The sequence below is a fragment of the Molossus molossus genome, unplaced genomic scaffold (genome assembly GCF_014108415.1).
Source record: "Molossus molossus isolate mMolMol1 unplaced genomic scaffold, mMolMol1.p scaffold_m16_p_7, whole genome shotgun sequence".
NCBI classification, from domain to species: domain Eukaryota; kingdom Metazoa; phylum Chordata; class Mammalia; order Chiroptera; family Molossidae; genus Molossus; species Molossus molossus.
Window position 1 is genome coordinate 93,908,706 of NW_023425401.1, and position 288,358 is coordinate 94,197,063.

General features: G+C 43.6%; 1 protein-coding gene and 2 long non-coding RNA genes across 29 annotated transcripts; 1 reads left to right on the top strand and 2 right to left on the bottom strand.

Moving 5' to 3' along the window:
• Positions 1–13,035: 13,035 nt before the first annotated feature.
• On the bottom strand, positions 13,036–198,931 carry LOC118620512. 27 transcript variants are annotated; one of them, XR_004957433.1, is made up of 14 exons: positions 198,729–198,931; positions 196,721–197,819; positions 174,192–174,286; positions 150,920–151,021; positions 143,042–143,150; positions 141,249–141,299; positions 140,503–140,624; positions 134,333–134,494; positions 128,599–128,768; positions 91,056–91,110; positions 40,592–40,638; positions 26,578–26,836; positions 25,380–25,498; positions 13,042–13,327 (listed from the first exon to the last, which is right to left on the bottom strand). XR_004957433.1 is itself a non-coding variant. In XM_036247647.1 (9 exons), the coding sequence occupies exons 1-8, from the start codon at positions 194,222–194,224 to the stop codon at positions 134,473–134,475; spliced, it is 576 nt and encodes a 191-aa protein (XP_036103540.1). In that variant the 5' UTR covers positions 194,225–194,799; the 3' UTR covers positions 128,598–128,768; positions 134,333–134,472. The 27 variants fall into 27 exon arrangements, 3 of the variants coding, with proteins under 3 accessions (XP_036103541.1, XP_036103542.1, XP_036103540.1); XR_004957434.1 differs by lacking the exons at positions 140,503–140,624; positions 143,042–143,150 and adding an exon at positions 134,566–134,683 and having other exon boundaries at positions 134,333–134,490; XR_004957436.1 differs by lacking the exon at positions 143,042–143,150.
• Positions 63,768–68,769, bottom strand: LOC118620513. The gene is made up of 3 exons (XR_004957439.1): positions 68,479–68,769; positions 67,902–68,010; positions 63,768–64,255 (listed from the first exon to the last, which is right to left on the bottom strand). It is a non-coding gene; the product is annotated as an uncharacterized LOC118620513 (long non-coding RNA).
• A 186-nt stretch (positions 198,932–199,117) lies between the features above and the next one.
• Positions 199,118–232,998, top strand: LOC118619589. The gene is made up of 3 exons (XR_004957303.1): positions 199,118–199,248; positions 228,806–228,929; positions 232,000–232,998. It is a non-coding gene; the product is annotated as an uncharacterized LOC118619589 (long non-coding RNA).
• The last annotated feature ends 55,360 nt before the right edge of the window (positions 232,999–288,358 follow it).

Here is a 288,358-nt window from a genome sequence, read left to right on the forward strand (position 1 = left end):
ATCACATAAACAAAATAAAGGATAAAAACGACATGATATCAATAAATACAAAAAAAGCATTTGACAAAATCCAGCATCTATTTTTGATCAACACTCTCAGCAAAGTGGTAATAGAGGGAATATACCTCAACGTAATAAAGACCATATATGACAAACCTATAGCCAACATCATACTCAATGGGCAAAAACTAAGTGTTTCCCTTAATAACAGGAACAAGCCCTGGCCGGTTTGGCTCTGTGGTTAAAGTGTCGGCCCAGAAAACCCTAAAGACTCTACCAAACAAGCCCTGGCTGGTTTGGCTCAGCGGTTAGAGCGTTGGCCTGCGGTCCAGAGAGACCTGGCTTCGGTTCCCGCTAAGGGCATGTACCTTGGTTGCAGTTTGTCCCCGGCCCTGGTTGGGTCGTGCAGGTGGCAACCACTCGATGTGTCCCTTTCACATGGATGTTTCTCTCTCTCTCTCCCTCCCACTCTATCTGAACAAAAAATGGAAAAATGTCCTTAGGTGAGGATAAAAAAAAAAAAAGACTCTAACAAGCAAAATACAAAACTAACATCCAGAAATCAATGACATTTTTGTACATCAATAATGAATGCTCATAAAAAGAAACTAAAAAAACACCAAAAAACAGTCCCATTGACCAATGCAAAACAAGAAATAAGATACCAAGGAATAAACTTAACCAAAGAGGTAAAAGACCTGTACTCGGAAAACTGTAGGACATTGAAAAAAGTAATAGAGGAAGATACAAACAAGTGGAAGCATATACTGTGTTCATGGATTGGAAGAATTAACATCACTGAAATATCTATACTACCCAAAGCAATCTACAGATTCAATGCAATCCCTATTAAAGTACCAATGGCACATTTCACAGATGTAGAACAAATACTCCAAAATTTTATATGGAACCAAAAAAGAATCTGAATAGCCACAGCAATGTTAAAAAAGAAGTACAAAGTGGGAGGGATCACAATACCAGATATCAAGTTATACTACAAAGCCATTGTAATCAAAACAGTTTGGTACTGGCATAAGAACAGGCATATAGATCAATGGAACAGAACAGAGAACCCAGAAATCAACCCAAGACAGTATGTGCAATTAATATTTGACAAAAGAGTCAAGGGCATACAATGGAGAAAAGACCATCTCTTCCATAAATGGTGTTGGGAAAATTGGACAGCTACATGCAAAAAAATGAAACTAGACCACCAACTTACAGCATGCACAAGAATAAACTCAAAATGGATAAAAGACTTAAATGTAAGTCATGAAATCATAAATGTCCTAGAAGAAAATGTAGGCAGAAAAATCTCAGACATCATACACCGTGGAATCTTAACTGATACATGACCTAGGGCAAGAAAAACAAAGGAAAAAATTAATAAATGAGACTACATCAAACTAAAAAGCTTCTGCATGGCACCAGACCAGTGTGGCTCAGTGGCTGAGTGTCAATCCATGCACCAAGAAGTTGCCAGTTTGATTCCCAGTCAGGGCACATACCCAAGTTGTGGGCCAAATCCCAAGTGGGGAACATGTAGGAAGTGGCCAATTGATGTTCTCTCTCATCAATGTTTCTATCTCTCTTTCTCCCTTCCTCTCTCTAAAATCAATAAAGAAATTTTTTTTTAAAAAAAATAAAGCTTCTGCATGGCTAAAGAAACCAGCATCAAAATGAAAATGGAGCCCACTATCTGGGAGAACATATTTGCCAATGATAGATCTGATAAGGGGTTAATTTCCAAAATAAATAAAGAACTCATACAACTCAACAAAAGGAAGACAAAATCTGACTAAAAATGGGCAAAGGATCTGAATAGACACTTCTCCAAAAAGGACATACAGATGGCCAAGAAACATGTGAAAAAATGCTTAATGTCACTAATCATCAGAGAGATGCAAATTAAAACAACAATGAGGTATCACCTCACACCTGCCAGAATGGCCACCATCAATAAATCAAACAACTGCTGGAGAGGATGTGGAGAAAAGGGGACTCTGTACACTGCTGGTGGGAATGCAGACTGATGCAGCCACTATGGAAAATATGGTGTTTCCTCAAAAAATTAAAAATTGAACTGCCATTTGACCCAGTGATCCCACTTCTAGGAATATATCCTAAGAAGCCTGAAACACCAATCAGAAAGAATATGTGTACCCCTATGTTCATAGCAGCACTATTTACAATTGCTAAGATCTGGAAACAGCCCAAGTGTCCATCAACAGATAAGTAGATAAAAAAGCTGTGGTACATTTACACAATGGAACACTATGCAGCTGTAAGAAAGAAAGATCTTGTACCCTTTGAGATGACATGAAGGGACCTGGAGAGTATTACGCCAAGCGAAATAAGCCCAACGGAGAAAGACAAATACCACGTGATCTCACTTATCTGTGGAATATAATGAACAAAATAAGCTGATGAACAAAATAGACCCAGAGACATAGAAAGGAGTACGGTTCAGACTGACAAACCTCAGAGGAGGGGGGTGGTGGGGAGGGATAAGATAAACCAAAGAAGTTATATGCACATATGTGTAACCAATGGACATAGACAATAATGCTGGGGGTGGGGTGCGGGATCGGGAGGAAGGTATCTAGAGGGGGAAAAGGAGAAACAACTGTAACAAAAATAAATTAATAAAATTGCAAAAATAAAATAAAATAAAAAGACTACATACTTAAAATTTTTAAAAATAAATAAATCAACAAACAACAAGTGCTGGCAAGGATGTGGGGAAAAGGGGACTCTGTACACTGCTGGTGGAAATGCAGACTGGTGCAGCCACTGTGGAAAACAATATGGTGTTTCCTCAAAAAATTAAAAATGGAACTACTATTTGACCCAGTGACCCCACTTCTGGGAATATATCCTAAGAATCCCAAACACCAAGCAGAAGGAATATATGTACCCTATGTTCATAGCAGCATTATTTACAATAGCTAAGATCTAGAAACAATCCAAGTGTCCATCAGTAGATAGTAGATGAGTGGATAAAAAAGCTGTGATACATTTACACAATGGAATACTATGTAACTGTAAAAAATGACCTCTTCTTTGGGACAGGATAGATGGAGCGGGACACAAAGCAAAATAAGCCAGTCAGAGAAAGACAAATATCACATGATGTCACTTATATGTGGAATCTAATGAACAAAATAAACTGACAAACAAATAGGTCCAGAGGCATGGAAACATGGATAAGACTGACGAATCTCAGAGTAAAGGGGGAGAGGGGAGGGAGGAGATTAACCAAAGAACATATATGCATATTGTGCATAGCCCACAGACACAGACAAGACTGTGGTAAAGGCCTGGGGTGGGGTGGAGCTGGGCTGAAGGGGATGGGGGAATGGGGGACATCGGTAATACCCTCAACAATTAAAATAAATTAAAACATAAAAATATTCCAGAGAAAAGGGGGCACAAATCAGCATTTTATCAGACTTCTCAACAGAAAATAAATGTCCAAGGGGAAATTATTTTCCAAGCAGGAATGCCACAAACAGCCAAATTATCCATAAAATATGAGAGAGAAATGAAAAGCCCCCATGACCTCCCAGCCACCCTTTCCTTGGAAACTACTGAAGGACGGGCACACACAGAAGTAAGGGCACGATGAGACGACATGGAGGGACCTGGAGAGTATTATGCCAAGTGAAATAAGCCCACCGGAGAAATGATCTCACTTATCTGGTCTGGCTCAACAGTTAGAGCACAGCCTACGGACCAAAGGGTCACACGTTCAATTCCTGGTCAAGGGTATGTACCTGGGTTTCAGGTTGGATCCCTGCCAATTCGGGTTTGTATGGGAGGCAGCCAATCAATGTATCTCTCTTACATTGTTGTTTTTCCCTTCCACTGCATCTAAAAAAATCCATGGAAAAATATGCTCAGGCGAGGGTTAACAACAACAAAAGGCAAGCAAGAAAGGTCCTGAGATCCAGGGTGGGGAATCCAACTGTTAGAGAACAGAGGGAATTTCCAGGACCACAATGAGGTGAAACCCCAGGATGATGACAGGGAACCAAGCCCAGATCACCGCAGGACCCAGATCACCGCAGGACCCAGATCACCGCAGGACCCAGATCACCGCAGGACGCAGATCACCGCAGGACCCAGATCACCGCAGGACCCAGATCACCGCAGGACGCAGATCACCGCAGGACCCAGATCACCGCAGGACCCAGATCACCGCAGGACGCAGATCACAGCAGGACCCAGATCACCGCAGGACCCAGATCACCGCAGGACGCAGATCACAGCAGGACCCAGAGATCACCGCCAGGACCGCAGATCACCGCAGGACGCAGATCACCGCAGGACCCAGATCACCTCAGGACCCAGATCACCTCAGGACCCAGATCACCGCAGGACCCAGATCACCGCAGGACCCAGATCACCGCAGGACCCAGATCACCGCAGAACCCAGATCACCGCAGGACCCAGATCACCGCAGGACCCAGATCACCGCAGGACCAGATCACCAGCAGGACCCAGATCACCGCAGGACCCAGATCACCGCAGGACGCAGATCACCGCAGGACGCAGATCACGCAGGACCAGATCACCGCAGGACTGCAGATCACCGCAGGACGCAGATCACCGCAGGACCCAGATCACCGCAGGACCCAGATCACCGCAGGACCCAGATCACCGCAGGACCCAGATCACCGCAGGACGCAGATCACCGCAGGACGCAGATCACCGCAGGACCCAGATCACCGCAGGACGCAGATCACCGCAGGACCCAGATCACCGCAGGACGCAGATCACCGCAGGACCCAGATCACCGCAGGACCCAGATCACCGCAGGACCCAGATCATAGCAGGACCCAGATCACCGCAGGACCCAGATCACTGTAGGACGCAGGGCTCAGAAAAAGACGCCACTGAGTGCGCTGGGTGTGCAAGTGCTCAGATAGATGTGTCCCAGCTCACAGCTCTGCAGTCAAGACTGCAAACTCAGCACATGGAAAATTAAGCGGATAAAAAAACAGTAAGATGATCAATTTCTTGATAAACTGAAAATTTTTTTTAGTTAATGTAGTGATGTGGCTATGCTGTCAGCAGTATTTATGTATTATCAACACTAATTCTTTATTAGACCAAACATTATGCTACAGCTAAGGTGTGAAGGCAAATGTGTGTATAGAAGTGGTGGTGTTAGAGCCAAATCCTCATGTCCCATAGAAAAAGTAAAAACATAGAGTCAAAATGAACAAACAGCAACACAAGCATTTTATTTATTTATTGTTAATCCTCACCCACAGATATTTTTCTATTTCTCTTCAGATAGTGGGAGAGAGGGAGAGAGAGAGAATCACAGAAGGGAGAGGGACACACTGACTGGTTGCCTCCCACATGACCCCGACCAGGGCCAGGGACCAAACCGCAACCAAGGCACGTGCCCTTGACCAGCATCGAATGCACGACTCATTGGTCCACGGGCCGATGCTCTAACCACTTAGCCAAACCGGCCAGGGTGATACAAGCATTTGACATGGAAGAAAACAATCAGAAGAAACAGATAAACGGGCTGAAGAAGCTGCTGGTGGGGGTCTGTTGTAGGAATTGGTGCCGTCTGACGTGTCAGTCCATGGACAGGTATGACGTTGACAGAAATAAAAATGTGGAGAACCACCAACCAAGTGCCCATCAAACTGATGAATGGATAAACCTGTGCAGTGGAACACGATTCAGCCATAAAAATGGGTGAAGTCTGAGAGATGCTACCACATGGGGAACCTTGAAAACACCATGCTAAGTGAAAGCAGCGAGACACAAAGAGCTACATAAACTGTGATCCATTTATATGATGTGTCCAGAACAGGCAAATCCAAAAGAAAGCGGATTGGTGGTTGTCAGGAGCTAAAGGGAGGGGAAGGGTCGGGAGGGGAGAGGTGTATCTGTTTAATGGCTACAGAGTTTCCTTTGCGGGCAATCAAATGTTCTGGGATTAGATCCTGTTGATGGTTGCACAACATCATGAATATACTAAACACCAATGAACTGTAAACTTTAAAATGGTGACTTTTATGCCATGTAAATTTTACCTCAGTAAAGAATAAAACTTCAAAACATGATATAATGGATTCTGTCCACATGGTATTCAGTTTTAATTTTACTTTTGGCTAAGTGAGAGTTGTTTACAAAGTCTCTACAACATATTTCTACATTCTTCTGGTTTTCATAAGCACAGGATGATGAATAAAAGGAAAGCCTTCTATGATTTATGTTTTCTGCAGTATCTGAGGGTCAGCTGTCATTCTGAGAAGATTGTATTTTAGGCACAGTAATACTGACAGAAACGAATCAGGTAGTAACCTCCATATGCACTATTAGACCCAGGTATGTGTGCAGACCCTCAGTAAACTCGCAGCCTGCTCCCTCGTCCGGACGCTCATCTCAAAGTAGACGGAGGTGCTGAACACGCAACGAATGCGGAGTTCTTGGAAGCTGTGTGCTGTGGGCGAGGTTCTGCTGTTGCTTTGTTCCCCAGTTATATGTCATTGCTCTGTGCTTTGGCACCCTCTCCTTCTCCAACATCTTCTATTGTGTTTGTTGTTGTTGTTTGTGGTGAGTCATTCTGGCTACAAGGAACACCCTGCTGAGTCAGGACAAGAGGCAAACCTTGGTCATCAACTCAGGCTTCAAATTTGTTTCTCTGTGTGTGTGTGTGTGTGTGTGTGTGTGTGTGTGTGTGTTGTGTATTTTTCCATTGATTTTCAGATAGAGTGGGAGAGGGTGGGGGAGACATCAATGAGAGAGAGACACATCGATTGGTTTCCTCCCACACGACCCTAACCGGGGCTGGTGTGGAACCTGCAACCCAGGTCCATGCCCTCGACTGGGAATCAAACCAGCGACCCTCCGGTCTGAAGGCCGGCGCTCTGAGTGCTGAGCCCCACTGGCCAGGGTTCTTCTCTTTCCATGTGGAGACACTCCACTTCCCTCAGTAATTTCACATAAAGGAAGTTTTCAGTTAAATTAACGTAATTGTTATTTTTCCAGATAATTATAAACAAGACCCCTAATTAAATGCCTTACTAATATTCCTTTTTTGTCTATGGGTAGATATCCCAAATTTTAGCAAACATGTATCTTTTTTCTCTTTCTGTACACATAGACACACGCACGAGTTATAAGGTATGATAGCTATTAAGCTATGAAAAATAGACACCTTGCTCTGGCCAGTGTGGCTCGGTGGCTGAGTGTCATCCCATGCACCAAGAGGTCACCGGTTCGATTCCTGGTCAGGGCACATGCCCAGGTTGTGGGCCGATCTCCAGTGGGGAGTGTGCGGGAGGCGGCCCATTGATGTTTCTCGCGCACGTCGATGTTTCTTTCTTTCCCTCTCTCTTCCTCTCCCTTCTTCTCTCTTTTATAAAAAAAAATCAATAAAAACACATATTTAAAAAAAATACATGACACTAATCCTGGAAGAGAAAAAGGACACTGTGGAAAAACCAGTGAGATGGGAATCGAGTCTGAAATTTAGACAAGAATGTACCCATGTTGGTTTCTTAGTATTGACAATGTACTATGGTTATGTAAGATATTAACTATAGAGGAGAGTGCGCGAGGGATATAAAAGAACTCACTGCACCATCTTTGCAACTTCTTTTGTAAATCTAAAGTTATTCAAATAGAGTTTAGCTAAAAAGAAAAAAAAAGAGGCACCATACGCTGTTTGAATCTATATATGGACACAGGAGCTGCATTAGTTATCTATCGCCCCCCAACTCTGTGACTTGACATGACAAACCTTCATTACACCACAATCTCCATGAGTCAGGAATCTGGGCACATGTTACCTGGGTCCTCTGGCTCAGGGTCTCTCCAGGTGGCACCAAGGTTTTGGCTGGAGCTGCAGTCACCCTGGGGCTCACTGAGGAGGATTCGCTTCCAAGCTGGCTCATGTGGCTCTTGGCAGACCTCAGGTCCTCGTAAGCTATTTCCTGAAGACATCAGTTCCTTGCCACGGGGGCTTCTCCACTGGGCAGTGCCCAACATGGCAGAGACAGAGATAGAGACACACACACAGACAGAGACAGGCAGCACGGGAGAATCACAGTCAACGTGTAACCTCTCAGTAGTGACATCCTGTCACCTTTGATGTACCCTATCCCTGAGAGGTCGCTCGGCCCAGCCCACACTCAAAGGGAGAGGGTTACACAAGGCACGGCCCAGTAGGTGGGAACGGGGGGACCCTGTCAGAGGCTGCCCACCGCATCCACCGCAGTGCGAGAACACCGTGCCAACAGCTCAGGCACTGGGGGCAGGGGGTCTGGTTCACCCTTCCGCATGAACACTTCGTAGTTATAATGATTTCATTCTTCTCAGTCTGTGTTCCCATCTGGCTAATGGGAATGATGACCATACTGCCTCCTTCCAGGGACCACTGTGAAAGTCAGGATAAAGGGGGTAACACGTCAACGCTTAGCAGGTGTCTGGCACAAGGTCAGAGCTCCGTGTTGGCTTTCGTCATCATAACCAAGTCTGTTTGTCATCTGATTTAGAGTTCAGACTCTCACGTTGATAAGCTGCGCAGTCCCAGGCAGGTTACCGAACTTTTCTGTGCTTGCATCCCCTCATCTGTAACGTGGGGACACTACCACCCCCTCACAGGCCGTTTGGAGGGCTGGGCGGTGATCACGTGGTTGGCGACCTACTGTCAATGGGTTCACTCTGCTTAGCATGAATTTACTCCTTTTTTGAGGTAGGGCTATCTGTTGTGCCTTCCTTGGCTCTTCTCTCAAATGGGGACAATCGTTCAGTAACTATTATCCTCCTTAAGTTTTCTAACTCACTGAGCATATCCATTCCTAATTACTGATTTAGGGATCATCCGTGTCAGAAGACAAAAACCACGTTGTAGAACGGGTGGGGCTCTTTGGAACAGATTTACTTTCTCGTGTCTAACTGAGGTCATCGCGGGAAGTTGCTCCTGTCCCCAGGTAAAATGGAGAGGAACTCCGGGCTGGCGGGGGAGTGCCGGCAGTAGTGGAAGGGACACTGGCCTCAGACACCGCACGGAGGACCCGCCCGAGGACGGGGCAGGAACCGGAGGCGCACAGAGGTGTGTTGTGACCTCCTGTCCCCATACCCAGGGCTCTCAGCCAGCAGAGGACAGCAGAACGTGAGCACCCACTGGACACGGAGTGTCCTCAGGTTCTGAAGGGGGACACAGAGGGACGCGACCCCCGGTGCTCCGAGCCTCAGCGACAGCGCCAGGCCCAGGACAGACTGCACACCGGAGCCGGAGCCGGAGCCGGAGCCGGAGCCGGGGTGGAGAGCGGGCTGGAGCCCCCAGGCCGAGGAGGAGGGGGGGAGCCCGGGCAGAGGAAAACAGTGCGCATGCAGCTTCTGGAGTGCGGGCAGCAGGCTGTGGCGGCTCCGCAAACAGGCCCCGAGGTGGGTGTGGAGAGGGGAGAGTGATGTGTGTATTCTAGAAAGAATCAGTGGCAAAGCAAAAGCCAGACTGAAAGTGAGGAGGGGGGCCAGAAGGCACCCAGCAGGCGGATGAGGGTACAGAAAGGGGACTCCGAGGAGGTAGGTAGAGAACAGCGACTAGGCTTGGTGAGTGTGACCGTGGCCGGGGATCAGGACGAGGGGGTCACACCATTTAAGGGGCAGAGCGGGGAGAACAGGCTTTGTGGGAAAGGTGACAGGTATGGCTTGGGCATACTATATCGGGACAGGTCGAAACAGCAGGCGACACAATCCAGGAGCCACTGAAGACACAGCAACAAGGCTGTGGAGACACTGGGTTTGGGCAGGGTTTGGGGAACGAGCCGGGGCCGCGTGTTTGCAAGCAGGGGAGTGAGGGTCCTCAGGGCGACAGCAGGTGAGACAGCAGAAGACAGAGTTTTGGGCAAATGACCACAGGACAGAAAAAGAGAACGAATCCTAATTCTTGTTTGGTTGGCAAGGAAGACAGAATGTGTTGGCGACAAATTCGGAGCCTGAGCCCGGGGGTGGGAAGGGCTTTTCCAGACAAACTCGGAGGGTCGGAGGGCAGGCGTGGGTGTGCAAGGGGCAGGGCGTGGAGCCTGGGCCTGGCTAAGCAGGGCAGGCATCACTGACTGCCAGGCTGTGTGGCCTCTCCAGGTGCCCCTTCTGTTCTCCAGGATGTCGCAGGAGATGGTGGGTGGCGGCAGCGGCTGACCTTTAGCCAAATCAGTACCTGTGGGCAGAGGCAGCACTATGACCCCAGGAGGCAGAGTGACCAGACAGCTCTCTCCAGCCTTCCCACCCCCTTGCTTGGACCTGGAAAACTCAGTTGTGTCTTCAATGGAACAACTTCCCTTCCACAGTAATTCAGGTAATAGTTTAAGTATAACCTCCTGTTCTCTTCAGCTTGCTGTCTCGACTGAGCCGAAACGTGTTACCTTGGTCCTGTCCTGGGCACAGAGACCTAGCTCTCCGGATCAATTCGCCTCGTGTGCCCTGACGGACTGAACTGGCCCTCCAGCCCGGCACCGCCTTAGGGAAACGAGCTGGTGAGCACGCGTGAGCTCCAGGGCCGGGCACGCGTGTTCGCAGATGAGGCCGCGGGGCGTCCGCACGAGCAGCGTCATCCGGCCTGTTCCGCTCAGGTGATCCGAGGCAGTCCCTGAGGTCACCTATTTTTCCTGTGTATCTATCAGCAAAACAAAAATCCCCTGCGTTCTGAGGAATATAACCAAGCACCACTGTCAATAGTTAACCGTTTATTAGCATCATTAACACATGTAATTCAACACAATGAAACAACTGAAAAAGGAAAAATCACCTTGGTAGGTCTGCTTTCTTGCTTCGTATTCGTGGTCCCCAAGGTCCCCAATGTATATTCTCTAGTTAGTCAGCTGCATGGTGCTCTTCCCCCATCATTATAACCGATTTCAGATGGTGCTAGAAAATTGTATTGACTCTGAACACCAAAAGAAATCAGTCATCCTCTAAGGGGTCCCGCAGGAGGCGGCGAGGGTGGCAGGACCCAAAGACGAATAAATCTGCCACAATTCAGCCCTCTAACTCACGCTCGATGGAGTGTGTGTCGCAGGAAAAGTACCATGGAAGGTTTATACACCAGTGAGTATGAGGGTCTGATGAGACACCCTGCGTAACAGTCGTTACACGTAGCCGCTGAACTGGCTACGTCGTCGGCAGGTTCCCACAGCCGCCGGTTCTGCTCGGGGCTGCCGGGCACCCTTCTGCTTGCTGGCAGTGCAGATGCTCTTCCCCAAGAACACTGATTTCAAATGGTGCTAGACAATCACTATTTAAATCTAAACCACCATATGAAACCAGCTTCCTGAGGAAGCTTTAGGATCGGGGGTTTTCCCTTCGGAATGTAATGAACTCAGACAACCTAGAAAGGAAAACATTAAAGCCTGGTTGTGAGCGCTTCACCCGCAGCCTAAACAGAGCTCCGGCAAACCTCAGCTGGCAGATGCGGACATCACCACCCCGGGGGCGGGCGCCCGACTCTCCTTGTCCCCCAGCTGCCGGACGCAGGCCAGTTCATCACCTGCAGGCAAGGGGCACACACGGGCCTCACTCGGGGGCAGTCAAGAGAGGTCGTTCACGCGGGTAAAGGAGCCCGAGCTCATCCCGGGCTCGGACACCGGGTGCAGGTGCAGGTGCCGAGAGAGAGGTGCCGAGAACCTCCTCTCACTCAGAGCTGTACAAGTGAGCAGGTGTTCTGGTAGGAGATGAAGAAAACTTCCCTCAGCTCCGCCTTTCACTGAGAGAACCGTGCTTGGTTAGAAGGAGCACTGTGTTTTCAGGGTGGAGGACAGCGGAACAGCTGAGGAACACACTGACGCCAACGAGAGCTTCAGTTTCCCAGGACGGGGATCCTCAGATGGATCTGCGGTTCGAGACTGCTCTCCCCTCCCCCGGTCCCCAGGTCCCCAGGCTCGGTGCAGTCAGTTCTCGGCGAATAGCTCGGCCGATTCTCTTCTGCCTCCCGCTGCGGCTCGGCATCGTCTCGGCCGCCTGCCGTCATTCCCCAGTGCTCCAGGGATCCGCGCATGAGCGAAGGTGTCCGGTCACCTCACCAACGGAATGCGCTTTCCTTTTAAAACTGTTACGAACAATCTTAGATATACGTTCAATGTGAACGATAATAAAGTGAAATCTTAAATTCATACCACCTAGACTCAACAATCATTCATTTTCGCCCACTGCTTTGGCCGGGTATCTATGTACAAGATACGCCTGGTTTCTTTGCAGAATCATTTGAAAGGAAACAGACGACCATCCGACACTCTACTCCTACCTCCTTGAGCGTATCTAAAAAAAATGAGGCCATCCTAAAAAATGCCAATTCTCAAAAAAACCCCAAAAAACCTTTTATAGTTTTGCATTTGTTTGCAAACCCAGATCCCATCAAGACTTAGACTCTTGGGTCTCTTTTCATCTAAAACTCCCCCCCCGCCTACTTCCTGTTTCACCACGACAGCACCACCCTGTGAAGATGGGCTCTAACCCTGGCTGTCCCCTTCACTCGGTCTGTTCTTCTGGCCTAAATGCATCACCAAGCTTTAGTTTCTCCTTCTGCCTTTCCTCAGGCGCCATCCTCACTTGCAATCCCGCTCTGAGTATGGGAAGAGCATCCCATTACAAGGTTCCCGTGGTTGATGTAAGTGGCTCAGAGGATGCTGGTGAGCCAGGAGGGCAGGCTGTTTGGCTGGGTCTGAGCAGGTCCCGGCACAAACTCGTCCCTCGCGGTGGAGAAGCGCCCACTGCACAGGCCTGCTGCTGCCAGGCTAGCCTTTCATCTCTGAACAAGGGGACAGGGCCCTGGCCGCTGTGGCTCAGCGGTTAGAGTGTCAGCCCGTGGACTAAACAGCCGCGGGTTCAATTCCGAACAAGGGCACGTGCCCTGGTTCAATGCCCAGCCCTGGTTGGGGTCGTGTGGGAGGCATCTGATCAATGTCTCTCTCTCGTATTGATGTTTCCTCTCTCTCCCCCTCTCCCCCCCCCATCTCAAAATCAATGGAAAAGTATCCTCGGGTGAGGATGACAAAATAATAAATAAATGAGGGGACAGACACGTGTGGCAGTCACTTTGTTGCAGATGCGACAGCCCGTCGCTGCACAGAAACCACACCCTCGCGAACTGACAGGCAGTTAACTGTTTGGCGGGAGACGTGAGCACTCGGATCCGGCGCAGAGCGGGGCCAGAGGCGGCACAGGCCCTCGGATAACCATTTCACTGACCGTGCGACTCCCTCCGGGCCCCTGCATCCCTCTGTAGGCGCTGCTGCATCGCAGCATCAGTGGCCGAGTCTGCAGGATGGAGCCAGAGCATTCCCCTCGGTGAAGAAACCTAAAATCCAGAACAAAGAGGTCTGCTAATTTTTATAAATGACTGGTCATGGCTTTTGCCGCTGAGGTATTTTCTACAAATGACACAGACACTTCAGTTACGAGGAAAAACATCTGCAGAAGGATGGATGTCTTTCTCTGACTGATGCTTGATAAGATCTTATCTCATACATCAAATGTATGTCACACCCACGCGTGTGCCTCCATGCACACCCCCGCTCTGCGCCCCGGGCAGAAACGAGCGGACGTGGCAGGCTGCCCTCCTACCCCGTGCGTGCGCGCTGCTCGGTCCACCGGAGCACGAGGATGGGGTCGTCCCTTCACGGGAGCCCAGGCTGACAGGCGTGTTCAGAGGAGGGACCCCGGCACACACTTCCCTGCAGCTTTTTAGCTCTTGGGGGGAAACTGAGGGACCCAGTTGGCGAGTAGCTGTAAAGTGACATTAACAAAACACACTGAACAGAGACCCTGAGTGTGGGCCTGTTTTCATATCATGTCCCACAGCAGGAGGCCAGATGTGCACAAGGAGACTGGCTACCAGGTTAACAGGAGGCAAAGCACCTGGGTCACGAGGGGAGAGATGAGCACGTCAGCTGACAAGCTGACAGGGGCTCGGGCATTCTCCTCCCAGGACACGCACAGGAAAGTGAGACGAGAGGCAGTGGTCCCTGCCGACTGCTGACTCTCTCAGGGCCACTGAGCCACAAGGAAAGACATCACACAGGTCATCAGCAGGTCCCCATGTCCCCACGCCCTCCAACCTCCAACAACCAACTTGATTGCTTTGTATTTTTAGGCCGGGACACGGCAGGGCTGAATTTCTGTAACTCAGGCTATTCCTGTTTCAAGCATCAACAACATTATGGTGCTGCATCATTTGATAGGAATGTTGTTTTATAACAACTCTTGCACACAGAACACACGCATAAAATGGTCCAACTCTCCATCTCCAGCTTGAAAAGAACCATCTCTGAGGCCAAATCCTTCTTCCTGTCACTCAGCCCACAAGGACGTGTCCCCATTCCAAAAGCCAGACTAGGTGGCACCACCATACTTTATGCTGCTTTTGAGTAAGTTGCCCTTCTTTGTACTTTGTCTTCCAAATCTGATAGCAAAGTTGAAGCATGAAATATGAATCAATAAACCACAACTCCTGTGTGGCAAAAACCGAACAATGGGAGAGCATTGTTTGCACTGACATGAGATGCCAGCCTGTTCTTGCATGAGCAAATCGGATGAGGACTGCCTCCCCGAGGCTGAGAATTTCAGAAGGAGATTGCATCTGAGATCACACCTCCTCAGGAACGTGGCTTCACAATGCTACACAATGCTACGGCCATCAGGATGCAACAGATGTAACCTGGAGATTTCAGTCAGATGGAAGAGGCAACAGTTACTGGTCTGGTGCTGGCTCAGACAGCTAGGTGTCCTTCTCTGCGCCTTGCATGCCTTCAGGGAATGTTTCTCACAGGAAGAAGATGAAAGGGTGCAGCATCTGCAGCTGCGGCTCAGGTTGAATCCCATCCGGCTGAGCTGGTTACTAGCTATGGGATCTTGGGTCATCGTCTGATTATCCTGAGCCTTGGTATCCTGACCCAGAGACAGGAGACACCAATTCCTATACTGCAGTGTGCTTAGGATCACATGAAATGCACTGTATGGAAACGGTCTATAACTTTTAAAGCACTAAACAGGCCCTGGCCGGGTAGCTCGGTTGGTTAGTGTCATCCTGATACACCAAGGTTGCAGGTTCGACCCCCATTCAGGGCACATACAAGAAACAACTGACGAATGCATAAATAAGCGGAACAACAAATCAATGTTTCTCTCTCTCTCTTCCCCTCCTTCCCTTCCTTGCTCTTTCAAAATCAATCAACCAATCAATCAATCAAAATTTAAAGCACTAAACAAACGTTGGCCTTTTTATTGGAGGGATCAGAACTCTAGCACCTTTCCAGGGGAAGGCCATGGAGAACTGAGAAGCGGATGGGAAGCACGCTAAGAACCAACAGCTTGCCCTGGCCGGTTTGGCTCAGCGGTTAGAGCGTCGGCCTGCGGTCCGGAGAGACCCGGGTTCGGTTCCCGCTAAGGGCACGTGCCTCGGTTGCAGTTTGTCCCCGGCCCTGGTTGGTCGTGCGGGTGGCAGCCACTCGATGTGTCCCTTCACGTCGATGTTTCTCTCTCTCTCTCTTCCTCTTTCTCCTTCCCACTCTGTCTGTGCAAAAAATGGGAAAATGTCCTCGGGTGAGGATAAAAAAAAAAAAAAAAAAAAAAAAAAAAAAAAGAACCAACAGCTTCCTCTTACCCTGCGCGACACTGCGCTGTGTGCTTCCTGCTCATTTCCTCAGCGTGCACAGCCACTAACGAGGCTGGCGGTTGCCTCCGTCGTCCAGGTGAGGGACCAGAGGTTTATGGAGAGTACATGACTTCTGTTGGTCGCAGAGTTTACGAATGGCAGGACCAGGATTCAAACCAGGCTTTTAGTCATGCGGCTCAGGGATTTAAAGACACTAACAACTGATCTTCACGTGGACTTCTGAGCATAAACTGGCCCCAGGTTCAGGGCTTCACCACTAAGCACCGAAACAAACCATTCAAACCAGCTTTGGTTCCGATGAGCAGCAGCAGCACCGGACAACCCACCAGGAGGAAGGAGAAATCCGGGACATGAGCAGGGCTTTGCCAGCACTAAGGGGACTCTGGGCCACAGTTCTGACTTGCAGTGAGACCTTAAGCAAGTCACACCTTCTCCAAAGCCCTGTTTCCCACTCAGCTCCAGGAGGCTCAAATCACAGAGCAAGGCCACTGGTTAAAAGATCCCACGGGCGACTGTGACGATGCTAAAGTACCGTCTCCGGACAGAGCCAGGGTCTCGCCTCCTGCTCTCTGCTTCTGTGGCGCCATGTGGCGAGACGTCTCGCGCAGACTCCCGGAGCCAGAAGAACCCTGCAAACAGCTCCAGCACAACTGTGGGTGCATCACCCCAACGCCCTGAGCCGCGGTCTCGTCTGCAAGATCAGGTGGTAACAGTACCTACCACAGAGGGTCGGGTGTGAATAAGGTAAGACAAGGTGGTGCAACTGGAACTAGGAACAGCACAATGTCAACACCCAGTGACGGCCAGCCATGGGGACAGCAGCCCTGTCACCTCTCCCTCAGCACGTGTGGCTCTGAGATCCGCCATGGCGCATGAACGACGTGCCGCACACCAGCCCCACATTCTGCCGGACGCTGGCCCGTCCCAGAGTGGCTAACTGCAGAGGCGTCTGCCGAACCCTCAAATCTGAAGATGCCCTCTGGTCTACAAACGGCACCTCTGGCTAATTTCACCAAAATAAGTGTCTTTAATATTTTCTGCTGCTTCTCAGAAGTTTTCTAAGGCTCGAGGATGGACCTTCACCCTTGCTTTGAAGCAGGAGGTTGTGCTGTGGACTTCTTCTGATATTAAATGGGGGGCTGAGTGTTTAAAAGAAAAGGAACGGAGACCAAACCCTGATGGCCATTCGAAAACAATTTACTGGGGAACCGTCCAGGAACAAACTCAGACAAAACCCCCGAGGTTGGCTTCCGAGCACGAGCCTCCACTGGCAGGGCTGAAGAGCAATGTGCTGACAGGTGTTCCCGGCACAAACCCTCAGGAGGCGCCTGCTGGGGGATGCGCCCTCAGGAAACCCCCCAGAACAACGGGAAGTAAGGGTCTGTTGTTTTTCCTCATTACTGTACCAATGTCAGGAAGAGATGAATTTTTTAAAACAAGTAAGAAGCACCTTGCCTTTCCTGCTTAGGACACAGAGTTGGGGAAAGTTGCGGCACAGTGAGCGGCGCACACGCTGGCCTGTTCTCTGCCCTGCGGGGCTGCTGCTAAGAATAATCTGTCGATACCAGGCCATGCATGTCACAGGTCATCGAGGTTTGACTGGCAAGAAGTCTTGTGAAATAAAACATGGCATCAACCTATAGCTCCGATCACAGACGACAGGCACGAAAACAGCCTGCACAGAAGAGAACGTTCCTATTTTCAAAATTGATTTTGCAACCTCCTGTGGCAGCAGCACAGACACTGGAAGGCCAGCAGAGGGCAGCACTAGCCTGTAAGTGCCATCTTCTCTTACTACCTGGGAAATGAGGCGGAGGACAATTGAGAGCTGACACCGGAAGGCACCGTCACACGAGAGGAGGCCCTGTCACGAGGGCTTTGTTTCTGAAAACTGATGGTTCAAGGGAATATTTTATTCTTCCGCACATGGGACCTGCCACAGCAACTGTGCCTTTGTAGCAGCACCAAGGAAGGTTCCTCACAAGGGGCTTAAGTCTCCAAGCTCCCATTTCCCAGAAGAGGAGGCTGAGTCAACGATGAGATGGAAGAAAACTGTCCTGACAAGTTCCCACTGACTGCAATTTCTAGCTAATGATTACAACTCCACAGGGGAACGGAACGCAGCCGGGGCCACGGAGCAGGCCACGCTTACCAGCGGACAGGGTGCTGGTCTAATACGTGATTCAGAACACACTGTGCTTCTTAGGCACGATCTTGAAGCCAAGTGCGGCCAGACGTGTTCTTCAGTGATGATGCTCATGCACTTGAAGATTCTACCAGAACACGGACACGACACGCTGGGGAGATTCTGGACAGCTGAGACTGACCGGTAAGAGCAAAGCCACAGTCAACAGTGTCTTACAACAGAAAAAAAGACATCGGAAAAAATCTAGCTGAGAAGCACAAGTGGGAAGGGACAGCTCTCAGGATAGTCATAAGATGCAAACCAACGTGGAGTTGTCACATATCACGTGGTTCTGGAGTATTTAAATACCACTACGAAACAACAGCGTGTTTCCAAAACCGCCTGGTCGTGAACACGAGGAGAGGCCCTTCCCAACAGTGACGCAGATGTGTCCCACGCCAGGGATGCCCAGGCTGCTTGCCGGGAGCTGGCCGGTGCCTGGGGAGTATCTGGAACAGGTCACTGAAGCTGCTGGAAGTCCTCCTTCAACGAACCTTCTCCCAACGATACGGCCTAGTCCTGTGGCCCGCTCCTTCCCCTTGCTTCACTGGACGAAGAACCCAGGAGAGCTACGGCCCCCAGCACAGCCCCGCCGCTCGGCGTGGGCATGACTGACAGGTGGGGATCCGGAGCACAGAAAGGTCTGGTCCAGAAAGCTGTGTGTTAGTGATGAGGTTTCTCAACGGTGAGGATGAGTTTGACAAATGCATTTCAGCTTCCTACTAGCACCCCTGCCTCCCTGGGGGGCCCTGGAAACTGTGGCCCTCGCCCATGATCCTAGTCTAGGTGCGGGACTGCGGCGGGTACCAAACCTGTCTCCAGAGCAGTGACGGGCGGGCTCATGCCTCCCGGGGGAGTCCTGAGCTTCGGGGGGAGTCCAGGGTCAAGTCCCAGCAGGGCAGCCCTGGTCACGGAGGCCCCCCAAAGGAGGCCTGCTCGGCTGCCCGGCAGTCCCCAGAACCGCCGAGGGCTGGGGGGCGGATCCCCGCCTGGAATGGAAGCCGCCAACAAACAGCGTCTCCTGACCCCCGCTCTTCCTCGAGCCCCGCTCCCTGAGCTCGTGCCTAGTGCTCCTCCCGCCCAGCGCCGGGGGCCCCGCGCAGCGCCCGGCAGGGCAGGCCCGGCTGTGGGTCAGAGCACCTGGATTCACACCTGCCACTCGTCACCCAGCCTCGGGCGGCTACTTCACCCTCTGTGAGCTTTAGCTTCCTCACGGTTGACGTGGGAATGGCGTTAACTCTCAGAGCTGTGGAACTGGGAGTCCTCACGCACAACACCTGGCACACAGGCGACTCCCATACCTGTTGCCCCGGCCCCCATGCCCCGCGGGGCAGCACACGCAGGGGGTGGGGTACTGCCAGGGAAAGCACGGCCATCGGCACTGCTGTGGGAGGCGGACCGGCCTCAGGACAGCTGCGCGTGGGCTGCTCCGGGGGAGGGGGCACGAGCCACGGGGGTCCACGGGCCGAGGCCGTGGAGTGGCAGGAAGGACCAAACCTGGTGAGGATGTTCACGTTTCCCTCGGTCTCCCCCGCCACAGACCCAGAGTTCACGAGCGGCAGCAGCCGGAGGAGGCTGAGGCACCGAGGGGCCGAGGCGGGAGGACCCCGTGCAAGCGGCAGAACCACACGCAGAGCGACCCGGCTCCGAGGGACCCGCGGGAAGCACCGGCCTGAGCCGGGAGGCTGCACACGCCCACCGCCACAGTCACACTGCCAGACGAAGTCCTTTCTCCCACTACTGAAAGAGACGGACCCACCGACCGCCGGCGAGAGCCCAGCAGAGCTGGGAGCTGCCGGCCGGGAAACGCGGGGGATCACGTGGCTGTGCTTCGTGTAACAATGTAACTGGATGAAGTGGGAGCTACACGAACAGCAGGTGCTCAGGCGCCTCACCGACAGGACAGCAGTCATCAGCACAGATGCGCTTGGGGCAGGATGACTCGTTGGCTGGGGGGCAGCCTGTGGAGGAAGGGGGCCTGGGCTGGGCTCCACGGGGTGGCCTGGGCAGGTGGAAAAAAGGGGAGGGCGTTATGGAGGGGACAGTAGCGTCGTGTTAAATGTAGCAGGGAGGTGTGGATTACTAAAAAGGAGGAAAAGCCACTGAATTTGGCAAGTGGAACCTTTGGGAAATTAGATGGCAAGGCAGTTGAATAACAGGATTGAAGGTGTGTGTGTATGTGAGGGAGAGGGAGAGGGAGAGGGAGAGGGAGAGGGAGAGGGAGAGCGAGAGGGAGAGGGAGAGCGAGAGGGAGAGGGAGAGGGAGAGGAGGGAGAGGGAGAGGAGGGAGAGGGAGAGGAGGGAGAGGGAGAGGAGGGAGAGGGAGAGGGAGAGGAGGGAGAGGGAGAGGGAGAGGATGCTCATGTATGCATACCCCCTCCACACACACACAAGGTAAAAGCTGAGATCAGGGAAGGCAGGAGATGAGACAGGTGGACGAGGCCCCAGTCCCCACGAGTGCGCAGGCCAGCGGGGCCAGAGGAGTGGACACACATCGTTATGACAACGGGACGACCCTAGGAGAGGGACACTGAGGCTACGGGCCCACAGGTGAGGCCCCAGACTCCGGTCGGCGCCTTAGGAACAGGGTACACAAGATCCACGTGCCTGAGCCTGATGGGAAGGTGCAGCGACCCCTGTGAGCGCCCTTCCGCTCAGGCTGAGTCCCAGCCCCAGGCCCCCACACCTTCAGAAGGCCCAGGCGGCCGCGCGTGACGCAGGGTGCTGACCTGCACGCTCGCTGGTGGAGAAACACGGCAGGACTGGCCCCCGAGCTGCCCGGGCCTGAAGACACTTCCTGGTGCGGGCACAGGAACCCCGCCTGAGCAGCAGGGCGCGGGGCCTCCAGCACCCCCTCACGCCCCCCTCACGCCCACCTCCCGGGAAGGCTGCTAGCGGGCATCGCCCGGGAAAGGAACGGCCAAGCTGGGCGACGGGGCGTCCTGCTCCGACGCAAATTAAAACCTGAAGACGAAAACAACACACGTTTTCTATTCCCAGCTTTTTGTGTAATTTTCTGTTAGGAAAATTTTACCCATGGCTTAAATTTGAAACATTTGCTAGATTATAAAATTTTAAGTACACACAAATGTAACAAAGCAGGCATTTTCTCAAAGCGAAGGCAGGTTTAAGGGAGACCCCCACCCCGCCCCAGGCCGCTCCATCTCGCCAGCCACAGCCAAGGTGCGCCCACTCGTGACACATGGGGACACGGCCGCCTCCTGGGGAGACACCTGGATGCAGCCAAACATCCAGCTCTCCCTAATAAACGGACTGCTTAGAGAGGACAGTGTGGGTGACGGGGGAACACTGCTATTTACCTCCGAAACCAGGCTGCCAGGTAAACACAGGTGACTGTCCTCCACGTGGGCGGGGACCAGGGTAAACGGCACCTGGTTATTACCGGGACCGAGGAACAGTTCAAGATCAGGCTGGAGATGCTTAACTTGATACTAACATTCTTGGGGGGAAACACACTCTGCAACAACTGTGCCATCAACGTAGCAAAGCGACAAGACAGTTACTGACGGGCACCGGGAAGGAGGAGAGCAGGACTCTGGGAATCCTCTCAGGCGGCTTTTCCTCCTTAGGCGAAGTATCTCATTTCTTCCTGCAGGTTGTTGTTCTTAGACCAACAAAGGCAACATCATTCTCCAGCGGCCGGAGGAGGGCTGGCTTGGGCCGTGTGACCTGCGTGGGCTTTCCTCTGGCCGCTGTGGACAGGAGGCGTGGGGTCTGGAGGACCATCACGGCTGTGTTGGGTGGGCCCAGCAGGGGTCACAGGTTCACACCTGGGTTTCCAGAGAAACGAGTCCTTTCCCGTGGGCCTCAGCCAGGCAGGAAAAGGAGAGGCACCGGCTGTCCCCCAGGCCCTGCCCAGCGTCCCTGCCCCGACCTTCCCCCAATCCCGTTCCTCTCTTACCAAGAGGCACTTTCAAGCTCCCAGAGCATCTTCTAAAGATTACATTTACTCAGTGCCCAGAGTACAGCGTGTTCTTAGAACACAGCTCGATTCTTTCTCCTGTGGGAAGGACGCAAAGTTTGTTTTATTAAGAACTCCTGTGGCATAATTCGCATCCAGAAAAAAAAAGAAAAGAAAAAGAAAGAGAGGTGTATCAAATCTCCTATTTTGGCATAGATGGAGATGTTATTATTCTTATTTCTGCCCAGGAGCTAACAGACACACATTGACAAGGGAGATTGGGAGGAAGCTACACAAATAAAGAACTGGTTTGTTTCATTTTGTAAAAATGAGGTTCTCCTTTCTGACCTAAGTAATTTTATTTTTCTTTTGTTCTGGTTAATCCTCACCCGAGGGTACCTTTTCCATTGACTTTTAGAGAGAGTGGAAGGGAAGGGGAAGAAGGAGGGAGGGAGGGAGGGAGAGAGAAACATTGATGTGAGAGACACATCAACTGCTTGCCTCCCATATGCACCCCAACTGAACCGGGGATCAAACCTGAAACCCAGGTATGTTCCTTGGCCGGAATCAGACTCACCACCCTTTGGTGTGAAGGCCGACGGTCTAACCTCTGAGCACACTGGCCAGGGCCTGCGTCATTCTCTAAACCTTCCTCAAGGGCAAGTGGGCTCTCCAGGCTGGGAGGCCAAGGGGACCCTGGACGGTCCTCCAAGGGCTGTGTGGCCAGAGCCCCAGCTTCCGCCTCCGCATCTCGGGAACAAGCACGCTGTGTGTCCCAGTTCTGCCTTTGCTCTGAAATAAGACGATTCTAAAACATGACATGAATTGACAGGCTGCTTTCTGCTCTGGACCTCACCTAGGGAGTTCTAGTCACAGCCCAAGTGTGGAAAGTGACCGTGCCAGGAGAGAAACATTCTGAGTCATTCAAAACCATTAAGAATGTTGGCTCTGACTTCAGAGGACAGGATAAACAAACCGTGCCTAGGCGGGAACTCTCCCCGACGCCTCTGCCTGGTTAACCCCTCCGCACCTGCACGCTGCTCAGGGCCCCCGGCCGCAGGTCGAGTGCCGCACACTGCACCGCGAACGCACCCTCACCGAGGCTGGGCGCGCGCGGCCGAACGCGCATCCGTCTTTCTGCAGGGTCACCGGGATGGACTTCTTTGCAACTTCTATCCAAAAGCAGGCCAGTCTTCCTGCCCTGCACAAGTCCAAAGGCAAAGAACAAAGCTCCACTCTGAGAAATCCTCTCGCCCCAAACTGCACGCCCTTTGAGTGGCAGGGGTTCGAGAATCCACTGGGCCCGGACTGCCGGAGCCATTTCCAGCGTCTTTATTGATCTGAGGGCACGAGAGATGGAGGGCGCAGGGTGTGGTCTGGCTGCTCCTAGAATCTGCCTCAGTTCTTACGCCTCGTGAAAACTGGGGAACATTTTGACACCCGCCCCCCCCATATTTTTGCGTGGCTAACTTTATACGTACAGTACTCATGAAACGTAGATGGGAAAATAAAGGACAACTTCCGGTCACAGTTCATAACATAGGTGACCACCAAGAGCTCCCTGGACGTCATGCGAACGCCTCTGGGCCCGGGGTGGTCACAGGACACACGCACACACCCAGGGCTCAGGACAGTTCTCCCCAGAAAACAACTGGGTTTGTGTCTTCAGGGGCACTTCACTATTTAGAACTAACTGGGTACCTAATATGTAAAGTAAAACAAAGAAAAATTAATCTTTTAAGTTAAAATATTCCATGCTCAAAAAAGCAAGAGCTGGGATTCTACCATCCCCAATTCCGAGGGCTCACGTGTAACCGGCCACGTCCGGCATCCGTGTAGCTGACTAGTTGTCACCAGATGTTTTACGGCCATATAGGACCCGAGTGAGCTGGTGGTATTTCCTAAGAGGTATTGTTCAAAAATGCAGAGAGCTCTTCATTGTTTTGGGGGGTGGGGGTGGGGGACGTGATCAGCTGAAATACTTGCTGGTCAGACTTGCATTTCTTTTGCTCCGTGACAAAGGCCTGTGTGCGGGCGAGGCCAGGGCCGAGGGCCCGTTTGTTTTCTGCACGGAGGCCTTCTCTATTCACTGGGGTAGTAAAGAAGCCAGACTTTTTTTTTTTTAAATCTCCTTTCAAAAGCAACACTATCTTCTCTGGAAATGAAATGAAAGCATCGTTATTTTTAAAGAACAACATCCATCAGAGTACCTGTGGATAATAAAAACCAAAAAAACCCTCGACTTCATTTGCTCCTTTCCTAGACTATCAACAGCTTGGCATCACTCCGTATTATTTTATTGCTTGAGCTCTCTTAATTCACAGGTCAAACAGAACCTTCACCGCTTCAAAATCCTCTTGGTGCCATTTTTAAAGACCTCGCTACATGGACAGCTCGGGTGGTTTAAGTAAAACCACCATGGACCACACTGTAATTGCAAGAAAAAGTGCTCTGCCGGACACCAGCCAGAGACAACCATTGGGAGCACTTCCTTTTCGGTTCTTCAAATGCTTTATTTCACTTCCTTCTCTGCTTGGTGACACTCTGGACACTCCGATCCTTTGCTCTCACCGTGGTGCCGAGGGCCCGGCCAGAGCCAGGCGAGGTGGAGAGTCCCCGTCTGCCTGAGCCAGCCTCACCAGGCACCGTTCCCAGGGCAGTGACTCAGCTCTGGAGGCCACCTGCTGCGTGGGTGCTGCCACCTTCCGGGTCACTACCAGTCACGAGGGTAAAGGGACAGGACAGAACTGAATGGACCCCAAGGATCAGCAGCTCAGAGCCAGGTCAAGGCAGCGCCAGAAGGAAAAAGTCTTGTTTACTTAGGTCGCATATAAACAGTGGTGTGGCCCAGGCCGGCTCGGCTCAGCGGCTGAAGCAGCGGCCTGAGGAACAAAGGGTCATGGTTTGGTTCCGGTCAAGGGCGCGTGCCTTGGTTGTGGTTCAGTCCCCAGCCCTGGTTGGGGTCACGAGGGAGGCAACCGATCGATGTGTCTCTCTCTCTGTCTGAGGGTGAATGGAAAAGTATCCTTGGGAGAGGATTTAAACTAAAACGTGGTGTGAAATCCAGACGGCTTGTGTCAGGGTGTGGCGGTGTGAAGTGCCAGGCCAGAGAATTTGGAACTGTTCTATGAGAGTTCTGAGTAAGGAAGTGGTCTGCTTGAAGCATCTTTTAAAAAGATTACTCTGCCAGCAGGGTGGCTGAATGGCAACAATAGCACAAAGGGGAGGTTAGTACCACCGTTTACCAAGAGCGTCCTACCACCCGCCGGACACGCAGCGCCTTCCCGCCAGGACCCCTGGACTCGAACGTGGCTCTTTGCTGAGCCCCATCACACCTCAGAGGGGCACCTGGGGACGCGGGTCTTGGCCTGGTTTTCTTCTCCTTCCCTTTATTCCTTCCGATAATTAATGAGCAACAGTTCTACGCCGGACACTGGCGCAGATAAAAATCTCTACTCTCAAGCTGCTTATGTCTTACGGGAGAGGAAGAAAAGGCCTGGTTATAATGTGGTAGGTCAAGTTCCCTCGTTTCCTACCTCGCATGTTATATCATATCATATTAATTATATCATATCATATCACATTACATTGTATTATAATTTAACGCAGAGGGATTGCTGAGGTGATACCTGCGGAGAATCAGAGAATGAGGCGATGTCAGCAGGGAACCGATGAGGAAGCAAGACGAGCACCTGCAAAGACACAGGGCGAGGAGCCGGCCCCGGGATCTTCTGCGAGGCACCGGAACCTGGAAAAGGAAGAGCCACTCAAGGTCTGTGCGTCAGGAAAGACAGTCAGATTTATGTTTTAGAAAGGTCAGTCTGGAGGCTGAGTAGAAAAGCTTACTGAAAGGTAGTGACTCTGGAGTCAAAGGAAGGCAAAGTACAGATCAGAAAGATGCCAAATCCCCGGAGGTGGAATTGTATGTGCAGCGAGAGAGTGACTGAGAAAAGTCTTGGTAAAAGACCTTTAAAAATAATCTATCTCACAGAGGATCCAGCAACAGGTGACACGTGCACTGCCTGTACTGGCCACAAGGTGGCAGCCTCACACAGCTGGTCCAGCAGCCAGCTGCACCAGGGGCAGGGAAAGCATTCGCAGGTTGGCAAAAAACTGGGAACAGGGTTTCGACCACTATAAGTGGCTGGCCTTTTCCAGACTTTTTGGACTAACAAAAAGTGATAAAGAATATTTACCATTCTCACAGTTTAGTTCACTGTGAAGTCAATGTAAAAGGCATTCTGTCTATTCAGGGGGGTTCCCTCTTAACCCACAGAGATCTGACAAAATTTCAGGCTTGCGACTTGCAAGACAATCAGCACCGCCTGCGCTGCCCTCCCCCTGGCTCTCCATTCTCAGACTGCTCACCGCCTGGCCCCTAGATTCGGAGATGCCCTTGCCAGTCCCCAGAGGCAGCCTGTAAAGGTGTAATTCTCTGGAAGATCGGATGAGCCACACAAACCTAAGAGAACGGGCTTCTCCACCAGGTAAGGCAGGACCACGGAGTAAATTCCGAGAAGCAGACTCAAGCTGTCCCCACAAACGTACTTTTCTCCCACTGAAGGTGTGAAATAGACAACGCGTGGGGAGCAGCATGAAGGCTGGTGTTCTTCTCTCTCACGGGACCGTCGCAAGGCAGCCAGCTGAGCCCTCAACAAATGTGCTGAGTCTGAACCCATGCGGGGCAAGAGCTAAAGTTTCAATGAAAGTTTTCGCCGAGGAGAAGCAGTTGGTAAAGAGTCTGGCCCCAGGAGTCGGACAGGGACCCCAGAGGTGCGGGAAAACTGGTGCACGCTGCCTGGGGACCTCAGCAAGCCAGCTGCCTACCTGAGACGGTGCGGTGTCCACTGTGCGGTCGTCCGGGAGATGCTGGGCACATGTCCTCCGGGGCCGAGAGCGGCGCTTCCTCTGCCGAGGCCGGGACGGCTGCGGGAGCTTCGGGAGATGTGCCGGGCTCCTCTCCACAGCTGGAAGGGCCTGAGAACCCATCCGGACCCTCGGGCTCCCCTGGGCCGTCCATGCACTCTGACCGGCTTCCTGTGAACGTGTGGGCCGTTTCGTGTTCGCCCCTCAGAGGCCAAGCCGCCTACGCGGGAGGAGAGAGAGTAACAGACTGTCACCTGGAACGCAGGCTGATTCACCCAGGCAGGACCAGTCACCCTGCGGGCACTGCACATGGAGCAACCCTGTGACGTAGGGACTGCGGCTGTTCCCATTGTATGGATGAGGAGACTGAGGCACAAAGGCTGTAAGTAGCTTTAATGCGCCCAGAGTCACACAGTGAGCGAGAGGCCGGGCTGGGACTCAGACCCAGGCATCCCGACTTCAGAGCCTGTGTGCCCCATGGCGCCTCATCGCCACAGGGGCCCCGTCACCCGCCCCAGTCACAGGCACTCAGGCCGTGGGTGTGGTGGGGGGGAGTTGCAGGGAAGAAACAAGAGTCTGGCCTCCCCACCCTACCCCAGCACTCTGTCCACACACCATGTGCTTGGCACCACTTGCTTGGATGGCCAGCAGGCACAGGAGGGCCCTCGAGCACAGTGCCCAGCCAAGCAGAAGTTCACCAGAGGGGTCAAAACCCTTGTGTGGAAAGTGACTTAATACTTCCCCGCAGCCTGAAAAGGTGAATCTAGAGACAGCTGATACGTCCCAGACAGATCCCCCTTCCTTTTATCACTTCTCTAAAACTGTTCTCAATTTATAGCCTCACCGAAATGTGTAGCTGATTTAACATTGGTAGTGGTTAAAATTGGCACACCAAAAATTGTAAGAACCTAACCGTACAGATCACACTGTTCTTAGCAACAGAACTTTAACACGTGCTTGAATCAGCTACAGGAAAACAGAAAGCGTGAATTATGTCCTCCAGCCCTGATTTCCAGGGAAACCGGCCTGAGGGACAGGGCTGGTCCCCGGCCACCACAGGACACAGGGCCCTCTCTCGGCAACCCCCCGTCCCATGAATATTCTGAAGTATATGCAGAAGAAGTTTCCACACCGAACCAGAGCAAGTGAACGTACAGCCGCATCTCCCTGCTGGAATCACTGGGTTGGGGAAAAACCCAATGTTTCAGAGCAGCCCTGTCGTGCTAAAAATATCCTCCACTTCTCCTTTCATCTGTCTGGTCACCGTCCCAGACGCAAGCTCAGCACAGCCTGGTCCCCAGGACCTGTTAATCACTGTCTACCTCCACTCCACAACTGGAGAACACAGGACGCCCTCGTTTGCTTCCGCCCCGCAGGTGTGAGCACAAGGTTACAGGTTAGCACAACACTGTCCACAAACAGCTGTGGACCGACTTCGCTGGCATCACAGGAGAACTGAAAGCAGGCTCCATTTGTAATTTTTAAAATCCTCACCTGAGGATATATTATTTTTATTGATTTTAGAGAAAGGAAGAGGGGGAGAGAGAGAGAGAGAGAGAGAGAGAAACCTTGATCAGTTGCCCCCCAAACATGCCCTGATCGGAAACTGAACCCACAACCTTTTTGCTGTACAGGATGATGCTCCTACCAACTGAGCCACCTGGCCAGGGCAGTAGAGGCCCCCTCCCCCTCCTTTTTTAAATTGCTTACCTTAACTACAGACTGGATAACAATGCACCCCAGAGCTCCAGCAAAATGAGGGCACAGACATTTCTAACAACACTCAAACAAGAAAGATCTTAGCTGGGAGACTCCTGCGTCACACACCTGTGGACAAGCTGCCCTGGCCTCCTGCAGCTTCAAAGATCCTCTGCTCTATTGCATAACACGGAGCCCTGAGAAAACAGCCTGGCTGCCAGCAGTCTCTGCATCACCTGTCCCTACAGGTAGTAAAGATTAGGAAGTGATCCTTCTAACCACAGTGTTTACACAACGTGAAGCACTCTCTTCCTCCTAAGTCCCAAGTTCATGTCTTCTCAAATGGAGGGAAAGGTTGTGACGGAGCCTGCAGGGTGAGGGGATGTGCTGGCTAGGGGCCTGTCCCCAGTGTCCTGTGTCAGCACAGAGGCCCCAGGGACACGGGCTCTGCAGCAGGACGCCAGCGTGAGGCCACCGTGCTGGTCCCTTTGCATCCCCAACTCAAGGGGCCCTGACCTCACAGAGCCTGGAGACAGCCCCGAGGAAGCAGACCCTTCACTCGGTGGATGCCCCCCGCCGAACTCTGGGGCCCAAGAATGCAGGTTTCCCTTTTTGGCATAAACCAAGATTTTTATTCCTAATTCTACTACTCCCTCATGCTCACCACCAGTTCTTTTTTCTTTCGGCTAATTCTCACCTGAGGATATTTTTCCATTGATTTTTTTAGATGGAGTGGAAGGGAAGGAGGAAGAAACAGAGAGAAACATCGATGTGAGAGGAACACATCCATTGGCTGCCTCCCGCACGACCCCGACCAGGACCGGGGATTGAACCTGCAACCCAGGTACATGCCCTTGACCTGGGATTGAACCCATGACCCTTGGGTCCGAGGGCCAATGCTCTCACCACTGAGCCAAACCGGCCAGGGCTCACCCCCGTTCTTTAGCTCACAAGACTGCAGGCGTGACCCCCAGCGCGCAGGCCAGGCCAGGGCGTCTGTCTTACAGCCAGTTCATCTCACAGCCCTGGGGCATGTTTTCAAGCTTTCCGGAACCCGCCTTACCCGGTTACACGTTCACTGAGATCTGCTTCCACCCCACGTGCGTCTATTCCCCTCCACAGACGGCACTAACAGGAAGAGGCAAGGGGCGGCGTTGGGGACGAGGGCTCTCCGGAGAGCCAGGAGTGCCCTGCGCTGGGGCACCTACAGGGGCTACAAGAGCTTCCTCGGCCTTCTGAGCTGCACACCTTCCAGGGCAGAGAAGGGCCGACGGCGGCCTGTGAGGGTCGCACCTGCTTGCTGCTCCCAATGCTGGGCCACACCTGCCTTCCCAATCCTCAGAGGCCGAACGCATCCCCCCTCCAGGGCCTTTCCAGGTGCTACTGCCCATGCGTGGCGCCCCCACCCCTCCTGACTGTCCTCCGCATCCTGTAGCTGTCGGCAGACCGCCGAGGGAAGGCCCCTCAGCGCACCCCCGGTTCTTCCCTGGACTGCCTTTCTGCGCACTTTCGGAGGTCCCGGGACCGCAGAGATCTGCCTGTGCTTTTCATACTGCCACCACCTCGTGCTAACCAGCGTGTGGCACACAGCGCGTGCTTACGAAGGCGACGTCGCGTGAATGCGTGAGCCGCCACACGAGCCTGCGCCGGCCTCCCTGCGTTGCGCTCATCTCTTCAGCACACGGGCACCTCCAGTCTATCCCCATCTCCCCCGCCCCGCCCGGTAAAACCGGAACCAACGCTGGCACATCTTCCAGCTGTGAACAACCAGGTGCAGACGACGGACGCTCGTTCCTGGAGGACTCAGGGCCTTGGTCTGCCTACGTCTAACCTAGCTGTGGAGGCATAATTTCTCTCTCCTTGAAAACTCCTCCCTTCACCAACACTGCCAGGAGCAACTAGGACAGAGCACAGCTAAGCATTCAACTCTGATCTAGTTGGTCAGGACAAGCAGGACAGCTTTGGTGGTGGATGCTAAGACCCGTTTCACAGACTGGCCCTCACCCGAGGACATTTTTGCATTCATCTTCAGATGGAGTGGGAGGGGGAGAGAGGACGAGAGAGAGAAACATCGATGTGAGAGAGAGACATCGACTCCTGGTGACCCACACGACCCCAACCGGGACTGGGGACGAACTGCCACCGAGGTACGTGCCCTTAGCAGGAACCGAACCCGAGACTCTCTCTGGTCCACCGGCCGACACTCCAGCTGCTGAGCCACACCGGCCAGGGCTAAACTCTGAATTTTTTAAGTTCAGGAAACGCTGCCCCCAACCTCTCTCCCCCTCCTCTGAGGAGACTCTGTTCCTCGGGCCACCTGCTTGTGGAATGACGCAGGCCTGCCGTCCACATGTCGTTTGCACCAGCTGTGTCCAAAGGTGCCGCTGGCTCCCGCGCTTCCAGCCCCCCCAGGGCCGTGAGGACGCCCCAGACCGTTAACATCTGGTGGAGTGTCTAATGACGCAGCCCCGCTGGCCAGCACCTCCCCCCGGCCTCTGACTGGCCAAGCAGCCAGGCCCGCTCACCTCTTCAGTGCCCGGCACACACCTCCCACCTCTGACCCTGACGCTCCGTGACCTCACTTCCTCAGTTTGCTCAGGGACCTGCCCTGAACAGCCACGGTTCTCCGCTTTTCCAGCCGCTCTGCCCCGGAAAGGGAGGGCAGCCGCCAACCTGGTTGACTATGCAAGGCTCGCCTGCCAACACCCTGAAAACCAGAGAGGACCCACCCGTGGCTTCCATGGCGAGAGTCGGTGCCAGGCTTTGGCTGGGAGCACGCGGGGAGGATGCTGCGAAGGAGTGGGCGGAAGTTACAGTCTGTCCCTTCCTCCTCTGATCTAGTTGGTCAGGACAAGCAGGACAGCTTTGGTGGCGGATGCTAAGACCCGTTTCACAGACTGGCCCTGGCAGAGTCTCAGGCTATGAGAGCACTGGATCTGGGTCGGAAGACCGAAGCTCAGGTCCTGGCTGTACCCGGGCGTGCGCTGGGCTGTCCCTGCAGGTCAGTGCGGGCACCCTGACCACCGCTTCCCAGGGCTGCTGCGAGGGTTCAGTAAGGCAACGCATCTGAATGTACTTCAAACTGTAACCACCACACACTGTATATGTTAGTTTCTACTGTGACCAAGTACGTCATTTCTACCCCTCTCTCTCTTGCTCAAACCTGTGCCCGGCACTGTCTGGTGTGTCAGGGTGTTAACCTGAAAGCCGACAATACCAATCCTGGCTCTTCCCGGACCAATGTGAGTCGGGGAAGACACACAGGCAATAGGAAGTTAAACCTAGTATGATGCATGCACAAAGGGGTGAGCGGAGGCTGCTGTGGAGGCACACGGGCACCTGATGGGTCCTGAGCAGTCAGGGAAGGCTGCCTGGAGGAGGTTTCATATGAATGGAACACTGGTGGTTGGCTAGGAAAAGAGGAAAGGAAAGAGCTTCCATGGCGAGAGCAAGCGCGGCCAGTTTCGTTCAGCAGGAACAGAGACCACACATAGGGGTAAGGATGGGGTAACCCAAGAGATGAGGCCAGAGCACGAAGGCCCTTCATGCCCCCTCAGGGGAAAACCTGTGTCCTCTGACCGAGGCCTGTGTAGTCAGCCACGCAACAACAGTATCACAACACAGATGCTGGGGGCTGACAGTGCACCTCAGTATGACCAGAACGCACCACTTTAACAGGCTTCTGCTCATTCCCAGTAGTAAAAGAAAGGGAATCGCATCATGGGCCACGCCAGCTTGTTTTGTTGTTGTTTTTGTAATTGTAATAGTTAATTACCTTTTTTTCAAACATACTCTCTTATAACCAACAGCATGTTAGCTGGTGTCATGGGGGTGGGTTATGATATGTATCATCAATAATAAGCTGTGACCAGCTGATCAAGGTAGGGCACAAAAATGTCCAGCTCTGTGGGCTGAATCCATTCTTCCCTGAGACATGAAAACCACTGCAAAAAAAGGTAATTTGCCAGCCCTGGCTGGTGTGACTCAGCTGGCTGGGCGACGTCCAGCGCACCGGGAGGTTGCCAGTTCGATTCCCGGTCAAGGGCACATATCCAGGTTTCGGCTTGTTTCCTGGTAGGGGGCACGCAGGAGGCAGCCGATGAATGTTTCTCTCTTTCTCCCTCTCCCTTCCGCTCTCTAAAATCAATGAACTACTCTTTTAAAAAAAGGATGATTTACCAAATGAAATTTAGTGGCCCCAAAGGATAAGAATATCTTCAAAATAGGAGTCATTTATGAAAACAGAACTGGATACAAATTAAAGCCTTGGGCTCAGGAGCCAGGCTGCTGTGACTTGAACCCTGGCTCCTGCACAAGCTGTGTCATCTTGAGAATGACTTGACTTCTCTGATCCTTAGTTTTCTTCCTGTAAAATGGGTATGACAACAGTACCTGCCACATAGGACAGTTTATAAACAGATCACCGAGTGCAGTACCTGGCACAGTGCCTGGCATACGGGGCTCAGCCACTGCGTCAGCTATCGCTGCTGTTACTGTTATTACCAGCCTCCTGCACCTGTGTTGGGTCAGGTCCATTCTCACCTACAGTTTACACGAGTGGAAAATTAGAGTCCTGAACACAGAAATGGATTATCCTTGTGAGCCCAGACCCCAGAAACGGAGGTCACAGGAAATGCAACCGCAGTGAGCCACGGCTCCCGGTTAGTCAGGCATGACTGGTACGTACATATTAGGTCACAGCTTAGTGACACTTTATCATCACCGCAGTGACATTTCAGTTTCACATGAGAGCTCTCAGTGAAATCAGTATATTAAAAATAGCATACTGGAAAATATTCACGATCAATCGAAGACATTGTTTTCCAATGCCCTCTGTTGCTTTTAAAATTCCTGATAATAACCATTGAGTATTTCATTAGAGCTTTCTCTTCAAGATACCGGCTCTAAAGATGTACCTCAAATCTCTCTTCTCTTCCTTACTAACCTTAATAATCCCATTGCCTGCGACTATATCCCAACTTCATATTATGTTTCAATTTAAACTCATTTTGAAGCTATTTCTATTTCTGGCCTGTTAACACCTCTGGAGATACTAGGCTCCATGCAGTCATGACTCACGTTCTTAATGACACCTTCCTCGGATTCCCAGTGCTACCATCATAAGACTCGGTAAATAACCTCATGCTCACTCCACACCATTTATGATCTTGTGATCTTATATCCCTTGTTTAAAAACTAGCTGTGGCCCTGGCCGGTTTGGCTCAGCAGTTAGAGTGTCGGGCTGTGGTCCAGAGAGACCTGGGTTCAGTTCCCGCTATGGGCACGTACCTTGTTTGCAGTTTGTGCCCGGCCCTGGATGGGTCGTGCGGGTGGCAACCACTTGATGCGTCCCTTTTACATCGATGTTTCTCTCTCTCTCCCTCTCACTCTATCTGAACAACAAATGGGAAAATGTCCTCGGGTGAGGATTAAAAAAAAAAACTAGCTGTGGCCCAGCTGGTGTGGCTCAGTGGACTGAGCGTCATCCCAAGGAATGAAAGGTCCCAGTTCAATTCCCAGTCAGGGCACATGCCCGGGTTGCGGGCTTGATCCCCAGTAGGGGGCGTGCAGGAGGCAGCTGATCAATGTTTCTCTCTCACATTGATGTTTCTCTCTCTCTCTTTCTTTCTCCCCCTTTCACCCTCACTCTAAAATAATCAATAAAAACGCATTTTAAAATGAAATAAAAACTAGTGGATTCAGAAAACGATTCATGACCCCAAGGCACACCATGGTGATGACTGGTGCAAAGGGTGGGTTCTCACATCGGTCCTCTACTTTGTACAGTAGGGAAAGGACAGGTTCGAGCAGTGCTGTGACCCCCTCCCTTGCTCCTGGTCACTACTGAAAGCCAAATGAACTCAGTACTTCGGTCCTTTCTACCCGAGAGGTGCAGGCAGTGCGGGGCCGGGAGAGGTTAATGGGGGCACCTCTGGTCAGCTTCCCAGCGACCTGCTGGTGTCGGGGGCAGACAGTGGGTAAGAACGGGGAGCTGCATTTTCAAAGGCAGAGCAACAAGAAACAGCAGTGGGTTTGAGAAGCGATGAGCTGACTCTTGCTGGAGCATAAACATGGAGGGGGTAGTGGCAAGATGGAAGCGCAGGCTATTGAACCTCTTTCCTGAAAATCATCCACTCAAATAGGATGCCGATTCTGATTACCGACGTTACTAGAATGTCCATTTAGGCTGTGTTCATTTCTTTCAGTAGAGCTATTGTCAAATTGCAAAGCATTTGCCGGCCAGACTTCTAGACTACTGCGGCCTCGTTCCCGAAGGGCAGAGAACCCGAACAGTGACCGGGCCAGAGAAGCACCGGGGCCGGGGTGGGAATGTGCTCGGTGAGCAGCGAGTCGGTGCTTCCTGGAGGAAGGCCCCCCCGGAATTGCCCTCATTCCGTTCACAGGAGCTAATGGCCCTGAAATCCCAGCCCAGCCCCAGCGTCTGCTGAACCTCATCAGTCGTTATAACATCCCAAGAGGTCTGCTCAGAGAAGCTGGGGGAAAAAACCTGTCTTCCCAGATTTCCGAGGAAGGGCAGACACTGACCTGCATCCAATGAGCTGGATTAAAAATCACAGATTTTGTTTGAAGATAAAAATCTTCTACATAATCAAATAAAATCAACTTGTTTTTACTGACAGGAAATTGAGGCTCAGATGGGAAAACAGTCCGGAAAGTCAAGCCACAGTTAATTTCCAGGGGTGGCCAAAGGCGAGCCGGCACTCCCGTGGGCTCGCTGCACAGTGCTGAGCACCAGCTACCGCGAAGACACAGCTGCAGGCCCGTCGCTGAGCTCCTGCTCTGGGCCTCAGGAACTCATGGGATCGTCAGGTGCTCATCACTTAGGCTGGAAAAGGTCATCAAACTCCTTGGCCTAGGGTTTATTTGACTGGTCACTCACTGTGAGCCAGGGACACTCGATGACAAACAGCATCAGGGCTGCCCTGGGCAAGGCAGCCTTCGTGCTAAGGGCTCTGTGGCAGGTGTGATGGTGGCCACTCAGGGAAGTGGCCAGAGCCCAGCTCTGACAAGGCCCGTCCACCCCAGACCTCCACACGCTTCCAGTGCCTACCGTGCGGCCCTTCTACCCCGTCCTTCAGTGTCCTCTCCAGTCCAGACACAAGGACCAAAAGCAACTGTACTGTGTGGAGGACAGAGACCTTAATAAGGGTTTATGTTCGAAAAACAAATTCAGTGTATGTAGTAATCATAACCTTTTAAAATCAAACCATATTCACAAAATTAAAAGACCAAAACACATTTTTGGAGTAGTTTCTCTTGGTATTTGTGATGGTGTTCACTGTCTTACTTTACTAGTATAAAGTGCTAAAAGTTTCCTGGAAATCAAAGCTACAAATTAGAGAAAATGTCTGTGATATTCTTCTTTTGAGTTCAAATAATGACTCAGGAGGTTTAAGAAGTATCATAGGAACAGATAAAGAAAAAAGTGGTAAAATATTAATTGCAAAATCGAGCTGGTGTATACATGGGGTTCACTGAAAAATTCTTTCAACTTTGCTGTATGCTTGAGATTTTTCATAATAAAATGTTGGAAAAAAGTATTATGACATCCTCCATTTGGGTATTAATACTCCTCAAAATTCATGGATTCCTACAGCTAGATACAACAGTAAAAGGTCTTGAAATATAAACTCAAGGAAGCACCCAAAGTAAATGGGGAAAGACAGATGACTCAATACACACTGTTGGGGGATTTACTAAAAAATCCATTTGGATTTTTTTCTCACACCTTACTTTTAATTTGGTGAATTTAATATAATTTTTTTTTAAATTATAAGTTCTTCTATTTAAAAGGGAAGGAATTCCTAAGCCCAAGGTAACAGAAGTCCCAAAGGAAAAAAATAGACAAAAATAATTTATTCAACTAAACAAAATGCTAAGGTTCTGTATCTCAAAAAAGTCGTAAGAAAAATTAAAAATCAAAGATGCTGAGAAAAATATTTGTCCTAAATATCGCATGCACATGCACGCATACACACAACACACACACACACACACACACACACACACACACCTCAAATAAATTATAGCAACAGTCACACCCCAACAGGAAAGTTGATAACGGCCCTAACCGGTTTGGCTCAGCGGTTAGAGTGTCGACCAGTGGATGGGAGAGTCCCGGGTTCGGTTCCCACTAGGGCATATACCTTGGTTGCAGTTTGTCCCGGGGCCCCAGTTGGGGTTGTGTGGATGGCAACCAGTTGATGTGTCTCTCGCACATCAATGTTTCTCTCTCTCTTCCCCTCTCTTTCCCTCCCGCACTATCTGAAGATGAATGCAAAAAATGTCCTCAGGTGAGGATAAAAAAAGAAAAGAAAGAAAAGTTGATAATGGACATGAGCTGAACATGTACAAAAGTAAACAATGGGCTAATAAACACATAAAAAAGCTAAACTTTACTAGCAGCAATTTAAAAATGCCACATGCCTGACACAAAATGCATATTAATAAAATGAACCAAAAGTAATGGAACATTTTTGTCTGAAGATTTGTTCAGAAGATAACAATACTGATGAAGATATGGTGAGATGGGCATTCATACACTGCTACAATGTGGATAGCTTGGTACAAGTTTTCCAGGAAACAATGTGCCAAAAGTATCATGACTTCACTACAAAGAATCTATCTTCAGGAAATCATTCAAAAAGGAAGCAAACTAAACATTCCCAAATTAGAGAATATAATAAAATGTTTTTAAAGTATTTTTAAGCAGATGGAGAAAATGCACACTTAAAAAGCAGGATATAAAAGTGCCTATATAGAATGATGCTGACTCTGCACACTGAGTGTGTGTATGTGTGTGTGCACACACCCATGCATGTGTGCAGGAAAATACTGGAAGGAAATACACACAAGCATTAACAGCTTGAGTGATGGGATCAGAGATAATTTTTATTTCTTCTTTCTATTATTCTAAATAATATTTTAAAAGAAGTGTTACTACAAATTAGAAAGAATCATATGCAAAATTTGGAAGAGTGATCCACTGCTTTGGAAACAGGTCTCCACACAAGTCGATACCACCAATAAGGTAATGACTTTGAATTGTTTTTGTGAATCTAAATTTCAAGGTCCAAATGCATGTAACGCACCTTCCCGCCCACGCGCTCTCTGTTTAACTTCATCTATGTGCACGCCAACAGATCCAAAACCTGTTTTCCTTCTTGCATTTCATTTTGTGGTAAATGATACTGCTTACGTAGCATAACCCACTATCCTTGCTTCACCTGTTCCTTTTGTTTTACCCTGCTAATCTCTTTTTAAACTTTTTTTTTTTTAGCTTTTTATTTATGGGTTTGAGAGAGAGGGAGGAAGGGAAAGGGAGAGACCTGACCCCCTGTCCCATCACCTGCCGCATTTGCTGGCTGACTGCACGTGCCCCACCACAGCGACACACCCGCTACCTCGGCCTACCAGGCCGATGCTCTAGCCCAGTGGTTCTCGACCTTCCTAATGCCGCGACCCTTAATACAGCTCCTCATGTTGAGGTGACCCCTGTGAAAGGGTCATTCGGCCCCCAAACGGGTCGCGCCCCACCGAGCACCCCGGCCAGGGCCTGCTCATCTCCTGAACCACATCCAAAGGCGTCCCACCATTCCTCCACTGGGAGACGAGAGGCGCTCTCTTTACCGGTCTCCTTACCTGCCCCGCCCGTCCTCCCACCCCACCCCCATGTACTCCTCACTGCACTGATCACGTCACCCTCCCAGGGAGACACCTTCGGGCCAGCGTGCGGAGGTGTCAGACTTCTGTCATCAACGCGCACGGTCCCCTTTCCCGCGCCCTCCACCACCCTCCCAGCCGAGCCCCTGCTTGCGCTGTCCCTTCGGCCTGGACCCCTCAGCACCGCGCCTGCCCCGTCCTGCCGCCGGTGCTGCCCTTTCGCAGGCCGTGCAGACGTCCCCAGGCCCCGCAGACTGTTCAGTGACCGTGGCTCTGGGGATCGGGGTCTGTGGGGGACCTTGGCTCCTCTCCAGACTGCGAGCACCTGGCAAAGGAGGCCCTCAGTGTCTGCTGAACAACACAATGTTTCTGCCACGCAAAGCAGAGTTACCGAGTCTCGTCTTGAAAGAGATCCCAACCTAAGATTTCCTAACTTCCCTCCTAGACTCGTCTGTTTTGTCACCCTGGCGATTGACATAGTCTTTCTTATCTAGTAATCAGCCACACATTTACTTATGATGTTCCCTATGTCCTCTGGTTCTGTCTGACCCGATTCGCTCCCGCTGAGCCTTCCGGAGAAATGGCTCAGGTCTGTCATTGAAAGTATCACGACGAACAGCACTGGGACAGTGTGGACTTGCCGGGGGGAGGGGCGGGGGGGGCCCTGGGGGGATAAATGGTGAGGGACAGAGACTTGACTTGGGGTGCTGAACACACAATACAGTGTACTGATAGTGTGCTGTGGAATCGTGCACCTGAAACCTGCCTAATTTTGTCACCCCAATAAATTCAATAAAAAGGAAAAAATAAATTAATTAAACAATAATAATCAAGTGTCGCAACCCACTGAACGAAAGCCGGCAGCATGCTCGGCCCTGAGTATAAGGTAAGCAGACGGTGACTACTTACAGCCCTCAGGAAGAAACCCTTCGGCCTCCTGCGGACTGAGCCCCGCTAGCAGGGTGTGGGACTTCGGTTGCTCATGCAGCAGCAGCTCTTTCACAACTGCCCGAAATCTTTTTGCAAATGTGACTCAAATCGGACACAATAATGAGTCTGACTCATGCAAGTCTTATTTTCTTACCCTTTTATGTCATATTCCTTTCAATAGACCCAAGAATCATGTCTATTTTTTTCCACAACAGCCTCATAGTATTCACTTCAATTTAGTTGAAGGGCAATAACAACTATTGTTTTTTAAAATGGTGTGGGTTTTTTTTTTTTTTTTTTCACTCAACCAAACGATCTCATATCTATCCCCACCAAATTTATTCTGCTAATGGAGAATCATTTTTCCAGTCTGTTACAAATTTTTATACGTTGCATTTCTGGAGTTCAGATGATTTTACTGTCCTATCTAATTTGGTCACATACACAGTGGAAAAGAAACAAGAAAGAAAAGAGAGTTCGTTATGCATAAGGAGAACTCTCCCAACTGTGAGTCTTTAAGCCTCCAGTGAACTTCACCATGTAATTTACAAGTACACATGGTTAAACGTTTAGGGGTTCCAGGTATCTGTGTGGAGGTTCTGATAATATTAAGCATTGTCTTTATTTAATATTCGTCACATGTTTTCTCCACCCTTCCTCCTGTTCTCAGACTTTGCACCCCACCTGGCAACTAGAGGTCTTCTTTCTGACCTGGATGCCTCCTCTTCTAAACCACTGTGTCCTAGAACCCTACAGAAAAGCAGAACCGTGGTGCTGTCTCCTTTTGGGCTACAGATGAGCCTCCCTAGGGCTGTGGATGCCCCAAAAAGGCAGGCAAAGGTGTGTGGGTGAGTGGGGATCCAGTACAATCTCACGGGGCTGACGCCCTGTAAGGTTACGAACTCCGACGCTAAGGCATCCAGACATAGGGCAGTAAACAGAACAGACGGCGCTGGCGGGACTGGCCCTTTCAGCTCAGTCATCTCCAAAGAGGAGGAGAGATCCTACAATCATTATACACGAAACATCTCTGGCGTTAATGAAGAACATAATTTGAGAGAGTGATTTGGGGGATCCAGCATATATAAAATTATACTGAGGCAATAATGTTAACACTTTAAATATCAATCACTTCAAATATCTTAGTTTCTACTTTTAGCCAAATTCAATATATTTTCTTGTCTTCTTTTCATACCTTTAGCTTATTTGGTAACATTGATTTAAAACCAAACATTATGAATCAAAAGTTCCCCTGCACATAAACATGTTAGAGCCCAACATATGCCTTTTATTAACTGTTAGTAATTATATTATTTTTGTTAGAACATACTGTTATATTCCATACTTGTGTTTTAAATAACATTATTTAAAAAGTCACAATATAAATATGTCAGAACCAAAGCTGCCTTCATGTCAACGTGTTACCAAAAACCAGCAGAATATATCCTAATCCTTAACTTGCATTGTTGTCTATGTGTTTTGTTGTCTTTTATAAATGTCACCACACCCAGTATTTTCTTTTCTACAGGTAAATATGAAATGTAGTACAGATGTGCCACAGCGAATAAAGGTACTTTGAAGCTTTCCTTTGATGAAATGCCATTTACAGAAATTCAGAAGCAAGAACTAATGAAAATCAGAAATTGCTGTCATCCATACTCACCACCAAGCAGTCACACGGAGGATCCCTGCGCACCAGCCGGACCCGTCCTGGAAGCAAGGGATTGAATCCATTAGGAGAAGCAGCAAGTAGAAACACTGCCTCTCTCCAGCTCATCTTATTTGCAGACACAAAGATTTTGGAATCCTCCAGACTAACAATGAAAACCACACTAGGTTGTTTTCTCAATTCCTATGAAATGAGTCAGTAGGTCAAACAGCTTCTCCACTCTGGAGAGAACAATTCTTGACACTGCATTCACTATTTCCAGTAACTGTCCTCCCTCTCTCTGCCCCCTGGATGAAGCGCTGACAACAACCTAGGGAGAGCCCACACTGCACCTACCACCCAAAGGTGAGTGTTCAGGGAAGAGCTTCCCCTATGTGAAGATTTAGGAAAGAAAAGAAAGAAAAAAAAATCCAGCTAGGAGTAACATGTGGATGAAGTCTCTACTTAAAGAGAGTTGGCATAACTTTCTCTCTGTTGAGACCAGGTAGTCACTTATTCTTTCACACGAGAGGATGGAATGATACTTAAAATAAATACATAAGAGCAATGACTGTACTTCAAAAAGCCCCGCACTCCCCCGAAACTCTTCCTTCTGTAAAACAGCCTTTCCTCCTCAAAAGGACTAGTACATTCAAAAGATTCAATGATCATTCAATCAATCCGTGTTCTGAAAAACCCTTCCCAGGCGTCTGTGAGTCCTGCAGGTCTATCCATTAAGTCTTACAAAGCAGGAATACCTAAGAGCCTGGCAGCAGTCCTTTGAATCCACAACCCAAGAAGATGCACACCAGTTCAGCTAATAATCTTTGGACTCTACCTCCTACTCACCGTGTAGAACATTTCTTGCAGTTAGCGACCTCCTGCAAAGGAAACCACCAGCTACCAGCAATGAATCCATAATTCCAAGAACTCACACATTCAGGCAAAGAAGATGGGCACATATCTCTAAATAAAGGTACAGAGATCTTCGGTGACAGTTCTTCAGTAGGAGACTGGAAATACTTTTGCTTTCTGTATCGAGAGTAACTTTCTTTCTTTTAAAAGAGGAGGTTTCGTTTTGATCTTGAGAAATTCTCTCTGATAAAAACCACCAACTGAAAACCTGCCATCATAAACGAGGGATTTCACAACAGTCATTCCAAAAAACTGTGGCTATTCATTTCTGGAAGTGATTCATTGCAAAAGAATCGTTGTTGGCGGTGGAGGGAGCATTAATTTTTAGAAGGCAGCCTGTCCTCTGAGAAGTGAGCAAAAACCTCAGTGATGATAGCCACGTGCCTTGCTGACCCCATCCCGGCTCCTGAATCACCGTGCCTCAGGATGACACGCAGTGACCAATTTCCTCTAATTCCTCAGGGCACAAAACCCCTTGGGTCTATCCACCCTGGATGAAATCCTCTCGGGGGAATGTTCAAATCAATCCGGGAAGGCTGCAGCACCATTCTCCACCTGTCAATGCTCAGTTACTGGCGAGAAACCAGCATATGGATACTCACTTCCTGTGAGTATTTCTAAAAGAGTTTATGATATTTCCTTTGGAGGAAAAAAAATAAAAAGTGGGGAGGAAAGCAACACGGTGAGGAGAAGCAACTCCAACAAGCAAAGCCGAAAGCATGCAACGTGATCACCGTGTACCAGCCACGCCTAATTTTAATTTGGTTCCTCAACCCTGTGTAATTAAGACAGCCAAAAGAAAACAGCATCAGGAGAAAGGGGAAAAAAGACATTTCACAAATGCTTAGACCTTCAGTGCGCGTGACCAGAAAAGTAATTTTAAGATTCAAGTGAACCAATCTGAAGCTGGTTAGAGTGTTAACCCTTCAAGGAAAGAAAAAGAGTTACTCTCACTTGTCCCCAAATTTCAGAGATGGAAATCATCTTCCCTGGGCACTGGGGCACTGAAGACACAGCACTGTCCCGGGGCTTTGTGAGAAGAAAGCCCTTTTTCAGGTCTGTCCGAGATGGGCGCAAAGACACACTCGCTGATAAGTCCCGTCACATTAGCAGAGGGGCAACGAGGCTTTCGCTCCAAGGCACCCTTTGCAAACTGCCCACAAAGAACTGAAATACGGCCTTTTGTATTTCTCTTGGCATTAGCCACACCTGGCCATTTACATCAGAGAAGAGGAGAACTTATTCTTATATTATTTATTTTAAAATTTATCTTTATTGTCGGAAGTATTACAGATGCCCCCTTCGCTGCCCCCCTCCAAGGACGACCCCCCACACCCTACTCTTGACAGCTGGGCAAGACGAGCAAAAACTGCTTGTATCCCGCCTGAAAGAGCATGGATGGCCAGAGCTCGCTTCCTGAAGGGACTGGTGGACACCCTGCTGGAGAGGAGCTTCTAAAAAGCCTGTCCTCTCCTTTGGGGTGTGACCGCTTCCTGGATGGGAACTGGGGAGGCCGAGGGGCACCAGCTCCCACGTCTGCGACACCGCACCTCGGGCCCTCGTGTCGGACCCGGCGCCTTGGTTCCTCGTCTCTGAGTACTCAAGCTAAACATCGGGGTTCACGAAAGCAGAGTAAAGCCACGTGTTCTAGCCTCTCGAAGGAAGTTTCCACTCGTGTGCGTGTTCTTATAATCTTTACCAAACTGATATTTTAAAGGGAAGAGAGTGGACGCCAGGTCCACATGGCGCGAACATAATCTTCAAGCTGAGGACGAGTCGACAGCACCGGGACGGGCACCCCTCTGCCCTCACCCCGAGACCGCACGAGCCTCCTCAGCGGAGACAGGAACATGTGTACGATGCCGAAGGCCCGCGGACCCTTTATGGGGAGATCAACGTTAAGTACCCACAACTTTTAAAAATCCTACTGATACTGAGCTTGGTGAGGAGAAGGGAAAAACAAGCAATGACCAGAGGCCTGACAACCACCCGGATGTTAGAACATCTGCTTCCCTCACTTACTAAACAGGAAGGTCCCCTCTCCCGTGGGGTCGCGCTCACACCCACGCTCGAAGCTTTCAAAGCTCCCACGCGACGGCTCCCCATTTCAGACCCTGCTCATTGGGCAGTTCCTCTTCAAGTCCTGGGTGGCCAGCGCAGAGGTTTTACAAAGAGAAAGGAAAAGTCAAGCAAGATAATAAGGACCATGGAAGACACGTCTGGGGTGAGCCCACGCACCCAACAGGCGTGGCCACGGGCGAGACGCTACTGCTCTTGGAGAATTCCTATTAATCTGGAGGCCAAGAGGGTCATTTCCGCGGCTGGGTGTTAGAACAGGGTTCAGCCACAGAGACGGCCCAGGTCCGGCTGCCATTTGGCACACAGTGGTCATCATTCAAGGCCACGCTCCCGGGGCCTTGTTTGCTTTCCAGACCACTGGGCCCACTGTCTCCACACCTTCCAGCCACTGCCCCCAAGAGAATAAAACGCGGGGACAAATGTTCTTCATGTTTAATGTTTACTCAGAGTCTTCTGTTAAACCGTGCAAAGCGTGCTCTTCAGTGGCACTTCCACGGCCACGGGAGACCGGGAAGCGGGCAGGCCTGCGTTCGTGGCACGGCTCTTCCTTCGCTGCGCTTTGCCCTGGTGCAGATCACCCAGCTCTCTAAGCCAGTCACCATCAGTGACAACAGCACACTGGCCTACAGGGCTGCTACTTCCTTCACCCTCGCAGCGACCCTACAGGCTAAGTTCTCCTATCATCTCCATCCTGCAGATAAGGAAACTGAGGCCCCGGCAGTTTAAGGACGTGACCAGGGTCACCGAATGAGCAGGTGGTGGAGCCAGGATACAGAGGCAGGGAGCTTGATCGTAACTACGCTGCTCTGGAGCCTTCCATGAGCCGCATGTGAAGTACAACAGCACGTAGGAAACTGTCTTGAAAACCACACCATGAGGCAGAATTTTAATCACGTCACCCGCAAATATATTCTCTGCAGAATTTAGAGGAAGTTAATCATAACTAAGTACTTGTAATGCTAACACATTAGTTTCTTCTCTGAGAACAGCTTCGTGTAATTTGCCAACTGCTTCTTTGCACCATCTATGATGAGTTTCAGAGTAGAGGGGATTTAGAAATCTTGTTTTTAGGCAGTGTGGGTAAGTGAGGCTCAAGGTCACAGAGTTCATTTGAACCTTCATCTATAGCTCCCAGGGAAATGCCCCACTGCCTCACAGCCCCACAAGGCTGCCAGTGCACCTGGAACTGTGGAACACTTCTCCAGCATTTTAATCTGTCAGGCATCCATCCATTCATGGGATGCATGTACAGGTAAATATTAGTCCTCAAATGACAGTCTATTATACGTCTTCTTCTCACTACAAGTTCCTCTGGCTTTAAGAAGACAGAAAGATGAGAGAAAAATATTTTCTTCCCTTTTTTTTTTTAAGTTTGCGAAAAACAAAGCTTCTATAAAGTTCCAGTTATGATGAACATAACTCAAGTTCTACCTAATTTTCTTTTTTCTTTAAACCTGCTTGTATGCAAACCCTGTAATGTTAAACCAACTTTCCCGTGTGCTTATTATTCGTTTATTTAATTGTTTTTATTCAAGTGTAGTTGCCGCCACCTGCTCATTGAACGAGGCCACCAGAGCGACTGGGGGCTGGAGACTCCTCAGCTTAGAAGGTGGGTGATGATGTGGCCACTGACTCTTTTCTTAAAATTAATTTTTGGAGAGAGAGAGAGAAAGGGAGAGGTAGAGAGAGAAACATTGACGTGAGAGTGACACACCGATGGGGTGCTGCCTGCACCCCACTCCCCACGGGGGTCCAGCCCGCCACCGCGCTCGTGTCCCGACCCAGAAGGAACTGGAGACCTTTCGGGGCTCAGGACGATGCCCAAACAACAGCCACACCAGCCAGGGCTGGCCACTGACTCTTCAAGGGAAAAGTAATTTCCTATTTAGGGTCTTTAAGATTTTCGTGCTTTCATTGCATAAAGTTTGGCCTTTTTGGTTTTACTTAGATTTTTTTTTTTTAAATCCCCACCGGAGGATATTTTTTCCTTTTATCTTCAGATAGAGTGGGAGGGAGGGAGAGAGAGAGAAACATTGATGACAGAGAGACACATCGACTGGCTGCCTCCCTCACGACCCTGACCAGGGCCAGGGACTGAACTGCAACCAAGGTACTGCCCCTGACCGGAACTGAACCCGAGACTCTTTGGTCGGCGGATGACGCTCTAACCGCTGAGCCAAACTGGCCAGGGCTCACTTAGAATTTTTTTAGTGGTTCTATATCACAATGGGTCACACCAAAATACCTGAAAATATCTCTTCCTAAAACACAGACATTTTGTTGATAACGAAAGTTAAGAAGAGAAAAGAAATAAAACCATATTTTGGGTTTATTTCTACTTATGAGAGCAAAGATTCTAGGAAATGTACGTACGTTAAATTTATAAGCCGGCTCTTTTTTCTTCCCCAAAGATTTATTTGGCGTGAAAAGTTACTTCCTGTACTATAATCATAAAAGCAAAAGTTATTTACTCCTGCCATAACCATTCATACTTCCTGTCATAAAAACCCGAACTTGGCTGGAATATTAAATAAAACGTGCAAAAAACTATAGGTAGGAAAGTGACTGCATGGATGTATATGAAGTTCTTGTTCTAATCTGAGGAAGGGACAAACCATCCCTTCTGGAAAGGACCGGTATTATGCTTTATCGTTTCGGGTGACTAACCCCACTTAGGCCCGCAGAAGGAGCTTCAGGGCAAAAAGAGCTGTCCCCGTATTCACTGAGCTCACTGCATCGTTCGGAGGAGGTCTCCAGGGGGCCTCCCAGGGATACTGTGTGTGCACCGAGCTGCAATGTATCTGCAGAGTTCACAGTCCAGGGTTAAAACTGTGGGGATTCAAAAACCTGCACAGAGTAGATGAGCACATTCTAAATGCACGTGCGCATTTGTCCTTGGTGCCTGCCCACTTCTGCAAGAAAACAAGCTCCAGATCCCTCGGCTCCGTGTGCCCGGCGGGAAAGCAGGGCCAGTGCACACAGACAATGACGGGAGAAAGTGTGCACGAACAGATCTGTTTACAGAAACAGGGCCCAGCAAAGTCTGTCTCCGCGCCACAGCAGGGTCCATCACACACACACACACACACACACACACACACACACACGCAATCAGTGGTTTTGACACTCTTTCTTTGCATTAGTGTCAAATTTATTTATTCAGCACTGGCATCTTCTACTGTTAATCCTTCATATTTCTAATTGGACAGGGAGATCATTTAAACTCATTAAGAGACAACAACAGCAACACATTCTACTTACTTTAGTTTAATTAATTGTATGGCCATCCCAACCAGCCTTGAAAATTGGGACCCTTGCTTCCCGCCCTCACTGAACAGAGCTGAGTCAATCGTCAGCAATCTAATCAGCACCGTGTTCGGTGACTGCTGCCTTTGTCCCCTCCCTTCCATTCCCGCTCCCTTTATCACTTTGTTCCCAGATAAGTACGAGGGCCTTTTAATTGGTTCACTTGCCAATGAGCAACTGTGTGGTGGAAACACAAAGTCAAGAGCAGGAACAGTGGGTGCTGGATTCGGCTGTGGCAGACTCAAACCACAGGATCCGGAGAAAGTTATGTCATTTTCTTGGGTCTCCGTGTTCTCATCTATAGCATGAAGAAAACGGCTATCAAATTTTATGATCTAATCCAAGATGTACACAGTCACCAAATATAATTGTCTGAAATTTAGTTTCCTCGGGTCACGGCACACCTTACAAATCTTCAGTGACTTTGCTAAAATGTAAGTTCTTCAGCCCAAATTAAATGGAAATGGCTCCCATGAAATGAAAGGCACCACGGAACTGCAGTAGCAATCCTTATAGGGGTCACTTCTTGAGCTGCGCGCTCTATACACTGTACAGGGGCTCTCATGCCCACAACGCTACAAGTTGGGTTTTATTACTCTGCATTACAGGTCAAGAATTTGAGGTTCTGTGAATAACTTACCCAAGGTTTTATAACCTAGTTGAGTGCCAGGAATGGCATACAAATCTGCATGCGGTTGGTTATCAAGTCCACTAAGCCAAACTGAGTGCTTTAACTGTAATAGAAATTGTGTGTGTGTGTGTGTGGGGGGTGCAGAGGGGGTGTTCCTTAATTACTTGAGTAATCATTCTGATTCCCTGTAGTTACCAGACTGCATAAGGAAGCACGGGTCATCATCATACAAAAGTATTGACAAATAAAGTTATCTCTTAATGCTTAGTCCACATTAATATCAGCATCTGTTCCTGCTCACTTTCGAGGTTGGCAAGCATCAGAATAAGAATGCAAATACAATGTAGTTCATGTGTAATGTGAAACTGCATGTTTCACCTGAAGTTGACAAAAATGACCCTGGAGGACGGCTTGCGCTTTTGTCATACACACTCGTGGACAAATTAGGGTCACAGAGGGTTTGAACAGCTGACAATGGAGGAGGAAAAAGTCAACAGAGATGACGACCTGAGAGGTAAACTCTTCAAGAGAATGGTTTGTATATCAAAAGGTTAAGAGCCACCCTTGGGGAAATTTGAATGCGTGTACACCCTCTTTAAGTCGCGATCCTACCACAGAAGTCAACATTCAATCTTTGCTCTAAGAAATAACATATTGTTGCATCATCTCCCAAATTTCTGTTATATAATGTAAAACAAATATAGATTTAATTTTTGAAACTTTTCCCAGTAAAAGTTAGTCCCAATAAAATATTTTTTAAAAAATGTTACGGTTTGTTTTAAATGTATGACACTGTTGTAAGTAGATTCTGTAAAAGTACGTTTTCTAGACTGTTATCTTCAGATAAGGACCTCCAGAAATAGTGGAAATGTAAAAAGGAAGAATAAAAGAATTACTAAGGTGCAAACAGCAGCCAACATGAAAGGACTAACTCTCCAGTCCATGAGTGGAAAGCAATGTGCTCATTTTCCACCTGTTTCAAGATTCTAAGGCCAGCCCTGGCCGGTTTGGCTCAGCGGTTGGAGCGTCGGCCTGCAGTCCAGAGAGACCCGGGTTCGGATCCTGCTAAGGGCACGTACCTCGGTTGCAGTTTGTCCCCGGCCCTGGTTGGTCGTGCGGGTGGCAGCCACTCGATGTGTCCCTTTCACATTGATGTTTCTCTCTCTCTCTCTCTTCCTCTCTCCCCCTCCCACTCTATCTGTACAAAAAACGGAAAAATGTCCTCGGGTGAGGATTAAATAAATAAATAAATAAATAAATAAATAAATAAATAAAAGATTCTACGGCCACCCAGTCCACAGCGCACACGCAGAAGCCACACTCGTGCACTCCACGCCCCTTTCCCAACGCTGCCACGGGGGCAGAGACGTGGCATTCATTCACCTGGTGTTAAGCCGGCCCCTGGGCAAGTCAGCTTGTCTAGGCAAACTCGACTGCAGTCCAGGCAACTCTCAGTGTAAATCCTAACTTTACAAGAGACACTCCATCCATTCCATCTTCATCCAATTACCTCAAGATCTCTCCCTCTTTCCCAACAGACAAGAGATTACAATCTGAGAATTTCGTCTTTAATACTCACTTTCAAAAGGCCCCACTGCATCAGGATCCTTCCTGACATAAAATTTGTGAATACACTTGTGCATAAAATTAACCACTTTTGGTTTCTGCATCTCCCTCAGTCAAAGGTTCAGAGAAGAGCTATTTTGAGAAAGATTTAATGGGATTTGTAACATAAAACCTCAAATGCACATTGACTTCACCAAGATGACTCTGGAACACAAAGTATGGTGGTTGGTTGTTCTTTTTCTAATGACTAATACGTCCACCTCCAAAACTCTAATAAAACAACGTCGCCCACGCCAGAAAGAAACCCAAGAACGCACGCCCTCAGAGACTGAGTCTCAAGCTGGTCACTGCTGAGGCACGTACTGCAAGCGACCAGATCGTTAAGTGAGCTCCTGGCCTTGCAAGATTGTTTGCTGCAGGGATCTTGGCTTATTCCTGAAGAGACAACAGCTCTGTGATTCTGAAATAGCTCCTTCCCTCTGAAAATAAAAGGTGCTCCCCTCTCCATTAACAACAATCCAGAGCCTGTGATCTACACATTGCAGTTGAGATTTCTTTCATATGTATGCAAAGGATATTCAGGCTCAATCACGCACAGTGCAAAACTAACACCTAAGTATATACAGGGGCCCTTCTAGAGCCAGAGGCCTGGGCTGGGGAATGGGGTGAGCAGAGGTGGGATGGAAACGAAGAGGCGGCAGTTCAGTGGTTTTGAACTTCTGACTGTGATCCCAAAAGATGTTTAACACAGCACTGGTGTTCCAAAGAGGATTTCGCAGCACTGACCCCAAAGGCAGCATAATGATGTGGCTGCCCTGTATATTAATGAGGGCCGCTGATAACGACGGTCTCTCTTTTACGACTAAACAGAAGCTGCCTGTGCCCGCAGACAACGTGGGAGCTGTGCTCCCTGCCCGGCCTCGGCCGGAGCCTGGGCCTGGGCTCAGCGCTCTGCTGGGGACGCTGGCTTTGGAGCGCGTCCGGGGGACAGCATTCGGCTTCCTCCATTTAAGCAGGTCACCCAGGCGTGGAATGCTCAGCCCCGCCAGGCAGCATGCTCTGGATGCTGAGAAACAACAGCTTGTCCGGGCTACTGATGTGAAGAGAGGCCACGGTTTCCTTTTTCTCTGCTTTGAATGGCAGTCTTGACGTCACAACTGCTAGGAACCACTGGAGGGACAAATAACAAGGTGGGAGCCAAGAGCGCTCTGCCCTGCCGCAGGGCCATTTTAATCTCGTTCCGGTATCTTCTGTGGCTGCAGAGCCAGCATGAGCAGAGGTGAATGACTGGAGCTTAAAAATAAAGGAAGTCTCTGGGCTGATAAAGCAAACCTTTGGCAAGCCAATCATTGCGTTCCCCAAACCTGGATAAACTATAGCTCCCGAACTGCATTTGCTTCTGACAGAACAGACTTCCCAGGGAATGCGTGTAGCTGATGGCCCAGACCTCCGCCCTTTCCCTGCAGAGCTCAACTTGCTGTATCCAAAGCACACCTCTTCTTAGAGGAGCTGGGGCCCTTTAGTCCTACGAAAGGCAAGGAGCAGGCAGACAGTTTTTGTAAGAGACCCATCCTATTTTCTGGGTAAAAACGTCCTTTGCAGGATTTTATGATTTAAGTTCAAACAAACGAACATACTCATCAGCACCCAACTGCAGGTGTGCGCACACATGGGTGAAGAGTGTTCAGATGCCGGCAGGCGTAACTCACCATTATCAAGGAAGGGTTGTGTGCACAGGTCACGGAGCAGTCCGAAAAGCATGGGCTTTCATGCTTCAACCTCACATCAAAATAATAAGTTATATTTGGCTGCATGAGTGTCAGAACATTTCTACCCACTGTAAGTGCAGTGCTAACTACGGACCCACCGGGCGATCTGCAGACAGGATTGATCAGACAGCATCGTCCCACTACTTTCAGGGACCCGAGAACAGCTTTCTGCTGCCCCATGTTTGCCCCGAGTTCTGTCCTCGGTCTTGGGAGCACTAACAGCCTTCACCAAGCCCGAACCCCAACCTCAACCCACAGTCCTCATGGCCCTTTATGACAGCTGAAGCTGGAAAGCCAGGGGCTGACGGGTCATCCTTGAGAGGGTGGAGTGTGTGCGTGTGGCGTTTGGCCAGAGCACGCCAGAGAGAATAATTTGCTATGAAGATTTACTCACTTCCAAAGATAAGAGGATAAAATTCAGATCCAAAACTCTCATGCAAGACCCTACAACGGAACCCCCCCTTCTTCTGCCTTCAGGCTGTTCTTTTTCTGTCTCTGAGCCTGTTTTGGAATCCGATCTTTGCACTCAAATGACCTTACCTGGGTCGACAACACAGTCTGTGTCTTGTTCGTGCTACTATTTAAAACACCCAAGGGTGTCCACTGATTGCACAGTGGAGAAGATACAACAAAAATTACTCTGTAGCTCCATTTCTTTTTTTTTTTTTCAAATGTTGGTTATATTCAAGAGGTGAAACTTATTCTAGCCCTACCCTTGCTTTTATTTTATAGGAGCTTTTTATAGTTTAAGAACTATAATTAAATTTCCTCTGAACTGATTTCTTAAACTAAAGTTTTCAAGAAGAGAATGATGGGATTTTTCAAACTTAAATTTTCAAAAGGAAGACAATTTGTCTTTATTCTAATGTAAAGGATGAGAGAAGAAGAGAGAATTTTTTTCAATCTGTATCTTGATTAGAGTTTTTTAATGTTCAAATTCCTGGTTACAAACCACAGCAAACAGTCAGTCATTCATTAAGAAGCAACCACTGAAAAGGAGATATTTAAAAGAGCAAAAATAAATCACGATGTGATTAAAACTCTGTGCACGTCTTCACTTCAAGGCAAACACTGTGCCCATCTGGGTATTTGGTAGGTGCCAAACATCATCGGGATCTAGATTTAATTATGTCATAAAGAAGGCACCGTATTTCACTTGTTCACAAAAGGACCCAGAACTTCACGAATATGATGGTGGTGATAACAGACAGTGAGGTCAGCTGTTAACATTAACATTAACTACTTATTTTTAAATTATTTAAATATAAGATCGACCACAAGTGGAAACAAACTTTCAATGAACTATTGTTCTAGTGAGAAAAGGTCATTTTAAAGATAAGTTTCAGCTGTAGTAGGTTTCTGTTTGAATTTCCCCCTGTTTAAACATTAGCTGGTTTAAAATCCCTGCCTGCTTTTAGTCAGAGGGCCAAAGAAGAAGAGAAGCGAGATCTGCCCCAGGGGACGCGACTGAGATCCTCAGACTAGAGACACCAGCCGTGCCCTGCCTGTGCTTGATTCAGGGGTGAGGACCGGGAGAGCAGGTCCACGGCCCTCTTTCCAAGGGGCAGGAAGCGGGTGCGCTGTGCGGGTGGCTCCCAGCACGTGCAGAGGTGTCCATGGTCAGCAGCCACGCCCCAGCGGGCCGGTGCGTCCCAGGGGGGTGCCGTTCTCAGCAGGGATGGTGGCTTTCCTCACATCCACAGTCTCTTGCCCACTGAATTTTGCACAGACAGCAGACCTGATTCCTGTTTTCGGTCTGAGGACAGTGATGAGGCTTTTGCACTGTTCCTAAATTTTCTTTAGGAACAGACAGCTATTGTAATCACAGAAATGAGCTCTTTAGTTTCTCCTGAAAATGGTAGAGAATATGTCTATCCTAGCTCTAACCTTATTCATAAAAATAAATAAATAAATAAATAAAAAGTTTTCTTCTCTGGTTCATTGCAAATCAACCAACAGTCACCACTCAATCCTATAATACACATGCGAGAAATCAGTTTTTACAGATGGTCACTTCAGCTTGTTAGGAAAATCCCTCCCTTCCTCCTACCTTCCTACTCTTTACCTATGTGAAAACAAGCTCAAAACACTAACCTCTAGAAATGATTCCGTACTAGACAGCTTTATAAAAACCAAAGTCTTTTTGCTTATAAATCTATCCTCTGTCGTTATCCTTAGTTTCTGAATATGTGCACAGAAAGTTAACATACACCAGATTTAATTCAGATTCTTTTTTTGTTGATCCTCACCCGAGGATATCTTTCCATTGATTTTTAGATAGAGTGGAAGGGAGGGAGAGGGAGAGAGAGAAACATCTGTGTGAGAGAGACCCATCGATTGGTTGCCTCCCACACGACCCTGACTGGGGCTGGGATTGAACCTGCAACCCAGGTACGTGCCCTTGACTGGGAATCGAAGCCGAGACTCTCCCATCTGTGGGCCGGGCTCTGAGTGCTGAGCCAAACTGGCCAGATTCTTTACAGCACGTCCGAGCCCTTCACAGCACGTCCGAGCCCCCGACGGCCCTTGCATGCTTGTCCGCTGCCGGTTTCTGCCACAGCCTGCAAATTCCGTGGAGGAAGGATTACTATCTGGGTTATCCCTGTATAAACACTGTGGATGGATGGAAGGAGGGCAGGGAAGCGGGGTGGAGGGAAGGGGAGAGACAAGTAGTAAGAGAAAGAAGGGAAGGAGAAAGGGAAGGAAAAAAAATACTGCAAGAGCAACTCATTAGTTTTAGCAAATGGAAGGATTACTTGCAAAGTTTCATCAGAATCTTCGCTCATAGAATTGAACACTTTTTGTAACCATTATCTCATAAATCTCACAATATCCCCCAGCGACATTTTACCATTAAATTAAAATGACTGTTTATGACAGGCAGAGCGATGAGGAATGGTTTGCTCCCAGGTCGCTGACGTTTTCTCCCACTTACTGACCTTTCCCGTTATCTGTGTGTAGGAACAGAACTCTGCTTCTCTAAGTCTAAGAACTGCGATAAAGGTCTAGTATCTCCTTCTGTTCCTTCAACGTGTCCTGGAAACACAAAGGCCCAATTTTAACCATGGATGTACTTGCGGAAAGAAGGAAGAGTTCTCAAGCAATTCCTCTCATGCTTACCACCCACACAAACATGTAGTTCTGGTAAAAGGACGCCTTTCAATGACAAAACCGTTTATCTACACTAAGCAGGGGTACTGGGGGCAGAGGACGACCTCAGAGCTGACAGCTAGGAAGGCGGTGTGACACGAAGAGGACCCTCTGACCGCCTGGCTCTGGGGGCACTACTGAGGTGCTCCTCAGCATATCCTACAACGGGCATCGACCCCACCGCAGGACAGCTGGGGACTCCCCTGCGCGCACACAGCCCGCGGCCCACAGAGCCGAGACGGGCTCAGGTCTTACAGGCTGGGGGTGCCACGTGGCCTGCCTCAGCCTCTGCAGCTGACGTGAGCTGCTACAAACTCACACACGCCGCAGAGAAAGTGTGAACACAGACGTCTTCTAGGGAAAGAAAGGCCAGACAGACCACATGGTTTTGAAGCACCTCCTCCAGGAACAGTGACTGACGTGAAACCTGGTCCAAGTTCTCCGCGACTGCCTAGAGCCTCTGTCAGGGCGGAGGCGACCGTGAACTTCCATCACCTGAGGCTGCCCTGGGGACTGTGAGAGTTAAGAACAATGCCGTGACATTGTGGGTCTCCCGTGATAACCTGGCCTTCTGTAAAATACACTCCAACCCAGTTCTGACCTGAGCACCAACCTTGGAAATTCAGCCTTCTGAAACCTTTTTTGCTCAGTTAATGAATTCATCAAAAAGTGCTATTAGCTGAGGGTCTCCAGTATGTCCAGCACCCTTCGATGACAGAGTAATAAGCCACTCCCTGCTCTCTCTGCATTCAAGGGGCCTGCAACTCAGATTTTCTTATCCCTTCTCCTGGACGCCTGCATCTTCTTCTTGATGGATGTGGCTTTAGGAAATAGGGCACATTCACAAACACAGGAAGCTCTTGCATGGCACCCCACACACGGCTGGAAAGGCAGAGAGGTGTCAATTCCGACAGCCTGACTAATTCACCCGGCTCCCGACCTGCATCACCCATGTCTCAGGTATGCGACCTTCCCCATCACACCCTTCTGAGGACCATCAGTGTGACCTGCTGACTCTGTGGGTAGGACATGACATATTCCAGTGTCACTGACAAGAGTATTTCCAGGTCTGGCTACAGCTCTGTGGTCACAGCAGAGGTCTTACCCCTCCAGCAAACCCTCGTAGGAGACGGATCCAAGCAGGGCCAATGATCGAGATCTAATCCTAGTGCCCAAGTGAGCCTGTCCAAGGCCCTCAGGACAAACTGTGTTTTCCCTGGCTGGGGCTTGGCTTCCTTCGCTTTGAAAAGGATTCTTAGTATTTATTGCAGTAAAATTAAGCACTTTCAAATTTCTGCCAGAACCCCTGGAGAAATATGGTTTTATTAACACCAAACAAATGTGATGTTTGAAAGGCAAGAGACCCAGATTCCAGTCCCTGGCCCACTACTGACTCACTGGGTAGCTGCAGGCACATAACTTGAAATCAAGCAGACATCATTTTCAACGAGCCGGAGTGGGCACCTGGTAGGAGGCCAGAGCCTGTGAGGTGTGAGACCAGGCTCAGTGATGAGACTAAGTCAGCGGAGACGAAGCCTTTTACTAGGGCCCACTGCCTGGGTGCTGTTTTGTAGATGGGTTCAAGGTGGCCCTGACAACTTTGAAATCTTGAAGCTGAAGAAATGGGTGAAACCTGTCATTTAAAAGGGGCAAGATCCACATAACTGTTAAGGGCACAACTTTCAGCAGCCAACTCTGTGGCTTCAAATCCTGGGTCTACTATTTACGAATTTTAGTTTTCTCATAAATATCTGACAAACATATAGGTATAATAATTTTATTAACTGTATGGCAATTGTTGTGTTGGCTGTTGTCTTTTTTTTTTAATTTGACAATCTAAGGGAAAAGAAGTCAGGGCCCCTGACTGAAGAGTCGGGTACTGCATGGTTTTTAAATTCTTGCCACCCACTGGCTGAGCATCGCTGCTCTCCCCTTATCTCCCTGCAACTGTCCCTCCATTCCAGCCACAACGTCCAGGCCTTCCCATCAACAGTGCTTCTCTCCTGCCTCTGGGTCTTACGACATTTTCCCTGCCTCCCCTTTCATCTTGTCACTCATCAACTTCCTTCAGAGGGGTTCCCTGTCCCCACACTTGGTTGGGTCCCACGGGCAGGTGTTTCTGAAGCAAATCTGCACCTCCCTCTGCAGGACACTCCGCCAGCAGGACGGCGTCGCCCACCGGGGTAGGGCTGCGAAGCAAGACTACGGCGCTCTCGTGCGCCGCCGGACCGCTCGGCTGTGCCCTGCCTGTCCTTAAGGACACTCGGCAAGCATTTGTTGAATAAACGAACATGCAGCTGATACTTAACCCTGTCTCCGATCCTCCCGTCTGCCCTTGAGATTCGGGGCCCACACCTCCAGTCCAGACGGACGGCATCTAGCACCTAAACTGCGTACGTACAAAATGGACAGCGACCATCTCCTCTTCCAAACCTCGCATGGCAGAAAGAGCGTGCGTGTGGAGACCAGGGGTGCCCGCAAGGCCCCGCTCTACAGCCTGTTAGCTGTACCACTTTAGACGAATCTTTCTCTGAGCCTCAGTTTTCTCAGCTCCAAAATAAGAACAAAATACCAACCTCACAGGATTCGGATAAGACTGAATGAGAAAACGTATTCGCATGCCTGGCACATGGCACAGAAGCAGTCAACGGCACCAGGGTTCAAAAATCTGTAATTATTTTTGCTTCCATCCCCCCGCCCGCCCTAGCCAGCCCCCACTATCCAGGCAGTTCCTGAATTCCATCTCCTGAATCTGTCTGGTTTTCTGTGTCGCCCTCCTTCAGGCCCTCTTCGTGTCCTCCCTGGACTATCCCACAGCTCTGTGGGCTCCCCCGGCTCTGGTCTGCTCATCGCCCCAACATGATACCAGACCAGGCTTCCTATGGGAGAGATCCTATTATCACTCTCCTGACCAAAATTCTTCAACTGCTCCCCAGTGACTCAGGATTAAGCTTCAGTGTTTAGTCATATGGCATTCAAGGCCCTCCCGGATCTGGCCTCAACAGACCTTTGCCACCTTATCTTCTCATTAGTCACTTTGACACACACTGTTGCCCAGCAACAACAAATCAGTCACTGCCCGCTTTGCACACCGGTGTTTCCCATCCCTACCTATGCCTCTGCTCATGTTTCCTTGGACTGGAACACTCTCCCCCGAGTCCTCTCATGCAACGTACCCACCTTTCTTTCGGTGTCTGGCTCAAAGGCTCCTCAATCCATACAACAATCCTCGATCGTCCCTGCCACAGAAATCCTTTCTTCTCCACAAGCGTGTAGTATGTGTAAGTTACTTATCTCTCTATGCTAATACTTTTCTCTCTGTGTGTTCATCCTGTGTTTTTCTGTGCACAGAACCTTAGCTGCATGCTCTCTGAGGGCAGCATCGTGGCCTGGCCTACACTGGCATGCTGGGGAAAAGCACCCCCATAATGTACATAATTGCAGGGTCCTACTGAGGAGCACAGTGTCTAGGGTCTGTGGTCGATCAGCTCAGCTTCTGATCAGCTCCTAGAAGGTGCCTGGCATTGAGTGATACCCTACACATCACTGGTAAATGAACTCATCCACAAGAGAGATTCACTACTGGCTACGAGACAGAAATTCTGTCCCTGTGAAACGAAACATAAAAGGACATGAAGAAGTCTTTTCTCCTCCATAATCTACTGACATTTGCAGGCCAGCTTCAAGTTCACTGTGTCCTGTAACCTACACAGCTATTTCCAGCAATAAACAGGACATGGAGTGTTCTGGTATATTTAGTGCCAACGTACTCAATTTTAACATGGAAATAAGAATCACTCTTCAAAAGCATTCTGTGGAGAAAACAGTTTTTCTAAAAGTCCCAAACCTTTATTAGACCTCACCTTTTGTATAGCCACAACTTCTCTTGGTTAAAAAAAAAAAAAAAAAGATGTCCATTAGGATGAACACCTTTTCTCATAAGGCTTTCTCAACTGGCTGAAAATTAGAGAATTTCAGAAATAAATTCCAATCTCCTCATTCTTAAAATAGGAGAGATTTTTCAGGGCTTTTACTTCCCAAATTCTGTTATGTAAGCCACTTTATAAATCATATATGCAACAATTCTCATTTCCCATCGGATTTTATTTTAACTCCCCTCTGGGCCTCGGCGCACCACACGCACCTCTATTACCGTGCCTGTCAGTCTGCAACGTCCCCGCTTCACGCGCCATGTGTCCCACCCCGGTGCACCTTCCTGAAGGCCAGGTCGCAGGTGCTCCCTGCTAGGATGCAGAGCATGGCTCAGTGAACGTTTCCATGAATCAATGACTCAAATCAGCTATTTGATCATGAACCTATCCATCAGACCTGACTACGGACTCCGTCCTACCCTCAAAGGTTAGAGAAGGCCTGCTCCTGTGGACGATAAAAAGGGATGGAAAGCCCTAAGGCGCTGGCGAAGCCAGAGCTCCGAACGCATCTTCGGCAAAGACGGCGTCGCTGCAGTGGGAGTCTGACGTCTCCCGGCGAACGCAGCTCTTCCAGGAGGCGCATTCCTTTGCATGTCCATGTGTCCTCTGCTGTGCGCGGTAACGCTGGTCACGTTACATCACAGGCCCACTTTTTAGATGTGTTTCCTTTAATCTGTTTATTTAGTCCCCCTGAAACAAATACTGATGGATAAAACCAAACTGGTTTAAAGCACACCTTAAAAAGGAGAGTCATGGAGGCACCTAGTTGAATATCTAAAATTATTGCATGTAAAAGCCAAAAACACCTGCCTGTCAATTGTTTTTTTTTGGTACGTGCTCCTAGCGGGAACCAAACCCGGGACTCTCTGGTCCACAGGCCGACGCTCCAACTGCTGAGCCAAACTGGCCAGGGCCCGCCTGTTAATTAATTGCTGAACTACTTCGGCCCTGTTAATGTGGACCCTTCGGTGGCTAGGCAGTGATCCACACTCCTGGTGTTATCCCAGCACAGAGCCTACACACTGCTCTCCCCAGATGCTACATAAGCGCATCTACGTTTCCAAGAAAGCTCATCACAAGTTGATGACAAATTTGAAAAAAAGGCTCTCAATAAAATTACAGACATGACTCTCCCATTTGGGCTTTCCAAACATACTGTGTGGGTTTAAGAAACACCACATTTCCATGTTGCAAAGAAGTCTAAAAACAGTGTATTCTGGGAAGTCCGTAGCTACTTCCTGGGGTGGGGCTACATGAGGGTATGTAAGGGCCGAACCTTTGCAGAGGACTGTTGACACTTTGCTTAAGTATATAGAAACTGAAAACAAAAATAACCAAATATTCTAGAATTTTCCATTTATAATGGAAGTTTTTTTCCTCAAAATCAGGAAACATTACTTCATATTTTCTTTCTTTTTTTAAAATTGATTTTAGAGAGAGAGGATGAGAGAGGGAGAGAGAGAAACATCAATTAGCCAACATCCACTGGCCGCCTCCTGCATGCCCCCCACTGGGGATCGGGCCCACAACCTGGGCATGTGCCCTGACTGGGAATCAAACCAGCAACCTCTTGGTGGATGGGTCAACATTCAACCACTGAGCCACACCAGCCGGGACACATTTTCTTAAATATCTCTAAAACCAGCACACATTTCTTCCATTTAAAGAGGTGGAAACTGAGGCAAGAAAGCTCAGTCATTTTGCAAAAGCATCTATATTTCAAAAGCAATTAAGTCATGAGCCCAAACTAAATAAACTCTTCCATAACCTATTCTCATGAGAAAGGGGCTAGGAAAATTATTATTGTTTAACTGAAGAATAAATCATGTGAATTACTTCAATAATTGGTCCAAGAAGCAGCAGCAGATCAACTTGGACAGATGTTAAAATCCTTGTCCACAATTTCCCTTGAGATGACATGTATATGTCATAATTAACAGGTGTTCTTGATTTTGAGAAGAATAATATTCCTGTGCATCCCCGCTGGATAGCTACATGCTGCCATCTTCTGATTATGTCCAGTGGAGTATAAAATTTTTTTCATGAAAAAGCAAAATCAATAAAAGTAAAACTCCTCACTTTTCCTGCCAGTGATACCCCCAGTAACAAAAAGGGCAAAGACACCAACACAGAGATTACAACACTCAGACAGGATTCAAGCAGAATTCCAAAAGGATCAATGTGGGTTATAAACATTTTTTTTGCAAGTGCTTTGCATGCTTATGTTACTATTCATTCTGAGACAGATCATCAATAACCTTCTGGGTCACCGACTAGGGAGAAAGCTCACTATAAAAAAAGAGTGGGAGAAAAATAAAGGAGGGGTGTGCTTCCTTCCACCCCACGCCCCCCACTGCCTTGAATGAAAGAAGACAGATGGCAGCCACCTTCCCCTTTAATTAGGAGAGGCAGCTCAGAAGGGGACAGCCCTGCTCACTTGGCACGAACCTTAACAAGTCGTTTTGATGGTGATACTCTGCTCGCTCACCCTTGCTTCAAACTGCTCTCAATCTTTAATTTATAAACCAAATCTCTGTAAATTTAACTGTGAAAAACTGTAACTCTGAGTACAATGCGATGTGTAACAAAGGTACTTAAAGATGTTTGCTGAATTAACTCACATCCATTCATATAAGGAGCCTAGTGTTTCAAATGAAGTACTGACACCCCAAGTCCTAGCATCTCCGCTTTGAGATAAAATGTGAATTCTCATGGCACAGAGGCCCTCACTTAAATTCACACAGAATGAGGCACCAGGTTTACAAATAAGACCCCGAGTCTGCTTCCATTGCCACTCAGCAGTCATTGACTTCTTCTACCTTCAGGGTGTTACTGTGTAAGTCAAAAAAGTTCTACAGTAAGACAGTCCATTTTATGAAGAAGGATAACTTGATTGCAGATCATAAACCACTCGGTATTTCTATTTGCTTTGCATTCTCAAAACCACAGAAATTTTGTATTAAAAATGTGTCAAGCCATGCAACATCTGCGGGATCAGCATAAAGCACAAACACAAGTGGAAGGCAGGGACCAACTGTTAGGATTAGGCTGGAGTCACACAATCTTCTGTACAGGTGATGAAGACACTGAATTCTTTTCTAAAAGGTATTAAACCCATTTTCTGTGAATCTACAAGGCAGGAAACTTTCTAATATGAAGGAAAAGTTCAATTTCTGTTGACAAGGTTAGGTTCTTTATACGTTTCATCCCATTTCTATATTCAATGTTTTTTACAACACCACTGAACAATTTCTATTCCTCAGTTCCTTACCACTACCTGACCAATGTTTTCTTTTTTGTTGTTTTTCAGTTACAGTTTACATTCAGTGTTATTCTGTATGAGTTTCAGGTGTACAACACAGGGGTTAGGCAAAACCATACACTGTACAGAGTGTCCCCCAGATAATTCTAGTACCCACCTGACACCATACATAGTTATTACAATGTTATTGATTATATTCCCCATGCTGTACTTTACATCCCGTGACTATTTTGTAACTGCCAATCTGGTTTTCAAATTACAGCCTCTTGCCCAGGAGCTGTTCCCGCCTAGGACACAGGGACACCGTCACTGCATCTGCCCTGTACACGCACCCTCCCTGCTTCCCAGGGGGAGTGAGGGCAGTGGGGACACCGTCACTGCATCTGCCCTGTACACGCACCCTCCCTGCTTCCCAGGGGGAGTGAGGGCAGTGGGGACACCGTCACTGCATCTGCCCTGTACACGCACCCTCCCTGCTTCCCAGGGGGAGTGAGGGCAGTGGGGACACCGTCACTGCATCTGCCCTGTACACGCACACCCTCCCTGCTTCCCAGAGGGAGTGAGGGCAGTGAAAGGGGCTGTCTTGCCGGATGTGCTCCTGGCATGTAAAAAACCTTGTCGGTGTCATTGCATTTAATTAATGACGAAGTGCTTGAACCATTAAAAAAAAAAAAAAAAAGAACTTTTGTTTTCTCATTGATAAAACATTTCAGTCTCTTGCTCTCTCTAACAAGCCAGCCAGCATGCTAGATATTGGAAGACAGAAAAGATCAAAGAAGCAATTAACTATTTCACAAACTTTATATCCTCCTTCCCAGTGCAGGGGAAAACACTTGGCATTTGTCAGATACTGGCTGTCCAATAATGTCAGCAAGAAAAAACACGTAGGAGAAGAGTGACTAAGAAAGAAACAAACAAAACTCACTTTGTTTTCCAGCACAGTAAGCAAGTCGGGTGACTCCTTCAAGGCCCTGCCCTCACTTTAGGTCCGGGTCTGCTGTGGACTCCCGAACGCCTGCCCTTCCCACGACGCCCCAAGTTCACAGTTCATCTCAGCAGCTCCGGGCACCAGGGATCCCCAGGACGGACGGAGGCGACCTCTGGGCGCCACGTGGCACGACTGCTGTTGTTACCACACACGGCCGGGACACCCACTTGTTACCTCAGGAACCAGGCCACCAGCAGCTCACTGCCCAGATGAGTGTCCAGAGACTCGAGCCTCTGGCGTTCTCAGGTTCAGGGTTGGAAAGTGTATTAAGACGAGAACCACGCTGTCAGCAGTATTCTGCACCATTAACTCCCTCGTCCTTAAACGCACATTTAAATAAGAGCAAAAGGTACACGATTAGAAGGGATGTTTTACTGGTGACTGTGATTGGCATTTGCCATGTAATGGGTCCTAGCTTGCTCCCTAGAACTGCATTTAAGATCAGCAGTATTTTCATTCCTCTGTGAAAACTCAAGATTTTTTTGAGAAAATCAATGAAAACAAAAAAGGAAAACACTAGAATTCTGCTTAAAAATGTAACCCTTACTAAATCTCATCTGGTGAATTTTTTTTTTTTAAATCCAAAAAGTAAACAAAACAAAACCCCTCCAAAAGAACACACACCACATATAAATTGGATGCTTGTTTTGAAAAAACTTCATCCATGTACTGTCCAGATCATAAAAACAAACCTCCTTCCAGCAAAACGGGACACTTTGACCTTGTTTACTGCAGTGTTTTGAAACCGCTGCCTTGTAACTCCTGACATCACTGGTCATGCATTAGCACCTTTACTGCTGTTGGCTGCGACCCCGCCTGTCTTGAGTGGCCCCCGGTTGAACAAATACGCCACAGAATGGCAAGGAAACTGGCATTAGCATTAAGCCCACGGAACTCACATGACAGCTTCTGTAAGTGTCACACATCTCTGGTCACTTTTACAAGGAAACAAAAGCATCAAACATGTGACCTTTTTAAAAGTCTCAGTGTCCAGACCCAGGACAGACCACTCTTTCTTCTGACCCTCTCCCTGCCCAGAGAAAAGGCTCCCTCTCTCACCCATCGCCACGTTGGCAAGAATCTCTGCCTCGGAGACTGACTAGTAGGAACTCCTGACCTACTTTCTCCCAATATAAAATGCCCGCAAACTTTCCTAGAGGATCATTTATTTCAGAGTATTGTTTAGTTTCAAGGAGTACTGAATTTTGAATTTTGATAAAGTTAGACTTATCCTTTCCCCCCACTTTGGTGGAACATGCTTGCGGTGTTGTACCTGAGTGTTGCATTTTTTAAGAAGTAATTTTCTCCTGTAAGTCTGACAGATTTCCCGCCTGTGTTCATTCCTCAGTTCTTATTCCAAATATATCAGAATCAATGCAAAGGACAGTTAAAACAACTGGAGTTAAGTCACCGTGAAATTTGGGGGAACATCCTCCATAATCTACCTCTTTATGTAAAACTAAATTCTGGTCCTCCAATGGAAGTGCAATTTTATAGAGAAGTAACTAAAAATCCAAGTATAAACTATGTGGAATCAATTGATAACATTCTTGTTCCTTTCCTAAAGCAACTTAAAAAACACCAACTCCTTTAACTACAGTCACCAAAAAATAAAGAATGTGAAATACATATTTGAGCAATGATGGCCCTTCTTTGTCACAGAGGAGTAAAAAGAAAAACATCCAGAGTTAATAAAATTAATTAACTCTAACTAAGAACTACTAAAAAGACCCTCCAAACATCATGCCGTTACTATGACAACTTGAAAACTGCTTTGAGAAAACGTGAGGGATTTTAAGATCCATGACAAAACAAGTGTCATCCAGCCTGCTAGAAATTACTTTAATTTATAGGAGGCCACAGAAAGGCTAAAAGGCCATTAACAATTCTGAAATATCAAATCGTTACCTTTTGAGAGATGCTGTACTCTTCCTTCAGATCATGAAAGACTAACACGTAAATGAACAGTTCTCTGTGTGATCGGAACCATTTTGATGATTTCAGTCCTGCAAACCATACCACTCCCACGGTCTATCTCGCTGGTACATTATTTTTATAATGAAAGCAAACTGTGACTCAATCTGAAAGGGAAGGGACACAAAAATCCCCAACAGTCTCGTGTTTCCAACTACAAACAGGGAAGCTCATACTCACACAAATTTTTTAGGCATCAAGAATGAAACAGAAAAAGAAAACAGCATTTTCCCCTTAAAATTCCTGTTGTTAGGTATTTAGACTGACTTACATTTTACATAATCTTGATGGCTCAATCAGGAAGTAAAAATTTTAAGTGCGTGTATTGTGGACGGGAGGAATCATGTGACCCACAGCAAAGAGAATTATGCAGCAGACTAGCACACGAAGAAAAACTTAACAGGGGTTTAAAAAATACTGTCTTTGAGATTCATTGAGCCATGAATATATTATGGCTTTTAAGAAAAAATCATGTATTTGGAAGCTTTGAAAATAAGCCTTCAGGACGTTTTAAAAAAATATTACGAGATCAAAGCAATGCACAGTGAGAAATGAAAGTTTAATAAAGGAACATTTTCTCTGACGATCATATCCTTTCAGAGTTTATTTAAAAGCCATTTTTCAATGTTATTTGAAGATCAGGCCATATATTAAGTATAATCAAACAAAAACATCGGCTGTAGCTATGTACAAATACTTATGCTTTATTTAATGTGTAGGGCTGAGTGTTCCCAGAGCAAAGAAGAAAACGGTTTCGATTTATCCAGACTCCACGCAAGCTCCCCAGATATCAAGTGGTCACTGTATTTTATTACAGCAAATACATTCTCAAGAGGGAAACATCAGTGCCACACAATGTTCATCTGAGGCATGTAAGCCTGCAACAGGGCCATCATTAAACAGTATCTTAATGATCCTTGTGCATTATATACGTTATGCCACAGAAAAAAAATCAGAAAGTGGGAGATGAATGTTAAACACTTAAACAAAGTATAATGAATTGACTGATAGGTGATTTGATTGTACAGAAGCGCCTTAAGACATAGTCTCTGAGCTACAGAGGATGTTGATATAAATGTATTTGAAATTCAAAAGGTTTGGCCTGTGGCTGCTTTGCTTCTCAAAGCCATTTCCATTATTAATATGTTAACAAATAATAATTTACTAACACCAGTACTAAATGACAATGGTGAGAGCAGGTATTTACGTCTCAAGGCTATTGCTTTTATTATTTTGGTACCTCACATCTTTCAAAATGCTTTTCCTATTTTTATTTCAACCTTTCAAAAAAAATGTATACCACAGCTCTGGGCAAGGGGCAAGGCAAGGTCAGGGACAGGAATCAGTTCTGGGTATTTCTTGATTACTAGCCCATCTTTCTTTAGTTCTGAAACACAAGAGGTAGCTGAGCAAAAGAAGAAATTATTAGGAAAGACAGAAGTCTTTCAGAAGAAAAACTTGAGGTAGATTGAGAACTTTCAGCCCTGGCCGGTTTGGCTCAGCGGTTAGAGCGTCGGCCTGCGGTCCCGAGAGACCCGGGTTCGGTTCCCGCTAAGGGCACGTACCTCGGTTGCAGTTTGTCCCCGGCCCTGGTTGGTCGTGCGGGTGGCAGCCACTCGATGTGTCCCTTTCACGGCGATGTTTCTCTCTCTCTTCCTCTCTCTCCCTCCCACTCTACCTTTCCAAAAAAAAGGAAAAAATGTCCTCGGGTGAGGATACAAAAAAAAAAAAAGAACATTCAGGAAAGGTAAGAAGCACAAATCCTCCAAGGTACAGCATTAAATAACACCGTAGTCACCTTACCCAACTCGGTGTCATACTCGTTAACTACGTTAGGGAAAGATGAACTAGTTACCAAGAAGGATCCCCCAGCACAGTCAGGCACAGTCTTGCTCTGCCACTGGCCTAGGCCATACTTTATTGAGAACAAATCTCAGAGTAGCCACCTCAAACTCCCTAATTCCATCAATCAGGAAATGAGAGAGGTTGAGAGACTTTCCTATGTTATATAGATAGTCAGCTAACAGCTGGAACTGGACCCAAGGTTTCTGACCTTCCGAGAAAAGGGCTCTTTTTCACTACACACTCCTTATATCTATAATCTCAGGTTCAAGTAAACCAACAAGCAAAGCCCTGGTTGCTTATCTCAGTCATGGATAACCGAAATAGGGTCAAGACGTAGGGGCTCACTCTGCACCACCCTTATTGTTATGGCTGCTCTCTCTGTCCCCACCAGCCTGTGATGAGCATCCACTGTCCTGAGCTGAGAAGAGGCAGGGCGAGTCCTGGGCTGAAGCGCAGAGCCTCTGAGCTGGTGCCGGTCCCTCTTCCCGGCTCCTCCCTTCCACAGGTGTATCACAGCCTTCTCAGTTTTTACAGTGGGAGAGTCCAGGCACCAAAATAAGAAAAGCACCTGTTTCCGTTTTGTATCATGGCTTTATTGGGACTTTGGACAAACACGAAAACCAAATAATATTCTAGAAAAAAAAATTAGCTCCTACTCTATCTTCACCAAAATTAACTGTGTGGAGATTCAAGAGTTAAATGTAAGTGCGGGGGGGGGGGGGGGGACTAGAAAAAAACAGTTATGAACTTAAGATAGGAAAGGAAGCCTTAGCTTTATAAAAGTAATTTAAAAAGTAACAAGAAGCCACGATAATCTGAATCAATCTGATTACATTAAAAGGTACAATCCCTGTATGTCCGAAAGCAGCAGACAAAACTGGAAGGTAAACAAAAAATAAAATACTTCAACAGGATAATATACTTTATATGATTTATAGTTGTAAAAGATAAATGATACCAACAGACTAGACTCTCCACCCCAAAATATAAAAGGCCAATTAACATGAAAAGGGGTGTTGAATTTCACTAGCAAACACCAAGATTTTTTTTCACCAATCAAATTCACTAAGATGGATAACAAAACGAATAAAGCTAGGTTGTGGGTTCAGTGCCAGGTCGAGGTGCATACAGGAGGCAACTGATCCATGTTTCTCTCTCACATCAACGTTTCCCTCTCTTTCTCTCTCTCTCTTCTAAAAATTAATACACATATCCATGGGTGAGGATTTAAAAAAAAGGAGTAAAGCTAGTGAAGTGAGGTGAGACAATCATTTCAGGAACTCTGCAATACCTTTTTAATAAGCCTTCAAACTGTTTTGACTCATAACATGTCTATAAATATCTCCGAAAGAAACAATAACAGATACACAGGAAGCCAACTGTACAAGGACATCCTTAAGTAACATAATATTGGGAACTATTTAAACATCCAAAAGTGGAGGGGAGCGTGTGAGTATAAATTATAATAAACTCATAAGTTTAAATAATGTGTTTTGGGAGACTATTTAATGACACTGCAAATCACGAAATATAATGTTAGGTGAAATGTTGCCAGATAAAGGAGGTTGGGGGGGGGGGAACAACCATGGGGTAAGAGAAGCTGACCTCAGAAGGAGGCTGGAAAAGAATACATTTTAAAAGCTTAAGGAGGGGCAGGCAGACAGAGAATTTAGATTTTTCAATATTTCTTTATAATACTGAGGTATCTGATAATCTCTATGAGAAACATGATTTTTATCATTGGAAAAATGTTACTAAAGCTAATGTATATCCTATAACTATTTCTCAGTCATACAAAATAACTAAAATATTTACAAAGCCCTTTTAATCAAGAGAATGGTTATATTTTATTATTAGGTGCAAGAAAGAAGTACAAAACAATATGACCTTAAAGATATAAAAACTCACATTAAAAAGACCGGAAGGATATGCAGCAAGGTGTTCATAGTGGTTTCCTTTAGGTAATATTGTTGTCTGTAATATTTTTGCTATACTTTAGAAGTTTTCTATGATTGTCCTATGTTGTTTTCATGAGAAAGAATAAATATTAGTATCACAATTTTAGGACTCATACAATCAAGAATATGCTATTATTAATAGTTAAATGTCAAAATACAGAATGTCTACAGCCACACAATTCTGCCCGAGTATGAAGGGATTTTTGTTTTTAGAAACCACTGGTATGGCTTCAGCAGCCAGCAGGCATTGGTGGGTGTGTAGGAGGTGGGAACAAATCATATCTGGTGGCTGTCAAACCGCTCTGTCCATGGAGCGGCTCTGTGAGGGTCACACTGACACATGAAGATTTCCACAGCAGGACATTATTAGGAAAAGGATGAAGACGGTGGAGAAGGGAGGGGTAAATAAGCAGTCAAAAGAAGAAGGCAGGAGTCTGTGAAAACAACAGAAGCATCCAGAGAGAAGGTTCAAGGAATCATCAGACCTAAAACAATTAAAAGAAGGGTCTAAAGAGACATTTGCGTACCTGTGCTCACTGCAGCCTTATTCACAACAGCCAAAAACAGGAAGCAACCCAGCGCCCATCACTGGATGATGGCTAAACAAATGTAATCTATAAATACAGTGTCATGATCAACCTTGGGAAAGGTGACAGCAACCTGAAGCACTCCATTCTGAGTGCTGGATTTTTGAGCACTGGGTGGATAAAAATAAGTTACAAATAAATGTCTCAGAGATGTTTTTCCTCTTATGTGCACTGTCACAAACATAGTTCAAATGTCACTACTTCCTTTTAAATGCCCCATTGGAAGGAAAGTTAAACCCTTGAATTGCTCCCTCCCCCTACCCCCCCCCCCCCAACTTCTAAGATTATAACCTGTTAAAAGTTAATAATAAAAGGAAATGATGCTGCCCTGGCCATTCTGGCTCAGCGGAGCATCGGCCTGAGGCTTGAGGATTCCATTCCTGGTCAAGGGCACATTCCTGGATTGCAGGTTCAATCCCCGGCCCTGGTCAGGGTGGTGCAGGAGGCAACCAATCGACAGGTCTCTCTCACATCAATGTTTCTTTCTCTCTCTCTCTCCCTCCCACCCTCCCGCCCTTCCATTCTATCTAAAAATCAATGGAAAATATCCTAGGGTGAGGATTAACAAATAAAAAAGGGGAGATGCTGAAAAAATTACAATGCCATGTTATTCAGCCATAAAAACGAAGAAAATTCTGACATATGCTACAACATGGCCATGATGCTGAGTGAAATAAGCCAGACAGAAAAAGACAAATACTGTATGAGTCTGCCACTGATGTGAGGTCAGTGAAATTCATAGAGCTAGAAAGTAGAATTGTGGTTACAGAGGCTGGGGAGAGGGGAATAGGGAATTCGTGTTCAATGGGTATGGAGTTTCAGTTCTGCAAGACCAAAGAGTTCTGGAGCTGAACAATGGCTGTGGCTGGCTCCTTGACAATGTGAATGATGTGACTACTTAATGCCACTGAGCCACACACCTGAAATGGTTAAAACGGTAAATTTCATGCTGTATGTACTTAACCACAGTTAAAAAATTCATACACACACACACACACACACACACACACTGGATATACTGAAATAAATGAAGGAAGGAAGGAGGAAAAGAAGGAGAGAAGGCAGGCAGGAAGTAAGGAAATGAGAAGTCCTGAAGAAGGCTTCTGATTTGGCACGAGAGAAAGTTTAAAGAATGTTGAGGGTGCAGGCATCAAAATAAAACACCTTCTTTCTGATACTAGATTCTTTAAATGTACTTATAGAAGTCATCTCAGAAAGACAAACAATCAGAAGTGAAAATAAGGCGGCACATTATGTTTAACTTGAAGAGAACATACCAGACCTCTTTCTGGTTTTTTGAGACCTTCTCATTATAGCCAGTCTGAAAAATTCCCCACAACTAGGAAAGAACCTGCAAGTCCAAGCAAATGATGACGTTTTCTCAGCAGCTAACAGGAAAAAACCATAACGATGAGGGAAAGAAACCTTGAGTGTCCTAAAAATTTACTGTATCCTTATTACACACTATTATCACAGAATCGAATAATTTGGGGGCTGGACCAAGGCCCTTAACAGAGGTGATCCGAGGAGAGCGCTTGCCCGGGCTCACTCAGGAATGCGGGATTTAAAGACGACCCCCTGGAGCAGTTATATTTTGTTTGCTATGTCATATTTTTGTATGGGCAGCTTCTTTTTTAAATGGATAAGAAGCATAACATAATTGGAATGTTCTTTCTACAAGTCATTTGATTATTTCTGTTCAAAAAGTATTTATTGAGGACACAGTACATACTATATTCTAGGCACTGAATGGTGGACAGGATGATGTTATCCTCCCTCACCAAACCAGCAGTTACAATTTGAAGGAGGCACAGGATAGGTTAAAGATGGGAACCTGTAAGAAGTAACATTTTTAATGATAATGCTAGTTGTTATCATTGTAGCAAGCTTGACTGACTACTACTAAGGGTCAGACAGAGTTTTAAGCACTTCCCATGCACAAAATTAATTTTCACTACCCTCTTATAAAGTAGAAATTTAAAGATGAGAACACTGAAGCACAGAGAGGCCACACAGCTCTTACATGGTGGAGTCAGAACAGACAGCACCCCTGTTCAGAATCTGCTTTGAAAGGAACCCAAACTAAGACAAGACAGGGATGAAATGTAGGGATCAGAATTTAGCAAAGAGTTGAGCTACTCTGAATAAGAAAAGGGGGAAGTAAATAGAAGCACTACAGGTGTTGAGAGCCTGGGGCTGGGGCACATGACCAGGTCAACAGGTGAGTGGGGAAGGATGGAAGAGATGGGAGGACGAGAAGCCCACGCTCAGGAACTTGGGAGAGCAGAAGTGATCGATGTCCAGCTGAGATTTCCATCAAGTTCTGCTGTGCGTGTGGGAAACAACTCTCATCTCCATCTCCCCGTGAACTCTAGTGCTTTGACAACTGGTTTCTACACAGGGTGAGAACACATACTCTGAAGAGGCCCAGTCAGTTTCGGCACAGGATATTATAGAAATGGGTAAGAATTTAAGTGGAGAAGTGACATGACGAGGATGCTTTCAGAAGCATCACCAGGCAAGAGAGTAAACTGGGGAAGACCTTGTCAAATGTGTGTCGTCCTTATGTGAAAGCCACATGTCAATAGTCCGTGCATCTGTGGCATTTACTGAACACTTAACCACAGGAGCACAACAAAGACAAGTGCTTCACATGGAATAGGATGGCCATCTTGTGGCAATGGGTAGAGACCTGGCTTGTCTGTGTAACCAAAATATCACATTTCAAACTGGGATGACATCATTAACAGCGCATTAACAGCCTTCAAGTTTGCTCAGAGCTGGATTTTGCTTTCGGGTTGTCCTTAACCCTGCTAACTGTGCACACAGGGGAACAGCGAGGGTCAAACACTTCCCTCCGTCCAAAGCCCTGCGGGGAGCGCCAGAGGGAAGGAGGGCTGCTACGGTCAATTCACCCAGACTGGGCTCTGGTTCCTGCTCTGGCCAGGAAATTGCTGGAGAAAGCAAAACCAGGGCCAGGAGCTGAGCACAACCCTGCAAGTCCAAACACAGGCGAGGGAAGGTGGTATTTCAAATGAGTGGATGTTGTGTTTTCTTTGAGCTAAGTGAGCAAAGTCAGAGGAAGATGTGAGCTTAAAGAATCTCTCTTCTTATAAAGTCTTTTGATAGAGACAACACAACCTCTAGTAAATAATATGAAGCACGTCCTGTATTTTCAGGGCATACACCTCCCATGGAGCTCGAAAGAAAAACCTCTGATGCTACAAACTCTTGGAAGAGAACGGGAAGTAACAGGAATAGCTGACCAATTCCACCAACTGGGGTGTCTCCTACGAGGAGCTGAATCATAGGATAGTATAACATACTTTTGCTTTTTAGTTTCTTCTTTATTTAAAAAAAATGTCCCTTTTTTGTATGATTTTGTTATAAAAGTGACATAAGACTCACTACTGGCCAACAACTACAGCGTACTCACCACGACCCAGGCACGGCTCTGACCTCGCCTCCTCTGCACCTGCGCCGGCGCTCGGAGTCTTGGGGTCGCAGGAGCACACGGCTCGGCCTGGGCTGCGGGCACCAGAGAGCTGGACTCGCGAGGCGGGCAGGTCAGCGCCCGCCCTGCGCTCGACCACTCCGCTGCGCTGTGCCGCGAAAGCGGAAGGTGCCCAGAGGACATGACCGCATGCGTTCCACCCCCCAGGAGAATAATTCTGGTGTGTTTCACCCTTCACTTATATAATTAGAAAAAAAAGAACACTTTTAAATAATTTTTTTACTACATTCGAGTAAAACTATTCACGAAAACCTTTCCAAGCAGAGATTCTACTCACAGACAAGATCCATTTGAAGTCAGCAGTCTGTGTTTGTATACAATATGCAAAAGTTATTAAAACGATTAAACGATTTGTATTCATGAACTTCTTTACATTGTGAACATTTTCCTTCTTCAGAGTAATATTTTTTGGCTGACCCACAATTATAACGAGTTCCAAATCAGTCATTTTGAATCCATGCATATCCAAATTTTCAAACAAGAAAACGGAGCCCGTATGCTTGGTTCTCTCTGAAGCTGCCTGCAGGCTCGGGCTGGCTCTGGCAGATCTGATGGCACACTTCTGTGCAGTAAGAACAGTGGCGCTAACGTGGGAATGCTGGAACTTTTCTGGCGGTCTCAGCCGAGCTAGCTTTATAAAACAAGCATAAAATGACCCCCACGCACTCTGTCGTGATCTTTGACGCAAATGTTCCATGATATAGAAGTGCAAGCCTGCCAGTCACTGGAAGCTTATTAAGGCTGACCGGCGTGAACTGTCATTTCCGAGACCAAGTGCATGCCACATGTGGCCTGTACAAACATTCCTTAGGTCCCTCTGAAACAGACTCACATGTATATGGAAAACTGGTTTTCAACAAAGGCGCTAAAGCAATTCAACGATGAAAGACAAGTCTTTTCAACAAATCATGGTAGAAACCACTGGGAAAACATAGGCAAAAACATGAACCTTGACCTGTACCTTACCCAATGCACAAAAATTAATTTGAGATGGATTATAGACCGAAGCATAAAAGCTAAAACTGTAAGGGTTCTAAAAGAAAACACAGGAAAATATTTTCACAGCCTTGGAGAGGCAGATTACTTAGGAGACAATAAGTACTGATAATATAGGGAGGAAATTTGATTAATTAAACTTACTTCAAAATTAAAACCTCTGCTCATGAAAACACATGTTTTTGTTGTGGTTGTTAATCCTCACCTGAGGATATTTTTCCACTGATTTTTAGATAAAGTGGAAGGGAGGGAGGGAGAAAGAGAGAAAGAGAATCATCCATGTGAGAGACACACATTGACTGGTTGCCTCTCGGGCTGACACTCTAACCGATCAGCCAAACAGGTCAGAGCATGAAAACACCGTTTAAGAAAATAAAAGGTAAGCCATGGACTAAGAGAATATATTTACATTACAAATGTCTAACAAAAAGAATTTTGTCCAGAATATATATACATATAGTCTACCAATCAATAAGACAAACAAAGCAATTTTAAAAATGTCAGAAGAAAGTTAAAAATGGACAAAAGATTACACAGATACTTCAAAAAGGAAGATACAAATGGCCAATAGGAACATGTTAGTCATCAAGGAAATGCAAATTACAGAGCACACTGAGAGACCACTTCATATTCATCATCAATGGCTGAAATGAGAAAAACCAACAACATAAAATGTGAGAAGGAACTAGAGCACCTGGGACTCGCACCCCCCACTGGCTGGAATTTAAAACAGTGCGGTCACTTTGGAAAACTGCTTGGAAGTTTCTCATCGTGATAAATACACACTTAGTGTGTGCTCCAGCAGTTACGCCTAAATCTAAAACAGAAATGAGAGTAAGAAAAAACTTGTTCACAGCAGCTGAATAATGATAATAGCCAAAATGGTGAAAACAACCCAAAAGTCTGTTAATAAGAAAACAGATCATCAAATAGGTCTATTCACATAACAGAGTACTACCCAGCAACAAAGAGCACAAACGAGCGATACACACAACATATAACTGAGCGAAAGAAGCCAGACATGCAAGAGTACTTGCTCAATGATTTCATTTAGACGAAGTTCAAGAACAGGAAATAACATTCTATAGCGATAGAAATCAGAAAATGTTTGCCATTGGGGGTGGAGATTGATTGGATGGGGGTGTGAGAAAACCTGGGTGATGGAAATGTTCTACCTGTTCACTGGGGTTTGGTTATATAAGTGTACTGAACATCAGTACAGTAAATTTAACACCAATTACGAAGGAGGGCTGGTAGGGTTTCCTAATCATCTTGACATCCTCGGGTCCTCCTGAAGCATGTGATCGGATTTGCAGTCATCGGCCCCATCAAATGGTAACTATATTTGAATTACTTTCGGTTTGATGACGATCATGGCTGTCTCATTTATTTGGGACCATCTCTACAATGTATTTCTTGCAGAAGAAAAAACAGGACTTGCTGGTTTTCTCATCTAACATTAGTCAACCAATATTCCAGGTGCTAGCACCAGTGTGAAATATTCTAAATTCTTGGAGTCAGGAGCATCCTTTATAGGCCCATCATTTTTTCAGCAGACAAATGACAATCTCTACTCAACACAACCCTCACCTCCAGCAGGTAAAGGGAGAATGTGGATTTGGGAAGAAGGGCACTTGGGATAGGCTGATGGTATCTGTTCTGGCCAGAAATAAAATTACATTTGAGTTCTGCTTGCCTGGGAGTTCACATCCTCGGAGCTCAGGACATTTCATTACTTCCTATACCCGCTTCCAGGGGCATGGCCTCAAAGGGCCCTTGACCTAGACTGTCCTGAAGTCTCTGGGCTAATGGAAAACTTACAGGATACAGAGGTCAGATACCGGAGGATCCTGACTTTCTTCAATTGCCTCCCAACCACTGCACAAAGAATAACTAATATCCAGTAGTACTGCTCCGCAAATTCTAGTGGCAGATTTGGGGCTCCTAATATTATACTAGAGCTGGAGATCGGGACCGGCCAAGGAAGATTCTGCTTCGGGTTCCACCACATTGGGCCAACTGGCTCTGACTGTGGCAGACCTCTGGGAAAGATCTCCCGTGATTCTGTCACAGGGACACGGCTCCTTTCTAAGTAAAATGAGGGAACACTAAGATTGAAAACACCAGAGTTTCCTCTGAGACACAAACAGATGCCACATGTGTCAGGGAAATTAAAGGACTAATTAATTAACATCCAATTTTCCCCATCTTTATAGTCTCTGCTACACACTTTCAGGAACTACACAACAAATACGAGAAAAAGGGATGATCAATGAGAACTTTGAGGGTATTTTAAAAAACAAAATGGGAAGGGAGAATACGAGACGCTTCTTTCAAGAAAGGGGAGAAGTCTGAGGGTCTCTTTCCTACGGAATAGAAGTTATTTAAATGAAGGAACAGGGGGTTCTTTCACAGACTCCCACACCCAAGGGCAGGGAAGAAATTAAAAAGTCAGCATATACACATTTATACTCTATTTGTATCAAAGATTAGAAACAACCACCACTAGTTTCATTGATTTTTTTTTTATGCCCACGGTGGATGTTTTACAAGATGCACCTTTTCCCCAGGCGCAAAGCTGCAGAGCGGCCGAGTGGGGCTGGATGACTGACAGCTACACCTCCGCAGCTGGAAAGCTTGTGTTTGTGTAATTATGTCAGCTCACTGTCGCTGCCCAGCCAAGTTAATTTGAGGGTTAGTTTTCCCAAACCCCAGCACCTACTGTCGTCGTAGTGAACCCCATCTAATCTTCACCCTGGCTAAATGCCTGGCTAAAGGCATTTCTCATTTAATTCTTCTGATATGCTTCTGACAAATCAGAAAATGAAAGGACTTCCATTCTCTAGACTGAAAGTTTGTGTCCCCCCAAATGTCACATGTTGAAATGCTAACCCTCAAGGTGATGGCATTAGCAGGGGAGGCCTTTGGGACGTGGGCAGGTCCTAAGGGTGGAGCCCCTGTCCGTTCTGCTACATGAGGGCAGCAAGCAGGTGGCCTTCGAGGAGCCGGCCCCCAGGACAGAGAGGAATGAATTCCTGTCGTTCAGAAGTGCCCAGCCCAGTGCTTTGTAGCCTAAATAGATTCACACCCCTCTTCAGAATGGTGGTCAGGGCAGCTGAGATCCCATTCCAGTTATAAAACATATGTACACCCACCACCATAAAATGACTATCAAGGGCCTGAGAGATTTCAACAAATGTCTGGAAGCCAGAAAATGATGAAGTACCGACCGATGGAGCTGAGCAGAGGCCGCTGAGCGCCCAAAAGGTTCTCCGAGAGGGCTGTGAGGGAGGCAATGCACTTACCCACTGAAACCCCGAAGAGGCTCGCGCCTCAGAAAACCAAGTCCAATATGACACAGAACTGAGCAGCAGGGAAGAAAGGAGAGGCTTAATGGAAGAGTCTAAGTATCAACAATTGTTCCTTCCACGCCCAATTCCTGTTTTTATAAGAAACGACAAATGTTATAGGTCCCCAGGCAAAAACTAAAAATATTAAAAGGAAATCGATTCTCTAACGATATTTAAAAAAATGTCTGTTGAGGACAACACAGCTAGTGGGTTCCGAGAACCCCAAAGCCAAGCCCTCTGCCCTGACCCAGCGGCTCCCCAGCACGAGGGCGGGCTCTGTGCCCACACACAGAACCCCGGCCACCTACCCGCCAGCACACTCTCCTGTGAGTGATCGATCAAGGAGAAACAGACGTTTAAGGAAAACCTGCAACATGAAAGTGGAAAACCAGGATAAACAGCAGAAGAGCCTAAAAGAAACAGAAAATTCAAATGAGCGAAGATATTCTATGAAGAACTCAACAACTTTTAATAGTGTCACCCGAGAAGCAATCATTATATCCACATAACAAAAACAACCCTGTAAGAAGTAACAATCCAAGAAAAAGGCCTATGAACTTAGAAGTGTGAGCCCCAAACAAGTACTAGCGTAGGACACTGCCTGGGTGTGCCAGGCACCAGTCCTCAGGGTTGCGACGCTGGCGAGTTAATGCTACGACAGACCTCGCCTAACCTACAACGTCCTATCTTTACAGTACCTTCAGAAGTTTAAAATGGCACGTGTAGGACAGACTCATGGTATGGAGACCATGGCACAACGTCCCATCGTTGAAGAGCACCTGAGTCTGGTTTAGCTGCCGTGCTAGCCTCCAGGGTGGCCAGGAAGCTGCTCTCCACCCCTGTCTGCCCTTCCTGCGGGGAGGGAGAACCCGAAGCTCGCGACTTTAGAGTGACGTAATGAAGGCTCCTGGAAAGTATTAACCAGGAAGAACTAGCTTAATGTGAAGACTTCAAGATATTAAAACATATTACGAAAGTACATGTGAAGTCCCTGCAGAACTTCACAAACACGGCAAACACCCTCCCACTGGGTATTTGCATACCGTCCTTCCCGAGAGCAGAGGGATCACTGGTTCAGCACCTTACTACTCCCAAAGCCTTTCTGTTTGCTTGCTTGTGAATCCTCACCCGAGGGTGTTTTCCCATTAGTTTTTAGATAGAGTGGAAGGGAGAGAGGGGGACAGAGAGAGAGAGAAACATTGATGTGAGAGGACACATCAATTACTTGCCTCCTGCACAACCCCAACCGCAGCCCAGGTACATGCCCTTGACCGGGAATCAAACTCAAGATCCTCCATCTGCGGGTCAATGCTCTAATGCTGAGCCAAACTGGCCAGGGCACAAAGCCCTTTTTCATAATCAAAAATTCTGCAATGCCCTATTTACTATTCTGAAAGAAAACTCATTAATGAGAATTAACTAGTATACATGTAATGTTTAAAATATCAATATCCTACGTATAATATAAAAGAGAAACTAAAAGAAAAGCAATTTACAATAAAACTACATATTTCAATATGTAAAAATGTTTCGGATCCAATTAACTAGGTAATAAAATAAATGCCTGTAACTTATAAAGAATGAGTTTGGACTGCAAGAGATCAAAGCAGAAAGCTTCCATATCAAAAGTACAGGAGAAAAAGAGGAGAGGTATAGGTAAACAACAAAATGAAAACAAGTATATTCTGTCTAAATTAAAAGTGTACAAAAGTTACCTTGTGTTTTTGTGTAAAACAGAGATCTAGGCTCGGATAATTATAAACGAACTTTTCACTGCAGAGATGTCCAACAGGGCAGTCGAAAGCCACGTGATCCAGAGCAGTTCTTTCTGCCTTTTCCACTGTTTGCCTCTGGCACATTAAATGCCCTTCGCTGTGGAACCGAATGCCCTCCCAATTTCTATCATGTCCTCTGGGGAGTGGTACTGTTCCCATGGCCGAATGACCTAGGAGATCTTCCTTCCAGCCTTCATAGTCTATCACACTGAGAATCAGATCCTGAAGGATGAATCAGCAACATTATCTGAGAAATATATTGATTTAATACAAAAATTACGAGGAAGAAATGAACTTAGGCTTACACCCTTAACTATAGCCATATTCAACTCTATTTCCTCTTTTTGAATGCAAAGTAATTGGTTACTCCATATAGAATATGGAGTAAAAAGCCGTATCTCTGTAGCAAAAAGTGATTCTGATTTTTAACATTCAAGTCTGGTTAGTTAATGATAAAAGGGAATTTTTCATAGAACTCTGTCACTCTCATTTCCTCAAAATAAGAATTAATGCATTCTTTAACATGTGGTCATTACAGGAAGGAGGGGGAGCCATTTACTGTCAATGTCTTTCTGATGCAATTCTACCACCTCTTTCAAAGAGAGAATTCATCCAAGAAGCCTTAGTCACTTCTTCAAAAGAAATGCCACTGCACTGAATATACACAGACTAAACCACATGCCCGAGGAGAAGCGGAGCTGAACGCACCTCGAGAACACACATGGAGAAAGAGCGGCAGAAGGGAGCACCCATGTCAGAACGGACTAAGCAGCATGTCTCAAAATCTGGTCTTTAATACAGGGAAAAGTCTGCCACACATGTAACATCACTGTCTCATAAATCAAGTTCAAACATCGATTCCCCTCTGCCCAACTCTGAAAGCATACTTCCTAAAAATGTAAGAGTTCAGTTCTAAACCAGGAACTTATGCGTAATTAGTCTCTTAGCAACTATAGATACTGCATTTTAAAATGTTCATGCACAGAAAGAAAAATGGAATCCTGTACTTTAATATTTGAAAATGAAACTACGTTTTGAAGAGGGTGAATTTCCCATCAAAAGGATGATGTACTGGGTTAACCCTATAAAACAATTCAGAGGGAAAAACTTAAGATAAATAGTTCTGAGCTCCTCTCAAAGAGAGGTCTGATTTTTCTAAAATCTCAAATCCACCCAAAACAAATGATTTCTCCAATTTATCCTTACCTGGGTTACCATTCATTCTTCTAAAGGCAGATGCCCGGCCTTGTTTCTGTGGAGGAGTCAATGCAAAGCCCAAAGCCCAGGAATCACCGGACACTCCAGGCTGTTTGCTGCTGGAGCTTGAAATCCCCGTGATGAATGAAACTGCACATCATAATATACACGTTCTGACCCAGCGATTGGCCAAGTGAAGGCAATGCGTGTGGAAGTCTGATTTGCCACCTTTGGGGCATGTCTCTTATATCCCAGCTCCGAAAGACAAATGATACTCCACTCCTGAGTGAGTCAAAACTAAAAAGAGGATTCGTTTTTATGTAGCGTTTCTCCCTCACACTACGGAAACCACGAGAACAAACCACAGTGAGATCTGACTCCTTCACCAAGCACTGTCAATGAAAAAAGAATTATTATGTCGACACTGGAAATTTACAAATGACTCTCACACCACTGCCCAAGTTCTTTTGTGTTACGCCTGCCTAAGAATTGTACATTGGTACAGGCACAGTACACCGATTTTTAAACCAAGAATTCTGAGCCATGGTTTGGGGGCTCAGAATTACCAAGTGGTTAAAACTCTGAAAAGAAATTCAGTCTTTGAGCTACACTGATGGTCAACCAAGAAATTAAAACCAAGAACAATGGCACGATGGTGTAACTGATCTTTCCAGAATTAGAGATTTTCCACGTGTAGTCCTCGGACCACGTGCATTAGAATGACCTAAGACTAGACCAGAATCTCTGGGGTGGAACCCAGGCACGGACACGTCAACTAGCATTCTAGATTATTCTATACACTTTCTAATGCTGGAGTACTTCTTTTCCTGCCAATGGAACTTAACAGCTGATGACAGCCGCTGCCACCGTCCTCTACTATGCCATTACTTTGCCCTTGGTTACTGCTATAGTCAGGAGCAGTAAGAACACCACCGCCTCCTCAGGACCATCAGTGGCTTTCACTCCAAGAAAAGGAGAGCCAGGCTGGGTTTGCCTGACCTCGCTCCCCACCACCTCTATCACTCCACTGAGAGAGAAAAACTCAGGGATCAGAACCTGAAAAATGCAATACGAGAGTCTGAATACAAACATTACATTAAACAATGCTACCAATGGCCCTGGCCAGTGTGCTCAGTGGTTAGAGCATCAGCCCATGCACTGAAGGGTCTCAGGTTCGATTCCTGGTCAAGGGCACATACCTGGGTTGCAGGTTTGATCCCCAGTCTCAGTTGGGGCAGGTGCAGGAGGCAACCAGTTGATATCTGTTTCTGTCTTCCTCCCTCTCCCCTTCCCTCCCTCCCTCCTTAAATATCAATGGAAAAAATATCCTCAGGAGAGGATTAACAACAACAAAAAGATGCTATCACTGGAAAACACAACATACACTGATAAAAACAAGAGGAGGAAAATGAGGGAGGGAGGACACTAATGTTCACAGACTGCTTACTACGTTCCAGGCTTACCACAGCGGGGACTTCACACATGCACTTTTCTTTGCAAAAAAAAAAAGTCTCACCGAAAAATAACTTCTTCAGAAGTACGTGAACATACAAACTCAAGACTCCATATATAACAGCAGGGCCCGCCAGCAATGCATTCTCTAAAGAAGACTCTATACTGGCTTTCTGTGCCCACCCCCAACCCCGTTATCCTACAAACATAAAGGATTAAGAAAAAGGAAATGCCCTGGCCGGTGTGGCTCAGGTGGTTGGGCATCGTCCCATCACCGAGAGGTCTCGGGTTAGATCTCCAATCAGGGCACATGCCCAGGTTTCAGGCTCAATCCCCAGCAGAGGGTGTGCAAGAGGCAGCCAATTGATGTTTCTATCTCTCTCTCCCTCTAAAAAACGAAAGAAAGAAAGAAAGAAAAAGGAAATTGAGAAACTCTGTCAGAAATATATTTACAATGATGCTATCTTTCCATGTTTCTTTTCCTTATCCAACCTAAGACTGCGTGAACTTTCAGAAAATTCCGACTCGTTTTCCACGACCTGTTCTCCATTTTAACCAATTTACTTCAGTCCCAAGTGCTAGGGGCGGGGCAACTCCCACTATTACAATAAAATTAGGAAATAATTTGAGTATCACCAACAAGTATGAATATTATGTTTTACTTTAATAAAAAGGGTTTTGTCTTTTCCTCCAATATGCATGAAATTTCTAAGGAAACTTTCTAGATTAGGGGAACCCAACTTAGAAAACAGCGTCTTTATAAACGAGCTCTCCGCCTTGCTGCCTGGGCTTCGGGAGGGCACCAGGAGGCAGCCGACCGCGGACCTAGTGCACTTGGTGTTCCGAGCACTTGGCCTAGCAGGTAAAACGTGCACCAGGGCGGTGACTCTCAGACTGTAAGCTATTCCCTAAACGAAGTCTTAGGTGGAAGCCCAATAACACGCTGGATGAAAGCAGAGCCTCCTGAGCTGACACATGGGCTAGCAGACGCCAAGTCCCCTGGTTGGGCTGCTTACCGACCTCATCCCCGAGGGTGGACAGTGAGGCAACACTCCAAAACCCAAAGGCTCAATTTAGCTCGTCTCGGGCCTTGAGGAGTTGCAGAAAGTTGTACTTTATCACTGTATTCTATGTATGCCTTTGTGTCTCAAAGATGGACACCCGTTAAATTCTTTTAAAGTCACGTCAAGCCATATTTCAAATGCTATGTACTACATTAAGCTTAGGAATTCTGTTATGTATTTGGCTTGTATGGACCCTAACATAAAAATTAGATTCTCTACTTGTATCTCTTTGGCAACAATACCCTTAGCATATTTGCAAGTTCAAGCTCACTTTATAAAAACAAAATTTTGTCAAGATAATACGTTTTAAATGACTGCATTTATAATCATGACGATACGTAGGACCTCTTGCCAGGATTTCGGCGCTTTCGCAAGTGGCCACTAGAGCTTGCTACATATGGTACAATAATTTTCAGATTATATGCTAAACTCAAGCCAAAATAAAAGCATGCCCTAGGATTTAAAATGATGAACAAATTTAAAGTGTTGTCAGTTAATCATTATAAAAAAAAAATAATAATAATACCAGGTCAGCACAGACAACAAAAACTGAAATGTCCTCATAAAAAGCCAATGCTTTAAAAATTCTGACGGAAAATGTAATAGCCTTTCTTTAAAACATTTTTCTGACTCTCCCCACTCCACCCCCAGTTTTAAAAAAGATAATGTATCTCATCAGGCAAAACCATCATTTCAAGTGTACGTGTGCACAAGTGGCCAGAGTAAAGGGGCTGTCCTGGGTCACCAGAAACACCAACTGAGTCGGGGAAAGGCCTCAATGCTCTGTAATCAAACGTCCCTCTGAAGAAATAAAGTAGCAAATGTTATGTCCAAAAGAGGGTTACACACACTCACATACAAAGAAGGAAAAAAATGATCTGACATTTCCAAATCCATGCTTAACCATTTTCTTATTTTTGGAATCCTTATTCTTATTTTTGGAATCCTCTGAATTCTCTGGATTTCTATTTTAATGTATTGTTGAATATAATTATGCAAACACACTAGTAAGCACTGAGATGATTTTTAAATAGTCAACTTCTCTCCCGAAACCAGGCACGGTGAAGAGAAATAATAATGTTAAGTAGTCCTCAAATACCTGGTATATTCCCCAAATTTATCTATGTTGGTGACTGAGGACTGGAATTGCTTCTCCCTTAACACTGATGCTGTTAATGATAGTTAGAACCCTGGTCATTCCACAAAAATTTATTTCACTCAGAATGTGTCTGTAATTCTATATATCTGAAATTAAATGTCTATTACAACTCTGTTGCAATACTAGTAATTATATAAGGAAGAAAATAAACTAAGAATAATTTTTATTTTTCTATGTGCAATGTGTAAGAAGGTTTAATCAGAAAAGCATGAACCACACTAAGACACTTATGAGATGTGAAAGTTGATGGCACTGGTTATAATCCTTATTTTACCTCCAAATACATTGCTCTTTTCTCCTGATAATGATTATACCCCTACTCTTGAGTTTATCAGCTATCACTAGCACCACTGGGGGCTCTCCAAACTGAACAAAGAGAGACAAAAGAAGAAAAACTAAGAAAGAGATTGACATGAAATATAGAAGAAATACGACTTAGACATATGTATGGAATGAACAGACTATGACCTGAAAGCGGAACAAGAAGAGAAGAGAATGTAATATTCAGAGTTCCAAGAAGAGGGAAAAGGTGTTGGGTGAGACATCCCACCTGAGCCAGGGCAGCTTGGCTACTGTGTGGACCCGGGGACGGGAGGCTGACCCGGGGACGGGAGGCTGACCTGGGGGTGGTCATGTGTGATGAATGTGTGGGGTTTATAACCTGGGAAGGCCTTGTGTGGTAAACTTGGTAAGAATCTGGCTGTTGATCTTTCAAAGAAGTAGTTATTTGGTCTGGCTGGTGACTTAGCTGGGGAAAATAGAATCGGGAGTCAGCATGGGCTAGTGGTATGTGTTCAGTGAGCTTCGTGGTCAGAGCATGAATAGCTCCGGGCAGTAAGCTCCCAGACACATGGTGCTGGCCACAGAAGGACCAAACCCAACCCTGCAGACAGCTCAGGGTAAAGCTATAGTTCTCCAGAACTCTGTTCTAAAGATACATCATTTTTCTTTATGTCACTCTTAATTCCTTATTTAATTGGGAAGGGATGGTAGAGTAGAAATCAGGTATCACAATCTGAAAAATCTGTTACTATTATACCTAACCTTAAAATGTTTACTGAAAATGATTACTGGATCCAATCTTCTAGTGGTAGAATTCATGCATTTCTAATGTTCCCAATGTACTAAAAGTGAACTTGAGGTACAGTGATATGCAAAGGTCTTTTAAATAACAACACAAACTTTGGCCTCACTAAACAGATTGGTGGCAACTAAATATGTGTGTGCGTGTGTGTGTGGTTGTGTTTAAAGCTGGTATATTCCAGCTCCACTACCAGGGGAAGTTAGGAAAGATACTGAAAAGAAAGGGATTTTTGGTTATAATCAAGGTAACCCCTTTTCCCCTTTGCTACTGGACAAATCAGCAGTGTTTTTCAAACTTCAGGATGATCACTAACGAGTGGTAAAACAAATTTCATGCACTGCAAGCAACATTTTTACAAAAATAAAGCAGAATAGAATAGATAGAAAGTAACAGTTCATAATAGTGTAACTATTGTTTCATAAAATTGTTGTTTCATTTAAGTGTGTATGTTGCATGTACTTTTTCATGATGTAAAAACATAATCCTTCCTGTGAATCACAGGAAAAAAATGGTTTATTAGGAAAGATTAAAGGTTATGTTTGAAATGAGGTAGGATCATGCATGGATTTAATTATTTAATTTAATTGGTGCTCTGCCTACATGGCTTTATATTGGTAAGGAATACAAAAATGCATTTACATTACTAATGAACAATTCTAAAGATACCATGCAAGTCATTCACTCATTCACCCGGTTCAGTGTCTATTCTCCCTACACAGGGGTTAGGGAGAGATAAACAAATTTTTTGAATTAAATAGGGTCATATATTATAATAATAGCTAACACATACTTAGTGCTTACTGTGTGCCTGATGGAGTTCTAAACCTTTTACATGGCATTAAGTCACCTGATCCTCTCAAGAATCCCATAAAGGTAAATACTAGTATTATCCCTGTTTTACAGATGAAGAATCTAAGAAATTAAGTCAGCTGCCTAAGAGGCAGGGCCAGTATCTAACCCCAGGAAGGCTGGACTCAGAGCCTGGACTCTTAATGTATGAGTTAGTACCACAATCATCCATAACTGAGAGTAAGACTGTGACAATGGGGGGGAGAAAGGACGAAACACACACATACGGGAGACTGGAACCCCAAAGGCAAATTGACGCTATCAACACTCCTGGGTGTTGCTGTCTATCCGAATTCTTCCTGCTGGCCAAGTGCAACCCACAGTCTACACCACTAGCTTCTGTGACACTCTGGGACCCTGGATGCATTCTGAACCCGCTTCCCAGCTAATTAGCCCAAACTTCATCTCTTTCTTCCCTCCCCAGAAAACGTGTAAGAATGTGATTGAGAGGGTCCCTGCTTTTCTGTAATCAATCTAACTCATAGTTGTTTGTTTATTTGTCTATTATATTACTTATTATTTACTTATTCTGTCTATTGATAGATGAATAAATAAAGATGATGTGGTATATAAACACAATGGAATATTATTCAGCAATAAAAAGAATAAAATCCTGCCATTTGCCACAACATGGATGAACCTAGAGGGTACTATGCTGAGAAATAAGTTGGACAGAGAAAGACAGATACCACATGATCTCACTCATATGTAGAATCTAAAAAAAACAAGAGAAATAAATAAACTAAACTAAACAAAATAAACAGACCCATAGATATAGAGAATGAGCTGGTAGTTGTCAAAGAAAAGGGGGATGGATACAATTTAAAAACAAACCACCGTTGCCCTGGCCGGTTTGACTCAGAGGTTAGAGCGTTGGCCTGCGGTCCAGAGAGACCCGGGTTCGGTTCCTGCTAAGGGCATGTACCTCGGTTGCAGTTTGTCCCCGGCCCTGGTTGGTCGTGCGGGTGGCAGCCACTCGATGTGTCCCTTTCACGTCGATGTTTCTCTCTCTCTCTTTCTCTCTCCCTCCCACTCTATCTGAACAAAAAAAATGGGAAAATGTCCTCTGGTGAGGATAAAAAAAAAAACAAAAGCAAAAACAAACAACCGTTGAAAAGAATTCATTCTCAGGTGATGGTACTTAAACTTTGATTAGCCAATCACTTCTGACACATCTTCGATCTCCACCAACCGGTGACTCCTGTAGCCACAGTGATTATTGCCAGTCTGGGTGACACAGGGCTTATTAGAGGAAACTTTTTCTTTGCACCCACTTGTGTTACTCTCCTCATTGGCTACAGATAGAATCCAAAGAAATCGTAGGTAAAATATATACTGTGAAAAGTGTACCATCATGTTTTGGAAAAATCTGAAAGAACTATATGCCAAAGATTTCCTTTTCCTCTAATGTGCCCACTCTTGTCCGTGGGTTATATAGTAAGCCCTGCAGACAGGGCCTATTCAAGTAATACAATAAAAATAACACTATTCTTGGTAGCATGCTTACATTTTCTGGCTCCCAGGCCCATGAGTAAGAACCTAACAGGTCTCTATTTAAACACTGAGTCAACACTGTGTGCTGCTACATATTGAAATGAGAAGGAAGTAGTATTCTTCCTCTTACATAATCTGCATTAAAATGGCCAGTGCAAACGAATCCCGGAAGAAAAGGGAAACAATATTTAGGTCTTCATCTGACCACCACAACTTGGCCGCATAATTTGGAACTTTCCCCTTGACATTACCTTGTGGCCCAACAAACATAGTATCTTTCAAACATTAAAAAATTAATGCATAATAATGCATTGTACATTCTGATGTGGAAAATTAAATTATCAACATAATTCAGGACTTTTTCAAAGTATAATGAAATACTCAGAGAACAGACAGAATCTGAGGCTTAAGTATACTGGGGCAATGCTTTACTACACTTTGCTTGTATATACATTTGCCAAGTAGTCTGCTAAAAATAAGACAACGGTTTAACACATCTTTTTTGGTTGTTGTTAATCCTCACCTGAAGATATTTTTTCCATTGGTGTTTACAGAGAGTGGAAGGGAAATAGGGAGGGAGGGAGAGAGGAAGAGAAAGAGAAACATTGTTGTGAGGGAGACACATCAATCGGCTGCCTCCTGCACACACCCGATAGGGGTTAGGGAGCGAATGTGAAACAGGTATGTGACCACAGCCCTTCAGTGCTCAGGCCGACGCTCTAACCACTGAACCACACCAGCCAGGGCTAACACACCTTTTAAAACTACATATAAATAATCACTTTGTACATTGTCAGTATCATATTAGAAGGCCGAAATACAACTTACCCTTATCACTATAATAATTTCTAGGTTATTTCTAGGTAGGTTATTTCGTTTCCAGGTCAGATTAAACTTACTTATTTCTATTTCTACCAGGTATTCATTGTGACTACAACTAATACTTTTCACATGGATCAGGGTACATTTTCAGCAGTTAAAAAATAAAAAAGGATGACTCACATAGGCACCAACCTAGGTGGGCAGCTTCTAAGAAAGATACAGTTTTTGGATAAAAGAACAGTAATGTCTTCACTTTACAAATATGACACTTTTTACTAGTGGTTTAACATACTGGGGACTTTTTCTCGTGATGCTCATTTTCCTGTTTCATTAACTATCCTTGTGACCAAGAGCATTCCTTTTCAAGACAGACATTCATATGAGTAGTATCTGGCTGTGGGAATTTGACTTTTAAAACTGGGACGCTTAGTGATTTATGGGGCGGGGGTGGGGAGTCCATTGTAAAACTGTGGCCTCAGCAAGCACAGTGCACTGATATCACAAGCTAATGGCCAACACTAACACTGCTTCTCTACCTACAAAACAATCGTGTGTATAACAACCTTCTAAACAGGAGCAACTTTATTTATTGAGGCAATCTGCCAGAGGCCTCTCTAAAATACAGGAATTAGGGGTGTTCTTTCCTGGGTTGAACAGGGGTACACACAGCTGAGAAACACACAGATCTTCTCAGGGAGCAACTATTGTTAGAAAAGGAAGTGGTTCAGGTTTAAAAATTATCCCATAAAACCTTCATTGTCATTGAGGCAAAGATTTTTTTCCTATCTGTGCACATGTCAGGCTGCCCCCAAGCCGGTGGAGTGGAAAAACACAATGCCCTGGCTACGCGCAGGCTTGCTTTCCACTACAGCTTTTAAGACACACTTTCCAAGCAGTGCATTAAAAAAACAAAACACTAAAATCCTGAGGTTTAATATTCACTTTTGAAAATTAGTCAAGTGAGGGGAGCCCTTTCACAACACATACATGCATCACCTCAACATGTTGTATATTTTAAATATTTTGCAGTATTAGTTGTCAATTATACCTCAATAAAGCTGGAAAAGGTCATGAAAACTTACGTTCTGTCTCCTTGTTGGTAGCAGTTTTGTCTTTCAGTAGCTCTGGCCTTATGCAAGCCCTATCAGCTCTCAGAAACTCAGTTCCCTTATCTGCACATTGAGAAGGGTAAGGTCAATGTCCTCTAACCTTCCCTTCAAGTCCAAATTCAATGCTGAAATTTAATTATTTGGGGACTTAGATTCCCCTTCAAATACCTTTGATCTTAATCCTACACTAATTTCACCTTAAAAAGAAGTGGGGCTTACAACTAGAACCAAATGTATCTCATACAACAAATGAGCTGCAAACCTCTGCCACTTTAAGTTCTTAGCTATCTTGGAAGGGTGAATTATCATTTCCAAAAGTTTTCAATGGATCTGGTTTGTTGGGTGCCTTACTAAGGATCACTTTGTAGCCCCATTAAGAACACACAAAGGTAAGGAATCAAATTTAACCATGAAATCTTTTCCCCCGACAGGTGATATGGTATGACTACATTTCAGTTCATTAAATGTTGAGCTGGAAATCCTAGAAATGCCTGAGGAAAGTAGGTGAATGACTTCAACGCATTCCAACACTCAGGCTTATCTGTACACTATGAAAGTGCAAGGTCCTAAAAATGACAACACGATTAACTTCTAAACAGAAAAACAATGCAACACTACATCTGGGCCAGCAGATGTCTCTCTGCAGCTCATGACACCAACCTAAAAGACTAGGTAGAGAAGACACCCCCCCACACCTCATGTGATGAATGGTATGTGATGAAATAGAAGTTTAATTACAAAAGGAAGGGGAGAGTCTGAACCTAAGAATTAAGTTAAGGCAAGTTTGAGTAATCTTAGTAGTGAATATGGAGAGGAAGGCAGAAAAGCATGTGCCCCTCTGTAGCATAAAAATACTGCAAGTTTGTCGAGGTAAATAAAACTGACCAGCAGGTTTTGAAACCTATTTCGAGGAGCATTATAAAGAAGAGAAGAGAGGATACATGGTCATGGGGGCGTGAAGTACAGCACAGAGAATAGTCAATAATACTATACTAGCTATGGTGTGGAATGGGTACTAGACTTTTCGGGGTGATCACTTCATAAGTTATATAAATGTCTAATCACTATGTTGTATGCCTGAAACCAATATAATGTTGTATGCCAACTGTGATTGAAAAATTTATTTAAAAAAAGAAAAGAGAGAAAAAAGAAGTGATAGAACACAACAAACTAGAAAATTCTATCACAACTCACATCCAGTAAAGGTATTAGCTCGGGAAACCACACATGCACCGTCCAGGTGCGCGCACCGGGTCCTGAGGCAGCGCGGCTCCCTCCCTGCGGTGCCAACGAGCAGCCTGCGAGCCACGGGGGTACTGAGAGCAGCAGCGCCCCCCCCAAGGTAATGACGTCATCTGTAACGCCACCAGATAGAAAAGTGACTTCCAAAATCTCAGGAGAAAAGCATGGCCAACGAGAAAAAGGTGGAGAATTTAAACAGTACACTGTGAAACCAAAGTCGGGAAGGAAGACACAACATGAATGCCAACTAGAGAAATGTCTAACTGTCCAATCGGACTGTGGGCCCCGCCCCCACCTGGCGTTTTCCCCCTACCCAGCACAGCGTGATTACTGCTGAGAGAGGAGCGCGGGGAGACAGAAGAGCTGAAGAGGAGAGGGGAGGTGGGACTTTCACCAGGTCTCCCCACAGCGGGGTAAAGGCAGGAACTGGTGCAGGTCCAGACAGATGGGGACGGTGAGGAGAAAGGTGGCAGGTTCAAGTCTGCAATCTCAACACCAACCACAGAACTTGGCACACACTATATCCGGCCCTACAACTGTAAGCGTTTGGTGAATGTGTCGGTTGTTCTTAGTGACACCACGTTTTATGACATGAAGGCAGTGCCTGGCAGGGTCAAGTCTGAAACTTCTCATTCCAAGTTATCACCGGCTGGCACCAGAAACCCGAGTGCTGTTCGTAATGCCGTCCCCTCTATCTTTACCCTCCACAAGCCATTTCAGTGGCTATCTGTAAACAGCCATTTCCCCAAATGATAAGGAACTCCCTCTTCAAGAATTTTAAAGAAGTTTGTTTTGTTTCAAAATTGAAACTGATCGAACACGTATAAGGTCATCATGAATGAGTCCTCAAAAGCAAAATACGTAAATGGGAGTTCATGTACTCAGGGTGCTCAAAGATCAAGAAATCCATCTGTTCGGTGTGGCTCAGTGGTTGAGCATCGACCCACGCATCAAGAGGTCGCGGTTCAGTTCCCGGTCAGGGCAACTGCCCAGGTTATGGGCCAGATCCCCAGTGGGGGGGAGGGGCATGCAGGAGGCAGCCAATCGATGTTCTCTCTCATTGATGTTTCTCTCTCTCTCTCCCTCTCACTTCCTCTCTCTCTAAAATCAATAAAGGAAAAAAAATTTTTTTAAAGAAAAGAAATTAAGTTTCTCAAGCCACTGTAACAAGTCACACAGAGACCAGACCAGTAATATTCACACCTTCTTTAGGTGCAAAGGGTTTGTTTTGTTGGACAGTTTTTGGTTATATGACTGGCTTGTTTTGAGCTTGGGTACATTTAAAAGAACTTAATAAGAGCAAACACTTATATAATATTTACCATGTGCCAGGCACTCTCCTAAGGACTTCACAAATATTAACTCACAAAAATCAACTAATGCTTATACACCCCTGCTAATTTCAGTTACCTGTTCAGTGGTTTATTCCATTCCATTAAGAGTGTCTATTTCTTCCACTTTTCTCCTGCAAAAGATGAGGAAAATATTGTTAGTGAGTATTCACAAATGCATAATACATTTTATATCACTGTCTGATATTTTCTGAACTTGAAAGTACTGAAAGGGCTTCATTAAGCCAATTATTTCAGCTGGCTAACTTGACTCAATTCCTAAATAGAACCATCAAGACAGTATCACTATATGTAGAAATAATAGGCTATTTGAAAAACAAATATCTCATGGTTTCTAAAGAAATCAACACAATAAAAAGTTAGACGCATAGAGAAACAATTTACAATAAGATTCTTCTTGACTCTGAATCCTTCTGCATTTATTTTTTCTTTATTGATTTTAGAGAGAAGGGGGAGAGAGAGACAGAAACATCGATGAGAGAGAACATCAATTTGCTGCCTCCTGCACGCCCCTCACTGGGGATTTGACCCACAACCTGGGCATGTGCCCTGACCGGGAATTGAACTGGCCACCTTTTGGTGCATGGGTCGATAATCACCGAGTCACACCAGCTGGGCTGAATCCTTCTGCATTTAACATGCCCTTTCAAACCACGTTCCTTCTGCAGTTTTTTAGGTGGGCAGCACCTTTCCCCACTGGGTGAAATAACTGCCGTTCTAAAATCAGAAACAACTGGTGGATGTACCTGTTATAGAGTTACTTAAAATTTTTTAAATTTAAAGGAAAAGCATCATTAAAAGGGAAAATGTTGCCTAGGAAAGATGTTCAGAGGAAAGCTGTTCAGAAAGTCTCCACCAGGTGACACTGACCTCGGGGGGTTCATGATGTCTACATTCTGGTCCTCAACTCTTCTGGCTCCAAAATGACCAGATCCAAGAATCATTCCGTTTCCAGAAATGATCATGTTTATCAATACTGACTCATGCTAACAGAGCTCACAACAGACTGATGCACGCAGAAAGCCCTACGCCCATGTACTCGTTTACGAGGAAAAGTGACTGTCAGACAGCCTGGACATTTGCTCCATCCAGCTTGACTCATGTATTCACGTTTCCCTAGTCGATAAATATTTCTAAAACCCCAGGTATACCACCTCCTGGGCAGGTCAGAGATCTAGCCAAACCACAGAAGGTTGTCCAGAGCAATCACAATCTAGATGCCAACGTCCTCCAACATTCTCTCTCCAGACCAGCTGCCACCCTCCTCCTGGTCAAACGCAAAACACTCCTAGCTGTTTTCCCAGCTTCCACGTTTTATCCCTTCCAGTCCATTATCCACAGTGTTTCCCCAGCAAACATTTACAAACAGAAAACAGATCGTGGCTCTGCCCTACTGAAAGGGCTCTGCCCTTTAGTGCTCTGTGAACTGGTCTTAAGATAACGACCGACTGGACTCCGGGCCTCTCCCTGGCCCTGCCCCCCTCTGCAGCCCACACCCCTCTCTCCCTGGCCCTGCCCCCCTCTGCAGCCCACACCCCACTCTCCCTGGCCCTGCCCCCCTCTGCAGCCCACACCCCTCTCTCCCTGGCCCTGCCCCCCTCTGCAGCCCACACCCCACTCTCCCTGGCCCTGCCCCCCTCTGCAGCCCACACCCCTCTCTCCCTGGCCCTGCCCCCCTCTGCAGCCCACACCCCTCTCTCCCTGGTCCTGCCCCCCTCTGCAGCCCACACCCCACTCTCCCTGGCCCCTCCCCTCCAAAGCACTCCAGGTGCCTGGTAACCTGCAGATCCCAGCTCGAATGTCACATGACCCCAAGACTAGGACAAAGCTCCCATAACACTTTAACCTTCTCCTTTATAGCACTATGGCAGTTTATAATCCCACATTTCTGTGGTCATTTAATCTGCATTTCTCTCTCACGTGACTGTAAGAAGCTCCATGCGGGCAGATGCTGTGCTCATTCTGTTAGCATGCTGCACAACATGTAGAGTCTGTTGCATACATCACCTCAACAGGGATAATTCTGCCAGGCAGACCACATGGCTTCCTGGTGGGCTCCATCCTCGCCAATGTGCCCTCCCACCTCTGGGGTGCCAGTAATTAGATGAGCACCGTCTACATTCACTCCTATAACCTCTGTTTCCTACACTTTCATGGCCAACGTAAATCTTAATATAATAAAGAGAAAAAGAGCACAAAGTTCAAGATACACTTGGATAGCAACTCTTCAGACAGGACTTGTGGCAGTGGGTTACTAAGAAACATGATAAACAGAAAGAAAAACATAAATTGCAGCCAAAGGAAGTTCTTGATGAGACGACACTGGCAAACAAATACACAGGCATGTAGGCGCACCCAAAGCAGTAGTCCTCAGAGGAGGGGCACGGAAGACTGAGTCTGCTGTAGGATGCTGCACAGTGAAGGAGTTGACAGCAAGCAAGTGTGAGATCCCTGAAGGAGGCCCCACACACAGCACCTCCTCCTGCCCCCGGGGCCTGACTCTGCGTGCTTAGCACACAGCGGACCTGCTGTGCACACACTGTGTTCTTCCATTTGCCTTGCAAATCAGCAATTAATTGGCATTCCCCAACTTACTGCGTAGAATGTTTTAAATGGCTCACAGCTGTGGTTAATATTTTAAAGATGTTCTCCTGACATTTCAGTCGTTTTATGCGATGAGGATAACAAGACTGGTAGGAAGAAGTCCCACAGTGCTTTTGGCTCCAGATTCGTATCTAGTCATGGGGTTGGGCAGGGCCAGCTCATTCATTCAACAAACAGTATGCACCTCGAATAAGCCAGGCATTGTTCTAGGGGCCGTGGACTCACACTCAAAAGGACAAACCGCTCTCCTCAAAGAGGTGGCATTCTTGGAGAAGACAGATAATGAACATATATTAAGTAAAATACAGGACATGTCAGGTGTATACGTGGAGGAGGACATTACATTTTAAATAGGGTGGTCAAAGAGAGCCTCCCTGAGAACCTGACATACGAGCAAAGACCTGATGTTTGGAGACCAGTCACGGAGATATCTTCAAATAGTTCCAGACTGACAGGTGGGTAGATGCAAAGGCCCCGAGGCAGAAGTGTGGCCTGTCAGACTGGGGCATGCAAGGAAATGGTAGTGGGAGACCGGATCAGAGAGGCAAGTAATGAGCTTCTAGGGCACTGAAAAGGCCTTGGCTTTTCTGCCAAGAGCCATGGAACACAACTGAGATGTTTTGGGCAGAGGCAAATATGATCTGGTTGCTATGTTGAGAACAGACTGAACAGAAGGCAAGGGGGAAGCAGCAAGACCAGTTATTGGGATACTGGAACAATCTAGGCACGAGATTACGGAAACAGACTCACAGATACACAGAACATACTGATGGGCCAGAGGGAAGGGAGGTTGGGGGTCTGGGTGAAAAAGGTTAAGGGGTTCAGAAGTACAAATTGCTAGTTACAAAATAGTTATGGGCATGTAAAGTACAGCACAGGGAATGTAGTCACTAATACTGTAATAACCATGCATGGTGCTAGGTGGGTACCGGAATATCAGGGGAAGCCCTCTGTAAAGTATATGACTGTCTGACCATTGTGCTGTATACCTGAAAACGAAAACAAAATACCACTGATAGTCAACTGTAATTGTAAAATGAAATGTATAGCACCAGGCCAGTGCGGCTCAGTGGACTGAGCGTCTTCCCACAGTCTGAGAGGTCCCGGTTCAATTCCAGGTCAGGGCGCATGCCTGGCTTGAGGGCTCGATCTCTAGTAGGGCGTGTGCAGAAGGCAGCCGCTGGATGTTTCTCTCTCTCTCTCCCTTCCTCTCTCTCTAAAAAATAAATCAATAGAAACATTAAAAAATAAAATGTATAGCAAATTAAGCACAAATAAAAGGGGAAAGAAAAAACATTTTTTTAAATAGGGGGCGATCACTGCTTGTAACTATCATCGCGGAAAACACTGGGGTGTTCCCGGGCAGGAAAACGGCTCTTCCTCGGACCAGCGCACCATGGCGCCACTCGGTGGCGTGGTAAACAACCCCTACTCCCCTACACAGCACGATCAGATGGCCTGGTCTCTAGCTGCAAACAAAATTAAACTGATTCTTGACACTTAATACTCAGAGCTGATATGCTGTATTTGTTCAGCTTTTCTCCAAGTGTGTCATGATAGGTAAATCACCCGTGTGAACAGGTCCTGTCATCACCCAGCAGAGCACTACTTTTCAAACTCTGATTGCACAGGAATTGCCTTGCGGGTCTTGTTCAAACGCAGATGCTGACCCAGGGGCTCTGGTCTGGGCCCGAGACTTGCATTTCCAGTCGGCTCTCCAGCGATGCTGATGTGGCTGGTCCACAGGCCACAGCTTGAGTACAGTGTGGGAGAGAACACGTACTCTTCTCTCTCCTTCCCGCTCCCTCCTATTCCCTTGTGAGGACCACTGACAGACTGGAACAGCTGCATTTCAGGCACTGTTTTATACCGAAAGCAAGACTTCGCCCTCCGTAGTGGGATAATTAAATCCCAGCAATCAGCAAAGCGTCTCTTCTGGGGTGTCCTTAGCTAACTGATTAGATCAGACACTTCTACCTCAGCAACCACGTAACGCTCGCTTTTCGGCCTCCCCTCGTTCACGCATCCACTCCCACGTAAGCGAAGTCCCTACAAAGGACTGCTGCCAAGAGGTAAGCTCCGGCTTCTGCATGAGGTGAGTAATTCCAAAATCACTGAACATTTTCCATCGCGAGCTTTTGTTGCAAAGAGGCTAATCCATGACAACTCTGGCTCGGCTGGGAAGCACAGAAGTTTGGTCGATGACTGCTTGCAGGTGCCGGCTTCTGTAACAACTGGCCCCGAGAACCCCTCTCCAGGACCCGATTCCTCCTCTTTCAGGCAGAGGGGTCTCATATTACACATATGGCCAAATTGCTCCTTAGAACAGAACCGATATTTTCCAATTACAGATACAATTCTGGTGAAAATGAAACCTGAGTCATAACATTTCCCTCTCAATCCTTAACTTCTGAGCGATTTTAGCTCATCCCAATTCATTTTTATAACAGGTATGCATTTCTTTCTTAGTTTGCTTCTCAAGTATAACAAGCAAGGTAGTGAGACTGTAACAAAACGCTATTTCTCTAGTTCCAGGATCCCCAGTGTGTGTGAGAAAGGCCTCCTTGTGCTTTCTCTAAGGCCCTATGATGGCCAGAAGGACATGGTATGGTGGGACAGAGGCTGGACGAACACCCAGACTGCTTCCCATCTCCAGGATCCTGCAAAACCAGAGGGAGAAACCCAGCAGAAAAGACGCCAACAGGCGAGAGCAGTGGCAGGAACTGCTCCGGAGATGCGCGAGCTCAGTGCAGGAGGTCACGGTCAGCAGTGTGTGGACTCCGAATCATCACTGGATTGTAGTAAGGAAACAAACTATTAACCAAAATCTATTAAGAAGGATCTAAGTATACACAGCTTGGGGCAATATTTAAAGAAGCGACACACTACCTACATGTAAAACACGTGGCACAGAGCAGAGACGCATTCTGTGCTGCTCCTCTGGCTTGAACCCAAAGGCAAAATGGAGAAGAGAAAGATTTGGCATAATATAAGGAAATTCTTTCTAACATAATACACTTCTCAGCCATAGAACTATTTTTTTTTGCAGAGCAGTGAGCTCCCATCACCGCTGAGGCAGCCTCACCCTGCCACCCTGCCCCTCCCCAGCATCTGTACATGGCAACCTCGCCAAGCTGTGTGTCATTCCCAAAGACAGCTTCGCAGCCCTCTGCATCCCAAGTACTGTGCCTGGCCACTGTTTTGTGAACCACGCCTCTCTCCTGAGCAGGTGAGGCCTGCTCCTGGTCCAGGCCACTTCACATACCTCTTCCCTGCTCCACCTCACTCATACTCTTAGACTGGGAGGCCTCCAAAGGCAGGATCATGGGGTACTTATCTGTGATCTGCAGTGCCCACATGGTGACCTGGACACAGCACATATTCGATGAAAGTGAAGGCAGGGGAGAGGAGAGAAGAGAGAGAAGATGATGCCCGTTATGTGTGTGGTAGAAGGAATTCTGATACTGGGAAGGAGGTTAGTTTGAATGAACCTATTTGCTGTAGAAAGACATGGGTTTATCACTGTATGTATGTTTTAATCTAACTGTTGTTAACAGGTAACTTTATAAATAGTTCCAATATTTTGCTTTTTGTTATGTATATAAATACACATATATGCATACATGTTATTTAATAATAAAAGTAATTTTTCCTACCAGTTTGCATGTAAAAGAGCAGTGTTTCGTAGTTATAGGGAAACCTGCAGAGAATGTGCCCATAGCACTTCCCTCAAGTTTGGAGTAAGTGTATCATTAAAGCAAGTACAGGGATCGGTACAGGCAAAACACCCCAGTGATACTTTGTAAGCCTTCTGTTACAAGCCTTCTGTTACTGCACACCAGAAAGTGAACTGTCTTCAGACTTTCCCGAATTCATGCAAACTTCTACTTACCCCGATTACTAATTAGTACAAATAAAGGAAATTTTTATTTTGTGGTTCTTGTTTTCCTAAGAATCTACACCAAGTTAATCTACTTTTTAGCCATCACCAGCAATTTTCAAAACATGACAAGTATGTGCTCTGCAGTCACTGCTATGAAGGACCATTCTGACTGGAACTTGTCAAGGGAGTGACAGACAGGCAAGTGAATCTGGGAACTACAGAACCATTGCTAACAACAATTACTACTTGGAAGGCTTTCCGTGAACCACACCATCTCCTTTCCCAAAGAACAGAAGATGACAGGTGAACCCACACCTGAGACCAGGCGACTGTCCCCAGAGCCTGGCTCTGTATCAGGACTTAACCAGGACAATGGGATTAAATGTTCAATAGGCTAAAAAGAAAAACACAAAACAGGACAGGAACCAATAACGGAAGATCACACAGGTCACATGTCCCGGTGTGACATTCCACAGGAGCAGGAAAATAAGCCCCTCTCTACAGGGCTGTACTGAACCACCCTCAACCATCTCCCCGGGATGCAGACCTGTGACACGCCCCAGTGCCGAGGCGGGGGCAGGACATTTCCAGAGGGCCGTGCGCAGACCTTGAAACTCGGGATGCGTTCAGGGGCCCTGTGGCTCATCACCGTACATTGTGTGTTGCCATCCTGGGCCTGGGAGAAGTTTGCCCCAGCGTAACACCAAGGAACAAATAAAGAGCCACACTTTAGAAAACAAACGAACTAGTGGGAAGAGGGGGAGTGTTCCCCTGGAGTCAGGGAAAGGGGAGAGAAGACGCACTTTCTCTAGATGGAGAATGGAGGGAGAGACAGAGGCCGCGGTGACACTAGGCTCCTGCGGGAACAGGGCGTGCACAGGAGCCTGGGTGTGTGCCTGCCTCCATTCCCGCCCACCCGCAGCTCCAGAGGCAAACAAATTCTTGGCTGAGCAGGTATGTGTGGGAGGCCTGATTTATTTTCCAACTATTAAAGCTTTGCCCAGAACTACTTAATCAGAAATTTTCAAGGTCATACATTCAAATATGGTGTTACAGCTTTACAAAATAAATAACTCTGGGGTCTGCGGGGCAGAAGGGTCCAGGGGTGTGAGGAAGGGAAGAGGAATTAACCATCCTTTTTTGATCTAGTTTCTTATCCACTCTTAGTTTATATCCACTACATATGCTCAGAAAAATGGACAAACTGGAAAACACATAGCTAAAACAATAATAGCTCGTTTTAATCTAATGCTTACTCTATGGCAGGCACAACTCTAAATACTCTGCATTATATATTCACTTGTTTGACCCTCAACAATTCTTTGAGGTGGGTATATTATCATATGAGATCATCCCTGTTTACAGATGCACAGAGAGGTTAAGTGACTTGCCCAATGACCAACAGCACCTGGCAGTCTGTTATCTGCACTAGGGTGCACTCCCTCTCTGTGCTCTGCTCTCCTGCACCTCAGAAGGCAAAACTGTAACAAGAGCTCTTTTCCGTTATAGTGTATCTAATTGATTTTTCCTGTGCAGTAGAGTTTTCTTTAAGCTACTTCCCTGGGAAGAATATTATCAGAGCCGGTCCCCACTACAAAGTATAGATAGATAGGACAGTACCAACCCTGCTGCTTAAAAAGCCATAAAAGCTGGAAAACTTCCAAGGCTCAAACCACAATTCCCCTCACACAATGTCGGATTAGAAGCAGTTCGAGGAAAAGCTTTGATCTCTGTTAAAATGTAAAAGATCTGGGAGGTGTACATGTTATGCTGTTATCAGTTTGTAGAAAAAGTTACATTGTTATCTTTTTTAAATACAGTTTAATGATAAGAACTTCAGGTGGTTTCCAGGTATTCAATTCACCTGTCCAGTCCTGACTTGTTCCCTGCTGGTGCCTAGACCTCTCCAGGACCTGGCATATAAATAGGTGCTCAATATACCGCATGCGTGAACAAATGGAGGAATGAATGGCTATAATCAGGCCAGGCTTAGGGTAAATTTATGATGCATGTAGGTATTAAAGGGGCAGCCAAGTTGGGCAAATTACTGGAAAGGTCAAAATCTGAACAAGTAAATCGCTGTCTGATGGTAGTAACTTTGGAAATAAAAAAAAAAACCTTAGGCATGTTTAAATATATGAGAACGGTCTCTTTTGGAGCTTATTAATGGATTATATTTTAAAATGTATATAGAGCTGCCCTGACTGGTTGGCTCAGCAGTTAGAGTGTCAGCCCTCGGACTGAAAGGTCATGGGTTTGATTCCTGGTCAAGGGCGCATACCTGGGTTGCAAGTTCAATACTCAGCCCTGGTCGAGGTCGAGCAGGAGGCAACCAATATGTCTCTCTCACATTGATGTCTCTCTCTCTCTCTCTCTCTCCCCCCCACTCCCTCCTTCCCTTCCACTCTATCTAAAAACAAAATCAATAGAAAAATATCCTCCGATTAATAAAAAAGAAATTAAATGTATATAGAGCTCATTGTAAATAAGAAAGGAATCTGTTTAAGAAGGTAGTGTTAGCTACATTATTTTCCCCCAAAATTATATCCTCTCAAAAAGTAAAGTACCCCAGAACATCATTTCTTTTCCCTAATATTCTCAAATCCAAGTCCTAATGTCCTCAGGATTGCCCACATGTCTTCTCTTCCAGGGAGCCCTCCCTGATTTTCTTTCCAGAAGCGGTCACTCCCTCATCTGTACTCAAAAGCAGACTGTTCTTTCTTTATGTACATGAACTCACTTTCTGACCTGTAGTATATATTTTTTAATTCTCACCTGAGCATATTTTTCCATTGATTTTTCAGACAGAGTGGGTGGAAGGGAAGGGGAGAGAGAGAGAGAGAGAGAGAGAGAGAGAGAGAGAGAGAGAGAGAAACATCAATGTGAGAGAGACACATTGATTGGTTGCCTCCCGCACGACCCCAACCAGGGCCGGGGATGAACTGCAACCGAGGTACATGCCCTTGACTGAAATCGAACCCATGACTCTTTGGTCCACCGACCGTCGCTCTACCTGCTGAGCCAAACCAGCCAGGGCTGAACTGTAGTATTTTTTCATCTACACTACTCAGTTGTCCTCAAATTTATCTCTGTACTCCACAGGAAACCAAACATTTTCCTAACATAAATCAAGCATCCAATCAATATTAGACGAATGTTTTTAAAAAAAAGACTTGTATGGAAGTGCTCCAAGGACACCACCAGCATCTGTTTCTAATGTTTAAATATATTTTAGATATTTTTATAAACTATAATTCTTTTAAAAATGGCACAGAAATGGCATGTGTGCAAACTTGTCGCCCACTGCAGATATTAACTGCGTGCCCAGTGCCAACGCCTCTGTCTGGGAGATCTAGGCAGTCCCCACGGCGGGCCCTCTGCACCTCTCCGTGCCACGTGGACTTCATGTGAGTGACTGGCAAGGAAGTGCAGCCCGCCTCAGCCTCGTGAGCACTGGTGTGCACGTCTTCTCTCACCGAGCCGGTCAAGCAGGCACACGAATACAAAGCTGCACCCGGTGGGCTTCCATGAAGTGCCGCGTGAGGCTCGGGGCATCTGTGTGGCCTCGCTTTCATCGGAGTAAAAAGTCCTTTGTGATAATATCCTACTTGAGAGAGGTAAATATTTATTCTAAGAATTAGACATTTCCTGTGTGACTTTAGATTTATGATAAGGAATGTGAGCAATTGTTTCCATAAGTTTAGTTACAGGGTTGCATTTTGAAACAAAAGATTCCCTCCCTTAGACTGGTTAAACTGAGAAATATCCTGGGTCCCAAGGCAAGTTATTTAAAAACAAAACTAAAATCCCTTGTTACAATTTCCAAGTATTAACTATATTGTTTTTTAAAATATTATGCATTTAGCCCTGGCCGGTTTGGCTCAGTGATTAAAGCATCAGCCTGCAAACCAGTGAGTCATGGGTTCAAGTCCGGTCAAGGGCACATACCTTGGTTGTGGTTTGTCCCCGGCCCTGGTCTGGTCGTATGGGAGGCAACCAGTCGATGTGTCCCTCTCACATTGATGTCTCTCTCTCTCTCTCCCCCTCTCTCCCTCCCTCCCACTCTATCTGAAAATAAATGAAAAAATATCCTCGGGTGAGGATTTAAAAAATATATATATTATGCATTTAAAGCAAAGTATAATTTTACTAAACACATAAGTTGGTAACAAGAATATAGCTATTATACAGTTATTATCAACACCTGATTTAAGATTTTAATTTTTTCATAACTGTCTCATTGTTCTCATTTTGCAGTAAGCATTATAAACGTAAACTTCAAAAATTTTATACTAGTAAAATGCTACTTTATCTGTTTTATATGGTAGCTTTCATACAAGATTTAATTTGATGAAAGGATTTCCTGCCCCCCAAAAGTCTGAATACTCATCCAGGGACCAGCTGCAGTAGACCCAGATGAGCTTTTTTTAACGTATAGATGGATTCCTGTCCCTTCTCTCAGTAATTCCTTTCCTACAGATATGGAATAGAGGTAAAAAATAAAAATGAAAAATAAAGGAAACCACTGATCTAATCAACAGATCGTCATCTTTATAGACTACCTAGTCAAATGCTTTGATAAAAATCAAGACAAAATCTATCAACAACATACCCTTCATATATGAACTCTTTCACAAACGGAAACAAAGTTAGTTTTGCATTATTTGTCCTTTAGTGAACTCTTGTTGGACCTACTCCATATACTTTTCTAAAAGTTCACAAATCATCTATTGAACTATATTTCAGTCCTGACTAAATAGCCAGAGAGCATCCATTTGGCTTCCAGAATCTATTGCTGTATTTAAAATCTGGACAAAGGTTGTTTTTCTCCTGTATTCATCCTCTTTTAAGTTCTGCAGTAGTTTTCAAAGGGAGGTGACACAGGGGTCTTGGAGATGGTTTGCAAGCTCCTCCAGCAAACTAGAGCTAGAGAACCATTCTTTCGTACCAGGACCCACTGAGGAGCCCCCGGCACTGAGCTGCCCCTCCAGAGGATGGCTGCAGTTCTGTGCTCTTCTCAGTCTAAAGTCATGTTTTCCTGGTTAAAAAGACTGCAAGTAAAACAGCAGTTGAGCAGAATCACAGATGTTTGACATGGAACGTGGAATGAAACTACTCTACACTGATTTTTTGTATGCGGGAAATACACTGAAGAAACATCCTCAAGGTGGAACAGTCATGGGCAAAGGGAGAGCTCAGAATTTCCAGGGTTTAGTTACAAGGAGTCGATCTAAATTCACATTCAGATTCTTCCACTCACTAGCGATCCGCTCTTGGCCAAACCCCATAAGCCACAATTTCCTCACATGTAAAAACAGGAATAACACCATGCAGGATTTGTTATGTAAATTAAAACAAAGATACTTAATGGTCTTCCAGAATAGTATCTGGCTCCAAGTAAGCACATGATAAATGTTGGTAGTTGTTGTAAATAATTTTGTTTTTGTTTTTTTTGGCGAGTGTTTTAGAACAAAAGAGAATTCTCTGGGTAATGGGTAGACTGACACACAGACCTTTGAGTACTGAAGGTGGGAACCAAAGAAATCAGGTGCTGGAATCCCTCAGAGCTATGCGTATGAAGGTTGATGGCTTGAAAAGGGGAGTAACTCACCCCTGGGTCCGATTTTTCCAAAACTGAGAAAGGAAGGTGCTAGCGTCCCCTGAAGGGCAAAGCCCTGACCCATCACACACCTGCTGGAGCTGGGGTTTCCCGTGAAGGTGGCTGCTCGTGGGAATGCTAATGAACACATGGTCTTGGGAATTCTGCAAAGACCCCTTGGTGAGCTGGCCATCGTGGGGGCAGTGCCACTAACAGAGCCTCCCTTGGAGCCGACCGCAGGCGACCGGACCTGAACAGCAGCAACTGTGAATGGGTGAGACCAGTGGTCCCTCTTTCCTTCCGGGGGGCTGAGGAGTCCCAACAGTGACATAAATTTCCCACACCCTGAGAAGTAGGAATCCTCACCAGATTTAATTTGATTTAGAAAAATGATTTAGATCAGGTTCAGCCCAAGGTCACAAAGCTGACTGGGATTCAAATCCAAGTTTGCCTGATCCCAAAGCCTCACTCCGTTTACCCATGCTCCTTTGTTCAAAGCCGGAGTTCCGCTGGCTCTGTCTTCCTAGGAAGAGATTAGTACATACATTTCCAGTAAAACGATTGTCTAACTGAAAAAACAAAAACGAACAAACAAAAAAACCCACACATTTATGGTAGGACTTAGATCTATGGGGTTGCATTTACTATGCTCCTTCTGTAAAGAGGAAGACTAGAGGAAAGAATATACTATGAAAAATCTGCATAAGAAACAATGCAGGTTGGATTTCTGGAGTATGTTTACACCCAATACAAGAAACAGTCCTGGAGAAACGAATGCACCAGAGTAAAGTGTTCCTGGTTCAGAGTAAGTCCTGGGGTGACTCAGGCAGCCAGTCACAGTTATGCTGGTAAAGACATCCTGGTCCCATTTCCACCAGCACTTGGCAAAAAGTTGGCAGAACAGAAGTGTCTTGACCCTATATGCCTTGGCTTTGAAGGAGAATCTGATATAAGCAGAAGTCTTGTTTGATAGCCAGACATAAGAGTTTTGATAAATCTCTGATGGACTAATGAATTTGACTTGAATCAAAAATACTTTTTGGTTTTCAAGTTATACCATTACTGAACTCAAGGGACTCGCCACCTGAGGTGCTCTGTTTAAAAGTGAGACATGGTTGTCATAAGGTAGTCTTATTTACTTGCAGCAAGTAAAGGAGACGGATTTATAATTAAACTCTGACTCCCCACAGGGAGGCTTAGCCATTGCTGATACACACTATTTGGTCCATTACATGTTGATTTCTTCTTTGCAGTTGGCTATTATCAAGGCTGGGTTCCTGTCAATCTTACCCTGTACACAGCTGTCTGCAAAATACTGTGCTACTGTGCTACATGTCAACATTTAGCAAGAATAGCATTTAGTAAAAATGGCCCAGACCTTGAGACCCTCGTCTTATCTAACATAGCAACTAACAAAGGCCAGATTTATACAAATAACTTAATGTTATATACCAAAAGAAATGGTTTAAATTAACATGTATCTCCTAGTTGTGAAATATGAGGCTTGAGTACGTGTGAAAAGATGCCAAAAGGATTTCTATTTGTCCTGCCGGAGGTCAGTGACAAAAGTAAAAGGCCATGTACTGACGCGTGTGGGGATTAAGCAGGTTTACCTCAGAGGCTTGCTGGCACGGAGATTTTAGAAGGTTAAATTCACAAAAGCCTTGTTGGCAGACCAGTGTCATCGCATCACCTGGGGCTGATCAGAAATGAAGAGCCCTAGGCTCCATCCCAGAGCTACTGAATCAGGATCTGCATCATAATGAGATCCCCAAGATCTGCATGCACATTCGAGTCTGAGAAGTACTATGCGTAAGTACCTAACTTAAGTACAACCAGAAGACTCCATCCACTTAAGAAACAGTTTTCAGTTCTGTGATTGGCATCATCTATCAGATCTTGCTCATAAATTAAAATGTTCCTTAAATATATCAAAGGAAGAGGAAGGCTATTACTCTCCTTGAAAATGACCAAATATCCATCAATCCGTAAACGCCTGACCACATGAGTGTGTCACATCAAATGTTTTTCTTGATAATACCACAGATGCTTTGTTTTCATTTTTGTTTCCAATTGTTCTCAAGTGATAGTAGCTCCTGAAACAGTAAAAAAATGTCCTAAACTGGAAAAAAAAAGAAAATTTAAAAAGTCCTTTTTACTTCTTACCATCCCTTCTTGTTTTGTAGCAAGTCATTAATAGTGTTAATTAATTCTTAAATATATTACCGTGGAGTTGTAGATTAATACAATTTGAAAAATGGAAAGAAACGTTTATAACAAAATCGTATCCTCTCCTCAACTCCCTCAAACTTCTTTCAGTTCATCTAGTGTTTCATTTAGATTTCTAAGCCTGATCTTCCTTAGAGCAAAGGACAAATTTTATTTTCTCTAGTGTCATGTACTCAGAGAGGCTACAAGTAAAGAGGAGGAATACTTATGGTCTACCATTTAGGCAATACTTAGAGACATACAGATATTTGTACAAATAGTCAGTATACCTTATCAAAACAAAAGTTAAGAAAATCTGAATTACAGAAAAGTTCTGCACTTCCAAGTTTAAAACAAATTTTAAATTATGTTTGAGAGTGTACAGATTGGGGAGACCAGAATAGAACAACTGAATTATCAGAATTAATATGTAAATAAGTAAATAAAGATCACAAAAACAATAAGGGGATCATTTGCATGCAAATTAACCTAAAAAGTAGTTATATCAATGAAGAATTGTGAACTATTCTGCATTAAAATCTTAAATCACCCATTCAATAAAAATATGTCACTCCTGTATGCTAGCATGGCATATTATTTTAGTGGTCCCCGATGGACCGAGCCTCCCGGTAGTCACGTCCTGCCATGCCTCCCACACCAGTTCTGGGCTGGACCAATGGGATGTTAGCAGGCATGATGCTAGCGGAAGCTTGATACGCACTTGCATACTGGGGCGTTCCTCTCACAGTATCTCCTGATATTCAGCCACCACATATGGAAGACCGAGCAAGCCAGGTGGAGAGCTCAGAACTCCCAGCTGACCCCGTCGAGAGACGGCACACGGTGAAGCTTTCCATGATATTCCTGCCCCAGCAATCATTTTGCTGCAACCACGCTAGATAATCAGAGAGAACAGCAGGAGAGCCACCCAGCTGAGCCCCAGACAACTCACAGACTCATGAACAAACAAAAGGATAATTGTGTGGATTAATCCAATAAGTTTTCAGGTGGTTTGTTATACAGTAACAGGAAACTAAAAGAACTAAGAACTCTATCTGGTTTAGAATGCAAGAGACTTTTTTTTCCTGCTTTCTGTCACTGAGTTATAAAAGATAAGCTCATATTTAAAGGAACATTTAGTAAGTTCAGATAGGGAGTTAGTAACTGAAGGTGTCTCTTCCAAAGAACTGAATAGTCTTACTGATAAAAGAAAATTCATCTTATCTCTATAAATATAGAAGTGGGGATGAAATGTCACTAAGGCAAAAGCAACCAGAAGACTATCATGGAAATCAAAGACCTTAAAGTCAGCTTTAAACGCTAAGGCTTATGAAGCGCAGGAGTTAGAAACATACCACAATCAGGAAAAGGAAAGCTGGGATTGGCCTAAAGGTTTGATAACTATCTGAGCCCTGAAAACTGCATTCAGCTCCTATTCCAGACCTTCTGCCACTGGAAAAGAGGAAAAGGTGGAAGGAGGGAGGGAAGAAGAAAGGTACTGCAAAAATAGAAAATGCATCTATCAGGGAGTTCCAAAAATATTGAAATAAGAGTTAAATGGTCTAAGGAGGGAATGATTATAATCTACTTGAAATAATGCTGTCTTTCACATTATTAAATCATTTTGTATCTATTATCTTTTACTAAACTCACAATACTTCTAAGGCAGAGATTTTTTTTATAATGTGTGTGTGTGTGTGTGTGTGTGTGTGTGTGTGTGTGTATTTTTTAGAGAGAGAGGAAGGGGAAAAGAGAGAAACATCAATGTGAGAAAGAAACATCACTCGGCTGCCTCCTGCTCACACACTGACCGGGCAAGGACCAAACCCACAACCTGGGCATGTGCCCTGACTGAGAATTGAACCTGTGACCTTTCAGTGTACAGGATGATGATCAACCTACTGAGCCATACCGTCCAGGGCTAAGGCAGAGATTCTTAATTGGAGAGAGGGAGTTTTTCACAATCTCCCCCCAAGAACCCAACAAACAAACAAACAAAATTGATAAGGGCCCCAGAAACACAGACTACACATACAGTTTTAAAGACGACCATCTATCAAGTCCATGTTAGGAACCGATGTTCTGTAGTAAAACAGGTATTACTAGCCTAAGTTCACTGATGAGTTAACACAAGTATTCAGAAACTGAGCTACCTAAGATCACAAATCAGTGATTAACGGGTCCAGTAACAGAACTCCCGAGGTCATACCACTCAACCCTCATCTCTGACTTTGCTTTACCACCAAAACAGGATTGCTGAGCCAGAGGGAAAAGAAATTCTTCCCATTTTCTTATTTACACAGTGCAGGAAATGGAGAGCACATGAGAGTGGGGAAAGGAAGGTGACTGGCCAGAAAAGACCAGTCCCTTCCCGGCCACTGCATCAGGAATAATGTCAGTGGAACCTCATTCTCATTAGATATGCCAGACACCCACCAATTCCAAAGTTCCTAACTTGAAACGCAATTTCTGTTAACTCTTATTTCTATACAGAATTTATCATGTTTTACAGCTCTAGTGTAGATGGGCTAAGCATTCTCTCTCGTGCCCCTAACCAGCTTCCGCAGGCTCTCCTTGGAGCACACAGCTAAACTGTGGTTGAGCAGGATGAGGAATGGACCACTCAGCTGTGCAGAGACCTCCCTTACAACTTTACTGTTTGTGGGTTTAGTGGCTCTCCTCACTGTGAAAATCTCCAACCTATGAGTGGAGTATATACTTTGTTCCATTACTTATTAATTCACTAGTCTAAGCCTAGATCTTCGTGCAAATTGAGATCACTAATGTGAACTTTACAGAGTGTAGACTGGAGATTAAAGTCTACACTTGGATTTGGATGATACAATGTCCAACAAGCATAAGACATTTTTTTTTTTTTTGGTCTAGTATTATTTGCGTCTCTTATTCTCTATCTACTTCAAAGCATTTAGAAAAATCTGTATACAGAGAGGATGTTTCTGTATTCTATTTAATTGTTTCACCATTAAGTTGAAAAGCTTCTTGTTGACATATCCTTAAGGACAGTTACCAAGTTAGTGTTCCCCCGTCTTCACATCCACGGGAAATACACCCAACACAATGCTACAAACCGTTACCACAGCTGGAGTACTGGAGAAGTTACCGCCAAGCTGTTCTGTCATCTCCAATGTCCCTGGTGACAACGACCACACTTGGCCCAACAAGATCAGGCCATCTGAGGATACATACGGGTACCTGGCATGTTTCTAAAAAAAACTAGTGGCAGAGCAGTAGGAATATCCGTCTCCAATCTCAGTCTTTGATCAAAAAGTTCTATTGTACAATAAAGTAGTTTTCAAAAAAGACAAACAAATCTTTGAAAATATGTATCTGCCTCTCTAGCCTCTCCAGCTCCACCCAGTCAAGCTCTACATTCTTCTCCTTTCTGCACAACTGCCACCTCTTGCACTAAAACTTCCATAAACTAAATCAATGCTTTCTCAGGGAGAAAGACATGAGCTCCCACAGCACTCCGGCTCTGCTGCCCAACAGACCATCGTTTTCTACCTTGTATGGTTTTACTTCTTCTTTAAGCACCGTGAAAATAGGACCTGTGGGGTTTGGCTTTCTTCTAGTGCCTAGCATCCTGCACAAGCAATGTGTACGTACATATATGTGTGTGTGTGTCCTGGGATGGCATAAAGATACACACCAAGATTTATTGAGCACTTATTATACCCCAGGCACTGTGTTTTACCCACACTACTGTTTTTTATCTTTACAACATCTCTATCGAGTATCACCCCCATTTTGCATATCAGAAAACTAAAATTTAGAAGAGTTATGGCTTGAACAAACTCACAGAGTTAGTGAACATCAGAGCTGAATTCCAAAGCCAGCTCTGACTGAGCCCAAGAGCCAGTGCACTTACAGAGTTAATGTCCAATAAGTATTTAATAAATCATTTAATGAACAGCAATTCTATGTAAGTCCTCTACTGGGGAACTATTGGGAATCAGAATGCTTTAAACTCAACAACTATAAGTAACTACACTACAAAGTGGATAGTGTCAAATCCAAGAAAAGAGTTTGCATAAATGCTGAGGAAGTCCAGAGAAGTATTAGATCACCTTTTTGGTAAGATAATCATGAAAAAGGTGGCACTGAGATGCCATTTGGATTTGGACAAGGAGATGGGAGGTAAATACTATGTTAAAGATTAAACTGGACTCACCCTAGTATTCTTCTTAAAGCAAAAAAACTAACAAATTGCATTCAATAACACTGTATACTTGACAGCAAAGACAAATTCATATACTTGTTTTTTATGTGATATTAATTCTGGGAGCATTCAATAAGTATTTCGTGAAGAAGAAAGAACAGGAAAAGGGGGGTGGGGGCTGCAGTAGTCCTTAGAACATTTAGCTGAAGCATACTGCTCCGCACGCAGGCTAGTCTTACAACACGAGTCAATTAAAACCCCCTCCAGTCATTAACAGTCTTTCCTTAAGGTGCACGAGCTCTCCACTGAGTCGTAAGTCTTTGTGTGTCCTTCACACTCGCAGCGCCCAGCCCAAATCGGTGCCTTCCTAGTTTTTCTCCCAAAACTAAGTACAGTGTATTTTAATCTACTTATCTATACATCAAAAGATTTTTCTTTGGAAAACAGCTTTGTGTTAAAAAAAAAAAAAAAAAAGTCAAATTAACCAAAAGTGCCCATCCACCTAAAAGAGAAAAGAGGAGCCATCTTCATCCAAAACAACTCAGAAATATAAAGGCGAACGTAACTGCGACAAGAACATATCAGACCCACTTCTACAGGACAGCGGGGTTCCCCTGATCAGTGTGTAGCGGACAACACGGGCCAGTTATAGGATGCCTTGAGCAATGAAACCTGTCTCCCCATTTCCTTGTTGTACTTTTGAAAAGACAACATGTCACAGTGAGACCTTTTTTTTACAACAGCATCCATTCTTGTGACAAATGTTTGCCACAGGTGGGTGCAGAAAGGAATAAAAAGGCAAAGGCGGCACCAAAGTGAAACAGACGCCATCTGCTGACAGAAGGGAGAAGAAAAAGACATCTGAGAGCACCACTTCGAGACAGCGTGTCTGAGGAAACGCTACAAATCAGCTTTTCATTCATCCTCATGCAATCATTTATCTTACTATAAAAATATGTGCAATAAGTTTTTTACTTGGTATATTTCATGTCCTGAAAACTACTGTTACTACTAAGTCAAGTAATAAAGACTACCATTTCCCAGGTGCAGACTGTCCAGGCATTAGAATAGTATTACACTGAATGAAACAGAAACATCCCAATAATACATTTCAGCTGAGTTAGGCAGAGCCCACTAAGGGATGATTTCTTTGGCTAGAAGCACTCATCTAAGTTTTAATAAAACCCGGGACAGGAGAAGACTACGGAATACTTTAAAGGATGATCCTTCACAATCCAGTTGTTTGTTACTGATCTTCAAACAACTGTGCCCCTGATTAGTCTGATCTTTTATTAATCATGAATAGGACACTGGACGTTACTCACCACTGATTATAAGTTAGCGAAGCAATGTACCAATCACTCAGTCTATGCTACTGTTTGTATACAGAGCACCTAAAGGGCAGCTATGCACCAGAGGCACGGTCACCAGTGGGCACCGTGTGGTTGCAGGGCTGCAGCAGGCACCCGAGGTTTGCTCGTTTACAGCACTGATCATCCGGGGCACTTAACCTACAAAAAATACATCGTTTTCATTGCTTTAGTTTGTCTGTATACTATTTGACTGTTTTGCATTAAACCGTATTTAAGAAAGGTTGATATTTTGTTACCAAATTATAATGTTTTATTTATGATGATGGTCTTTTTTTTTTTTTATCCTCACCCGAGGACATTTTTCCATTTTTTGTACAGATAGAGTAGGAGGGAGAGAGAGGGAGAGAGAGAGAGAAACATCGACGTGAAAGGGACACATCGAGTGGCTGCCACCCGCACGACCAACCAGGGCCGGGGACAAACTGCAACCGAAGTACGTGCCCTTAGCGGGAACCGAACCCGGGTCTCTCCGAACCGCAGGTCAACGCTCTAACCGCTGAGCCAAACCGGCCAGGGCATATGATGATGGTCTTAAACTCTTGATGTGCGATAGCTACAAAAGAGCTCAAACAAGTGGACAAAGAGCCCTATTCTAGGGAATGTAACACCCTACCTTATGGTAACAATGGGAGGCCTGATGTTCTCCCTAAGTCCTGCCAGCCTTGTATTTCTATCAACCCTGTTTGCTCATTAAATGTGCGCATGCACGCGCACACACACACACACATCTATTAATTGAGAATAAGATTCTAGACAGTCATCTCTAAATCAATTTACTACTATTGAATCATGCTTTAACAAGAAAAAAAAAATGGGCTCAGCTCAAACCACTATCCTGAATTTAGTGTTCATCAGTCCCATGGATGTCTTCACATTTGTTTTTTTAATCCTCACCAGAGGATACTTTTTTCCATTTATCTTCAAATAGAGAGAAAGCAAGAGAGAAAGAGAGAGAAATATCGATGCAAGAGAGATACATCGATTGGCTGCCTCCCATATGACCCTGACCAGGGCCAGGGACCAAACTGCAACCAAGTGCGTGTCCTTAACAGGAATCAAACCTGCAACTCTTTGGTCCACAGGCCGATGCTCTAACCACTGGGCGAACCGGTCAGGGCAAGAGAGTTTTCTGAGTAGCAGTGAAGAGCCTGGATTTTGTTCTATTAAGTGTCATTCTGCTCCCTTCTCACGCTGAAGGGCCACTATAGACACAGAGTCAGCCATTACTTACATCATGACTTTGGCAAATCATCTGGTTTCTAAAAACGTTTAGAATCTTCAGTCTCTGAATCTCAGCCAGTTTATCTGTAGAAGGGAGGTAAAGGAGACTGACCTGCCAGGTTCGTGAGGAAAATTAAACGAGAATGTACAAAACGTGCGTACGTACTGGGGTTTTACACCTTGCTCCCTCAACAGGGATTAAGAGGACAAAACCAGGAACCCAGGCCAAAGTCACCACATGGCAGATGTCCACTCAGTTCAAGGAATGACTTTATAATAATCATAGCAATTCAAAGACAAAAGGAGCAGTTAGGGACCAATGTCGAAGCAGGGGGTTGTAAAACCTACTCAATCCAAATACCTTTTATATACTTTCTCCCTTCCACAGGGAGAATCACCCTAGTTCATACAGGAGACAATACTGTGCTTAACTGTTTTGCGTTTAAAATCTGTTCAAAGAAAACCTCTCTGGATAGCTCATGATTCACAGGACTGCGCCGGACCTGTCAGAGACGCCACCACAGCTGTGCCGCAGCACACGCCGTGTGCCCGCGTCTCTGCAGGCGGGCTGTGCCCGGTGAGGACGGCGCCTGGCAAGCGGAGGAGAACTTACTGCCCGCACCATGCCTCGGCCCTCAGCCAGCTGACAGCCTCTGGCGGGGCACCTGCGGTGCGTGCTCACACGCTCCGGTGCCGCAGCAGTGACTCCCGTGTACGGCTGCAGCTCCCGTCTCTGGGTCCCTCTCACCGTCCACATGCACTACGTGCACCGCGTCCAGCCGCCCTCGGGGGAGCGCAACCCAGGAGGGCACCTCATACCACGAGGACCCAAAGACATACTGACAAAGCACAGAGGGTTCGTGTCCCGGTTTCTTCTGGAATCTTCTAGCTCTGCATACGTAAACCTTAGATTCTCAGTTTTACCACGGAATTAGCAACACACAATCTGGAGATATTTATACTATAAAATCTAATGATAGCCCTGGCTCAACGGTTAGAGCCTCGGCGCGCGGACCAGAGTCGTGGGTTCGATCCAGTTCAGTCCCAGACCCTGGTCAGGGTTGTGGGGAGAAAACTAATCAATGTGTCTCTCTCGCATTGATGTTTCTCCCTCTGTCCCTCCCGCCTTCCCTCCCACTTTATCTGCAGATAAAGGGAAATTATCCCTGGGTGAGGATATATATATAAAGATAAAATATCAGTGGTATTTCTGTGAAGATTAAGAAGCAACTAGTCTCATATAAGTAATCAAGAAGAATACTATCATGATTTTTTTTTCAATTCTGATAGTGAGTGAGTTAATTCTATTTCAAAAAGACAAAACGACTTTGAAATAAAAAAAAAAATTCGAAAGCACAATTCTACTATGTGGAAAGTTCAGCCCCGCAGACAGTTACTGCAGACCTACTGTGTTCCGGACGCGCGCGGGCCGGCCTGGACTACAACGTGAAGACAACCAGGCCCGCCCTCGGGAAGTCACTGTCCAGAAGGCAGCAGGCACGCGGTCAGGCAGCACACTAGGGGACAGAAAGCGCGGGCCACTGCACAGAGACACTGGAGGAAGGCCGGCCTGCGGAAAAGAACCGAGGGCGTCGCACCGGCAGGTGCCGTCTAGACGAGGTTCCGAGAGGCCCGAAAGGGCTGGCCGGCGTTCCAGGACGAGGAGCTTACCGGGCAGGGGAGCGCACAGCTGTGCTCAGCTCCCTGGCTCCGGCTCCGCGGAGGTAAAATTAATAGTCATATGCAAAAAAAATTACTTTTTTCTCCCTATCGTAGCACCCTCACAATAATTACTTACTTTACCAAAAGTAGAGAAGTTTTCTGCCTCAGAAAAAGCCTCTAACATGCTGGGCCCTCGTGTATTACCTTTGCAACATAAATAAGAGAAAAATTATCTGACTCAAGATATAGTTACCGGCTACATATCATGAGATTCCGGCTATGGACCTTCTGCAAAACTATGAATGCAGTTAAAAGATCAGTGGTTGTGCCCTGGCCGGTTTGGCTCAGCGGTTGGAGTGTCGGCCTGCGGTACAGAGAGACCCGGGTTCGGTTCCCGCTAAGGGCATGTACCTCGGTTGCAGTTTGTCCCCGGCCCTGGTTGGTCGTGTGGGTGGCAGCCACTCGATGTGTCCCTTTCACATCGATGTTTCTCTCTCTCTCTCTCTTCCTCTCTCTCCCTCCCGCTCTATCTGAACAAAAAATGGAAAAAATGTCCTCGGGTGAGGATAAAAAAAAAAAAAAAAAAAAAAGATCAGTGGTTGCCAAGGCTGTGAGGGGAATGGGGAGGGGTGGTGAACAGGTAGAGCCCAGAGGGTTGGCAGGGCAGTTAAATACTCTATATGATACTATAATGATGCTTACATGTCATTATACATTTGCCCAAACCCACAGGGTGTACAGCACCAGTTGCACATTGACTGTAACAGATGTACCACTCTGGTAGGGATGCTATTCCTGTAGAGGGGTCAGGGGCCGGGGGTATATGAAAAATCTCTGTACCTTCCCTCTCAATTGTGCTGTGAACCTAAAACTGCTCTAAAAAATAAACTTACATATATACATATATAGGTGTATACACACACACCCCATAAATATTCATTACTACTTACCAAAAGGAGGGGAAAACACTCCCTTCTTTTAGAATTAAGACTTATTCTGTCATCTTCTGCATGTTTGGCTTAATGTAAACTTATTCTCAGAATTTCAATAGACACTGATTGCTACAGTCTGTGACCAACACAAATCTTTCTTCAACTCTCCACATAGGAGATGAGAGGCTGCAACAGAGACTAGAGACTTTGGAAACTGCCACAGCTTCGCATGCTAGGAATCTTCCCGACATATTCCACAGAAATGGGGCAATGCTACAACCTTCTGGCATTTTTCCTTCTTCTTCCTGGCTGTCAGGAAGAAAGTGTAAAATCCTGACATTCTGAGGTCAAACGTACAGCTTTTATCCTGAATGTAGCCCCATCAAAGAAGACACAAACAGAAGGCCTTGCTTATAACACATAGAGTGTTGCTTCATTACAAGACTGTAGACAGTATTTTATAGAAACATAAGAAAAATACTCGAGGTTAACTTCACAAACATTTATGAGAGGTGACATTCTGACAAAAAAAATTAAACAGAAAAAGAACCTCTCACAATAAAAACATCCAATTTTATATAGCAGTCAATGAGCAAGGGTCTTCACTTCACTATGAAAGAAAGAAAATCTAAATGAAAATAATTTGGGCCTTCATGGCATCAATGCCCAGGGTCTTATAAAAAATTCCAAAAATCATTCTTTCCGAACCCTTAACTCCATTAAAAAAAAAAAAAAAAAAAAAAAAAACCAGACAGATGTTCCTTCTGATAGCTAATGAGCGCTTCCAGATGGGCCCGAGGCAGGTGCCACCCTATGAAATATGGCGAGAGCTACAATACTGTCTGTTGACTTGTTAATTTGCTCACGGCTTAGGAGCCACCTGGAAGTAACTCACTTTCTGCATTCTCTTGCAAAGACAGCTTATTTTAAGTCATTGTTAGCCACACAAATAAAATGACTTTTCAGAACACTCCTGATCTGGGTTCCTGGTTTCCTTGGCAGCACTCCCTTTACTGGGCACCACCTATGCCCCTCGGGGACTCTCTCTCTTCTGGCTCCTTGGCCCATCTCCAACCTTGGCAGAAAATTAGTCACAGCATTTTTGCTCCTGTCCCATCCCAGTCTGAAGAGATCGCAAATAATTGTTGAAAGTAAGGAACAAACTCAAGTAATCTCTACTAAGGACTGACTGAAGGCACATTAAGAGACCTTGGCCCTGGCATCCTGACTTATTAGCTGGGTGGCCTTTGGCAAGTGACTTACCCTTTCTACATCTTAGTCTCTTCAACCAGCTAATGAGGAGGCAGAATTAGATGACCTCAAAGGGCCTTTCCAGCACTAAAGTTCTGCTTCTGTGAAATATACACAAGCAGAGAGGCACTGACCTTTAGAGAATATAGGCTGGCAAACAGGACACCAAGAAAGTCCCAGGTTAACAACAAGATTCAAAGCCTGCATTTTCTTAGGAACTCAACCTACTCAGAGGGTAACTTCTAAGGCCATGATTAACTGCTTATACAAGAAGCATAAAGTAGTTCCCCCGGAAGTTAAACTGTAGAAGATATCATTTCCATTTCCAAGTAAGTTTCAGAAACTGTGCTAAATAAAGTAAAATAGATTTCTTAACATCGGAGACTTATAAAATGCTAAGTGTGCACTGTAAGTTTCCAGGAGAAGAATCACAACCCAGCACTTCCCCAAACTTATTTGCCATAGAATTGTTTTATACAGCAAATCCTACAGACCCAGTGTTTCCAGGGATACACTCAGACAATTAAGTGTCCACTGTAAGAGGACAAAAATGAGTGAACTTGAAGCATCACCCAGGGCACCAACAGGAGCCCTGGCCGTAGGGCAAGCTCCCTGTGTCTACTGCCCGTTCTGCTGCCAAGTAGTTGTTCACAATGGACCCAGTTTACCAGCCTCCCCGGATCTGCTGGGCCCCACCTGCCCTGCAGGGATCAGCTGCCAGCCTGCCCGCTCCCAGGGCCCAGAGCAGCAGGGCATGCCACCACCTCAGGTTCTAGGTCTAGATTTTGCAGAAATGCTGGCTGCAGAGTCTGCCTTCAATTGACAATCCAAATACCTCCTGACCCTCCTTCCACTGGCATCCTAACTCCTACATTATCACATAATGAATATGGGGAACACTCTGACATTGTTGCATAGTAAGAAGAATTCTTTAAAAATCCCAAATTTTCTTCAATGTAGATATAACTGAAGAAAATGAATGACAAAACCTCTCCTTGGTGTATTCTTTTTTTCACAGAAATGTCCCAATTAGCAAATGACAAGCAAATACTGGAAATTAGAGGAACAACACAGGTTTCCTTGAAATTAAAAAAAAAGGGTTTTCTGATAAGTATTATTGACTGAAAAGCAGTTAACATGTTTGTCACTTTCAAAAAGCCACAAATGAATTTCTCTGAAAAACCCAACGTCTTTTTTAAAAATCCACAAAATTGGGACTCTGCCAAAGCGTGAATGTTACAAAACCGTGCGGCACATGCCCTTCTCTACGTCTCGTGTGACTGACTACGGCGAGGACTGAGCTCTTGGCGATGAGAGGTCAGAGCTCAGACACGGATTCCAGTGCTGGCTCTCCCTGGGTGTCCTTGGGCAGGTTAGTACTTAATCTTTATTTCACCTCAGTCTCCTGATCCATTAAATCAGAAGAATGCCTGGCTCGCAGGATGGTTAGAATTTTGAATAAGATGAAACTGCATTCGCCTAGCAGATTCGGAACCTACGTTAGTTCGAACTGGGTTTGGCTGAGAGTGATAGGAAGCCCAAGGTGTCAGTGGCTTAAGCTAAATAAGTTAGTTTGTTTCTCAGGAAAAAGTCCAGGATGGCAAGTGTCCCTCCACCTACTTTGTTGCTCTACCATATCTGATCTCAACTTCATGGTCCAAGAGGGTGGCACTCATATTCCAGGGAGCACAATGGGAAAGACATAAAGGGCAAAGGGGGACGTGTATTGCCCCTTAAGGAAGTTTCTGGAGGATCACATGATACCATACCTAGTTTCTGGAGGATCACATGATACCATACCTCCCATTAACCTGAACTTAATCACGGGGCCATAAAGCTGCTTAATGCCCCGGCTATGAAGTAGGGTCCAGTGATTCGATAAAGAAGTGGGCTGTGGATACTGGGGACAACCAGCAGGCTCCTCTCCCATCGCAAACGGTTGCCCTTTGGCAGGAGTGACTGTCAGCCTGGACACACAGGTACGGGGCCACTCCAGTTACTTAAGGCTGGCGTCCACTCGGACCATCAGGTTCCTGGGCCGCAGGGGTCGTTAAATATTTTGAAAAGTAGCCTTGCCTCTGCAGAGTGCACACTTCCACAAACGTCCGCACCAAACACGCTTTCCTTTGTAACACATGCAGCTTAGGACATAATTTTCCCGTAGCTGGCTTTAACACAGTTTCTCCCCTTAGTTTTCTTCCCTGAAAAAAGTACAGATGCCAGCAACCTGCTTTAATAGAAAAACAAACAACAACAAAAAGCAATTTTTCGGAATCATGGGGTCCCGTTTTCAGAAACGAAGGCTCCACTTTTACCGCGCAGGCCCTCCAGCTTTGAGGCTGGGGTCTCCTGGAAGCTGGACTAGCCTTGATGGTGGAAGGAAGCAGCTCTGCCCCCACAGCCCGGTCGCCGTGATGACAGACCTTCCCCCGACCCCTCGCTCCCTGAAAGCCGCTGTAAGCAAAGGCTGAGGGAGGAGAAGGGCCGGTGTGGACTGTTAAGTCCATACTCAGTGCCCATGTGACCCACATGGGCGCATGTGCCGGAGGCTGGGCATCGCCATTTCAATTAAACTGACACCAGTATTCACCTTTTTCAAAGACTTGAACTGAAGCAAGGTGCCCCAGACCCAGAACAATTCCTTTTCAATGGCATCTTTCTGGGCTAATTATCTCCTAGAATTTAAATCAGCATTTCCTGAGCTGTGTTAACCAAGGTTGTGTGAAAAAAATAATTCAATATTAGGAATATTTTTCCTTATAAAATATATTAAATGATATGTAATAAAATGGTTTTAAATAGCTTTTATTGCTGCAAAATAACCAGCCTGTAAGCAACGGTGTGATTAACTCAGTCCTGGTGTGCTAGGAGCCTGCGGAGGGTTCATCGGATGGTCCCGTGACACCCCTGGCCAGCCCTGGGATCTTATTCAACTGTACAATTAATTCTTTCTGTCCTAAGCCACCTTCACCTCCTAAACAATCTACTCTGCATCCTGCACATTTTAAGGATGTGTTTTTTTTTCCTTCATTATTTTATTGATTGGTTGTCTTTACTAAGTAATACAAGCACATAATTACGAGGTACTTAAAGAAAAGGCTGGTCAGTGAAGTCATTCTCTGTTCTATACATCTCCCTTTTACACGATTTCCCTTCCAGATGAAACTACTCCTACTATTTCTTGTAAATTCGTCCAGATTATATATTTTCTAACATAAATGGCTACATAAATACATCCTGTTTTGCAAAAGGATGCATTTCCGATATTCTATTACTCTGTCATTTAAATTTTTGCCAGCACTCACTGTGACTGATGTTACTGAGCACTTTCTATTTTCAACTGAACAGTAACATCTGCTGTTCCAGACAGGTACTGTGTAACAGTGTGTGTGCATCACCCATGATCACGTAAAGCAACATTCTAACCCAGAAAAGCTATCAGAACCCATTTCCTTTCTCACAATGAACTGACTGTGGAACAGGAATTGTCAGCTGAAGGACGTGCATCTTCCGCAGGACGGACCAGAATCCTGAGTGGGGAGGGCGGGAAGGAGCCAGCTCCCTACCCACTCCCGAACGTTCTGGCATGTGCTCCCAGGCCTCGCTGTGCAAAAGTCCCCGCATCTCACGAGCCTGTATCTGAAGAAAGCTTCCAGCGCGGTGCTGTCCAGAGAACCCTCTGCGAAACGGCAATGCTCCACTTCCTGCGTCCAACACCATGCCCGCCCGCCTTGGGTGGCTGAGACCGGAAACTGGTAGCACAACTAAGGGACTGCATTTTTAATTTAACTTAATTTTAATTTAAATAACCACATGTGCCTAGTGGCTACTGCATGATGGGCAGACAGAAAAAAAAAAGAAAAACCCTGTTATAAAATAGAAAAACAATAAAAACATGTATGTATGAATATGTATGATAAGTACAGTAAATGAAGATCTCTGAATCTTCTTTCTTAACATCCCAAGACTGAGTAGACTAGACTGAGTGGACTATTTCCAAAAAGAATTTGTTTAAAGTTGGAACAACCATTAAAGATATGTTGCAATTATCTCTAAAATCTGAAATGAAAATAGTTTTAATTTACTAAAACTTGTTTGATTACGCACTCAGTTTAAAATTTTTCCTGGCACGATGTTGCCTGTGGACCATGCTAAATTAACAGTTACTCTGTTAGGTGGAAAAAAACAGCGCTGTGCAAAAGCATATTCTGCAGTGATGGAAATGTCCGACATCTATAGTATCCAACAAGACAGCAACCAGTCACATTTGGCCACTGAGCCTAGAAATATGGCTCATATGACTGAGGAACCCGATATTTATTAGTACTTAATTTTAATTAATTTAAATGTAAATAGCCACAAGTGGCAAATGGCTACCTTATTAGATGGGACAGGTCTAGAACAATAAACCTCAAATTGTTTTTTGTTTTTTTTTATCCTCACCTGATGACATTCCAACTCTGTTCAGAAAGAGTGGGAGGGAGAGAGAGAAAGAGAAAGAGAGAGAGGGAGGAGAGAGAAAGAGGGAGGAGGGGAGAGAGAGAGAAGAAGGGAGGGAGGGAGGGGGGGAGGGAGAGAGAGAGAGAAAGAGGGGAACATTGAAATGAAAGGGCCACATCGACTGGTTGCCTCCCACACGACCACAACTGGGGCCGGGGATGAATCGCAACCAACGTACATGCCCTTGACCAGAATCCAACCCACGACTCATTGGTCCGCGGGCCAACGCTCTATTGCTGAGCCAAATCAGCCAGGGCTCAAATTGTTAAAAGAGCTAACTCAGAGGGGTTATAATCAGAGGGAGTAAGATACATTTTTACTTAAACTGTATATACCACTATATTATTGGGATTTAATTATTTAGTGTTGTATACTAACTCATTAAACAAATAAAAAGCAGAGTTGCCATAGTCAGCCAGGCTGCTGTAACAAATTACCAGGTATTTCTTCTAGTTCTGGAGGCTGTGAATACAAGATCAGGCGCCAGCAAGGTCGAATTCTGGTGAGGGCTCTTCCTGGCTTGCAGACGGCTCCCTTCCAGCTGTGTCCTCATATGGGGGAGGGGGCAAGCTCTACCCCTCTTTCTCTTCTTACAAGGAACTAACCCCATCATGAGTACCCCCCTCCCCCATGACCTCATCTAAACCTAATTATCTCCCAAAGGCTCCACTTCCAAATGTAACACTGGGGGTTAGGGCTACAACACACGAATACAGGGGAAACACAGACACACAGTCCTAACAGGAAGAGAAAGGGAATGGGAGATTCCCCCTACTTCCTGTATTTTCCTCACTCCATTCTCTTAGCTCACCAGGTACCCTAGAAACATTTCTGTTAGGTTTCTAAAATCTCATTCTTGAAGAGCTAGAATAATGGCACTTCTGACCGAGAAGAGATGTGGCCAAGTCTCAAGACTTTAGGATATTTAGAATACATTCATGATTCAGCGTTCTCATCTCTTTACATAATTTCTTGATGCCCTCAACCACTGAATGGCGTTCTCAGACAATGCCTGTAAGCTAGCATCCTCAGTCCAGGCTTCCAGGTGCTAAGCAGCCTGCCGATGTACCCACAATCAAAGCTGCTTTCTTGTATCCCATGAAAAGGCGAAGGTGCTTGCCGGGTCAGGAGGAAGGGAAACAGGGAGTGGCTGCTTAATGAGCATGGAGTCCTCTGTTCAGTGATGAAATGTGTTGGAACTGGGTAGAGGTGTCGTTGCACAACATCCATGTATCAAATGCCATTGAATCGTTCACGTGAAAATGGCTAATTTTATGTTATATGAATTTTACCTCAAAAAGAAACAAACAAAAAAATCTATTTTTCAAAAAGGTAGGAGGGGGGGGGGCAACATTCCATCACGCAGACACAGCACACTGGCCACGCCTGCACACCCCCTCTGTGGGCTCCCCCGTTCCTGTCCTCAGCCAGCCTAGTTCCCTTCCGAACAAGGCCTTGGCTCGCCCCTGCTGAGTGTAAAACTTGCTCCCCAGTAATTCTCTGCCAGTATTTGGTCCTCTTGTTCTGCTCCTCCCCACCCACAGTCCCCAAGGAACTCGCACTGGGCACTCCACGGGGACCCAGCCCTGGGGGAAATGCCGCGTTCCTGTCCACAGCGGTGAGAAATTCCCGCGGAAACGCTGACCGCGCCCGTGCTTACTCTGACTTCACCCAGCCAGGGAGTTCCGGGGCTGCTTAACAGATAAGAACGGGAATGAAGAGAAACGGTGTTCTTTAACCTCTCCCCCCACTCTGTCACATTTCTTCCAGAGGTCCTGATCATGCTCTCAGAACCATGTTGCCAAAACCTATCTGACTATAAAACCCTTTTCATGGAACACCTACCAACAACGTCCCCGACTGACGTTCCTCATCCCTCTTCCCCCATCTCGATAAATGGCGCCTTCCTTCACCCAGCCGCTCAGTCTAAAAATCTCAGTGTACCTTTGGCTCTTCTTTCTTTCATACCCCGCAACTGATCTGTAGCAAACTGCACCGGCCCTACCTTCCAAGTCCCCACTCCAACCACCTCCCCCAGCCTCTACTGCTGCAAGCGGCCTGGCCTAGCCACCAGCTCCTCCCACCCAGACCACACCATGCCTCCACACTCCCCGCCCCGCCCAGCACCCACAGGGACTTCTTAAAATTAGAACTCCTAACACATCTTTCCCCTGTTCAGAAAGGATCCTCTGCCCTAGGAATAAAATGTAAACTGGCCACCAGTTTAGGGCTTTACAGGGAGGGACCCGACCCCTGGTACTGCTCCAACTTCATTTCCAAATGCTCTTTCCTTGGCTGCCCACCTGCTGCAGCAGTGACGCGGGGGCCACAGAGCTGCTCCTCTGCCATGCCCAGCAGTCTCCTCTCAGGGCCCCTGAACATGCAAGTCCCTGAATTTAGATATTAAAGCCCTAACTCCCAGAGTTATGATATTTGGAAGTGGGGCCTTTGGGGGGGTGGGGTGATTAGGTCATGAGAGTGGAGCCCTCGTTATTGGGATGAGTGGCCCTATGAAGAGACGGCAGATGATCTCTCTCTTCTCCACGTGAGGATACAAGAGGGCAGCCCCCTGAAACCAGGAAGAGGGCTCTCACCAAGAACCCCCTGTGCTGGCACCCTGACCTCACACTTCCAGCCTCCAGACTGTGAGAAATAAATGTTTGCCGTTGTTAAACTGCCCTGTCAATGGCATTTTTGTTACAGCAGCACCAACTGACCAGGACACTTGGGTCTCTGTTAAATGTCACCTCTTGAGAAAAGCCGGATGACTTAGCTGGAACAGCAGCAAGCCCTTCCACTCCCACTTCTCCCTGCCCCTCCCTCGGCCTTCTGCTCGCCCCAGATCCATCGTCCTGGGACGCCAGGTCGTGTTCACTGGTGCACGGGACGCCTCCCGCACCCGACAGAGGCTGCTCCGTGCCCTGCCACATCTGCAACACTCCGAACGGTGCCTGGCTGGTGGGTGATGCTTAACAGATATTTACTGAATAAATAAATAGTTCTCAAAATAGTCTCTCAAAATAACCTGCGAATTTTCTGTCTAGACGAAAACATAAGAAAAGGAGTTGAGGTGGGAAGAAGGCAGGGACCGCTGTGACCACACGCGGGAGCAGCAGCTCCCCGGAAGCACGGGGCCCAGTCCACAGCAGCGGGGCCAGGCCCGCCCAGGGAACGCAGTCAGGTTCCTCAGAGAGATGCAGAGGTGCTGGCTTCCAGCCAACTGGAATCGACATAACCGACCTATTTAAAATTAAACTACTAGTTTCAGTGATCTAGAAAGTAGTTCCTATAATCTTCTGTGACAGATAACCCTATCTTTTTTCTCTTTCAGATGTAAAGCACTTGAAATCGTAAACCCAAGGAAGCATTTTCAGGTGTAAGTTCGAAGCTGGCTCTCGGGAAGGTAACAGAAAGGCAAACACGATAATTTGGTGAGAATTTGTTACACAGAGCACAGTACTCACAAATGCATTATAAACTGAACGCAGGCAATCACTGAAACCAATGGAGGAATAAAAACACCACAACACGTGACTTTTAGTTAGTTGGTTCTCCAACTCCTCACTAAAGCTAATACTCAGTATTACACAGTCTACTGCATACCCTGAGGTCTATTTGTGGCCCACCCTCTGGAAGAGGCGAATGGGGAGGAGAGAAGCTGTGTTCACAGCAGGGACGAGCGTGAGCTCTGCAGCCCACACGTGACTGTTCCCACTGTGTGGCCCGGTGTTTAAGAGACTAAGCGAATGACTTCACCTCTCAAAGCCTCAGTTTCTTCCCCTGTAATATAGGATAGAATCAGCAACCTTACAGGATTCTTTTAAAGATTATATAAAATTATGTCTATGAATTGCTTGGCACAGACTTTAATAGTCTTTATGATCCTGTGTTGGAATTACTGTACTTTTAGATGTTTCTCCCTCAGGATCACCAGAGGGGGGTGTCATTCTCATAATCTTTGCATCCCCAAGTGTCCAGCTCTGGAATGAAAGAATTAATAAATCAATGAATAATGGCCTCCTAAATGTTCACGTTTTTATGTGAAAGCCAAGCGAAGAAATGTGACAGAAGGAGGAAAGAGTGAAAGAACCTGAAAGGCGTGCCGCGCCCCTCCCCCAGGCGGCAGGCGGGCGTGGCAGCCTCTACAAGGACCAACAGGAAAGCGGGCAACGAGCCGCCAACAGCACATCAAAGAACCGGCACAGGGAGGCATAAAACAGCACATATCTGAGGTGGACTTGGCAGGAGCGGGGCCATAATCCGCAAAGGCACTGGTGAGCCGCACCGAACATAACGCTTTAGAACACAGTAATAATAAAACTAGTCTATCTGGGAAATTCCTGCCCAGTTCTGGTCTGAAAGCTGTCAGTCAAGCCCTCCCCTCCAGGGACTATTTCTGCAGAGCACAGAACCAGTCAGCAGCCAAGGGAGATGGTTACCATGCATGGCTTGGCATAGCAGCTCGCTAAGATCACAGAGTGAGGCCCACGTATGCTCACACACACAGCACAGGAGGGTCTGGGGTCCTGCCATCCTACAACAAATTCCAGTTTTCCTCCAGCACAAGAGAAAGGACAGAAGCACAAAAACGTTTTACTGCACTTAAAAGAGAACACAGACACCAGTACTTGCCTTTTGACAGAAATCGGTCTGACAGAGATGAAACCAGCGAAGATGACTAAGGCAGTATGAAAGGCAGAAGAAAACCAGGAGGTCGTCAGGTGGTGGATCTCAGTGCAGGTGGGATGGAGCCCTGCTGCAGGAGTCCACTTGACGAGAGTAAGGGGGAGGAGAGCATCATACCTTTGAAGAGTGAATTAGCTTAGCAACGGTCACTACAGACAACTGGAATGACAAGCAACCTGAATAACACGGTGCCCAATGCTGGCAATCCCTGGATTTATGTGAACGGGCACCAATCTGCCCAGTTGTATGATTTTCTCCAACACTGCTCAGCAGCCCAGGTACAAGCAAAAGGACAAAATAGTCAGGAAGTGCACAGCTTTGGCAAGAGAGTGATTTAAAACCTGGTCCATGGATTCTGAAGTTGGAGGGAAATTAGGACAGAAAGGAACTGACAGGTACAGAGCAAAGGAGTCAGCAGACTAGAGGTCTCCGTGAGACCAAAGGAGAGGTGGAGTATAACTCTGAGGGACAAGGTGGATGGACAGGTGGGTGTGATCAAGCAAAATTTCTGACTTACTGATCTGAGCCATAAGTAGACAAAGTCTGGGTAGTGGGGAGCTGGAGGAAGTTGGTGAGGAGATCTTGGGTAATGATAAGCCCCCAAACTCCTGTAGTCAGGGAAACAGGTGGCTCATCCAATGAAGCTGGGTCAGGGCAGAGAGCAGGTACAGTGATGAGTAGGAGTAATGAAAAAGTCAGCAGGTAGTGGTTGCAGAGGGGCAAAAGGGTGGTTAGACATATGGCTGATGCTCAAGGGAGCACCTTCCTTATTACAGGAAGGTGGAGAAGCAAAGACCCAGTGGGGCAGGGCCAAGATGGGCACCACCAATTCCACCTTGTGAATAATTCTGCATCCCTGTAATGATAAAAATCACCTACCTAATTGATAGGTTCCTGCCAATTTTTAATCTAAAAGATATAAATATTTTCCCCACATTTATACAAAATAAATACTAGTAGACTATTTCTATAGATTGCTACAGGTTTCCTAAGATAAAATCTTCGGGGATTGGGAAGTTCATCTTAGTAGCTTTAAAAGGAGTCACACATTTACCCACATGCTTACAGAGAATAAGTAAATTAATTATTTTTATTAGAATTTTTTTTTAATCTTCACCCAAGGACACTTTTGTATTTATCTTCAGATAGAGCAGGAGGGGAGGGGGGGAAGAGAGCGAGAGAGAAACATCGATGTGAGAGAGACACATCAAGTGATTGCCACCCACATGATCCCAACCAGGGCCAGGGACAAACCGCAACCGAGGTACGTGCTCTTAGCAGGAACTGAGCCCGGGACTCTCTGGTCCACGGGCCAATGCTCTAACCACTGAGCAAACTGGCCAGGGCTCTATTAGAATTTTTAGGTGGCATGATTTTATCATATCTTACACCAGTTAGAACCAAAGGTTTGCCTTTAAATTAAAAATCTATTTTCCTTGTCTTTTATGTTGAGAATGCAGAAATCTGGTACATTTTTACTCTCTTCCCATCTTTTAGTATTTTGTCCCTGATTCATCCTATGAACCCATTTATGTTACTAAATGAGTACTTCATGGCCCTTGTACTCCTCTGACTAGACTTGCTCAGGTATTATCTCCTTTGGGGAAATTTCACTGATGTCCACCTCGATTCCCCATTTTCCAGCTGCATGCTTCCTGTTCTCTGCAGAGTGCTCCATGAACTGCTCCGGCAATGCACTTACTACACGTGCTTGTCAACCAAAACAAGCTTTATGATGACCTTAGACAAGTACTTAACATCCCTGGACCTTAATATATTCATGTGAAAAACAGAGAAAATAATAGTGAGAACTAATTTTGTATCAATTCACAAGTTAAAATTAATGCCTATAAGGCACGTGGAACAGTGCTTGGCATATACAGTAAGTGCTACACACATTTTTCTTTTAACAATATTTATTTGACTCTCTCTCCTTTTGGACTTGTCAGCGCCTTTAAAATAGAGACAAGGTCTTAATCTCTGTATCCCCAATACCCACTACAGTGACTGGCAAATGGGAGAAATTCAGTGAATGAATGTCACAAATCAATTAATAAGTCATTTTTTTATCTCACAAAAAATGTAAAATGTAGATATTAGAAATGATAAGCCAAAGCATTCCTTTCTTTTTAATCTACCTTGTTTAAAAATATATTATGGGCCCTGGCTGGTTTGGCTCAGTGGTTAGAGTGTCAGCCTGTGGTCCAGACAGACCCGGGTTCGGTTCCCGCTAAGGGCACGTACCTCGGTTGCAGTTTGTCCCTGGCCCTGGTTGGTCGTGCGGGTGGCAGCCACTCAATGTGTCCCTTCCACATCAATGTTTCTCTCTCTCTCTCTCCCCCTCCCACTCTATCTGAACAAAATATCGAAAGGTGTCCTCAGGTAAGGATAAAAAAATAAAAAATAATTTACGGAGTTCATAAACTACAGCCTGGCATTTCAAATATGTAATTACATGAAACGAGTTAAAATTAAGGCTAGAACTGCATCATCAATACCACTAAAACATCGGTGTCAAAATGGCCAGCTTTAGAATTAAGTACACTTACATACACTTTGAATCTAAGAATTAAACATTTTTCCCTTTTGCTACAGAAAAAACCAAGTCCAGAGCCTTCGCTCAAGAACAGGACTTGCTATCGTAATTTCTCCCACAGGTCTAGGGAGGACAGAGCTGAACGACAAAGTTCACCTACTTAATCTGCCACGTGTCTGCAGTAGGACAGTGTCAAAGTTGTTGGCGAAGAAGGGAGTCAACTGGGGCGTTCAAAAGAAAATACAAATGACCGAGGCTCCAAGCTCCCGGACCTGCCGGCCCCAGGTGCTGAGCGGGCACTGGATGCCCCAGGCCCCGGCGGAAAACAGCCGTTTCCACGCCACCTTGTTTCCCATTCCTTCAGGGCACCTGGTCCAGGCCCATACACCACCCTCTTTAAAACAGCACTGCTAATATTATAATATTCCGGCTCTTTCCAGATGATTTCTAACGCTACTGAAAATGAGTCTGTCACAGAACTGGCAGGACTTCCCTCTTTCCCTGGTGCCTGAACAAAAGTCCAGTGGTCAGAGACACTACAAGACTAAAGCACTGGGAAAAGTAAATATGAATGGAAGTACTGAGAGAAGAAACAAATGGTTAATAACCTTCTCTTCTCCACACCCTAGAAGTTCTACTGCTGAGGACAAACTCAGACACAGGCACATGGAAAGCTGTCCTGCTTTTCCAGTAACTTCACAGCTAAATGACATCCCTTGATGCGGTGACTTCTCTTCTGCTTTCCCATAAATGAGCATAAGATGCATGACCATTCCCATCGGAGAACGAGTACTTCCAAAGTAAGGATGCAGCACAACACACACATCTTAATAGTGGTTTTCTACAATTAAGTGTTAAGCTTTTTGTTTTAAACGAGGGGAAAAAAGAAAGAAAGGAAAAAGAAAACTGAGGTCTCAATCTGACAGGGATTATTATATCTGAGGATTAAAATTTCGAAGTACATACCTCTTAGTTTCTTGTCTTTTAATTACTGCATAAATGGTTGCCTAGGAAACCTCCCGACTGGATGAAGAGGCGCAAATGAATTCTCGTTTCCAAGCCTGCAGGTATGACTCACTACCTCTGCTCTCACAAATAAGTCCTCCTGAGTTCTTAGAGGCGGATATTTCTGCAACCTGGATGACATTAGAAAAGCAAAATGGGAATAATTATTCGTTTTGAATGTAGGTGTCCAACAGGAATAAAAGTTAAGGACAATGCTGTGTTCACATCAAGTGCAGAAGAGAAATGCATCTCCTCAAAAACGCCCATACAATCTATCTTAGGTAGTTATGGAGTGTTCTTTTTATGGCAATATGTTGACATGACAGTGATTAAATGTTACAATGTAAGAGAATAGAGAAGACACTGGAACAGTAAGACCACAGAGACACCAAAGGAGAATTGAGGACTGTGACCTCCCAAACCACTGCAGACCCACTGAGGTCAAGTTCCCACACATTTCGTGCAACCTGGAGACACCTCTGCCACAAATCTTTAAACAGTGACAAGAAAACACAGCACAGATCACCACAAGCCAACAGGTGCGCAACCTGGGGCAAGGGCACCTCTGAAGGTTCTATTTTAACCGCAGCAGGTGCACTGGAGGAGGAAGAAGTAGATTCAGCCTGCAGATTTCTGAGGGAGGGCAGAATCTTATGTAATTACAGCAAATTAGGAATAACAGAACAGCCTCCAGGCCAAGGCTAAGGCCAGATGATACCATGATTCTGAAGCTGGCATTTTTTTAATGCCTCCCCCTTTGTCCACCCTCCTTTGCTATGTGACATGGACAGGCCTCTCACTGAAAGGTGAAATCGGTTTCTGCACACCTTCGAATCTGGGCTGGCCCTGGGCCTGCTTAGACGAACAGACTGGGGAGAAAGTGGCTTTGAGCAGGTTGAGCCAGCCAGAAAGGGGCCCTGCAGCATCCACTTTCTGAAACTGCTTCTGGGACCTCAGGGCAGAGATGGAAGCAGCAGGAGAAGGGGGCGGGGCAACTGGGCGGGGGGAGGGGGGGGGTAGGCAAAGTCCACCCCTCCTACCCCCTAGGTAGGGCCTTGACTCCCTTCTCTGAGCTGTCTTAGTTTGACTGCTTCCACTGACATCATCTTAACATCATCATCTTAACATCATCATCTCTCTTTTATTGTGGTAAGAACAATCATCATCTAAATTTTAAAAGTTAAAAGCAACTCATTTGGAGAAAAGCAACTACCAGCCCCCACCTCCACTCCCCAGCTCTGAGTCCCTCTCAGAGCTGCTCCCCCCGGAAGGGGGAGGGGAAGGAGATGGGTAACGAGAGAGACAGGCCGCACTCAAAGCCCTCATCACTTTCCCCTGGATAATTAAAATACTCTGCTAACTTCTATCCCTGCTGCTCCAGCCCCACACTGCAGCTAGTGCAGCTAATGCTGATGGCTTGGCTGTAATCCCTCAGGGGCTCCCTCGTGCCCTCAGGATAAAAAATCCAAACTCCCCTCAGCTTACAAAGCTCTCCACCACAGACCCCTGAAAACTTGATTGCATTCCACTGTGACCCTGAACCTATAAAAGAAAAACAGCCCCAAACCTGGCCTAGAACAGAACCAGGTTGCTTGCTACAGAATTCATAATATCCTAATGGGAAGAAATCAACAGCACTCCAGATAAAATGCTTTTTCTAATGCAATTTTCTAATAAACTTTAAGAAGATTAAGGCTTGATCTGGAGAACTCATTACCATCCACCCAGGTGACTGTCAACTATCAGTTAGGGTCTACAGATTTTTAATGATGACTTAATTATGCTTTCTTCCTATATGTCCCCACCAAGAGTGAATGTACCAGGGGCCTCCCTCTTGCACTAAAAACTGTAATAAAACGTTGACACATGCTCATTACTAAACTGAGGAGTTTTCTTTACCAAGCCCTAACCTCAAGCAGGTCCCTAACACCCTGCAGTTTCCAGCATGGGCCTCGGTCTCCAGCCTCTACAGGCCCTTGAACAGGCTGCAACTTCCCCCAGGAGCACCCTCAAACCTGACATTTCCCCTGGCTCTCTGCCCCCCTTGTCACGACCTCCATCTTCTCTAAGCTCACTGTGGCCATCCTCCCAGACGCAGGTCCTATGTCAGTCCCTCCAGAACAGTGTGCCTTGAGCGTGTGGACTGCAGGCCCCCCAGCTGCTTCTCGATCAGAGCGGCCAGCACACTGCACCCTGCGTCTCACCAGACTGGAAGCCTGCTGAGGGCAGCACTGGCCTTTCTGCTCCTCTACCCCCCCCCCCCCACACACACACACAGAGCCTGGCTCAAAGTGAGCACGGAACAGCCCTGGCTGGGGGGCTCGGGTGGTTGGAGTGTTGTCTCCTACACCAAAACGTTTTGGGTTCGATTTCCGACCAGGGCAAATACCTAGGTTGTGGGTGAGATCCCCTGTTGGGGCACGTATGGGAAGCAACCAATCAATGTTTCTCTCTCACATCTACTTTCTGTTTCTTTCTTTCGTTCTACTCCCCCACCCCACCGCCCTCTAAAATCAATGAAAACATATGCTCGGGTGAGGATTTAAAACCAACTGGCCACTATGGCTCAGTTGGTTGAGCATCGACCCATGCACGAAGAGGTCACGGTTCCGTTCCCAGTCAGGGCATGTGCCTGTGTTGGGGTTGCAGGCTCAATCCCTAGTATAGGGCGTGCAGGAGGCAGCTAATTGATGTCTCTGTTTGTCTCTGTCTCTCTCCCTTCGTGTCTCTCTAAAATCAATAACATATTTTTAAAACATGAGCACATAATAAATGTTTGTTGGATGAATGAATGTTAGCTTACGGCAGTAGTCAACCCCACTTCTAGGTGCTCTGAGTTTAGACCAAGTCAAAATCAGATGAGATCACTTGATATTAAAACTGTGGTTTCTGCATCTTAATGACAGAAAGAGAGACAAAGCTGGAAAAAAATGCACTGAAAGAGATAATCACTGTACAGCCTAAACACCATCCCCGAGATGCAGTCAGGTTCTGCAGGCAGCCTCGTCTGGACTGGGCTGGACCGGAACCCTGCAAACCCGGCACAGGGCAGGACGTAAGGACCGACTCAAGTCCACTGAAAAGCGAGAGAGACAGGCAAACAGGAGGTGGTTTACATGCAAAATTTCTGGAAATTTTACAACCAGAGGAAAACTACAGGGGATTTTAGAGAAGAAGCAAAATTCAAATAGGGGAAATAAAAGAAGGATAACAATTTTAAAGCATCCTTACAAAGCTGAATCTTCTTGGCATAAGAATATAAAAATTCAGTTTTTGATGTAAATATATTAGGTAAGTTTTTAGATGTAGTATAGGCCTGACAGAACCAGGAAAATTCAAGAGAAACTGTTTTTTCATTTGTTTGCTGTTTTTAAATTTTTTGTTGGCTTTGGATGGGGGCTGGAGGACTTCTCAGTGGCCTAAGGGAAATACAGCCTGGGTTCCTGCCCATTTCCTGAGGGGTTGTGTCGCTAGAGCACTCTCCTGAAGAACCACCCCCCACTGAAGCCCGGGCACCTTGCTGGAAGGAGAAAATGCCCAGGGGCTTTGCTTTCTCTACACCATTACGAGTTTTCCTCTCACTTAAGAAAACTTCCATTCGGTACTAAACTCCGCAAGTGCGCATGCAGAGGGGCACAGTGGGTGGATGGCAGGCTCCTGCTTCCTGCTGGGGTTCTTGCCATGTTCCCGAGGGGACCGGCTAACTGAGCAAACAGGTGTGTAAACGTTACCTTGTCCCCACATATCGCATCAAGAAATGGACCTGAACAGTGACTGCAGAAAGCAGCCTGGCCAGGTCGGAGAGCGAGCTCGAGGCTCGGGAGCCCGCCCGCAGCTCACCGGGGACACCCTGGTGCGGTGAGGGCAGGTGCAGGCCTCCCGGGTCCGAGGCGCTGCAGTTTCTCTACTAACTGCAGAGATACCAGGATACCAGGAGCCAAAGGTCTTAGACTTAACAGGCCTTTAACCACCTGAGAACAAATTACTGTTTTATATTTCATTTCATCGTGCTCAGCCTTTCTCATTCTTGCACATCCACGCTTAGAAAACAGGGTGACTAATACTAAGACACAGAAACGGTAAACTGAGCAGCCCTCACACAACCGCGCGACCGAACACGTCCAGCAGAACACTGCACGACCTCCTTCACGTATGTGAAAACTTTAGAGGAGGCTTATTACGGAACGTGTGGGAATCCCCCAGATGAACTTAAGAATCTTTTGAGTGACTGAAAGCAGAATTGAGGGGCCGGGGAAAGGATTTCCCCTGTGGTTGATGAAAAGCACGGTTCTGTTTTTGAGTTGTCATGCCAAGGAACCATGAAGCGAGCAAACACCCTCTTCATGTATTTTTTGAACTTTCCCCCTAGTACTGGATTCTAAGACCAACAAACACAAAACACTCTAACACATGCAAAACAATTTCTTAAATAAGTTCACAATAATGAGAAGGAACATGAAGTTCTAACATTCTGGAAACAGACCTTAACTGGCCCACCTTAATGAAACATTTGCAACTATGGATGAAATTAAATGTTACAAATGTGGATTTGCAAAACTGGTCACTTTTGGCGTCACAAACTTTATTACAAGGTTTTTTTTTGAAACAGTAAGTTACCTAAGAGCACATAAAATGACGATTCGATGAATAAAAACATATCAATATACAGATATATAGACATAGATGTATTTTTAAGAACATTCTTCTCATATACTAAAACAATAATTTATTCTTCTTTCATTCTTATTTAGAAATGGACTGGAAGTGAAAATGTAAATAAAGTCATTTGAGTTGAGCACACAAAAAAAAATTCAAACACGTCGACAATTTCACCTCATGAACAACATGGAAACAAGCAAGCTGTCATCTGAACTCCTAAGATTTGGCTGCTTTATGGGCAGTAGAGGGCTAAACCTCCTGTTATGATGCCAGAATACGTGTGGGAGAACACTGAAACTCATAAATCTTTAAGGCAATTTCATACACAGAAAAACTTCCAGCCTGGCCGGTGTGACTCAGCGGTTAGAGCATCGATCGACCTGTGGTCCAGAGAGACCAGGTTCGGTTCCTACTAAGGGCATGTACCTCGGTTGCAGTTTGTCCCGGGCCCTGGTTGGGTTGTGTGGGTAGCAGCCACTCGATGTGTCCCTTTCACGTCGATGTTTCTCTCTCTCTGTTCCTCTCTCCCTCCCACTCTATCTGAACAAAAAATGGAAAAATGTCCTCGGGTGAGGATAAAAAAAAAAAAAGAAAAACTTCCATCAAACTAATTAGGAAAAAATATATTTTGGTATATTGATTAGATAAGCTTCAGTATGGATAAAATGTTCTTACACTAAACTCCCAACAGTAGATGAAGATGAGGCTCTCTGCTGGAGGAATAAAGAACCAGCTGGTGGCCACCCGAGCAGCCCAGAGCAGCCCACACGAGGACACGGTGTGCAGGGCACGAAGCCTCTAGAGTAAAGACGATAAACCAAACAGGCCTGGAGGAGAGACTCAACGCAGCTAACTACATCAAATCCTTCTTGGGCCTAAGCAATTTTTATTAATTCCTAAGGCTTTAAACACAAAATCTCTACTGAGTACCAAAAAAAAAAAAAAAAAAGTAGCCATGGCTCAAATACAGGGTACAGATAAACAGAACAATTAACAGAATTCTTAAACTGCGTCCACACTGGACTTAGTGACTTACTTCCAAAGAGTACGGAAAGGGGGCAGGGACACACTTCCTGGGGAGAACCTGCCTAGCACTCCGCTGGCCAAGTGATCAGGGGCACGTCCCCAGGGATGAGTCCTGTGGCTCTCACGTTCCCTTCATACAATGGGGTAATGTCACTTCACCTCTGCAGTCTTCCTGTCAAAAACCCATAAATCAGAAAAGCATAAGAAAAATCCAAACTAAGGGACATTCTACAAATTATCTACCCAGCATTCCTGAAAACTGACAAGGGCATCAAAAACCAGGCAAGTCTGAGAAACTGTCCCTGACCAGAGCAAATGACGGAGACATCATGACAGATGTAACATGGTATGTGGGTGAATCCTGGAAAGGAACAAGGACATTAGGGGGAAACTAGTGAAATCTGAGTAAAGTGTGGATTTTAGTTAACAGTAACGCACTGACGCTCGTTCCTGAACTTTGACAAATGAACATAATGTAAGAGTCAGCAGTGGGGGTAAATGGGTGAGGGACACATGGGAACTCTCTGTACCACCTTTGCAACTCTTCTTCAAATCTAAAATTATTTAAAATAAAGGGTTTATTTAAACTGTTAAAAGCTGAGCCCACGGCATCACCATAGCTGGTTACACCAACAAGCTCAGGCTAGGATCCTGACCGTCTGGACGCTGGCCAACAGACGCTTTGGTCAATTTGGGAACCTGTCTAAGATGCCAAGAGACCACAGATGGCATGCATGTGACAAAAACAAACATCTCTGAAGTGCCTAACACTTCCATTTGAAGTGAAAAATAGGCAGTTTTATGCAAGAAAAAAGACAAAGGCTAAATGGTTTGGCCTGGAGCCATGGACGCTCTGTGAAAACACATGACAAACCAGCCTTCATTCTTCACTTGCAAACCCCACTGCCAGAACCCAAGCAGATGTGAAAGTTACGCAGGCTCCGTGGGTGATTTCTTTACCATAAAAATAAAAGGTAAATCAGAGACAGAGTAGGGGTACAGATAACGCTATTTTCAAGAATCTGCTCAGTTAGGGAACATGTGGTGCCATGCAAGCCATGTTTTGTGAAGCAGAGGCAAAGCCTTTGAAGTGCTGCTCAATATAGAAAACGTGGTCTTTACAGAATAAACATGTGGTATGATTCTGTTTAGTGACACAGAGTTCTGTAATCGCCTTGAATTTTAATCAAAAAAGAACTCTGGGGATTTATCTTCTCTAACTCAAAACTTCCAGAATTTATAAACTTTCAACAAACATGATTTATATTTTGTTTGAAAACATGTACTACACAAATTTACGAAGATTAAAATCATACACAGTATCTTTCCTGACCACAATGGAATGAAACTAGAAATGAGTAGCCAAAGAAAAACTGGAAAATTCACGAGCATGTGGGAAGTAAACAACATACTCTTGAACTACCAATAGGTCACAGAAGAAATCCAAGGAGAAATCAGAAAATATCTTGAGAGAAAAGAAAATGAAAACACAACACAGCAAAATTTATGGGATGCAACAAAAACAATACCAAGAGGTAAGTTTATAGTGGTAAACACCTACAATAAAAAAAACGAAAGAAAGAAAAGGACGATTCCAAATAAACAAGCTAACTTTACACCTCAATGAACTAAAGATGAATAAGCCTAAAGTTAGAAGGAAGGAAATAATAAATATAATAGCCAAAATTAATGAGAGAGTAGAAAAACAACAGAAAAAAAAAATCAACAAAACTAACAGTTGGTTTTTTTTAAAAGACCAACAGAATTGATGAACTTTAACAATGACTAAGTAAAAAAGAGAGGACTCAATAAACTCAGAAATGAAAGAGAAAACATAATAACTAATGCCACAGCCGTGGCCAGTTTTGCTCAGCACGCATACCTCGGTTGCGGTTCCTCCCCAGACCTGGTCAAGTCGTGCGGGAGGCAACCAGTTGACGTGATATATCGATGTTTCTCTCTCTCTCTGTCTCTCCCCCACCCCTCCTCCCTCCTACTCTGTCTAAAGATAAATGGAAAAATATACCAACAAATTGGATAACCTAGAAGAAATGGATAAATTCCTACAAACATACAACTGACCAAGACTGAATCATAAATTAATAAGAAATGTGAGCAAATCTGCAACTAGTAAGTAGGGTTGAATTGGAATAAAAAACTTCCCAACAGCCCAGCCAATGTGGCTCAGTGGTTGAGTGTCAACCCATGCGCCAAGAGTTCGATTTCCAATCAGGGCACAAGCCCAGGTGGTGGGCCCGATCCCCAGTGGGGGGCATGCAGGAGGCGGTCAATCAATGTTCTCTCAGCGATGTTTCTATCTCTCTTTCCCTCTCCCTTCATCTCTCTCTAAAATCATATACATATTTGGTTTAGATATATATCTAAAATATATATATATATATATATATATATATATATTTTTTTAAAAAACACAAAAAACTTTCCAACAAAGAAAAGCCCAACACCAATGACTTTACTGGTGAATTCTATCAAATACTTAAAGAAGTATTAAAAAGATAACAGTTTAATTAATAATTCTTCTTAAATTGGTATGGACGCAAGGATAGACATGTAGACCAATGGAACAGAATAGAGAGCTCAGAAATAAATCCACATATATACAGTCAACAGATCTCCAATAAGGGCACCAAGAATACACATGGGGGAAAAACATTCACTTCAATAAACGGTGCTAGGAAACTAGATATCTACATGCTGAAGAATGAAACTGGACCCTTGTTTGGTATCATACACAAAAGTCAACTCAAAATGGGTTAAAGACCTGAAACTATAAAACCCCTAGCAGAAACAGGGGGAAAGCTTTATGACATTGATCTTGCAACAAACGCAAAATTAAACAATAAGAACTATTTAACACTAAAAAACTTTTGCACAGCAAAGGAAACAGAGTGAAAAGAAAATCCACAGAATGGGAGGCAAATATTTGCAAACTACATGTGGATATATAGCTATGGGTATGTTAATATCCACAATACGTAGAGACCCTTCTAATTTAATAGTTAGCAAGTAAATAAAGAGATTTTAAAATGGGCAAAGGACCTGAATAGACCAAGACATACAAATGGCTAACAGGTGGATAAAAAGATGCTCGACATCACTAATTATCAGGGAAATACAAATCAAAACCACAGTAAGATATCATCTCACCTGTTAAAATGGCTATTATCCAAAATACATGAATAAACAAATAAGTGTTGGCAAGGATGTGAAGAAATTAGAACATTTGTGCACTGTTGGTGGGAATGTAAAATGGTACAGCTGCTATGAAAAACAATGGAGGTTCCTTAAAATAGTAAAAATAGAACTACTATATGATGCAGCAATTCTACTTTTGAGTATATTCAATCCATAAGAATTGAAAGCAGGGCCTCAGAGATATTTGCACCCCATGTTCACTGCAGTATTATTCGCATTAACCAAGAAGGGGAAACCACCTAGATGTCTATCCACAAATGAATGGATGAAGAAAATATGGTATATACATACAATGGAATATCAATCAATCCTTAAAAAGAAGGAAAGCCTGTTCTATTCAACAACATGAATGGACCTTGAGGACATTATGCTAAGTGAATTAGCCAATCACAGAAGGATAAATACTGCACAATTTCCATTGACATGAGGTATCTAAAGCAGTCAGACTCGTAGAAGCTCTAAGTTCAGGATGGCTGCCAGGGAGAACACAGAGTGCTGTTCAGAGTACGTAAAGTTTCAGTCATGCAAGATGAGAGAGTTGTAGAGATCTGCTATCCAACAGTGTGCTTACAGTTAACAACAACCTACTACACTTAGAAAGTTAAAAGGGTAGCCCCGCTGGTGTGGCTCAGTGGTTGAGCATCGACCCATGCACCAAGAGATCATCGGTTCGATTCCCGGTCAGGGCACATGCCCAGGTTGTGAGCCTGATCCCCAGTGGGGGGCATGCAGGAGGCAGCCAATCGATGTTTTCTCTCATCGATGTTTCTATTTCTCTCCCTCTCCCTCTCCCTTCCTCTAAAATCAATAAAGGAAAAAAAAAGTTAAGAGGGTAAGAAAATGTTATCACCGTTCTATTTGTTTAGGAATACACCCGTACTTAGTAAAAGTGTAAAAACATATACGAGAAGGACAAACACCAAATTCAGGATAGTTATCTCTGTAAAGTAGAAAGGAGGACAGGCTTGTGGAAGTGGAAGAATACACATCATTTTGTTTATTTTGTTACTCCTCACTTGAGGCTACTTTTTCCATTGAGTTTTAGAGAGTAAAAGGGGGGGGGGCATGGATTGATTCCTCCTGCACTTGCCCCTCAGGGCAGTGGATCGAACCAACCCAGGTACATGCCCTCGACCAGGTATCGAACCCACGACCCTTTGGTGCATGGGCAGATGCTCTAACCATTAATCTACACCGGTCAGGGCACACATAATGTTTCAATAATTATGTAACATTTTAATTCCATAATCTTCCTTATGCTTTCTTCACATGCCTGAAACATTCCATAATTTTTTTTTATCCTCACCCGAGGACATTTTTGCATCTATCTTCAGATAGGGAGGGAGGGAGGGAGGGAGAGAGAGAGAGAGAAAAAGAAACATCGACGTGAGAGAGACACATCAACTGGATGCCACCCACACGACCCCAACCGGGGCCAGGGACAAACCGCAACCAAGGCACATGCCCCTAACAGGAACCGAACCCGGGCCTCTCTGGTCCGCAGGCTGGCGCTCTATCCGCTGAGCCAAACCGGCCAGGGCTCTATAATTTTTTAAAGTAACTTTAAAAAAAAGGTACAACTTGCCCCGTATCACATATTCTCTGCCTTCTTTTTACCACAACCAATAGGACAGATGGCATTCAAGTGGACAACAGATTATCATGAATGTCACCACATTCTGAAATAAGAACAAATGTCATGGTGGAAGAAAAAAAGAAAAGAGCTACAGAGTTCTTTTCTCTTTTATAATCTGTTTTTAATGTTGTGATCTCAGAAGTATTTACAAGATGCTAACTCCTTACAATGTACCAGCAATGATCATTTTTAAGTGGCTACTACACAGATAAAATCCTGTATAACTTCCATAGTAATTCTACTTCTGTTTCTCCTGATTAAGAAATTATCAGATTTCAAGTGAATCAAAGTAAAATTAAAGGGTAACTTTGCTTTTGTCCAGTTTCAAACACGGTGGCACCATAATTTAAATCAAAGCAGTCTGACTGTGAGCCAGGAAAAAGCCTCAGAGAAAACTTCTAAAAGTAGGATTCAGACTAAAAGAAGATACCTAGCACTGTTCTTCCTAAATTCTAACATTTTCCAATACAATAAAAAAAAAAAAATGCTAAAGTATAATTCCAATTATGTAAAACACAATGTGCTCATGGTTTCTACATATAAATGCTAGCAAAATAAAGAGAAGTCCTGGGTAATTTAAATAAAAAAAAACAAACACATTGACATGAATCATTCACATAGCTGACTTAAAATTATTTCCCTAAATAAGAATACTTCCACAACTGCCAACTTCACTCTTGTTTAGCTCTGATCTTCGTTTCAAATTTCAAAATATATTAAAATTACTTTCATGTCCCTAGGATGGGTCTACAGAAATAATATCTTTCCATGTTCTCACCCAACCTTCTGAACTGTGTATAACAGTAAAACAACACATAAAAGAATTCAGAAGCTGAAACAAAGAAAAAAGGTGCAGGGAGGGGGACAGGGTGAAAAACTCAAAGATTTTAACTGGTTAATTTAGGGCAAACAGGTTTTGTACAGATCCAAGGCACGGAGAACCATCTAGTTTTTCTTTTGCCATTATTAATTACTCAGGACCAGTACTGAGAATGAAAGTCTGGCCCTGGCTGGGTGGCTCAGTTGGTTGGAACTTCATCAGGTACACCAAAAGGTTTTGGGTTTGATTCTCAGCCAAGGCACATACCTAGATTGCAGGTTCAATCCCTGGTCAGGGTGCGTGCGGGAGGCAACAGATTGATGTCCCCCCCCTCCCGCCTCCTCTCTAAAATCAGAAAACATATCCTCAGGTGAGGATTAAAAAGACTAAATTTTGTGTTCTATATATGTTTGATATAAAGATTTATAGACACAGTAGCAAAGAAGGGGGAAAACAGAATTAAACAATCAAAATTCTCAAATACAGGCCTCTAGAAAGGTTGCTTTACCTGGAAGGAAATCTGTTATGATCTATGTTCTGTTAGGCAAAAGCTTTCCTAACTTAAAGGAACGTTAGCCACAATCTCCTCCTTTTCAACACTATATGTTTCGAGTCCTCCTTCTCTCGACACTGTCAAAAAAATATTTTTCATCCACATTTTACCAGCAATCCACGAGATCCTAACTTTTAGAAGGGAATTCAGACCTCAGTTCAGGTTCTCGGCGACACAGGCACTCCCCCTGGTGGCAGCAAAGGGAACTGCCGGTCCCTGGCACTGGAGCCCAGAAGTTATTTCTGAGTTTCGCAGCACTGGAGCAGGTACTTCCTTGTCTTCAAGCGACTTCCTTCCTCAAGGCAGCTCAACCAAAAACACATTTAAAGCAGCATCTGACCCCGTATCACTGGAAGATAGGTCTGAAGCAGTAGGTACAACCTAATTTTAACTTCTAAGGGTTTGATGTAGTTTCAAAGCAACAGCTGAGGTAGTATTGTGGGCTTATATATTATTCATGACCATTAGCCAAATAGGAAAGTGAGCAGTGGGCAAAACTTTCCATGAGAAAGAGGAGTTATTGTCCAAGTTATTTTTAATACTCTCACAAAGTACAAATGTAGGGTATTAGTTTGTGTATCATGGATCTACTTGTTACCAAAAGTACTTCTTTCAAAAGGACAAGGCAGAAATAACTTCCCAAATAGGTGTCAGGTTTATGGCACATGTCATGCTGCTTTATCCTCGCAGGTGTGTCTCACCTTCAGAGTGACAGACAAACACAAGTGTCCCATCAATCTCTGTCGAATTTTCTTTGGCAAGAGGGAAAAGAAAAAAAGGTAGGATTGGGTTAAATAGTTGGTACCTTATTTGGGAAAATGGCTTAATGAATTTCAGTGGAAGAATTAGTTGATTCCGAAATAAATGTTTTGTATTTGCATGAACTTGGGCAGAATTATGAGCAAACTGTTCTATGGTTGTTGATTTTTCATTAAAATTAAGCAATTTTCTACCTAAACGATATTCATTTTTGCTAAGGAAGTCAAATTCAATACATGAGGACATGCAGGAGAAAGGTATAAAGTCACTAACCCCAGAGATCCTGATTCCTGGTCTGGTGCAGAACCTGGCTAGACCTAGCTATAAAGTTCTCCAGAAGGGTTTCTTTTTCTTAATTGCACTCTATGCCCACCTCACTCCCAAAGGATCTTCTGCCCAGATTCCCTGATGTCTTCACACATATGTGTTTGGGGACAGATGAGTATATGCCCTAGATCTAGAAGGGTGTATCTTTCTGTATCTAAAAGATCCAAAGGTGTTGAACTGTCAATCAGTTTCCTCCCTGAAGAATTGTAAGGTGAAGGCAACCTACCACCACACATTTGAACCAGTTTACATGGATAGATTATTAATATAAGAAACTACCATTTCTTTCAACAGCAAGTGTTAATAGTTATTAAACATAAAACTGATCATTCTAAACTAATGTTCATGTACAAGGGAAACAGAGCTGTTACTGGTCACACATTTCTGGGAAAGACAACTAATAAATACTTGTTTTACTATTAGTGGGGATATAAAAATGAAAGCAACAAATGAGCAAACAAGACAAATAATCCAAAACTCATAGATAACAGACAACAGTATGGTGGTTACCAGAGGGAAGGGGGATAAAGGGCAAAGAGGGTCAAATATATGGTGACAGATTTGACTTTGGATGGTGAACACACAATATAATACACAAATGATATATTATAGAACTTGAAACCTATATAATTTCATTAACCAATGCCACTCCAATAAACTTAATTTTTAAAAAATCCAAAGAGCATTTGACATTGAACATTAGTTCAATAGGTCTCACTAAAGTATTCCAAAGCAATATTATATTACAATGAAATCAGCAAGTTATGTTATGTTAAAGAATTTAAATTCTGAGTGGCTGCCCATTTTTTAATAGCTTTATTGAGGTATAATTTATATGCCATGAAAGTCAACCATTTGGGTGAGCTTTAGTAAATTTATACAACTGCACAACTATTACCAAGAACACTTCCATCACCTCAATAGTTCCCTTGTACCTGTTTATAGCCAATCTCTGCTCCCACCTCTGGCCCCAGGCAACCACTGATCTACTCCATGGTTTTGCCTTTTCTAAAATTTCATATTAACAGTATCATACAATATAGAGCCCTTTGTTTCTGGCTTCTTTCATTTGCTCTAATGTTTTTGAGGTTCATCCATGTTGTCATATATATATCAGTAGGATGAATTAGGACTTCATTCTTTTTCATGGCCGAATAATATTCCATTGTGTGGATAACATTTTGTTTTATTCATTTACCAGTTGATGAATTTGTTGCTTCCAGTTTTTATCCATTGTGAATAATGCTGCTATGAACTTTTTTTTTTGAATGGTCACAATTTTTTAAATAACCTTATTAAGGTGTAATTGTTTTATAATAAATCACACATATTTAAAGTGTGCAATTTGACATATGTATACACCCATGAAAGTATCATGCATAACCAAGAAAACGAATCTATACATCACCCCCAGTGTTTCATTGAGCCCCCTCCTTGGAATCCTCTTCTCCCAAGTCATCCTCATGCAACTACTGATCTGCTCTCTGTCACTATAGATTAGTTTTCCAGAATTTCACCTAAACAGAATCAGACAGTATAGTAGTTGGCTGGGAGGAGGGTGTCTGGGTTTTCCATGCAGCATAATTATTTTGAGATTTATCCATGTTGTTGTTGTTGTTGTTCTGTGTGTGTATATGAATGAATAGTCCACAGTCCTTTTCACTGCTCAACAGTCACAAATAAAGCTGCTATGAACGTTGTATACAATTATTTGTATGAACATATTCTGTTATTTTTCTTTACAGCATACCTTGAAATGGAATTGCTTAAATGTATGTTGAACTTTTAAAGAAACTGCCAACCTGTTTTTCCAACACGGCTATATCTATTCTATTCCCACCAGCAATGTATGAGGATTCTGGTGTTTCCCCGTTCTTGCCAACAAACATGGATTGTAGACTTTTTTTTTTAATCCTCACCTGAGGACATTTTTCCATTTTTTGTTCAGATAGAGTGGGAGGGAGAGGGAGAGAGAAAGAGAGGGAGAGAAACATCGACGTGAAAGGGACACATCGAGTGGCTGCCACCTGCACGACCCAACCAGGGCCGGAGACAAACTGCAACTGTGGTACATGCCCTTAGCGGGAACCAAACCCAGGTCCCTCCGGACTGCAGGCCAACGCTCTAACCACTGAGCAAAACAGGCCAGGGCTGGATTATAGACTTTTTAACTGTATCATTAAAGTGAGTGAGAAGCAATATCTTATTATTGGCTTTAATTTGCATTCCCTGAATGACTAGTTATGTTGAAACTCTTTTGATGAGTTCATTTGCCATTCATTTGGTAAAATGTCTATCCAAATCTTTTGCACATATTTAAATGGGGTTGCTGTCTCATGATTTTTTCTCAATAAAAATTCTTTATCAAACATATATTTTATAAATATTTTCTCTTAGTATGTAGTTTGGCATTTCATTTTCTTTTTTCAATTGATTTTAGAGAGAGAGGATGGGAGAGGAGGAGAGAGAGAGAAACAGTGATGTGAGAGAGAAACATTGACCAGAGATCGATCCTGCAACCTGGGTATGTGCCCTAACTGGAAATCAAACTGGCTACCTTTCAGTGCATGGGACAATGCTCAACCAGCCACACCAACCAGGGTGACTTTTCACTTTCTTAAGGGTGGTGGTCTTTTGAAAACCAAAACTGTGATTCTGATTAAGTCAAATTTATCATTTTTATTTTGATTATTCATACTTTTTACATCTTATTACTAAATATTTATCTAGCCCAATGACACAAAGACTTCCCGCTATTTTTTCTTCTTCATTTCGGTTTACAATCCATTTTAAGTTCATCTGTGTGTGTGTGCTGTAAGGTAAAAGTTGAGGTACATTTACCCCACGTGGATTTTTATTGTTGCAGTGCTGTTTAAAAAGGCAGTGCTGCCCTGGCTGGTTTGGCTCAACGGTTAGAGCATCGGCCCACAGACCAGAGAGTCCCGGGTTCGGTTCCCACTAAGGGCATGTACCTCGGTTGCAGTTTGTCCCCAGCTCCGGCTGGGGTTGTGTGGGTGGCAACCAGTTGACGTGTCTCTCTCACATCGATGTTTCTCTCTCTCTTCCCCCCTCTCTCCCTCCCACTCTATCTGAAGATAAAAATGCAAAAATGTCCCCAGGTGAGGATAAAATAAAAAAATAAAAAAAAAGGCAGTGCTATCTCTAGGAATTACTTTAGCGCCTTTGTTGAAAAGCAACTGACCACTTAATGTATCTATTTCTGGATATTCTGTTCCACTGATCTAGATGTCTATCCATATGCAAATACCACAGTCTTTACTACTGTAGCTTCATGGTAAGTTCTGAAATCAGATAGTTTAAATAAACTTGCCCTCCAACTTTATTCTTCTTTTTAGAAGTTATTGTGACTACTCTAGATTCTCTGCATTTCCATATAAATTTTAGTACCTGCTTGCCAATTACACAGACATTCTTCTATAAACATCCTTTCTGAGATTACAATGACAACTTTGTTGAATCTGTAGATCAGTCTGTGGAAAGCTGACACGTGAAGTCTTCCAACCTACAAATGCAGTATATATTCCCACTTAGGTATACTTTCATTTCCCTCAGGAAAATGTATTTTTCAGTGTGGAGGACTTATTCCTAAGTATTTTGGTCTTTTTGATGCTATTGTGAATGAATATCTATTCTTAAAATTTCAATGGAATCATATAATCAGATTTTTGTGATTGTCTTCTTTTACTTAGCATGTTTCCAAAGTCCATCCATGTTGTACCATGTATTAGTACTTTATTCCTTTTTATTGCCAAAAGTATTCCATTATGTGGATATACCACATTTTATTCATCTGATAAACCTCAGTATTGTAAGGATTGATGGTTCTTTTAGTACTTTGTTTGAACTTAAATTACAGAATCTGTCTCTTTCATAAAGTATAGCCCCTCATGACTTCTGCAGAGTTTTTAAAATTCCTATTTCTAGTTTCTGGCCCAGTTCCTTAGACATTACCTCTGTGTCTGCCTAGGTTCGTGGTCAGCCAAAGACCCGAGCAGAGGTTGTGCCCGAACTCTTTGCACTTGTTAGCGTTTTCCACTCGCTGATGGAGTTGTTTGTGGGTCAAGGAGCATTCAAGTTGCACCCAAGCTTTCGAGGGGCCTCCCTGGCCTTCACCTGTGTGACTGTCTTGAGCGTCTATCCCCTGGATGCGCAGAGCTCAGCAGTCGCCACAGCTGTGGAGAGCGGACTGCGGTGCTTCTAGGATTCACCCACTTCCAGGCTCTCCCAGGACAACGTCTGCCTGCTGGGCCCAAGCGGGACTGCAAACCCGGGATAGCAGAGCTGTAGGTGTTCCCCATCCACGGTGAACTGAGTATGCCAGTTTCAGCCAGCAAAGCTGTGGGGTTTTACCCACAACCCCAGCCTCTGCTCCAGAGTCCCTCATTTCTGGTAAAAACTATAAGCTGACAAAACTGCAGTTCCTACCAACTGAGATGGGGGTGGGGGAACAGACGAGGCCACACACAGGAAGGCCACAAACACCCATTCTTCTCACCCAAAGCCCCAGCACATTTATCGTCTGCCTTTCCAGTGCCCAGAAATGATCGTTTTTGTCAATTCTGTCCAGTTTTATACTTGCTTTATGGAGAAAGAAAATCATTCATCGTCTTCACATCATCCCTAATGGGAGCAATCTTCGATACACATTTTAAATTTCTCAACTTCCCATAACATAATCTCTTATGAAAATAAAGTATGCCTATAATTTCACTTCAAGTATCAAATACAGAAATGCTCTCGAGCCTGACATAAAATGTATCATCATAGCTTGAATATTTCCCATTAAGAGAGTGGCTACTCCACATAGTTTCCGCAAACTAACATGAGCGTGCCAAAACAGTCAGATGTTCAGTGATGGTGAGGCTCCTAGGACACACTGATTGAGTGTTTGGGTCTCAGCCATGGCTCTTGACCGCAAAACTCTATGATGGCTCGAACACGATTGACTCTGCGGTCTTATTAACAAAGCTCGACATACACAAAAGGCAAGTTCTTGGAAGATTCTATTAGTATTATGTATTGTAATTATTCTCAACCCAGATATTGTTACATCCATTTATCTCCAATTATTACAAAAACTGTCAAAAAATCCTTAAGCCTGACTTACTGTTAACACTACTGCTTAATATTTATAGAATGCTTTATAGTTAATGATGCTTTTTCTCCTACTATCCCATTTGATCCTCATAAAAACCTCATGTGTTGGGTAGAGCAAATATTACCCTCATTTTATACCTGTTGGAACTGAAATACAGAGAGATTAAGTGTTCCCCAGAGCTAGTAAATCAGGTCTCAGATCCAGTTATGCTGGCCATGTTTTGTCTTGTGACCTTGGGAATGTCTCTGCCTCAACTTCTTCCAATGCTACTGGCAACTTCCTTAAAGTAAGGAAAATAACTTATCCCCAAACACTAGTTTTCTCAACACCTCCGGTTGAGGTGAACTAGTTTAACAATTGCTTCCTTAAAATTTTAACTTATCAGAATGTGAATACAGACCCTGAGCAAGAAGAAATGAAGCCGAATTTCTAACAATTACAAAAGCAACTTTTAACACAATCAATGCCAACTTCTTCTTCTTCATCTCTCCATCTCTCTCTCCCCTGAACACAATTCTATGAAATCCCCCTAGGAGGGAAACACAAAGAGGCGGTGGTCTTAAGTGTCACAAATCTGGTGGGTCATTTCAGAAGATCTTAAAATCTTTCTAATAGGTGCTTTGGGAGAAAGGTGGCGATTTCTCTCATAGAAAAAATTAAAACCAAAAACACTTCCTTGACCCCCTTGACTCCAAAGTTCTTCAAAAGAGAGTCTGTATCATCACCCGCTTCGACTCATTTCCTTCGACTCTCTCTGGAATGAATACTCGGGCTTTGTCCCCACCGCTCCACTGGAACGCTCCTGTCGAAGACCTCCGACTGCTAGACCCAGTGATCGCTTCTCAACTCCCATCTCACCTACCCCACCAGTAGCACGTGACAAGGCTACTCCTGCTTCCCTGAAACACTGTTTCCTTGGTGACTAGAATATCCCAATTCTCACTTTAGGTCTCTCCTCAGTCACCTCTGTTGAATCCATCTTATGTCCTGACCTCCCAGGGTGCCAGGTTCCTGGCTCGCCTTTTCGGTCTTCTCTCGCTCCCGTGGTGGTCTCCGACCTTCCCAGGCCTTTGCATGTTAATGACTTTGACCTCTCTGTCTCACTGAACTAGACACTGCCTCCTTGACCTGTCCACTTCTGAAGAGGCATCTGAAATTTAATGTGTCCAAAATCAAGCTCCTGGTGCTGCCCCAGATTCATTCCTCCCACCACCCTCCCCAGCTCAGGAGGAGGCAACTCCGTTCTTCCGTTGTTCAGGCCAGGAGCTGAGTCAACATTGACACCACACTCTCTCATCCCGTATGTCATTTCACAACAACATATATCTAAAATTCCATCACTTCCCGTGGTTGTGGGCTCAGAAACCACTACCTCTCAACTGGGCCACTGCAGCAGCCTTGCACTGGGTCTCGGCCTCACCCTTGCATCCCCCCCCCCCCCCCCCCAGAGTACTAGAATCCCAGCAGCTTCAACAGAAAAACCATCTCACTTCTCTTCTCAACCCCCACCAATTCCTTTTCATCTCACTCAAAGCCGAAGTCCTTACAGTACCTTCTGCTCACATGATGGGATCATCCATTACCTTTCTTCTCCTTCTCTACCCCCACCGTTCACTCCACTGCCACCCATCACCGAACCTCCTACCTTTCCAAGAGGACGGGCACACCTGCCTCAAGGGCTTGGCATTTGCTATTCCCTCTGCCTAGAACACTCTTCCTCCAAATACCTACAAGGCTCTTTCTCTCACCTTCTTCAGGTCTTCGCTCAAATATCACCTGTTCAGTGAGGCCTTCCCTGAACACCTTATTTATAATTGAACATCTTACATTTTCTGCAAAGAACCTACTGCCTTCTAATAGATTATATGTTTTACTTATTTACTTATTTTTAGTCTCTCCGACAGAATGCCAACTCCATAAAGGCAGGGAGTTTTGTTTATTTGCTCACTATTGTATCTTAGTGCCACATGGTAGGTACTCAATCAATAATTAATTAATCAAAGATTCATATTCTTAAAACAATACAGATTTATATTAATTGACCACACACAGACCACAAGGTTTAAGACCTACAGAATGCTCACTAATGAAGAACTAAGAATGTTGATGGTATCTGATGCTATGGACCAGTTCTGTCCAATAGAAATATAATGTAAGCCTCAAGAAAATTTTTAATTTTCTAGCAGTCACATAAAAAAGTTTTTTTAACAAGTAAAGTTAGCCCAGCCAGTATGGCTCAGTGAATGAGTATCAACCTATGCATTAAGAAGTCACTGGTTCAATTCCCGGTCAGGGCACAGGTGGGCACATGCCCAGGTTGTGGGCCACATCCCCAGTCGGGGGGCTACAGGAAGTGGCCAATCAATGTTCTTTCTCATTGATGTTTCTATCACTCTCTCCCTCTCCCTTCCTCTCTCTCTCTAAAATCAGTAAAGAAAATACTTTAAAAAGTAAAGTTAATTTTAATGTTTTATTTAACTCCAAATATCCAAAATATTATCACTTCAACATGTGAATCACACAAAAATTACGAATAAAATATTTTAGGTCCATTTTTACATACTAAGTCTTTGAAATATGGTATCATATGCACAGAACATCTCAACTGGGACTAGCCACATATCAAATGTCAACAGCTACATGTGGCCAACAACTGCCATTGTTGGACAGCACAGACACAGTCAAAATTAAATAACCCCATTGTGGAAAACATCTTGTACATTAATTAATTAATTGGGTTTCTAAAAAATATATTCTTATTGATTTTTACAGAGAGAGAGATAGAAACATCAATGTGAGACAGAAACATTGATCATCTGCCTCCTGTACGCCACCCACTAGGGCCAGAGCCCACAACCCGGGCATGTGCCCTGACCGGGAATCGAACCAGGACCTCTCAATCCATGGGATGACTCTCAATCCACTGAGCCATACCGGCTATACTAATTAATTGTTTTTAAACTTAACATTCCAAAACAAGGCCCTCGTACAACCTCATGGTTTCCTAATTAATTCCATTCTGAGAAACAATTTATATCAAGACAACAGATCAATTCTTCAGATTTCATTCAGATGTTTTGATTAGAAAGAATGAATGCCCTTCTTCCCTAGTGTTTTCAATTAAGAAACAAAGTTTAATCAGAAAGATTGTGTTCTTATCTACATTAGTAAGAAAAACAATCATTATTTACAAATAGAAAGAACTATTAAAATTTAATTTCCACTAAAAAAAAACACAAAAAACAGTATTTATTTCAAGTTAACCAAGACAATTTTCTGTATAGATATAGCTGCATTTAAAAAATTCAGAACACGCCCTGGCCTATTTGGCTCAGCGGTTAGAGCATCAGCCTGTGGTCGAGAGACCCGGGTTCGGTTCCCGCTAAGGGCGTGTACGTCGGTTGCAGTTTGTCCCCGGCCCTGGTTGGGTTGTGCGGTGGCAGCCACTCGATGCGTCCCTTTCACGTCAATGTTTCTTTCTCTCTCTTCCTCTCTCTCCCTCCCACTTTATCTGAACAAAAAATGGAAAAATTGTCCTGGAAAAATGTCCTCGGGTGAGGATTAAAAAAAAAAAATTCAGAACAGTACAGTTGGTGTGGCTCAGTGGTTGAGCATCGACCATTGCACCAAGAGGTCGCCAGTTTGATTCCCAGTCAGGGCACATGCCCAGGTTGTGGGGCATGTGAGAGGTAGCCAGTCGATGTTCTCTCTCATCGATGTTTCTCTCTCTCTCCCTCTCCCTTCCTATCTCTCTCTAAAATCAATAAAGAAAAAAAAAATTTTTTTAATTCAGAACAATTGCCTTACCAATAATTTTGCATTTCATTATATAAAAGTGAAATAAAGCATTAAATAGAATGCTTTTAGGTTTTTCATATATGCATTTAAATCCTCACTATGTTTCTTAATAGCTAAAGTATCATGCATGGAAATGTTTTCATTAATTTTTTTAATCATTAGGGGATTAATTTTTTCTAGAATCCCATTATTTATAAACATTACTTATAAATATAAATTTACTGGAATTATAATAATTGCCACCATTATTCAACAAAAAAATTTAAAGAACCCAATTAAAATGCATAATATTTTAAACCTTTAAAGTTATAAAAATTTTACTTTTTCTTTTTAAGCAGTAAAACAAAGCACACAGCAGCATCTACTTACTCAGCTGTTACAGTATACTGTCTCCCATAAACTGGCAGGTTTGGGCTTAGATCAGCCAGGCAGAGAAACTCCAGATGGTAAAATATCCTGACTCTTCTGACTCTGAAAAGCAATAATAAAATGCCTGTGTGAGAAAGAAAACTGGAGTTACAACCAAGACAGAACTCTCGCAAGTAGACTGTCTAGACAGGGAATAACTTCTGTTTCTTTATTTCTCTCTCTCCCTCTTTTATTTTTAAGTGTAGTTGCAGAACAAGTTAATTCATGGCCCTGGAGATGTGGCTGACCTGATACAGCAATACTTGGTATTACAACTGCCCTTCTGTTTTAAGAAATGTCTTTGGGGATTCCTCTATCTCTAACCATATGATTTATCATACAAACTATGACACTCTTGAAAGTGGAAAGTGAAATTACAAAATATTTATTAACCAATAAACTGCTATTATATTGGATTTATTATAACAACAAAAATAATATATATCCACTATATCAAAGCAAATATTTTAAGGTCTCTTTATATTATATAAACATTTATAAGTAGATTAATTATTCTTGGTACACATTCATATACTTTACTGTTTCCTTATTTACTGTTCTATCTCTTTTTTGTTATTGTTGTTTTATCCTTACCTGAGGACATTTTTCCATTTCTGTTCAGATAGAGTGGGAGGGAGAGAGAGAGAGAGAAACATCGATGTGAAAGGGACACACTGAGTGGCTGCCTCCCATACGACCCCAACCAGGGCCAGGGATGAACCGAAACCTAGGTATGTGCCCTTGAGTGGAACTGAACCTGTGACTCAATGGTCCACGGGCCGACGCTCTAACTGCTGAGCCAAACCAGCCAGGGCTAGAGTCTACTGTGTCACTAGTATTTTTTCTGGAAAAGAAAAAGATGCCCGGTCAGTGTGGCTCAGTGGATTGAGCACTGTCTCATGGGCTGAGAGGTCCTGGTTCGATTCCCAATCAAGGCACATGCCTGAGTTGCAGGCTTGATCCCCAGTAGGGGGTGTGCAGGAGGCAGCCGATCAATGTTTCTTTCTCATATGGATGTTTCTATCTCTCTCTCCCTTCCTCTTTCTCTAAAAAAAATAAGTAAAAACTTTTTTTTTTAAAGGTTGACATGGTCTTATTATTTTTAATTTTTCAAAAAGTCACAATTTTTTGCAGCTCCATTTTTTGTTAAGTAATATGAAATCACTGATATCCTCATATGACTCTTCTGCACTGACATTCTTTTTAACAAGAAAATGCTCTTTTCACAGCTGCTGAGAAACCTGGTAAACTCAAAGTAAATTCTGCTAAAAGAAGGATATTCTCAATTCTATTTTATTTTTTCAGAGCAAAACTATAAATACTTCAGTCTAAATATTTTCACAGATACTATCTTTTTTTAAAAAAAAAATGTTTTTAATGACTTTAGAGAAAAAGGAAGGGATAGGGGGAGAGAGAGAAACATTGATGTAAGAGTGAAACATCAATCAATTAGTTGCCTCCCACGCCCACCTCAACTGGGGATCAAACCTAAAACCTGGGCATGTGTCCTGACCAGGAATCAAACAGGCAACCACTTGGTGCAAGGGACGACACTCAACCAATTGAGCCACAATGGCCAGGGCCAGATACCATCTCTTTGCCTAAATTGGTGGGTTTTTCCCCCCACTGTTGCCCTTCCCATTCACGGACCATGACACACTACAGCACAGATAGTTTTCTCCCCAATGCAAATCTAATTATGTCATTCCCCACATCAAAACTTTTCAATGGCTTCCCATTGCTCCTAGGATATAACCCAAACTCTTAACATGGCCACCAAAGCTCTGCTCGACCTGGTTCCTTCCTACCTCTTACGCCACACTGGCCACCTCTAAAATCCTACAAAGCACCAGTCCCCCTGCGCCAGGGCCTCTGCACACTCTGTTCCCTCCGTGTGGAACGCCTGTCCTCTCGGTCATAGCCACCTGTCACAGCTGAGAGGCCTAATGCCACCAGCCTAAATCACACCACGGTATTCTCGCTCTCAAAAGCACTCTGTACTTTTTCTACTAAGCTTTCATCACAATCTGTATTTACTTATTTGTATTTTTATTTTATTTTTTTATCCTCACCCGAGGACATTTTTCCATTTTTTTGTTCAGGTAGAGTGGGAGGGAGAGAGAGGAACAGAGAGAGAGAAACATCGATGTGAAAGGGACACATCGAGTGGCTGCCACCCGCATCACTGACCAGGGCCACGGACAAACTGCAACCGAGGTACGTGCCCTTTAGCGGGAACCAAACCCGGGTCTCTCTGGACCGCAGGCCAATGCTCTAACCGCTGAGCCAAACCGGCCAGGGCTACTTAATTGTATTTTTTGAAGGCCTACCCCCACTGGACAATAAAAGCTTCATGAGAAGCAGAGATCATTCCTATTTAATTCATCCCTTAATCATCCTTAATCATTCTCTACCGAGAATTTAGTTCAGCCCTTGGCAACTTGTGACCCATCAATACATATTTGGTAAACAAATAAATAAAAGACTGAGAAGAGGGCAAGGACACAAAGGACAAATCCAGTTATTTCAGTCAACTTGTGATCTACAACCAAAACACCTCACAATCCTAAATCTAATCCTGGGCCAAACCCTTGACCAAAACTGAACCCAAGACCTTTCAGTCCTTGGGCCAACACTCTAACCACTGAGCCAAACCAGCAGGGCCAGACTCCACTGTTCTAAACAGCATGCTCTTGAAGACCATGGGTTATGCAGTTAGAATCAAATTTTGCACAGTAACTTGCATAGTTGTCATATGATTCGATCATTCATCATCATATTTCCAACTGAAGTTTTAGTTTCCCTGTATTACATGAATGTTTCTAACTTTAAGAGTTACACAGAATATTTTAAAATATGATATCTGAGTCTCAATTATCAATACCAACTCCCTCAAATTACCCGGCAACCACCTGATCGCTTCCTCCTTTGAGGAGGTACATGTTTATTCATTAACGCTTTGCTGTGAGCATTGTCTTCAGAGTCTCTCTGATGCCCTCAACAGTGTATTATTTGCTTCACTGCATGTAGGGGGACCTTGTATCCATGCATAGACTTAAACCGGGTGGAAGGAAGAACAGTGACCGAGAGTCTAGCTGTGGCTGTTCTCTTTTTACAAGGTTCTTCTTTAAACATCTCAGGTATTTCTGTAACTGCCCTATTAACATTTCCAAAGGCATTTCTCAGCCTCTATACAGCCAAATGATTTCCAGGTCCTTTTCAGGAGTAAGTCTGTCTTCCATGACTCTCTCTGGCTGCACCAGTTTGCACACATTTCCGATCCCCAGACTCCAGGGCTATCTGGTTCTTGGTGGATTCCACACTGGAATATTTTATCAATGTAATGTATTTTATGTGCTGAACTACAATCCACAGATAAAACTGGAGAAAGTTGGATTTTGATACAATTATTCAACTCTTGAATACTATTGAATCTTGTTTCATTTCACCAAGAAATTCCAAACCATTTGCATTATTTACTGAGTTATTATCAACCTATAATTTACTGACTAGAAACTATGCTTTCTTCATATGCTATTAGTGTCAATATAAAGCAACACTGCTAAAATCAGGATAAATCCCAAAATGCCTAAAAGCGTATGACCTGGTATAAAAATTCTAGAACTGCATGTATAGCCAGCATCAGTAACATGAGAGGATGAAGAAGTAACATTAACTGAGTACCTACTACGTGCTAGCTATTTTATCCACATTATCATATGTAATCCTATAACAGCCTTGTTTTGTAGGTATACAGCACCAGACTTCTAAACCCCCACGACGCCTTTTTAAATCCCACCAGTGCACCCTTTTACATGCTGGTTAAGTGTGATTCAGTCTTAAGGAATAGAAATTGATCAGTTTTTACCAGAATAAGCAGCTAATAATTAATGCCTATAACAGAACTGCTGTATGTAGTAAACATGGAAAGATCGATCTTAAACCTATAGGACAGACTACAGTATTTTCAAGTTTCTCAGTGAACCCAGCCTAGCAGGCTCAGGTATACCAATATTCTTCAAAGAAACTGCACTATGATGACCAAACTCAAGTTTTTCAGTTCAGGTTTAAAAAAAAAATGCACAGTTTGTTGCATTTGTCCCTCAAATATTTCAGGTGAAAGTTGTTTCCTCCATGTCATGTAAGTTGTGAAGTCTTAAATTACTTTCTGTCACGAACACTTAAATTAAGGAGCGCAAGCTCTTTGAAGAAATAGATTCCATTGCTGTCCTTCACTGTGAAGTGAACTAGGCTTCTGAATGGGCAAACACAGAAGCCCCACCCTTAACATTCCAAGAAAAAGGTTGCTTCCTTCCTTCAAAGCGTAGAAGCTTCACATTAATCTCCAAAATAAAATATTCCCGACTGCAGGTGTTAGCCTTGAGATGACTACAACAAAATCAGCACCCATACCAAAACCACACTGGCACCCACTCTTTTAGAGAAAAATCAATCCTACGGTCCTATGGACAACTGTGATTTTCTAAGCTCCTTTCCCGAGTGTGGCTTCAAACCAACAGGTGTGCTCGCAAAGCTCTCCTGGCCCCGGCCCCTGCACCTGCACCTGCACCAGCCAGCACACGCACCTCGAAGCGTGGTGTTCCAGACTCCGTAGGTCTGCCCCTGGAGAGCCTAGTCCACGTGCACTGCACTCCTGGGTCTTTTACATAACTGTGGTTGAAGATATTTTTCACTAGGTTCTTTAAACAAAGATTCACGTGATAAATTTCTGCTCAAGTTTAGTTCCAGGAAATGTTTGGTTTCTGCAGATGTTTATATGCTTCCGGTTGTCAGTACATGAAAACAATAGAATTCTGTGTTTCTTTTTCTCACTTGAGCAAGCAGAAAATGTAAAATCAAATATATGACCCAAATCTACTCTGTACTGATAAGCAGGAGTACTTAATCTTTCAACTTCTTTTAGTTGAGGTGGGTTTTATTTTTTATAAAGTTACTTAACCTTTTCCCCTGCAATGTGTAAGCTGTTTTGTTTTCAGAACCAAGAAAAGCTACAAAATGTCAAAGACATGTATGATGTTGATCTGCTTATAAGTTCCAGAATAAAATAGAATTAAAAAGAAAGGTAATGTGGTGTTTATACACTGAGAAGGGGCATAAATGCCCATAAGTAAATTCTCTGCTACTGAAAAGATACAAAAGTTGCCGTAGAGAAACAAAACGGCACGCTCCCCACTTCATTTAAACCTGGTTCACAAGCTCCAACACAAACACGCTCTTGGTTGAATTTCCTTACCAATATGGAAATGCCTGACAAATTTACAAACTACTTTTAGTAAGAGAGTTCTTCAAACATTATTTTGAAAATCGAAAACATTTTGGAAAGCAGAACTGAACTGGCTTTATGACGAATGTGCATGGTAAGTCACCTCATTTGGAAAGCAGTCTGGATTCCATGTGCGGGGTCGTCAGCCAAAAGCTGCCTTTAGCTCCTTCACCCCTTCTCAGTACCTATGTTCAGCACTAAGTGGCTCCTATAAGTGACTAAAGTAATAAGTAACAAAAGTATCCATTAAAATCTTGAAGCTATTTATTACTATATTTATACTTTCACAAAGCATTTGACACAGCCTATAAAAATTCAGATATTACAATAAAATCGTAGTTTATAAATATAAAAATTCAGACAAGGGGAAAAAAGCATGCAACTATGTAGGCCAGAAGGTTTCTTAAACATAGCCATAAATTTGGCCCTATACTATCTAGTTGATAAAGCTAAAAGAGAACCACCAATTACAAAATTCACACTGGCCATGACAGATTGGTAAATCTCAGGAGAAACAGAATTTGTCTGGCATGCAAATCTGAGAAATATTTCTCTGGTAGATTATTATGTAAATAATATACTGGGGTCTTTAATACTGTCCCTGAGAGATATCCTAATTGGTTCATCCAGCAGTTTCTTATAGTATGTAACATACACAGTAAAAATATATAAAGCTCTCTGATAATCTGGATGAATAAAAAATAAAACCTAAAAAGTGTCCAACAGAACTTTCTGCAATGATGCAAATGTTCTACCTCTACCTGCACGGCCCACCCCTCCCCGCACGGCCCACCTCCATCTATATTGTCCAATATGGTCACCACTAGTTGCATGGGGCTATGGAGCACTTGAAATGAGGTTAGTGCAACCCAGAAATTGAATTTTTAATTATATTTAATTTTAATTTAATAGCCATATTAGGAAAGTAAATATTTACCCATTGGACCACATAGGTCTAAAGCATTAGTTATCAAACATTTTTTAGTAACATATTTTGGGGCTGACAAACATATACGGACTCGAACAAATAAAAAAATAAAAATGGTATACTGTATATATTTATTTTTATAAGTTTGGATTTATAATATTAATTTATAGCCAATGAGAATATAAGTTTTCCAATACATAAAAATTAGAAACTAAAAGTTCTAAGTGAAGTTATCAGCTTATTTAGATCAGCCTCAATAAACTTCATTTCTGTATTCTGACTGAATGCACGGTCACACCCACGTGGGACTTCTGCCTACACATTCTGAGCTGCCCAGCTGCTAAAGGCCACACACACCAGCCATCTACTCAGAAAGCTAAGAAACAGCCTGCCAGCAGGGCAGTCTCAAGTGCTCCTCTCTGTGAAGTTTCTCCAGTGGTCCACATGGCCCTCCAGCACCTTCTCTCTGTGGTATTCAGAGGAGAACCCAGGTGCAAGGAAATGAGAATCACAGGGTGGGTGCAGAGTCATGCTACCTTAGAAGCTTTCTGTCCCAAATAGAAACCAATATCTCACTAGTCCAAACAACAGCTTCTAGAGTCTTCACAAAGTTTATACCCATCTCTGCAATGTGCCCCTAGGGAAGCTCAAAGCTATTGCTTCATTTTTTAATTTTTTTTTTTTAGAGAGAGAGGAAGGGAGAGAGAGAGAAACAATGATGTGAGAAACACGGATTGGCTGCCTCCTGCACACCCCCTAACGGGGATCGAGTCACAACCTGGTCATGTGCCCTGACCAGGAATCAAACCGGGACCTCTCAGTCCCTGGGACAACATCAATCCACTGAGCCACACCAGCCAGGCAAAGCTATTGCTTCTAACCAATGATTTAGAGTTCATGTGTAGTTCCTCCCAGTGCTAACACATTTACCAAGTAAATATCACTTTACCATAAGCAATGTTTCCTAGTAACATGGTTGATTTTCCACTTTTATCAGGACTCAGAGGAAATGAGTAAAAAGTTCTTCCAATGTCAGATTTTCCTTAGAGAATGAGAAATGGTTTTGTTAATTCTTTAACCACCACGCATGATTTTGAAAAGTAATCCTAGCATACAAAGAAAAAAGAACTTCCTTAACATAAGCCTATAATAAAATCACACTTAATGATTAAATAATAAAAGTATTTCCTTTAAAAACCAGAAAATGAGACCAAGGTGACTACAACCATCACTTCTCTTTAGTAGAGATCCTAGTCAATGGAATGAGAGAAACGGAATGAAATATAAAAAATTTAATGAAGTGACTGTCCTTATCTCTAAGTAATAATTGTTTATATAGAGAATTAGGAAGGAAAGCTATTTAGACTAATACAAAATAAGTTCATCAATGTTGATGGATATAAGGTCAATAGGCAAAGAATAATATAACACCTAAAAGCCAAAAAACACTACTTAGCAATTTTCTTTTTTTTGTTCAGACAGAGTGGGAGGGAGAGAGAGGAAGAGAGAGAGAAACATCGATGTGAAAGGGACACATCGAGTGGCTGCCACCTGCACAACCAACCAGGGCCGGGGACAAACTGTAACCGAAGTACGTGCCCTTAGCTGGAACCAAACCCGGGTCTCTCTGGACCGCAGGCCGATGCTCTAACCGCTGAGCAAAACCGGCCAGGGCCTACTTAGCAATTTTAATAGAAAAGGCTACCACTTAAAATTGCAACTTAAAAAACAAAACTAAACTGAACAAAAAAAACCCCAAGACCATGGACAGAGAGGCCAGACTGGTGGTTGCCTGAGGCAGGGAGTAGGAGGATGGGCGAAATAGGGACATGGGGTCAAAAGGTACAAATTTCCAGTCATCAAGTGAGGAAGTCACGGGGATGTAATATACAGTGTGGTGTTTACAGTTCGTAATACTGTATTACATATTTGAAATTAGCTAGGAGAGTGAGTCCTACAAGTTCTCATCACAAGAAAAAGAAGTCTGTAACTGTGTATGGTGACAGATGTTAACTAGATTTATTGTGGTAATTGTTTCATTATGTTGTACACCAGAAACTAATATAATGCTATAGATAAACTGTATCTCAATAAAAATAAAAAAAAAATAAAAAAAACCCACCCACATCAAATCAGAATCAAAATCAATCAACATATTTGCAAACTTTCTTAGTTCTGATTTTCTGTTTATGGTATTTCATTTTATGTATTTTTGCTATAGAATTACCTCACATCCTCTCGGAAAAAAAGGCAAGCTATTAATAATAAAAAGCACCATTCTTTAACAAATCCCACGAAATCCATGTACGTAAACACAGAACAGAAGAATCAGTTGGGAGGAACCAAACACTGACATAGCAGCCTTGAATCAGGTGTCAAGACAAATGGCTCCATCAGAACTTGCAGGGGATTCAAACAGGGCAGGAGGTCAGGGCTGTTACCTCCTTTTAGGCCACCAAAAAAACAAACAAAAAACCTCACAGCCTGGCCGGTGTTGCTCCGTGATTGAGCATCGACCCATGCACCAAGAGGTCTCGCCAGTTCAATTCCCAGTCAGGGCACATGCCCAGGCTGTGGGCCAAATCCTCAGTGGGGGGCATGCAGGAGGCGGCTAATTGATGTTCTCTCTCATCAATGTTTCTCTTTCTCTCTTCCTCTTCCTTCTTCTCTCTCTAAAATCAATAAAGAAAAAATATTAGGAAAAAAACCACACAAATCCTTAAGGAATATGACAGTAACAGGAGCAGGTCAGAATCTGGGTATGAAAAGTTATTTTTGATTAAAAAAAAATTCTCCATAATTCTGATACTTCCCCCTCCATCATACCAACAAAACCCCCAATCCCTGTCCCAGCTGAAATCACTGGGTTAGATTTATTCTGTAAAATTGTTAAATATTTAACAAATAGTTTATTGAGCACCTACTGTGTCATTGTCAGAGGAAGTGAATATTCTTATACTTCTGCACAGTTAGAGCTTTGTGGGCACATTTTAGTGGGAGCTGGATTAAAGGGTAAGCCTTAAAACTTTTAAAAGATGACTAAATAGAAAGGAAGATACTTCTCTCCCTTGGGGCATGTGTTTACATTTCAGAAGGGTGAACTGGGGCCACTGAGATATTCCAGGGGTTAGAAACTCAAAGAGTCTCTTGACTTAGGATTATTGCTGTAAGCAATAATCTGTCCCTGGCCCAGAAACCTGTGTCTACTCTCAGGAGAATATGAATCAATAAAGGTATTAAAAACGTATCAGTCGCCAGGCACCACACTAGTTCCTAAGGACACAACAGTGAACAAGAGAAAGCAAGTGCAGGACAGGAAGATGTCGAGGGAGAGGCCGAGGCATCTAAGCCGAGACTTGAAGGATGAGGAGTCAGCCAGATGCCTGTGTTGCAAACAAGAGAAAATCCCAAACCAACCGATGTCATTACCGTCACGTAACAAGCAATCCCGAGGAAGGGTGGCTCCCCAGCCCGACAGGGCATGAGTTGCTCCCGCTGCCCCCCTCTCCCTTCCTCTCAGTGTGGTGCCCAGTGTTTGGACTGGTTCCCTCGTGCCTGCAAGACGGCCAGAGCTCCGCCCGAGGCGGGCAACACTTCCCGGGACCTCTTTCCTCGGGGAGGAAAAGCCTTCAGAAGCCCCTGCCCGACTTCCTGACTTCCCCCCTGGGCCCAGAACTGCGTCACATGCTCAGCTTAAACCATCAACTGGCGAGAATGGAACCTTCATGACCGGGAGGCTGGGGCCCCAGCTCACTTCCCCCAAAGGAAGGGACATGCACAGAAGAGCGGACTCTGAGTTTCTGTGAGAAGAGAGTGGTGAAAGGCTGCAGGGAAAGCTACCAAAGTATGTGCTACTGTCATTAGGTAGCGGATCCCTTTTGCGGAATATTATATCTGGCAATAAAAGGAAATATAAAGAAAAAAAGACCACCTTATTCTTAAGCAACAGCCTATACAAGTTTAATTTGTTTTATTTTAATAGAGCAAAACTAAAAATAAATGAAACTAATAGAGTATGAACCAAGTACCACAAAGGCTGGGAGATCACACAATAATTGAGGGAGATCAGGTTGTGAATAACCAGAATCAGTTCTGAAAAAAGATAATTATGAAATGACCAACAGGCTGACTTATGGTTAAAGGCACAAAGGTAAAAATTTAGGGATGAACAGGTATGTTTATTCAGCTGTGAGAGAGACTCTGGGGAACACTGAGACAATGCATGGGCAAATATAACGCCTACAGTGTCTGTCTTGTTGTATAAAAGGCACTCACACATACTTGATGGATGACTGAATGAATGACTAGGTTTGAATTTGAAAACTATTTGACTGGAAACTACCAAAGGTTTCTAATCAGAGGACATATATGACCAAAAGTATTTCTGATGAAAGACTATTGTTTTTAACAAGAAAGAAATGGAAGAAAATGAGACAGAAAGTGTAATCCATTGGGAAACTACTGAAATCATCCAAGCATAAAGCAATCAGGGCGTGAATCCAGGGGTTCAAGAACTGAAAACCAGAAGTACAGTTTTAAAAAGAGGTGAGCCCTGGCTGGTTTGGCTCAGCAATTAAAGCATCAGCCCGTGGACCAGAGAGACCCGGGTTCAGTTCCCGCTAACAGGACCTACCTCGGTTGCAGTCTGTCCCCAGCCCCGGTTAGGGGGTCCTGTGGGTGGCAACCACTTGATGTGTCTCGCTTACGTAGATGTTTCTCTCTCTCTCTTTCTCCCTCTCTCCCTCCCGTTCTATCTGAAGATAAGTGCAAAAATGTCCTCAGGTGGGGATAAAAAATAAAAAGAGGTGATTATACATACTTCATTTATTTTATTTATAATCTCACAAACATAAAGAAGTACTGCTGCCTACTTTAGATTCATTTATTACTGCATTATGAGAAATGGAATGACTAATCTTTAATTTAGTTTGAGTGATCCTGCATTTTAAGACGTTTTTACAGCACTTCAATGGGACTTTTTACCCTAGGTTTCCTTTTCGATTCCAACAGGAAAGATGCTTGGCTAAATCCGCATCAGTCAGAATCGTGGTCTCTGTGGCCTCCTAGTGCTAGCTGTCTAGAATGACAGCTTCTGCAGAAATTCTTGACTAAAATTGTACAGGCATACCTCGTTTTATTGTGCTTCGCAGATACTACAAATTGAAGACCCTCCACCAACAAAAAAGTTATGACTTGCTAGATTTAGTTTCAAATAATAGTTAATATCTTCTAGCAATAAAGGATTTTTAAATTAAGGTACGTATATTGTGTTTTTTAGACATAATGCTGTTGCATACTTAATAGACTACAGTACATTATCAACATCACTTTTATATGTACTGGGGAACCAAAAAATTCATGTGACTCACCATTTCGCAACATCTGCTTTCCTAGTCGTCTGAACTGGTATGCCTATACAGATTCATTCTGTCCTCTACTTTTTCTTCTACATTTACAGAAAGTGATAACGACATCCCCCAAAATAACATCCCAGACACTATTCACAAGTATACTACGGCTATGACAAAGGTAAGCAAAATATCTACAAAGCTGAGAGTCATTAGATCATTGACACTTACATCTCCAGCATTATTCCCTACAACAATCTGTGAAAAGCTCCTGCTACGGATCTTTGTTTCATTTTTGCTTATGTCAAACAAGATTTTAATTTTTGTTTGTTCACATCTTATATGCCATTTAGTCTTTATTTCAACACTGGCAACTTTATTTATGCACTCTGCTTCTCCATGACTATTCACTATAAACGGTAAGTGCTTTTACCTGTCAGAAGACTCAAGTAACTCTCCTAACCAATGACTCTGATCTTCTGGCTGGACCGGGGGTATTTCTAGCTTATTACGTGTAGTGACGCAGATCACTTTCAGCCGGACCCTGGGTCCCCCAGCCTCCCTGGGAGGCAGCAGAGGTGCTCCAGCTAACCTAACAAAAACCACCAGATCAGAGAGGGAGGCTGTGTATGGACTGGCAATGTAGTCCGCCAATGACATGATCAGCACAAAATATCCAGGTGTCTGTTCCATAAAACCACAAAGTTTTAGAGATACAAGGAGCCTGAGTCTTTATGTCATCTGGACCCTTCACTCTATAAATGACAAAATATTTTACCAGAAGAGTGAAACTGGCTCAAAGTCACATATCCTAACTATATTTACACATCCGAGGAATAGCTTGGGGTGAATAAGTGATAAGTACATTAAGTCTAAGCAAACAAACAACACCCTCTTCTTCAAAAAAACAATACCAGTGGAAAGAACTATGTTGGAAAGAACAAGTAACTATGGATTATATGCCTCAGCTTTGAATAATGTTTTCACAGTTACACTAATGTAAACACTGACTATTATTCAAAATTTAAGTATAATGAGAACAGAGGAAGGCCCTTCACATAGGTAAGTGTGCACTTAAATCCTCTTTGTCAATCATGAGAAGGCAAAGGTATTGCCTAAGACTGAAAAATTAAAAACTGGAAAGAGCAGCAGGCTATCCAGAGATTTAGAGGCAAATAATAAGAATCGGGTCTCAGAGCTGAACTCCCAAGAGCAGGGACTGGGGTGGGGGTCAGAGTTGGGAGACAGCTGAAGTTTTATAACAAGCCCTGAACAACTCCTGGACTCTTGGAATTCTGTGCACGTAGAACTGAGATTAAAATTAAATCAAGTGACCAATCAGAGAAAGAACCTAGAATTTCTGACTGTATAATACCTTTTTAAAATTATATATTTGTCACTCAAAGAAAATATAGAGAAAACTGCTATTTTATCTAAACAGTTTAATTTTCTATTGTTCTTGTGGCTACTCATGGAAGCAAACAAAAACACCATATATTTACCAACTGGATTAGAAACATATGAATCTGTACTCAGTGTTGGGAAAACATGAGTAAGACCTTCCCCGCAAAAGGTCACTCTGTATTAGAGAAACAGGTAAACACACAAATAACCAAAACAAAATGAAATATGCACCCTAACACTTAACTGTTCTGTGAGCCTTGGTTTCCTCATTTGTAACATGTCTCATCAGGTTTTTGTGAATATTTAATGATTCAGCTCATTTAAGTTCTTGGAACAGTGCTTGCCAGACACAAAAATAAAGCCAAAAGACAAACCCGTGCCTGCTTGATTTTAAAGCCCATATTCACTCCACTACATCATATTTCTAAAATAATTCTATTCTTTTCATAAACTAAAAATGTATTTTTCTTCCTGGATCCAAACGGTATCCAGTAAATGAACAAACAGTGACTCATTATGTATATAGATATAGCAGTAGAATAGAATCTAAGGGTAAAAAAAAACTTTTCTAGTTTCTTTTCTAGTTCTCATTATTTACAAATGTTTGATTTATTTAAAAATAGCCTCCTAGACCTGGCCAGTGTGGCTCAGTGGTTGGAGCATCTGCCCGAGCACTGCAGGGTCAATTCCCAGTCAAGGGCACAGGCCTGGGTTGCAAGTTCAGTCCCTGGCCCTGGTCTGGGCACAAGTGGGAGGCAACCAATCAGTATTTCTCTCTCTCTCTTCTCCCTCCTCCACCCTCCCACTCTCTCTAAAGAGTAACAGAAAAAAATATCCTCGGGTGAGGAGTAACAAACAAACAAAAACAGAAAGTAAAATTCTTGATTTATCAAGAAGTAAAATGTAGTAGTGAACTATTTTCAATAACCAGAAAATAAATTATTTATCACTAGATGGCACTGTAACTAGATAATTTCTTTTTATGTTAGCACAAGATCCAACTTAGCAAATTAAAAAAATGTGTTCTTGCAACAGAAGAAGGTAAGATTATATTACTCCTGTGTTATTTCATGGCTTTAAAAATAAAGATACGGTTTAATGGAAACACAAACAATCGTATAATCAGGTTAAATTTTATTTTTTAACTATTCTGATACCTTAAATATCTTGATATATTCTAAGAAGCAATTCTGAGGGTCTCACTTGTTTACAATACAATAAATAAATACAGGAACACATGGTAGTTTGAACTGTAGTAACCTGGGTAAAGGTGGAACTACATTTCCCAGAATTCCCTTCCATAATTGGTTCTAAATCCGAGTTGGCCAAGAGAGGAATTCACTTGAGATTTAAAAGGAGGAACAACAGCAGCAGTTGTTGTTCTCTGAAGTAATTACTCACTTCCTGGTTAGACGTGGTGACAGGCAGACACACTGCTGGGTCCCAGCTCATCCTCACACCTCTTTGGTCCATGTTCAGCTCTTTTCCCCAAATACTGGATCTCACACAGTAGCTTTAATGTATCCATCATGCGCTGTGAGTTTATAGAATTATATAACCTTTTAAAGAATATATCACATCACAGGTAATCAGTGATATTAAATACTTAGAGATGTCTGAGCAAAACAGTGAGCTAAAAAATCCAACTCTGCCACTTTACTATTTGCCAAATTACTTAGTAGTTTCATCCATTTTGCCTGAAAACCCTCAAACATTTATAACCACCTATCTTCAACAGTCAGACAAACGCCTGGGTTTGAGAGCCTATCACCAAAATGTCTCCTTAACCTGTTTTATTCTCAGTAATACTAAACTAGATCAACTGCTAGAATCCGTGAGATATACATGACAGGCTCACCAATCATGTATTAAAAGAATTGATGAGTTAGTTATGGTCATATCAGTATCAGTCTGACTCAACTCCTTTAACATCTGCGTTACCAGAAAGCAATACAAACAAAACATCAAAGAAAGCAAGAGATATAATTGCTGGACCGCTTCTGTGTATTTAAAAAATAAATCTTTTTTTGTTGTTGTTCTGTCGTTTCTTGTGTTTGCCTCAGTTTCATACAGTCACATAACAGCCCGAGTCATATCTCTAACACTGAACTTCTAGCAAAGTCATAATGCCGTGGGCCCACAGGGCAACGTTCTGTCATCTCTGTGTGTTTGTGTTCACGGAGATGAATACCTACGTTTCATATCCTTAGGCCTCCCGCACTCCAGTGAGATAGGCACTATTATAGAGACCCTGGTGTTGACATGTACTAGATGTCTAACACAATAAGGTTAGAGCAATGCTTTTCCAATTATCTGGTACATGTCAAAACCAGGATCTGAACTTGGGTTGGGTCTGACTGCAGAACACAAGTTCCCAACCATCATTCGACAGCCATGAGACAACCTAAGAAATAAATGTCTGTCTCTGATTCGTTTCAGTAGTCGCTTAAGCATGCGATGCACTTGTATTTAGTATGTGTCAACCACTATCTGCTGACTAAATATATTCTGAGTGAGAAAGCTAGCTGACATCAAAGAATAATTCCTGCTTCACTTCAACATTTTTTTTCTTTATTGATTTTCAGAGAGAGAGGAAGGGAGAGAGAAAGAGAGATAGAAACATCGATGAGAGAGAATATCGATTGGCCGCCTCCTGCACCCCCCCAACCCCCACTGGGGATCAGGCCCACAACCTGGGCATGTGCCCAGACCGGGAATCAAACCAGTGACCTCTGGGTGCATGGGTCAATGCTCAACCACTGAGCCACACCGGCCAGGCTTCCTGCTTCAGTTTCAACTAGAGAACACTGTACTAAGTTTCCTAAAACATAACAGTGCAGACAATGAAGACAAACACCAAAGGATAACTAAAGTCACATATCCTCTATAGCTCACAACTATCCTAGTCTTTCAGATTCTCACTGCATTCCAGGACAACCACACAGTATCATCATATCTTCAGACACTACATTCTGTTGACTCTCCTGGGCTTTCTTCTGAAATGAATAGATAAAACTCCAGGTCTCTGCCCCTCCTGAACCTCTTGTGGTTAAATGGGCCAAATCCAGCCATGTTCTGAGAGATGACAACTAGAGAATAACTTTGAGGATCCAGTGTTGTGTAAAAAGGGTACTTTTCTGCAATGCCCCCTGCCCTGCCCTGCCCTGCCCTGCCCTGAGATTTCACACTTGGGTTTTGTCACCCTCATTAAATTAAATGCATCTGAATTTTGTCCTATGAAGACATAGTATCCTGCTCTCTCTCGTCTGCTAGCAAGAATCCCCTACTTGTGCCCAGCCAGTGGGGCTCAGTGGTTGAGTGCTGACCCATGCATCAAAAGGTCGATGGTTTAATTCCCCATCAGGGCACATGCCCAGGTCGTGGACTCAATCCCCAGTGGGGGGCATGCAGGAGGCAGCCAATCAATATTGTCTCTCATTTATATTTCTCTCTCTCTTTCCTTCTCCCTTCCTCTCTCTCTTAAAATCAATAAAAAATATTTTTTTTTACAAAAAAATCCCCTACTTGTTATTCCTAATGAGTAACAGACAGAGTGTGTTCAAATATACCAAGACAACTACTACTGTGCTCCTTGGGAATACACGTCTTATCCATTTAGACTATGTTTTAAGCAAAATAATCTCACAGTACGCAATTGCATGGTAGGTCTAGAACATTGGTAGGACGGGATGCTCCTAGGTCTTCCACAATTTTATTTTCCCTGTGGCCAGCAAGTCCTCGGAGTCAGCCCTTGCTGTTAGGCCACTCTATCTCCACTCCCAGACGCAGGCTGAGCTCTTCTCTCGAGTCCCGAGGTAAACAGAGCAAGTCCTTTTTCCTCTGGGCCCCAGATCTAGTCATTTTGAGTCACTCCTCAGCCCCATCTGACCACTCAGAGTCTTCTTTCTCTCACGGACATTCTCAGCCCCACTCCTGTTCCGTTTCACGCGGGCTCTCATTCCTTGCTAGAAGTCAGTTTTTTCTACAACTCTGCCAGCATCACCCACTCACCTGACTCAGCAAGAGTCACAGAAATAGCATGCTTTAAAAATACCTTAGCTGCATCCTGAGCATTGTTCTTTCCTTCACATTTGAAGAAAACAATAAAGCCTGAACATCTGATTACGGTTTAAGTCCCTGACTCTAAATAGGCAAATGCACCCTTTGTCCATGACTTTTACAGTGAGGAATTTTTCACTAGCCACTAATTAGCTGCTTTAAAATGTCTGCAGTCAGAACAAGAGCCCTGAAATAAAGCAGAAGAGATTCCACACTTCACCTGGACACTAAAATACTTAAATGCACCACTGTAAACTTTCTAATTCTGTCCATCTTCAAGAAAAAATAAAATGGAGAGAAAATAATTATCTATCATCAAAGGTATGGTATTACCTGCCTGAAGGAAGAATGGAAGGTTCTTACCGTCACTCTGATTTATTCTTTGTTTTCATCATTGCTTTAGAAGGTAATCTGATCCACTCTAATGATCCCAGAAAACCACTTATCCTTTTCTGAGCACCCACTATAAGACAGAACCTGGCTTCTGCTACTCTTCTTCTTTAAACTCATTCCAGAAATGGGCTTCAAAGAATGACTCTGTAAAGTCAACACAAACTGCAGACTTCGGGTCTCTCTAACAATTGGTCACAGAATGGGGATGAAACTCAAAAACTGGGTAGTGCTCTCCAAGTTTTCAAAGCACAACACTGAACAAAGACACAGAGATAAGCACAGCCTTCTAACAATACCAAAGCCACTGGCTTGCTTCCATGAAGGTCCTGAGTTCTAGAAATAACTGCTCTATAAATGACGTTTTTTACTTTATCAGGATCATCCACTCAACCTTGGCATATCATCGTCATTGTTTAGATCCTTAAAGAAAAATATCTTTCACTGGCACAGGATGGAGAACTGAAAAATTCAGAGAAGAATTAATAGGTTAAAAAAAGTCCTCAGCAAGGCAAATATCAGATTGTGGCTTTTGGCTTCAAATACTGTGGTCAGATTACTTGTTTTATGAGATCCTTAAAAATGAATGGCTATTTTTTTTTTAATTTTTTTTTTTTTCATCCTCACCCGAGGACATTTTTCCATTTTTTGTTCAGATAGAGCGGGAGGGAGAGAGAGGAAGAGAGAGAGAGAGAAACATCTATGTGAAAGGGACACATCGAGTGGCTGCCACCCGCACGACCAACCAGGGCCAGGGACAAACTGCAACCGAGGTACGTGCCCTTAGCGGGAACCAAACCCAGGTCTCTCTGTACCGCAGGCCGACACTCCAATCACTGAGCCAAACCGGCCAGGGCTGTTTTATTTAATTTTTTAAATTGATTTTTAGGAAGAAGGAGAAAGAGAAATATTGATGTGATACGGACCACCCACTGGCTGCCTCCTGCACGACCCCTACTGGGGATCAAGTCTGCAACACAGGCACGTGCCCTGACCAGGAATCAAACCAGCATCCTTTTGGTGCACAGCATGATGCCCAACCAACTGAGCCATACGCACCAGGGCATATATCTATTTTTGGTTTTTAAAAATTCACTCCTTTCCTATTTGTGATTAGTATTAAAATTCAGTCAGAAAAAGTTTTTTCCTTTATAAATCTATGGTATAAATCTATCAACAGTTCTGTAAACTACCTCAGATAAATTCTATGTTGGACAAATAACACCAGACAACCTTAAATAAATAACAATGTGAATTCAGTGAATTACACAAGCAATTCTCCACTTAGGACAAATGTTTTATTCTGTTCTTAAAAGCTTAAATACAAAATCGGAACAGTTTTAATATCATGAGGAGCCTTGTACATCTGTTGACCACCAGGAAAACCTTAAAAGCACATCATCATGAAGGTCAACCCGAAGAGATCGGACTCCTTTAGAATAACAGGGTTAGAGCTCGGACTGCCCGGAGAAGAGAAGGTCATGAAAAGGGCGTGGAGTCTGGTGTCAGGATGATCAGGTCCGAATCCTGGCTCGGTTAGCTTGCCGGCTCTGTGACCTTGCACAAGCGACTTCACTGTCGGAACGAGTGCTGCCCACCTCACGGAGCTGCCGTCAAGACTGGACGACTCAGCACAGCACGCCAACTACTGCGCCCCGGCACCTGGGAACGCCACGCGGGTCACCGTGAGGCCCTTTCTCCTGCCTCCCCGCTCCCTGGGTAGGACAGGGTGGCAGGACTCGAGAACTGACACCGCCCGTGGAACAGTTGTGTCTTGAGGAACAAAAGTGTGATTAAGTCATACTTTAAGATCACTGAGGGAAACTGTGCCACGTGCTGCGGCCTGGGTGAAGCTTGGAGACACGGTGCTAAGTGAAATGAGCCAGTCACAAAGGACAAATACTGCGTGATTTGTCTCATGTCAGGTTCCTAGAATAGTCCGATCACAGAGACATTAAGTACACTGGAGGTTGCCGGGGCGGGGGAGGGGAGATGGGGCGTCAGTGTGAAGGGGACGGGTTTCCGCTGGGGAAGATGCAAACTTCTGCAGCTGGACGGTGGTGCCGGCTGCACAACAATGTGAACGCACCAACTGCCGCAAAACCGTACACTTAAGAACAGTCAAAATGCGCCCTGGCCGGTTTGGCTCAGCGGTTAGAGTGTCGGCCTAAGGTCCAGAGAGACCTGGGTTCGGTTCCCGCTAAGGGCATGTACCTTGGTTGCAGTTTCCCTGGCCCTGGATGGGTCGTGCGGGTGGCAGCCACTCGATGTGTCTCTTTCACATCGCTGTTTCTCTCTCTCTCTCCCGGCCTCCCACTCTATCTGAGCAAAATATCGAAAAAATATTCTCAGGTAAGGATCAAAAAACAAAACAAAACAGTCAAAATGGTAAATTTCATGTTATGTGTCTTTTACCACACATAAAAGAATACCTAAAAGTATTGTTATTTAAAAAATAATAATAAACTCATTCTAAATTCTTTTGAAAAAAATATTATTTAGTAAAATAAATAATCAAGTTGTAGTTTACCTATTCCAGCTCCCAGGCTAGACAGAGAGCTATGGGAGAAAAATCAGGAAACTCTCCGGTTTGGTCAAACAACTGGCTTTCCACATCAGCCAGGCCCTGGGGCTGGGCATACCCCACGACGTGGCCCTACTCAGCTCCTTCTCAGTTCCTACGGCGGCTGTTCCGCCCAGGCAGACACGTTCGGACCATCCTACATACCTGTACTAAAACAGTCACCTTCCCTCTCCCTTCCAACTGTAATCTGCCTCTACTTAACAGTCATCTGAATGTGGTCCACGGCTCATGGTCTCTACTGATGAAGGTCCACTGCCTTGGTCATTGAGATGAGGTTTCTAATGCCACCACGTTACAATTATTCTCACTGAGCGAGCCTCTGACTGGTCACATCCAATGGCCTCATTTTACTTCTCATCCCAATTTGACCTCTTGGTGGCATCTAATATTCACTATTTCCTTTTCTGAATCTGTTCTAAGACAGTCTTTTCCTGAGTATGCCCTTTATTTTTCTTTTTTTTCCTTTACTGATTTTACAGAGAGAGGAAGTGAGAGAGAGATAGAAACATCGATGACAGAGAACATCAAATGGCCACCTCTGGCATGCCACCCCCCCCTCCACCTCTGGGGATCAGGCTCAGAACCTGGGCGTGTGTCCTGACCGGGAATCGAACCCGTGACCTCTTGGTACATGGGTCGATGCTCAATCAGTGAGCCACACCAGCCGGACCTGAGTATGCCCTTTACATGTGGACGTGCCTGGGGTCCTTTGCTCGGCCCTCCCTCATTGTTCAACTAGCTCTCCTTTCATAACCTCATCCATCCTCACATGCCTGACTCCACACTCGGTGTCTTTCACTCCTAAACCTCAGAGTCACATTTCCAGCTGCCTGCTAGTTATCACCATCTGTATGCCCCACTCTCAAATGTCCAAAACAAACCCAATGCTTCCTTTTCACTCTCCCATCCAGTGGTTAGAGGGTATCAAAATCCACAGCCATTTTCTAGTCTCCCATTTCGCTCACAACTGCTCTATGTGGCTCCAGCACCAAGTCTCACAAAGTCTACCTCCCAAATCACACCCTGCACTTTGTCTTCTCTTCCACATCTCCACTGTCAACGCCTCAATCAGGCATTCATCTCCCTCCTCTGGACTTCGGACTAGTCTCCTAACCAGTCTATTCTCTTCAGTTTATTCCCTTCCAGTCTAATTTCCACACTGTTGCCAGGCATTTCACTAAAATGTGAATCTGCCATTCCTGTGATTTTCAAAGCTCCAGTGGTCCGTCACAGCCACCAGTGCAAGCCCAGCTACCGGCATTATACACGAGGCTCATTCCGATCTCACTCCCCCACTCGACTCTCACGAACTTCAAAAGCTCCTTCTCAACTTCTCAAAAAAGGATCCTCATACCTCTTCAGCTTGGTACGTGCTCCTTCTTCTCCTCCACCTGGTGAGCAAATACATACTCTTGAAGACTCAACTCGAATGTCAGTCTTCCCAGACCTCCCCAGGCCAAAGTAATTACATGCTTCCCGGGAGACTGTACAGGAGGCCTCTGCTACAACACTCACCACACGGCATCTCACTTGTTTCTTGCTTCTGAGTCACCACTGACACCTACTCAGTGCAGCACCTCAAGACCAGGCTCTGTGCCTCACTCATGTTCAGTCTACCCCAGGTTCCTGAAGGCTCACATGGTCTCCCTCTCGAGTCACGACCTCCCAACCATCAAAGCTGGATGACTTCACTGCCCCACTGGTGAGTGTGTCTACTACCAGACATGGGAAAATCACTTATCCGTTTTTTCAACTAACATTTATTAGATGTGGGATAACCAGATGAGTAAGCGTTGACCCCTCCTAAGGAGTTCACAATCTAGTAGAAAAAACAAACTCATAAATAGACGTCCATATCACATGTTGTAGAAGCCCAGTGACAGAGTGATCCCAGGACATTCGGAGACAGAGAGGCATGAAGGAGGACAAATAATCCAGCAAGCGTGGGGCAGTGGGAATACAAGAGGTCACTCCACGGAGCTGCTGGGACTGACGGCGCCCAAAGTGAGGTCCAGAGAACATAAGGGAAGGACAGGACAGGATGGGTGGGAAACAGGAAAAGGAAAATATACCAATTAACCACAGTCAGTTTTTGTCAGATGTCCACCTATAAGTAGTAAAAGTCATGATATAATCTTTGCAAATATATTCAGCTCTTGAATTGGGAAAACAAAAAACACAATCTGTGATGTCCCAAGACACCCTTTCTCACTCCTTTTCTCCTGTTCCTCTCTCACACCCACTGACAGAAAGAAAAGCTTACGACATGCAATGAAAACTGCATGCAAGAACCTCCATGGCTGCACTGGCATGTCTAGAGTCCGAGCCTCTCTCCATGCCCCCCTCACTTACTTTCTGTGCCACCCACCCCAAGTCTCTCAGCTTTTCCTCATGCCTCCTCCTATCCCTCTCCACCGCCCCTGACCCCTTTCATCTCTTCCTGAGCTCACCTCCCAGGCACACGGCAGAACTGAGCTAAGTTAATTAATGCCTCCTATTTATTCAAAGATGATGTTGCCAAAAACAAGCTAAACTTATAACAGCAGTTCTTTTTTCACATCACAAAGTCTACCCTTTAATTAGAAACCACGGTCATTATTGTTATTCTGATTTAGTTTCTTTAAGCCTTTGGTGGACCTAAAGTTATTTTTCATAAAAGAAAAAAACCTTATCAGGAAAAAAAAAAAAACACAAAATAAGCACCATCATACCATGTAGTGGAGAAAACTCAAGATTTAATTTCTGGCTTGTCAGTTTTTACTACATAATTGCTTGGCCCATTTAATCTCAAATCCTTACAGAAATCTTGAAATATACTATGTCACATAAAGTGATTTTTTAAATACGTTCATGTTTTTGCTGCATCTTATTGACAATTATTTTAGTAATTTGAAAACTTATTAAAATACATGTACAGGTACTTAAGAAAACTCCATTTGTCAGTTACTATTTTACATTTGTTAGTTATTTTATACTTGTCAATTACTATTTTACATTTACAATATTAATTGCATCCCTACAAGTTCAGTTAACAAAGCATATAAATAACAGAACAGTGCTTGAAATTGGGAGTAAGGGAGAGAAAAACAGGAGATTCCCACATCTGGGATGTGATCTTGAAGTCATACCAACCAGGGGGAAGGGAAGGAGAGGGGGGAGGGGAAGAGCACAGATTACAATAGTTAAAAGCATCATATGAAGTTTAAAAAATTATCAAGTAAGATCATTTCACTTACTGTTAAAAGATTCCCCGAGAACGAGAGGTAAAATCCTATTCACCCCTCGATCCAAGAGCTGAGTAGCAGCAGCATTCCAGGGAGGCTCGGCGGTGCTGAAAGGAAGAAGATGGGTGTAAGACCTCAAAACCGAAGTGATGAAAGGCGTGCCAGCCACTCATCCTCCCACCTTGAGCACTTTTTAGAAAGTGAATCATCAAATTAAATGTTGTAATCCAATTTCCAAAATTGTTCTACTCCACTTCAACTGCTGTCACCTCTAATAATCTTACAGGCATTAAATGCATTCGTTTCAAACCTCATTCTCTCCAGATTTTGTAACACCTGAGGCTCTCGATCACTCCGCCTTCTCCTTCCTGACGGGAACCCAGCGGGCTCTTCTCTCTCTCCAGGGCTGCAGATCCAGCTCCTGCTCCTAACCCTCCAAACCACGGCTTCCCCCAAAGGCTTGGTCCCCCGTGCTCTGGCCTCTCTGCATGCTCACCCCCTGAAGAAGTCAACCATCGCTTTTGGATGACAAATGTGAACTGTCCTTCTTTGGCTAGACATTTCAACATGGGCCCTAGTTCCACAGTTTCAGCTACTTGGGAAATTCCCCTTAAATGTCTGAAACCAAACAAACGCCCTTATCCCCTCAAACCCGGTTTCTCTTTCCAGTCATTACATGCCTGATTGTTCTTTAGATCTGGAAGCCTGAGACCACTTTCTACTCTCATTTTCCCCTCTCTGTCTGCTGCACCCTGTGGGTTCTACCTGTCTCTCTCGTCTCCTTCCACTACCCCCATCACTACTTTGCTGCTGGGTTACTTCACTCGGCTCTAACTCCCACTCCTCCCTTTCTTCAGTTCATCTTTGAAACTGCTACCAGATTAATCTTCTGCTAGACACCATGATTTTTTCCTTTCAAAATCACACCATCGCCCCTTTTCTTCAGCACACAGACACTGTGGTAGTTTTGTTTGTTTGTTTTTAAACATCCACCTGAGAGGGACACATCGACGGTTTGCCTCCTGCACAACCTTGACCAGGGCCAGGGATGAACCGCAACCGAGGTACATGCCCTTGGCTGGAACCGAACCCATGACTCACTGGTCCGTGGGTCGACACTCCACCGCTGAGCCAAACCGGCCAGGGCTCTGCCTCGACGTTAGCCTATGCTAATCTCACAAGAAATATCCTGATTCTCTCTTCTAAACTATAGTCAATACTTTCTTTTAGTCTAAATTCAAAATCTACTTACCAATGAAACTTTTCTATTTTTTAATGCATATAAACATGTATCTGATTTCCAAAACATGTATTTGAATTATATAATGTATAAATCATGGTTTTGCTCTCTTTATAATCCCCATATTAATGGACAAATAGACATAAACTTGTTTAAAATTAACTGTCATGACCTTTCAAAAAAAGTTCTGAATGTCTTTTAACAATGAGCATACACAATACAGTTTATTTGACTTTTTTTTTTTAAATCCTCACCAGATATACTTTTCCACTTATTTTCAGACAGAGTGGGAGGGAAAGAGAGAGAGAAAGAAACATCGATGCAAAGAGACACATCAATTGGTTGCCTCCCACACAACCCTGACCAGGGCAGGGGACCAATCCGCAACCGAGATATGTGCCTTTGACCAGAATTGAACCCGCGACCCTTTGGTCCTCGGGCCAATGTTCTAACCACTAAGCAAAACCGGCCAGGGCAAGTTTACTTCACTTTTAAAAGTGGCAAATAGTTTGAGAGAATAATTTAGTAGAACATATTACCAAAAAAATATACATGGTCTATGAGTAAGCAACTCCACTTCCAGGAACCTACTTTACAGATATAGTAACACAAGTACGCACAAATACAGGTACAGGATTTTCTTCACAGTATTGTTTATAATAGGGTTAAGTCAAAAGCAACATGAAATACATCAGTAGAAAAAAATTAAATTAAGGTACAATAGACAGCCATGCATTGACCTGGTCAGATCTCCATGAGATAATAAATGATAAATGCAAGTTTCACAAAGAAAAGAAAATATTTAACAACAATTATGTAAAACCCATCTGAGAAAAACTTTAAAACATTCCTTAAAAGGCACAAATGAAGACCTGAACATGGAAAGATATTTCTTACTTTGGTATAGAACAAGTCAACATCAAAAAAATGTACAAATGTAGCCCAGCAGGAGTAACTCAGGTGGCTGGGTGTCAACTGGTACACCGATTGCCATTTTGATTCCCAGTCAGGGCACATGCCTGGGTTTCAGGTTCAATCCCCGGCTGGGGCGCATGTAGAGCGCATGATTGATGTTTCTCTCTCTCCCCCTTCTCTCTCTCAGCATAATGCTCAGGTGAAAGTTTTTTAAAAATGTATAAATTTAATGCAATTTCCATAACTATACCAATAATTCTTTTTAATAACGCAAAACAGCTGATACTGAACCTCCCCAAAATACATGTGCACAAACAGCCAGGAAAACACTAAACGCCAGAGCAGAGGATTAGTCTTTCCAGACATCAAATTATACTTCAAAGCTTTGATAATGAGAAGTGTGCTACTGGTCAGCAGACAAACCAGTGGAGCAATACCAAAAGTTCAAAACCAGACCCCAATGCAGATGGTACTTCAGTGCACATATGGTAAAGACGATATCTAGAAATCGCTGGGGCAAAACTGACTTCTTTTGTATCCAGATGTGTTTACTGGGATGGTTGCCCCTCCTCCTGCTTCTGGTGCTGCTGGTTCTGCTTCCTTCTGAAGGAGCCTCCAGGAGGAAGCAAGGCTGACAGAGGACAGCGGAGCAGCCACCACACAGAACCACCACCTGTGCACGGCTGAAGACGGCGGTGATTTTACAGCATCCTGGGCGTTTCGCATCCAGGAAGCAGGAACTGGGCTCTGTACCAGGCGCTTCCTCTTGTTTCCACTTCTCCTCTTCTAAAGAGGGATGAAGGGGATTCTTGGCGAGAGGCACGCTGTCCTGGGGAGGTCAGCACAGCCAGAAAGCCAAAACTGACTTTTTAATAAACAGTTAAAATAATCGGTTAGCCATTTTGAAAAAGATAAAATGAGATCCATACTTTATACCATTTATAAGAACAGATACCAAATGATCTAAATGTAAAACAATGAAGCCACATGAGTACTAGAGGGGGAAATGGTGACTTTTTCTCTAACCTTGACATAAGGAAAGGTATGCATGCTATGTCTCAAAATCAGGAAGAATAAAAAGAATCTGACAACCTGATTATATCAAATTTTTAGTAATATTTTTTACATGGCCAAAAAAAAAGAATAGTCCTGGCCAGAGTGTCTAAGTGGTTAGAGCATTGGCCTGTGCACTGAAGGGTCTCAGGTTCAATTCCCGGTCAAGGGCACCTGTCTGGGTTGCAGGTTCAATCCCTGGCCCTGGTCAGAAAGCATGCAGGAGGCAACCAATCGATGTGTCTCTCTCACATTGACGCTTCTCTCTCTCCCTCCTCCCTCCCATCTAATCTATAAAAATCAATGGAAAAAATATCCTCAGGTGAGGATTAACAACAACAATAAAATACCATCGTTATCAAAAGCCAATTGATAAAATGGGAGAGAATATTTGCCTCAGCACAGAAAGGGCTAATATCCATAATACATAAAGAACTCCTAAAATTGAGGAAATAAAGACTAATAAACTGACAGAAAAATGGGCAGAGGACATGAATACACATACACGTATACATACTTACACGCTTATGTCCTTTAAATATATGAAAAGATGTTCTATTACACTATAAAAGATATACAAATTAAAACTACATGGCGATGCTAATTCTCACGTATCAGATCCATAACAATTAAACCGTATGAAAAGTCACTCTCGGTGACTCTCTTAGCACAGCTCCTTGGAGAACGGCCGCTTCCAGGGCTGAGGCAGAGAGGACACAAGGAGGATCGTTCTGTGCCAGGAAGTGAGGATGTGTCAAAAAGACACCAGAGCCAGCTTGAAGGGGCTCCCACTGTCTAAATCTAGGACAATTTGAATATTAAAAGTAAGTAATGATAATAAAATAAGAAATAAGTAAGAATCTATGTGTCTACACTGACACAAATAAATAAGAAAGAAATAAGGGAATGTTCATTCCTCTTTGTGGAAGAAAGCCAACAACAAAAAAAAAGAGGAAATGATGGAATTTTACATCACCACTGGGAAACTATTATAAGAATAATTGAGTCAGGCAAGAATCACCCAGGGATTCTAAGGCCAGTAAGTTTGAGGAATAACAGGGCATTAACTAAAAATATCACTCCACGAGATAGTCACTGTCTAAAAGGGGGGAGATAGTAACCACCCTGGACACACCTGGCAGACAGGGCCTTAGCAAGTGATCAAAGTTAACACTGCTAGCAGTGGGACAAACTGCATGTGCCTCTGAATAGGATGCACCGAGAAGAACACAATGTCCCTTGTGTAACATTGTTGTCGAAAGTACAGAACCGGAATCTAACCACGAGGAAACTTCAAACAAACCAAAACTAAAGGACATTCTAGTAATGACTGGTTCGTACTCTTCCAAAATGTCAAAGCCATGAAACATATAAAGAAAGACTGAGCCCTGACCAAGTGACTCAGTTGGTTGGAGCATCGTCCTGTACACCAAAATGTGGCGGGTTCGATTCCTGATCAGGGCACATACCTAGGTTTCAGGTTTGATCCTTGGTCGGGGCATGTAGGAGAGGCAACTGATTGATGTTTCTCTCTCACATCAATGCCTCCCTCGCCATTTCTCTCTCTCTAAAATTGATTAAAAAACCTTCCTCGGGTGAGGATAAAAAATATATCGAAAAACTGTTTCAGATAAAAGGAGACCACATGTAACATATCAGCCAGGATTCTCTTACTATAAAGACATTTTTGGAATAATTGATGGACTTTGTATTTAGATAATATTATTGCACCAGTGTTAATTTCCTAATTTAGAAAAGAATAAACTTAATAAATTAGGTGGAAAAGTAAGTTCTGGCCAAGAATGCATAATGTGAATCTAACAATTAGGAAACATGAGACAAACAAAATATGAGAAACTTTCTAATAATAAAAAAAAGGACAGGTACTCAAGTCTTGAAAAATGTCAATCTGATAAAAGACAAAAAAAAAAAAAAATGGTGGCAATATTCCAGATTAAAGGATATTAAACAGCTATAACAACTAAATGTGATACATAACCCTAGACTGGATCTCGTACCATAGGGGGAAAATGTGATAAAGGACTTTATTAGCTCAACTGACAAAACTGCAATACAGATAGCAGATGAAAATATTTTAAGAATATAAATATCTGAAGTAGTAACCATTATGTAAGCATATGTTCTTACTCTTAGGAAATACACACTAAAATATTTAGGGGTTAAGGGCCATGGTATACATAACATTTTCAAATGATTCAGAAAAAAATACATATATACACATAGAGAGCAAGAAAATATACACAAATAAGTAAATGAGAAAAATGTTAATAGGTGAATCTAAGTAAAAATAGTTGTTCTCTGCATTATCCTCAGGATTTTTGCAACTTTTAAATTTTTTGTTTTGTTAATCCTCACCCAAGAGTATTTTTCCATTGATTTTTAGATAGAGAGGAGGGAGAAAGAGAGAGAAACATTGATGTGAGAGAAACAAATAGATTGGTTTCTCCCACACGACCCAGACCTAGGCGAGGGATCAAACCTGCAACCCAGGTATGTGCCCTTGCCCAGAATCAAACCCGAGATCCTTCAGCCTACAGGCCGACGCTATAACTGCTGAGTCAAACCGGCCAGGACATAACTTTTAAATTTTTAATAGCTATCCTCTAAATGAAATTATTCAAAGTATCATAAAATAGATAAGATCAATAATCTTAAAAAAAAAATAACTATTTTTCTTAAGAGTTCATTTGAGAGATAAGGTATCTCAAATGACCACATTGTATCCTAAGGAAAACACAACCCGAAAGAAGATGAAGTGTGCAAAGGAAATTCTACCACCTGTGGGTAAGATCATTTAGCTTATTTATCTACAGTCAGGCTACCTGGCTCTGAATCTGCACTCCTAGCCCTAAGCTTTCCTAACCTTTGATTTTTCTCCTCTACAAAGTGGGAATGATAACAGTATCTATTCCTTAGGGTTACTGTGGGATTAACAGAATAATAAAAGAAAAACATCTTACAAAGTGCCCAACACATGGTAAGCAGTCGTTATTATTACTATTATTTCTGCCTTGTACTGTACTATAACTGGCATAGGGTTTGGGGCCTTTGATAACTGATTACAAAGGGAACTGGAGAAGAATTCTTCACGTTTATCCAGCACCACATCTAGTAAAGATGCTGATTTTAGGTCCCTGGTGTTTAGGGAGAATAGCCCCTGGGGTGAAAAAGGTTCTCTAACAAATTCCTATGCCTTGACAAAAATATTGATTGAAAAGATCCAGTTCTTTCCATCTTATTTCTATGATTACCACGCAAAATTACTATCTACAGTTCATCCTTTTAAAAAGCTGGCCACAGTATATCCGCCAGTGTGAATTAATACACTGGGATATTCAATCTCCTGTAAGCTTGCGTAGCTTGGTTAGCTTCCCTCAGTCTCACAATTCCCATTGACTGAATGAATTGATAAAATCAGATGTCTTCACCTGCAAAGTCTCAGCCCAGATGCCTGTTCAGACAGTGCAGAGTTCCTCTCCTTCTGAAGGCAATCAGGGGCTAGCTGCCCAGACAGGAAGTGAACTACCACTGTTGAAATGTTAACTTTCCAGAAGCATCTGTCAAGGGCAGACCACCTGTCTCCATTAACCCTAGGATGCCTAAGGAACATCAGGAGCAATTCAACACTCACTGATTAATAAACACTGGCCTTGCTCTGGCTGGTTTGGCTCAGTGGTTAGAGCGTCAGCCTTCAGACCAGAGAGTCGCGGGTTTGATTCCGGTTAAGGGTAGTGGCTCGGTCCCTGGCACTGGTCGGGTGGTGCAGGAGGCAACCAATCCATGAGTCTCTCTCACATCGATGTTTCTCTCTCTCTCTCCCTCCCCCTCCCACTCCATCTGAAGATAAAATGGAAAAATATACTTGGGTGAGAATTAAAAAACAAACAAACAAACACTGGCCTTCAAGAAAAAAAGGCACTAAGTATCAATAAATAACTTTGTGTTAATCTTATGAAAACAGAAAATAAACAGTGGCTGAGTTAACTCTGAAATTCATTTCCACCTTTCATAAAACATATTTGAAAACACTGCAAAACAGTAATTTTTTTAAGGATAAGTACCACAAGTTCACCATATAATTATATAAAAGCTATCATGCAAAATAATCTAATTGCTATCAAATGGAAATAATTTACTAATATTTACTCAATAAGGTTTTCTTTCAACATTCATATAATCTTTCACATAAAACCCAAGAATTTGTCTTTTTAAAAATATCAAGAAAATAGCCAGACATTATTCCTAAATGTTCATTTTCTCTTAGCGGTTTTTTGTTGTTGTTGTTCATCTTCTCCCAAGAATATTTTCCCATTAATTTTTACATAGAGTGGAAAGGAAGGAGAGGGAGAGAGAGAAAGAGAAACATAAATGTGAAAGAGACACATGGATTGGTTGCCTCCCACACAACCCCAACCAAGGACAGGGATCAAACCTGCAACCCAGGTACATGCCCTCAACTGGAAATTGAAACCAAGACCCTTCAGTCTGTGGGCCAACGCTCTAAAGGAGGAGTCAAACCAGCCAGGGCATTTAGCAGCTTTTTTTAAAATATGTTTTTTATTGATATTTTAGAGAAAGGAAGGGAGAGAGAGAGAGAAACATGGAAGTGAGAGAGAAACATGGATCAGTTGTCTCCTGCACGCCTCCTACTGGGGATAGAGCCCGAAACCCCAGCATGTGCCCTGGCCAGGAACTGAACTGGGGCCTCTCAGTCCATGGGAAGACGCTCAATCCACTGAGCCACACCAGCCAGGCTCTTTAGCTATTCTTAACTATTGGTCCTCCAAACTGCTCAAATGTCATGGCTCCTTGGAGTCTTCCCTGCTGCTTCCGTCCTCCTCCCTTCCCTCTCCTTATCTAGACCACTCTTTGGGGGCCCTCAGACAGTTGTTGCATCTCACCATTTTGTGGTCTATGCACTGGAAACCAAGCCAAAGAGAAACTCTTGATGAGTAACTCTTTTGTAATTTCTAGTTAAATGTGATGTACATAATAGGTGTTACACATTTTTTTTGAAAGAATGGGCTTTTTTAAACAAAAAGGGGGGGTCACAGGAACTACTCCTGAGCAATGCGGGAAGGTCCCAAAGCTCAGTTATAGTCTTCTTAGAAAAGCATCTCCGGTCTCCAGCTTTCTCTCCATACTTTTTTTTTCATCTTTCCTTTCCTTCCAGATTGTCACAACTGTCTTCTCTCTGACACAGACAATGACAGATTATCCTACTGAGAATGGAAAAACCTGTTTCACAGCCCCAAATAAAGCCACTCTAGAAGTTAGAAAGGCCAAATTCTCTCACATTTTATTTCAATGACGTGACTCTCGCTAACACTATAATAAACTGTAAACCACTTGAAAAAAGCACCTCTCAATTTCCTGTCTATGGAATATTTCTTCATAGTACCCTTCTGCCAGTTTAAGCTAGAGGAGACCTGCCTCTGAATGTGTTTACTTCAGTTAGTCTAGATAATGCAAGAGACATCTGAATACAGAAAAACTATCATGTTGACAACGACTCATATCTAACAACAGCAGACTTCGGAAAAATTGATTCACGAACAAAAAATACAAGTGACACCTACTAAAAAAATAGGAACAATATCTACTTGAAATAAGACTCAAAGTGAAACTGCATAAATGTACAATAGGAAGAATCTATATCTGTGTCAATTTCCTCTCCTGGGTACAAGTCACAGGCCTGGAGGGGATCTTAAAGTTCAACCCTCCCCAAACTGAGATCGGAGAGGTTGAACACCTAGTCCAATATCTCAGAACTAATGAAGTCAAGCTAGGTTTAGAACTCACATACTTTTCTCAGGCTTCTCTGCCCATTTTACCTCTAAATTTTATAAATTTAACTTTCTGTCCAAAGAAAGCATAGTGGCTACAGAAGTAAAAGACTAATTGTGGGCAACGATGCCACTAACCAGGTGTGTAAAATTAAGTAAATTGTCTCATCTATAAACTTAGATTGAATTAAAGTAGCTCTGGAGCCTTATAGAGCTATAATGTATTCTAATTCTTGATAGTGGCATAAGTAATAGTAGGATATTTAAAACAGATTTGATGTTTGTCACATTTTTTTATACCAACTTTTATTAAAGTTTAGGGAATTTAAAGACATTATTTTAACTCGAACAACATCTCTGTTTACCAAAAATGTATTAAGTAGAAAGAATCCTTAAATTCATTATCTACATGATTACAATTACCTACATTTTGGAAGAATGTCCTTTGGCACAAAATTTAAACTTCCATCTGAAACCTGTCTGAATACCTATTTGAATATACTAAGGAGTTTGGGAAGTTTTACATTTCACGTATCTTTCCCATTCAACATTCAGTATGCTATATGAACACATCAAACTCTTTAGAAACAGTGTGCTCAGCATGGAATTTTACAGACTACAATAACCTTAAATGTCAGAGTAAAACTTGTCTTTAGCTCTGGTCGGCCATTAGGCTAAAAAGATGCCTGTGGTAACCACAGGATGTTACGAGGCTATCCATAGCACGAATGGGAAAAAAGCAAAAGGGTAAAGAAGAACAGAAGAAAGAGAAAAGACCCAAAGAAAAGAAAAAGAAGGAAATCGAGAGAGTGAAGAACATGGAAAGAAAAGAGAACAAACAAGCAGGAGAGGATGCCCAAGCACGGCTCGTCCATGTCCCAGAGCCATGGTTTGCCAGCATCCCATATGACGTGCAGATAGACTCCACACTCGTCTAAGTGCTTTTGTTTGTTTTCTCTTGTTTAGCTTTGGACAGAAAGTTTGCCCAGATAGAACATGTTTACTTGTGCCTGTTCCTAGACTCCATGTCGAATTAGGAGGATTCCAACGCGTGAAAAGAAACACAGGAAGAGCTGCAATCCAAAGTACCCTGGACTCGTACCTAGCATGTCTGGGACCTGACATGTTCCTGAAGAGTGATCTCTCCAGAACTTGAACCTCTTAACTCCAGAAGAGCACAATGATCCAAAAAGATGTTTTAGCAAGTAATATGCATATTGATAAAGTAATTCAGTGCTTTCAAATAACTGGTCCTCTCTAAGAACAACAACAAAATATAGTCAGAAGGGGGCATTTCCAGTCCGACTCCCAGGGCACCACAGCGTCAACAATGCAGCCCCCCTCCAGTCATGGGGCGGGGACCATCAGACACGAAATGAGCCCAGGATATCATGCCACCGACACGTCCCCCACACGAGAGCAAATGCTCTTTGGTTGTTATAAGGCTCCTCAGCTATTACTATACGGATAATAATTTTTAAATCTTTTTAAAGCAAATCTGTTGTTGGGATATTTCTATTGTTCAGAACCTCAAATGATCTGCATTCTGTAGATAATATGAACTGACTAAATAGAGTGTTGATTCATTAAGCCTATCAAACTTTCAAACTGCTAACAAAATAACAAATATGGCAAAGAACAAATTCCTATATGCCTTTTCAAAGAATTAGATTAGTAGCAGAAGGACTCTTAAACCCAAAGCCATTAAAAGTAGAAGAAGAAAAGGAGGATTTTGATATCTTTTGCCATGAAAACAGGAAAAGCCTACAAGCACAGCAAGCAGAGTAACCTTTCACAAACTAACTCAAAGGCATGAAATAGAAAACAGATTTCAAAGGTAAATACAAAGAAAGGCTATGAATAGCATTTTATTGAAAAAGACTTTTTCACTTGTTGCTGTCAAATACTTACATTTTCAGACAATAATCACTAAAAACTGAAGAGTCATCATAAAGGTTTTTAGGACAGAGCCTATAAAAAGTAGGTATCGATTTTAAAAAGCTAAAAAATAAGGAAAAGATAAAATATTTCATCTCCTTGGAAACAAAGAAACAAAAAAATATAATTATAGATTTTTAGAAGATGGATAGTATGTATAATGAACGCATGTTACATCAATATAAACACAGAGAGCAAAACAGTCGTCAGTGACCTTGGCAATGAACAGGTAAGTAGCTTGGTGTAGTTGTGAGCTTTACGAAAAGACTCAGCACTAACAAAAGTTCCCCCAGAAATAGGAAACAAGCACTCTAGGTCACAGGCCATGTACAATTCAGTAAGAGAAAAATAAATACAAGGCCCTGGCCAGTTAGGCTCAGCAGTTGGAACGTAGGTCCACAGACAGAGGCTCAAAGGTTTGATTCCCAGTCAAGGGCACGGGCCTGGGTTTCGGATTCGAGTCCCGGCCCTGGTTGGGGTCATGTAGGAGGTAGCCAGTCAGTGTGTCTCTCTCAGATCAATGTTTCTCTCTCGCTCCCTACCTCCCTTCCTCTCTATCTAAAAATCTATGGAAAAATGTCCTCGGGTGAGAATTAACAAAAATAACAAAAAGAATAAATAGACGTATTCAGCAAGTGCCCGGAAATCCCCCTAGTTGTGTAAATACCAACAGAAGGATGCTTTAAAAACCTAGCTCTTCCATCATGAAGATGCGAAGCAGCAGAATTTTCTGAATACCAGGGTCAACAAGCTTTCCAAAGTGGGGCGCTCAGGGTTGACTTCTGGGTCTTCTCATGCAGACAGCACAAGTATGGAGAAGGGTGCCCACACGACCCATCCCTCAAAAGCAGGCCAGCAGGAGTCCTGGATCTCCTGGACCTGGGGTACAAGCATCACCCTACACGGAGCCCAGTCCTGTTTAACAGGTATCTTTCAAAAAGCCGAACTACTCCTGGTGAAGATTTACAATCACACCATGATGTGAATAAACTCAATCACAGCCCTTTAGGGCCAGAAACTCACTAACCCCCCACTTTACAGACAGCGGCCCCTGGCACAGACTGGGACACTCCCGCACAATCCAGTAGCCAGTGGGAACTGGAATCCGGGGAAAGGACATCTCGCTCTAGCACAGTGTCCAGAGGCAGGCACCCACCCATCATTATTACAAACACTGTTCAACCTCCGTTCTCTTCCACCGAACTAAACAAGATCAGCCACAGCACGGGAAGAGGACTTGTGACGGGGAAAGGAAGAAGAAAACGTGCAGCTAGGACAACAGAGGAAATCCACAGGCGGGTTCAGCCCGCCAGAAGCCTGGTGTGAGAGAAAACAGAAATGTCAGGAGTGGGAAGAAAGGACCCTGAGGAGATGTGGGAGGGCAAAGACAGATGCTGCCGAGGGCTAGTGTGATTACGGTCAAGAAAAGTGTCTTTACTCTTTACAGCACAGCAGGCTTTTAAAAGGTCCTGAGGAAGGTGTCGGGGAGAAACTTCCAGAAAGATGGGGGGAGGGGCTCACACAGCAAACCTCCTCCCTCTGGCTGCCCATGGGCCATCCCCAGTACTCTTGTCATACAGACTGCCAACCCCAGCTTCAAGCTGCCAAGTCTAAAGAATTCGGAACAGTTTCACAGATTTTGTTACGAAGATTATGTCACCGATATTTGAGTCAAGAAATGACTGTGGATCTGAGTAGCAAATCACATGTAGTTCTTTTCAAAGAAACAAACAGTAGCTCAAAATCCAAGGCCTTATCCATGAAATATAGCTTAAAATCGATTATATGGATGCCGAATCATCTCTAACATTTAAGGTTCAACCATTTTATAAAAGCAGTTAGAAAACAGAGAACTTTAAGATAAAAATTAAAACCAGTAGATGTAAAAGACAGTGTGATCCCTTGGCCTCAGCCCAGCTTTGGGGCCTGTGCTACACAAATGATTTGTTTCCTAATCCATAAAACACACCCAGTAATAAGCATCGCGTGTGCTTCCAGGAACTTGATTTAAACTGGTTAACAATCATCAAGCAATCTAAAAAAGTAAGCACAGCATGCATCCCGGGCACGACTTTGGAAAGGCATTTAATTTAAGTCAAATTACAGCATCTGGTGATATTTTGAAGTATTCAGCAAAAATTAAAAGGAAAACTTATTAATTTATTTTCTAACCCCAAAGCCTGTGCTATTAACTAGCCTAGTCTTAACACACACAGTTTTAGAACACTTAAAAATTTAAAACGTGCCCTGGCCAGTTTGGCTCAGCGGTTAGAGCGTCGGCCTGCGGTCCGGAGAGACCCGGGTTCGGTTCCCGCTAAGGGCACGTACTTCGGTTGCAGTTTGTCCCCGGCCCTGGTTGGTCGTGCGGGTGGCAGCCACTCGATGTGTCCCTTCACGTCGATGTTTCTCTCTCTCTCTCCCTCCCACTCTTTCTGTACGAAAAATGGAAAAATATCCTCGGGTGAGGATAAAAAAAAAAAAAAAAAAAAAAAAAAAAAAAAAAAAAAAAAAAAAAATTTAAAACGTTTCATTTTTACCCTCCCATTCCCTACTCCTCACCCATTTCTTCTCTTTTATTTTCCTTCTCTCAGATAAGATTATTTCCCCCCAAAATCTTACTACTCTTTTTTCTCCAATACATCACTTACATTAGAAAGTTTATCAAACCTCACTTCAATTCACCTCAAACCTGAGTCCACCTGACTCTTGGCACCTGGGAGTCTGCTTTAATCTGGAATGCTCCCAGGACCCCACCTGTTCGAGGCCTTGGGATCTCCCTGAACCTCTCCCCTGAGTGCCCCCTGGATAAGAACAGTGAGGTTTTAAGACACCTCTTGGTATCTCCGCCTCCTTCCTATCAGATTCCAGCCCCTTCATTTAGAAACTGCAAAGCCTGCACTGTTCCCCAAAGTCCTCAAAATAGGGGTAGGCTGTGCTCTGGCTTACTTTTCATCCCCCTGACAGGCATCTTCTTCCTGAAATCATGACCCTTCTATGAAGCAGTTATCTTCAGAGGACATTCAGGTTAATGCTTTCAGAATCTACGATGGATCCAAACCAATCGAGTTTTACCTAGGAAGAGACCTACGTCTCATCATAACCATTTTATCTAGTTGAGTCCACAATTATGTAATGTGCCCCCATCATACACAGTAGCTGTGCATTAAAAGGTACATGACTAGATTTGATACTACAGTTAGGTTTAAGGAGCAGCAAATAGTTTTGTCATTTAATAATACTGCATCAGAAATATTTCAATATATTTTAACTGGAGAATCTACTTACTCTTGGGTAAGAATACCCAATCTGAGTTTTAAGAGACCCAAAGTTTTTGCAAAATATATGTAATTCTCAAGAACTCTCAAAATAAAAATTAAGCCATTTCAAACTGGTAAAATTCAGTTTGCCAGACAGCAATCTTTAAATGCCATAATACTACAAAAATCAAAGAAGAGGTGCTGTAACTTGAACAGGGGGAAAAACAGGCATTGAATCACAGAATTTTAGAGAAATTATTTAATCCACCGGTCCTCAAAATTCAGTCCTCTGACCAGCAACAGCAGCATCACCCGGAACCTTGTAAGAACTGCAAATGAGGCCCACGCTAAACCTACAGAGTCAAAAACTCTGGGGTGGCGTCCAGCAATCTGGGTGTCAACAGCCCTCAGTAATTCTAATGCACACTGAAGTCTGAGAATCACTGATCTATCTAATCCAAACATTCCGCTGACAAGAAAAATATGAAGCCAGTGACTTCCTTGAATTCTTTTTTTTTTTTTTTTTTTTTTTGGCCAGAGGATATTTATCCATTGATTATTTAGAGAGAGGGAGAGAGAAAGAAGAAAGGAGGAAGAGAGAGAAAAACATCGATGAGAGAGACACACTGACTGGTTGCCCGGACTGGACAGAGATGGAACCTGCACCCAGGTACATGCCCTGGACTTGGAATCAAAGCTAAGACCCTTTGGTCCGAGGGCTGATGCTCCAACCGCTGAGCCAAACCGGCCAGGGCACTTTCTTCAATTCTCATATCAAGTTAGTGACCAAGATCACTAGGAACAGTTCTCTCTCTTTTTTTTTAATCCTCACCTGAGGACATTTTTCCATTTTTTGTTCAGATAGAGTGGGAGGGAGAGAGAGGAACAGAGAGAAAGAAACATCAACGTGAAAGGGACACATGGAGTGGTTGCCACCCACACGACTCAACCAGAGCCGGTGACAAACTGCAACCAAGGGACATGCCCTTAGCGGGAACCGAACCCGGGTCTCTCTGGACCGCAGGCCAACGCTCTAACCACTGAGCCAAACCAGCCAGGGCTGGAACAGTTCTCAATAAACTTTCAACATGATCCTTAAATTATATACCTGAATCCAAGTAGCCCAATAGGATCTTCCAGGCCAAGTAGATCTTGATCTACACTGCAGTGTGAAATCTTTAATCATGATATATAGTTAGACAAACAGGCAGATATAACATTTTTTGTCATGAGCAATTTACATTTAATATCTAAAAAGAGACTTCACATTACTGACCTCACCACAAAAGCGACAACTGAAATCTCACAGGCCTTTGTATTTGTTTGGTTGGCCGGGTTAACTTTGTTTCTGACAGCAGTGGTGGATTCTGTCTTGTTATGGTCGTTTCGGTTCCATTTTGAGGGCAAGAGTAGTCACTTTGGGAACACATGGTTGATAGTTTGTTTTTTGGTTTGTGGGCTTCTCCCCCCACCCAAAAAGGTTCACACCACAGGTGTTAGAAGAACAATCATAAAAGACTAAGAGGCCAGAAGTTACTAAAAGAGAAAGTAACATCCCAACCCCCCAAAAAAGAAAACTTCACATTTTATCTTGGAATATACAGTATGATTTTTTTAAACATCAGATTTACATTTTCATTTAAGTTTTACTTACTCTAGTATAAAATCAGTTTTCATTTGTGGAACACTCAGTGGCAGAATGCTAGGAAGCTAGCCTGTGTCCCACGAACAAGGACAGGCTTGTGATCCAGCCACACACAGCACCACGAGGTACGTAAGTCTGACGTACAGCATGGAGTAGACTGTGCATCACCTTCCACACGCTCTAGACCACATATTGGGCTGTGTCATCAACCCACCAATATGACATCTACCACATGAAATGAAATCTACAATTTTCAGCCACAGGGCCCTCATTCTAAACATATGTTTGATGTATCTCATACCTTTTTATATAAATATTTCAAAGCCTAGTAGCGGTTATCTGCACAACTAAACATCTGTTTCTATTTGTGTATCCTCTTTGGGAAGTTTATAAGTTGGGTGTCAGGATTACCGCAGACTGAGATTTAGAGGTTTAAGAAATAAATGCTTCCAGTCCTGCTTCTCATACGAAGCTGCTTTCTTAATGGCATGCCATACAAGAGATTATTTTAAGTCCTCTTTCCAGACTCCATTAACATATATAACTACCTTCGATTTTACTAACTAACGTAGTTCAGTGCCTGATTTTATTTCTCTGAAGAATCAAGGATGAGTGAACAAGGCAACAGAAACAAGTAACTGCTCAATTTGCTTTACACTTCCAGCTTTCTGACCTGAGCACCAAGTCTTCTTGTGACTTTATTTTTCAATCCATCATCAAATAAAGGTAACAACTCCTGCTACGTATCTTACAAGAAAGAAATAAGTCACTGAGTTAACAATAATTCCCCTGGAAAGACTGCATTCCTCGAAAAAACTAAATTCAGTGTACTTACTGGTCCTTGCCTCCTCCCTCTCCAACTCCACAATACACTTTTGTAAGCTAAATTAGGGGGGTTAAATTAGTTGAACATGCATTCATTCAACAAGTATTTATGAGCACTTACGATGTGTTAGTCACTGTACACGGCACTAGGGGTACCAATGGCCAGCAGGATAAATAGAGTGCCTCCTCTTCACAATAAATACATCTTAGAGGAATACTGAGCTTTTGGGACTTCCATTTACTGTATTATCCACCAAGGGCTCAAATCCATTTTATTTGTAAATAATTACTCATAATCATAAGTACCCATAATCACTTCACTCTGCTCCTAAAGGGGGGGGGACCAGCCCTGGTCAGTGTGATTCAGTGGTTAGAGCATCAGCCTGCACACCGAAGGGTGTTGGCCTGATTCCTGGCCAGGTCCAGGCAAGTGTGGGAGGCAACTAATCCATGTGTCTCTCTCACATCGATGTTTCTCTCCCTCTCCCTCTCCCTTCCTTCTACTCTCTCTAAAAATCAATGGAAAAAAATGCCCTCAGGTGAGGATTAGCAAAAAAAAAAAAAAGAGAGAGAGAGCCCACATGAACTACATGAAAGGCTCACAAAATACACAGAAAATGCTCTATACCATGAAGGCCTCACATAGGTCAAAAATATCATCCAGTAACATCTTATAATCTGTGAACAGGAAGCACAGTGTTAAGCCCTAAAAAAAAGACTCAAGTTTTTTTTTTTTTCAAAAGCATAACTGAGCCTAAATGTTTACCTATCAAATACTCTATAATTGCCCTCTCCAATACAGTAGCCAGGAGCCACTTGTGGCTATTTATATTTAAATCAATTAGAAATTCAGTTCCTATGTAACACTAGCCAAACTTAAGTGCTCAACAGCCTCAAGTGGCTAGTGACTATCACTTCTAAGTCATTAAAGATATATCATCATAGTCATTCTTCTATCATCTCAGAGAGCACTATGGAACAGTGCTGCTCTACAAATACCTCTGATAATACTAAATCTGAAACTTACAGCGTAATAAAATGTGATAAAGCACCTGTACTTGGCTGTGGCACATAAAGGTATGTCCCTCAGCAATGCGGTACCATTTCTTCCTTCCTAAATAAATTGAAAAGTGATAATGGTAAGCATCTCTCCCAGTGTACACGAGTAACCAGGAAAAGACATGCTGGCCCACTGGTCATTTGAGAATGAAATTAGGAAACAAGTGAAAAACTGCTTCCACTTTGCCCCATCCTCCCTATTCTCTTCATAAGAATGTGTTGGTAGTATTTTGTATTCTCTGTGCAAAGATGTATTTTAGCCCAGTGAATAGCAGCAGAGCTGGTGAGGACAGTTAAGAATGAAGATGGGTGATAGAGGCAAACACCAACACTAATAGCGCAACTCAAAATCAATTCAGACTGACGCAATAAAGTTAAGTGCCTACTGTGTGCCAATGACACACAGGTAAATAATCACCATTCCCACCTTTCATGAGCACAATTTAGTAGAGGTGTCCAACTTGTAAACAAAAACAATATGAGCCCTGGCCGGTTTGGCTCAGCGGTTAGAGCGTCGGCCTGCGGTCCTGAGAGACCCGGGTTCGGTTCCTGCTAAGGGCACGTACCTCGGTTGCAGTTTGTCCCCGGCCCTGGTCGGTTGTGCGGGTGGCAACCACTCGATGTGTCCCTTCACATCGATGTTTCTCTCTCTCTGTTCCTCTCTCTCTCTCCCACTCTACCTGAACAAAAAATGGAAAAATGTCCTCGGGTGGGGATTAAAAAACAAAACAAAAAAACAATATGATATGTTGTGATGAATGTTGTGAGGCATGTGTGTTCAAGACATATAGGTGAGCCCTGGCCAGTTTGGCTCAGCGGTTAGAGCATCGGCCTGCGGTCTGGAGAGACCCGGGTTCGGTTCCCGCTAAGGGCACGTACTTCGGTTGCAGTTTGTCCCCGGCCCTGGTTGGTCGTGCAGGTGGCAGCCACTCGATGTGTCCCCTCACATCGATGTTTCTCTCTCTCTCCCCCTTCCTCTCTCTCCCTCCCACTCTATCTGTACAAAAAATGGAAAAATATCCTCGGGTGAGGATAATAAAAAAAAATAAATAAAAATAAAATAAAAAAAAGACATATAGGTGACACAGTGAGGGTATTTTTGAAGTGTTTTCTGAGAAAAAAACCTTCTCAGAAACTCGACAAGAAACCTTCTTCTCAGAAAACAGGAATTTTTCTGAAGGAGTTACACTGCAGAAGAGAAACCTAGGCAGGGCTGTGCAGAGAAACCCCCAGTGGTTTGGCAACACTGGAGAAAGTGTCTCTGGTGGTCAACAGGACAGGGAATGAGAATGAGGGAGGGACATGGGGCTAGGGAGCTATTTCCATGCCCGACCCCAACATGACATTACTTAGAGGATTATGTCAAGCTTGCCTTGATAGGTCTGTCGATTTTCCTCACCAAAATTTGCAACATGAAAATCAATCCCTAAAACTTGACAAGTTCTCTGCCTACGTCTGCCATGCAGCTGACAATACTGGACAGCAGTCATTAGTAGGAATGCCGAGACATTTCTTTGGGACCCAGCACCATATAGTAATTCATATTTAATAATAGAAAAACGTAACTGTAACCCTCTGTTTTCATTTTTTAGTTGAGGAAAAAAACCCTTAGAAAATATGTCAATGAACACATTTTCAAAACAAATGGATTACCCTCGTATCTAAATATTCCCACTGAGAGTTTATCTGACCAGGAGAACACGCAATAAATCAAAAGGAGAATAGGGTTATAGAAACTATGCTTCTGTATTCCAGACCACAAAGTAGTCATTTTCCTCCAAAATTTTCACAGAACTTACACTACTCTGTACACTGTCTTGTACTTTTCGGCTGCAGCCTGTCTGTACCCACCCTAAACTGTATCATGCCCAGCAACCTAACGGGCTTCTGTAGCTGCTCATGTAAATCCTTGGAAAATATCTGCATTTTCGAGACTCTTTCTCTCACTTTATGTGTATGTTCAAGTCTCAAAACAAACAAACAAACGAACAACTCCCATGGAATGCGTTTTCTTCAAATTACCAAGATCCCCTCACTCTTCTCTTCACAAGAAACTCCTTGAAATATTGGTAGCCTCTAGGCCTTACCGGACTCACAGAGTGCTTCTCGCTTTAATACAAGCAGAACTTACCAGAAAAAAAATACCTAATATATAAACATTGCACATAAACTGGTTGGCCCACAGGCAAACAGGTAACTAGTCCTCGTTACACAAACATGTGGCCCTTAGGTAAAGGTATATTTCTAATGCAGCATGTAATAGTCGAGTATGGATTCTGGAGTCAGCCTACCAGGTCAAGGATCATCTCTGGCCAATTTTAACATCCTGAGCGTCCATTTCCCCAGCTGTAAAATGGGTAAACAATGTTTCATCAAGTACGTACATCCATGTCTGCGTAGCCACAACGCCAGCACATAGTGACCCCATGTAGTGACTGATCAATAAATGTTAGCTATTTTAGCTATTTTTACCATTTCATCCCTAAAGATTGATGGTTTTGCATCTGTCTGTTCCATTAAACAGGTTAGCTCTATATACTGTCACCCCTCCCTCGACATCAAAAACACTTAGGGAGTGATTTTTAAAATACACAATGTCCAAAGCACTACTTGAATTTGGGTTCAGTTGGTCCTGAATTGGGTGGGGCATCGGAATTCTTTCTAAAGCTCTCTGGTTGCCCAGAGATACACACACAGGTAAAATCTGCCGGATTTGTGACCGAATCAGCGCGCAGGCCGGCCCCTCCACCCGGGTCTGGGAGGCTCACGGAGATGCTGTGACGACGAACTCCGGAGCGCGGTGGGATTTACACCCACAGCCGAGTGCTGCCCACCGAGGAACAACTCCCACAACCTGACCTCCGGAGCGATCCGGATCCGGCTGGGGCACATGCCCCCTCGCCCCTTCCCCCCAACCCCCCACGGGCGCCCGGCCCTCGGGACCGTGCGTCACCGTGCCCTCCCCTCCCGCCCACGGCACGTGACTTGACACGCGCCAGCTGCACGCGGGCTCCATCAAAACAAAAACAGAGGAGGCCGGGCACCGGGTGGCAGCGGGGGCGCGCAGGGGTGGCGGGGAGCGGGCGCGTCCCCGCTGCCACTGCCCTGCGCCGCAGCCGCGCCTCCGCCACCCCGGGCGCTGCCGGCCGCGCGCCCAGGCAGACCCGGCCGGAGGGCAGAGGGCGCCACCCTGTTTACAGCCCTGGCTTCGGGCGGGGATCCCGCCGGAAACGGACTCCCAGGAGAGGGCCTTGGAGTGCGCACCCACCGTGGCCGGGACGCTGCTCGGAATAAAACGGTCGCCATGGCTCTGGGGTCGGCCCGCGCGAGTCTGCGTTCCTCCTCGGCCCACCGCCCACGGCGGCTTCGTGTCAGCCCCTGTCACGACTCTGCTGCGCACTTCGCCCTCCTCTCAGCTCTAGCGCTTCCGCAGACCACGCTCACGTGGCCGCCGCCTCCTTCCAAGGCACTCCCCCCGCGAGGAGGGCCGCGGACCCTCGGCACCTGGGGACCCCAGCCAGCTCCCACCCCCAGGACGTCAGCGCTCCGGGCCACCCGGCCCCTCTCCCGCCGGGGGTGGAGGCATGCCTACAAGCTGTCAGAGCCTGGCTTTCCACAACACGGAGCTCCCCCTCGCCCTTAGACATCCCTACTCACCCTTCAGCCCAGCTCCCAGCTCCGAACCGGGTCTGCACACCAGGGGCAGGGGCAGGGGCAGGGGCAGGGGCAGGGGCAGGGGCAGGGGCAGGGGCAGGGTGGGAGCGCACTGAACTTCCTCCCTAATTCGCCAAAACACAAGACGTAGCTGTGCCCGTCCACTCGCCTTCAGACTTCCCTCGCCGTCCCATCCAGTCAACTTACAAACAGAAATGCCCACCACACCTGCCACTCCACCTGCCCTCTGGACACCTGGACACCCACCCCGCCCGCCTCCTGGAGCCCGCGCCCGAGTGGGGTGGGGACCATTCGGTCCGGGTCCCTAAAGAGGGAGTGAGAGGGGCCAGGCATCCCTCGCCCCACTCGGAGCGCTGTCCTCCCGTCCCCCAGCTCCAGAGCAAACCGAGGCATCCTACGTCCCTCCTGGCGGACGGAGGGCGCAGCCGGAGGCCCGAGTGCCCGGGGTGCTTTCCCCTTTGAGGAGCCCGGCGCCACGTCCTCTGTGAGCACCCCCTTCCCGTGCCACCTGATTTCTGGTAGACAGCAAAGGTAGGGTAGGTGGGAGAAAGAGGCAGCGCTCTCGAGGTTCGGGATGTCGGTCTCCGCGGAGTGAAGAGGTGGGATCTCGAAATGGAAACAGCCTCCCTCCCTCCCCTCCTCCTCCTCCTCCTCCTCTGTTTACCTCAAGTTTGAATTTTATCTGCGCAACATTAGCTGGAATGCGGACATTGAAAAAAAAAAAAAAAACTCTCAGCCCGGCAGCGGCTCCGGAGGAGCCATGTGGCATCTAGCCACCTCAAAGGGGGGAAAAGTGCTCTCAGCAGCACAAACATGGCGAAACCGCCCGGCTTTCCCGGGAACGCCACGACCCCCACCTTCCCTCCCGGTCCGAACCAGCCCGCCACGACCTGCGGCCCCCTCCTGGGGGCGGGCGGGGGCCCGGAGTCCGAGGGTGGGACCTCGGGGCGTGCGAAAGAGGAAATAACAGCGTCCGCGGTGGAAATGTTCCTGCTGGACCATCGGACCCATCCGCCTCGCCAGCAGCGAGGGGACGCCTCGTTCCCCGGAGAGGTCTAAGCGGAGAACAAGACTCCCATCCCAAGTCCTGCCGGCGGGGCCGGCTTTCCCCACCCTCCAGAACTTACCTTGAGGATGAACACAAGCTGCTGCTTAAATCCCTTTCTCTTTCCTTCCTCCAGAGCAAGACGCAAGGGGGAAAACGATGCGCATGTATGTTTGTACAGCATATTCTTCTAGAATTTCCCTTTGATCGTCACGGGGAGCGATGGAGGCTCGGGAGACAGGTGCAGTGCTGGCCGAGGCTGCTGGCTAAAAGTTGTTGTCTCCGAGGTGGGCGGCGGGGTCCCCAGGCCGGGGCTGAGGACCCGGTCTCTCCGTCCCCCCTCCCCCCCGGCGTCGCCCCCGTCTCGCTGGCTGCTCCTGCGTGCGGCCCGGCTGCAGGGGAGGTGGCGTAGTTTCTCTTCCTCCCACCTCTTCTCACTCACTTGTTTTCGTAGCCGTGGGCTCCCCTAATGCTTTCCTCTCCACAACGTTGTTTCATTATATCATGTCCATCATGTGACACCGGAGAGGCTTCTCTATGGAAACTTAAAGGGGCTCCCACGTGACTGCAGCAGCAGCAACAACAGCAGCAGGACTGACGGCGGCGGACGCAGCCTTCGTACCACCACCCACCGAGAGCCCCTCGCAGCATCCCGGAGGGGCTTCTGGGGCTGCCGAAGCCCAGATAAGGGAGCCACAGCATCCGGGAGCTGCGGCGTCTGTGCGTGCGCGGAGCCTTTGCTCATTACATAGAAAACCGAACAGAAGGAGCGTCCTTAAATCCTTTCCTACAGTCACAAAACCCACGCTCTGTTAAAATGACATTTCGTGGCTCCTACTTTATTTTTCCCAAGAAGCAGTGAGTTCTCTATCAGGTCTGATTAAATTTTATCAAATCAAAAAGAAAAACCGGATTTGTACCTCTGCGAGTTCAGCCAGCTCTTGGGTAGAACAGAAATGACAAAATAATAATAACAGAAATAGAATCAGGCATTTGATACATAATTACCATCACCACCAGCTTTAAAGCTTTCTGGAATTACATTCCTCCGGTAACTGTGGATGATGCTTGCAGGAGACAAAATGCGATGCAGTTTTTTTCTTCCGCAGCTATATTAGGGCTTTGTTGCTGACAACAGTGAAAACTTGTTTGTGTCAGGAAGTGAGGTACGAAGATATGACCTGGAAGGTACAGACAAAACCAAAGTGGCAGTTTCTGCATTACTTTCTGACCACATTCTTTGAAATGGGGAGAAGCAGCTGGTCTGCTGTAAAATGCGTAGAACGGCTGGTGGGAAAGAAAATAATCAGGAAAACACATTTTCCCCTTAACCATACTTTGCATGCTAGATGCTAGAAATTATAGGGGTGTGTGTGTGTGTGTGTGTGTAGGGGGGGAGGGGAGAGAGAGAGAGAGAGAGAGAGAGAAACATGAGCATCTTAATAATATTTTGAACCAATAATTTTGTTATCATTTCTAACATTTAAACACTATGAAAAACTTCAAGTCCAGGGGTGTGTGGACACTGTAACTTCATTTTTGAGTGCCTTCGTTACTACTGAATCACAACCCCTTTATGGGCTGATTACTTAAATCCGAAATCTCTGCCTTAAAGTTTGTGTAGACCATGGAGATTTTATTCTGTAAATCTAAGCTTAAAAACTGTTTCTATGTTTTAGTTCATGCTTTTCCATTTATAAGGAAAACTGTCTGTTTGGATTGGCGGAATTATGAAAAACTTCGAATACAACTAAGAGTAGGGAAATCGCCCTTTCTCTTGGCTTTCCCCTGACTGTATGTATCTCTTTCCACCTCATCAGTTTACCTCATCAGCCATGATGAATGAGCTCCACTACATTCCTTCTAATAATCATAATATGTCCCCCAATTTTTACCTTCCTGTCCAATGCACAGTTCTTCCAACCCTCTCCTCTTTTCTCCCCTTACCTCCCAATTCAGCCCTGTGCTGTCAGGGTACTTAGTTCAGGCCTCCCCAAATATTCCCTCCCAGACCTCCTTCCCCGGCAGCTCCCCCCACCCCACCCCCCTTTCCAGCTCTGTTGCCCTTCTCAGCAACTCTACCTCCTTACCTCTCTTTGACCTCCTTTATTCTCCTTCACAGCCTGGCCCTTGACTTCTGGGCCTCTTCTTCCCCTTCTTTACCTGCAGTGCCCTGCCCCTACTGGGGTCTCCTTCGCACCCTTCTCTCTGGTCCCATCCCTTCTGACGCCAAACCCCAGCATTCCTCAACAGCTTGGCCTGGTCGGTTTTAGCCAGATTTTGTGCCCGTGCCTCTGGGCTGGGAAAGGAGTGTGTGGTGCAAAGTGGGGGCAAGAACCCCCCTCAGCGGTGGCCCCCCCGCCTCGCCCCCCTCCGCCCCTCCTGGGCCCGGGTTGCGGCGCTTCCTGGGCGGATGGTTGGGACTTGCTGCAGCAGCTGCGGTTCTGCTGTGTCATGCAAGAAGAGGGCGGCCGGAGCTGGAGGGGGAGGAGGGGAGGAACCTGATCTCTCCGGTAGCGAAGGGCTGGAGGCAAACACCGAGCTCCCCCAGAGCCGCCCTGGAGCAGGGAGGGCTCCGCTACCCCGAGGGGCCCTCCCCGCGGGCAGATGGTAAGTGGGGCGGCGCAGGTGGTCGCCTTGGGAAGGGAGCGCGCTGGGGGTTAAGTGGGGAGGTGGGGAGAAAGAGGAGTCACCTGGGCCAAATTGACGGAGCCCAGTGTCCAGCTGAAAGGGACCCAGGCCATAATAAGGATGACCAGAAAAACGCAGCAATAATTACCATTCGAATAATGGCCCGCAGTTGACTCAGGCTACACAGAGGAGTTGTACATCCCGAACCCAGAACAGAGCTAGAGGCAATCATTCAGGGTTTGAGACCCATCATCCCAAGAGCCCTGGCTCTTTATGGTAGAGCTGAGTAGCAAAAGTCAACATACACCATATTCCTACAGCCTGGCTGAGCTTTAGGAGTTGTCTCGTTTGAAACTAGGGAAGGGTATGGAAACCTGCCCAATCTCACTTTAGCCACGAAAATAATGCTCTTGGCCAGTGGCCTCAGACAAACAGCCACTGGTGCAATTAAACAATCAATAGGAAAAATAGTTTCATTTCTCCTCACCACCCTCCTTCAACCTGGGTAATCTATTCTGCCTAAAGGAGAAAGAAGACTGTGCGTTTATATCCCCTCCCTTACATCCCCGTCAGCCTCCACTCAACACAAACTGCGGACCCCACTATCCACCGCACTATCTGACCATGATTCATGTTGGGTGAGGGGACTGCCTTCAACTCGGACCAATTTCACCTCCGCTGCCCTTTACCACAGGGGATTCAGAAACAGAACTGAGGGCAGTGAACGAAGGGACAGGCTGGGCACACACGAACATTACTTCTTCAACCTGAGTGCAATTCTCAGGGAAACCCTTTTATTATTATTATTCCTTTCCATTTTACTCCTGGAAATTTTAAAGCATTTTCTGAAACATATTTTTTTTTCTTCTTTTTTTTTTTAATGTCAGTCATATGTTTAGAAAAGTAAGGGGTTGGTGGGTTTAATGACTGTCTCAAAAGCACATGCTGTTGCTAGGGAACTCAGGCTCATCCTGCTTTCTAATCACTAGCATGTTAGGTGGAAGTCAAACTTCTCAGGGTGTTGTTAAAATGAATGGCATTTGGTTAGAACTGTTCTTGCTTGTGTCGTAGCATCCTGGATTATTATCGATTGCCTCACACCCACAGATCTTGTTTTCCTAATTTGATTTCTGTATTTGCGTCACTGCCAGGGACACGCAGACTAGACCAGTCAGGTTCACTTCCTGTTTCTCAGAACTGGTTTATATTTGGTCTCATAGCACTAGCTGGTAAAACATTATCAAACTGATCCTCTTGGAAAGAAATTTGTGCTTTCCGTGAAAACAGATTAGCCCAATTAAATACTAATTCGCATGGAAAAATGTCATCATTTGAGGAATAAAGTAGCTCACCAGTGGCCATTTCAAGAAACCATTCTTGACATGCAAAGCTTAGAAAAACCCACCATCTTTATTTTCTTTTACCCAGAATCTTCATTCCTCAGCATTAGAACTAAAACAAACTCAAGTAGAGAGCAGACTGAAGGATGATATTTCTAAAATGAAGCTCAAAAAATACACATTGAAGCTGGGAAAATAATTTAGACCAAATAAGGCATAGAGTTGAATGGAATCCAGGCCCCAGGAGCGCAGAGAAGCTTGGGTCAGCATTGGGGCGCTCAGAGAACACTGATCACAAGGCTGTACTACAAATAGGAGCCCATCCCTTTACGTACCAGTGGTCTCTTTTACTAATCCTCTATGTCCCTCGCTTTTTTTTTTCAGTTCCTTCCTCTTTATAACAAGGATATTACAAAGGCAATATCATAAAGATAAGCATTATGTAAACAGTTTGGTGGGTTCTGATGTAGATAATTTGTTCAGGTGGAAAACAATAGGATGTATATGGCATTGAGGAAAGGTCAGCTGATTGAAAGGAATTTCTTCTCACTTTCTTAGGAGAAAGTTAGGTCTTTCTTCTCCTATCAGTTCCCTCGTGGAAGCTTAACAGCAGTGCTGGACTAAATGATGTCTAAGTTTACTTCCATTTACAAAATTCTGTGATTATATTGAATTCACTACATAAAAATTTCAATTTTAGCTGGATTTTGCAATGCTAAATTTTGACACTGAAACTTTATTACCTATCCACAGAGACCTTGGAGGAAATTGTAATGGGAAATGATTTGCTGCTGATACATCATTTTTTAGTGTCAGTTTTCAGACAATCAAATGAAATCGATCTTATTCTCAATATACTTACTCTGCTTGCATGGTGGTGTTGTAGAAGCAATAGAAAGGATATAAAATTGTAAGAGGGCTTTCAGGCATTTTGCATTTAGTTAACCGAAAATAATTTGATGAGCAAAACAATGGAATGACGAGGAAGAGCTAGCTACACAAGAAAGAAATAATCAGCTGAATCCTCATGGAGCCAATAATCTAGTTATCTGTATTTTAATTCATGATAGGCAAAAATATACCTAACACAGATTTTTGAAAAATTCAGGTTCCAAATGTTAAGCAGTAGCATGAAGAAATGTGAGATTTGTGCCAGAGAGAAAAGACTTGACTTTGAAACCCAACTCTGCCATTTTATTTATTCATTATTGAGTGTGAGCTCTGTGTCAGGTACTGTGCAAGGCACTGGGAATACAAAGACAAATTAAACAGTCTGCTCCGAAGGACCTTCGATATAATGAGAAGACAGATAAGTACACAGTTGATCACACAACAGTGAGATGATGTCAACAAGAGAGCTCAATGGAAGTGTACCCAGCCATGACTGGCCATAGTCAGAGTCCCTAACCATAGAAGATGAATTTGGAAAGGAGTTAGTTCTGAAAGATAAGTAGACAAGTGGGTAAGTTAAAGAGAAATGTATTCCAGGCAAAGAAAGTACCATGTGAAAAGTCCTAGAGGTAAAAGGTGTACCCAGAGAGTTGAGAGGGAAGGACAGTACCCTGTAAAGTAGTCGATTATCAGTAAATACATTGTGTGGGTGCATGGCAGAAGATCTGAGGGACACACCCAGAAAGATCAGCAAGGTCTTATATGTCTTCCTAAGAAGTTTCCATTTATCCTAAGGCCGATGGACAACCACTGATGAATGTTAAGGAGCATGTCCATTTTAAAAAGATCACTGCAGTTTGGAGAATGTATTAGTGTGAGTAACACTGTAAGCAGAGAGACTAGTTAGGAGATTAGCATTATAGGAAATGAATGGCGGGCATCTGAACTAAGGCAGCAAGAATGGAAATGGAGAGAGAAGGATTCAAGACATATTTAAGATAAAGAACCAACTGAACATTATTATTGATTATATCTGCAGGATTAAGAATGGAAGATTTATGACTTAGGTAAATGGGAGGATAGTGGTACCCTTTGCCAAGATGGGGACTTCAGGAGGGAATGTAGGCTGAAGAGGGAAGGTAATCAGTTTAATTTGAAACATGTTCAGTTTGAAGTGTTCGTGGAATATCAAAGTGAAGCTTTTCACTACCTAATTGAACAGGGGAGTTTAGCACTCGAGAGAGATCTGTGCTGGAATCATCAGAATGTGATGGTTTATGAAAGTAGATTAAATCCCCAGCAGAAAAGGTATAGTGTAAGAAGAGAAGAGGACCGACTCTGGAACCTTATGAAAATGCCAACGTTGAAAAGTGAGGAAACAAACATACGGAGGAAGAACATCCAGAAAGGTAGCAGGACCAGGAACAAGTAGTTTCAGAGAAGCCAAGGGAGGAATTGGCAACAGTATTAAATGCTAGAGAAAGGTCAAGAGAAATGAGGACTGCAAGTCCTCAGACTCAGCAACAAGGAGGTCATTGTTGTGTTTGGCAAGAAGGAGTTTATTGGGGTAGTAACGAGATTGCAGTGGACTGAGGAGCAGAGGAGGTAGATAGAGGAAGTTCTTTTGGATAAGGACTAAAGGGCAAGTAAGAGGAGGAAGTAAAGGTATTGGGAAGAGAATAAAATCATGGTCTGTTAAGGCTGCATAGGAAAAGAAGGAAATAATACAGAAATCCTAAGTTTTTTATTCTTTGAAGCCTTCTCATTTCAATTAAACGACATCACCATCCACCAACTGCTCAAATCTCAAAAGCATGTCGACATTCATGATTCTTCTTTTTTCATCAGTCTTCACCCCCAGTCCACAAGGAATTCAAGTTAACCCTACCTCCAAAACATTTTCACAGTCTGTCTATTTCTATCTCTGTTGCTGCCACCCTCCTACAAGCACCATCTTCTGGGCGTCAGTAATAGCTTTCTAACTGATGTTCTTGCTTCCACTCTCGTTCCTGCTCTCCACAGCACAGCCAGAGTGACCTAAAGCATAGCAAATACATCAGATCTTATTTCTTCTCTCTTTGCAATCCTTCCATGTCTTCTGATTGCAGTTGGAATAAAGTCCAGACTTCTTTGCTGGCCTCCCAGACACCTCTTCAGTCTCATCTCCCACCACTGTCCCCTGACTCCAATCACACTGGCCTTTTTCTACTCGTTAGCTGCATTGGATTTGCTCTTGTTTTAAGGACTCACTCCAGATATTTCCTTTTCCTGGAGTACTCCTTTGGTCATCCAACCTCTGTTTAAATGTCACCTCCTGGCCCAGTTGGTGAGGCTCAGTGGATTGAGCGTTGTACAACAGACTGAGAGGTCCGGGTTCCGTTCTCAGCCAGGGCTCATGCCCGGTTGTAGGCTCAATCCCCAGTAGGGGGCGTGCAGGAGGCAGCTAATCGATATATTGCTCTCATATCGATGTTTCTATCTTCCTTCCTGTCTCTCTAAAAAATCAATAAAAACATTAAAAAAAAAAGTCACCTCCTCAAAGAGGCCTTTCCTGACCGCCTTTACTAGAATATCCTTCTCCGTCCACCTTCCCACCCATCCCATGTATTTTTCTCACAGTAGTAAAACTTTATTACTATTTGTTTTCATTGTTTATGGTTGAGAACCCTTCTAAAGTTTAAACCCTGCGAGGACTCCTGACACATAGTAGGCACTTAAAAATGCTCATTGGGCCCTGGATGGTTTTGCTCAGTGGTTAGAGCGTCGGCCTGTGGTCCAGAGAGACCCGGGTTTGGTTCCCGCTAAGGGCACGTACCTCAGTTGCAGTTTATCGTGCGGGTGGCAACCACTCGATGTGCCCCTTTCACGTCAATGTTTCTCTCTCTCTTTCTCTCCCTCCCACTCTATCTGAACAAAAACTGGAAAAATGTCCTTGGGTGAGGATATAAAAAAAAATTTATTGAGCGCTGGCTGGTTTTGCTCAGAGGTTAGAGCATTGACCCGTGGACCGAAGAGTCCCAGGTTCAGTTCCCACTAAGGGCATGTACCTCGGTTGCAGTTTGTCCCCAGCCCTGGTTGGGATCGTGTGGGTGGCAACCAGTAGATGTGTCTCTCTTATATCGATGTTTCTCTCTCTCTCTTCCCCCTTCTCTCCCTCCTGCTCTATCTGAAGATAAATGCAAAAAAATATCCTGAGGTAAAGATGAAAAAAATTTTTTTTTAAAGTTCATTAGATGTTTATAGAAGGGAAGAAAGGAGAGACATAGACTATTGGAAATTAGAGGCATCAAGCATCAGAGCCTGTGTGGATGAGGAATGGCCAGTGATGACAGATGACTAGGCTTTTAAGATTCTGGAAGTGGAAGAGCTACTAGCTGTGTGACATTGGGCATTCATATCCTCTGAGGCTCACGTTGAATTAATAATGATATATACATCAGCCCTGGCCTGTTTGCTCAGCGGTTAGAGCATCGGCCCACGGTCCAGAGAGACCCGGGTTCGGTTCCCGCTAAGGGCACGTACCTTGGTTGCAGTTTGTCCCCGGCCCTGGTTGGGGTCGTGTGGGTGGCAACCAGTCAATGTGTCTCTCTCACATTGATGTTTCTCTCTCTCTCTTCCCCCCTCTCTCCCTCTGCTCTATCTGAAGATAAATGCAAAAATGTCCTCGGGTGAGGATTAATAATAATAATAGACATCACAGGGCTATTAGGAAAATTGAATAAAATAGTATAGTTATACATATAAGGTGGTTTTGTCAAGCTGTTACTAGGAAGTCAGGACTTCTGCAAATCAATTTCTAACCTCTACATATGAACAATTTATAAACTCTACATATGAACACTTCGTGTGAGCTCCCCTGTAAGGGAGTTAACATTTGATGATTACTTATTATTAGGAGAAAATGGCTAAATTGTGACTTTTAAAAAATACTAGCATACCTGAAAGAACCTGGACATTAGATTACTTAAGAAGAAATCAAAGCACTCTTGCAAATTACTAAGAAAAACATCGAAAACCCTGGGAGATTGGGCAAAGGGTATGACAGATTGTAGTTAAGGAAGTACAAATGGATCTTTAAAATATGTAAAAATGCTCACCCTTTCTCATAACAAGATATGCAAATTATGACACAAGGAGATGTATAGTTTATATGTCAGATTGGCACAAATCAAAAAGTGTAATAGCATACTTTGTTCGTCAGGCTGGGAAGATTGTCAGTAGGAGTGAAAGTTGGTACAACCTCTGTGGAGGGCAATCTGGCAGAATTTATCAAATTTTTAAGTGTACAAAGCCATTGATCTAGCAATTCCACTTTTGTTGTTGTTAATCCTCACCTGAGGATACTCTTCCATTGACTTTTAGAGAGAATGGAAGGGAGGAAGGGAAGGAGAAAGAGAGAAACATCAATGTGAGTTACATCAATTGGTTGCCTATCCCAGGGCTGGGGATTAAACCTGCAACCCAGGTACATGCCCTTGACCAGGAATTGAACCCAAGACCCTTTCGTCTGTGGGCTGATGCTCAAACCACTGACCCAAACTGGCCAGGGCTAGAAATTCCACTTTTATATATTTATCCAATAGATATATTCACATATGCATTGAAGGATGACTCTTCTAGGATCTTCACTGAAGCTTTATTTATGCCAGTTAAAGACTGAAAACAACCTGCATGTCTATCAATAGAGATGTGGTTAAATAAATTATGGTACAGTTATAAAAGTGTTTAAAAACTGTGAGGTAGTTTTAGGTGTACTGATGTGAAAATATCTTCACAATATATTGCTACATTAAAAAAATAAGATGAAGAACAACATGTATTTTGCTAGCATTGTATTTCTTTCTAAAGACTATTAACATTTTGTTTGGTTTTGGTTTTTTTTGGTCTGAAAAATTTTATCCGTGAGAAGAGGAAATAGAACAGGGCAAGAGCAGATGTGGGGAGACCAGCTGAGAAGGTATTTCAGTGACTTAAGTCAGAGACGATGGTTTCTCGGACTAGGGTGGCAGCATGTACAGGAAGCGAAATGATCAGAGTTACAAGTTATTTTAAAGAACTTGACGATTACATGGAAATGATGGATTATGGAGAAGGAAGTAGTGTCATGGTTGACTTGAGAAATCGTCCGAGATCAGAGGCATGAGTGCAGGTGTCAATCACCAAGATGGAGAAGCCTAGGACAGTAACAAAATTCTGGGGAATTTTTTTTTTTTTAAGTGGTGATGTCTACTGCAGTCTTGTGATATAGGCCTTAAGTCAGAAGAGCTGCTGGAACCGGATTTATAAATTGGAAGAGGATTGCTTAAAGAGGGTAGATAGAATCACAAGAAAAGCAGGCTCAGGGCTAAGCTCTGCTCATTTAGACATTGGATAAAAGGAAAGAGCTGGCAATGGAGACTGAGAATCAGAAACCAGCAAAATAAAACCAGGAGATTATGGGACCAAAGAAACCAAGAGAAGAATATGTTAAAGAGAATCATGTTAAATGTTGCCAAAGGGTCCAAGAAGGTCTTATAACTTGTATCTCTCATAAATTATAAGTTCCTTGGAACGTGGGATTATTTCTTTATTTTTGTATCCTTGAGCCTTGCCCTGTGTCTTACACAAAATAAATCACCACTAAAATTTTGTTAAATTGGAAAGAGAGACAGTGACACAGAGAGACAGACAGGCAGAGATACAGAAAGATAACAGAATGTATCTTTGGGTCTCAAACAATAAATAAATAGAACAGATCCCCTTGAACTTGATTGCAAACCAAACCTGATCTTAGGAAAAATAAGGAGGTTCTGCCCCCTTAATTTCACCCTTGAACTAACACATTGACTGAGCTCCCACAGTGCCATGTCGTTGCGATGTTAAGTCCTCCCGGAAACATTTTGATAACTACTATTCACCTGTGTCTGGTCATTCTGAGTCATTTTTGTCTTTATTTAGGTCCTGAGTGATGACAAAAAGAGCAATTTGCTTTTCCTCGCCTATCTGACTCTATCCTACTACCTTGATCTGTTGATGGAGTCTGGAGACCCATTTTGGTACCACTTCGGTTCTGTAATACACTGTCACCACTCACGAGGATGCCCAGCCCTAGTGTCCCATCAAAGGAAATGATGACTTTTGGCAGGAAGAGATGCAGCTATCACCTCTTAGAGAAACCACCCGCTCCTCAGTCTGTTACTGTTTCTGCAGAAAGGTGCTATTAGGAGAGACTGTAGAGAATCCCAAAGGAGAAAGGGTTTTTACTTTGTCCTGGGGACATGGAAACCTACACAGCAAAAGAGATGCCATGACCTTTTGGTGCAATGTCCTTGAATTTGAAATTAAAATAATAGATGTAATTTAAACGATATTTAAAATGTTATGGCATCCTGTATTATTTAGTTAGACCAAAGGTCAGCAAACTTTTTCTGTAAAGGGCCAGGCGGGGAATAGCTTAGACTTTGGGTCCACACGTTCTCTCTCCCAGCTCCTCAGTTCTGTCATTGTAGTGTGAAAACAGTCATAGACAATAAGTAAGTGAATGAATATGGCTGTGTTCCAACTAAACTTTACTTATGGACACTGAGATTTGCGTTTTACATAACTCACATGTCATGAAATATTCTTCTTTTGGTCTTTTTCAGACACTTAAAAATCTGAAAACCATTCTTAGCTCACAGGCCATACAAAAGATAGGAGGTGGGTTGGATTTGGCCATGGACAGTAGCCTGACAGCTTCTGATTTAGGCAAACGTGATGATCGTGTCATGAAAAAGATGTTCAGATTCAGAAAATAATCTGTTCATATACAGAGGTTGGCAAAAGTAGGTTGACAGTTGTTAGTACAGGAAACACAGAGTTAATAAAGTTATTATAATAATCATAACCTGCATGTCTTTTTCCATACCAGCAACTATAAACCGAATTTTCCCCACCCCTGTATACCTCTTTATTTTAACTTTTCAAGTTTATTTGAACATATAAACATGCTAGCTCACATCTGACTTATTTGGAAATAAAGTATGTCTCCTTGTTTCAGTATTCATATAACACTTCGCCCCTTCTCTCCTTGTTATGAATGAATGTGTATGAATGTAGTATTTTTATAGAGCGAACTGAGGAATTCTTACTACTTGACTTTATAAACACCCAAAGTAGGACAGGAATTATGCGTTCTAATCACATTTTAAAACTGCATTAAATTTATTCAGTAGGTACTTATTGATAATCTGTTTCTTTCATAATGCAGTACTGAGTGTCATGGGGTTAGAGATAAAAGAGGATAGATGATTGATAGATGGTAGGTAGGTAGGTAGGTAGGTAGGTAGATAGATAGATATACAGATAAAAACTCTAGAGGCTAATAGGTGCCAATGAGAATTGTTTGATGTATCACAGTATAAATCTGGCCATTTAAGCAACAGATAGGTAGTTATACAAAAGTAAGGTTAAATCTGAACTCTTGTGTCCCAGATGTGTGACCATAAAGCTTTAGTTTCCTCTTTTTAGAATGGGGATAAAATACCGACCTGTCAGTGAAGTTGTGGGAATTAAGATGGTGCATATCAGCTAGCATGGCACCTGGTGCACGGGAAGTAATCAGTAAACGGGAGCTGTTGTTGTGTTGCACCAATATGAAGGTGTATGGTTTGTTCAAAAGAAGCAAACACAATCAAAGGCAAAGCAGAGTGACTTGGGAGTCAAGAACGTATGAACACAGAGGGAAACCCACCAGGACTGATGCCTGGCAGAGAAGGTTTGAGTGAGAGTGAAAGTAAAAGCAGAAGGGACCTGGGGAGCATACATGAGGCAGCTGGACAGTTGTCTTGCCTTTGCTTCCCTAGTAACCAGCTGCTGAATTGTCTAAGGGGCTTCGCCTATAGATTTATCTCTCCCATCTCCCCAGTACCTAACTGCCCATGCTGATGGGGAGAAAAAGTATCATCAGTACAAACCCCAGCATCTTGCGTACTGCCAGTCAGGTACCTGTGAGCCTCAGACACCTGTAGCTCCCTCCTGCTATGTTTGCCCAATTCTGGGCTTGTACCTTGACTTCCACACTTCAGTCTCTGGTCATTCTGCCTTGAACAGTCTCCTGTAGATTTGGGACGGTGTCTTGTCACCATGGCTCTAACAACTTGTTAAGCTTATCCCTAACCAGTCCTCTTCCCCAGAGGACTGTATTCTACTGACTGCACGCCTGTTGTGATGCCCTTAACCTGTGGCACACATGTGACTTACCCTTCTTACTGGACTGTGAGATACCAAGTCTTACACAGCTCAACTGCTCTAATCCAAGCCAGCTTCTGTATTCATGACCCATGCCTGGGAGTCCTGGCTCACGCCCTCAACCCACTGGCCATGTGTTGTCAACCAGTTCTAGCAAGCCCTGTGATCCTATTATGGCAACATCAATGATGCTTTCCCAATTCAAATGACAAAATTATTGGCACAGGCACAATTTAAAGGTAATGGAGAACTCTAGCGTCTACTGACAAACTGCGGAAAAATGAGCATCAAAAAATTGGCAAGACTTACATTTAAACTAATTGCTTAGCCCTGGCCAGTGTGGCTCAGTTGGTTGGGTGTTGTCTCGTGCAATGAACGGTTCATTCCATTTCCTGTTGGGGCACATGCCTGAGTTGCAGGCTCAGTCCTCAGCAGGGGGCATGTAGGAGGCAGCCAAACAATGCTTTGCTCTCACATTGTTTCTCTCTCTCTCCCTCTCCCTTCCTCTCTAAAAATCAATAAAAATGTTAAAAATAGCCTGACCAGTGTGGCTCAGGGGTTGAGCGTCGACCCATGCACCATGAGGTCACCAGTTTGATTTCCAGTCAGGTCACATGCCCAGGTTGTGGGCCAGATCCCCGGTGGGGGGCATGCAGGAGGCAGCCAATCAGTGTTCTCTCTCATCGATGTTTCTATCTCTCTCTCCCTCTCCCTTCCTCTCTCTCTAAAAGCAATAAAGAAAAAAAATGTTTTAATGTTAAAAATAAATAAATAATAAACTAATTGCATGTGGAAAAGGTACTTCTATTCTGTGCTTAATTCCATCCAGCTAAGAAGAGTGAGTTGGTGAAGTGGAAGTGACAAGCAACTTAAAATAAGTGACCCCTTGAATTTGCAACAGCCAGAGAGGCAGTTCTGTACTTTCTGATCTGACCCAAGGAAGACCTGAATAAGTTAAGACAGAATATGGACATGAGGCTCTGTCTGGCCAGGAACTAGGAAAGCAAACTTAAAAGGAGTAAAATGACTTGAAACTTAAATTCACCAGATATTTTTCCATGAAGAAAAGGGAGCATCTGGTAAAGATCAATGTGACTGCTCAAGAAGTGCTCTGATAAGCTCATATTCTTCTTCTTATTTTTTATCCTCATCCAAGGATATGTTTTCATTGATTTGAGAGAGAGAAAAGGAGAGGAAGAGAGAAAGAGAAACATCAATGTGAAAGAGAAACATTGATCAGTTGCCTCCTATATACACCCCAACCAGGGATTGAACCCACAACCTACATATGTGTCCTGACTGGAAATCAAACCTGCCACCTTTCTGGTGTAAGGGACGATGCTCAACCAATTGAGTCACTGAGCCAGGGCTAAGCTCATATTGTTTAAGGACATGTACAAAAAGTAGAAGTTAGGGTATAAAACAAGAAGGGCTCAAACTTTGAAAATAATGCCGGAGGGCTAACATACGGACAGCTGAGGTCTGTAGAAAGTGTTGAAGACAATGAATGGGTTTTTGCTTATGTATATAGTTAGAAAGGTGTGATGATGGGATAGTGCTGTTGAAAGGGGCACAGTAATGTTAATAGTTAACTGATAAACAGGACCACTGCACTGTAGTGTTTCCTAGATTCTAAGGAACAAGCTTTCCCCTCACATTTCCCGTAGTTTTAAAATCAGAAAGTATCTTCAGCAGATATGCTTAATAGATAGGGGGTAGTGTTTGTGGGGAGGAGGGCTCTAAAATCAGTAATTAGTGGCCGTGCATCATACAATACATTGGTCTTAGGATAGAGGAAATAAGGAATTTTTTTCACTTGGCTCTTCCAGGATTAATCTCATTCAGCAGATGAGGGGTCTACTTTGTGTCCTAAATTGGCAGTGCTGCCAGTGGCCACCAAAGTAGGAAAGGGTCAGAAAGGAGTTGGGGGCCATTGTCAGAAGTGTGATGCCCAGAGAGGGAGCAGAAACGGGCGGATGAGCGCTACTGAAGAATGGATGAGTTGCAAATACTAGAGCCAGGACTGAAACAGGAAAGGAATACTGTGGTCAAAACCTCTAAGCAAGTCAAAGAGAGACCAGTGCTGGCTTGCAGAAGCCAAGTCACTGTCATAGAAGGCAGAGGGAAGGTGTCTTAGTCTGTCCGAGCTGTCATAACACATACCATAGACTGGGTGACTTAAACAAAAACGTCTATTTCTCACAGTTCAGAGGCAGGAAGTTCACCACCAAGGTGCCAGCAGATTGGTGTCTGGTGAGAGCCCCACTTCCTCGCGTGCAGACAACGACCTTTTCGCTATATCCATCCATGAAGACAGAGATCATCTCTCTGGTGTCTCTTCTTATAAGGGTACTAATCTGGTTTATGGCCTAATTAACTCCCCAAAGCCCCACCTCCAAATATCATATTTTGGGATCAGGGCTTCAACATACTAAGGGGGGGGGGCACAAACATCCCATTAATAGCAGGTGGAGAGAGGGGATATGTGTTGAAAAGACCAGGCATGGCCAAGATACAGGAAGGGATAAAAGAACCGCTATGAAGCTCCTCAGGAACAACGTCTAAGATGGGGTCGGTGGATAATGGCTTGCACGAGGCAGAACATTTTTAACTATGATGATATGTAGTATGCAGATGCTACCGTGTCCTGCCTCTTCTGATTCACTGCTGTGATTGTCTTAAAGCCCCAGTGCTCCAGGCTCCAACTTGGTTAGCTCCAGATGACCCGTGGAGGGCTCCTCTGAGAAAATGTTTAAATCAAGATGTAGGTCTGGAGTCACAAACCAGGACAAAACATTGCCAAGTGGTATAAGTAAGACCTTGAGTTAAAAAAACAAAACAAAAACAAAAACAAAAAAAACAATGGTCCAAATAAGTAATCAGAGAACAAAGTAGCCAAGAGACAGACTTTACCAGAATAAATTCAGGGGAGAGTAGGAGCTGTGGTCTAAGCCTACTGCGTCCATGGAATCTTTAAATTCCTTAAAGAAGGAATTTAACCCTGGCCAGGTGCTGAAGCAGGTTGGAGTGTTGTCTTATACACCAAAAGGTTGCTTTTGATTCCCAGTCAGGGCACATACCTAGGTTATGGTTTTTTTGTTGTTAATTTTCACCAGAGGATATTTTTTCCATTGATTTTTAGATAGAGTGGAAGGGAGGGAGGAAGAGAGAGAGAGAGAAACATTGATGTAAGAGAGACACATCAATTGGTTCCCTCCTGCACAACCCTGACTGGGCTGAGGGAGCAAATCTGCAACCCTTTGGTCCTCGGGCCAATGCTCTAACTGCTGAGCCAAACCAACAGGGCGGGTTATGGGTCTGATACTCAGGGCACAATGAGAGACAGTTATCAATGTTTCTCTCCCTTCCTCTCTCTCTAAAATCAATGAAAACATATCCTCAGGGGAGGATTAAAAAGAAGAAAAAGAATTTAGACCTGGCTGGTTTGGCTCAGCGGTTAGAGCGTCACCCCACAGAGTTGAGGGTTCAATTCTGATAAAGAGCATCTACCTCGGTTGTAGTTCATCCCTGGCCCTGGTCAGGGTCATGCAGGAGGCAGCCAGTTGATGGGTCCCTCTCACATCGATGTTTTTCTCTCTCTCCCCCCTCCCTCCCACTCTATCTGAAGACAAATGGAAAAATATCCTTGGGTGAGGATTTAAAAAAAAAGAAAGAAAGAGAATTTAGAGAACCTAAAGATCAGTTGGCCATAGAGAAAAATGTCCTAACCACATTTGATTAGACCTTTAGAAACTGATGCACCTAGGTGGCCCTATGCAGCTTGAATGTAAAGAGTTTAGTCCCTAGGGAGGGACTGTGTTTTTTCATTTTAACTCTAGTTTCTACCACGTTAATAGTGGTAAAACAAATGAGTTTTCAAACGGCAGAGTATTAGTCATTTTCTTTTCAAAACAATTATCTTGATATTTAAAGACAGAGCCCTTCCCTAGCTGTCTTCTCATATATGTCTTCACAGCTGCACCTTTCTGCGGGACATTCAGGTAGCTCTGGGCAAGTAGACCCCTTCTTTATCCCAGGGGAGGGCCTGCAGTCCAGGCTAAGCCAATCAGTAACCAGTGCCACCAACAAAATTAAAATCTGCATGAGGTATTCTAGATCATAAAAATATATATGATCATGTTCTTAATATATAAAGAGCTCTTAACAAACTTACAAAAAAAAGACCACATCTCAAAAGAACACAAAAAAGCAAAAAGAGAAAAAGGGATCCAATTAGTCAATGAAAATAAAAAGGCCCAGTCTTACTAGTAATTGAAGAAATGCAAATTAAAATAAAACTAGATGTCTCTGTGCCTAGCAAATTGTCAAGAAATTTAAAGTGCTGTCTTGCATGGATAAAGATGCAGGGAATAAGGACCCTCGGACAGTATTGGCATTCAAATGGGTTCAAGCATTCTAAAGAGCAGTTGGCAGTGTGTGTGTGTGTGTGTGTGTGTGTGTGTGTGTACACACACAAACCATTTAACACAGTAATTTTATTTTTAAGGCTTTATCTTAAGAAAACAAACCAGAATCACTCACAAAATATAATGTTGGAGAATATTTAGGTTAGCATTCTTTTTTATTTTTTATTTTTTTTCTTTATTGATTTTAGAGAGAGAGTAAATGAGAGAGAGATAGAAACATCAATGAGAGAGAACATCAATTGTGGGGATCGGACCCACAACCTGGGCATGTGTCCTGACTAGGAATTGAACCGGCGACCTCTTGGTGCATCTGTCAACTCTCAACCACTGAGCCACATTAGCCAGACATTAGCATTCTTCATAATACTGAACAACTGGAGATAATCTGAGTGTCCAAATTGAAGTATTGCATAAATTGTAATGTATACTTATGATGTAATTTATTCATCCAGTAAAAAGCAGATTATGGAAAGATGTCCTGACATCAGAAAATGTTGGTCATTTATTATTAAATATATTTGCTCAGAAAGAAAGACTGGACAGTGACACAGAAAAAATATTAATAATGGTTATATCTTGGTAATGGAATTATAATTTATTTTCTTCTTGGTGAGTTTTGAATATTTTGAATCCTCTCACTAAACATGTACTTATCGCTCTTTTAGTCAGGATAAAAATGAAATTAAAGATGAAAAGGGAGCTCAAGGTGAAGGAGAGAGTAAGAGAGAACTTCACTTTTTTTTTTAATCTTCACCCGAGGATATTTTTCATTTTATCATCAGATAGAGTAGGAGGGAGGGAGAGAGAGAGAAACATCAATGTGAGAGAGACATCGACTGGTTGCCTCCCGCATTCAGAGCTGGGAACAAACTGCAACCAAGGTATGTGTCCTTGACTGGAATCGAACCCACGACTCGTTGGTCTGAAGGTCGACGCCCTAACCACTGAGCCAAACTGGCCAGGGTGAGAACTTCACATTTTTAAATGAGTTTCAAATCTTCTGATCCACATAAACTACATCCTGGGATACAAAAAGAAAGTCCAGATATTCTCATAGATATGTTATGAGGAACCACTGAGGATAGAACTACCATATGGCTGGAACTGGATAGATATACTCATTTTTAGAAAAGGAAAAGGTGGATTCCAGAACCCACACTGATAAGTTTAATTTATTTAGGAAAAGAAAGTTGGTATCAGCAGGAAGCTGCATGGGTTCACTGAAGTCCTTCCGCACGACACTCATTTTCCTTGTCCCCCCGATATGCTTTACATCATGTAATCCTCACCCCAGGCCTCTGAGTAGTTTTATTCTTCCCATTACACAGAAGTGGAGCCTGAGACCAGAGATATCAAGTGACTTGTCCAGGATCCTAAAGCTAGTCTGAAAGACTGGAGACATATTAGTCATTCCTAACATTGGACCGGAGTTTTCATGGGATCCTCACATATGACATAATAGAACATGGAACAGGAAACTGTACAGTATTTTTAGTAGATGAAATGATTATACCCAAAAGTGTGCATTAAAAGAGCATTGTTTAGCGCTGGCTAAACAATGGTGTCTCAGAGCATAGAGCCTCAGCCCATGCACCAAAGGGTCAGGGGTCTGATTCTAGGTCAAGCGCATGTCCCTGGGTTTCAGGTTTCGCATTTTTTTTTTCTTTATTGATTTTAGAGAGAGAGGAAGGGAGAGGGAGAGAGAGAGAGAAACATTGATGAGAGAGAACACTGATTGGCCGCCTCCTGCATGCCCCCTACTGGGGATTGGGCCCACAACCTGGGCATGTGCCCTGACTGGGAATCCAATCGGCGACCTCTTGGTGCATGGGTGGACGCTCAACCACTGAGCCACACCAGCTGCTGGGTTTCAGGTTTTATCCCAGCCCCAGTGGGATACGTGCATGCAGGAGGCAACCAGTCGATGTGTCTCTCTCACATAGATGTTTCTCTCTGTCTGTCTCTCTCTCCCGCCCCCCCTTCCCTTCCATTCTCTCTACAAAAAAAAAAAAAAAAAAATCAATGGAAAAATATTCTTAGGGGAGAATTAACAACAACAACGAGCATTGTTTACCTGGCGGTTTCTAGTGGTAATAATAATACCCACTTATTGAGTACTCATTATATACAAAGTTCTGTACAAAAGTACTTTCTATCTATCTATCACTTCAGTTAATCTTCTCCAACAGAAACAGGCACTGTTATCACCCCCATTTTATAGATGAGAAAACCAAGACTCAAGATGGTTAATGAACTTGCTTCCAATTAGACAGCTAGTAAATAGAAAAGCTGAGATTTGTCACAGAAAGTCTAAGAGCCCATGTGCTTAACTAGTATACTAACGGTGTTCTTGTGGCCCTTGGTTCCTGTTCTGCTCAATTTGTTTTTTCTTTTTTATTAAAAGGAAGGTTTATTAATCCTGAGTAATGGCTTAAAGGGCATATTTCTGCTAGGAATACAAGCTGAGACAACAGAAGAAAAGGAAGGCAAGAAAACCAACATTTATTAAGCTCTTCTAATATAGTGGGTACTGTGCTGCCCTCCTTTAAGCATCCTTTACTATCATTACACTTTGTAATGTAAATACGATTATCTCTGTTTTCACTGATAAGCAAGTTAAGGTGGAGGGAGATCATAACATGTCCAAGGTCACTGGCTACACAACAAAACCAAATTCGAATTTACATCTGTCTGACTCCTAAGATCTTACTCTCTTTAATACTGGATAATAAAAATCAAATATAAAAATATAATATTTAGTGGGAAAAAGTGCAAAATCCTGCAGTTGGCTTTAAAAAGTCAATGGTATAGCCCTGGCCAGTTTGGAGTGTTGGCCTGCGGTACAGAGAGACCCGGGTTCGGTTCCCGCTAAGGGCCCGTACCTCGGTTGCAGTTTGTCCCCGGCCCTGGTTGGTCGTGTGGGTGGCAGCCACTCAATGTGTCCCTTCACATCGATGTTTTTCTCTCTCTCTCCCTCTCTCTCCCTCCCACTCTATCTGAACAAAAAATGAAAATAAAATGTCCTTGGGTAAGGGTAAAAAGAAAAAAAAGTCAATGGTATAAAGAGGTCGCTGGTTCAATTCCCCATCAGAGCACATGCCCAGGTCCCCACTGGGGGGCATGCAGGAAGCAGCCAATTGATGTTCTCTTTCATCGATGTTTATCTCTCTCTCTACCCCTCTCCCTTTCTCTCTCTCTAAAATCAATAAAATAAAATAAAAGTCAATGGTATAAATATAAGAATTGAGAGATCTAGTCAACATTTCAAGTGCAAAAGGCCTCAGGATGAGTTGACTGGGAATTGCCATGAGTCAGGAGTATTACTGTCAGGACCACTCACAGTCTCAGATGGCATTGACAGAAGAACTGTATCCTGGAAAAAGGTGAGAATGCTCCTCCTGGTTTGTGCATCGCTTATACCAGAGGAGGAGAACTGTGATCAATTCTGAGTGTCACATTGTAAAAGAGTATGGCTCTCCAGAGCAGAGCAGCCCACTGGTAACAAAATATATACATACGTACATGCAGGTATACATACATAAAGACTGGATTATTTCACAAAAGTTAAACAAGTGAGAAAACCCTAGAAGTAGCTGAAAACCATTTTCAATTAGCTGAAGGGCTGCTATAGGGAAGGAATTATTCTTATAGTGTATGTGGTTCCAGAGGACAGAGGGTTATGGTTAGACGGAGGCTGATTTGGGCCAGTAAGTGAAAAACCAAACTATAACTGCATCTTGCATATTTTTTTTAGTCACTGAAATGCTTTAGACATAGTAGGCACCCAAAAAATATATGTTGAACTGAATTAGGTGTTCAGTTGTTATTCAAAATGTAACATGGTTGTCTCATGGGGTAGTGAGCTCCTGAGAGATGTTTAAGCAGAAGCTTGGTGTTGTACTAAAGACTCCCATCATATTATTATTATTATTATTTGTTAAACAATTTTTTCTTTATTGATTTTTTTTTAGAGAGAGAAGGGAGAGGGAGAGACAGAAACATCGATGAACGAGAACATCAATTGGCCACCTCCTGCACACACACACACCCCCACACACACACTGAGGATCGGGCTCACAACCTGGGCATGAGCCCTGACCAGGAATCAAACAGGCGACCTCTTGGTGCATGGGTTGATGCTCAACCACTAAGCCACACCGGCCGGGCAAGAGTCCCATCATATTAAAAACAATCCCGACATTTTGCCCAACTCCAGATTCTTCCAAGCCATTACCTGCGTCCCCCACAGCCCAGCTTCAAAGAGGAATCTTCACCCAACCTATTCCAGCCTGACTTTTAACTCTAAAAACTGTGCTCTTCAGATGAAATTACCACCCTAATTTTATCACTCGTTCGACCCCAGGGAGAAGTGCTGGTCATGTCTTTATTGAAGTCTCATCTCCTTTTACTTGCAGACTTCACTCCGCCCCTTTCTCCTGCTGCCTCTCAGCCAGTCTTGCCCAGTCTCCTCCCCCGACTCTTCCTCCTCTGACAGCTGCCTGTGTGCTTTTTCCCAGGGTCCTGTTCTTGGCATTCCTCTCACTGTCGGCCCTCCTCTGGATATCCCACCCATTCTGAGGACTCAGCTACCACTGGGCACTGACTCCTGAACCTCTATATTCAGCCCAAACTTCTCTCCCGATCTGCAGCCTTGTCTTTTGTTCACACCTAGATATCCTGGAATCAACAGACTTAATAGGCTGGCCACTTAGCGCCCCTACACAGTGCTCTCCACGCCGCTTATCTTAGTTAATGTCGTTACTCTTCAACCTTATCTCCCTCCCCTACTCCCAAACCTTTGCCTAATCAATAACTGTGTTGTTGGTATACTTCTAAATTTCCCCTAGATTTGTCACTGCTGTTCATCCCACTGCTGCTGCGGTGATTCAGACCGTAATCCCTTCTATGGACTGTTACGGTGGCCTCCAATTGGCCTTCCTGGCTGGAGTCTCCCCTTACTTCAGGTCAGCCTTCATCCTGCTACAGACGTTGTATGTTTTAATATGAATGATCCCATCTCTCTCCTATTTAAGTCTCTCTTACGATTAATTATTGTCTTCAGTATAAAGTCTAAATTCCCTAGCTATAAATCAAGGTTGCTTTTTTTTTATATGGTTACAACTTACCTTGTCAGTCCTTTTTAGCCTGCACCAGATTTTTCCTTTCCTTTGAACACAGTTAGCTTTTTCTCATCTTATTCCCCTAATAATCTTCTCCCCTTGGCCAACTCATCTCCTCCTTCAGTGCCCAATTCAAATGTCAGCACTTTAGGAAAAGAACCCTCTTCAGCTTCCAAGTCAGAATTCAGGGCAAGAGATAATGATATTTAAAGCAATGGACTGGATGGGCAATTGTAGATGACCATGCCCAAGGGGCACCCCCAACATTCAGAAATCAGGAAGGACCCAGCAAAAGAGACCTAGAAGGAACAAACAGTGAAGTAGGAGAAAAGCCAGTGTGGTGTGAAGTAGCCAAGCGAGGGAAATGTTTCAACAAGAAGAGTGATCATCGGTGCCAAGAAGCCGCTGAGAGGGCAGTAAGGTGAGGATGGGCAGTTGACTATTGGATTTGACAACATAGAGGTCACTGCAACTTTCACAGGTGTGTGTTCAGTGAAGTCATGGGGGACAGGCTGATTGGGTTGGCGTTAGGAGAGTCAGAATTGAGAAAGCCAATGCTTATTGAATGGGTGAAGTATTGGATAATTCAAGAAATTATGTCTGAGACAGGATTCTATAATTGATCAGGAACCAAAACAGATGAATTATTTTGAACTCTTAGAATTTTGAACTCTGAAAATTTCCCCGATAGAAATTGGGATGCAATTTAGTGGAGCAAAACTTTGTTTTAAAATTGATTTGAGAGAGAGAGAAGGGAGAGGGGGAGAGAGAGAAACATTGATTTGTTGTTCCATCTATTTATGCATTCATGGGTTACTTCTTGTATGTGCCTTGACCAGAGATTGAACCCACAACCTTGGCATATCGAGAGGACGCTCTAACCAACTCAGCTACCCGGCCAGGGTGCAAAGCTTTTCTTAAAAGACAAGGAAATTCAAAGTAAGATTTTCAGGGTAGTAGGGTTAGTCTAGGGGAAGGTTCTGTATGAGTTCTCTAGTGGTTACATTTTATCCTATGACCCGGTTCATAAAGACCTTCATGCAGGACTTCTCTGAGGCTTCAGGAAAGAGCTGACCCTTCAGGGACTTGGGTGGAGGATTTTCAGAGCCTTTTCAACACCCCTTGCTAGTGTGTGGGGGTGCTAAGAAGCCTATAAGGCTGGCTCTCATTATTTTGAGTCTGGGCATCACCAAGTATGAATGGTTGGAATGAGGTGAACAGGAAACATCTGGCTCATCCAACACACTGCATTTGAAAATGTTCTATTTAGAAGTATTTCTATATAAAAATTTTATACTAAAATGTAATAGAGATGGGCTAAGTGACCACCTATATTTGATAATTAGGTAGACTGTTCTTTTCTCTTTTTTTAAATATTTTTTCATTATTGACTTTATAGAGAGAGAGAGGAAGGGAGAGGGAGAGAGGGATAGAAACATCAATGAGAGAGAACATTGATTGACCACCTCCTGCACACCCCCCACTGGGGACCTGTCCCATAACCCCGGCATGTGCCCTGACCAGGAATCCAACTGGCGACTTCTTAGTGCATGGGTCAATGCTCAACCACTGAGCCACACCAGCCGGACCAAGTAGGCTGTTCTTACCTGTCACCTCCTAGAGTAAAACAGTAATGAAATACAAAGAATACAGACCTTGGGTAGACCAGATTCAAGCTTTGGTTTTGTGCTGTTTCTTTTTCAAAAGGCACACTGGTGCCTGGAATACCCTACTTCCTGGCATGCTCAGATCTAGAAGCACCTTCTCTAGGAGGTCTTCCTCACCCTCTCAGACAGAGACCAATCCCCTCTCCATGTTCCCCAAACCATTTTCGTGTGTGGCTCTATCTCCACACTTACCACACTGACCTATAGTTGTTTACCCTTCTGGCTCCCTCATTGAGCTGTGATCTTCCTGAAATCAGTGATTTTGTCTTTTCCCTGATTTTATCTTCTGCATCTAGAATAGTGTTTGTGCATTTTAGGCACACAAGTAGTGTTTACTGAATGGATGAATGAATGCTTGAGAGTGTGAAGGAAGGAGGGAAAAAGGAAGGGAGGGAGGGAGGGAGGGAGGAAGGAAGGAAGGAAGGAAGGAAGGAAGGAAGGAAGGAAGGAAGGAAAACATGAAAAGATCAGAAAAATGTTAACCCCCCCAAATGGAAGCTAATATAAGCATAAAAATATCAATGACTACATATATACAGAATTTATGCTTCTAATGGTACTTTCCAAATACAATTGAGATGACAAGATCATGGCCGCATAATGCATATGAAGGGGAAAGTGGTACACACAATATGTGTGGCACACGGTGAGAATGGTGCTGATTAAAATCAGAGTTGGGTGGTAGGAACTGATTGCTTTTGATATAGATATGGGAGAGAGATTTGATCAGTTGAGCACATGAACATTTGGTCTTAGTTATTTTTCTTCCTCACCCGAGGACATTTTTCCATTTTTTGCACAGATAGAGTAGAAGGGAGAGAGAGGAAGGGAGAGAGAGAGAGAAACATCGACGTGAAGGGACACACCGAGTGGCTGCCACCCGCACGACCGACCAGGGCCGGGGACAAACTGCAACCGTGGTACGTGCCCTTAGCGGGAACCGAACCCGGGTCTCTCTAGACTGCAGGCCGACGCTCTAACCGCTGAGCCAAACCGGCCAGGGCTTAGTTATTTTTCTTAAGCAAGATTTTTTCATTTTAAAATTTAAGGGTAAGATACACCTTAGTAGACATGTTTATCTAAAGCATGACTTCGTTGTAAAAAAAGAAAACAGCCCTGGCCGGTTTGGCTCAGCGATTGGAGCGTCGGCCTGCGGTACAGAGAGACCCGGGTTCGGTTCCCGCTAAGGGCACGTACCTCGGTTGCAGTTTGTCCCCGGCCCTGGTTGGTCGTGCGGGTGGCAGCCACTCGATGTGTCCCTTCACGTCGAAGTTTCTCTCTCTCTCTCCCCCTCCCATTCTATCTGAACAAAAATGGAAAAATGTCCTCGGATGAGGATAAAAAAAAAGAAAACACGACTTCCGGTCAAGATGGTGGCGTAGGCAAATGCAGTATCGCCTCCTCCCACAACCGCAGTAAACTTACAACTAAACTACAGAACAACCATCCTTCAGAACCGCCTGAAATCAAGCTGAATGGAAGTCCTACAACTACGAAATTAAAGCAGCAGCCACATCCAGACTGGTAGGAGGGGCGGAGGCGGAGGGGCTGGTCCCACACCCATGTGTGACGGATAAAAATCAGGAGGGACAGCTTGGCTGTGAGGGTCCTCCCTGAGGAGTTAGGGGTCCCCATCCCACACCAGGCTCCCAGCTCAGGGTCCCAGTACCAGGAAGAGAAGTCCCCATCACTTCTGGCTGTAAAACCAGTGGGAACTGAGGCTGAGGGAGGCTGAGGCTGCTAAAGCCCCAGGGAGTTCCTCTTAAAGGGCCTATGCACGGACTTACTCAGACTTGCTCCCTCTAAGCTCGGAGGGCAGGCAGCTTGAAAGGCACCAGAAACATACAGGGAAGAACTAAGCTGTTTGGCCTCGGGACGAGAGCTGGAGAGGCAACGTTTTCCTGGACAGACGTGCTGGTGGAGGCTGATGTTCCTTCGGTGAGCCCTTCCCTGGGGCAGCAGACAGCCACCATATCTGGGACTCCAGCAACCTGGCTCACACTGTTTGCCCCACCCTGGTGATTCCCTGAGTCCCTGCCCCACCCAATTTTCAGGCCCACCCAAGCTGTTTCCAAAGGCGTTACCATAGAATTGGCCTGTCTTGGATCCTGCTTCAGAGTTTCCTAAAATCTCTCAAACAAGCAGCATCTGGTCTCAGCAAGCCCCATACCTCTCATTAAGTGGCCCCAGGCCTGGCACTAGAAGCAACCAACCTTGGTTCACAACTTGGCTTTTCCTGGGTACCTTCAAGCCCAGCACAAGAAGCAGCCATCTGCAGATAACTTTGTAGCTTATGCTAGGTGGCCCCGGGTAGAACACAGGCAGTGGCTGACCTTGACCCAGAGCCAGCACACCCAGTGGACAGCTTCAGACCACATCGAAACACCACCACCCAACCACCTCCCCAAGTGACACAGTCAATGAGCGGATTCAGTGGGTACCAGAGCCTTGATGAAGTAAGTCTTGCTCTGTGTGTTGGGCCCCTACACAGCTGATCCTCCAAGGTAATCAGAGGTCAGTGGGCAGTGGGCACAGCCGGTCCTTGCAGCTGATCAGCCTGAGTGAATCCCTCCCACTGACATGCCAACAGCAATCAAGACTCAATTACAACAGAAGGGTGTAAGCCCACACTAGGGGTGCACCTTGAGGGCCCAGCTGGGGTGATCAGGGAGACTGTGCCACTGGAACCTACAGGACACCTACTACAATAGGCCACTCTACAAAACCTAGGAGACATAGCAACTCTAACACATAGAAACAATCACAGGGAAGCAGCCAAAATGAGAAGACAAAGAAACATGTCCTAAATGAAAGAAAAGAACAAAATTCCAGGAAGAGAATTAAACAAAATGGAGATAAGCAATCATTCAGATGCAGAGTTCAAAACACAGGTTATAAGGTTGCTCAAGGAACTTGGTGAGACATTTAAGGAACTTAGTGAGACCTTCAAGGAACTTGAGACCTGCAAGGAACTTAGTGAGAACATCAACAACATAGAAAAGTCAGAAATGAAAGATGCACTAACTGAAATAAAGAATAATTTACAGGGAATCAATAGTAGAGTAGGTAAAGCCAAGAAGCAAACCATCGATTTGGAATATAAGGAAGCAAAAAATACCCAATCAGAACAGAAAAAAGAAAAAAAAAAATGAGGACAGTGTAAGGAGCCTCTGGGACAACTTCAAGTGTACCAACATTTGCATCATGAGGGTGCCAGGAGAAGAGAGAGAGCAAGAAATTGAAAACCTATTTGAAAAAATAATGACAGAAAACTTCCCGAAGTTGGTGAAGGAAACAGACATACAAGTCCAGGAAGCACAGAGAGTCCCAAACAAGATGAACCCAAAGAGGTCCACACCAAGATCCATCATATCAAAATGCCAAAGGTTAAATACAAAGAGAGAATCTTAAAAGCAGCAAGAGAAAAGCAGTCCGTTACCTACAAAGGAGCTCCCATAAGACTGTCAACTGATTTCTCAAAAGAAACTTTGCAGGCCAGAAAGGAGTGGCAAATAGATATTCAAGGTGATGAAAAACAGTGACCTACAGGCAAGATTACTCTATTCTGCAAAGATATCATTTAGAATTGATGGACATATCAAGAGTTTCCCAGACAAGAAAAAGCTAAAGGAGTTCATCACCACTAAACCAGTATTATATGAAATGTTGAAGGGTCTTCTTGAAGGAGAAGAACAAAAATATGAACAATAAAATGGCAATAAATACATATCTATCAACAATAGAATCTACAAACAAAATTAGCAAGCAGAACAGAAACAGACTCATAGATACAGAGAACTTTTTGTTGCTTGCCAGATGGGTGGGGGCTGGAGGGATGGGTGAAAAAGATGAAGGAATTAAGAAGTACAAATTTGTTGTTAGACTGATGAACCTCAAAGGGAAGGAGGGAGGGAGGGCGGGATGAGATAAACCAAAGAGCTTCTATGCATATATGTATAGCCAATGGACACCAACAATAGTGTGGGGAAGGCAGGAGTGGGGTGGAATTGGGGAGGAGGGGGTCAATGGGGAAAAAAGGGGGAACATCTGTAATACATTCAACAATAAAGATGAATTAAAAAAACAAACAAATCGCTATTGCACCTCTGAAAGAAAGTTACATTAAACCTGTTATTTTATTCCCACATGCCTCAGTTTCTTTCATGAATGATTTGTAAAATGATAATAGCCCTTACTAGTATTTACATTATAAAAGTGCTGTTACTGTATTAGATAGTATTAAATGGGTTATGCTGTTTTCTTTGAAAGACAAGCACTATACACAAACGAGGTGTTATTATTTAGTTTTTTCTTTTCAGTCTCGTGAAATGAGAATTAGATGAAAACTCCACTTTAAGCACTATCCAGTGGGTAAATGATTATTGACTTGAGTGAAATGGGGGGAAAAAATCTTCAGTTGTAAACTCTGTGCAGCCTAGCTAGTCTATGCACAAGGCAAAAATACTGTATTTATCTATGATGTTTACCCCTATTCTTTATCTTCTTTTTGTGCTCTAATCACAAACTGAAGACAGTCAAGCCTTTCAGTTCAGTCACAGTGTGCATTTTAGAGAACATCAATATCCTGGAATGATTACAAGTTAGAAATAATGTTTCAACTAACCAAGCCATGCAGCTAGTTTTATTATTGATTTAGGGTGTCCGAAAACCTCAGGCCTTTTACTTCAACTCCTGGTTCTCAGGCTTGAGATGGCTATCACTGCAACCTTTGCAAATTCTGTACCCCCGGTACTTCTCTGCTCCCCATCAGTGCTCCCCAGGCTAGAGCTTTGCTGTCCCCTTGGAACACGGGGTTATGATGGCAGGAGGGGGGTGGTGAACATAAGGTTTTGGGAATTGTTGTGAATGCTAGAATTTTTACTTTGTATCATGAAGGCATGAGAACTAAAACAGCACAGTGGAGGGATTCAGGGTAACAACTGGTGGGAGTATGCACACCTGTCCAGCATAATTGCACCTGACCTCTGTGTATACGTAACAGCTTCAGCCATTTCTAGTTCTTGGACCCTGTGCTTGGACTGCCCCTGGTCCAGACCCCTTGCAGTGTCCGTCCGTTATGTCTTGGCTCACCTTCACTCCTTAGGACTGACCTTCAGCATTGCTTGGAGTCGTGGTCATCGGTTTTACCCCTGACCCATTGATTTTGTCTTCTGGATTTTGCTCTCAGATAGGATCCCTGACTGGATAGGTGCCTGACCAGCTGTGGCGCCAGCTGCCTGTTCCAGACTCCAAGGAACCCAGCTCCTCCTCCCTCCCTCTGACTGTCCCAGTGCATGAGCTATGGCAATACGTGAGTGATAATGTCAGTGTGACAATTGTTTCTGACCAGATTTTACCTGTGAAGATCATTTCTTTGGTGGGCTGCTCAGGAGTACATTCATGCCCCACATGGGCCTCCAGCCCAGGACCGTGGAGATCTAGTGAAGGGATGAGTGCAGAAGAAGACTCAGGAGGAGAGCAAGAAAGGCAGACCTGGTGTACTCTACAGGTTTAGCTACATCCAACACTGGTTGTAGACACCTGTCTGCCCGACAGGCCACGCCCACCCAGAGCATTGCCATGTAGTCAATTAAGCTAATGTAAAGATGGTGAGGGAGCCTTATGGTGGTCCCATTTTCCATTTTGGGAAAAAAATCCAGGGCTCTATCTTCCACTTTGAAGGCAAACTTTTTTTTTAATCCTCACCTGAGGACATTCCTCCATTTATCTCCAGAGTTGGCAGGGAGACAGTGAGAAAGAGAGGGAGGGAGAGGGAGGGGGGAGGGGGAGGGAGAGAGAGAGAGAGAGAGAGAAAGAGAGGGAGAGAGAGAAACATCAATGTGAGAGAGACACATCAATTGGCTGCCTCACCCATGACCCCAACCAGGACTGAGGACCGAACCACAACCAAGGTACATGCCTTTGACCGGAATCGAACTTGTGACTCTTTGGTCCGCGGGCCGACACTCTAACTGCTGAGCCAAACTAGCCAGGGCTGAAGGCAAACTTTTAAAAACAGTTGTCTACATTCATTGGTTCCATTTGTTCAACTCACTGTGACCTGGCTCCTGCCTCCACTGACCCTGCTTCTGCCCATCAGGTCAAATATCTTCTTGATGCTCACCCCATGGATACTTCCCAGTTTTTTTCTTACCCGAGTTCTTCCTCACAGCACCTGCCTTTGTTGACCACCATCTACTTGGCACGTGCTCGTCCTCTGTGGTCCTTCACGCGGCTTGTTTCTTTCCTATCCCTCTGGCTGCCTTCTCACTCTTGTTTTCAGGGATCATTTCTCTGCCCATCTTTGAGCTGTGGTGTCCCTCTGGGTTCTCTCCTGGTCCCCTGTCTCTTTATCAACGTTCACCCAGGGTCTCTCTGGTCCCTGTGGGTTCTGTTGTTGCCTGTCATGTACTAGTGATTCCTAAACCTATATCCTCAGAATTCTAGATCAAACTGCCTACTGCTACCCTGCGAATGTTCCCAGGAACTAAACAAACATGACCACGACTGAACTTATCCCCTTCTCCCTCAAATCTCCTCTATGTTGTATGTGTATTTTCACTGTCTTGGTGAGGGATAGCATGGTCCACCTAGTTGTTCAAGTCAAAAATCTGAGCTGCAGTCTTGACTTCCTTCACTTTAAAACTCAAACATTCAAGCAATCAAAAATGCCAGTAGACTCTCCCTTCTCTGCGACATGGCTGGTAAGGTTATGAAAAATTGGGTCCCACACACCTTCCGGGCTCACTTCTGACCGCTTTGTGTCAGCTGTGCAGAACGATTTGCAGGGCTCAGATGCACAGGCATCTCTGTCACCTCCGAAACTTGCACCCACTGAAAGAGACCTGCCTCACCTCATCATTGGATGGACTCCTTCACACCTTGTAAATCTTCGTGTGGAAGACACTAACTTCCCATTCTCCCAAAGTCTGGGTTAGGTGGCCCTCTTAGAGCTCTGGGTACATTCCTCTTCATAACACACCGCTTTCTCAGAGCCGCTTTTTCTGGCTACTATAAGGTTCCTGTAAGCAGGGACCATATTTTTCCTCTTCACCTTTGCATTCCAAGCACCGTCAAAGTATTTGGTACAAAATAGATACTCAATGAAGGTGAGTGAATATAAATGTTAAACTGTCAAGATATGAAAGCAACCTAAGTGCCCATTAATAGACGGTTGAATAAAGAAGATGTGGTACATATATACAAAGGAATATTACTGAGCTGTAAAAAAAGAATGAAATCTTACAATTTGCAATGACATGGATGGACCTAGGGAGTGTTATACTAAGTGAAATAAGTCAGACATAGAAAGACAAATGCCATATGATTTCAGTTATATGTGGAATCTAAAAACCAAAATAAACAAAACAGAAACAGACTCATAGATGTAGAGAACAGACTGGTGGTTGCCAGAGGGAGGGATGTTGGGGGGAGCTGGATGAAAAAGGTGAGGAACTAAGAAGTACAAATTGGCAATTACAAAATAGTCATGGGGAGGTGAAGTACAGCATAGGGAATATACTCTATAATACTGTAATAACAATGTATGATTCCCAGGGGGTACTAGAAGTATTGGGGGGATCACTTTGTAAATTATATAAATGTTTAACCACTATGATGTACTCCTGAAACTAATATAAAATAATATTGAATGTCAACTGTAATTGAAAAAAAGTCTCATTGTGAGAACATAAAATAAATTCCTAGTCAGAGGGTGCAATTAGGATTTTATTAAACAAAGATTTATTAAGTCCCTCTGACATGAAAAGGATTTGAAGGTTATCTAAAACTATTTAGAAGAACTTACTACCTTAAGAATCATGAGCAGAGAGTAGCTAATAGAAGTCGATTTTAAGCCCGTCCCTTATGGGCTTCTCTTCCAGAGTTCAGCATCCAGACTCTCTGAGCTGTGTTTGGGGTCACCCCAGCACTCGATCCTCCTGACTTTCCACCAACGACTGGATTCATAACCCACTCCATACTTGAGATCATGGGGATTGGAACAAGGTAAGAGTTAGCTTTTCTCTTTTTTTCCCTCTATTATGTAGTCTTCAACAATATACTATATTTGTAGAGCAATACATTTTTTTTTATCCTCACCTAAGAACATTTTTGCTGAACAAATAGATGATTGAATAAAGAAAATGTGGTTGTCAGATAGAGCAGGAGGGAGAGAGAGGGGAAGAGAGAGAGAGAGAGAGAGAAACATTGACGTGAAAGAGACACATCGACTGGTTGCCACCCACACGACCCCAAAGAGGGCCAGGGACAAACTGCAACCGAGGTACGTGCCCTTAGCAGGAACCGAACCGAGGTACGTGCCATTAGCAGGAACCGAACCCAGGACTCTCCGGTCCGCAGGCTGACGCTCTAACTGCTCAGCCAAACCAGCCAGGGCTGGAGCAATACTTTTAAATCTCTCTCTCTCGAGTCTTCATCAGGAGGTGACTGGCTTCCCTGCTAGCCTAGCTGGTCTCACAATGTTTGAATACCCTGTGGGTGTAAAGAAATGTTGTGAAGCCTCTTAAGAAATTATGTCCTTTCAAATTTTCTTTTTTATTCCATGACTATTTAAATTCGTCACCATTACTCTCTCGCTGTTTCCCCAATAGGACTACACATAGAGAAAAGTGGGTTTGAGGAATCAGAGAGACTTGGTGCCCACGCTGGGACACCTGTTGGGCTGGAGCAGGTCATGAGCAGAGCAATCGGATTTCAAAACAGCTCCGTGTTATCCGTGCTGTTTATGGGCAGCCCCTCGCTCCACGCCCACAGTTAACCTGCTCTACCCCCCACCTGCTGGCGTTTTTCATTAAAAATACCTGAGCATTATGTATTTATCTTCTTATTTGTTTATTCTTTATCTCCCCTGCTAGTATGTAAACTTTATAAGGGCAGGGATTTTTTTTTTTTTACCCCTCTATGCTTAGCACTTGGTACATGGTAGGCACTCAATAAACATTCATTGATTAAGTAAATGATGCCTTAAAAAAAATTTTTTTTTTATCCTCACCTGAGGACATTTTTCCATTTTTTATTCAGATAGAGCGGGAGGGACAGAGAGGAAGAGAGAGAGAGAAACATCGACGTGAAAGGGACACATCGAGTGGCCGCCAACCGCACGCCCAACCAGGGCCGGGGACAAACTGCAACCGAAGTACATGCCCTTAGCGGGAACCGAACCCGGGTCACTCTGGACCTCAGGCTGACGCTCTTACCACTGAGCCAAACCGGCCAGGGCCTTTTTAAAATTTTTAAGAGGCTGGTGCACATCTCGATTTCTAGGGGTCCGTCCTACTGTAGTTTGCAGCCCTGTCGCTCTCACTGTTTTACTGATGACGAAGATGATAGATAGCATTGATGCTGAACGGATCGAGACGTGACACACAGCTAGAAAGAATAACAAACAAGTTGGATGATGCAACCAGGGCTCCTCTCTCCCGAACATCCTGGGGAAACGTCATAATGAATCACATTTCACAATATAAAGTCCATGGGGACAAATGTAAAGTACTCAACGTTCCCAAAATTCAATTATACAGGTACAGGTAGACGATGAGATGGCCTACAATTGCTCACGTGGGAAGGTTTATCTTCTGCTCATTTTAAATAGATGATGAATCAACACAGCGTGATGAAACTTACAAAATAATCAATCTCTTGTTTTATTAATAGAAGGATAGCATTCAAGTGGGAAACTAGTCCTTTAGAACTCACATTCCTTCCGCTTTACGAATTCTGATCTTCAGCCTTTACGAGAGGCATTGACAAACAAAAGATTTTTTCAAGAAAGGATAATAAGGGCTCTGGTAATCGGGGTCCTATCAGAAATGATTAAAGGTTGTGAGTGGGTGTGTGAGGAGGAGGATGATAGCTAGGGCTATCCTGCAGAGGAGAGATTCGATTTCCTCTGGGTAATCCCAAATGACAGATCAAGGACCCATGAGTGAAAGATGTAAGTATGTATATTACAACCCACTAGGATGCGCCACAATTAGATTTTCCCAGCAATCAAGTGGGCAACTCCTATAGGTAGTAAGTTCCCCGACCCTGGTGGTATTCAAGCAGAAGCTGGGCTTTCATGCCCCACTCACTGAATATATTTGTGATGGAAATTCAAACACTGGAGTATTGGATTTTGTTAATCACAATAGCAAGCACATTTGAGTGCTTATTAGTTGGTAGGTACTATAAAAAGCAATTAATGTGGGTTGCTATTCTTTTTTATTCTCACCTGAGGACATTTTTGCATTTATCTTCAGAGAGAGCGGGAGGGAGAGAGGGAGGAAGAGAGAGAGAGAAACATCCATGTGAGAGAGACACATCGAGTGGTTGCCGCCCGCACGACCCCAACCGGGACTGGGGACAAACTGCAACCAAAGTACGTGCCCTTAGCAGGAACCAAACCCAGGATTCTCTGGTCCGCAGGCCAACACTCTAACCACTGAGAAAACCGGCCAGGGCTGTGAGTTGCTCTTTTTAATACATCAATCCTACTAGCTCCATCTTACAGATGAGAAAAGTGAGGTTTAAAGAAGTTAAGTAACTTGCCCACGGTCTTATACTATGTCAAAAACAGCAAGAATTTGAACTTAGGCAGTCAGATCCCTGACCTTGATTATTCTGTGCTCCCACTTCTAAAACACCACTTTGTTCCCACTCTGAGATTCTGCTTGAAGTCCTCAAACCAACAAGTTTATTATCTCCAGTTGTAAATGATTCTATAGTAAATAGGCCCTTCCAATACAGTATGCAGGAATTAAACTAGGCTGAGCATTTGCCTCATGTGGGACACTATGTGGAGCCCTGCATAGGACCTGGCACACACTATGTGCTCAATAATTATTTATTAAGTAAAAGTAATGAGTGGATGCAACCACACAAGCTGCATTAGAAATGACAGAATCTCAATAGGTTGTGGCTGAGGAAAAACAAGCACATTTTGGGTGGTCTGCTGAGGACACTTGGCAGAAACTGATCATCCATCATTCTTGGCAAAAGCCTTGAGAATTCCTGCTCAGTCATTTGGATAACATTTATTTAAACAAATATTTATTGAGTACCTGTCCTGTACCAGGTATGTCCAACGTGCTGAGGGCGCAGAGTTGAATCAGAGGATGCGCCGTTAGTGGGGGAGATGGACAGGTAAGCAAATTCTCGTGCTACACTGTGACCAGTGCTACAGCAGGGTGTGTGTGTGTGCACGCACGTGTGTGTATTACGTGTGGATGTGGATGTTTTAAGTATTATAGAAGCATAGAGCAGAAGGGAACCAATTCTACTTGGTTGAAAGAGTTGTCTAATACTTGATTATGTTTTTAAAATGACTGCCACATTCCATTGTATGAGTTAATTCGGTCTTCATAAAGACCATGTGAAGCTGTGATCCTTTTTTGTGCAGAAGAGGAAATGGTCTCCTAGAGGTTAGATGAGTTCCCCAAGGTCATGCAGCTAGTAATAATAATTGCTATCATTTATTGAGTGCTTCGGATACCTGAGGCTCTCCTCTAAGTCTTATTAAGACATTTAATCTTCACAACAATTTTATGAGGTCGTTACTGATATCATCATCTTTTTTCAAATGAGAAAACTGAGGCACAAGATTTAAATAACTTGCCCAGAGTCACACAGCGAGAGTGGCTTTAGCAGGCACACGCCTACCCATGGCACTAAACTGCCTGTAACTTGTGCCCTGAAGAGGTGGAACTCGCACTTGGGTTCTGACTCCAAGTTCAGCTTCCTTTCAAGTGACCTTGCTCTTTAGCAATATTGCATCCAAATGAAAAGCAATGCTGTGTGCGTGGATTCTAGGAGAGGTTGCGTAGGTTGGGCACCCACGGAAGTGCTTGGGGGGGCACGGTGGAGTCTAGATCATGGGGTAGTTGTGTATGCAGGTTAGTGGGGGCAGCCAGACGTGGCCAGTTCTTCTCTAGATCAGCAGTCTGGGCTCTGGGGACTGTGATTTGTTACTCATGGGAACAAGCCACCAATACTTACCCTGCAGCTGTGTAAAACCTAGTTTACATTTTTCTAAAAGAAGACAAGATGTAAACCATCGAGAAGAAAACAAGTTAAATTCAATACCTTATATATAAACAAGAACAGAGGACAGAAAAGGAGAAATGAAGAACATAATTGTCCCAGCTTTCTCTCCATAATAAACATTCTGGGATTGAAAAATTGTTCAATCTAGTGTTATTGTGCCTTAATAATTAAGTTGAGTTAGCTCTGTGGTAAATCTGAGAAGGAATTGGTTATTAAAATGAGTGAACTAGATTACTCTTCCCTCAGTAATTACTGACTTAAGCTAATATGGACATGATCGATGCAATCACACCTACTGTTTTTTCTTTTTTTTTAAAGACATCCATCTCCCATACATTTTGGAAACAAGGTAATTTTAAAATCAGCTGCAAGCTGGGATTTCCGTCGTAGGTGGAGAGGCAAAAAAGGTCAACGTTCTTCTGCTTTCTTTCCTTCAAAGCAGGTTTTTTGTTTGGTTTGGTTTTTAGAGTTTTGTTTTGTCACGTATAGAGACTTGGTAGAGTCCACTGATTATCTTGGCCTTTGTGTTTATGGATTTCTGTTTTCTTGGCGTCAGGTCCTTGGAAACATTTGTTTTGATGGTGACAGGAGAGTTACTCATGTTTTATTTTTGTTGTCCTATTTATTTTTAAGATCCTTTAGTTAAAGTCTACTTCCAATGTATTGTGTAACTGTTATTTAGGTCTCCACAAATAAAATATTCCAGTAGTTAGCTTCTAGCATAGTGTTATAGGAATAGTTAATTTGATGCCTAGTTGATGCCCAGCTATAATATTAGAAGCTAGAACAAGGGTATGCATTGGAAAATTACATTTGAAATTTATAGTTGCACTTAGCATTTCACATGTGAAATTTCAAGTTTTTAGATCAATTATTTTTGAGTTACCAAGCAGCCAAATTCTTATAAACATATTTTTCCTTTTCATCACTGAGTCAACAAAAGCTGGAAAATTCTTTTCTCACATGTTCCATTCTTTAACTCAGCCTGAAGGTAAATTGGTTTTTAAAAACCACATCCCAAACAAACAGCTTTTCATGAAGTTATGAGTAAATGGATAGAGTGGGTTCTACTGGCATTTGGGATGTACGTCTAATTAGAACTCTCAGTATTTCAAACATATAATTTACTGAAGTTGGGGTTTTTAATTCTTAGCTTTGAGTCCTTTGGGATGAAACAAGTGACCCTTGGTGGAAATATGTCAAGAATCAACTTTCTCAGGTTGACTTTTAGTTTGCTGGTCACCAAATCGAAATACTGTTTATTCCAAGGCTTAAAGATGTCTGGACTTGTTAACTTTGTTAAAAGATCGAGGCAGAAAGCTAGCTCTGCTTCGCTGCAGTGAAGAACAGATTGCCCTGTCCCTTCTCCTGGATGCCTCTTGGTCGGTTTCTACATGTGCCAGGCTCTGTCTCAGCTGGTACCGTGCTTGCTGTGATACGAAGCACTCTGCACTTCCTGTACCTCTCCCCGTGTTCCAGGGAGGCAGGGAACCCTAATTTTGCAACAAGACAGATGACTACCAGTCTTTGAACTGACTGCATGTACTTTCTAGTGCCATTTGTTAGGCACCAAGGACTGCTACAAACGCTGTCCATCACTAGTGTTCATAAACTTAAAAGCGGTGACACAGCTTGGCTAGTGTGGCTCAGTGGATTGAGTGTGGTCCCATGCACCAAGAGGTCACTGGTTCGATTCCTGGTCATGGCATATGCCCGGGTTGTGGGCCCAGTCCCCAGTGTGGGGCATGCAGGAGGCAGCCAATTGATATTTCTCTCTCTCTCTCTCTCTCCCTTCCTCTCTAAAAATCAATAAAAACATATTTTTAAAAAGTATTTGCGACAGTATTTGCAATCAACTGGATTATTGTGTGACCTTGAATAAGCAACTTAACCTCTCTCCAAAATAATTTTCACAGGGTTATTGTTTATAATAAATAACTGAGATTGTATATAAAAATACTTAGCACAAAGCTTGGCATATAGTTGCAAATGCAGATTGAATTTATATGAAGCATATAACAATCCGTGGAACCTCAAATGCACAAATGGGCCCAAATAGACATTATCTGCCTTTAACCATTTTTTAAATCAGAAAATTTCACTTCCAAATGAATAACTACATTTACCAATGACTTTCTTTTAAAGTCTACATTCAGAACAAAATGTTTATCTTATTTTATTTTCTTTTTCCATCACCATTTATCTCCCCTGTACCCTCTTCCAGCTCCAACCTCCCCCACCCTCACTCCCACAATCACCACACTGTTGTCCGTGTCCATGAGTTCTTTCTCTTTTTCTTTTCTTTTTTGCTCAATCCCATGATAATCTGTTAATATATTTCATAACACGAGCTGGCTATGATTTCTTTAGGAAAAAATTACATGTGAACAAAGAAGGAAAATTGGATAAATGAAATGTCTTTATTTCAAAATAAATGAAGGGACTGTTGTCTAATTAAATAAGATTCAGATGATGATATATTTCATGTCTATATGTAAGTATAAAACATACTTGTTTTTGTAACTTGGTTTAAAATGTTTACTGACCTTAAAGGATTAATTTTCTCATAAATGGATGATAAACCCTGCAATAATTAACTATTAATATGCTAAAAATACCCATTAACTACCTTTTTCCGTAGTTGCACCTACTGTCATGGCCTTTTGTTTATTCCAGCGATAAGAAAGAAATGCTTTCAACCCCTTGTTCTCTCCGCATATTAGAAAGTAAGAGACAGAAACACTCACCAGACTCACTTGACTATGAAAAAAGGACTCTCTCAACTTGCCAGGAACTAACATTGTAGTAAAATTACAAGAAAATTGTATGAAGAAACCTTGTCTCAACTACAAGTTATTTGACTGAAACCTGAGGTGCTGAATTTCAGCACAAAGGTGACTTTGGAGGAGAAAGTTTATGCCAAACTGGATCGGTTGTTTTTGTGTTATGTAAGGAGGAGGAAAAAATTAACTGTTTACTCCTGAGCTATAATTTTAAGATTATTCTATTACACTAAATGACAGAATTTCCAAACCTCAAACTTTGCTTTAGAGTTACAGTTTCATGAACTGGTATCTATACCTACTCAAAACTAAATATAATTAAATATTAAATAACTTGCCTTGCCCAATTATATTTAAAGCATACAAATTAATTTTATTCACTGTGTCAGAAGTGAATTCTAGTTGAATTGTGAAAATGGTATTAAAAGCTAAAATATTTTTTAGATAACTTTTTCTTGATTATAAAGAATATGATTTCACTCATATGTGGGATCTAGAAAAAAAACATAAAACACCAAATACATGAATAAACAAAATAAAACAGAAACAGACTCATAGATATAGAGAACAAGCAAATGATTACCAAGTGGGACGGGGTGAGGGGATGGGAAAAAAAAATGTTTTTAAACTTAAAAAAAAAAAAAAGTGGACTCTCAGGCGACCCTGGAATGTTTTGAGGACTCCTTAGTTCAAAATAGGTCCTTCCAAAAAAAAAAAAAAGGAATATATATGCAGTATAAAAAATATATAATAGAATAAGAACAAGAAAATAAAAATCACACAATCACCCATAATTCTATCACCCAGAGATAATCACCATTAACATTTTGTTGTATTTCCTTATAGTGTTTACACACACACATACTCATTATGTATAAAATACATATTAATATTTTATTACAGAAAATATAAACCCTAGATAAAAGTAGACAGGGAGCATGATGAACCCATGTACCCATCAACCCATGATGGCCAACCCATCAATACCATTTTCCTCTTCCCCACTCATTTTATCTTAAATTCCAGAAATCGTATCATCTCATCCATAAATATTTCAGTGTGGATCTCTAAAAGATAAGGACTTTTAAAAACATAACCATTATTATTATCATAGCTAAACTAATTAATAGTAATACTTAATAATATGAAATAGTCTATGTTCAAATTTTCAATGATCTCACAAATGCTATAATTTATATTTATAGTTTGAAGCAGAATCCAAATAAGGTTCACATACAGTACTGAGTTTGGTTGGTATGTCTGTTAAATCTTTTTAAATATATATGGGTTTTCACTGTAATATAGATAGATAGATAATATACATAAATTTATATATATATTTATATATTTATATTTGTTGGAAAAAAACCAAGTTGTTTGTCCAGTAGAACTTTCCACCACCTGGATTTTTCTCACTGTATTCCCAGGGTATAGTTTAACATGTTCTTCTGTCTTCTGTGTTTCTTAAAACCATCTGTTGGCTTTATCATATTCTGATTTATTTCTTTTTGCAAGACTGCTTCACAGGTAGTGGTGAGTTTTGTCATTGGGTGGTACGTAATGTATAATAATCTCTTCTTTTATGGTGTTGCCTAGATTTATTAGTCTATTAAGGAATGCAAAACAGTGACATGTCAATCCTGTTGTTCCTTGAATTGATTTTCTGGCGTGTGCCAAGGGTGGCCAAATAGGTATTTTGTTATTTTGCTTTCATTTTTGTTTTTATTTATTTTTATTTTTATTTATTTTATTTTTTTTATCCTCCCCCGAGGATATTTTTCCTTTTTTTGTACAGATAGAGTGGGAGGGAGAGAGAGGAAGGGAGAGAGAGAGAGAAACATCGACGTGAAGGGACACATCGAGTGGCTGCCACCCGCACGACCAACCAGGGCCGGGGACAAACTGCAACCGAAGTACGTGCCCTTAGCGGGAACCGAACCCGGGTCTCTCCGGACCGCAGGCCGACGCTCTAACCGCTAAGCCAAACTGGCCAGGGCTCATTTTTGTTTTTAAATTATCCTTTGCACTCATTCATTGACACATTGTAATTTAATACATCTTGTTCATTATTCTTATTAATATTGACATTATCCCAATTGGCCTGTGGTGGCATCTTCAAATTGGCTACTGGATTCTTTGGACACGACCCTAGTAGTCTCTGATAGCCTCCCTGCTATTTGGTTTGATAAGTTGGGCTCTTCTTGTATAGTTCCACACAGTAAAGGTCTATTTATATTTAAGACTTAAGACTATATAAATACAATACAAAACCATAGGATAGAAACTATAACCACAACAGACTAGAAACAACCACATATCTATTAATAGAGGACTGTTTGAATGAAGTACGGTAGAGCCACACAGTAGAGTTCTGCGCAGTTATACAGTAGAATTAAGAATCTTTAGATACACTTACATGGGTTGATCTCTAGGATATATGGCAAGTGAAAAAGCAATGGGGAGAAAAGTAGTCCAGGATGCTATCATTTATGTAAGAATAGATATAACTATGCATTTATATACATGCGCATATATAGATATTCTCACATATGTGTATATATATTTGCTTATATTAAAGAACAAACAATGGAAGGATATACATTACAAATAATTACCTATAAAAGGTGGAAAGGAAAGAAGTGGAAGGGATGGTGATAGAAACCAGACTTCTTTGAATTTACCTTGTGTTATAGATTTTTCTTTGGAATCATGTAAATATTTTACATAATTATTTTAAAAATACTAATTTTAAAATGCAATTCCTAATTTTTAAAAAATGCCTAACTCTGCCCTGGCCAGTGTTGCTTAGTGATTAGAGTGTCAGCCTGTGCACCAAAGGGTTGCGGGTTTGATGGGTTTGATTTCTGGTCAAGGGCGTGTACCTGGGTTGCAGGTTCGATCCCCATCTCTCTCTCTCTCTCTCTCTCTCTCACTCTCTCGCTCTCTCTCTGTCTTTGTGTGTGTGTGTGTGTGTCTCTCTCTTCCTACTCTCCCTTCCTTCCACTCTCTAAAAAAAAATCAATGGAAAAAATATTCTCAGATATAGATTAACAAAACAAACAAACAAAAATCCTAATTGTGTGTCCAGTTGGTGGCATATAGAGAATTATTTTAAATAATTTTAACAGACATTAATTTGACTATATGTCCCTAGTGGGATATACCTTAAAATCAAGAAGAACTGCAAAACACTTTTTAACACTTTTTGGTCATCATATTGTTGATAGTAGTGTTGATATTACTACTCTAGGGAATATGGGATAAGCAAATATTAATTATGGGATTTTCTAATTCTATCATGCTCAGTGTCCTTCGCAATCAGGACTCTCAGCACTGGGGGAAGATAAAGAGAAAAGATAAGTAAAAACCCTACAGTTCTTTTTCTTTTTTTTTTTATTAATTTATTTTTGTTACAGATGTTTCTCCTTTTTTCCCCATTGACACCCTCCTCCCCATCCCCCGCCACCCCATTCCCAGCTTTGTTGTCCATGTCCATCAGTTATGCATACATGCATATAAGTTCTGTGGTTTGTCTCTTCCCTCCACTCTCCTGAGGGTTGTAAGTCTGTACCCTACTTCCACGTCTCTGTGTCTCCCCTGTTCCTCAGACTGTTATGTTCATTATACTCCACAAATAAGTGAGATCATGTGATATTTGTCTTTCTTTGCTTGACTTGTTTCGCTTAGGATAATACTCTCCAGGTCTCTCCATGTTGTCTCAAAGGATAAGAGATCTTTCTTTCTTACAGCTATGTAGTACTCCATTGTGTATATGTACCACTGCTTTTTTATCCATTCGTCTACTGATGGACACTCGGGCTGTTTCCAGATCTTAGCTATTGGAAATAGTGCTGCTATAAACATGGGGGTACATATATTCTTTCTGATTGGTGTTTCAGGCTTCTTAGGGTATATTCCTAGAAGTGGGATCACTGGGTCAAATGGAAGTCAATTTTTAGCTTTTTGAGATACCACCATAGTGTTTTCCACAGTGGCTGCACCAGTCTGCATTCCCACCAGCAGGGCACTAGAGTCCCCTTTTCTCCACACCCTCGCCAACTCTTGTTTGATGATTTGTTGATGGCGGCCATTCTGACAGGTGTGAGGTGATACCTCATAGTTGTTTTAAGTTGCATCTCTCTGATGATTAGTGATGTTGAGCATTTCTTCACATGTCTCTTGGCCATTTGTATGTCCTTTTTGGAGAGGTGTCTATTTAGGTCCTCTGCCCATTTTTAATTGGGTTCTTTGTCTTCCTTTTGTTGAGTTGTATGAGCACTCTCTATATATTGGAAAGTAACCCCTTATCTGATGTATCATTGGCAATTATGCTCTCCCATACAGTGAAAACCCTGTAGTTCTGAATTTAAATTAGAAGTTAGTGATTTATGTAGATAGATAGATAGATAGATAGATAGATAGATAGATAGATGGATATAGATATAGATATATTTCCAAGTTCCTTTGTTCACTAAAAAGACCTAGAAACAGTGACTAAGCCAGTAGCAATAAGCACCCTTGGTATCTATACAATGATCTGGTTGAGGCAAGGAAAATGTCCACACACATGTACGTATGATATATGTATATCATAAATGTGTGTACATTCATATATACACATATTTAATATACTATGTGCAACATCAGTTGTTTAGACATTCTTCTATTTCTGGACATTTAGATTAATTCCAAATCTTTATAGTTATATGTAATATTGCAACAAAGCACTTGTGCACGTTTATTATTTCTTTAGTACAAATTTCTGTAAGTGGAATTACCCAGTCAGAGGGTAGGAACATACCTACACTCTTGATTAGTATTGTCAGATCGCCTCTAGAGAGGTTATAACAGGTTACACGCCACGCAGCAGTATGGGAGAGTGACTACTTCATCCCATTAATAGTTACAGACATTTTAGGCATTTAAGTTGACATGTTTCTGCCAGTATGAACCACATCAGGTAGAGTTACTCCTTTTTCTCCTTTTCTTTGTTTCCCCCTCCTGGTATTCTTGTAGAGAAACTTTAAAAATTGAGAATACCACATGGAAAAACTACACCGAGGGAACATTTTTGTATTTACATTCTGAATTAATGACTGTATATCAACAAAGAGTAGAATGGCCTGTCAAACTAAATGCATTACTTACAATTAAGGTGTAGAATGGCTAATACTTTAGTTGCAAACATATGTATCATGAATGTATTAAGACATTAACTTGTATAGCTTTCTGGTAATTTGATAGCTTCTTTTGAATTGCTGGGGGTTTTAATTATAACCTAACAGCAGCAGAACTCATTATATGAAACTTTATTTCCTGGACGTAGTTTAGAATGGTAACTAACATTGCAAACATTTCTTACATGCACCTTAAATATCATGAAAGCAAATAAGAAAGTAGATTATAGATAAAAATCATGGACTGTTAGAACTAGAGAGATCTTACATCTGATCCTGCCTCTTCGTTTTATCCTTTGGGAAACTAAGGCAAAATGTCACTTCCCGGAGGTCATACAGCTGATTTATGATAAAGTGAGATAAAAATCCAAATGATTGAATACAGTGTTCTCTTCAAGTAAATTCTCAGAATTAACAAAACTTAAAGGCAATATGAAAAAATAAAAGTAATTGTTGTTAGAAAAACGAGATTTGGGGATGTTTCCCTTTGAAATTCTATTGTTATGTTACCTTTTCAATAAAAACTTATAGGAAATGGATCAACAACTACATTATAAAATCAGGTGAAAGAGCACTTCTGTTATTTGGAAGCTAGAAATAAATCGTTCTAATAGTAAGATTTGTAGCAATCAAAATAGACAGCATCGCCCTGGCCAGTTTGGCTCAGCGGTTAGAGCGTCGGCCTGCGGTCCGGAGAGACCCGGGTTCGGTTCCCGCTAAGGGCATGTACTTCGGTTGCAGTTTGTCCCCGGCCCTGGTTGGCCGTGTGGGTGGCAGCCACTTGATGTGTCCCTTCACGTCGATGTTTCTCTCTCTCTCTCCCTTCCTCTCTCTCCCTCCCACTCTATCTGTACAAAAAATGGAAAAATATCCTCGGGTGAGGATAAAAAAAAAAAAATAGACAGCATCTGAATGCCATACACACACACACACACACACACACACACACACGTCATTGCAAGCACTTTATTGGCATTATCTCATTGAATTCAACAATAATCTCAAACACATAGGGGTTATGTGACCTGCCCCAGGTAATCTCATACATGTCATTCAGGATTGAACATAGGCAGTCATAGACAGAGTGGTTTGTTTTGAAGTTTTAAGCCTCAATGGTCAATTTCATTGCTACTGAGGATTTCTGTGATTGTCTAACTCTGCCAGCTCTCTCCAGAAGATCGAAATTTCCACCTTACAAATTCATTCATTTAAATAATATAATGCAATTCCTTAGAGCAAAAAATTTTAGAGACAGTTCTCCAAAACCCCTCGTCTGACCATTTGCTATGTGACTTTTCATTCCTCATCCATACATAGGTATAATAATATATCCCCCATTAGAAGGAAGGATCTTGAGGGTTAAATAAGATAAATTGTATCCAGGTTTAGTAGAATACCTGCCACAGTAAATTCCAATAAACAATAACTGCTATAACCAGGTATGATTGCCATCATCATTATCAACAACATCATCATCATTGCTTTGCTATTGGCTGTGTTTTAAAGGCAAAAACTTGTAGAAGGGTTAACAGATTATCCAAGGGGCTAGTGACCCATGAGTTGTTTTCTGACAAGAGAGTAGAGAGGTAGTGAAACATGGGGAAGGAACGGGAGATGTTGAAAAGAAAGGGAGGGGACCCCAAGGACAACTTAGAGCGGAGTTTTAATCCAAACTAGTTGAGATATCTTTACAGACCAACCCATTTGAAGTCCGGAGCTTTTATATGGGATCCTGTCATCTTTATCCGATTTCCAGAGGGTCTGTGAGGGAACGAGGAAGACCACTGTGTCCAGGAAGGCTGTGGACACAGATCATCTGTTCCTGCCCAGGACTCCCAGCACCGAGGCACCTGCCCGTCTATGCGGCAGTGGTGGAAGTGGGCAAACAGCCCTATGCAAACACTTCTGTTTACTGTGCCTGGAAATAGGCATTTTGCCATGGAAAATTTTCTCGTTGTACCCATAGGTACAGGACACAAATTGCACAATACAGAAGGAGTCTTACTAAGACTCCTTGCTAACCTGTGTACACGCTGTGCTTCAAGACCAGGGCTGTGTGCCGTTTCTGAGGAGTCTTTTCACTTTTTCTCAGGGGTAAGGTCCAAAGGTGACCTTTCTTCTAGAATCCTTCTCTGGTCAGAGATACCTTACTATTTCACGCCACTGGCTTCTCCCTAAGGTCCACGTACACTTTTATTTCCATCGTTTTATTTCTCACTTTTCCTGGTTGTGAAAAGAACTTAAGCGCACGGGACAATAGAAAATGGTGCAAAAGGGGACATCCCTTGGGTGAAAGGTACATCTCACTCCCATCCTGACCCCCAGTGCAGACAGACGGATACGATCCCAGCCTTCCAGTTGGAGCTGATAGGTCACGAACAAGACACATCAGCAAAGGGTCATCTAGTATATTAAAAGGTGATAAATTCTACAAAGAGAAATAAGCAACAAAGGGGTGGGGTGGGGTAGAAGGGTCAGGGTTGTTGAGGTGGTAACTGAGCAAAGACTGAAGGAAGAGAGGAGAGGAGTCATCATGGAGAAGGAATGTTCCAGAAAGAAGGAAAGCATGTTTAAGTAAGTTTAGCCTCCCAGGGGGAGGGAGGGCAAGGTTTTAATTATTGATTTTTTATCTAGAAAACATTTATTAAGTATCTACTATAGGCAAAGCACTTCATATATGTTAACTTTCTTAATCCTGGCAATAAGCCCAGGCACCAATTTTTGTTGTTGTTGTTGTTTTGGTTAATCCTCACCCAAGGATATTTTTCCATTGATTTTTAGAATGGAAGGGAGGGAGGGAGAGAGAGAGAGAGAGAAACATTGATATGAGAGGACACATCAATTGGTTGCCTCCTGCACAACCCCAACCTGAGGTGGGGATCAAACCTGCAACCCAGGTACATGCCCTTGTTTGAGAATCAAACCCTAGACCCTTTGATGCATGGCCAACTCTCTAACCACTGAGCCAAACCAGCCAGGGCAGGTAATCTTTTTTTTTTATATGTGCAAATATTTATTCCTTTGTTTTTTAACCTTATCCAAATATGAAAGTTCCTTCCCAGTAGGAAAATATCACAAAATATTAAAATGCCAGATATTTACATTATAGAAAAGTGATGAGGATAAGAATTATTGTCCATTGCTAACAAAAACAAGTATAAAATAAAAACTAAGAGCAAGGGTATTGTATTGTGTGTCTATTTTCAATACAAGAGAGGGGGGAAGAGACAGAGAAAAACATCGATGTGAGAGAGACACATTGATTGGTTGCCACTCACACGACTCCAACCGGGATAGGGACAAACTGAAACCGAGGTATGTGCCCTTAGCGGGAACCTAACCCAGGACTCTCTGGTCCGCAGGCCGATGCTCTAATTGCCGAACCAAACCGGCCACGACTTGCATTTAATTCTTGATATTGGGTTTCATCTTACTGACTTCAGGCTTCTAAAACACAATGACAACACTCAAGACCTGTTAGTGCTTCTTTGGGTCAAATTATAAAGGATTGGAAGTATATTGAAGTCATTTAAATAAAAACTACATTAATTCCTTATAATTTACTGGTACCAAGGTAGGCAAGAAAAAGACATCACAGAACTTCTACCATAGGTTATCAAAATATTGGTATACAGTCTATCCTAGCCTAGAGTCGCTTACCTAAGCTGCTGTATAATGACCTTGAAATTAGTAGCAAGAGCCATGGCTGGTTTGGCTCAGCAGTTAGTGTTCCGGCCCACAGACCAGAGAGTCTCGGGTTCAGTTCCCGCTAAGGGCACGTATCTCGGTTGCAGTTTGTCCCCGGCCCTGGTTGGGGTCGTGTGGGTGGCAGCCAGTTGATGTGTCTCTCTCACATCAATGTTTCTCTCTCTCTCTCTTCCTCCCTCTCTCCCTCCAGCTCTATCTGAAGATAAATGCAAAAAATGTCCTCTGGTGAGGATTAAAAAAAAATGAGTAGCAAGAAAAAAAGTACGAGAATAAGATTTATAGCTAAATCAATTCCATGTCATAATTATTTCCATGCTAATATTATCAGAAGGATCTCCATGATGTAGGCAAAATGACAGCTACATCTAAATCTTCTGAATCTTGATTCGATCATATATTGTTGTCCAGCTGGTGTGGCTCAGTGATTGACCTATGCATCAAGAGATTTATGGTTTGACTGCAGGACAGGATACATGTCTAGTTTGCGAACCCGTTCCTCAGTGTGGGGCATGTAGGAGGCGGCCAGTCGATGTTTTCTCATCGATGTCTCTGTCTCTCTCAGAGGCAGGGTGCAGTGTGGAGGAATCAGTAACACCCTTGGCATCCTTTATCTCTGAGTCATTGCCAAGGTCCTCACTCCAAGTGTTCTCCTGTAGAACAGGCCTTAACCCAGCCCCAGTCCAAGACCCTGTAAGTTTTGTTCTCTGTCCTGCTGTTGGGGTGAACATTTTGGTGGAAGGGAAGGAAATGCGGTACTAGGGTTGAAAGTCAAGTTACTAAGGTTCTTTGCTAGTACTTCTGAGGTAGCCGGAAGGCCAGCTGAATCTCCTTCACCAGGCATCTGAGAAGGCTCCGGGGTCGAGGCTGGGCTAAGCTTCTTTGGCGAGGACATTGGAAGTCTGGTCACAGCTCGAAGCTCCTTCTTGGTTGTGGTTCCATCCTTGGCCTTGGTCGGGTCGCGCGGGACGCAACCAATCGATGTGTCTCTCTCACATTGGTATTCAGCTCTCTCTCCCTCCCTCGAGTAATCAATTTTTAAAGTCTTAGAAGTAATTCTCAATTCTGGGGCTCTGGCAGTACTTGTAAATCTGACTGTGCTTCCCTGGGAGAACAAATCAACTTTTCAAAAAACAACTCAGTGGTTTTAGTATATTTACAATATTGTATAATCGCTGCCATTATCTAATCGCAGAATATCTCCATCACCCCGGAACTAAACTCTATTCCTGTTAGCAACTATTCTCCACTCTCTCCTCCACCCAGTCCCTGGAAACAGGAATCTATTTCCTGACCCCATGGATGTGCCCATGGTGGATGTTTCATATAAATGGAATCATGTAACATGTGGCCTTTTGTGACTGGCTTCTTTTACTTAGCACAATGTTTTCAAGATTTATCCTTGGTTGTAGTATGTCCCAGCCCTTCATTCCTTTATCTGAGTGCATCCCATTGTACGGATACACTACATTTTGTTTATCCATTCATCAGCTGATGGACATTTGGGTTGTTTCCATTTCTTGGCTCTGAGGGACAATGCTGCTGGGTACATTTGTGTACGCGTTTTTGTGTGAACATATGTTTTACAGTTCTCTTGGGCATACTTAGTGGAATTGCTGGGTCATATGGTTAACTATGTTTAACTTCTCAAATCAACCTTTGAGCGCACTGTATTGCATAGCATCTTGCTCCTTGTGAGGGAAAAACACAGGCACAGTCAGTTGCTGGAGAAAATGCCCTGTGCTGTCCTATTTGTATGAGAAGGTGGCAGGCTGGTGGTGCTGCCTACTTCTTGGGGATTAACGTGTCATTGGCACTCCAGGGATATTCCCCATGCAGATCCCACTTGTTTTATTTTTTCACTTATTTGTTAGTATCTTCACCTGAGGATATTTTTTCATTGTTTTTTTTGTTGTTGTTGTTTGTTTGTTTGTTTTTTGTTTTTTTAGATAGAGTGGAAGGGAGGAAGGGGGTAGAGAGAGAAAAACATTAATGTGAGAGAGACACATCGATTGGTTGCCTCCCGAATGACCCCAAATGGAGCCGGGGATCAAACCTACAACCCAGGTACATGCCCTTCACCTCAGAAATCAAACTCGAGACCCTTCGGTCCTCGGGCTGATGCTCTAATCACTGACTCAAACCGGCCAGGGCACAGATCCCACTTTTTGGGGCCCCCTCCATAGGATACATGGAGCATGACCCTAAGGACGTTGCCTTGAAATAACTGGAGGGCTCAGGCTTGAGCAGCCCAGTTCCTCCAGGGACCCCTAGGAGCACCACAGACAGAGCCAGTCTGCAGGAGGGAGGCTTTGAGAACCATCGTTCTCTAAGAATAATATTAACGATAATAATAGAATCCTAACTTTTTAGGATTCACTGCATGCGCAGTAAAATGGCTACATGCTCTATAGCCTTTTTCTAGACCTGCACTCTTCAGTACGGTAGCCACGGGCTATGTGCGCTTCAAATGTGGTTCGTTTGACTTGAGACGAGCCGTGGGTGTAAAATACACATTGGAGTTCAAAGACTTAGTACAAAAAAGAGAATGCAAATATCTCACTATTATTTTTACATGTTGAAATGATATTTTGGATATGTTGAGTGACATAAAATATATTACTAAAATTGATTTCACTCATTTCTTTTTACCTTTCCTTTTTAAAAAAAAAATATATATATATATATAATTTTATTTATTTTTTAGAAAGAGAGGAAGGAAGAAAGAGATGGAAACATCCATCGACTGCCTCCTGTACACCCCCTACTGGAGATCGAGCCCACAACCCAGGCATGTGCCCTGACCAGGAATCGAACCAGGACCTCTCAGTCCATAGGACTGGACTCAACCCACTGAGCCACACCAGCCGGGATCTTTTTACCTTTCTTAATGGGGCTACTAGAACATTTTAAATTACATTCCCTGGCCGGTGTGGCTTAGCAGTTAGAGTGTCGGCCCGCGGACCAGAGACGTACCTCGGTTGCAGTTTGTCCCCGGCCCGAATGGGGTCGTGTGGGTGGCAACCACTCGATGTGTCTCTCTCACATAGATGTTTCTCTTTCTCTCTCTCTCTTCCCCCTCTCCCTCCTGCTCTGTCTGGAGATAAATGCAAAAATGTCCTCGGGTGAGAATAAGAAAACAAAATAAAACAAAAAATTACAGCTGTGACTCACGTTTGCAGCTTGCCTTATACATTTCTATTGGACAGCACTTGTTCTAGACTATACTTCACAGTAATTCGATCAGTTGGATGGTATTATCATTCCCACATTATGAGTGCAGACACTGGGGCTTAGCGAGCTTAGGTAAAGTACCTGTGATCATACATCTGTGGCTTAAGAACGAATCTGTCTTCCGTCCCTAATTCTTGCCCATTACTCTGTGCTGTCTCCCACAGCCCAGAAACACAGCCCAGGTGATAGAGAAATGGTTATGATCATTAGCGATGGCTAAAAGCTGTTTTCATGTCTCCATTGCAGAGCACACAAAAAATGGTCCATGTCGTTCCCTAAGGTAGAATTTAGGTTGTAGCTGGGAAAAATCGCCTTGGGAAAGTTCTTAAAATACCAACCCTTTGTGATGGTTTGGGGCTTTCTTGCCAAGGATAGAAGTGTGATAAGACTACTTCAAAGGTTACTTTCATTTTTGTGATCCTGTGTTACAATCCATGGCAGATTCACAGGTCAGTCGCTGCTGTAACACTCAGGGTGAGACCGAGTAGAGTGTGATGAAGTCATGCTTCGGGTTTGTCCTTTTTTCCCCTGTAAAATGTAAGGCTTTAATTTTATCCTGTTTCATGTGAATTTGTGAAAAACCTCAACGGGACATTCTTCATAGCAATGCTACCCGTGTCTAAGTTGGAATGGAGAGAAGGCAAAACCGTACAGGAGAGAAAGACTTTCCATTTCCTTCCTTCCCCCACTACCTCAAACCATTCTCCAAAATTCCTAAGGCAACAGCGTCATCGCTCACAAAGAATCCTCAGATGTGCATATTAATGCTATTACTATATTTTAAATACTGTAACAACTTTATTCTCATTTTACGTATACTTATGTATAACATGTATTATGAGTATAATTTAATTTCAAATACCAAAGGGAAAGCGCAGCTTAGAATACTGGTTCCTTGAGCTATTTTTCCAAATGGGGAGAATTGGGATAATTGGGAATTATGCTTGGCCTCAGGCTCTCATTCCGAATGTTCAAACCCTCTCATATTCTTAGAGGCTTAGAAACGTTTACTGACAGTTGTTAAGCAAAATCACACACAATTTTTTTTTGCCTTTTTTTCCCCCTAAACTACAGATTTACAGGCTACCCAGAAACATGGCAACTTGACCCCTAAAAGTTTAAATGCAGCTCAAAAATCAAACTGTGGGAAGCTAAAGGTTTTCTAGATAAATAGCACTATGTTTTCCGTTTTCATTTTTTAATTCAGAGTCAAAATTTTAGTGCCCTGAAATCAGTTTCACTTTGATTTAAATAGCTACATGGAAACTAAATTTCAGCATTTGTGTTTTGTTTAGTCATCCTTCCTTAAAAGTCCCTAGCGGTTTCACATATATTTCACAGGAGATGACAGTGAACCACAGAAAGAAGTCAACAGGAGAGAATGGTACTGGGACCGGTACATGGAGTTGGGATTTAGATGACCTGAACTCTAGTTGTGTTTCAACAGTGAATTAGCAACAACAAGGCCTTGGGGAATTTAAGTTCCACAAGCATTTATTGGACACCTGTTATGTTCAAGGCATTGTAGTAAGTGCTACAGGAGAGATGTGGCTCTTCAAGGAACTTATCACTTAGAAGGAGAGCAAGTATATTAAAGAAACTATGGTATTAATATGGCCCAGAATGTGTGAGTAACAGAAGAAAATTTATGGGGGCACATAATTCCAACTAGGGAGATTGAGGATGACTTTGCGAAGAGGGTGATGTTTGGGTGGTCCTGGAAGTATGGGTAGGATTTCTGGGTGGGGCTAGAAGGAAGGATACAATGTAAGCAAAGGTGTACGGTAAGAAAGTGCAAAGCTGGTTCAGGAAACTTGTCAGACAGGAAGGCACAGTCAATTCTGAATAATAATAGGAGATAAGTTTTGACCGCTAGATTAGAATCAGATTGTGGTAGAGCTTGAATTGCATTTGCAGGAATTTGGACCTTACTTGTGGAAGGAGGGCAGCAGAGTTAAAGGCAGACCCATGGATGATCCGCTTTGCCAGGATGATTGCTGACAGCACCCAGCGGTGCGGAGGGTGCGCAGAAAGACAGAGGCTGGGACATCAGTCAGAAAACTGTTATGGTGGGTCTGGCAGTGGGCATGGTTAGAGAAGGGGCATTGTTAGACACAATAGTTAGACATAAGGGACATTTTGGAGGGAGACTTGACAGGGCGTGGTGACAAATGGTTCTGAGACGCAAAAGATAACTGAGGTTCTGAGCATTGATGAGTCAGAGAATGGAGATGCTGAGAAGGTAGAAGTTTCCCTGGGAAAGATGCTGAGTTTTGTTTGGAGCATATTAACCTATTCTGAACACACCAGCCAGTCATAGAAAACACAATTCTTAAACCCCCTCTTTCCAACCCTTTACTGCCTTCCCATTCTACTCCGAAGGAAAATCCTTACAGTGGCCGATAAAGCTTTATATGCCCTGGCTGCCTGCTTTCCCTTTGATCTCATTTCCTTTTTGTCCCCCTCTTTTTTTTTTTTTTTTTTTTTTTTTTTTTTTTACAGACAGAGTGGGAGGGAGAGAGAGGAAGAGAGAGAGAGGGAAACATCGATGTGAAAGGGACACATCGAGTGGCTGCCACCCGCACGACCCAACCAGGGCCGGGAACAAACTGCAACCGAGGTACGTGCCCTTAGCGGGAACCGAACCCGGGTCTCTCCGGACCGCAGGCGGATGCTCTAACCGCTGAGCCAAACCGGCCAGGGCTTGTCCCCCTCTTTTTAAATAAGTGTTTAAAAATGAGAATGTTTTTATTGATTTTTTGTTTTATTTTTTATTTTTTAAATTTAATTAATTAATTTATTTTTGTTACAGATGTTTCTTTTTCCCCCACTGATTCCCCCCTCCCCGCCCTCCCCGCCCTGTCCCCAGCTTTGTTGTCCATGTCCATTGTTCATGCACACATGCATATAAGTTCTGTGGTTTATCTCTCCCCCATCACCCCCTTTTCTGGGGACTATCAGTCTGTACCCCACTTCCATGTGATTTTTTAGAGAGGAAGGAAGAGAGGGCTAGAAACATCAATCGGCTGCCTCCTGCTCGCCCCCTACTGGGGATTGAGCCCACAACCTGGGCATGTGCCCTGACAGGGAATCGAAAGGGAACCTCTCAGATCCCTGGGACAATGCTCAATCCACTGAGCCACATCAGCTGGCTTTTTGTCACTCTTTTAATGGACAGGAGCCACAAACTGGCCCTCTTGCTGTTCCTCCAAGAGGACCCAACATGAACCTGCCTTAGTCCCTTTCTTGGCATTTTCTCGGCCTGAAGCTGTCTTTTTTTCAGACAATCCGCATACCTTACTCCTTCATTTCCTTCAGCTCTTACTCAAATGCTACCTTTATAGAACGGCCTCTCCTGACAGTCCTGTATCAAACAGCAGCCACCAACCCCCACCCCACTCCCACCACATCCCCCGCTCCTCACTTTGCGGCTCACCATTGCGCTTATCACCATCTGACATACCATGGATTTGTTTATTATCACGGCCCAGAAACTGAAGCTGCGAAAAGACAATTAATAATGAAATAACCCAATGTTTTCAAGGGTGCAATGAGGTTTGTTAGTTACTCTTGCATGCCATTATTGGGACTGTACATTGATATAATGCCTTTGAAAAGCAATTTGGCAGTGAGTACAAAGAGTCATAAAATGTTGATGTCCTGGAACATCTAATGTTTTGAAAATTCTGAAAATCAATTCTGAGAAGATAATCCAAAATATAGAAAACAGTGGGGGGAAAAGGAGAAACATCTGTAACAAAAATTAATTAATAAAAACAATTAAAAATAAAATATAGAAAAGAAAACATACAGGAAAATGTATATCGATACATTTTAATATTAACAAGTAAGAAAGATTCTAAACATCTAACAATATAAGGAGATAGTTAAATTAAGCAAATTACTGTTCATTTACTTAATGATATGTTATTCGCTGTTAAAGGGTAGTTATGAGAAGCTGGTTAGCAACAGGGAAAATGCTTATGAGACAATGTTACATTTTAAAGCACAGGATCCACACTTGTATACAGTATAATTTTTGTTTTCTTTAAACATACATATGTAAAAAGATTAGGAGGAAATTAACCACATGCTCATATTAAATACGTAGGCTAATTGGATCATAGGTGGCTTATTTTTTAAATCATATAGCTTTTCCATATTTAGGTTATATCCTTTCTGAAATGTGGTTGTTTACTTTTAAAATAATATTTCTTTTTTGCTCAGCCGTTATGGCTCAGTGGTTGAGCGTCGGCCCATGCACCAAGAGGTCGCTGGTTTGATTCCCGGTCAGGGCACATGCCCAGGTTGTGGGCCAAATCCCCAGTGGGAGGCATACAGGAGGTGGCCAATCTGTGTTCTTTTTTATCAACGTTTCTATCTCCTTTCTCACTCTCCCTCCATCTCTCTCTCTCTCTAATATCAAGAAAGAAAAAATTGTTTTTAATTAAAAAAATAATAATCATTATTATTTTTAATAATCAAAAGAAACTGCTTTTATAGCTGAACTCACCCTCTAGACTGCATTGTTGAGCATCGGGTGTGAGTTTCCAGGCCACGGGGCCTGTGTTTAGGACTGTGCACCATGGACACCCATGGCTGGCCCTGCAGCTCGTCGGTCTATCAAGTCTTAGCTCCCTCACCTCCTCATTCCTGACTTCTACACTTGTTGCTGTAAGTTTAGGCTGTGTCCTGATTATGATGGTCACAATCATGAAAAAAATGAAGGCTGACAGAGTATAGCTTGCCCTGTGCCACTTGACAATGTTTATGTCTGGACTGAGGCTGAGCCACCTTATCCGGGTCTCTCTCCTAGTTTTCCATTGTAGCTACCCCTCCCCACACTGGGAGACATTTAGGGTTCCCACTTTGCTCTTCTCCACAGTGCTTATTATTATCTGATATATATATATATATCATATATATATATATATGATATATATATTAAGTATTAAGTAACTTGTTCGATATATAAATATATTTTCTTTATTTAAAAAAATTTTTTTCTTTATTGATATTTTAGAGAGAGAAGAAGGGAGAGGGAGAGAGAGATAGAAACATCAATGAGAGAGAACATCGATTGGCCGCCTCCTGCATGCCCCCCACTGGGGATCAGGCCCACAACCTGGGCATGTGCCCTGACCGGGAATCGAGCTGGGACCTCTTGGTGCATGGGTCGACACTCAACCACTGAGCCACACTGGCTGGCCATATATTTTTGTATTTACTTATTTATTATCAAGGGTTAAAAAAACAAACAAACAAAAGAAATAATCCAATATCTACCTACTGTCAGTTAAGCTCTTTATAAGTGTATTACCTCATTTTATCCTTACAAGCCAACAAAATACGTGATACTCACATTTTACAGAGAAGGAAACCAAAGCTTAGAGAGGTCCAACAATTTGCTCAAGTTCTGTGACTGACCTAAAAGGCTACCAAATTGGAATTTAAACTCTCATCTTTCTGACCTCAAATCCTATGCTCTTAGCCTGAACATTAATGAACACACATTAATTATCAAAGTGGCCTAAATTAATTTATTATATAGACTTCATCCAGGCAAAGTAAACAGTTGAATGACTGACTAGCTCAGCCTGAAACGCTTGATCAGTTGATGCCGAGTGTCTGTGTGTCTGAGTTAACCAGTTAACTGCTGCAGGTTTTCTCTGTCGGCACCCTCATCACCTTAATAACTATTTGAGATCCTCAAATTAGCAACTTGACGTATTTTAACTGTTTCGGTTATCTGCAGCATTCTAAGTATTTAGCCCTTAACCAAAATAATTTTGTTTGTTTTGATTAATGGCCTCGGTTGAAGGATTTAGCTCTTTGGGGACCAACAGCAACTTTTTTGATAAAATAAAATCCTTAGCTATTAAATATCAAATTAGATTCTTTCAGTGGGTTATTTGGACTTAAGAATTGAGACTATTAATAGAAGACATGTAAGATGTCAAAAGGAATATAAAATCCAGTTATGACTAATACAATTTCAGGGAAATTTCTAATGAAAAGAGATTTTCCATTTAATAATCCATTTATTTCAAGCAATAGTCAGTTTAGCAAAGATTCTAAGCAAATGTGTTGTAATGAGATTGAAGGAATTAAATAGAATTTTCTAAGAAATAGCACTCATAACGTTCACCATTATAACAGCTCAACGGTATTCTTTCTTGTCTGCCTCCTTTGACTAAGGTCCCATGTAGAAAACCCTATCAGTCCCTGACACAGACATGAAAAGCTGTAAAACAATCATCTTCATCATATTTGAGAATGTTTAGCTAACATTTTTGAGAACTTACTGTGAGCCAGACATTGCTACAAACTATACTAGATTATCTCATTTATTGATCAGAAACTAATAAGGTAGGCATTATTGTTATACCAATTTAAGGATAAAGAAACTGAGGCATGGAAGTATTAAGTAACTTGTTTGATGTAACTTGTTGTATTGCCTTCCTTGTGATCTGAGATAATAGCATTTTAAAAAAAGTAATGTCAAGTTTGACTCTACAGCTTTTATGTTAAAAGGAAAAGTGAATGGTGTTTTGAATCGCCGTGGCTGCTAGGCCAATGATTAATTCCACTGGAGAAGTGCTTCAGTGAGAGCTGAGATTTTAGATCTACAATGTGTGAAGAGTGTGTTTTCCTTGAATAGACTGTAATTTCCTTACAACCCTTTCCCCCGCCACCCTGCACGGTAAATTCCCTTCACTGTGTAAGAATGTTTTCATCCCTGAGGGTTTTTGAATGGTGGAGCTGTCCTTGGTCTGAGAAGAAAAGTTTTGTCTGGGGAGGTGACCTCTCACGAAGTCGCTGCACTTCTCAGTTGATGGATAGGAATCTGCCCACCAGCGGGTAGAACACATTGGGAGGATTCTTAGGAGAGGCCATGAAAAGTCTAAAGTACTTCAGTATAATACATTTTTATTTTTCCCTCCATTTTTAAGCAGCGCTTTTCCACTTTAGATTGGGAAATGGGGAGCTCAATAAAATAGTTTTGAATACCTACTTTGTGCATAATACAGTTCTAACACCACAAACATAAATATTAGTTCCTGCCCTCAAAGACTTCACACATTCTGCTGATAAGACACTAATATATGAAAACATTAAACAACCCAGCGTCATAAAAAGATGGATCAGAAACCAACAGAGGGCCATGGATTCCAAGAGTTAAAAGTTCAAGGCATGGTAATTGGGAGGAAGCATTAGGTTCTAAAGCAGTGAGGAGGACTTTGGGGAGAGAGAACATGTAACGTAGGTCTTGATTAGGAAGAAGCTCGTCACAGAACAGAGTGTATAGTTAACCCCACGTACCTACAAAATGAAATAAACAAAAACTGTATGTAGCACTACCGGGTGTGGCTCAGTTGGAGCATTGTCCTACACATCAAAAGGTCTCAGGTTCCATCCCCAGTCAGGGCATATACCTAGGTTTCGGGTTTGATTCCAGCCCGGTTGGGGCTTGTGCGGGAGGCAACTGACTGATGTTTCTCACAGCTCCCTCTTTCTCTTTCTCTCTCTCTATCCCTCTCCCCTCCCTTCCCCTCTCTCTAAAAATCAATGAAAATATCCTCCAGTGAGAATTAAAAACAACAACTGTGTGTGTGTATTAAATGCAGAGAAAAGAGTTGGGAGGAGGGGAGTGCAGTCGCGGGTGATGGGGGAGTGGGGCAGGCCTAGAATGCATGGGGACTTTCCTTTTTTTTTTAATCCTCACCCGAGGATATTTTTTCATTTTTTGTTCAGATAGAGCGGGAGGGAGAGAGAGAGAGAGAAACATCGACGTGAAAGGGACACATCGAGTGGCAGCCACCCGCACAACCCAACCAGGGCCGGGGACAAACTGCAACCGAAGTACATGCCCTTAGCAGGAACCGAACCCGGGTCTCTCTGGACCGCAGGCCGACGCTCCAACCGCTGAGCCAAACTGGCCAGGGCGGGACTTTCCATTTTCACTGTACATATACTTCTGTATTGTTTGACTATTTCTCCAAGCATCATGTAGTCATGCATTATTTTGTATAATTAAAAAAATACAACTTTTACAAAAAGAATGAGTAGCTTGAGTTTGTAGAGCAAAGGAAGAAGATACTCCAGGTGAGAAGAGCTTCAGTCAGCAACGCGCTGAGGTGGAAAGGTGCAGGGAGTGAGTGGGCACACGGGGGGGGGGGGGGACCTGCACAGGAGGGAGGTAGTAGGATGTGGATTGGGCCCTGGTGGAGACAGGGTGTGAATGCAAGACCTAGGGGTGTGAGCCTTTCACCTTGGACCAGAAGCACTGAAGAGTCTCTGAAAGATTTAGTCCAGGGTTGATTAATGTAGCTGCACGAGGATTCATTTATGAGTGAGCATACATAAAGATCCAGCAAAGTTAGATAATATGGATTGATGTGTACCTTTCTTGCTCACTGTGAAAGCCCATGGAAATGTCTCCTATGGTAACTGCAGCAAGAAAGGCTGTCTCTAATGCAAACCTGTTGTCAGAATTTTTAGGAACCACAGAATGATAGAAATGCGGTCAAATGCAAATTGGGAGCAGCCACTTATCCTTGATCCACAGTATTAATTTCACCATTAATCTCTGTATAATGTTTGACATCCATGATAAATAATTCAAGTGTATCAAAGGGAGATTTCGATCCCTAGCATAAGAGAAATGACTAAGTCGAATTTATAAAATTTGAGTAAAAATCACTTGAGTTTGAAAACAAAAATGCATTCTGTAAAATGGTATTTGTTTTAGTTAATTTGTCCTTTCCTCGGATGAATTGGCGAATCGATCTTTTCTTTAAACTTGTGTTTATAATTATAGCGTTATTCAAACACCTTGTATATGTACACATTATATTTTATTCATACCCACACACATCTTCATACAATAGACAGCGTGTAACAAAAATCTATAGCTACCTGGAAATGGAGAAGTAATACTCTTACCAGCTAATCTTGAAGGAAACACTGTAATATGAGGAAAAATACTGTAGTTAGCGGAATCTTGAGTCGTGCGTGTGACTCATTTTAAATAACTGGATTCAGAGTGTGAGGAGTTTCTTTACTGACTAGAAAGTGGAAGAGGGACACATCAGAGTCCCAGAATGGTGATGTGAGTTAGGTTGGTAAAAACATGACCTTCCCCTACTACGGATTACCTCCTAACCAGCATTGATGGTTGAGGAAGAAACTGACCATTGAGGAAGAAACTGACCATTTAGCTGTTAGTTTTAACTTTCCTTCTTCAAACGTTAAAGACTTTAAATGCCCTGTGCCCACTCACCTCCCCACCCCACTCTGCCTGCCCTTTTTCAGAGAGGCAGATGACATTCTCAATGGGCAGAACTGAGTTTCCCTGCCTGGTGAAGGGAAAACAAGTAACGGGACAAGAAAGACTCAAAAAAAAGCTTTATGCCCTGGCCGGCTGAGTGGTTAGAGCGTCCGTCCTCGGACCAGTGAGTGGCAGGTTCGATTCTGGTGAAGGCACGTATCTTGGTTGCAGTTCGGCCCTGGCCCTGGTTGGGTCGTGTGGGAGGCAACCAGTTGGTGTGGCTCTCTCACATCGATGTTTCTCTCTGTCTCTCTGTCTCTCCCTCCCTCTCACTCTGTCTGATGACAAATAAAAAAATATCCTCAGGTGAGGAATAAAAAAAAAAAAAAGCTTTACAAATTATGTGGAAAAGAGATTCCCGATTTCGTATGTTGCATTTGCCTCAGACGCCTTCTCTGTTCTTCTTAATCCTTCTTTATTCTTTTTCTTTCTTTTTTATCCTCACCCAAGGACAGTTTTTGATATTTTGTTCAGATAGAGTGGGAGGGAGAGAGAGAGAAAAAAACATTGACATGAAAGGGACACATTAAGTGGTTGCCACCTGCACGACCCAACCAGGACCAGGGACAAACTGCAGCTGAGGTACGTGCCCTTAGCGGGAACCGAACCCGGGTCTCTCTGGACCGCAGGCTGACGCTCTAACCACTGAGCAAAACCAGCCAGGGCAATCTTTTTTTATTCTTTAGAATTACTCTGTGGCATCTCTTCCCATCATGAGGATGAAGGCAGCACCAGGCCTCTGACCTCTGTGTGTTGGGAAAAGGCAGGAATGCAAGATGACCTGTGCCTTATATGATTACACAGAAATCACCAATTTTCACAAGGCAATTTTGGAATTAAAAAAAAAAATAATCCTTTAAAAAGAAATGTTCTAGACCAGAACCCCCCCAAAATCTTTTAATCATTTTAATGTAGTTCTTAACACCGGTTTTATCCATTCAGTTCTGTAAATATGAAGTGCTCTCTGCCAAGCTGAATTTTAAAAAATCATGTAGTCCTGATAGCTTTGTGCTAATCAACAGGATTACGAAAGCGCTGAATCTCAGCTTTTATTACGGTTCGGACAAGGAAAGCCTGTTCTCTGTTTCCGTTCTGTTCATCCTCTCTGTCTCTCCCCCCCAGCCCGGCTTCCTTGCTGATAAATGGGCACCACATATGTATCGTCATTTGGGAAGCGATACATTATTTGAACTGTATCTGAGTAAGTCTGAAACCTCACAGATGGAAAATCTTTTTCAGTTTGAAGTTCTACACATAGAAAAAAGATGGAGTTTCTATGAGTGACAACAACTCAAGCGAAGGCTGAGAAAGGATATTTATGGGAGAGAAGCTAATGAGGTCATTCTAAGCAGAGAGAGGAGGGTTGCTTTTACAATTGCACACAACTTTTTAAAGAGAGGAAGAAGGGATTGGCGAAGGACTGGTAGGCTAAGATAATGCTAAGAGAAATTAGGAACACCTAGAGAGTGAGGGAATATTTTGGACCCAAAAAAAATTAATAATAATAATAACCACTCTCAGTTTATCTATTTATACATCAACATATTTGAGATGAAACACAAATATGCCTCGGGAAGTATAAATATCACTCTGCTGATGTATTATAGCTCCCCCAACGCAAAGGAACAAATATCCCATTCATTCCCAGTTGACATCAGAGAGTGTATCAATAGTTTGTGACGTAAAATGAGTTGGGAGCTTAGTTTCTTCAGTTCATTTCTGCTTTCCTTCTAAGTTCAGGGATAGAAACTTTAAGTTTGTTATATATCTAATGTTTGTATTAAATTATTTCATTAAAATATAAACATTGAATATGTATAATTTACAACATAACCTATATATTTATAATCTACTTATATGAAATAATGTATTAAAATAAACAATTGCCCTGGCCGGTTTGGTTCAGCGGTTAGAGCGTCAGCCCTTGGAACCAATGAGTCTCAAATTCGATTCTGATCAAGGGCATGAACCTTGGTTGTGGTTTGTCCCTGGCCCTGGTCTGGTCCTGTGGGAGGCAACCGGTCAGTGTGGCTCTATCACATCTGTGTTTCTCTCTGTCTCTCTCTCTCTCTCTCCCTCCCTCCCACTCTAATGACAAATAGAAACATATCCTCAGATGAGGAATAAAAAAATAAAATAAAATAAACAATTAATGGTATTCTTAGTAGTCACATATTTATATATATCAAAGTCCTTGATCCTGAAAATACTATCTTTTCTTTATTTTTAATGTTTAATTACTTCAATATTTTGCTTTTGTGACATTAAAAATATTTTATTTTGTGGATTAAAAAAAAAAGGTTTATATGTTTTTTTCTTTGTCTAACCAACAGCTACATTTAGAAGTTCTGTCTTATGTCACAGATGACTCTTGTTGGTATAAAAAGTTTATAAAAAACTTTATATTTTGGGGGGCTGGAGAGACTTCTTGTCCCTTAAGACTTATTTACAAAGTCTTTGTCAATTGTTCCCTAATGTCCCTGTAGTAGCTTGCCAGCAATAGGCAAAAATAAAGCTGGGACTGTGTCAAAAAAATTCACTGGCCCACATTCATCCTTCTTCAGCAGAGTTTACTCAATAGTGTTCCCCATTCAGCTACTGTGCCAGCCAGCGGAAACAGCTAGTTGTTGTCTGAAATGAAGAATAACTGGAAACACGGTGCCTGTTTCTTTTCCTGCAAGTCACAATTCATCCATTGCACATTCTTTCGGTGCCTTTGAATCCGGTGCTGGACAGTGCTGTGAGGCCCGGTGGAGAAATGTTAACCTTCTCTCCTGCTGCTGACCCTCCCGACGTCAGACAGCGACAGCCACCTGATGGCCTGGCACCTCCACCTGGAGTTAGTTATCTGTGACACTAGCAGCTTTATGTAGGTAAATGGACATCAAGCTGGAAAATGCTAGGCTAGGAGGCATAATAATTATAAAAGATAGTCCTGACCGGGTGGTTCAGTTGATTGGAGCGTCATCCTGTATCCCAAAAGGTTGTGGGTTCGATTCCCAATCAGGGTACATACCTAAGTTGTGGGTTCGATCCCTGGTCAGGACACATACAGGAGGCAACCGATCAATGCTTCTCTCTTACATCAATGCTTCTCTCTCTCCCCCTTCCTCTTTCTCTAAAAATCAATAAACGTATCTTAAGGTGAGGATAAAAAAAATTACTATTATTATAAAATATAAAAATTCTAGCTATTATGTCCCTATTCTATAATGAAACAAAGGCCAGGAAGGTTTAGGTACTGCCTGAAGTCACTCTGCCAGCCAGCTGAAGAGCAGACTGTGCCATCACCTCTTCCCTGTGCCCTGTGCTGTAATACGCTTTCACCATTTATGGCCGAGTATACAATTGACTTTGTAAATAGTCCATACACATAAAAAGACCGCATTGTCTCTTTTTGTGAGGTATAAATTTGTGGATTTTATACTGTATCCTAATCGCACACATATACTCATATATATATTGCGTGTATAATAATAGGCTCACAGGTTATATTATTATAGTCTTCTATATTCTTCCTTGTTTTTGCCTTCATAGTCTATCAAACTCTGAAAGGGGTATATTAAGATCTACTACTTCGGTTATCTTTTCATTAAATTCTATTTGTCTTTCTAGTAGTTTTGATTTTTTTAAAATTTTGTTCTTTTTTGTAGTGCATAATAGCTGACAACTGTATTTTTTTCATGTTTACATCTGTACCACAGGAAATTGAGCTGGCTGATAGAAAACAATACCCAAATAAAAGTGGCTTACATAAATAGAAATTCTTTTTTTCCGAACATAAAAAATGTCTAATGGTAAGAAGGTCGGGCTGGTAGAATGGCTCCATGGTCACCTGGACTGGAAATTCCATGTCTTTTGTTCTGCCACCTTTGCTATGTAGAGTCTGTTCTTCAAGCGATGGTGCCAACATTGTTTCCAGGCACCAGCCATCACACACATATTCCAGCCAGAAAGACCGGAAAAGGGGAAGGCAAAATGAAGTAGCTTCAAGCTGAATTAGACTTCAGAAAGCCTAGCCACTAAACTCTGCTTATAACTTATTGTTCGCCCCTAATTGTCAAAAAGGATAAGAAAAAAATAATTTTTTATCTGGACACATCGCTATGCCAGATTAAACTGAGGTTTTGTTAGCAAGTATGAAGAGAAATGGGCATTGCAGAGGCGTCTGGCAATTTCTGCTGCTTGTTCTTATCTACTACTTTTGGCCTTGAAATTGGTATTAACATTGCCACTCTTGCTTTTGGATTTGCCCAACCATTTATTTATTTTCAAACTTTATCACTTTATTTGAGGTGAGTTTCTTATACATAGCTTCATTTTGCTTTTTGCTTTTTTTAGCCCAATCTGAAACTTTGTCTTTTGAAAGAGAAATTTGTTTTTTGTTTTTTTTTTACAGAAAGGAAAGATTTTTATTATTATTTTTGTTGTTAATACTCACCCTAGGATATTTTTCCATTGATTTTTTTTTTTAATCTTTATTGTTGAATGTATTACAGATGTTCCTCATTTTTCCCCCACTGACCCCCTCCTCCCCACTCCCACCCTCCTGCCTTTTCCCACACTGTTGTCTGTGTCCATTGGTTATGCATATAAGTTCTTTGGTTTATTTCTTCCTAACACACAACCCCCTTCCCTTTGAGGTTTGTCAGCCTAGTGACCAATTTGTACTTCTTAATCCCTTCACCTTTTCACCCATTCCCCCAACCCATCTCCCATCTGGCAACCAACAAAATGTTCTCTGTATCTATGAGAATGTTTCTGTTCTGCCTGTTCATTTTGTTTGTAGATCCAATTGTCGATAGATATGTATTCATTGCCATTTTGTTTGTTCATACATTTTATCTTTTTCTTCAAAAAGACCCTTAAACATTTCATATAATAATGGTTTGGTGGTGATGAACTCCTTTAACTTTTTCTTTTCTGGGAAACTCTCTATATGGCCATTGATTCTAAATGCCAGCTTTGCAGGATAGAGTAATCTTGGTTGTAGGTTCTTGCTTTTCATCACTCTGAATATTTCTTGCCACTCCCTTCTGGCCTGCAAAGTTTCTTTTGAGAAATCAGCTGACAGTCTCATGGGAACTCCCTTGCAGGTAACTAACTGCTTTTCTCTTGCTGCTTTTAAGATTCTCTGTCTTGAACCTTTTGCATTTTGATGATGATGTGTCTTGGTGTGGGCCTCTTGGGGTTCATCTTGTTTGGGACTCTCTGTGCTTCTTGGACTTGGATGTCTGTTTCCTTCACCAAGTTAGGAAAGTTTTCTGCCATTATTGTTTCAAATAGGTTTTCAATTTCTTGTTCTCTCTCTTCTCCTTCTGGCACCCCCAAGATGTGAAAGTTGGCACACTTGAAGTTATCCCAGAGGCTCCTTACACTATCCTCATTTTTTTGGATTCTTTTTTCTTTTTGCTGTTCTGATTGGGTGTTTTTTGCTTCCTTATATTCCAAATCGATGGTTTGCTTCTTAGCTTTACCTACTCTACTATTGAATCTGTGTAAATTATTCTTTATTTCAGTTAGTGCCTCCTTCATTTTTGACTGTGCATTCTTCATTTCTGACTGCTCCTTTTTTATGCTCTTGAGGCCCTCCCTAAGTTCACTGAGGTTCTCACTAAGTTCATTGAGCATCTTTAGAAGCAGTATTTTGAACTCAGCATCTGTTAGGTTGCTTATCTCCATTTCACTTAATTCTTTTCCTGGGTTTTGTTCTGTTCTTCCATTCGGGACCTGTTTTTTTGTCTCCTCATTTTGGCTGCCTCCCTGTGTTTGTTTCTATGTATTACTTAACGAGAGGTATGGGGCTATCTGAGACCAGATGCTGCTTGTTTGAAAGAATTTAGGAAAACCTGAAGCAGGATCCAAGACAGGCCAATCCTATGGTTAAGCAACTGGCAACAGGTTGGGTGGGCCTGAAAGTTGGGTGGGGCGGGGCCTCAGGGAATCACCAGGGCGGGGCAACCAGTGTGAGCCAGGTTGCTGGAGGCCCAGATATGGTGGCTGTCTGCCGCCCCCGGGAAGGGCTCACCAAAGGAACAAAGGCCTCTGACAGCACGTTTGTCCCCGAGAAAGCCCCCTCTCCAGCCCTCGCTCCAGTGCCAAACAGCTCAGTTCTTCCCTGTATGTCTCTGGTGCCCCTCGAGCTGCCTCCCCTCCCAGCTTAGAAGGAGTGAGTCCGATAAGTCCGAGCACGGGCCCTTTAAGGAGCTGCCTGGGGCTCCAGCCGCCTCAGCCTCCCTGAGCCTCAGTTCCCGCTGGTTTTTCCAGCCAGAAGTTATGGGGATTCTCTTCCTGGCACTGGAACCCTGAGTGGGGTGCCTGGTGTGGGATGGGGACCCCTCAGTCCTCAGGAAGGACGTTTCCAGCCAAGTTGTCCTCCTGATTTTTATCCACCACACGTGGGTGTGGGACCAGCCCGTCCGCCTCCATCCCTCCTACCAGTCTGGATGTGGCTGCTGCTTTAATTCCGTAGTTGTAGGACTTCCATTCAGCTCAATTTCAGGCGGCTTTGAATGATGGTTGTTCTGTAGTTTAGTTGTAACTTTAATGTGGTTGTGGGAGGACACGATACTGCGTTTACCTAGGCCTCCATCTTGACCGGAAGTGAAAGAGAAATTTGATTCATTCAAATTTATAATGGTAACTGATATATTTATTGCTATTCTTTCCATTTTATTTTTTTAGCTTTTATTTATTAATTTGTTTCTGTTACAGATGTTTCTCATTTCCCCCCCATTGACACCCTCCTTCCCTTCCCCCTCCATCCCATCCCCAGCTTTGTTGTTTATGTCCATTGGTCATGCATACATGCATGTAAGTTCTGTGGTTTATCTCTTCCCCCACAACCCCCCCTCCTCTGAGGCTAGTCAGTCTGTACCCCACCTCCATGTCTCTGGGTTAATTTTGTTCAGCAGTTTGTTTAGTTCATTATATTCCACAAATAAGTGAGATCATGTGATATTTGTCTTTCTCTGCTTGGCGTGTTTCGCTTAGCATAATACTCTCCACGTCCTTCCATGCCATCTCAAAGGATAAGAGATCTTTCTTTCTTACAGCTGCATAGTATTTCATTGTGTACATGTACCACAGCTTTTTAATACACTCATCTACGGATGGACCCTTAGGTTGTTTCTAGATCTTAGCTATTTTAAATAGTGCTGCTATGAACATAGGGGTACATATATTCTTTCTGATTGGTGTTTCAGGTTTCTTAGGGTATATTCCTAGAAGTGGGATCACTGGGTCAAATGGCAGTTCAATTTTTAGCTTTTTGAGATAACACCATAGTGTTTTCCATAGTGGCTGCACCAGTCTGCATTTCCACCAGCAGTGTACTAGAGTCCCCTTTTCTCCACACCCTCGCCAACACTTGTTGTTTGATGATTTGTTGATGGCAGCCATTCTGACAGTTGTGAAGTGGTATCTCATAGTTGTTTTAATTTGCATCTCTCTGATGATTAGTGATGTTGAGCATTTCTTCATATGTCTCTTGGCCATTGTATGTCCTTTTTGGAGAGTTGTCTGTTTAGGTCCTCTGCCCATTTTTTAATTGGGTTCTTTGTCTTCCTTTTGTTGAGTTGTATGAGCACTCTATATATTTTGGGAATTAACCCCTTATCTGATGTATCATTGGCGATTATGGTCTCCCATATAGTGGGATCCCTTTCCGTTTTGATGGTTGTTTCTTTTGCTGTGCAGAAGCCTTTGCATTTGATGTACTCCCATGTGTTCATATTTTCCTTTGTTTCTATTGCCTTAGGTGATATATCAGTGAAAATTCTTCTGCGTATGATGTCTGAAATTTTGTTGCCTACATTTTCTTCTAGGATTTTTATGGATTCATGAGTTACATTTAAGTCTTTTATCCATTTTTAGTTTATTCTTGTGTATGGTGTAAGTTGGTGTTCTAGCTTCATTATTTTTGCATGTAGCTGTCCAATTTTCCCAGCCCCATTTATTGAAGAGGCTGTCTTGACTCCACTGTATGCTCTTTTGACCTTTGTTAAATATTAATTGAGCATAATGTCTTGGGTCCATTTCTGGGTTCTCTTTTCTGTTCCATTGATCTATCTGCCTGTTCTTGTGCCAGTACCAGGCTGTTTTGATTACAGTGGCTTTGTAGTATAACCTGAAATCTGGTCATGTGATCCCTCCTACTTTGTTCTTCTTTTTCAAGATTGCTGTGGCTATTCAGGGTCTTTTTTGGCTCCATATGAACTTTTGAAGTATTTGTTCTAGTTCTATGAAATATGTCGTTGGTATTTTGATGGGGATTGCATTGAATCTATAGATTGCTTTGGGTAGTATGGACATTTTAATGATGTGGATCCTTCCAATCCATGAACATATGCTTCCACATTTTTATGTCTTTCTCTACTTCTTTCTTTCTTTTTTTTTTTTATCCTCACCCGAGGACATTTTTTCCATTTTTTTGTTCAGGTAGAGTGGGAGGGAGAGAGAGAGGAAGAGAGAGAGAGAGAGAGAGAAACATCAATGTGAAAGGGACACATCGAGTGCCTGCCACCCGCACGACCAACCAGGGCCGGGGACAAACTGCAACCGAGGTACGTGCCCTTAGCGGGAACCGAACCCCGGTCTCTCGGGACCGCAGGCCGATGCTCTAACCGCTGAGCCAAACCGGCCAGGGCTCTATTTCTTTTTTCAATGACCTGTAGTTTTCTGTGAATAGGTCCTTTATTTCTTTGGTTAAGTTAATTCCTAGGTATCTTAATTTTTTTTGCTGTGATGGTAAATGGGATTGTCTTTTTAGTTTCTCTTTCTGTGATTTCATCATTGGTGTATAAGAATGCTGTCGATTTCTTGACGTTAATTTTGTATCCTGCTACTTTGCCAAATTCATTTATTAAATCTAGTAGATTTTTGATGGAGTCTTTAGGGTTTTCTATGTATAATATCATGTCATCTGCAAAGAATGACAGTTTCACTTCCTCCTTTCCAATTTGGATCCATTTTATTTTTATTTTTACTACTTATTATATTTTATTGCCATTTGCTTTTTTTCTACCTTTCTTAGGTTTATGGACTAGATCCTTTTTAATTTTTTTTCTTTATTGATTTTAGAGGGAGGAGAAGGGAGAGAGAGAGAAAAAAATGGAAACATCGATGAGAGAGAACATCGACTGGCTGCCTCCTGCATGCTGCCCACTGGGGATCAGGCCCACAACCCGGGCATGTGCACTGACCGGGAATCAAACTGGCGACCTCTTGGTACATGGGTCGATGCTCAACCACTGAGCCACACCAGCTGGGCAGACTAGATCCTTTTTAAAAAGTTATTTTTTTCTCTGTTAAGTTGGAAGTTTTCCTATGAAGTGCTTACTTCTCTAAAATAAAGTAATGCTTTTTTTCCTGACTGGGTAGCCTGTATCTCCGAGATCCCTGTATCTCAGGGATTCATCGTGAGTGTGCTGAGGAGGAACGGCAGCTTGTTTCTTCAGTAGTGAACTTCACTGGCGCCCTGTCGTAATTAAGGAACTTCGTGTTCCTCCCTGCCTTCAACACCACACATGGGCAGCAGCACACGCCGCAGCAGGGCTGGAAGGGAGCCCAGTTTGGACGGAGCCACACTCCTAGTGCAGACGCCTTCGGAGTCTAAGGACTGAGGGAAAGAGGACAGCTATTACCCTAGATTCTCAAAGTGCACATGGGAATGGATTATGATAAGTGTTCATTCTCTAAGTCTTGCATGAATACAAAACAGGTTATCACAGGTGATAAAGCAGATGACAATAAGAAGTAACACTGCAGTACGTTTTGTGGCTTGCTGTGCCCATTGCGTCTATTTTCAAAGAAATCTTAAAACCTTTTTTCCACAGAAGGCTTGAGTTCTACAAAATTTGGTGTAGTTAGGTAAGGAACTTGCATGTGAAATTTAGCTTTAGATTTCTTGGTGGAATTATTAAGCCTTTTTAAAAATATATATACTTTTATATTTACATGATTATATTACTTCTGAAAGAAGCCTTTTCTCTCTTGTCTGGCTTCAAATTATACCTTCCACTTCACACCACCGCGGTATACTTATTCCCAAGAGCAATCAAGACTCCTACAATTAAGTGAATGGCACAGTGTTACCATCTAGGGAGGAATTCTGCTGTTTTTTTCCATGGGGAACAACATAAAAGAAGAAAGCAAAGTTATGTTAAAGCCATATAACCTACCCAACTCCATCATTCTAACTGACTTCTTTTAAAAATATTATTATTATTTTAGATGCTCTATGGTATGATTTGGCTATAAATTGATATACATTTTGATAAATCTTAGAATAATAATTCTGTAGTGCAAACTATTTGTACTCTGCAAAATTCGTTATTAATGTATATAAAATAAATTAAATAAATAAGAACCTATTACATATAAGAAACTCTATACCTTGAAACATTTGGGTTGTAATATTTGTCCTTGGGGCTCTCTCACTCCCTTTAGCATCAGTATGGCGTGATCCCCGCACAGTATCTACCACTTGCCATATATTATGGGGGTAAAAAGACAAAGAGTCAGTTCCTTTGTTGGAAGTGCCTCCCTTCCCATCACCACTATTTTCTTGCAATGTTTTAGGCAGAGAGAGCAAGGCATGGTGTCACAGGAAGAGAAGAATTAATACATGTTAAATCTACCACATCCTCCTCATCTTAGATATTTTTCCTCTAGTATTGACTAAGAAAGGGGCTGGCCTCACTTCAGCCCCAGGAAAAGGGAGAAAGATCTGTGAGTGAGAAAGAAAAGTGTCTGATGAAAATATGTATAAATAAGTATTTTATCATATTTGAACATTAAAATGTATTGGCATGTAGTGTGAGTTTAATTTTACTGGCTGCCAATATCTATTAAAAATGAGGTTTCAATCTGGAAACAGTCCAAGTGTCCATCAGTAGACGAATGGATAAGAAAGCTGTGGTACATATACACAATGGAGTACTATGCAGCTGTAAGAAAGAAAGATCTCCTATCCTTTGAGACGACATGGAGGGACCTGGAAAGTATTATCCTAAGTGAAACAAGCCAAGCAGAGAAAGACAAATATCACATGATCTCATTTATTTGTGGAATATAATGAACATAACAGTCTGAGGAACAGGGTAGACCCAGAGACGTGGAAGTAGGGTGCAGACTGACAACCCTCAGAAGAGGGGGGGAGGATAAACCACAGAACTTATATGCATGAACGCATAACTGATGGACATGGACAACAAAGCTGGGGATGGGGTGAGGGAGATGGGGAGGAGGGGGTCAATGGGGAAAAAAGGAGTAACATCTGTAACAAAAATAAATTAATTAAAAAAAATCTTTGTCTAACCCAACAAAGATCAGAAAAAAAAAAGAGGTTTCACAAGATTGGCCATATGTTGAAGTTGGATGATGGATTCATTAGATGGAAGTTAGGTTCACTTTTGTTATTGTTTCTATCTTTGAGTATATGTTGAAACTTTTCATAATACAAAGTTTGAAAAAGAAAATAAATGAGGCTTCAGCAAACTGTTCTGGATTGGTTAATGCTGAAAAAAAGATTCTTCTTTTTATGCCCCATGTAAACAGCACCATTAATGTGTTCATCAGTGGAGTTCAAAACACAATGTTTCAACCTTGTGTATGAATCCTGCAGTTGACATTCTATGATTGGACTTTGGGGGAAAAAAATAGACTTATATAACTTTCATGAATTTATTGAAAACACTAAAATTGAAAATCCTCAGTAAGAGATGACAGTACTTACCAGAAACAAGTCATCAGTTCTCTAGTTGTTTTTACTTTCAAGTTATTTGGACTCAGAATATTAGATGGGGAATCAGAAATCTATATAAGCAATCCCTAGAATATACAACTTATTTCATCTCTTAGTGTCTCTACTTTTTTCTCTCCAGTTAATGAGAAAAAACCCTGAGACTAAACCCTATCTGTTCCAGAAACATTTTTAGGAAGAACCCTGTTTGAAAGATTTTTCCAATGATCGTATGGAATTCTGTTATTACAGAGAGACTGTCTTCTTTGCTAAGAACAAATAGAAAATAAGGACTATAGATTAATCATTCTAAAAGTCTGTTTTATGGTGTCATCGCTTTGTAAAATTTCTCATCTAAGGTGCCACATTTTTCATTTTCTTCCCAGCTGGCCTGGACTGAGAGCAATGATCTACCACTCTCCGTAGCAAACGTGCTAAAATTTAGAAATATGTATAACCTTTGCCTCGGGTGCAATTTGAGTGGATTGATGCAGCACAGAAAGGCTCTGAAACTCTAGTGGATGACAAATGCATTGATCTCAAGGAGTCCTTGTATGATAGGTGTGGTCATGGCATACTTTGTGAGTTTTGGGTTGGTTTGCTTAGATTTCAATCCAATTTTAAGGTACTATGGGGTGAAATGCACTAGGGAACATGTCACACAGTATCAGGAAGATGTCATTAAATCCTGAGAAATAAACCCCCTAAGGAACTGAATGTAAGGAAGAAAGGGGAATACAATAACTTATCATTAAAAATCAATCAGATATGCCCTAGCTGGTTTGGCTCAGCAATTAGAGCATCGGCCTGTGGACCAAAGACTTGAGGGTTGGATTCCAGTCAAGGGCATGTACCTTGGTTTCAGTTTGTACTGGGCCCTGGTCAGGGTTGTGCGGGAGGTAACCAGTCAATGTATCCCTCTCAAGTCAATGTTTCTCTCTCTTTCTCTCTCTCTCTTTCCCTCCCTCCCACTCTATCTGAAGATAAAATAGAAAAATATCCTCGGGTGAGGATTAAAAAAAATCAATTAGATACTTACTAAGTGCCTCTTCTGAAGATTTCTTAACATTTACATAGCTAGCAGATATTAGTTTACAAAATATTTTCACATGTTATCTCATTTGATCCTCCCAACAAACCAATGGGGTAAGTAGGGCAAATTTAAGATGAGGAAATTGCATCTCAGAAACGTACATGTTTCCTGAACATTTTATTACCAGCTGAAGTGGGCAGTGGGCTCAGAAACTACCCAGGTCTCCAGACACTGTCCTGTGGTCATTTCCCCTTGGCCACCAAGTACGGTGCCCCTCCATTCTGTTTAGTCTGTGGAGAATTCAAATGAAGTAAAGACATGATCCCTGCCCTGTGAGTTTATTATCCAGGTGAGAAAAATGCCAGTTGTACATAATGCAACAAGCAGAGAATTATTCAGTGTTAAACTGGATGCAATAGGCTAGAAATACAGCAACATTTGGATTATTTGGAAAACAAGGTGCTATAAATTCTACCCAAGGTCAGGAAAATGTTTGTAGGTGCCCAAGAATACTGGTCAACTGAATGATTCTCAAGTCTTCCAGCCAGGCAACTAGTGCTCTCCTGGAGGAGTCCCATGATTGATTACTGACCAGGAGGAAAGCCTGCCGGGGAGAAAGGGAAAACCAACAGCTTCTCTTACGTTATCATGTATTTGCACGTACGGTCTTGCGTAGCTCTGTAGTGGCACGTGATTGCTTGCAAGAGCTGATTCTGAACCATCGAATTCTCATTGGACTCGATTGTGTTTCAACCTGAGAACAGGAAGCTTGTGGGAGCTAGTCTTAGCCCTGGCCCATCTTTGTTAGATCTTCTTAGTCATCAGTGGAAGCCACCAAGCAAATTGCCTCTTTGCATTCTTCTATTTACCTAATTGCAAAAGGAGTAAAGGGGAAAATTTCAATAAATTTTTTAAATTAATTAATTTATTTTTGTTACAGATGTTTCTCGTTTTTCCCCACTGATTCCCCCTCCCCCACCCTCTGGGCCCACCCTGTCCCCAGCTTTGTTGTACATGTCCATTGTTCATGCATACTGCATATAAGTCCTGTGGTTTATCTCTCCCTGACCACTCCCTCTGGGGATTATCAGTCTGTACCCCACTTCCATGTCTCTGGGACTACCCCATTCCTCAGACTGTTATGTTCATTATATTCCACAAATAAGTGAGATCATATGATACTTGCCTTTCTCTGTTTGGCTTGTTTCACTTAGGATAATACATTCCAGGTCCCTCAATGTCGTCTCAAAAGATAAGAGCTCTTTCTTTTGTACAGCTGAATAGTACTCCATTGTGTATATGTGCCACTGCTATTTTATCCATTCATCTACTGATGGACATTTGGGCTGTTTCCAGATCTTAGTTATTGTAAATACTGCTGCTATAAACATAGAGGTACATATATTCTTTCTGATTGTTGTTTCAGGCTTCTTAGGGTATAGTCCTAGAAGTGGGATCACTGGGTCAAATGGCAGTTCAATTTTTAGCTTTCTGAGGTAACACCATAGTGTTTTCTATAGTGGCTGCACCAGTCTGCATTCCCACCAGCAGTGTACTAGAGTCCCCTTTTCTCCACACCCTCGCCAACACTTGTTGTTTGATGATTTGTTGATGGCAGCCATTCTGACAGTTGTGAAGTGATATCTCATAATTGTTTTAATTTGCATCTCTCTGATGATTAGTGATGTTGAGCATTTCTTCATATGTCTCTTGGCCATTTGTATGTCCTTTTTGGAGAGTTGTCTGTTTAGGTCCTCTGCCCATTTTTTAATTGGGTTCTTTGTCTTCCTTTTGTTGAGTTGTATGAACACTCTATATATTTTGGGAATTAACCCCTTATCTGATATATCATTGGCAATTATGCTCTTCCATACAGGGGGTTGCCTTTCCATTTTGATGATTGTATTTTTTGCTGTGCAGAAGCTTATTAGTTTGATGTAGTCCATGCGTTCATTTTCTCCTTTGTTTCTGTTGCCTTAGGTGATGTATCAGTGAAAATTCTGCAGCACATGATGTCTGAGATTTTGTTGCCTACATTTTCTTCTAGGACTTTTATGGATTCATGTGTCACATTTAAGTCTTTTATCCATTTTGAGTTTATTCTTGTGTATGGTGTAAGTTGGTGTTCTGGTTTCATTTTTTTGCATGTAGCTGTCCAATTTTCCCAACACCATTTATTAAAGAGGCTGTCTTGACTCCACTGTATGCTCTTGTGACCTTTGTCAAATATTAATTGAGCATAATGTCTTGGGTCCATTTCTGGGTTCTCTATTCTGTTCCATTGATCTATCTGCCTGTTCTTGTGCCAGGCCCAGGCTGTTTTGATTACAGTGGCTTTGCAGTAAAACCTAAAATCTAGTAATGTGATCCCTCCTACTTCGTTCTTGTTTTTCAAGATTGCTGTGGCTATTCAGGGTCTTTTTTGGCTCCATATGAACTTTTGAAGTATTTGTTTTAGTTCTGTGAAGTATGTCATTGGTATTTTGATGGCGATTGCATTGAATCTATAGATTGCTTTGGGTAGTATGGGCATTTTAATGATGTTAATTCTTCCAATCCATGAACAAGGTATGTGCTTCCAGTTTTTTATATTTTCCTCTATTTTTTTTTCAATGATCTATAGTTTTCTGTGAATAGGTCCTTTATTTATTTGGTTAAGTTTATTCCTAGGTATCTTAATTTTTTTGCTGCGATGGTAAATGGGATTGTCTTTTTAGTTTCTCTTTCTGTGAGTTCATCATTGGTGTATAAGAATGCTGTCGATTTCTTGACATTAATTTTGTATCCTGCTACTTTGCCAAATTTATATATTAAGTCTAGTAAATTTTTGATGGAGTCTTTGGTGTTTTCTATGTATAGTATGTCATCTGCGAGTAATGACAGTTTCACTTCCCCCTTTCCAATTTGAATCTCTTTTATTTTTTCTTCCTGTCTGATTGCTGTGGCTAAGACTTCCAGTACTATGTTAAATAAGAGTGGTGAAAGAGGGCATCCCTTTCCTGTTTCTGTTCCTAAGGGAAAGGCTTTTAGTTTTTGCCCATTGAGTATGATGTTGGCTGTAGGTCTTTCATATATGGCCTTTATTATGTCGAGATATGATCCCTCTATTCCCAGATTGCTGGGCATTTTTATCAGAAATGGGTGCTGGATTTTTTCGAATGCTTTTTCAGCATCTATTGATATGATCATATGATTTTTATCTTTCATTTTGTTTATGTGGTATATCACATTTATTGATTTGCAAATATTGTACCAGCCTTGCATCCCTGGATGAATCCCACTTGGTTATGGTGAATAATTTTTTTGATGTATTGCTGGATTCGGTTTGCTTGTATTTTGTTCAGGATTTTGGCATCTATGTTCATCAGGGATATTGGTCTGTAGTTTTCTTTCTTTGTAGTGTCTTTTTCTGGTTTTGGAATTAGAATTATGCTGGCATCATAAAACAAGTTTGGAAGTCTTTCTTCTTGAATTTTTTGAAATAGTTTGAGGAGAATGGCTATTAGTTCTTCTTTGAATGTTCGGTAAAATTCCCCTATGAAGCTGTCCAGACCTGGGCTTTTGTTTGCTGGGAGAGTCTTGATTACATCTTCAATTTCTTTTGTTGTTATTGGTCTGTTCAAGTTTTCTATCTCTTCCCAGTCCAGTTTTGGGAGACTATGTGTTTCTAGAAATTTGTCCATTTCGCTTAGATTGTCGAATTTGTTGCCGTATAATTGTTCATAATATTTGTTAATAATCCTTTTTATTTCTGTGGTGTCAGTTATTATTTCTCCTTTTTCATTTCTGATTTTGTGTATTTGGGTTCTCTCTCTTTGTTTCTTGGTGAGTCTAGCTAAGGGTCCATCCAATAAATTTTTCAAAATTACAATTGATAGCCCTGGCCGGTGTTGCTCAGTGGTTGGAGCATCAGCCTGTGGACCAGAGAGTGCCAGGTTCGGTTCCCGCTAGGGGCATGTACCAAAAAAATAATAAAACTATAGTTGACATACAATATTATATTAGTTTCAGGTGTACAATATAGTGATTAAACATTTATAAAACTTAGGAAGTGATCACCCCAATAAGTTTTGTACCCACCTGACATCATACATTGTTATTATAATATTATTGACTGTATTCTTTTTTTTTTTTTAATCCTCACCTGAGGATATTTTTACATTTATCTTCAGACAGAGTGGGAGGGAGAGAAAGAAAGAGCGAGAGAGAGAGAGAGAGAAACATCGGTGTGAGAGAGACACATCTATTGGTTGCTACATGCACAACCCCACCTGGGGCCAGGGATGAACCGAAACCAAGGTACATGCCCTTGGCCAGAATCGAACCTGGGACACTTTGGTCTACTGGCTGATGCTCTAACGGCTGAGCCAAATTGGCCAGGGCTTGACTGTATTCTTGATGCTGTACTTTACATCTCCATAAAAAGTCCAGTCCAATTTTTTTAAGAAAACTGTCTGGAGTCAGGAAAGTGTGCTCATTTGCTCTACACTCAGAGGGACCATGACTTCAAAGGTCTGCAGGGAGTCTGTGATCAGTTTTATTTTCTGATATCCCAATGCTCAAACCTAAAACTTTTCAAACCCTTGTATGTTTCAGAAGCAAAGTTCTATTGGAATTATCTGTTCTTTCTTGAGCAGAGCAGGTCTGTCCTCGGAGACAGCTGAAGGCCAGTCACTGTCTCTTCTGGTCTGTGTCTTCCCCACTGAGTGGCATATTGTCTGGAAGGCCCCATGGGGACTTCCAAGGCCATCGGTGAGTGACTGGCAGCAATCCTTTAAAAAAAAATGCACAAGACTGGCCAGGTTCACCAGCATTATGGACATTCCTATGTCGTCTTCTTAAAAATGCAAAAAAATGTTGACGTGTCAATTGGGATAGGCCAGCATGGATGGATCTACTGTATAATCCTACTTGCTGCCAGGGAAGAGTCAAACAGCAGCCACATGCTGGCAGCCATGCTGGGTTGCTCCTCAAGCATCAATGCACGTCCACCCATGAGGAGGGAGGGCGGAGGGAGAAGTCAGAATGCAACCATACTGTGCTATGAGCAGTAAATGTGAGATGTGAGAGTGCCCTTCGGAAGCTCTGTCAACACGACCTCCACTCCTGATCACTTCCACTGAGAACTGAGTGCAAACGTGAACACAGTTCTGACCCCTAAACCCAAGCACATAACCTCTTCCACCGGATCATCCATGTCTTCAAAATGTATCCTTTGAATTGCTTTTCCAGGAGTGTCGTTGGATTTCTGCTGAGTCATGCAGCTTTCATTTCACCCAGTGATTATGAGCATGGACTCTGGAACCAGCTCTGTCACGTCCTGTGTGGCTGTCGGGAAGTTACTTAAAAATTCTCCAAATCTGATTACCCAAACGTGAAATGATGATGATTCTACCAGCTACCCCATAACGTTGTTACGAAGAGTAAATGAGTTTAGCCATGTGTTAAAGAACAAAAATTCAACCAGTAAATATAAAGATCTAATTGGCTTTATTGAATGATTTATGAAGCAGGTTGTATCCCATCTAGTAAATAGAAAGATGCTCCAAGCAGCTGTACAAGGCGGAAGGCTTATATAGGTAGAAATGAATGAAAAGAGTGGATTGTTTCAGGCAAGGACACCTTCTTTTAGGGGAAGGCAGAGGATTTTATCAGGCAGATTACCTCACTACTGCTGAGCGGCAAATTCTAGATGGATTGCTTTAAAATTCCACTTCTGGGAGAGGCTGCAACTGCAATTAGGTTGGGTACTAAGTCTTGGTGGAGCTTACCACAAGTGACTGCATTTGGGTCTGTTGTTTCTTTTCAACACAGGTAAAGAGTTTAGGACATTGCCTGGCACATATTATGTATTGTATATGTCGTTTTCATTCATTCATTCATTCATTCATTCATTCATCTCATATTAATTTTAAAATCTCTGCTTCGGACTGCTAGGTATTAAGAAATAAAGACAAATAAGACACAGTATGTGCTCTCAGTGGACTTACATTTTTTATTATAGGCTTGTGTTTTATTTATCTTTTTCGCCTAGCACAAGTTGGGAGGTACTCAATAAACGTTTTTGAATGCATGAGTGAATTAAGGAAATGGACAAATATACCGATAATTTCAGTTAAAGTGATATATTTAACAATACCTGGCACATAGTAGGTAGCTGGCACCATAGAAGCATTAGCTATTTTAATTATTAATTTAGCAGAATAACTGAGGAGACTGAGCGCAGACTGGAAGCTGAGGGTGAGGAGGTGGAGGTGCACTCAGGGAAGTCTTCCAAGAGGCAGTATCTCTCGGCTTAGTTTGATCAGCGAGTGGGCGTTAGCCAGTAAGCGAAGAGGGCTAAGTGTGTTCCAGGAAGAAGGAACATTGTGTGCAGAGCTAGAGAAGCGTGAAATAGCACAATACATCCAGGGAGCTCCGAGTAGGCAAGTACAAGGGGAGCTCCATCCTCATTGTGACATAAAGCGCATTTGAGATAAAAACAAACGAGACATTGCTTTTGTCACCCTGGCTTTTAGCATTAACTAAATAACCAATCATGGATTGAGTCACTAGGGAATTTTAAGTTGTTCAATATAATACTTGCCCTGTACAAATGCTGTTCGTTGCTCTGAGGTCAGCCCCTTCTGGTCTTCTGATAGAGGAAGTAAATTCACTTACTTTACCTGTTTGTTTGTGCGGATTTTTTTTTATTTTCAAAGTAATTGAGATGAATTACAATAAAGGTGATGGGATCATAGAATAGATGAAGACGTTTTTGCATAGTATCTAGATTTCTCTAGATCAAGCGTTAGCAAACTATGGCCTGAGGGCCCAATCCTCACCCACTGCCTATTTGTATAATTAAGTTTTTTGGAACTCAGCCATGCTCATTTGTTAACAAGTAGTCTAGCACTGATTTATTGCTACAGTGGGAGAGTTGAATAGTTGTGATGGAGACTACGATATGTCCTGTGAAGCCTAGTGTTTACCAGCTGGCTCTTTACAGAAAACATTTGCCAATCCTGCTCTAGAGTCATCCCTTCTCATCTGATGACAAGTAAAAATCGCCCAAATATTTAGGATACGATTGATTTGGTTTAGAACCAGTGTGGCAAACAATAGGTTATTAAATTTTTAAAAATTCTCTACCAAGGAGAGAGAAGATTGCAAATATGTTAGCCAGAAAGGGTGCAATAAACATGAAGAATGATGAACACAGAATCTGTGACTGGCCTTCAGATTTGACTCTGAGCTTCCTGTCAGTCAGAAAAAAAAGGAGGAGGGTGGGGAATTGGTCGTCTGTATTAGTATCTATTGCTTCATAACAAACCACCTTAAAAGTTCGTGGCTTACACTAGCTTTCATTTACTGTTTCTTACGGGACTGTGAGTTGGCTGCGTGGTTCTGCTGCTCTGGGCCGGGCCTAGCTGGTCTTGGTGGGCTTGCTCAGGCGTTGGTGGTCAGCTGGTGTGTGAGCTCCGGGCTGGCTGGGCTGGGCTCAGCGAGGACGGCTCACCTGCAATCCACAGGATCTCTCGCCCGCCCTCCAGCAGGCGGGCCTGGGCTCGTTCACGTAGCAGTGGCAGGTTCCAAGAAAGAAAGTGGAAGCATACTCTTGAGGCTGAGGCTTAGAACTGGCCCACTGTTAACTGTGTTGCAATCTAGTGGCCAAAGCAAGTCAAAAGGCCGGCCTAGATCAGTGGCCCAGGTGAGGAAATAGAGTTTAACTCTGGGAGGAGCTGCAGAGTCACATGATAAGGAACAGGGAAACAGGAGGGAGAGAATTGGGGCTATGATTGAAACCAATCAATCAGCATCTAAAACAGCGTGTATTCAACCATAATTTTTTCTTAAAAAGTCATCCCTGTTGTCTAAAGTGCAAAGGAATAGTCATCATGGTCTATCCAGTCCCACCCACAGATATGAATCATCATTGTCTTTAACTAAGAGGGCCAGTACCCTCTAGCTAATGACAGATGCAGGAGTGGAAAGTAGCCTGTCAGAAATGGGTGGTGGTACATATATGAGATCCAGGCCCATATTAAAATGCTGTCTTGATGAATTTCATCACAGAATCAGACTCAGTTTTGTTTTGTTTTGTTTTTTTTTGTTCAGATAGAGCGGGAGGGAGAGAGAGGAAGAGAGAGAGAGAGAAACATCGATGTGAAGGGACACATCAAGTGGCTGCCACCCGCACGACCAACCAGGGCCGGGGACAAACTGCAACCGAGGTACGCGCCCTTAGCAGGAACCGAACCCGGGTCTCTCTGGACCACAGGCCGACGCTCCAACTGCTGAGCCAAACCGGCCAGGGCCAGACTCAGTTTTAATGGATTAAAGGGATAAGGAAAATCATTATCATAGGAGTTACCAATGACTAAATAAATGTTAGCCTTTGAGACTAAAGCCTAAACAGAACTATATTATTTTTAATCCTAACCCAAAGATATGTTTATTGATTTTTAGAGAGAGAAGCATCAATTTGAGAGAAACAACTATCTGTTGCCTCCCATCGTACCTTGATTAGGGATTGAACCCACAACCCAGGTATATGCCTTGATTGGGCATCATGCCCACAACCTTTGGTGTACAGGACGATGCTCCAGCCAACCCAGCCACCTGGCCAGGATCTGCACATTCCTGCTGGGCATTCCTGCTCCTCTCCACTTCCGTCATCAGGTGGTGTGAGAATTGGTCACTGTATTCAATGACGACACTACTGTCTCTGGATATGGATGTGATTGAAAAGACAGAATAAATACCCTTTTTAAAACTCGCGTGCAGCCCTGGCCAGGTAGCTCAGTTGGTTAGAATGTCATGCTGATATGCCAAGGTTGCGGGTTCAATCCCTGGTCAGGCATACAAGAATCAACCAATGAATGCATCAATAAGTGGAACAACAAATAATGTTTCTCTCTCTTTCCCCCTTCCTCTCTCTCTTAAAACCAATCAATAAAAAAATTAAAACTCACTTGCCATGTGATGATTTTTTAAAATTTATTGCTGGAATACCTTTGTTACTATCAAACTTGCCTGAATAAATAGCAACAGGGATTTCAGAAATCTTTAACTAGTTTTTTCCTGGTACCATGGGCTGTCAGTAGGAAGAGAAAAAAACATAGGTAGCCCTTGAACCTTAGAGTCATTCAGAATTCCCCCAAATTCCAAAAAAATAAAAGTAAAAAGCAAAAACTAAAAATGAAAATGAAACTCCCCGACAAGCCACGCAGTTTAGGTTTGAGAACATTCTCTCTGGCCGAGAGCCAGGCAGGTGCTTGGCCTTGTTTGCAGGAAGCCGATGCCTTCACACATGTGGCCTTCCGTGGGGGTGCACCCTCTGACTTCTGCAGCCACAGCGGCGGGACGTGGAGATGAACAGGACAGAATCGAGGGAACTATTAGACGCCTGTTGACTCAGACATCACAACTGGTTGTGAATGAAAACAGATTTCAACTTAGTTCCAGTGAAAAGGAACTGAGCTGCTGACACCATCGAAGAGATGGAGACAGAACTTCAGGATGTTTGCAGATGACATGTTGCTGGGACGGTCAGGGAGATAGGGCAGTGTCTGAATGAACACATGAGGCTTCCAAAATTGGGTGCAGAAAATCAGAAGTTAACCTTTGGGCAGGTCACATAAAGGTTAAATTATATATATATATATATATAAAATTCCTGGAAGAGTACTTAGAAGGGTAGACTTCAATAAATGTTGGTTCCTCTCCTCTCTCTGCATCTCCCACCCACCATAAGGATTTCTTTTTATTTATTTTCCATCTGTCTGTCTTTTTTTTTAATTGAATTTATTGGGGTGACATTGGTTAATGCAATTATATAGGTTTCAGGTATACAATTCTATAATACATCATCTGTTTATTGTATTGTGTGTTCATCATCCCAAGTCAAGTCTCTTTCGATCACCACTTACCCTCTCTTTACCTTCTACCTCCCTCACTCCCAGGGATTTCTCTAAAAAAAAAAAAAAAGAAGATCTGTCAGCCAGCTGCCATTGGAAAGATGTCAGCTAGGATAAGCTGCTGATGTGGTAACTATCAACAAAATTCCCACTCAGGTGGGTGGAGCAGGGCATGTCCCCTCTCCGTCCCCTCTCCTCATCACAGCTTGGAGGCAGCACAAAGACATTCTTTCCTTCCTGCGGAGGAAGTGTGTGTGTTCTCTCAGACCTACCTTGGCATTCCTTGATGTCTTAGAGAAGCAGATGACCCTGGCTGAGCAAGACAGTCAGCAGAACAGCAGCCCTTGATGCTGCAATTGGAAATTTCCATTCTTTGCTTGCAGCTCTGAAAAAAAAAAAAAAAAAAAAAATCTGAAGAGCCCAGGAGCTGGGAAATTTCCACAATGGAAAATTTTAACATATTCTTTAGCTCTAAACTATGCAGGTTTATTGAGACTATTTTTTTCTTTTGGTAATTTTCTTCTAACAATAATTTATGAAGATGGTAACACTACCGCTGTGGGAATAGGGAGGGCAAGATGACTTGGAGGGGAATGGGTATGGTTGGGCTTGTGGGAGCCTGTGCCATATACATGTCTGACCACCTGAACCATAGAAATGCAGATCACTGCAAGACCCACGGGCTGGGAATGCATCCAAAACAGAGACAGTTTGCCCAGGAGCACCGCAGGGAAATCTGTGTAGAGAGAAGTGGAAAGTGGATGGATACAGCATGGGAACAGGAGATAGTGAGGTCCTTGCTGGGAAAAGCAATCTCAGGCAGGTTCCCTACACCACTGCTTTTTTTTTTTTTTTTTTAATCCTCACCAAGGATATGTTCTTTATTGCTTTTTTAGAAAGAGAGGAAAGGAGAGAGAGAGAAACATCAATGTGACAGAGAAACATCAATCAGTTGCCTCCTGTACGCGTCCAGACTGGGGATCAAACCTGCAGCCTAGGTGTGTGCCCTGACTGGGAATCAAACCCCTAACCTTTTGACATACCGAATGACACTTCATCCAACTGAGCCACCTGGCCAGGGCCACCACTGCCTCTTACACCTAAATGTGCACACGAATCACCTAGGGACCTTAGGATGTAGATTTTTATTCAGGAAGTCTGGGGTGGAGCCTGAGACTCTGTGCTTCTAACTGGCTCCCAGGTGATGCTGATGCTGCCCTGCTGAGGACCACACTGTGAGTAGCAGGCCATAAACAACAGGTCCTCCTCATGATGAGGTCGGCTCGCCTTCAATAGCAAAACAAAGCCGGAGAGCATCGTAGGAGAGCTTCCTTGGGGTTGTTTTCTCAGGTTACAAAGCTGAGGGCTCAGAGTAGAACTGAATGTCTCCTGGAAAGATGCTCCATGTAAGTCTGGTTAAAGTGGGTCTTTTGAAATGTGGGGATGCAATTACCAGAAGACTGCCTACTCCAGCAGAATCAAATCGATGGTTTCTGGACCACAGTGCCTTTGCAGAGAAGCCCCTATAACAAGTCGATGGAAATTGCCAAGCTGGTCCTCGCTCCTGAGTGATTGTCTAGTAATGGGACATGTGGGATGAAACACCAATGAAATACCTCCAATTATAAAGGGAAATCGGTCAGCCACAACAATGTCAAGGGGAAAGGGAAAATAAATTGCTTCCATCCCAGCCAAGATAGTTGCCTCACTTTCTTTGAAATAAAAAGGGAATAGAATTTTCCATTTTCTTAACAGCTAGCTCACCTTTGTGCTACCTATTTCACTGACAGAGAGAGAGAGAGATCGATCAAAATCTATCACATCTTTATTCCATGGTGTTACCTCCAGTTGATCTGTAATGTATCTGCTGTGTATATCTTTAAAGCAACATTCGTCCTATTTTTTCATTTTCCATTCAATTGAATTTTGGATGGGTTATTACAATGTACTTTTCAAATTAAAGTATACAGAGGAGCTATGGGGGAGAAAGGAGGAGGGAGATTACCAGCTGAAAACGTATTGAAATCAGAGTGCAACAAGCATGAAACATATTTGATAATATAATAAATGTATTAAAGTATATTAAAAGTAAATAACTAAAAAAAGTAAATAACTGTCTTACTATCCTAACATCTATATACTATTTTAAAATTCTAGATGACTTACAGGATTAAGGATTTGGACTTCTAGAGATTGGTTGTTGTCTCCTCTTTCAAAAAATCTTTACTATGGGGTATGATTCATCATTGAAATACACTTCCTGATTACTTAAGTAAAAGACATCAATTTGATCTTTTTCTTACTATAGGTCTCAATGGGCAATTATTCATCTAATAACCATCTTACAACCTATAGCTAATGAAATAGAATTTGCTTGATTCATCTAAAGTCACATCTTTTTTTTTTTTTAATGTTTTTATTGATTTTTTTTTAGAGAGAGAGGAAGGGAAAGAGAGAGAGAGAAACATCAATGTGAGAGAGAAACATCGATCGGCTGCCTCCTGCATGCCCCCTGACCGGGAATCAAACTGGGACCTCTCAGTCCTTGGGGTAACACTCAATCCACTGAGCCACACTGGCTGGGCTAAAGTCACATCTTTTTAATAATAAACATAATTATAATAAAATTTAGCATTATAGGGTACTTACAGGTGAGATGCTTAATCCTTACAGCAAATTTATAAGATGAGAAACTGGGAGTAGAGAGTTTAAGTGGACTGCCTGGGATCCACAGGTTTCGGCCAAGCAGGGAATGACCTCCTTTGGCCAGGCCCGCTTACTCTCGCGCTCTTTCTAAATGCCACAGCTACATCTCAGTGTCCTTTCCCTTATTCCAGACAGATGGATAGAGGCTCCTTCTCTCTTTCTCTCTCTTTTTAAATTTCTTTTTTTTTTTTTTTTACTTTATTATTATTTTTTAATATTTTTTCTTTATTGATTTTTAGAGAGAGAAAGTAAAAGGGAGAGAGAGATAGAAACATCGATGAGAGAGAACATCGATTGGCTGCCTCTTGCATGTCCCCCACTGGGGACTGGGCCCACAACCTGGGCATGTGCCCTGACCGGGCATCAAACCGGCAACCTCTTGGTGCATGAGTTGATGCTCAACCACGGAACCACACTGGCTGGGCGAGAGGCTCAAGTTTAACAACTTCACAAAGCTCGATTCAAATACTGAATGTGTTGTTAGTTGCCTACAGCTGCTGTTTCTCTAGCGGTGCAGTAAGTCCAGGAAAACTCTTTTGAAGAGCTCATTAAAACTGCTAAAATAAAGTCTTCGAAGCAGGTGCATTCATTAGCTGGCATGCAGACGAATATGTTAATATGGAATTCAGGTGACAAATTTAAAGCCATCAACATCATGGAGGATAAAAGGATTTTCAAAGTGAAAGTTAACCTCTTCCTTTGTAGGGCTCTTTGCTCTGTTAAGCACGTGACTGTCTTTGCAGCTGTCAACATGGGGACCTCCCATGTTAACTCACAAACATAAAGTCTTTCTCTGCACGATCATAGCTCCTTTCCAAATTCTTGGGTCTCTATTTGGGAAGAGAAAGGAAAGATAAGAAATTGCCTACAACCCTAGTGCTATTTTCTAAATAGGAAATCTGGTACCTCATTTACAATTTATTGTCAGATTGGGGCCATGGGTCGAGGAACAGTTCAAGAAGATGGTAAAAGTATGTGGTCAGTGATCCCTGGTTTGGGTAAGATGGAGTGAGGCTGTTTCATTTTGCCCCTTTTTTCTCATCTTCATGAAATGTTGAGCGTGCAATATGTACATGATCACATATATGTATTTAGAAGGCTAAACATCAGAATGGTAACAAGAGTTATGCCCAGGTGATTTTGATTTTCTTTTTGGGGGTAGGTATTTTTGTATTTCTCAAATTTTCTACAATGAATATGCATTACTGCGTAAATTTTAAAATTATTAAAAATTATCATGGAGCAATTAGCCTGTCCGCATTTAGCTGTTTTGCCTATAAAACTGGGTTACTGACCTGGACGGTTAGAGTGTCGGGCTGTGGACCAATGAGTTGCAGGTTTGATTCCAGTCAAGGGCATGTACCTTGGTTGTGGTTTGTACCTGGCCCTGGTCGGGGTTGTGTGGGAGGCAAATGATTGATGTGTCTCTCTCATGTCGATATTTCTTTCTCCCTCCTCCTCCCATGGAAGATAAATGGAAAAGTATCCTCAAGTGAGGATTAAAAAAGAACAAACTAGGTTACTATTTAATTGCCCAGCACATGGAAGCTGGCTGAGATGTTTTCCCTTCTTCTAAAATCTAGGATGCCTGTGAAACATTGATTCCTTTCGGAAGAAAATATTTTAAAAAAAAGAGGGCCAGGTATCCAGCCACTTACAAAAAAATTATAAACATGCTTAAAGATTTTTGTTATTCTTCAGCACCTCAATCAAGTGGGTATTCATCAGAGTGAATGCATCTGCCACTTGCAAGGGGAAAAAGACTGAGAAACCTTTTTAGGCAAATTAACTTTATTTTTAAAGTTTTTAGTTATATATTCTGGGAAGACTTTGTAAACTAATACTTGAAACATGCATTTTTTTAAAAAATAATTTTTCTTTATTGATTTTAAAGAGACCGAGAGGGAGAGAGATAGAGACATTGATGTGAGAGAACATTGATTGGCCTCCTCCTGCATGCCCCCCAACTGGGGATCAAGCCCATAACCTAGGCATGTGCCCTGACCGGGAATCAAACTGGGACCTCTCAGTCCATGGATCAACCATGTGACTCACCCAGTGAGCCACACCAGCTGGGCAAAACATGCATTTTTTAATGATGTGCTATGATGACCACATTACTAGTTGGGAAATATAAATAACCAAGCTGCTATAGACTTGAACTCACCTGCTTGCTTATAGAGCATGTTTACGTGTGTGTGCGCACGCGCCTGTGTTTGACTAAATAGTTTGAAATTAAGCTGAAAGACTGCTTGTACCTTGTAATCATCCTATTTTTGCCTTTCTTCTATCTTGCCCTGTACATCATTACTTTCTTTTTTTCCCCCCTACACAATGTAAAAAGACCACTGACCCATTTTAAATGAAAAGCGATATAGAAAGCAGGAAAAAACATCCTTGGGTTGGGGTTAGGTAAGCATATACTTCTACATGCTTGTACATGTACTGAATACATACATGCACTGCTGAATCCCTGCTCCAAACTGCCAGACGTCTCATTACTTGGGACTTAACTAGAGTGTGGCAGTTCCTCTGACTGCTGGACAGCTCCAAGTCTCCTAGGAATGCTTTCCCACCCACTCCATCTCCTGTTGAGTTCTCAGAACTGCCAGCCTGCAGAAGATGCAGATTCAAGACACAGTGAGGAAGGTGGCCAGAGAGACTCCTAACATTCTGATACTGTGCATCACCACCATAAGCCTAGAGGGTACAGATTCTAAAGTTGAAAGGTCACTGCAGTCAAGCTCTCTTTAAATGAAAGTATGTATCTCTTCTAGAACATACCTGATAGTCATCCATCCTGACCTTGAAATTTTCCAATGATGGAAACTGTCCTGCTTTTTTTCACTTTTATACTGATAGATCGGTAGACAAAAAGAACACAAAGAGCATTATAACCACAATCAAGTGGACAATACCAAAGAGAAAAAAAGGAATTATTCTTAATCCTGCCACCCTTTACAAAATCAACTATTTTTGAATTTCTGTTACTGATCTAGGACCCTTCAAGTATCAAATAAATATAACCTTTTAGGGTCCACGGTGAATGTAAGAGGCTGAACCATTTGGCTTAAAGAGAATACCTATTTAGAAATAGGTATTGTTCATGGCACCCAGCACCCCACAATTAACAAATCTTGAAAAGGAAAGTTGTGTAAAGAATGGATAAGCCTCAAGACCACAGCGTCTCCTAAGTCTCTTCCTAATTCATCTCCTTTTGTCACTGTGACATCTGTACAACAGAAGGAAATCTCTGAGATTATCTTATCCAGGGATCTTTCCAATGTTTACAAACATGACCTAGGTTGAGCAGTGTGTTCCCAAGTTACTTAAATTGTACATCTGATACTATTCCTTTCAAAGGAAATTGGAGTGTTTAGCAACAATCTGAGACAACTACGTGTGACGACGCGAAGCACAAAAATAACAAAAGAAAATCCTTCAAAGGGTGTGCCCTGTGGAAACAGTTCGATATCCTGCCTTTCCACATGGGCTCTGTGGGAGATGCTTTACAATGAGTTCAAAGTGAAAGTGGTGCTGAATTGGGGGAAATGCAAATTCAGAAAATTAATTATCTACTAGAGAGGATAGAAGACTGTGAACTACAATTTTGGCTAAATAGAACGAAGAGGGTTTTTCAAAAAAAATAATTATTTTAATGAATTGTTAAAAAAAAAAAACAACTTGCCCTGGCCAGTTTGGCTCAGCGGTTAGAGTGTCTGCCCGCAGTCCGGAGAGACCCGGGTTCGGTTCCCGCTAAGGGCACGTACTTCGGTTGCAGTTTGTCCCCGGTCCTGGTTGGTTGTGGGGGTGGCAGCCACTCGTTGTGTCCCTTCACATCGATGTTTCTCTCTCTATCTCCCTTCCTCTCTCTCCCTCCCACTCTATCTGTACAAAAAATGGAAAAATATCCTCGGGTGAGGATAAAAAAAAAACAAAAAACAACTATTGAAAAAATTCAAACAGCACAAAAGAATATAAAGAAGAAAATAAACAAGCAAAAATACCCCATATCCTACCACCTAAAAACAACCTTCATAGATTTTATGGAATATCATTCCAGACATGGAAATAAAAGATATTTTACAATTTTAAAAAGTGACTTGCAATGAGCAACTAAGCATGGTCTTATTGATAATGCTCTAAAGAGACTCAAAACCTGACCTTTTTAAATGTCTATTTAACCTGAAAAGTGATGAGAGGAAGTAAAAAGAGTAAGAATTACCAGTTTATAAACAACTGTAAGAATGTGAGTTCAATAGAAATTAGATATTTTTATTTTTATCTACATATCCGTGATCAGCTGCATCTAAAACATATTGCAATAAAATGTTTTCATAGTGCTTTTTGGTTTACAAATCAACTTTACACTGACTCTCAAGACCATATAAAATAATCAAGGTTGCACCCAGCAGGTGTGGCTCAGTGAACTGAGTGTCGTCCCATGGACTGAGAGGTCCCTGTTCAGTTCCCAGGCAGGGCACATGCCTGGGTTGCGGGCTTGAGCCCCAGTGGGAAGCATGCAGGAAGCATCTGATCAACATTTCTCTCTCACAACAATGTTTCTATCTTTCTCTCCCTTAAAAAAAAACAATAAAAACATAAAAATATAATGAATGTATTGTCATAAATTATTTTTAAAAATAATCAAGGTTGATATCTAATTGGTACATATCTGTTTGTATTTTTAGTTGGTGCATATTTGTTTGTAGAACAGTCATAAGCCATTCTAGTTGCTTATGACCAACTGTCCAACCTGCCTTTTTGGGCATCTATTTTGATTGGCCAGTACCAGTGCCATACCAGTTGTTTTTTGGCACTTCAACATCCATTCCTACTGGTTATTTCTTTTTTTCTGAGCATACTAAATATTTCCCTGAGCAAGGTTTATGCTCTTAATTTTCTAATTTAAAAAATTTTTTGAATGTGTTATTTTAACTCTATTCATTTCTCTTGCAGAGGTGAAATGATTTTTATTTATTTGTTTCTTTATGAAAAGGAAAATAATATTCTCCTTCCCCCACTCCTGAGTATACCCCATTAAAATCACAATAGTGCAGACAAAGACTTAACTGGAAATTTTCAAGAGAATTTTTTTTCGTTTATGTTGCAAAAATCAGGGACATCGGTGTCTCTGTTATCTGTGTTCAATTCTGGAAGTATTGATAATGGTTATTCAACTGGCAGGTTATTCCAGTTATTTCTATTGAAAATTTTTATGGTGACTCTCCCCTCCTACTTACATTTGACTAATGCTAATACAAAGTTAAATACCATTTCCTGACTTACTCACCAGCTTACAATGAGAAAATGCAGGTCAAATAGGTGGAAGAAGAAAGCCGATATTTCCTTGGTAACCTGCATATCATAATCGAAGGTAATTGCTTAATCAAAAGTACTGATTTTCCATGCAATAATAGCTCTGTTTATCTCGTAAACACTAGAACATTGGACCACCTGATCCTTTTTCTGGGGAAAAAAAGCATACATAATTTTAGTAAATTAATATTTTCCCACTGATATGTTTTAATTGGTCCTTCATTGAATGGCACTTAACCATTCTTTTACTGTTGGTACTTATGCATATCAAGCAATAGGCGCAAGTTTACACTTCTGCTACTTGTTTTTACTTTTATTTTATATGAAGAGCAGGGGCCACGTTCTATGTCAAGGAGGTAAGGCCACACTTCTACACACTTCTTCCTTCCCTAAGTTCATGAAGTGGCCACCTCAACTCTGTGATGTTTGAAATTTCATGATTAGGCACAGTATGCCCAGTT

Excerpts from the sequence above, each read along its gene's own strand:
- LOC118620512 (XM_036247647.1), bottom strand. Across the intron at positions 189,566-191,886 it reads TTATCACATTTTATTACGCT|ATTTCACACTGCAGTGTAGA; the intron begins GTAAGTTTCAGA and ends TCATGATTAAAG. Across the intron at positions 134,495-134,565 it reads TCAGTTTTCAGGAATGCTGG|GAAGACTGCAGAGGTGAAGT; the intron begins GTAGATAATTTG and ends GGTTTTTGACAG.